Below are 288,358 nucleotides of genomic sequence, written 5' to 3'. Positions count from 1 at the left end.
AGGGCTCCAACCTGTGTAGGAAATACCAGAGGCCACCAGTTTCTTCCCTAAGTCCCCAAACCCTTGTTCCCAGCCCACACAGAGCTCTCTTCGAGTAAAGGATTAATCAGCCCATGCTAATAGTTGAGGAGCCGCCCGTCTTTTATGTAGATGGTAGGGTTCATTTCTGTTTATCCTACAAAAATTAGACATGTTGCCGAGTAGCTCTCAAGCTATCTTGGAAAGCCTGTGGGGCCAGCGCAGAGGATAGGGAGGCAGTCTTTTCCATCTTGGGACACACGGGGCTGATGTTACTGAGAAAAGTGCAACAAGAGCAAGACGTAAACAGCAGCATATTTCGGGGGGAGAGTTTAGCCACGTGGGTGCTGCATAAATACATTCGGGTGTCATCAAATCAGACATTAGAAGTAAAGCAACATTCCTCTCCTCTTGAGAATGTTGTAAATTTTTAAAAAAGATTTTATTTATTTATTTGAGAGAGAGAGTGAACGAGAAAGAGAGAGCACGCAAGCAGAGGCAGAGGGAGAGGGAGAAGCAGACTCCCTGCTGAGCAGGGAGCCCGATGCAGGACTCGATCCCAGGACCCCGGGACCATGACCTGCGCTGAAGGCAGACACATAATGACTGAGCCCCCCAGGCGTCCCTCAAGAACGTTTTAGAGCTTGCTTTGGCCTCGTGGTAATTCTTTGAACTGGGGGAGAGCCATTTTGTGCACTCCAGTGCAGTTAAGAGGACTGTTCCATATCCTAAATCCCGAGGGAGGGGAACTTAGCAAATGTGGCCTTCATTCTCTGACTGTTCCTCATCCATCGCTGCCCATGAGCCCCCTTGCTTGCCTCCACCACGGGTGCTAGGTCTGTCTGCACACAGTCCTTTCGGTCATCGTTTAAGCCATCTACACTCACTGCTTTCTAAAAGACCAATATTTGCCAACACTGAGGGACTGGGGGGAAAACGTCATAAATGAGTCATGCTGCGCTCTCCTGGAAACGAACACCACCAAAACCCAGGTTAGCTATAGCCCTATTAGAGGTGCTGCGCGATGTGTTTGCCACACGGCGTTCGGCCTCTCTTGCCAGCTGGTTCTTGGCCGCAGTGATAGTTGACATGGTGTGTGGATGGAGTGTGTGGACTGTTTCCAGCTCCCTGTCGGGCAGACACTAACTTTTTAAGCCTCTGTTTATTTGCACATCATCCTGCAGCCTTACAAATTCTTAGTCCTTGCTAGTCTTCCATGTTAAGGCCTGAGTAATTGAAAGGCATTTACTTCGCAACAAATACTGGGGAATGTGAGTGTGTTAACTTCTTCCATATCCGTGTTCTGCCATTCACTGGGCTGATATCATCGTACTAAGGGCTGGTCAAACCCTACCTGCCTCACAAAACTGGAGATATAGAGCCTTCTCCAGCTTTCTAAAGATTTCTCTGAGGACAGTCTTTCTAGGAAGAATCGCACGCAGGATGACTCTGTAGAAGAGAATGCTGGCCAAGCCCTTTGATCTATCAACACGTACTTAGGAAGTGTCTGCTTTGTACTCGGTGCTGTGCTGGCTTCTGGGTGACTCTAGACCAGTCATCCCAGAGACTCTGTCCTTGTGACAGTTACGGTCACATTAGGGAGAGGAGGCTAACACAAACAGCCCGGAGCAGAACCCATGGTGGGGCTACATTGTGTTGTCTAGAAACAGCAGAGTGCCAGAGATGGATCCTAGTGGTTTGGATTCTGGAACTTTCGTCTCTGGACATTTTATTTGAGCATAAATGTTAGTGCAGAGCAAATTATAATAAAATCCCATTGTACTGTAATTTGGTTTTACTCTTATCCATTTGTTAGTTCCTTAGACTTTTATTTAGGGCTTGCTCTATCATTCCAGGCATTGTGAATGGTTCTGGCTGAGGGACTCCAGAGTGTAAGGAGAAGACGGTATGACAAATGCCATTGCAGAGACAGGCTCAGAGGGGGAAAGAGGGTTGCTGGGGTGGCAGCTGACTTTCGCTATCTCTTTGTCATTAATGATCAGTGTATCCTTTTTATGCTTTGGGTTCTTCAGTTGGAAATTGGGAGGGTAATGATGCTGTTTTCCCAGAGGGAAAGTACATGGTAGTTCTGTGCCTCTGGATAAGCAATGTTCAGACCTGCCTGTGCACTGCAGACCCTCTTTTAGCTCTGTAGGCCTCATCTGATGAAATGTCCACAGGACTATTTATGAGAAAGGAGAGCAAGGGGATGCTTCCTGTGGGGCCCCAGGGTCACCTTGCAAATTCCCCACTTCAGATAGAAGAGCTACTTTGGCCACTCAGATTGCCTCTTCAGTGCTTCATGGAGGGAAGGGGTCAGCCTGCCCTTTGTCAAGGGGGGAGAAGGCTTTGGTGAGCCCCGCCCGCTCAAAAAAAAAAAAAAGAGAGAGAGAGAAAGAGATTCTATTACTCTCTCAAAAGGGATGCAGGAATGATAGACCAGCATCCATGACCTGAAAAATTTTGTAAATTTCTTCATATTGGCACCTTCCCTGTAGTTGCTGGCTTTGTCCCCTCCGTGAAAAGCCGTAAGGCCTCAAGGGAATGAGGTGGGAGCTGGGGAGGCTGGGGAGGAAGAGAGCAAGAGCGCAGGTGCATGGAGCAGAGGGCTGTGCACGCAGCAGCAGCTGCAAGAGGGAGGGGAGAACGTGGAGAGCCTGTCTGGGCCTGACAGGACTACCCTGCCGGAAACCGTTCTCCTTACTTGTTTCCATAAGCTACTTATCCAGAGCTTCAGGTCCATTCCCTAAGTTTCAAAACTTTGGAATAAGTGTTTTTCTTCCCAACTCTCTGTGCCCTGCATAGAGCGAATCAGGAACAACCGTGCTTATGTCCAGGCGTCGTATGGACCATACTTGCCCATGTATCTGCATGGCTGCCGCACATGTGAGGAGGGGACCCATTTGGAAGGGGGTGGGAGTGGGGCTCTCCTCTGTGCCAGGCACTGTGCTTGTGTGATACACTGACATTATTCCCAGTCAGTCCTGTTAAGAAGCCTGCAGAGCCGGTACTGCCAATACCTGGTTCCCAGAGCTGGGAACAGACACTCAAGAGATGAGGGAATCCATCCCAGTCTGTGTAGTCAGAGTGGGGTGTGCATTTAGAGTCTGCTGCCCTCCAAAGCTGCTCTTTTGCAAAACCCCAGCTCCTTGTCTGGCACTCACAGACTTTCTAAAGCTGTTTGAGCTCTTTGGTTCCCCGAGGCTCTCTGTTCCCAACAAACGGATCTCCCGAAGCTTTCTACCCTTCCTGCCTCTCTTGCCATCCTTCAGCAGACCAACCTGGGTGCTCAGGGGAAACCTTGCTGTTCCAACCCACCCCGGTTTGTCTGTTTAATCTTTTATAGCCCGGCTTCTTTCTCCAAGAACCTCTTCAGGCTGCAGATTCTTTTGAAATGCCCACTAACTCTCTAAAAGCCCCTTCCTGTTCTCCCACGTGTTTATCTGTGTGTCTGGGCGTCAGGTGTGTATTGATGCTTCTGTCTGTCCTTCATACCCACATGGGAATGCCAGCAGCTGACTGTTGACTGAGTGTCGAGAGGTGCTCCCCAGTCAGAGCTGACCCTCCCTTAGACTATAAATTTGCAGGGATCACTTACATCCTGAATGTGTCATTTCTTTAGTGCCCAGAATGCAGTGAGCGCTTATGGAATGTAATGGCTGTGGATGATGATGATGACGATAGAACTTGAACAATACTAGTATTTCCAACGTAAATATAGAATATCCCAATGTGGCTAGCATGACATTAGGGAAATCCTCTTTCAATTCATGTGCCTTTTGTAACTTTGGACATGTATTACAGATCCATAAGTGTTCATAGAGTATACATAAGTTTCCAAGGTATGCAAGTCATTCGTTTTACTAAGGAAAAGCAGTCTCTGTCATTTCTCATAAAATACAAATGAGATAAGTAAGTCAGATAGAAAGTTTTGAATGAGGGCCTTCCAGAAAGTGGCAGAGTTTGGTTTTCTGAAGCCCTAGTCCAGGACACCATGACCACGTGGCTATCATTTCTAGCTCAGCATCTCTCCGAGAGTGGAGGGAGGGGCCTGCATGTGTAAGGTCAGCACACAGAGCCCTCTGTCAGCCAGTGAGCTCAGGCCGTGTGTTATACGAGCTGGGTGACCAGTCACCAGCCCCGGCAACAGTAAGTGGTGCTGTGGTTAAATGTCCCAAACTGCCATCCCAGTTCCTGCCCCGGAACAGCTACAGTGGAAAGTAGGAGCAAAACATCTCCAAGGACTTCTTATACCTTTAGCAGAGAAAAGGAATTGTTCCCAGGGATCTCCCAAGCCCAAGCACAGGGGAACCTCCCCAGGTCACTCCTCACCAAATCTCATTTGCCATGGTCTAGGTTTTTGCAGTCAGTGGAACTGATGATAGTAACGAGGGTGACGCTAGGGATGGCGCTGAAGCGAGTGAGCATTGCGAGCAAAAGTGTCTTTCTCCTCTGGGTAAAATCAAAGTTTCAAGATATTCCTGAAAGCATCCTGAAAGCAATCCTTTACCCTCAGAAACTCCTTAAAGCATTCAGCAGGAAGTACTTACCTGTTCTGAGATTGTGACCTATTTTTGCATTATTATTCATAGACTCCCCTGCCGGAGCAGGAAGGCCCAACTGTTGGAACGGTGGGAACTTTCGAACTGATGAGCTCCAAAGATTTAGCATACCAGATGACAATTTATGACTGGGAACTCTTCAACTGTGTGCATGAGGTAAGGCGCTCGGTGGAGAGCGTGAGGAGGTACGGCTGCAACTCTGGATGAAGGCTGCCGGGTGGCTCGGCGGCAGACGACGGTGTATGCTGCTAGACGGCAACCACAGGATGGCTTGTGTAAATACTGCCTGTATTAAGAAAGCCTGTTACAAAGTCTTTGGGTCTTAAAGGAAAATCGTAGTGATTCATAGTAAGCTCTGTCTTCCTGAGCATGTTAAGCCAATAGCACCTCGTCGACAGTTCTATATTTAAGAAGCCCCACTGACGCCCCCTCACTCTGTAGTACAGGTTGAGTCCTGGCCGGTGATTGGATTCACCTTTGCTGACCAACGTCAGCTTGTCTTGACAAATAGAGAAGCCTCGTTGGTGTTTTGATTGAGAAACAAAGAAATAAAATTCTTTTCTTTTCTTTTCTTTTCTAGCTGGAGCTAATCTATCACACATTTGGAAGGCATAATTTTAAAAAGACCACAGCAAACTTGGATTTGTTCCTGAGGAGATTTAATGAAATTCAGTTTTGGGTTGTCACTGAGATTTGCCTTTGTTCCCAGCCCAGCAAGCGCGTTCAGCTCTTAAAAAAATTTATTAAGATAGCAGCCCAGTAAGTATCATTAGCTTACAAAGAGAAAAATGTTTAAGCTGCATTTTCATTTTGTCCCATTAGGCTACATCTTTAAAAAAAAGGCGGGGGGGGACAGAAGATACAGGATCTCCTTATACACAGGGAACAATGACAGGGGCTTAAGAATAACTGAACTCTTATAAAAGATTAATTTAATCTGGCTTTTATAGTACTGGACATCAGTCTAAAATAAATTAACATCTTACAGCATGGATGCAGGAGTCAAAATCGTGACCTCTTTTGCTCTGAACTGCCCTGGCTTTGTGCCTTCCCCAGTTTGAAGAGTCCTTCGGCAAACAAAGTTCTGTTGTAGAAAAGTTGAGAAAGCCCTTCAAGTCAATGTCCCACATGACACGTTCTCGCCAGTAGAGGGCAGTAGAAACATGCGTGTGCGTCAGCACATCCAACTCAGCCGGAATGAAATCAGTAAAACGCATAAAGGAGAGCTAACCTGGGACAGGAAAATCATCTCCATCGACATCAGAAAAAGCAAGCAACTTATAAATATTCTATTTAACAGCACTTCATGGGAAACAATTTATTTACTGCAGGGGCCAGTTAGATTTCTCCCTGACATGAATTTAATCTTCTCCTGCTATTTAGATACGCCTGACAACCTCCTGTTTACCTCCATGTTTTTGGTATCACCACATGGCTAAAAATAAAATGCTAAATGTGGCCCATGGCTGGGAGACTTCTTTCTAAATGCAGGGACCTCTCGCACAGGAAGGTGGGGAGCACAAGTGACCCCAGCTAGCAATTTTCTTGGACCAAAGAGTTTAGATCCCATACAGAGTCGGATTTCCAGAGCTAAACAAAGAAGTAAATGCTTCTTGACATTTCATACGTATCAGCTTGCCAAATGCTTCACATTATTTTGCTAAAAATTTGAGGGTTCAATGGGATATCCAAATCCTCAGATTCAAATGCCGGTATCTCTTAATTTGGAAAAGCTGCCTTTTTGAAGAAAGATTTGGTGAAATGTTGCTTATGAATTTCTGGTTCAAAGGACAGCCCCTTTTTCTAGGAGACTGAACAGGCTTGTTGCAAGGGACAGGTGCCTTTGCATATTTGGAAAGATTACCGAAACTGTGACGATATGTGCTTTCGTGCTATAAAGAGCACATTCCCTCTTCACCTTAGCCTGGCAGTGCTAAATGCAACAAGGAGAAGAGAATGGCAATCTGCACCCCAGTGTGGGAGATCAGCAAACCTTTTGGGGCCTAATCCTGTTATTTGACAGTGGCAACATAAGAGAGCCTTTCATAAACTCAGGAATTTTTTTTTAATGTTTTTTCCTTTTTTATCCTTCTTCCTTCTGATTATGGGAATGAGTAGGTGGCTTTGGCCTTTGGTATAAATTGGCTTATATTACTTAACCTTTACTAAGCTGGTGCTGTCCTGCAGTGGAGCTGTTTGCATGGGCCTGCTGGAAGAAGACTGTAGACTCTCCTAGACCAAGATCTCCAGGAACGAGATCTAAACCCAGTGGCAATAGCATGTTTTATGTGGTGTTTTTAGGGAACTGCAGCAAATTCCACGTAAGCTCTTTGACCTGCCCGGAGCATTATGAAGTTGGGGGTCCGAATGCTATCATCTCCTTTTGCAGATGAGGAGACTGAGGCATGGGGATAGCTCATGACTTACCTAGGGTGATGAAGTTAGTTGGTAACAGTGACCAGTGAGGTGACCAGAAAGGCAGATCTGTATTCCTGCATGTCCTTTCAAGATCACACGGATTGGACAGAAGCAAACACATGTACATGATCATTCTCCTTGCCTTCAGCCCCAGGGGGTCTCTGAAACTGCTCTCTGCCCCTGACCTGAGAGCCACTGCCCTGGCACAGCAAAGGCCTTGCTTGCTCTTTCGCCAGTGGGATAAGGCACCAGATAGCTTCTCTGAAATCTGTTTTCCTCTTTCCACACAGACCATTTAAGAATCACTCATTGCTTCCTCTGCAAAGAAAACACAGGCAGCAAAAACAACAATTTAATTAGCCTTTCGCAAAAATGTTCATCCAAACAGGATTTAATTATGATGCGGTTGACTTAGATAACCATATTGATTTGGGGTAAAGGATTTGCACTTGTTGCAAAATTAATTCTTTCCCTTTTCTAGGAACTGGTATGAAGAAGTTGGGGAGTCCCTTCTTTTTTTTATTCTTTTTTTTTTTCTAAGTTAAATCAAGTACCTGGGCTAAATATTGCCATTCTAATAAGAATCTTTGATCTCGTTCCACAATATTCTTATTCCCAAATATACATTCGTCAAGGCTAACAGTCGCCTACGTACACAAAGCGATTGGCCTCATCGACATCAGTAAAACGCAGAGGAAATAAGGTCACTTTTTGGTCAGGTTCTTTGTCAGCTTTATAGGGATCATGACTTGTAAGTTGGTATTTCTCAACAAAGTGGAAGCATCCGCATGGCAAGCGAAGTCTGGGTGGCGGCCGCAGTCAGACTTCCTCGCTCCCTCTCAGGCTGCCAGGACGCGGCCTCAGGCTCAAAGTCCAAGAGTCTTCAAGGACATTGTGCTTCCCTCTCTATTCCCATGAGGTGTTTCCTTCCAGGTCCAACAGGGCTTTTAGGAAGCTCTGAGATCATCCCAACAATCCCTAGGGTAGGGGTCTTTAAATTCCTTCTCAAAACCTGAACCTAGATGGCCGGAACCGTCACCTTTCTACAATTACCGTGGGAAGTCAGATAGCCGAACGTGGGCACCCAAGTGGAACTTACACAGTGCATTAAATCTATCATTGCCTGCTCTCATAACGAGTCCTGATGAACATTAATGACTATCAGAAAATAGAACTCTACTTTTGTTTTAAATTGCACTCAAAGTGGCATTTTTCTCAGCCATGTGCCTCTTGTGTTTCAGCTGTAAGGAGTACAAAAATCTGAATTCCTTTTTTGCCATCGTCATGGGACTAAGTAATGTTGCTGTGAGCCGCTTGGCACTCACGTGGGAGGTAAGCTTCAGCTGAGATCCAGCTGTGACTTTTGCCTTAAGAATAAAAACACAGGCTCACCAGTGAGCTTTTTTAATAGAAATATCACTCACACTGGTATAACAATGGAAAAGGTGGGACACTTTGAGGGAAGTGACCTGTCTCCTTTTTCCAGTTGCCTGAGAGTGTGAATTTAAAAAAGTATCGTCCTTTGGGCTGGGGGGATGTGGGGGGGGTCTCAGCTTCTTGGTCGATACAAGGTAAATAATAATACATTTAGTTCCTAGGTACAAAATGAATCAATAACATTGCTCGGATGATTTCACAGGTTTTGCTCATGGATTCTGTTGTTTTCTGGAACGTCTGCTTATTGCCTTATCTATAATTAAGAGAGGACAGAAGATCCATTTTTATCCAAGTAGTCATTTTGCTCCAGGGAAAATTAGCCAGAAGGCCAACTGTTTGGCCCCGCTGAGTACTCAGTATCTCTTAACTGCCTGGCCGACCTCTCTGTGTATGGAGAAACAACAGTTGGCTAATATTCAGGTTGGAACAAAAGTTATGCAGGTGTGTTGTGAATTTCTGGAGCAAATATCATTAGTGATTTGTTGACAGTTGGTTATCTGTGCTAAACATCTTCATTTTTCATCAGCTAAGGACTCAAAATGTGCCCGACCCCTTAAAGTTGAAGAAATACTAATCTCTCATAGAACATACACACAAAAATAGACGCTTACTAAAAATAAAAAAGTATGTGTAAGTGGGACACAGAAAGAGGTCAAGGAGTAGGTAAGAGACTTAATTTGCAAGGGTGCTTTAAAAAGGCACCAAAGCCTGCTGTTTGCATCTCCAAATATTTTCCTTAAAACATTTCCTTCCCCACTTCCCTCTTGAAACTGTTTTCTTTCTCTGTCCCTCCTAAATGTTTCCATTGTTTATAGGACAGGTCCTCACAAGTTCTTCTGTCTTGGGTTTCTCTTAAAATTCCAGGCAGATGCAACACACAGCAGCTCATCCCCTGAATATAGGAATGAGGGAATTGGTGAGGCCTGCATGCCACGCGGCTGTATCATCTTCCAGCTGGTAAACGGATGGAATTCGGGCTGCCACAAGATCAAAACGGCGAAGCCATAGCACAGGCTCCCCTGCCTTGTAGCCCAAGGCTCCTGCAATCTCTGGAAACCTAGGGTTCCCTTGCAGACAGTCTGCCTTCCCCAGCCTATTTCCAGCTTCTGCCCCCACAGAGTCCAAATGATTTGGTGGGGAAGATCACAGACGGTATAACGCCTTCCGTGGGTCCTGGAGGCCAAGTGCATGTAGCACATAACAACAGCCAGACGTTAAGGCCATAGCATGGGGGCGGGCGGCACTATCAGAGTCTCCTTTCTTGGTCCAAAGAGAAAGATCGGAGGCTGCTTGGGAGACGGGAGGGTAGCAGTCCACAGAAGGAGAGGGTTAACTGGCCAGGCCTTCATTTTCATGGGGAATGTGAAGAAGCACTCCAGTCTGCGAGCTACTGTGCTCATCCTTGCATGTTCCTGTGGGAAGCACTTTCATTCGTATGCAGTTTTGATTTGGGTTTCTCTACCTGTACTTGCGGAGAACCTCCCGGGCTTCCCATGCGGCTGGGGCAGAGAGCAGGATGGCCCGGACATGAGCAGGGTGAGAAATGCTGCCTGACCGCCCGCAACTGCAGAACACACGTGAAACTGTCAGTGAACAAAGCGGAGGAAAAGTTAAACTACACGGCAAAGGGAATGGTCAGCCTGGAAGTCAAAGGCCAATGTGACATCAAGAAAATGGGAGTAAAATCCTGGAGCAGTTTCTTGGCCTTGGCAGTGTTAACACTGCGGGCAGGATAATTCTTCGTTGTGGGGCTGTCCCGTGTAGCTCAGCAGCCTCGCTGGCCTCCACCTACTATCTCTCAGTAGTGCCTCTCACTCTGCTCCACCCCAGTTGTGACACTAGAAAATGTCGGCAGACGTCACCAAATGTCCCCTGGTGGTTGTGGGGTGAGGGGTGCAAAACTGACCCCAGTTGAGAACCGTTGCTCTGGAAGCACAGGGTGTACATAGATTATAGTATTAAGACCCACAAAAATTTGTATTACCTTATACTGTACCATATACAGTAAAGAGAGGTAGAGCGACAGATGTAAGCAAAACTGGAATTCACTTGTAATTTTTAAAGTGGTCTATGTCCATGGCAAGTTATCACCTAATGAGGTGATTTGGATACTGCGTGTGGACTGAGACCCTTGCATCCCATGATGCCCATTCCGGCTCTCATCCCTTTGGACATGCCTTCTGAGCAAGGATATCAGCTTTCCCTGAAAACCTAACTTGAAAGTAGGTACTAGGAAAATGAGCTTGGAGGACATATGGGAGACTAGTCCCAGAAACAAAGTAGGATTTTTTACAGATGTTTAAATGGGACTATGACAATCTAATTCAGACATGAGAGAGAAGGAAGAGGAGCTCTTCTGTGAGTGCAGAGGCCTAATTGGTGAATCTTTTGTTGCCGGTAGACTTCCGTGCAGGAAGCAGAGCTGAGCAGGGAATCTCTGAGGCCTAGGACTTGGTCAAAGCCTCCGCAGTCTCAGGAGCGGAGACACAGGACGCTGCTCTGACTTGTTGTGGCCTATCAGAAGAGAACAGGGTTTCTAAGATCTCAGGACCCAAGCAAAGAGAGAACCAATAGCTTGAAAGATGACTAGATAATGGGCTTCTGGTGTCAGTATGTGGGTATAGCCAGCAGCAATAAATCGGAAATCACATGGGTAGAACCACTGTGTTCCTATGACAGCAGGGCAGAGAAGTCACGTGGGGAGATGCTTGTGTGGAAAAGCACAGAGCATGTGAGAGAGGCGTAGAAAGGAGGCAGGTGATGCGAATTCCAGAGGCTTGACCGTCATCAGCTAAGCGACTTTGGGCATGTCATTTAAACTGTGAGACCTAATTTCTTCCATCTATAAAACACAGGTTTAATCTATTCAGATAAATATTTATGGAGCAGTGACTACATACCTGACACTCGTCCAGGCACTTGGGGATATAGCAATAAATACAACTGATAAAAATTTCTATTCTCGCGTAGTTTACGTTGTAAGGGAAGAGGGGGATTGAAATAGGTAGTGTCTAAAACTTGTAATCCTACTATTCTCTGGTCTAGAGTCCTAATTGTGGGAATCAGAGAGTTGAAAAGGTGTGGGAGGAGGTGATTCCAAAACACTGTGGTCTGAGAATTCAGCCCTCTATATGAATAATTAGAAAACATTATAAAAACAGTAAGACCAAACATTTGTAGTTACTTCTGTTTCAACGAGGTTAAGAGTTTTAAAAGGTTAAGTTCTTTATGTTCCAGATGATGCTCAAATGATAAGACAGATCACAGCCTGGCCTTTTTTAGAGATGTTTGATTAAGAGCCGGAGGAATACATTTCCCCTAGAAATGGTAACACATGATACATATCTAGATATCGAATCTGACATATGAGTGTGGCATTTTCGTTTCATTAACAGAAACTGCCAAGCAAGTTCAAGAAGTTCTATGCGGAGTTTGAAAGTTTAATGGTAAGTGACAGTGGCTCCTTTATTCTGTTCACTGTCTGCATTAATCCAATTTCTGATTAGCTGAATTGAAGTTCTCATTTGAGAAATTTTACCTGTCCTTGTATGACTTTAAGAAGTTTATGATCCCGTTTTAGTGCTGCTAAAACAAGCATGCCTGACTAATGAATGGCACCCTCAGGAGCTAACTTAAAGAGGACTTATGTCCCACATAAGGTCAATTTGTGTAACTAAGAAAAGCAGTGTAATAGGATCCTTTCCGCCCAGCACAGGTGGGCTCTGGGTTGGAAGCTACATTTGCCTTGCCTTGCCAAAATGATTGTTCCCCATTGGCTGGGAGGTGTTCACAGACAGCAAAGGAGTGAGTGGGAGCTGGCAGGAGTGATGGGATGGTTTCAGAGAGGGCACAAGGGGCTGGCGGGGCAAGGTGGGGAGGAGCGGCTGGAGTCAGAACTCACAGGAAGGAGGTGGTGTTTGGGGGGGCGGGTCCCAGGAAGGAGGCGGTGCTTCAGGAGAGGGGTGTCTCCTAGTGGGGGGGGGGGTTGTTTGACACATGTATTTGCTCGCAAAGGGAATCTCTCCCCTCGATCCCTGCAGGCAAAACTCCCTCTCAAGCAAAAAAGGAAACAAAAAGCAAATAATTTTCACGTCAGACGGGAAGTCGTTTTAAAACAAAAATCAATTTAACTTCATCTACCTTTCCTCGTTGAAAACCATCCGATTGGGGGGTAGCAAGTCTAGGTGTGTTAGGTGTTAGAGAGGGCGTTACATGTGTCATTAGTCATTAACCAGCATCTCTGTTTCTCTAAAGGATCCTTCTAGAAACCACAGGGCCTACAGGCTGACAGTAGCTAAGCTGGAGCCTCCTCTCATCCCCTTCATGCCTTTGCTCATTAAAGGTAATTCTAAGGAAACACATAGGTCGAGCCAGGGAGGAGTATGTGGGGAAGAAAATGAACAAGAGCTAAGCAGACTGAGCTCTTTGGAAAGAATGGTCCCATCCTTCCCCCTTCATCACCTCCTCTCCCCCTTGACTTTTCGGAAAGGGTTGGGAAGATTATCAGAAGAGCAGGGATTTGTGATTTGGAAGACATGATAGTGAAACAGAGGGTTAGTTTGGAAATTTTACTAATCTCAGGTAAAGTGCTTTCAAAAGTTAAACACCCAACATAAAAGGAACTATTATCAGCTTTTTTCAACTGCACTGTTATGCAAATCCTCCAGCATAATCTAATGGTGCTATTGTGGTTTCTTGGTATGACATATTTCTGTTAGTGATTAGAATGTGACTTTTATTTCTGTGCAGATATGACATTTACTCATGAGGGGAACAAGACGTTCATTGACAATCTAGTAAACTTTGAAAAAATGGTACGTACAGTATTATAACCTTAACTACAATGTTTTTTTTACATAAAATCTGCATTTGCACTAATAAAGGAAATAATTTCCATATATGCTGCCATGTTAAAAAGGTAGTTACACATAAAGGAGTATTGAAAGATTTGGTTCAAATTGGCTACCTATTTTCGTCTGTCAGTTCTCTTTTGTAAAACTGAATGGTATTGGTGCCGCAGCTCACAGCAGCAGCTAGCTTTTATGCTGTGTGCTTGGTCCTGGGCTGCCTGTTGCTAAAATGCGCGAATGTTCCAGAGTGACTTGCATGTTGTTGTTTTGTTGTAAGGTTCCTAGAGCTAGACTTCCCCGGGATGCCTTTGAGTTGTTTATCTGCTGAGCCTGACTTTAGTGCCTGTAGGTAAACGGCAGCTCCATAGCCCATCCTTCTTATGGAGTGTTCATCTACATGTATAGATAAATAAAGCTTGCCCAAGTTCAGAGAAGGAACTTGAGAATCTTCATAACTAAAAACAAATTTTTAAAGACTAACAGATGTGGAACTGGCATATATTCGGTAGTTTGCAGCTCCCCTCATCAAGAAAAAGCTGTGATCTGGCGGGAGTTACCTTGCCGTTTATTTTCTTATCTTCTGTGAAGCAATAAAGCAGGTCATGCCAAAACCTATCTTTAGCCTCATAGTGCATGTTCATGGAATGCTCCATTGTCTTCTAAATCCTCTGGCTGTGGCCTGGATGGCTGGGGTGTTACAGTGTTATCTCTGTGTGGGTAAGCATCTGCCCCGGGTTAGGGTTTGCAGGGGGGAATATGGCACTGCAGGAAAAGCTCGGGACTGGGGAGTTCAGGAGTCATGAGGCTCAATTCTCAGCTTCGTCCCTTTGTAGTGATCTCTTAACTTCTCTGTGGGTCAGTTTACCCAACAGAAAATGAGGTCCTGCCTCCTCCATCTATGTCTGGAGATTGTTCATAGGTCCAGAATATATAGTATTCCTTTAAGCCGTATACAGTGCTACAGTATTCTCAGAAAACGGTTCTTCTCATTGTTTCTTGAAATTCAGCTGGTGTACGTGACTCCAGGAGAGCTGGAAACATCCTGCAGTGATCCTGTAAGGATCACACCCTCCAGCTTTGGGAATGAGCTTAATGCAAGCCCAGTCTGGTGAAGAAGCCCAGCAATTGCTGGGGAATTGGCTTCCGTGCCTTAAGCTTGCTAGGAAAGAGCATAGGAGTCCACACTCCTCAAAGACACCCTGTGCTAGAGGGCGAATATTTCATCAGTAGTGTTCCCTCCAAGGGCAGAGTACAAGCATCTCTAATACTGTCAGCTTAATAATTCTTTGATCAAAGTAAAAAAAACATTCTTTGCTCACTTATTAGTATGGAGAATTAAACATATTTCCCTGATGTCTCAAAACCTGTTTTCCAGAAATGAAAGATTTAGCAAATAGGTAAAGAACCTTCCAGATCACTTATGCAGAAATGCAGACTAAGGGATGGCTAAGCCAGCTCTTTGACTATAAAATCTACGTGTGCACAGAGGCATAGAAGGCAGAGTTTCCTAAAGAGTTGACTGAGCTTCAGAACTTTTGATCATTAAAGTGAACGAAACAGGACAAACAAGAATAGCAAAAATATCTGTCAAGAAGAATGAAAGTTCTTTCCTCTGGGCTTTTAGATCTTGGTGTCGCATCCATAACCTTCAAAGGAAGAGTCATATCCGATGGCTGTTAAGAGAGTTCCCCTCCCCCATTTCTCCACTCCATGCCCACAGCTGTCGTGGGGAGAGACCCTTCACACCCTGCTCCTCACACCGCGCTCTCAGAGAGATTCCACTTTAACTTAAAAGCAACTGAATGGTCAAGATAGCAGTTCAGCTGTGGTAGCATAAATCTGAATTGACAATGGCTTTCGCAACCAAAGTATATTTCTTTCTAATGTGAAAGTCCAAGCGAGTGTGGTGGCTCATGAAGTGGTCACGATCCAAGGCATCTCCTCTCTTGCCATTTCTCCATCCACATGGTCCAAGATGGCAGGCCACCAAGCCATGTCAGGGAGAGGGAGAAGGTAAAGACACGCTTCTTCCCTGTAAGGATGTGACCCGGAGTGGCATTCACCATTTGGTTCACATTTGACTGGCCAGAAACTTAGTCACACGAAAGGAAAGTCAGAATATGCGGCCCTTATTTGGGGCACCCATGTGCCCCACTAAAAATTAGGGGGTTCCACTACTGTGAAAGCGAAGGGAGGAAGGACACTAAAAGAGAACTGGTAGTGCTCCACTCCACCAGCTATAAGCTTTATTTCATTTGGTAAGTCACACCATGAGGAAGTTTAATTTTACAGTTGCCTTTTTTGTGAATTCGATGTTACTGGAAAGTGACATGGGATTTCAAAAATATTTGGTTGTTTTTTAAACCTGGCTTTGGCCCGCCTAGCACTTGTTGTCAGCTTTCCAACCTTCTCTCCCCATAAACGACCCCACGCCCGTCCCCAGAGCACTACCACTGCCACTTACAGCCTCCACGAATGGCGCTACTGCCCCTGTGTGTCTTGGGGAAGGAGACATCTCTCCTTTCAGGTTGGTGTCCATGCCATTTCCCAATCATTCATCGCGAGGCCGAGGTGGTGAGCGGAGCTGGCAGCCCTGATGGGGCTGGGAGGCCGTCTCCCCAGAGGGAGCCCCTGCCAGGGGCAGAAGTCACCACGGTAGCCAGGAACACAGATGCCTGTTCTTGGTGACAGCCTTGCACAGACACAGCGAACTACTGTGCCAGCCCTGAGTATTTTTATTTTGAACCTTTTTACCCTTGAGGTATGAAATGAGGATTAGAGAATTTATTGCATATTGGTTTTCAGGATTTATGAGTATGAACAAAAGAGAATTCACACTCTGATCCTTATGCAAAGAAAAAAAAGCAGACATTCTTTCATTTGGGGGAAACATAAAGGAGTATTCAAAAAAATGTTTGAATAAAGCCCTTTGTAGCTTTCTATGGCATACATGAATATTTATAACATTTAGGAGGTAGACTAGCAATGGATTAGAGGATAATATGCTGGCTGGCTGCCACTATCCCAGGCTGCATAAAGCATGCTGATAGCCATGGTTGCTACTGTATTAGGAGGTTGGTTCTATTTCAGACATACCCATATTTAGGTGTATTTATTTATGAACATTATTTTAAGATAGTCATTTTATTTGGAATGAGAAGCATGGGGCACGCTTCTACTCTTCTGGAAACATTAACAGAAGCTAATTCATTGAAGAGAGAGAAATGCTTTGAATCCTTTTATTTCTGTGTCACTAATTATGGCATTACGTAATTAGCAACGATATGTTTTCTATCACCAATAATATTATTACAAGATCCATGGAGAAAACACTAGACTTATATCAAGCTATGAAAAAAAGAACCTCCAAGTAAAAATTGGAATGTTCAAATACATCCAATTCTCAGAACTTTCCAACACAATAGAAATCTACAAGAGGACCTTGAAAGTTTATTTCTTTATATAGAACTCACGAACTGAGCTAAATGCAGATTTTCCAAGAGATACGTTTCAAAACAATGCAATCTGTGTTGACTGTTCAGGCAAAAGATTTTGCTAGGAAATAGAAAGAAATCCAATAAATAATCTTTGGCCTTTAGGAGATTATATACTGTTAAGGTAAAAGCATAAACACATGAAATATTAAAAGCAAAAAAAAAAAGGTATAAGAACTAGTTCACGATAGTAATAAAAGAGACGTCTGAAAGCAATATGCAAAGCAGTAACTTCACGCAGCTATATCAGGAGGAAAACAAAACCATGTTAAATACAACAACGTAATATAATCAAATCCAGACTTGTTACCCTGACACCATCCAGCCTCACCTCACACTTCATCTTCTCTGTACTCAGTCCAAGTTGGCAAGAACAACCTTCTTTCTTTTTTTTTTTTTCCTGCCTCGGGGCCTTTGCACTAGCTGTTACCTTTGCCTGAAACTGTCTCCCTGCTAGTCTTCACCTGTCTGACTCTTTCTCATCATTCAGGTCTCAGCTCATGTGTCCCCTCCCCTGAGTGGTCTTTCCTGACTACCCTTCAAACATTCTTTTATCTTCCACACCCAGCATTCTCAAACAGATAACCTTGCCCTGACAGCTGGTTTCATAATCTGAGACAACCTTTACTTGCCTCTTCATTGTCTGTCTTTCCCACTAGAATGTAAGTGTCCTAGACCAGGTATTTTGTCTCTTTTGTTCACTGATATTTCTGCAGCACCCAAAAAGGTGTCTGGCACATCATAAGTATGCAAGAAATATTTGTTGAATAAAGAATAACCCAGTCATACTCCAGTGTTGGACCTAGTGAGATAGGACAATACACTGAAGCGATTTTTTTTCCTGAAGCATTTTTAAAGGATTTTATATAGGGGCACCTGGGTGGCACAGTTGGTTAAGCATCTGCCTTCGGCTCAGGTCATGATTCCAGCATCCTAGGATCCAGTCCTGCTTCAGGCTCCCAGCTCAACTCTTTTTTTCTTTTTTTAAGATTTTATTTATTTATTTGACAGAGATAGAGACAGCCAGCGAGAGAGGGAACACAAGCAGGGGGAGCGGGAGAGGAAGAAGCAGGCTCATGGCGGAAGAGCCTGATGTGGGGCTCGATCCCATAACGCCGGGATCACGCCCTGAGCCGAAGGCAGGCGCTCAACCGCTGTGCCACCCAGGCGCCCCTCCTTCCCCCTACTCTTGTGCTCTTGCTTACTCACTCTCTTTCTCTCTCCCTCTCAAATAAATTAAAATCGTTAAAAAAAAAATAAAGGATTTTGTATAACAAAGATTTAATCCAAAAGTGTTTTCTATTTTATTAGAAAATTTGATTAAGCAGAATGTCCCAGGCATTTTGCATTACTGATAGTTTATGCAAGATGATGCCCTTAGCCTTCTGTTCCAGATTGGACATTATTCTGTCTCCCCTGCTCTCTGCGGTGCTGTGTCTGCCCTTCATTCTCCTTTCCTGAACGCAGAGATGCACAGTACTCTGCATGTGCCTCAACAGGCACTGAGCCACCGTGTCCCGTGCCGGTGAGATGTACAATGGACCACAAGCATCACGCTCATTACATGTGTGTATCTGTAGGTCACACACCTCCTGGATATTGAAGATCCCTAGCCAGGGGACAGGGCTCAGGGTTCTTTCTCAGTGATGCATATAGTGGAGGCTGGCTGAGCTCCTGGACCTTTTTGTCTTTTATCTCTGGTCTTTACCGCGCACTTAATTCTGCTTGGTTGCTATCATGGGCACAATCTTTGTACGTGAGAGGCTATATATATTTCTAGGTCTTGTGGGAAGAAATTCCTGTCCTAAATATGTGAGGATCTGAATAAAAGAATCAGGTGATGTAGGTGTGGTTTTACACATGCTCAGCAAGGAATAATTGACTGAGATTCTTTATTTGATAAGCGTACAGATGGGGCCAGAGTCAAATCAGTCAGGGCAGAAATAAGAAAAGAGGCAATGTGGGAAACATTAAGAACACGGTCGGCAAAGATCTCAAAGGGCAAGAGAAGGAAAGACGAAAACTGTTCAGGGTAAGCATTTAGAAGAGGCCTGAAGTCCAGGAGCAGCTTCTCAAAGGACTCAAAGCAGAAAGGCAGCCTGGCCCCAGAAGAGGGAGGCTGTTCTGGCGGCTGTCTGTGTGGGAGGAAGCTCAAGAAAGTGTAACGGGGCAAGAGGGCATTGCCTGCAGGGCCTGCTGGTCTGAACATGAAAGTCTGCTCCTCTCCCGGGACAGGAGGGCTAAGGTAAAGCCTGGATGGGGGGACAGGATTCAGTACAAAGGTGGCCGGAGAAGCTGGAGACGGCTGTAAAGGCCTGCTAGGCTATCGGCTTATCTGGATAGGCGTGAAAGGGTAAGCTGGCCAGCCCACTCCTGCGGGCAGGGTGCCACAGAAAGGTAAACAGGGAGGCCCAGGCCCAAGGGCCCAGTCTGAGAAGAAGCCCCTCGGACCCTTCGCTGGGTTCAAGGGGAATTACTTATGTCGGAGCTGGAGGGAAATTTGTGTTTGGGACTGTAGCCTGAGGCTTCTTGCCTGCGCCAGGCTGAAGTGCAGACAGCTCCTTCCTGTGGACAGCCTCTTTGTACTGGTCATTCTCTAAGCCGGCCCCAAGAAGGACATTTGCTTCCGCGTCGCTCTGTTTTCAGCTAAAGAAATAAATACATGAGGGTAGGTACAGAGTCCTTCATTTGCTACCTCCTTTTTTCTTCCTGAGCCTCCCTCCATGAGTTCATGTCCTGAGGGAGGTTCACCAGCCTTCATTTGGGCCCATCTCCCAGCCGTAGGTGAAGAACCGCATGAACATGTTAATTTGTGCACATAACCTCTGAAGACCTAGACCTAGAATGGGTCTCCGGAAAAACGGTGGCTGTGTGTGATTTAAAACCTTTTCCGAGGTTCTGACTGCGGACTGCTTTCTCGGTGACAGCCCTTGCGGGCCAGCTGCTGGGTAGACTCTTAGGTGGTGATTCCCAGCGGGGGGCGGGGGCCCATGGAAATCAGTTCCGGTGTGGAGAGTGGCGTTCACACTGCCCACCTACACTGGTTCAGAGCGCCTTCTAAAGGAGCGTGTTCTCCTCACTCTGCCCCCACATTACACACTGCTGTTCTCAGAAGCCAGTTGCTAAAGGGAGTGTGTCATAAACCTCAGGTTTGCTGAGATGGGAAAAAAGATGAGAAGCTTTGCCTTGGAGTAATCGAGTATTTTCCCACCGGCCCCGCATCATAGCAAAGCCGCCTGGCCTGCTCCAGGCAGGCCAACCGGCTCCGGCAGGATGGTGAAACCTAGGGTATCTATCATCTTTGGCTTCATCCCTGCTGTGGCAGTTGGATAACAAAGCCTGTGTCTCTTTAACCTTCGCTTCTGCCAACCTTAACTGAGAACACCAGTGAATAAATGCTGTCTGCCGTCAAAAACAACATGTAAGGCTTAAGTCTGCGGAAGGATTGACTCTAACTAGATAAATGCAAAATCCTGCACTCTGGTCCAAGAAAGCAACTGCACATCGACGGACAGGGAGGCTGCGTCCAAATAGCCACTCAGTTCTCACTGAGATAGGCTCCCAGGTTTGATTCACTCGTGGTTCAACAGACGTCAGCAGTGTGACTTTTTGTACATTGTGGACTCAGACGTGTAGCATCATATAGACCAAGGAAGGAAAATAATCACTCCTCTCTACTCCGATTTGCTTAGTCTAGGGCACCATGCTAGAGACTGCCTTAAAGAGACCCAAAACTGTCAAATTGTTCAAAACTGAAAAATTGTTAAAGAAATTGTCAATATTTAGATGGAACCAGAAAAGACTCGGGGCATGGGAATGTCCACAATGGTTGTCTTCAAGTGTTTGAAGAACTGTCCTGATAAGAAGGAACTAAATGTGTTTGTTGTGGATCCAGAGCTCACAACTAGGATCAGTGGGCAAAAAGCAAAGGGAGACCGGCTTTGACTCAGAATGATAAAGAAATTTCTAATAGTCAGAGATGTCTAAAAATGAAAGGGGCTGTCCTTGGCAGGAATGAGTAGCTCTCAGTGGATGTATCCAAACAGGGGGAAGCTACTGTTGGTAGGCAGGCTATAAAAGGCATTATGCACCTTGCAGACACTTGAAGAGGGGGACCTCGGAAGCCTCTTTCAGCAACCCAGGGGAGTGCCTTGTAGGTGCCGTTGTGAGCAGGTTATGGCAGGTGTCAGTGGGTGCAAAAGTGGGTGGAGTTAAAGTATCCAGTTAACCCTTCTTTGGCCTTGTGAAAGCATTTCGTAAGCATGTGTCCCCTAGCAATGCCAGTGGGGTTCACACACGCTGTGGCACTGTGGCAGGGGTTACGTGGAGCAGTGTGACCATGCAGACCTCACAAAAGAAAACAATGGGCCTCGTCGCAAAGCCAGATTTGGATCTCGAAGTTAAACTGAAGTTATCTTTGAGTACAATTAAAAAGGATACGTCAAAATTAAAACCATTGTTGAAATTAATCAAAGATTTAGAAAGGTAGAATGAACTCCAGAGCTGGAAATTACTGATTTAAACAATTGTTCTCACATTTTAAACCACATAATGAGCTAAAAATTATGAAGCCTCAGAGTATAGCTGTAAAGAGTAGTCTAAAACCAAAGTCAGAATGAAATGTTTTAGCTTTCAAAACTAAAAAGCAGAACAATTACTCCCTGCAAAATGGTATAGGAAGAGGTTTCTGACCCCTGCTAATTGTTTTATTATTCTTCAGAAGGGGCTCACTGGCAGCATTTCCCGGGGTTTTCAGTAATTACACTCCATTCAATATCTGAAGAATTACAATAATTCTACACGGAATATACTTGTGCCCTTCGGATGCAAAGCCTAGAGAAGTGAAAAAACAACTTAAAGTAAATTAGCAGGAAAATTATCATGGTTCCTGTTTATTTCAGGCTCCATATATCAGAGGCTAATTATACATTGTATGCTATGTTTTCCTGGAGGTATTTGTAATATATTTCTCATGCTGACATACTGGTTTTTAGGACCCTTTATAAAAACGAAGTTCAAACTTTTCCGATTGCTTCTTTGTGTACGAGAAATTATCCAGTGTAGACACATGTCACGTAATGCTTCCAGAGTTCTCAAAGCAGTAGTATTCAGCAGGGTATCATCGGTGTTCACATGTACATACTTGTGAAGCTTCGACTCTTCTATGAAGCTTTTTCGAAGTCATTTTCTTTTTTTTTTTTTTTTTAAGATTTTATTTATTTATTTGACAGAGAGAGAGACAGCCAGCGAGAGAGGGAACACAGGCAGGGGGAGTGGGAGAGGAAGAAGCAGGCTCCCAGCGGAGGAGCCTGATGTGGGGCTCCATCCCAGAACTCTGGGGTCACGCCCTGAGCCGAAGGCAGAAGCTTAACGACTGAGCCACCCAGGTGCCCCTTGAAGTCATTTTCTATACTTTGGCAAGCCAAGGGTCCATGAGAGAAGAAAGCAAGGACTGGAATTACATAGCCACTCAGAGATAAGAAAATCTCTTTTCCTGGCTGGAGCCTTATCAATTTTCTGCTAGTGTTAGAATTAATCCATCATCTCTGTGAGACCCCTTTAGAGTCTGAGCAGCAAAGGTGTCCTGAGACAATACACAGAGCCTGGGGGTCCCAGCTACTGTTAGGATATCCTGAGCAAGAAATGTACATCCTGGCTGAGAAATGGTGGGTGGGTCTCACCGATGTTTTTCCTCATGTTTCTATCCTTCCTACTTTTTACTCCTTTCTTCTTTCGTCTTAAACTAAGTTGAGTACAGTTTTAAAAAACTCCCTTATAAGTCTTTTTGGCAACCAAAACATTACCAAGAAACTAAGAGGATCACATAATGACAAAATTAACAAAGGTTAAATAAATTATGATCTGTCCATAAGATTGAATACCAACTCATTTTTTAAATGTTTTAAAATGCAAATGACATGGAAAACAGTCACAATACCATGTGAAAAAATTTCTATCAAAACAGAAAGATGCGTATAAAATATGACTTCAGTTGTCTGAAAAAGATGCTTTCACACATTTATTTTTAAAGCATTAGAAGGAAATGTACCAAAATATTAATGAAGTGACTCTGTGAAGTGATATTCTAAGTGATTTTTACTTTGCTCTTAACATTTTCTGCATTTTCCCATTTTCTAAAATGTACACGTGTTAGCGTGACAATCAGAAAGGAAGAAAAATGAAGGACGGAGGGAGGAAATCAAATAACAAAGATTAACATTAAAACAGATTTCTGCTGCAGGTTAGAAGGGTCGGTAATACCCAGTGTTTACAAAAATGTATAGGTAACGTAGTTTGATTGCATTCAGTCGGTAGAATCTAATACCTCGTTACAGAGTCCTGTTTACTGGGAGGAACTTGACGAGCTAACCCTTCTCCAAATCTCGGAGAGTTACAAATTCTCTGACCAAAGTGCACAGTGACCTCCAGAAGGGGTGGTGAAAACTAGTCCCGAGGGGTAAGATACTGTCTCAGAAACAACAGACTGATTTTTATATCAGAGGCACAAGCAAACAGTTGGAGTAAAATTATGCCATGAGTATTCCTCATCTGAGAAGCGCCTTGTCTGTGTGACCGTGGGTGCCTCTTTCAAGTAATTAAACCGGTTATACATCAACCAGTTGCCTCCAGATAGTCAATGTCTCAGAACAGGCCGTTTTTCATGGTCACAGGTATTACTGAAATATACAATGGTTTGTTTTCCTTTATGGATTATACCCAAAGCTTACCTGCATTTCACTCTTTCTTTTTTTCTTTGTTCTTTTCAGCGCATGATTGCAAATACTGCCAGAACAGTGAGATACTGCAGGAGCCAAGCCTTCAGTAAGTTAAATGCCGCTGTGTGCTATAATCTAGATCTGGGTGATTGAGTCCTTTTTAATGAGGCTATGGACACATTCTAGAAGTCTGGACAATATTTGATTGTGTCAGGGACAGTTTGGACCATGAATTCCCATGGGATAGGGGCCTTGGGTTGAAGGATTTTCTAGTTGTAAAACTAGAAACTAACCATAGGAATATTATTTTATGAATGGACTTAAAGAGAGTAATGTGCTCTTTCTAGTGTGGCTAGAGACAGCTAAGACACGAATGCCAGCAAACCCGCCTCAAACCAACTCTCTTTATGACTCACTGCTTGATGTTGAGAAACTCACATCAATTCCTGATGACTCAGTTCTGTCGTTCATAAACCGGGAAAGATAATATTGTCTCTTGGGGTGTTGCAAGAATGCATTAATGTGTATAACACATTTGCAAATGCCCCATAGCAGGAATTCATATTATATTTCTAGTATTCCCAGGTGAATTTAAGATGTTCTTCCTAAATCTGAACATATAGCACAGTAACTGGTACCATACAATGCTTTAATGTAAAACTATTACTAATAATAAATAGCAATCTTAAATTAGTAGGGATTAAGTTGCATCACAGCACCAGATCATCGTGCCAGACCAGTGCTACCATCTCCTGGGCTGGGAGTCAGAAGGTGGCCCCTATAAAGTTCTTTGCTAAATTCATTGTATGAGTCACTTGAAGTCATTTGGCTTATTAAGCCAACGTGATAATTTGAGATGGACGTGACTGTGGGGCTACCAGTAACACCCCCCCCCAAGTAAAGCTTGTGCTAAGAGACTAAAAGTTTCTCAACTTACGGATCAGAGCTATCTTTACCCTTCCTAGCCCAGGACTGGCCCAAAGTGAGGGTTTACTAACAGATGATGCCAGACCTGCTAAATGTTCATTTGTTAATGTACAAAGGGGAAAACCTAGGAAAAATAATCTTTACTTGGGGAGCAAGTAGACCTTTAAAATTTTTATTCAAATGACCGTCCCTCCTCTTCCTTCTAAAGTGAGAATAGTCTTGTGCATTGTCAACTATTGCTATGTGAATTCTAGAAGAAATGGAGTGTCTCACATTTCTTCACCTAGTAATTTACTGTCTGTGTGAGGACATGGTCTTCAAGCCGTTATACAAGTGAATATGAGACTAGCTAAGTGACGTCAGTCTACAACAAGGCCCATGAGTCCAGGGCCCTTCAGGGGGTCCAGGAAATTCCTGAAATTAAACACAAATTTTTCGTGCCTGAGAGGGTTTGTAGCCTTGAGAAGGTTCTCAATGAGCTCTAAGAGCAGAAGAACTGCCACAGACTCTGTTTTGTTCCCTGAGCCTCTTTGGAAGTAAATCCTACATTCTCCTCCATCTTCTAGAGAAGTTGGCGGGGGTGGGATGGGGAATTATATATCTATACATAAAATACCCACTGCATTTGTTGAATTTATCAGTAACTGCGGGTAAACAGCAGCTGCTCAGTGCTGAAGTCAACGGTCTATAGATAAAGCTATAGGAATAGATTCGTAAACATTGTGGGGATATGTACAATGTCATTACAGTGTATTGTACATGCAGAGTACGCTGCCAGGGAAAAGCGAGGAATTAAACACTGGGGGATTATTTATATGTGATAATTATACTGATGAGTTTCTTCTTAGAGTGAGTAGGGGCCTTTGTATCTTCCCTCTGCTTTTCTGTGTTCAGACCTGCACCACTACCCTCCACCCCTGATGCAGATGGCATCCCAACTGTCTTTGGGAGTGATGCGCGGATCTAAGCAGAGCAAACGGACTGCAGAAGGCAGCGTGTCAGGAGGGGAAGACCCCCGGCCGGGAGTCTAGACTCCAGCTCGGCCACTCCCAGTGCGCTGCTAGATGAGAGCCCCGCGCTGGCGATCCGTGGGGCAGAGGTGGCCCATGGCCCACAGCACAGGTGCTGGGTCTAAACAGAGCGTTTCCCCCCTCTTGTTTGAAAGTAATGTCACTGTTAAGAAATGGAGAGAATTTCCAGGAAAGAAATCCAGATCTCTCGTGTCTCTAGAAAAGTAGGACGATCTGGCAACTCGGGGTGCAGATTGCCATGTGGCCGCAGCCTGCGGGAGCTGAGGGTCTCTTCCAAAGGGAGCCGTGTTCCCAGTTCACCACTGCCAGATTTGGCCTTCCTCGTCCACGTAGATTCTCTGCGGAGGGCTCTGGGCGCTTGATCCTTCTTTCAGCCCGGCTTTCGGGGAATCTGTTCACTTCAGTTCGCTCCCGTGCTCACATGCGTTGGGGAGTCTAGGCGAGAAAAGAACAGTAACTGGGATTTCTGAACAAGTCGAATCAGGGAATCGAAGGTCTGGCAGAAGTTCTGACTTCAGCCCACGTGCACAGCCCGGAAAGTGCACACGGCTGCGGGACTGCTGTGTGCCGGCCGGAGGAGCGAGGAGCGGCGGGCTTGCTCGGCTCACCGGCTTGTTGCAGTTCAGCCCGGCTGTTAAGTGCTTTGGTTGGGAGCTAAAGAAAACTGTCTTTGGCCCCTAGTCCTCATCTGTATCAAAGGGGGCAGAGAGCTGAGTGTGAGACACAGGTGGGTGGAAAAAGGAAGCAGTTTTGATGTATAACCAGGGGCTATCAAGGGATGCTTTCTCTTTTATTTGGTGCCATTTTTTTTTTTACAACATGCAATACAAAGGAAAATGATCAAAATAGGTGATTCCAGGGGAAAAAAGGGTGGGAGAGAGGAGATGGAATATCCAAGTGGAAATATTTCAATGAATATGGTACGTTGAAAGGTTGCAGTGGAACCTTGGAATCCATGATAAATGTAATAAGTAATTGGAGAAAATAAAGCTGTATCTTATATGCATATATTACGCGATGCCAATTTGCTCTTTTCTCCTTCAACAGATCCTGATGCGGCTCAAGCTAATAAGAACCATCAGGATGTCCGGAGTTATGTACGGCAATTAAATGTGATTGACAACCAGAGAACTTTATCACAGATGTCACACAGATTAGAGCCTCGTCGACCATAGACATTTAAAGTGCCCAGAACAATGGTTTGCCTCCAGTCCACAGTTTTTCAAAAATGCCATTTACGCTACTACTGACTGTCTTGTCACTAGAAAATTCTACAAAACAAGCAGAAACGCACCCTGAGACATCTCAGGGCCGCGGCTTACCAGCGTCCTGACAAGAGAAGAAATTCTTTGCATAAAGTGTTCACACTCTAGCTTAGGACTCTCCAATTTGTAGTCACCCTATTTTATTTCCAGTTGTGCCATCCTCTTTGCTGAAACATAAATTAAGCCCCACATGAAGAGTTTGGTAGAAACACCATTGTCAAGAGACATAGCAAGCCCCTGACGGTTTTTCTCAGAGAGCTGGCGGGATGAGATCCGCTTCGAACAGGGGTTACTTGGCTACAGCTGTGGTGGTCTAGTTTCGCAGTTTTTATCTCAACGCTTTGATTTGGAGCACGGGGTTTTGGAAGGTGTTGAGGAATCATGTAAATCCAAATCATAAGCTGTATTCTAGCATCTTCATAGTCTTACCTCTGAAGGAGTTAAGCCCCACCGCATTACTATAAAACATTATGGCTATTTATGTAATTTAGGGAGGACTGGTCTGTAATTTCTGAATGATATATAGAATAATATTTATGTTTACAATGTAACTTTTTTAAACTTACAAATCAGGATTACATACATAAGAATTCCACTAAGAAACTCCAAGGTTCTAAAAATTGCCAGCGTTAAGATAAAAAAAAAAAAAGAATATTTCAAAAGAGCACAATATACACAAAACATTTTTCAAAATTATTTTCCTGGGCATTAAAAAACCTTTACTATTGGCTAATTATTGTTACTGATTTAAAAAAAAACACATATTTTCTGGACTTAAATGTTATTACAAATATCTTAATTTTCAGCAATTGTTTTGCACTTTCAAATAGATTGTAAATAGTTCACTCAATCAATGGTATAGTTATTTATTTGCTATATAATAGATATTGTGCCAAATGATTACTTTTTATTTATTTTATTTAGTATGTAATTTTGGAGTACATTTTTTCCTCTTTTCACAATTAGGCTACATTTAATGTGTAGGAATTGTATGTATATCTTCTGTAAATAACAGCTGGTATCTTCATTAAATATAATTGTTGACAAGAAAAGGTCGTGTTGTTCTCAATTCCTATAATATGGGTGCGGTAACTTTTTGGTGTGGTGGGGTCCTGCATTTTTAATTGAATTAAAATTCACATACTATAAAAATCACCCTTTTATAGTGCAAAATGCCGTGGTTTTTAGTATATTCACAAGGTTGCTCAACCATCATCACTAATTCCAGAACATTCTCCTCATTCCTAAGAGAAACCCCATATTCATTAGCAGACGCGCCTCATTCTCCTCTCCCCCCAGTCTCTGGAAATCACTATCTGCCTTCTGTCTCTGTGGATTTACCTATTCCGGACATTTTGTATAAATGGAATTATATAATACGTAGCCTTATATGTCTGATTTCTTTCCCTTGGTGTAACATTTTCAAGATTTGTCCATGTTCTATCAGGTATCAGTACTTCATTTCTTTTTACGGCTGAATAATAATTGATGATGTGGTTATAGCGCTTGTTTGTCAGCTGACAAGACACTTGGGATGTTCCACTTTGGTTATTAGCAGCTAGGAAAAGGCACGATTTTAGAACGGCCTGGTATGGGGCCTCAGACCATTTCTCAGTGATTTAAGCACTTAGTAAATATTTGATGAAGAGATTTCTAAAATTCTTTAAAGTCCAAATACGTCTCTCTTTTTTCATGTTAGCATTTTCCAGAGTGTGTTCCAGGCTATACTAGTCTCACAAGCTCACAAACTATTCCTCCAAAAACAGACACACAACTGCAAAGCAAAAAACGAAACCAAGATGGTATCTTCACATGAATTTGGGGGCCACTGCATAATATACATCCCATTCTTAGAAATTATTCCCAATATTCATTAACATATTAAAGGCTCTGAGAAGTCCCACTGCCATCCCTCCTAACATCCCACAGCGGAAGCTCACTTTGAGAAATGCTAAAGCAGGCAAATGCCTTTCTGTGTTCATTCATGTCACAGTGTAAGGTCCCCAGGGGTGTTGTTCTATGCAGTGTTATCCCTCCCACCTAGTGGAGCATAATGCCTGGAATGTACTAGAGAGTTAAAAAAAAAAAAAGTCACCGAATAAATTTTTTTGAAGCCATTATTTTTCAGCATTTCACTATCTCATAGGTCTCAGTTTTGGCTGCAAATTTTCACCATTATATAGTTTTCCTTTTCTAGATAATTTTGAAAGCTGAGAAATGAAGCTGATAGCCCATGCCTTCGGCATTCTTGCTCTCGTTTACTCTTCTTTATTCCTACCTTACTTAAAAGCTGGTATCCTATGTCTGACAGCCTCTTTCCCCCAATTTCATGGTGACTGACATCTTTTGACCTTTTAATTCAGTTTTCGACATTGTTCACAATTAATACATATCGCCTTACTCTTCCAAATGAGAATAAGGTAGCAATGGCAAAGTAAAAGAATTCACACTCTAAAAATGGATAGTAGTAGCCAGGCAACCTTTCCTAAAGCAGGAGATGCAGTTAATATTTTAAAACTTGCAATACAAGCCAAAAGAAAATGAGAGGCCTACAGGGTCACAAGAAGGATAATGAGGTTTGCTGGAAGATATGAAAAAAGAAGAAAGAATGTTTTTTTTTACCAAAAATGCCTGCAGAAAATTATACATGTAAGCGTTTAACACACCTGCTTAGCAAGGTCACTGGCACAATGTATAAGAGTCAAGCTTTTCCAGCATCTTTTGAATACCATGCACGTCAAATAGATGGCTCCTGAATTCAGTGGCATTTCCTCTTAAATATCAATGCAGGTCAATGACCACCAGTCTGAGAAATTGAAAAGAAATGTGTTCTGGTTTTAAATGTGCTTATAATTTCTTTAAAAATCAGCATAGAATACACTGTGTGGTAAAAAGGAACCCCAGCCTCGAATAGCTTTCCTTACACTGTCAATTTAAAATGTATTACATTTCTTGCTGTGGTCTTAATTTCCCCTATTTGTTTTATGTTGGGGAGGAAGAATTCCTCTGCCCTTCAAGGTCCTTCTAGCTGGACTAAGAATCAAATTGACATGAGACAGATTAATAGGAGAAAATCAAATTTAATAGCATACTTAGGGGGAACACCCACACAGACATGGAAATTTTAAAGACAGTCAGGCAAAATGAGGTATATATGTCATCCTGAACCAAGAAAGAGGGAATAGGGGGCTGGGTCTTCAAAGGGAAGAATGAAAAAGAGTAAATGGTTGGTAAACACATGTTTGCTGGGCCATTCAGAAACAATGGGACAAACAGAGGACTTTGAACAGGTCTTGCTAGGCTCCTCCCTGTCTACGGTACCTAGTTCAGATTATACCATAGTTATGTAGGTGATAGCTCTCTTCCTGGAGCACCTCCTCTGTCTGAATTCTTTTAGGCAGTTGAGGGGGAACGTAAAGAGCTTTTCCTGAATCTGCTGGGGTTTGATTGCTTTTTAAGCATTTAAGGTGCTTTTTCAAAACCACCTTCATGCCAAATTTGCCCACCTTGGACAGCCTGCCCTTGGGCCCCAAACCTCTGTGGAGAACAGCATGGTGTTACTTATAAACCGACTTATAAACCTTTAACTTAATTTAAAGAAATTTTAACTTAATTAGACATTGTCAGTTAACTTTCTATTCACTCATTCATTAGCAAATAATGGTTCAGGGACTTACTGAGTGCCAGGCCCTCTATGGGCTCCGCATTCAATGGTGAGAGAAACTAGAAGGTCCCTGTTCTCCTGGAGCTAATCACCTAGTGGGGGAGACAGAAGATTAATTGAAGAATCAAACATAATATAAAACACTCCTAGGGAAGCATCTGGTGTTCACTGACATGTAATAAGGGCATTTACACTGAACAGAGGTGAGGAAATATTTCCTGTGGAAGTGACAGTTGACCTGTACCCTGAGGGATGAAGATGCGAATGAGGCAGAGAGAGAAGAATATGTCCTAAGCAGGGAATAATCTTGGCAGTGTGAAGGGCGGGAAGCTCCCCGTGGCAGAGCCAAGAGGGTGCTGACGAGCATGCTCCAGAATGTGCTGGAGACCTAAGGAGACTCAGAGCTGCTAGGCTGTCCAGGCCTTTTCAAGGAGCCTCATGTTTGACTAAGAGCAGTGGGAAACCGTTGAAGTGCTGGAAGCGGGGGGCTGCATTCCTAATGGTAGCCCTTGGGGGGCAGGGTCATTGCTTTATGTTACCACATTGCGGGGACACGTGGTGTCATCCCTAATTCCTTAATGACCGTATTATGCAGGCTTAAAGGTAAGGCAGAAGGAATTGTGGATAACGGCAATATTAAAAGCAGTGGTGGACCCAGACACACACACAGAGTCAAACCACCCTTCCTCCTGACTTTGTCCACTCTGGACCACTTTTTAATTTTTTGTGGTAAGACATACATAAAATTTACCATTTTAACCCTTTTTGAGTGTACAGTTCAATGATATAAGTACATTCACATTGCTGTGCAACTATCCACCTTCAAAACTTTTTCATCAACCCACACTGAATATACCCGTTACACAATGACTCCACTCTTCCCCTCCCCCACCCCCGGTAAGCACAATTCCGCTTTCTGTCTCTTTGAATTTGGAGGTTACCTCATGTAAGTGAAATCATACGATCTTTGTTCTTTTGTGTCTGGCTTGCTTCACTTAGCATTACAAGGTTTATCCCTGTTGTAGCATGTGTCAGAATTTCCTCCCTTCCTAAGGCTGAAAAATATTGCCTTTCATGCATGAACCACATTTTGCTTATCCATTCATCCATCATTTGGTCTGTTTCCACCTTTTGGCTTTGTGAATAATGCTGCCGTGCACCTGGGTGTACAAATATCTGCTCGAGTCCCAGCTTTCATTCTTTGGATCTGTACCTAGAAGTGGAATTGATGAATTGTCTAAGTTTTTGAGGAGCTGTCCTACTGCGCTCCACAATTGCTGTGCCATTTTATGGGCTACATCTGACGTAGCCCATGCTTGCCTGTGTCCTGTCCCTGGAGACCGAGGCTGCCAATGCTTGGCGTTAGGCACCCAGGGCTCCGTATGTGGCTACCCAAGCTTGGAGCAGGAAGCCCTCATTTGCCCCAGTGCCCTCCTTTAAGGCATCATGGCCCATGAGGCAGTCACAGCCCCTGCTGCCTTGTCGGCTACCGTGTCAGACTACCATTGCCTGTTGCCTGACGCTGAAGGACGGGAGGAAATGGGACTAACCCCAAGAGAATAAGGGCGTGGGAAAAGCGCCTGCCTTGCTTTGGCTCCTTTGCACGTGCTTGTCCAGCAGCTAGGGAAGGTCAAGGATGATGCTACAGGAAGCCAGCGTCTTTGGTCTTGGGCCGATTTAAATTTGGAAAGATTGGGTCCCAAACCGTGCTATAAAGGCAGGTATGCCTAAGGCACTGTGAGCTCATGGGCGCCGGTGTGGGAGCTCCTCCAGACTTGGGGAAGAGAAAGAGGCCAGGGCCAGGGCATGGGAGAGACATCAGATTCTGCAATTGTCCCCTCCCCTCAGTCTGGCTTCTGAACTCTGCGAGGGTTCAAATTCTCCATTGGCAGGGAGAGTCAAGAACAGCGGAAATTCTACAGTAGGAAGACCAACACAAGAGAATAATTGGAGCAAAAGTTGACATAAAATTCTTCAGGACAGGTTTTACAGTACCTGAGAATAAAAGAGGATTGGAAGGCCCTCGTGAGGTTTCCATCTATTTAACTGAAGGCAGGTGGCGAGAGTCTCTAGCGTGCTAACAACAGGGACCTGGCAGGAGTGGAGGACAGTTGATGGTTCCAGCAGGAGTCCTGCCATTTCAGGGCAGAGAGACAGAGTCTAATAGTTCCGTCTCCGCAGTGAGGAGAGGGGCTCACGACGAGGAGACACAGCAGCCCTGGGGGTAGACAGAGTCTGCACCGGCCAGGATGAAGCTGCTTTAGAAGGATGGGAAAGAGGATGCGGGCAAGTACATCAGTTGCGTATTACACAGGGTTCTCCGGAGAAACAGCACCGATGGAATTTATGTGTATATGGAAGGAGATTTATTTTGAGGAATTGGCTCACACGGTTATGGAGGCCAGAGCGTCCAAAATCTGCAGCGTGGGCCAGCAGGTTGGAGACGCGGGAGAGCCAGTGGTGCGGACCAGGTCCAACCAGTCTGCCGGAGAATTTGCTCCTGCGGGAGGAGGCCAGGCTTCTGGTTCAGTTCAGATCTTCAGTTGATGGGATGAGGCCCACTCAGTTGGGGAGGGCTCTCTGCTTTCTCAAAGCTCCCCAGTTTAAATGTTTACCTCATCCAAACCCATCTTCCAAGTTGACACGGAGAATTAACCGTCACGCTGTGTCATAAACCACCCCAAAATTAGTGCCTTAAAACAACAACAGTGACTCTAGGGGTCAACCGGGTAGTTCTGCCAGTCGGGGCCAGGCTCGGCGGGGCAGCGTGCGGCTCGGTCATGCAACTGCAGTCGGCTCGCCTGGGCTGGCCTCGCAGGAAATGTTCATCTCTGCTCCACACAGCCTCTCATCCTCCAGCGGATGAGGCTGGGCTTCCTCACTTGCCAGCGGGGAAGATTCCCGGGGACCAAGCCGATAAGCAAGGGCTCTCGCATCCCAGGCTCCGAACAGGCTCGCCATCACTTCTGCAATACCCTGCTGGCCAAAGTGGGTCAGGACGCCCGCCACGATGGAAGGGTGGAGACCTAATTCCGCGTCTTGATGTGCAGAGCTTCAAAGTCCCATCACCTAGACTGTGGATACAGGGAAAGGAAAATTGCTGCCACTCTAGTAGACTGGGGCTAGCACGAAATGTGAGTGGCTGGAAGGGACACGGCTCTTGTTTGGGGACAGTTTTTCCAGGCCTGGTGCTGCCAGGTGTTCAGTGTTTCTCTGGGGTGAACCTAGCTCTTGGGGAAGGAACATGGCCTATCAGAAAGATAATGGGCTTTAAAATCAGATGGCTCTGGGTTTGACTCAGCAGCACCTTCATGTGTATTAGGAAGAAAGGCAACCCTTGTCTCCAGCTGGCGCTGTCCCCTGGGGAGAGCTCTCCTTCAACCAAGCTTCCTTGCATGTGCCACAGCCTGCACCCCGCACGCGGGAGGCCTCAGCTGTGAACCCCCGCCAATGTAGCTAACCTCTGAGCTTCGATTTCCACACCTGCTCATAGGAATCCTAATACCTCCCTCACAAAGGCTGCCTGGGGCTTCACTGAGTTAAGGTATGTGAAGCGCCTAGCACAAGGAGTGCTTGGCACTCAGGAAATCCCAGTGCCCTTCCTGCCTCGCTGCTATAAGGGGAGGTAACAGGAAAGAAAACTTCAGAACACTGGGGGAACGCCTGAGAGTCTTCGGCCAAAGCAATCGTGAAAGGATGGAAAAGTGAAGAAACCTACATGGCGGCTTCGAGCCACGGAAATTGACTTGAGGCGAAGGAGCAGTTGGAGAGCCTGGCCTTTACCCACATCCTTTGTCCTTTACCCCAAATGTATGCCAAGTTTACAACGTTGTTGCTGCAATCATCGAATTATCTCGAACAGACCCATCTTAATTTGCAGTGGACTGGAAAACATTTCAAATTACTGAGTGAAAGAGGGGAAAGGTGAAGATAGGATAAGACTTGGAATTTTTACCAATAGATCAAATGTTCACGTATGAAGGAGGAGATCAGAGGCTAAACCAAGTGTGACATAAGTCATCCACAGATCACACTAGGAGTTAGATTTTTTTTTTTTAAGATTTTATTTATTTATTTGACAGAGAGAGAGAGACAGCCAGCGAGAGAGGGAACACAAGCAGGGGGAGTGGGAGAGGAAGAAGCAGGCTCATAGCGGAGGAGCCTGATGTGGGGCTCGATCCCAGAACGCCGGGATCTCGCCCTGAGCCGAAGGCAGATGCTTAACCGCTGTGCCACCCAGGCGCCCCAAGGAGTTAGGTTTTAACCTGACCTGGGTATTCATTTACGTGTTCAGTCCACATCACCTAGAAACAGTTACATGCTGTTATGAGTTCCTCCCAAGGAAGTTCTCGATTCGTGGGTCTGATCTCCTCTCACCTGATGCTCACAGGCCCTTATAAACTCCACTTGTATTTCTGGCTTCAGAAATTAAATTGAGCGTATGAGCCGGAAGGTACACTAAATTAGAGATGATTGCTTGTGGCACTCTGTGTGAGCCAGGTGATGCTCGGTCCTTTTAATTAAGAATTTGTTTTCACTAACAACACAAGCAAACGAATAACATTAAGTCAACATGGAAACGCTTGCCTGGGCGGGACTGTGGGAAGAACTGAGATAACGCAGTTGTAGCACAGACCTGATGTGTGGAATTTACTTACGCATTAGAAAAAGCATCTTTGGGGCAACTGAATAGTCTGTAAGCAGGGCAGGGAAATCTGAGCAGCAGCAGATGATTGCTGGGGTGGGAAAAGAGGAAATTCTGTACTTCCACTTAAAATTAGAAGAAAAGCACGATCAGTAAGGACTACAGGGTTTTGAATACAAAAATCTCTGACTGCTGACTTTAGAAGAAAATTTCCTGGATATACTGGTTCAGTAATCAATGCTTTTCAACCTGTCACTTCACCTACCATTTCTTGAATACCTACTGTATGCCAGATACATACACACAGAATTTTATTCTAAATACCTGAGATGAAGAGTCTTACTATTTACTGATGAGGAAACACTGAGAGAAATTATCTTGCTCAAGGTCACATGCTTAAATTATGGCAGAGTTGGGGTTTCAAACCAAGTATAATCTGTTTCTAGAACATATGTTGTTAACTATGAGGCCATGGTGTCTCCCTCTCTTTGTGCCCCCAAGAGAACAGATTATCCCAGCTTTTCATGCCACAAACTAAGAAAAAGAGTTTGGGGAACAAAAGCACGAGATTAATTTTACCAAAATATTGTAAGTGTAGTTTAGACAAGAGACTTGGGTGTATTTTTCTCTAAAATTTGTCTTCAAAATGGAAGTCGGTGTGCGTGTGTGGTCCTTCATAAAAATCTCATATAGCATATATATGCCATGGGAAGTCTTTCATTTCACAGGATGATGCAACATTTCTCTGCATTTGCCATAAAGAATCCACTCATAGTCAGGAAGACACTTCTGAAACACCTTATCTCCTAAGCCAAGGGGTTGTTTTCATACGTGTTCTCATATTATTCTCTATGCCTTAGTTCATTAAAATTGATTCCACTGAAATTGAAGCATTTTTGAGGGACGTAGATTTACTGACTATGTTGTAGAAAAGATGGAGAGTGGGTTTTTATTACAGAATCCCATGGTATTTCATTTAAAAAAAGCCTCACAGGACATATCTTGTCTTTCAAATCTTTCTTCTTTGCTACCAATCATATGGCCTCCTCCTCCCACTCCCAATTCTCCACCCCTCTAGTCTGCAGATCATTCGTGGGGACCCAAAGCCATATTTTCTTTTTTGTGCGAATCAACTTCATTTTCTTGTAGCCCTGGCTCCAAACATGAAAATCTCCACTCCGCCTGAGGATGAAGATGTTGGTCGTCCTCAGCAAACAGAAGACCCTAATGTTATCAGGGTCATTCACTTTAGAGGGGTAGTACAAAAGACAAAAAAAAAAAAATTATTGTTATAATAGAAAAAATGGTCTTATTTAAAACCCAAACTAGCTCATAATTCATACCGGGAAAGTAAATCTCTCTCCTTTTATTTTCCTTTTCAGAAGCCAATGGGAAAAGAAAGCAGGAAAGACTGAAATGTCAGAGTTCTGGCAATTCTGCTGCGCTCTAGCATACATTCAGCGTGGACATAACATTCACGGCAACAGGAGCCTAACCAAACCATTACCTTTCCTTGTGGAGATAAGTTTCCAGAATGCACATTGACATCACTCTTCCTTTTTCTTAAAATCCTCTAAGTCATGATAAGCTTAGGGGATAGTTTTTCCCCCTGCTATTTTTGACAGATCCTCAGAGGCTGCAATGATATTTTTGATACCCTTCATAATATCAGAGGACTTCTACCAATTCCTAATTTTTTCCTGATCTTTACCATCTTGATAACTGGCCTCTCAAGTTGTAGCAAATCTTTCATCCATTGGGCTACTCTTCCTAAGTATTTTTCCTGGGTACACTTCCAACACGATCTCTCACATGTTCTCTTTAGTTATCATGGGTTATAACTTCACAATGTGAGAAAGAAAAAGTCCAAGGCATGCTAGCACTAATTCTACTGTGCTGGCTGAGTCAACTATGAAAATATCCGAAAGCACGCCTGCCAGGCAGCTTGTCCCTCTACGTACTTGAGGTTCCCGTTGAATCTTACATTCGTGGACATGTCCTATAGGAGAAAAGTCTACTTCACAGAAGCAGAGAAAATCCATGCCAGTTACCTAAAATAGTCAACATAATTTTTCATTCTTAAACATAAACAATAACTAATAACGACCAAATATCTGAGCAAACTAGTACCGTAAGAGAGAAAAGTAAAGGGAAATAAAGAGAAAAACGGACTCCAGAGGAAACAGAAATAATACAGGTAACTGAATAATAATAGTAATAATAACAGCAATAATAATAGCAAATGTTTAGCATGTAGAACACGACTGATAATAACAATAATAATACATAGCATTACTGAACACTAACTCTGAGCGAGGTCTTGTTTTAAACACTGTGTGTATATTTACTTACTTAATCCAAACAAAAAAACCCATAATGGTCCCCATTTTACAGATGAATAAACTGAGGCCTGAGAGGCTGAGTAAAATACTCAAGGTCACACGGTTCATAAGCAGCAGACCTCAGTCCAGGTCTATTTAATTCCTAAGCCCATGTTCTTAGTCCCTACGCTCTATTGCATTGACAGCCTTCATCTTTGAGTTTTAGATCCGTCCAAGTCCTCACTCACATCTCTCTCAAGGGGTCCATCAAGGTATCGGGTTCTTACATATCAAGACCCCTCAAGTCCCAATCGGACTTGACCACGTGTGGGAAAGGGCGAGAGCTTGAACTCGACGCCCATCTACATACATATCGGAGGTAAGACTACTGAGGTAGAGCCGACGACTTCGAGAATACCCATGAGCGTCGCTCACAGCACGTCAACACTAAAACTTGTTGCGTCCAGATCCCTCAGGACGGGAAATAACCTGCATCATCTGGAGATACATCTGATACTACTTCCTCCAGAGCCTGGGGATGTTGCTGCTAGATAACAAACTGTGAAATCTAACACACGGAAACTCATTAGAGGGCTTTATGCAACTAATTTGCATGGCAAAACGATCCAGATCAACTGGTTCCATAGACAGGCCGTGGTTGGTTAAGTGAGGTTGAATTTTGATTACTCAACTGAAATAGCTCCGTAGGATTTTGCAAATCTGACATAATTATTTTGAAATGTTTGCCATAACAGTTCGGTAAGGTTTGCTTTGTATTAATGAAGTAAAACACTAAGACAATTACCCAGTTATTTCGACTCTTTTACTTTTGCCTGGTAGTCAGTGGTGAGGAGAATTGTGATATGTAGGAACGTGAAGACTAACCTCGTGCATAGTGATTGAGCTGCTATATGTGAACGTAAGGACAGAAATAAGTGGCGCGTCAGAGACCTCATCTCGTCGGAAAATGGACGCCGGCGCTATGGAAGGCCTAGGACGGAAGATGATGTGTGACAGAAAGTGAGGCAAAGGCTTAATGAACCTCATTCTCTGATTTGAAAGTAACATGTCTAAGCCTATTATAAAAAACAAAGTCACCCCAGATTCTCTAGGTGTCAGGGAAGCAGTGAATAGATTTATAAGAAAAGAAAATATACACACACACTCTGTAATATACATATTATCTTTTCACACATATTTAATGCTATTTCACATATATTTAATACACATATATTGCATTTATATATTATATATAATTTATATATTTATATATTTTATACATATAAATATTTATATATAATATATATATTACATTTGCTTAAGAAAATATCTAGAATCTATCTCTTTTTAGAATACTGAAACTACTCTTAGGAAAATAAAATATTATGGTTATAATTTTTTAAATGTAGGGTATTTCTTACATCAGTGGAAGAATATCCACGGAGAAGAAAGACTTAATTTCCTTTTATAAATAGCTGTGGATTAGAGTACAACAATAGTTCTAACTCTGCTATTGCTGTGCATTTAAAGCCAAGATGATGACTGTATTGAAAAAGAGGGAAGAGAAAATCAATAGATTATTGCTTCAATGGCGCTCACAACAGTGCTGATTAGAGAACACAAATGGATTGCATAATAGTAAAATAACTATAAACTGGGGATGGATTTAAGCCTATGTTAAGACCATTCTTAACTGCATTGTATCTTTAGAAAACATGCATTGAAATTACAACAGCAAATTAAATCTATTCGACCGCAAAATTTAATACATAAGAAATAGCATTTATTAATGATCTGGAAGAGGGAGTAAATAGCATGTTAATGAAATTTGCAGATGATACTAAATTGGAAGGTGTTACAAACAACAATGTGGACAGGAATTTAATACAAATGGACCTTAAAAAGTTCAGGAAAGCCAACGGTGGCAAAACAAAACAAAAAAAAAAGACATATAAAACTTATAAAAATATTCGTTGAAAAAATTTCGACTTGAGAAACAATAATATAAAAGAGATGTGGATAGAAAAGTGACTTTGAAATTTGATCAAGATTTCCGGTATAATAAACTGGTTAGTCCACTCTTGAGAGGTCGTAGGCCAGCTGCTGGGAAGGAGTCATTCCTTCACCCGTCATCCCCTCTACAGGCAGACCAGAAGAACTATATTGCTTACTTGCGGACTTCCTGGAGGCAAGCAAAATGAAGAAAACAGACCAGGTAAAATAGTTTTAAAAATTTGCTTATTGAAAAGAAAGGAATGACTAGTGAATAGGGAAGGCACATGATTACATATTGGTATCATCATCTAATAATGTTTACCCTGAAAAATCTACAGAGAGCTGAAAATTGCATATAAAAGATGGTCGATGTCACTTGATTGTTTATGAGCATTTACTCATTGGAACTAATAATCACCTTATGAAATACAGTTCTTGCTTTTCCAGATATCATCAGATAGAAGAGTTTTCCTTCTTAATCACATGGGCCCAAATCGAATAAATGTGTGATATCCTCAATGCCATATGGGATAATATCATTGGTCTTCTTAGAATGTCTGGAAGTCTGGGTCTGAATTTGCTTCATCCAGGAGGACAGCAAGATGGGTCGTCTGGGGGCTCTGGAGATGCTGAGAAACTAAGTAATGTATCTCCAGTGTCCTGCGAGCTCACCTGGGGCTAAGATACAGTTATCCGGGGATGAAAGCTCGGGTCTATTTATTGTCTCAAAGCAGAACCCTCCATTTCAGAAACATGACTATTTTCATTCCATTTTCTATTTCCCTTAAGATCGCACGCTCTCTTTGACCAGAACCTGCCGCTGCCACACGTGTGATGAAGGGAGGATAACGCATTCCCGGTGGCCAGGTGTGATGCTGAGGGTGAGAACTGATGGAGGAAAATCCAGGGAAGGGGTGGAGGCGCTGGGAGGTGGGCAGCGTCGGGCCAGCGAAGACGGGAGATGGTGTCGGTGAGGAAAATCCAGATCAGACCGTGTGCCCTAAGGATCTCGGATGTATTTAGCAGACAGCAAAGTGTCAGTAAAAGTGTTTGAGTAAAGGTTTTGAGTTTTGATACAATTCTTCTATGGGCTGTGTTAGGTATTCCATCCAAATACAGGTTATTCCCTGATCAGATAGGCATGCCACGTGGGTCTTCCGCCAAACTGCAGAAATGTTGACAGGGCAGGATAGAGAACAGAGCCCAGCTACATACCATGAGAAACCCTTTGGAAGGGAGCACTGCACCCTGAGTGACATTAGCATTCTTGGGGTGCACCTTTGAAGGTGTTTTCAAACTAACAGCAATTTACTGTATTGTATTGTCATTCATTAAAATCCCCTTCTGATTTATAAAGTCGTCATGAGAGACTCTGTCATGTTTCACTGAGGCACGTGCTTCAAAGTTTCTCTGATTCCAGCCGAGAAAACCAAGTTTGTCGGGACGTCTTGATTTCAATGAGTCCACGCTGGTTCCCGGTGCTCACATTCAAAGCAATGACCAGCTTTCCATTTAATCATGGCATTTAATAAGAACTCTAGGATCTTGCTGGAAAATCATACCAACTGTTCTATATTTGGGGAAGAAGCCTATGAGCTTCTTGCAATAAAGTAGGGCTAAGAGCCAACAGGAGAGATGGCAAGGCTCAATGCCGAAAGGGTATGACAAACTCAGTTATGATTTGGTCACATTTTAAATCGAGGGTATCCAAGAAGAATAGCACGCGAACAATGGCCAGCGAAGCCGTGCCTAGGGTCCGGACGCAAAGGGAAGTAGGGCTTTACCATCTCACATGACCATCAGGCAGTCTGGCCCCAACTCAGGGGTAGCTGCTTTGGGACAGGGCTGGCACCGCATCCCAGATTATCTCAGGTCCAGCCAAGTGCTCTCTTTCCCCTCTGGGCAGCTGCCCTGTGACGCTGCCGCTGGAGGCAGGCAGGACACAGGGCAACTGAGCGCCTCCAGCTCCGGAGCGCCTCAGACCCTCTAAAGCAACGGTTCTCCACGTGCACTCCAGGAACCCCTTCAGCGCGTCCGTAGGGTCAAAACTCATCGCCGAAAGACACTAAGGTGTTATTTTCACTGTACTCTCTTATGAGCGAACCGTAGGCTCTCGCAAAGGGTACATGTGGTGTGATACCGGACTACACGAAATGCAGAAGAAGATAGGAGAATCCAACTGTCTTCGTTTAGACATTACAGAGATTTGCAAAAATATAAAACAATGACATTCTTCTCACTTTTTAATTTTGCACAGTATTTACTTTTCACTAAAATATGTTATTTATGGTAGCATAAGTGAATTTTAAAGAGATTTCTGTTTTGATTTCTAATGATAAATATTGATAGATATAACTTACCTATACAAAAACTATGGACACCCTCAAACACTCTAGAGTGTAAAGGGGTCCTTAGATCCCAAAGTTGGAAAATCGCTTACTCTAGAAGAACAAGCCCTAAAGCCCACCTCTTGCTCCCTGAGGGAAGACCAGTTGCTAAAGCTTTCCAAGACGTTTTCCTTTCCTACAGCGTGGGATGATGGTTCCAACTGCCCGACAGGGTTGTTGTGAAGGTCAGATGCACAGTCCGTGTACAGCTCTCAGCTCGGTGCTTAGCTCCTGAGCACTCGGTGAACAGCAGCCATCACTATTATTATTATCCTGAGCAGCAATCTTACGGCTCCTGCTGCTTCTATTACTACCATCACCAGAGTGATTACTCCCGCCTGGCAACGCCTTCACTCAGCTGAAGGATTTATTCCTTGAACTTGTTAAATGCTCTTGGGCCTTTGTACTTACTGTTCCTTTTGCCTGTAAGACTTTTCCCATCTTTCTGTCCAGCAAATTCACTTCATTCTTCTCCCATGGACATGGAGGTTCTTTGACCTCTCAGAACCGTGTTCCGTGCCCTGCTGTAATCCCACATCCTTGCCTTCCTAAGAGCATACCACAGTACAATCACTTGTGTCTTTTCTAGTTTTCCATTGCGCTCAGCAAACTCTGTGAGCACGGAGACCACGTCTTGGTCACTGTGATTATCTGCTCAACAGAGTGCCTGCCATTCAGTAAATGCTTGTTGAACACATTGTGCCAAAGTCCCCAATTTTTCTTCTTGCCCTCCTGTTCCTTTCAGGCCCCGGAACACCTAAGCAAATTTGCTACCCGCAATATTCTTGTGAATTCTTCGGTCCTTACGTTAAATGTGAAAGCTAAGTTCCAACAATGACCTGGGCTTCATTCCTGATTTTAAGGTCATGGTTGCTTATCTTAAAGGATGTGTGACCATGTGTCTTCATTTCCCAGGGATCCAGCATGGTGCAGGAGGGAGAGCACTAGCCTTTGTGTAAAAGCTGGTAATTCTTAGCTATGGTCTAGACACAGACCACTCACAGTCTGCCATGGAGGACTGAGATGGCTGGAGAAAATGCTCCTGGCTCCCCATGTGCCTCAGAGCGCTGATCACTACAAAGGGTGGGAAGGATAATCAGAATGCTCTCTTCCTTAAAAGTTGCCTTTCCTTCTATCCTTAATAGAATTTATGTCTGCACTTTTCTGATCCACCCATAGCTGGTGGCAGTTTCAGAATTTCTATTCAAGAGGAGCTTAGAGACAACTGAATGGGGGACCAGAAGAGTTTTTTCTTTAAGCTCTATTTGCATAGCAAATACACACTGTTTTTACTGACATTGCATATTTATTTTGGAGGGTGTTCTTGGATATAAGAGGGTGCTAAGGACTCCCAATCCACCCCACTGCTGAGAGTACATCTATTTTTAGTGCAGAGACATTTGAAGTAAAGGAATAGGAAGGCTTGATAACAGAGGTTTGACTAGGTCTCTTTTGTTTTTGCTATTCACATTTATAAACCTACACAGGTGAGAATTAACCAATATGCTCTCAAAAAAAAAGATTTGAAGGCTTGAAAAAGCAGAGTCAGCCATGGGAATAAGCACTAGACTATATTTATTAGGTCTGGGGCTTAAAGAGCTCAGTATAGTCATAAGGAAACAGGCAACTTGACCAAAGAAGAGTCAGACTTGAGGCGTCCAGTTTATCACACAATTATGCATTTATTTCAGCTGTGGGCAGATACAACAGAAATAAGATATGACCTCAAGGAACTCGCAACCTGGTTGGGAAGATAAGAGAATGCCTACCAGCTTATCATTTAAGCATATTTGTGAAACTACCCTTTTGTGTTCACTGTTCCTGCTGGTTATGTAGGGAAAATAGAACAAAGGAAAAATGTGTGGGAAGAAAGGGGGATGTGGTGAAAATATTAAGACTCTAAAGACATGTGCCTCAAATTTAAAGCTGGAGCCTGTGGCTGACATCTAACTGCGCCCCCTTATTTTGCAGAGGAGAAAACCGAGGCCTGTCTAGCGAAGTACCCCAGCTGATAAGTGGTAGAACTTATCAGAAACCAGGTTCTCTAAGTCCCAGTCTAGTGCCTTTGCCATCACAGGGTAGTGCCTGGTGAGGTAGAATGACTGGAGTCACATGAGACATGGGGCTCTCCTGAGGAGTCTTACTTCATCCTTCATGTTTAGATGATTTTTAGAATTATTTGATTACCTACATCAGGAATTTGGTTAGCATGACGGTTTTCATCAATCCTCATTTCTCAGTTACCAAAATAGAATCCATCAGTGCTAAAATTTCTACTTCTCACCAAAAGGGAAAATTCAGTAATTTGAATAACAGTCGAGAACGTGGTGTGTTTTTAGCTTATATTCACCCAACCCTCTGTTTTCATATTTTCAACTGTCTGAGATTTACAATTCTCTTTCTCTCGTGATCTCTTTTCTGAGTCTCTGTTTCTCATTTCAACTGCTGCATGTCTACCTGTTTTGCCTCCCATGACCTCGAACTCAACAGGAAGCCAGCCTCCCCCCCACAGATCCCTATTTCTGTCAACGGCACCACCGTTCTTGCAGTCACCCAGGTCTGAAACTCTTTCCTTCTTCTCTTCCACACCCCCAACTTCTGTGGCCTCTTCCTGAAACATGTTTCTCAATTCCATTCCTCCTTTTCCAAGTTCATCTCCTACTCTCCTGCTCAGGTCCTCACAATCCCATCACCGGGTGGTGACAGTATTTACCTCTCTTGCTGCTTCCCAGTCTTGCCCTAGCAACCCATCCCACAACCACGTGGACTGCTCTCTCTCTCAATCACCCTTCAAACACAAACACCTATTTTAACCCTTTGATTCTTTTTTTTTTTTTTAAGATTTTATTTATTTATGTGACAGAGAGACAGCCAGTGAGAGAGGGAACACAGCAGGGGAGAGGGAGAGGAAGAAGCAGGCTCCCAGTCCAGGAGCCCGATGTGGGGCTCGATCCCAGAACGCCAGGCTCACAGCCTGAGCCGAAGGCAGACTCTTAACGACTGCGCTACCCAGGCGCCCCTAACCCTTTGATTCTAACTTCCCCCAGTTCCCCAACGCCCATAGATGATAAAATCAGAACTCAACCCCCTGGATAATGCTGCCGGTACCTTTGAGACCTCCTCTCACCTTTCCTCCGCGGAACCATCCTTCCCAATTAACAATCACTTGCCTTCCCAGTACTTATGGCCCCCTCTTGCTCACACCTGAAATGAATTCTAGCGTCCTCATCTTAACTCCGTTTTGTTAAAGTCACCAAGCAGGGCAGCAGACCATGACCCCTCCTCAACATTCCATGGGTATTTACGGATGGTCCCACCCAGGCAGCCTTCAGCCCTATCTCCTAGAAAAATCTTTCAGGTGTGTGCCCTTCCCAACCAGATAATTGACTCCTGCAGGGCACGAAGCAGCCTTCCATCTCCTAGTATTCCCAGCGCCTCTGACCAGGTAAATGTTGCTTGATTAGGCTGAGTTGACCCCACAGGTGATGGGAAGTTGTTAAAATGAGGTGAAGCTACCGAGAGGCCCAGAGGCCCGCCTCCCTCTCCCGGCGCCCCGCACTGCAGGGCAGGTGCTCTTCCCACCGAGTCCCTCCATCCCTCCCCCCGGGGGGCTGCCGGAGCCCTCGGGGGCGCAGGCCCGGGAGGCCGGCCAGCTTCCCCACGCCCCGCCGGCCGGCGCGTCTGAGCCGCGGCGCGGGCACAGAGGCCCGGCCGTTCCGCGCTCGGAGGTAGGTGGTGCTGTTGCCGTGACTGTCTTCCTCATTGGCGCGGGGCGGAGAGGCGGAATGTTCAACTCCTGACTCGGGCGGAAGCGTGGGAGCCGCGCGGGACGCCGTCCTCTCGACCCCCGGGTCGCCGCCCCTGCCCTCGCCGCGCGCGGGGCCTCGGTGCCCCCGGCTGCTGCTCGCGCCCGGCCCGGGAGCCAGGTAAGGGGCCGGCCGGAGGCCGCGGAGGGCGAGGGTGGGTCGGAGGCCCGCCGCGCTCGCTAGGCTCGGGGCCGAGGCCCTGCCGGCCTGCGGGGCTCTGCTGGGCACTCTCCCGGCCCGGGGCCCGCGCAGGCGGCTGCGGCCGGAGCGAGCGTGCCCGGCGCCCGCGGAGGTGCGCGCGGCGGCCCAGAGGGCCCGGCGAAGTTCGGGCCGGTCCCACGTAGAAGTTGGCGTCCGGAAGGGCTGGCGCTGCCTGTCGGGCTTTCCCGGCCCTGCGCGCGGCGCGGGCGCGGGGGCCGCCGCTTCCCCTCGCCGAACGCCGGGACCCCGCCGGCCGCGCCTGCCACCCCGGGCCCCGCGCCCCGGAGCGCGGGCCTTGCCGCGGGCGAGCCAGCCCCTCGGGGAGGCGAAACGCGAGTCTTCCAAATCAGGGCAGGGCGCGGGCCACTTCCCAGCAGAGGGCTGTGCGTGCCAAGAGAGACCACTAACTTCTGCTTTCCACCGGCCCGGGCGGCTTCTCCCACCGCGAGCCGTCCTCCCCGGCCCTCCCCGGCCCTCCCCGGGGCAGCGTGCAGCTCGCGCCGCCCGCACCCTCCAGCGGCCCCCTCTACTTCCCGCGGGGGGCGAGGGTGCTGCTCCCCTCGGTCCCCGGGCTCCGAGACTTGCTCCAGGCCGGGAGAGGCAAGCTGAGGCCGCCGCCACGCTTTGCTTGCTCCTGACAGCTTGCAGACCAACTTTACTACGGACCTGGCGAGATGGCTGCGAATTGCCTAAAAACGGGGCAGGTCATTGTTAGATTGCTGAAAATGTGTGTTTCTGATGAGCTTCGAGATGTTTGCATAAGCACTGTTGATGGAGGAGTTAATTAGTATTTTTGTTAGTTTCTTTAATAACGAAAGCAACATCGTTTAGTGGCCCGATCCGATGATACTGCAGTAAGCAGCTCTCTATTAATAATGCTGTATTCGAATCCACTTACAGAATTAACGCGAGGCTATCTGAGTTAAGATGGTTGCTAAGGTATGTTCCTGTTTTATCCCTGAAGCTGGTTTAGGAGAGCCTCCTTGCTTTCCTGACCTCAGTTGAAGTGAACGGTCGGGATTCAGTGGATCCGAACCCTCAAACACACTGAAAGACAAAAATAAACAAATGCTTCAAGACCGTTAATGACTTCTTTGTAGTAGGCCTATCTCCACAGTGAAATTCCACGTCGGTGTTTTGTTTTTTTGTTTTTGATTTTCAAAAAAATACAAGACGGATGCATTTTAATTATGGTTTTGGTCATTTGTAGAGCCTTTGTTTAAAGTTCCTGCTACAATAGTGAGAGATTAGGGAGATTGCAAATGAACATGAATTTGGTTTGTTTGGAAAGAGTGAATTAAGATAAAGGAAAATGGTCCCATAAAGCAATGTGTACTGTTTATTTTAGTCTTTCACAACATAATTCCTATTATAACTTTTCTGGGAGGTTTTTTTTTTTTAACCTGGAAAATGCTGTTTGATTCAGACATTATAGTGGTAATAATTCCAGCGTAAATGACCACAGTGCAATGGCAAGGACCCTTTTCTTGTCTAGGAAAGCAAATAGATGACTGATCTCTTCTTACTCTTTTAGGGAACACATAAGACACATTAAAAAGAGAAATATCCAAATATTAAGCAGGAGGATTTGGATCTAAAAATGGATGGTCAAAGATCTTGGGAACTAAGGGACCTTCTTGCCAAATAAGGAAACTTGGCAAGCTGCACTGTGTATTTTAAGTTAGCACAAGAGTGAGTGTTATTGGCAATATATTGGCTGAGTGCCTATCTGGAATGAGCAGTGAAACTGACTTTGACAGGGCTACAAAACTATAAACAGGAGTTATGAGGGGTGTGGAGGGAATAATCTAGTCAGAGAAGACACTGGGGAAATTACAATGATGTTTCATGAAAAGAGGTCAGGCATACAGTGAAGCTATTAGTGTGGAGTAAGAAAAATGGACAGTCTTTAGAAATTGTTAGATTCAGAGAAAAGAGGAGAGAATCAATGATTTTTTTTCTTTTTAAAACCAGAAAAAGGTGTTCGTGGTGATATAGTACTTCTTGGAATAAGATAGCCTTGTATCTGTATCCAGAGATATTGAAAATAAAAATCAATTTGGATCATTTGTTTTCCATTTTATTCTACCCAGGACAGATTGACAGGGAGGGTGTCTTATCAAAATGTAATAGGAATAGGTAAGGCACCTTTTGGTCTTACTGCAGGGAAGATTTAGGCTACTTGTGTTGTGGCTGTTAACGTTGCCCCGCTACACACAAATAAGCCCGAGTTCCAGCTGTGACCAGAAAACGGTACCTGTTAAGGAAAGAGAACTATAAATGCTGGAGCTTAGATTGGTTTGCCTGATACGTGGGTGCTTTTGTGTCAGACCCTCCTACGGACAGCTGAAGCATCGATTATGCCCTAATAGCAGTTCAATAATCCCAACACAGGAGAAGATTCTGTGAGGAACAAAGCAGCCGCGCATTGACACCCTAACCCTGCATCACAATTGTTAATAGGAAATTAAAGCCTCAAATTGAACTTTAGGTGGATAATAAGCAATCTAGTGATTACTGTCCTAAGGAAAGGGTTTGTTTAAAAAAAATAGCAAATTTGAAGGAGGGGACAGAATGATACAGTGGAAAAAAGACATGGTGAAAAAAAAAATGGTACGACTTTGAAGTCAGAGCTGAGTTCGAATCCTGTCATGTCACTTGTAGGTTAGGTGGTTAGCTTGGGGAACTTTCATTCCCTTCTTCGTGCATTTTCTCATGTGTAAATGGGGGACAGTGATACCTGCTTGCTGCGTAAGCGTATGAGACAGCACGTGGAAATGCTTGAACCAGCACCCGAAACTTCAGCCACCATACCCGAGTGGTAGAGAAGAGTGTTCCCCACAGTCCCAAGTGAGACACAGAGCAAAGCTGCTCGTTTCACCTCTACCCAGGTAAGGCTTGCCCTCCGTGGCTGGCCCGGTTCCCAGAGCACACTTCATGCGAGTAAACGGGCTGGGGGGCTTTCCTGGCTACTCTCCTGCTTTAAGTACAAGGCTTCGTAAAGCAGCTTTGTGTACGTCTGTGTTTAGGTACAGCTTTAGGATATTTGGGGGAAAGAATCTGAAGATTATTGCATTTGAATATCTACATGGGGAATTTGAAGAACTTGGGAGTTATATGAATAGGGGAAGGTTATGACCTAGAAGACCAAAACCAAAGTTACTTGGAACCGTTCTTACAGCTGGCTTTGAGCACAGCTTATCTTCAGGAGCTAAACTCCTTCTTTCTGGACTCTGTGTAGGAAAACCAAAAAGAGAAGGCAAGAATCGCTGTCTAAAGGTCATGAAGTGAATCTTCGCTTCCGAAACTTCTCTACCAAAGTATCCTATGGTGAGAAGAGTGTATTTCTTCAGGGATCTGTAAATATAGCCACAGATACCCCCCCCATGTAAACAAGCACTTTCTTTAAAATCTTGTATTTCATGTGAATGTTGCATTCTCTTCTGTCCTGTTTGACTTTATTGAACAAACCAGTGGACAGACACGTGGCGTGTTTATTCCCCCAGACGTTAAGGTAAAATCGACTCCTGGGACGCGGATTTGTTCACAGGCCGTCTGCCCAGTGCCGCCTACGCCGGTGGGAGGAGGAGCCCGGTTCGGATGAATGCACCTGCACCGTTAGGCTTTGCAGCCCGGCCCCCCGCGCGGGGTGATGCAGTTCCATTTTGCGGAGGGAAGAATGGCAGAGATTTCTTATTTTCGGTGGTTATCCTGTGGCTTTCAGCGTGAACAAAGTTCTTTGGGAACGGAGAGGGAGGAGGGAGGGGAAAGAATAGTCATAGGATAGAAATCTGGAACATGACTCTTACCTTCCCAGCCAGTTTGGGAGGAGAAATTGAGGAGTATGGCCCAGTCATCTCCATCATCTCCATGGCTGACGGCAATCACTGCTCCTCCGCCTTGCCAGGGACTCTTAGGTCAGGTTCATGACTGTATTCCGGGGCGGGGGGGCATCCATCCTTTACAGTAGGTTGATTAGTCCTAGAATACTCATAAGGTCACTATGTGGCTGTTGCAAGAATCTCCTATTCCTTGTGCCCCCCTTCTGTGGAACACTGTCCGCAATAGGCAGCTCACTCTCAGAGTGGCTTATTTTCTTCTTAGGCAACTCTGATAACCAGGAATTCTCTCTGTACCTTTTAGGTTGGCGATGCATAATATGGGGTCTTCCATGGCCTTCTGTGGTTTTAACAGTCCCCACTGGCTTTCATCTGACGTCACGGTTACCGGGTTTTAACTGCCCTATTTACCCTTCTCAGGGAACATTCGTTCTCGGTAATTCATCCAAGATTGAACCTGTTTGTTAGCAGCCAGGACAGGTCAGATGCTTTCTGTCTGACAGAAAATGGTTCAAGGGTAGAGACAAAAGCCAAGTAGCAGCAGCGTGAGGGATGGGTAGGCCTGCTGACTGCAGTAAGCCTTGTTTACTCGTGTTTTCTCCCGCACCCCCCTCCCACCCCCACACATCTGTGAATTCCTCTTCCAGCCAACCCATGGAAATGGGCCCTCTCAATGCGCCTCTACTCTACTCGCAGACTCTGGCCAGCTCTCTTCCCAGGCCTCCAGTCCTTGGACACAGTGCCCCTGTAGGGACCCCGTGTCCCCAGAAGTACCTGCATCACGTTGCCTGGTTGGGCTTCTGTTCGAGCACAGACACATTTCCACACAGTACTTCTGTGCCAGAAGTGCCCCTGCCTCCTGCATTCCTCTTCCGCCAGTGTTTTGCCTCCAGTAACATTTCTGGCAGTGGAAGTCTGTCTTCATTAATTGAAATATTAAAGCACAAATAAGAATGTTTCATTTAACTGGCTCATTTTTATTTTAACCTTTGCTCTAATTAGAGGGATGTGTTTGTTACTTGTATGGTGAAGCATAGACACACACACAAAAAGAAACAGTAGCTGTTCCATTTTTTAGAGTCTCAAAGTCGGCTTCTCTCTGATATTCATGACTAAAGATCCTATTCACCGAGCCCAACCTGTTCTGCACAAAATCTGCTGCTTTCCAGTGGCAGCCTTGGAGGAAGGAAGGAATGTCTGTGGTAGACAGAGTATTGGTTCGTTCTTTTTGCATACCTAGTCTCTTCTAGCTAGTCTTATAGATCTTTTTTGAGTGGTTTAAAAGCAAAAGCAGTAGAAGAGTAGTCCTGTTCAAGAACAGAATCTTAGAATCTTTGCCCTTGCTGTTACGAACAAATACAACAAACTCAAGCTCTCCCCATGTTTTGAAGGTTAGACTTGTAGGGGAAAAAAATCATTGTAGAACCATAATCCAAGTGGTATCGTTTTAATACACATGATCATAAAGCACAATTTGTTTTATTCGCTGATCTATGTTAAGGAAGCTGAAACAATACTAGCGTAAGTAAATATTAGAGCAGCAAGGTTGGCAGAAGAATTTGTTGAGGTGTGTTTTCTTGAAGGTTTTTCTGGTCCTATTCAGGTCATTCTAAAATAAATTCATTTTTTTCCTATATTGCATCAAAAATAACCTTGTAACTTTTGTGAAGAAGGGAAAAAGGAAAATGTCAACGAGGGATGGAAAAAGAGGAAGAATCTGCATTCAGAAATTATAGGCCCATATAAATCTAAAAGAAAAATCCAGAAAAAGTCCAAAGACCTATTTTCTAGTAAAGTTAGTTTTTTTATAAGGTGGACTTAATTTTACAAAAAAGTTATGATTTGCAGGTATTTAATGAAGGTGGATGCAGTTTCTTGAATCCTTTTGATAGGCCGTAGATAAGATCTAAAGGCAGATAGTGGCCACCATGGAAAGTAGGTATACTCTAGGAACCTACCAAAGTGGATGCTATCATTGAAATAAATAGGTCTTAGAAACTCTGTTATCTAAAAAGCGCAAAAAAAAAAAAAATCGTCTTTTAATAACTTATTATCCTTATGAAAAAGTTTAAAAGAAAATTATAATGATACACTAATAAGATCTTGCAAACATGGCCAAAACCGGAAGAAGCAAACAGAGGAGTGAGAAAAAACATTAAACCATACACAGATAAGAAGGATTTAGGGACCAATAGTACATTTATCTATTAATCATTGTTCTGCCAAACTAATGGAGATGTAAAATGATTCTGAAAACAGGGAAAAAACAATGGAGGAGAGCATACTGGACGAAGAAAGCCAAAGAAGTCAATGGCTAAATATGATGACAAGACTTATTAAGAGAACTTGACAGCCATCATTTCCGTTTGCTGCGTATCGTATACTAGGCACTGGGCCCTGCGCAAGGCGCTTTCAGAGCATCTCCCCCTTCCCAGCCAAGCAGCGTGGGTGTCCTTGCCAGTGAGAAGACTGAGGTCCCAGAGGCACAGTACCTGGGCCAAGGTCTCGCAGCTGGTAAATTCACGTTCGCTGCCGGATCTACCTGGGGCCTTTCCCCTGGACCATGCCGCTTTTGTGTTGAAAATAGCTGTTATTTGGCAAGAAGACTCATTAAAGAAGTCAAATAATATTCTGTAAATTTGGTAACTTTTGATCTAGCCACTTTGAGTCATTTGGTAACAGAATGGAAGAGATTTCAGATTTTTTACTTACTGGATCTAGGAATGTCATGGTCAGAAAATGTGATTGGTTCAAGGGTTACCAAGAGCTAGAGGCAGAGTTCAAACTCATTATATCTAAATCTTGTTTTTTTATGTTAGGATGTTAGCAGGGTCTTTTTTTGTTTTATTTTGTGGTTTTTAATTCGGGACAGAAGTCCATTTTTTTGCACTAGAAAGCTGGAAACTTTGAAGTCAAATAATACTCCATTTAAGGTTTTCTGCCTCCACATGGTTTCACTTCTGATGATCTATATATGCTTTCAGCAATTTAGTTAATAGTTAAAAATCTTCTTTAAATTTCGGTTTTCACATTTTTAAAAATTGCAAAAGTTTGTCTTACCATTCAGGTACTCAGATGATTGGACTGCCCCAGCACTTGAGTGATTTTCAGCATTTTCCTGCTGTTATGCTTTGATTTTGGTGATATCTCCGCTCTAGTTTACCCTTCAGCGCTGTGTGGCAGATACTTATTAATATCTAAAACAGCCGTGAGAGTTCATGAAACAAAAGTCAAAATGCTACAAAATTAGGGCTGGGAATTGTGGCCTGGAGAAAAATTGCCTTTCTTGTGTAAAAGCAATTATTTTAACATGGTGGGATATCAACATCATTTGATTGGGTATGCTAGGTAAATAACATTTATATACATGACTCATTAAATTCCGCTGTATTCACTGGAGAACACCTCTGAAAAATTAGAACATAATTTGATCAGGTGGTAGTCTTCCCCAAGATGCTCTACGTATGATTAATCAGCAACTCATATTTTCCATTCTTCTCATCATAAGTTGATCCTCTTAGAATAATGATTTTAAATTAAAGGGGGTTAGCTCAAGGGGAAAAATAAATATACAGGTATCTTCTGCTTTTTGAAAATTTGCACGACACCACTTTGCTTTTACGAAAGACCTGCATTCGTACCTGGTTTTGCTAACTGAAAGAACTCTGAAGAGGATTTTTCACTTTTAGGAAAAAAAACGGCAAAGGGGAAAATCGCATTCAGCGTTTGTTTTGCAGTGCGCTGTTAATCGAGGCGGCATGCACCCCAAGCTCCTCCTCCCCCACCACATGCCTCTCAGCATCAACCCGCCGTAGCTTTGAACTGTGTCTGAGAGCAGCTGTCCTTTATTTGTCTTGATTTATTTTGTGCATCCGTTAGCAAGATGTGTCCTAAGCTATCAGAAAAGCCTAAGAGGGGTTAATTTTGGAGTCTGGAAATACTCAGAATTTTCTCCATGTAAATTAATGGCAGTTGCTTTTTTGCTTTATGCCATTCTGGCTAATGAAAGGTTTCATAGGAAGGTTCTACTTTGGGATAGCGGGGGGAAACCTGTACGTGGTCTGACACGCACATAGAAGGCAGTGGGAATCTCAGTCCGGTTTTTTAGCTAAGTCCGTGATGCTTTGCCAAGCTCACTGGAATTAAAACCTGTACTCATACTCCCCAGAGTTGTTGGTCTCTTCAGTAATAAGATGGGACTTAATTTTTTATGGTCTCAATAAAACATTCAAGTAATTACATAGTTCCATTCATACGTAGCCATTTTCCAAATGGCAAGATGTATCACAACGTGAGTAACAGTGATTCTGGGAAGAACACGATTTAATTGCCTCATCTCAAGGAATGAAGGTCCTGGAGAACAATACTTCTCAGAGATCAGCCTTCCTCTGGTATCCTTAGGTCAGTTTCGAATGTAACCGATCCCACCTCAGTTCATCCAGATTCCCTGGACCCGTTCTGTACAGAAGGTTTAGATTTATGCATGTTGATCTCATCCTGGGTTAGATCTCTAGGTTTGTTTTGAAAAGAATTTCCTTCCTCTTTCTCCTCCTCCTGCTCTTCCCTCTTCTCTTCCTTCTCCTTTGGACTCATAGACACCCAATTCTGGAGTCCCAAATATACTCTCCTCAGTTTCCCAAGAAGCCTAGGCAGCAGTTTCCAAATCAGGATTTGCTTCGCAGTCCTCTGGGGGAACTTGTAAACACTACAGATGTCAGATTTTACTTAGCCTGATTGGAATCTTTCTAGCTACAAAAAGTGTAAGGGAAGAATAGCCAGAAACTGTTCATTCATTTGCGCATTCATTCAGCAGTTTTTGAATGGAAAACGTGCAACATGCCTGTCTGTGTACTAGGTGCTGAACTCTAGATGTAAATAGAAATGAGCTTTACCTTTAAGGGATTTATAGTCTGGTGGGAAGTAAGTGGGAAAGCTGATTGGGTAAAGAAAGGTGCTAAGGCACAAAAGGATAATTTAATTCTGCTTATGAGACTTGAAGCAGATAGTCGGGGACGGGAGTTTCCTGGTCAGAGAAAGACGTTCAAAGTAGAACTAGGTTATGCAAAGGTAGGGAGATGTGAGAGAGGTTAGCAAGTACTGGGAACTCCGTGTAGTTCCTCATGTGTGTATGAGAAAACAAGAAGTAAAAGCTGTAAGTGGTAAAGGAATAACACAAGAAAATTTCCCAGAATTAAAAGACATGAGTTCGATGAGAGTATAGGCTGAGAGGGTTCACTGAATGTCCTACCCGTGAACGAAAAAGACTCACTCCTAAACATGTCCTATTAATTTCAGACTTCTAGAAATGAATACAGGGTCCTAAAAGCTTTCAGAGAAGAAGTAATAGTGTAAAAAGCATTAGTATCAGCAGAGCAGTATGAGGCTGCTTTACAGCCACATTAGAAACTAGAACACTATGAAGTAACACTTGAACTTCTAAGGAAAATTATTTCCTACCTAGAATCGCAAACCCAGGCAAGCTACCAATGAAGACATTTAAAGACACACAGATTCTCAAAAAAATTACATTCCGGGTACTCTGTTAGGTTGCTAATGGGAGATGTACACTGTCAAAACAAGGAAATAAACCAAGAAAGAGAAACCAGGGGATTCAAGGACGGGGGTTCTCACAGAGAAGGTGAAGGAAATTTTAGGATGATGGTGAAGGAAAGTCCCAGTCCAAGTCAGGCCTAGGTAGCAACCATCCAGCCAGACTGAATCAATATGAAGAGTACAGGAGGAATGTCTGTAAGAAAAAATAGAACACTGTCCCCCAAATTACCTGATGTTTTCATTTTATTAAAGGAGTTTTGTAGTTCTTGGGAGAGTTTGATGAGGTGCATAAGTGGCAAGAATATAAAAATGTAAGCAAACAACAAAAATGGAGCAACTAATAACTCTAGGAGAAACAAAAAGTTATCCAAGAAAGGAAAAATCATTGAATCCAACATAGCAGTCCTGGGAATATTTACTTTGTCTACAATAGTCAGACTACTGACTATTAACTCAACTAAATATTACCATATATTTGTAAGCTGGGAGGATTGGGCAAGTGTGACATATTTCCATGCAAGGAGTAAAGGGGGTATATGAAAACTAAATCCTTTTCTTCCACAGAGAGAAGTTAATAGGTAATATCTGAAATGGAGCAATCAAGAAATAGCAATATGAACACATTTTTTAGAAATATGGAGGTAAATAGCAGAAGAAAACGGTAAAGGAGTTGAAATTAGTCCCTCTGTAGAGAGAATTGGGTACGGGGAAGGGTGGAGTAGGAGAGTTCTATTTTTTATTATAAGCTTTGTGGTCCTATTTTATTTTTATACTTTAATAAAACAAAAATGATAACAATATAGACCTAGCATCGGTAACACTGAGGGGATCTTGCAAGTGGTGCTTTGCATTTTGTTGGACCGACTTTTTAGCTTGCATATTCTTTGTGACTACCGTTGGCACATTCCTAAATTTTATCCAACCTCTCTTCTTTTCTATAACTGAATATGAATTGAAGCAAAAGTTAGTAAGGTAAATTGTCGACTCACATGTGTGATAGACTAAAGTTGGGTACAGTGGGTTTTCCCCCCTGTATTTTTGTGTCGACTGTAAGCTAGCTTTTAAACTTTAGATGATAAATAAATAATCCTCTCTTGCCTTCTCCCCAAAGTAGAGCAGAGTTTGACTTTGTGTAAGGAATCAGCATTCTTGGGGCACCTGGCCGGCTCAGTAGGTGGAGCAGGTGACTCCTGATCTCAGGGTCGTGAGTTCAAGCCCCACATTAGGCATAGGGCTTACTTAAAAAAAAAAAAAAAGAAAGCAGCATTCTTCAGTGACATGACATTCCTAAAATGGGACTGGTGGCCAGCTGCACGTGAAGATCTCTGAGCCGACTGTGTACATCACTCAGCAGAGCTTCAAGTTGTTTATGAAGAAACTTTGTCCACATCGCCCCCTCCACCTTTTTATTTTGAAAATAATCAAACCCCACAGAGAAATGGAAAGAGTAGTGAAGTACTCGTATAACTTTTGCCTAGATTCACCAGTTCTTAACATTTTGCCCCATTTGCTTCCTCTCTCTCTATATCCGTGCACTGTTTTTGGAGGTTGGGGGGGGTTGAACCATTTTAAATTAAGTTGTAGGTATAATGCTTAAATATGTCTCCCCGTAGATCTCTCAAGAACAAGGACATCCTCCTACCAAATCAGAATACTGTTATTGTCCGTGGGTAAAATAATAGTACCTAATATGTAGTTAGTATTCAAATTTTCCTAAAATCCCAATAATACTTTCTATAGATTCTGTTTTTCGATGCCAGTATCCAGTCAGTGGTCAGTGATTGCATTTAGTCATCGTATTTATTTATGTCTCCTTGTGAAGTTTTCCTGCCTTTTCTTGACATTGACCCTTGGGAGGACCCCAGGCCAGTTGTTTTGCATGCACAGGGATTTGTCTTTTTGCGCCCTCATTGTGGGATTCTGGTTTACAGTTTGGCAAGAACATGTGTACAGACTTCTGTTATCCACCTGCTTTTTTATGCAGGTTCAAAATTTTAGTCCATTGTTTTCTTGTTTGTATGTTTTTGTTTTGTGTTTCCTGCTAATCTGTGGTTTGGCATGGGCTGTGAAGAATGACCACTTACCCGGGTAATAGTAAAACTCCTTAGACTGCAGAAAATATCACCGTAATAATCTCTGGGAGGGGTAATCCGTTCCTCTGGAGACAAACAAAATATTTTTTTTAAAACATTCTTGGCAGAGTATTTTGGATGACTTAATATATTGTAATCAAGGGCAAATTTTCTCCTCTTTAATTAAGTTTTGCTACAGCATCCAGTCTAGGGAGCCCCTTGTGGAAAACCCTGGGCCAGCTTTTCTGTCCTCCCTAAGCGGAGCGGTAGCTTTCGGAGCAGAAGCCCTGAGCGTGGGCTCAGTTCGCAGCATCTCGGCCGTCCTGGTGCCGGGATGCCCCGTGGCGTAGGTGATGGGTATTTCGCGTGAAGTGAGCGCCACGCGGAGGGACGGCGTGCCGCGGATGCCCGGAGAGCTCTGCCAGCCTGCCGCCGGCAGCGTGCCCCGCCGGTCAGGGCTTTGTGATAGACCTGGTGACACAGTAGCCTTTCGGCAGAGCCCCTGGGGATGTGCAGGAAGTGCTGCGCCGGCTTTTGTCAGGGGGGAAATCTGAGCCATTTCTCTGTGGACAGCTGTGTTTCAGAGTCTGGACAAGTGGCCGTTGACTTTTGCACACGGGCTGCCAGGGTAAGGGTTTTCATTTTGGTTTGTGCCGAGCCTTGCTTTCCTTTCTCCTGAGTCATCACGGTTCTTTCTGGACGTTTCGCAGCGCTTGTTACCCGTTATCTAAAGTGGGATACAGAGGATTGGTCCTAATAGGTTTATAATGCAACTTTTCTTTTGCTTTCTCTCTGCAGATTTTGTGGGAGTCTAATACTTTGTCATTATGAGATGTCGTCTCTCGGAACCTCCTTTGTGCAAATCAAATTTGATGACTTGCAGTTTTTTGAAAACTGCGGCGGAGGAAGTTTTGGGAGTGTATATCGAGCCAGATGGATATCCCAGGACAAGGAGGTGGCTGTGAAGAAGCTGCTCAAAATAGAGAAAGAGGTAAGGTCCTTTTCTGCTGTCAGAAATGGTCGCGATTGCGCGTATGTAAGCTTTTCAACCGAGTCAGAGGTCACGGGCTGTCAGGGACCTAGCAGGCGAGGCCTTTGGGGCTGATCCGCGAGGCTGTTTCCCAGTTTCCATTCTGGGAGCCCCATAAATAGAAATCACTGCCACGTGTGCTTTAGGACTGAGTTCTCCTAGGGGTCATCTGAACCGAGAGGATTTCTTTCCATGGCATGAAAGACCGAATGTTCTCTGAGCTCTCCTTGAGGGGAAGGTGAGGCTTCAGACCTTCCCAGTCTTCAGGCTTGGCTTTTCCCCAGCTCAGCCGAGAGGGGTCAGTAAAGAGCAACGTGTGAAAATCTGTATTCCCTTTCTATTTTGGGTTTCATGAATTTGTGGCCATCAGAAGTTGTCTTTAAAAAAATAAAAAGCATTATTTTTCTACTGAAATCTAAACAATACTAGTTTCTTGGATTTCACCTTTACTGGAGGCCAAAAGTGATGGATTTTGTTTAATAAAGAATTACCAGGTGCTAGACAAAGGGCTGCCCTATTTGTAAAATCAGAAAAGGGTCTTGGTTTCCCCAGTCTGGGACTTGTGCTAGTCCTGGGGGAGCGCAGAACTCCTACCTAGGCCCTTCCTCTTCCTTAGGAATATGACCCAGCTTGGTGCCCCCGTTCAGTTTGGTACCTGGCGGAGAAAGCTAATTGTGGAGCTGACCTGCAGGGGCTCAGTGGCATGGATAGCTTTTAACAGCTACCCTCTGGAGCTCGTTTCGGTCATTTCTATTTATGTCCTATTCTGGCTAATTATTGTGGTTTTTTCCCCAATGTCTTTTTAAAGGGAACTTTTCCATAAATATCTTTTAATCTCCCCTGAATGATTTCATTTTTTTTTTTTCATTAACTGCTGTCAGTGAACCATAGCAATTGATAGAAAAGGAAACCTGAACGGCAGCACTTTGTGGCGTTTTCCCCCAGCCGTGCGGTGTGACTGTGTGGTCCCCAGCTGGGTTTCCAGTTGTTGATGCCAGGTGAGAAGGACTAAGACCTTTCTGCCTTGGGGTACCTGTAGGTTGTGGAGAGTATTAAGGAGCGATAGCTTTTAACGCCAGGGTGCACACAAAGCAGGAGAGTGCTCTGTAGAAAAAGTTTCCTTTCTCCTTAGTTCTTGATCAACACGTTTGAAAATAGTGGCCACAGAGTAAAACCATTTCTTACTCTGGACAGAACCTAGCTGCTTTTATCTAGCGGACTCTTACATCCTTTACAGGCAAGCTTAATCGTAGCCATTTTATAGATGGGGAACTAGAGATTTGAAGAATGTATTCAGGTGCCTCAGAAAGGGGCAGGTAAAATCCAGGAGATCAGACTCCCTGTTCTGTAGTTCTTAACTCTGAAATCTGTAGTTGACCAGGTTAGATAGAAAATAAACCAATTTCATCAAATTTATATTCAAAATATTTAAGTATGCTAATGTCTGTAAGCATGAAGTCATGCGGCCTCCGCTCAACAAGCCTGTTCTTACATGATTGTTAGATGTGAAAAAGACTTTTTGAGTCATAGAACAAATTTTGCCAGGAAAACAGTAATTGCAACCTGTTCACTCCACCCCCACCTCCCCATACATAATACCACTTATTTTTTTATTTTTTTTTACTATCTTTGAGAAAGCTAGAAAAATGGCATAGGAAAGCACAGGGGTGAAAGCAGGATATTAGAAACTACCAAGTCCTGCTCTTACGTAGGTGTTTAACCTAAATGGGTTATCACTCAGAAATGGAGGCGATTTACAGTCAACTGCAGGAACATACCTCATACACGGTAAGTAGGAACAACAGACTCAGTGCCAGCATTGGGGCCTACACCCCCACACTTACTGAATCAGCATGAGTCTGAGATGTAAAACATTCTGGCTAGGGGTTGGCAGGTATTGGCAACTGGCTTGCCGGCTAGGTGTTGTCGAAGTAAGGTGAAGGTAATAAGCTCTGCAGTGTTTTCCAACGTGTAGATTCAGTTTTATGTTACTTGGCCATTTTTGCCAAGAAGCAGTGGAACGTTTAATAATCTTTAAGAGTGACCATGATATCTGGTTATGTTTTATGAACTTAGTGAAAGGTGGAGAAAATAGTTACCAAACTCTTGAACATCACATACGTAGGAGGCTAGAGGAAGTCCTTCTATTTTGACTTTTTTCGTAGACCTCTAATTTAGTGAGTATGTATTACTTTTCTCTGCTTTAGTGAGTACCTATTACTTCTTTAACTTGGAAGAAAAGAGAGAAAAATGGAATTGACTTACAATCTATGTAGTTCTTTGGGGGCGCCTGGGTGGCTCAGCCGTTAAGCGTCTGCCTTCGGCTCAGGTCATGATCCCAGGGTCCTGGGTTCGAGCCCTGCATCGGGCTCCCTGCTTGGCAGGAAGCCTGCTTCTCCCTCTCACACTCCCCGGCTTGTGTTCCCTCTCACTGTCTCTCTCTGTCAAATAAATAAATAAAATCTTTAAAAATAAATAAAAATAAATAAAATCTATGTAGTTCTTTAAAACTTAATTTTTAAAAAATTTTTACGCCCAGGGAATAACTATAGGAATAGTACCATGAACTCTGGCATTCCCCTAGAATCACCACTTATTAACAGTTTTCAACATTTGCTTCTCTTTACATATTAATTTATATGTATTCATACCTATTTTTTGGTTAAAGATTTATTTTGAGAAAGATTGAGAGAAAGAGAGAGTGGGAGGAGGGCAGAGGGAGAGAATCGTCAGGCAGACTCCCTGCTGAGCACAGAGCCTGTTGCAGGACACAGTCTCATGACCCTGAGATCATGACCTGAGCTGAGACCAGGAGTCAGATGCTTGACCCCTGTATTCATACATATTTTTATTGAACCATGAGATAAATTGCAGAGACTGGGTACATTTTTCCTAAACACTTTAGCATCTCCCGAGAATGCAACGGTAATACAACTGTCAGAAAACTTAATACTAGTGCAATAATATTACCTATTCTGTCTGTATTCAAATTTTGTTGATTGTCCCAGTAAAGACTTTTTATGGCAGTTTCTTTCAACCCAGGATCCAGTCAGGATCACATATTGCACTTAATTGGCGTATCTAATTAACTGCCTTAATTGAGCAGTTTCTCTGCTTTTCTTTGGCTTTTAAATTTTGACATTTTTGAAGAGTGCAGGACAGTTGTGTAGAATGTCCCTCATTTTGGGTTTATCTGATTTTCCCTTCCTCTTTCCTAGTTTAAGGTTATGTAGTTTTGGCAGGAATACTTCAGCGGTCTTACGTCCTTGGCATATTTTGATGGGAGACTACGATGTCTCGTTATTGGTGATACTAATTTTGAACCCTTGACTAAGAGGGGTTCACCCAATTTCTCTACAGTAAAAATACCTTTTTTCCCTTTGTAATTAATAATTAAGCTGTTGGAAGATACTCTGAGGCTATGTAAATATCTTCTCTCAACAAAAGTTACCCAATGTTTTAAGCATCTGTTGGCAATTCTTGTTTGAATCAGGTATTATTATGACAGTTACTGTGTAGACAGAAAAAGTTCTAGCATAAATGAGAGCCTTCCTTTTTTCACTTATTTATTCACCTGTTCATTCATTTATTGTTTCATTGTAGGCTTATGGATTCTTTTTCAAATTCAAAATGTTATATTACATTGTTACTCACTTTCATGCTGAAAATGTCCCAATGCAAGAGTCCCTTCAAGTTAGTTCCTGTGTCCTTTTGATGTCTCCATCACTTTTTAGCATTTTCTTACTTCCTGGCACAAGAAGATGTTCTAGGCTGATCTAGTTCCTGCATGATTCCTGGAATCAGCCATTTCTTCAAGAAGCCCTGGTTCCGGGTCCCTGATTTGGGACTATGATATTTAGAAACCAAGATTTGGGTACTAGTTTTGTTTATTGTAGACTTTTTAAAAGAGCCTTTAGGGGCGCCTGGGTGGCACAGTGGTTAAGCTTCTGACTCTTGGCTTTGGCTCAGGTTGTTATTTCAGGGTTGTGAGACTGAGCCCCATGTCGGGCTCTGTGCTCAGCGTGGAGTCTGCTTAAGATTCTCTCTCCCTCTCCCTATGCCCCTCCCCACCCTGCACTGTCTGTCTCTCTCTCTCACTCAGATAAATGAATAAATCTTAAAAAAAAAAATAAAAAAAAAAGAGCCCTTGTTCTTTGAGAGAGAGAATGGTTATAGGTAAGTTTTACTTCTGGAAGCATTTAATTTAAACATTAATATCCTGTATATGGCTAGCTATGATCTGTGATATGCTCCCATTAGGGGTGTAAATTGGTAAACTTCTTGGAAAGAGATTAGCAAAATGTATCAAAGATCTTAAAATATTTACATTCTTTGAGCCAGAAATTTTACTTCTATGACTTCATCCTAAGGAAATAATCAGAGATGTGCAGAAAGATGGAGACAATAGGCTCATCTCAGATGGATAATGGTGAACAACTGGAAACAACCCCAGTGCTCCATAACAAATTATCTTTTAAATTATGTTACTTCTGAGACACACACACAAAGGCAACTATGGGAGGTGACAGATGTGTTACTTCCATTGTGTGAATCTTTGCACAATATATGCATATAGTAAAATCATCATGTTTTATACTTTTAAAATATGGCAATTTTATTTCTCGATTATACCTCAGTAAAGCTGAAAAAAATTATTCTACATCTGTACAGTAGAATTCCATTGCATTGGGAAGAATATTTAAAGAGCTAGGGAAATGCTCATTATATATGGCTAAGTGGTAAAGCAAGTTACAAAGCGTTATCTGTAGTAAGATCTTGGGTGTCTGCTTGGTGTTTGTGTGGTGTTTTCATTTTTCTTATACTTCGTTTTCCATATTTTTCTATAAAGATTTCATGCTTTTCCCCAGTACTTTATTATGAACATTTCAAACATAAAGAAGAGTTGAAAGAGTTTTCTAGTGAATCTCTGTATGTCTACCATCAAGGGTCTGTCATTAACATAAATACTGGCTTTATCACATATATATTCAGCTATGTATCCTTCTGTCCATCAGTCCATTTCGATGCATTTCAAAATAAGTTGCAGACATCAGTATCTTTCCCCTTAAATACTTCAACGTGCATATTATTACCAGAGTTCAGTATGTGTTTACTGTTTTGTTTTCTTTTGAGATAAAATTTACATACAATGAAGTGTACAAATCACTCAGTTTTGACAAATGTGAACACCGTGTGAGCCATATATTTACTTTTATGATTGGAAAAAACTCAAAAAGGATTATAGCTCTGACAACCTATGTCACTTTCTCAGGATGTTCAAGTGAATTGAGTTTTATAAAACTCTTTAACATGCCACAGATTACTAATTTTCTAGTCTCAGTATGTGCCTCTAAAATGTTTAATGTTTACCGTTCCATCGATTTTCCGTAGCAGTGCCAAAGAATTTTTCAGTGGTAATTTAGCTTGTTTATGTTAGTTGCAGATTTACTTACAGTGCACTATTTATTTTTGTTAAAAAAAAAAAGTTTTCAACAGGAAAAGAAATAATATCTTAAGGATCTATGCCAAAGGTAAGAAAAGAAGCCGTTATTGTATCTTTCTGGTAAATTCCAGATGAGTTGAGATCAAACGCTACCGCAGAGGCAGAAATCGAAGCAAGGAGTACAGAGGGCGGATAAAGACGTTGTGGGTCAGTGTCCTCTTTCGAACCACTGACCTCTCATGGCACGGAGTTCATCAGCTTCACACCCCTTTTAGGAAGGCTTACTCACAACAGCTTCGTTTTGCTCTTGCTGTGTATTTAATGATATGTTGGACCAGACATGTCTGCACATGATGTGTTCGTCTAAGAGATGGAAACCTACCAGCATTTAGTTTACCTTGATGTCTGTGGGTGTCCAGCTGATAGTAGGAAACCAGACTTAGGTATGAGATATGAGACATGATTCTTTTTGTTTCCCTCAAGAACTGAAAAGAAGCAGAGCGCTCAGGAGTGAAAGATGAGGATTCATTTGCCTTGCCTTTTGCACGGTACCACTCCCTTTGTTAAAAAAAAAAAAATCTTACCAAATTTGTTGTAGAAATGTCGAAAGCCAGATAAATTCCAGTTTCAAAACTGTCCCACACTGTAGATACTTACAAATAGAGAAGATCAAAATGTCAAAACAGGGCATAAGAACAGGAACCACCAATAAGTTTTTGTATAAAGGGGGAAATACTTGTGTGAAATAGAAAATACAATCTTGAAATTGACACAGAACTTAGAAAGCTAAAAATAAAAGGTTTCATTAGACAGACTTTATCAGCATGACAGCATTTAGTGCTTCATAGAAGGCTAGCGAATGTTTTTATCACTTTATTAGCTTGTTGGAAGACCCGTTTTCCTTTTCTTTGTAGTTCTGTAGCTGACTTTTTACTGATGAATTATTTGCATGTACTTTAACTGTAGGAATGCTATTTTAGTATTTTCCCCGTCTCTGAACACAGTACAGAAGAATAAAACCGCACTTATTTTCTTTGTAAATCATCTCAGTGTTTAAATACATTGATAAGACTAATGTAAACAAAAATATCTTGGATACTTGATGCCTGCCGTCGAGTTCTGGCATAATTTCTGTGCTAATTTGTCCAGAATGGTGTTCAAGCATGGCCACGCGGTATTTTTAAGCATCCAGAGGGCAGGCTTCACTGCACTAGAGCTGACATTGTAAGTTGCTGCTTTCGAGGTCCTGTATGTTACAGCATCTCCACTTACCTAGGCTCTTCCCCTTCACTCAGGAGTCCTGTCACGCGTTCTTACTTAGGACAACCCCGTGCACAGCGTTTCCTGTCCCCAGTCAGAATTAACCCATTCTGGATTTTTTTCTTTGAGGTCAGTGGTTCTCAAAGTGTGCCCTTTGGACAAGAAGCATCAAGCATCACCTGGGAACTTGTAGAAATGCAACTTCTCGGGCCTCACATCTACTGAGTCAGAAACTCTGGTGCGTGGGGCCTTTCAGTCTGGGCTGTAATAAGTTTCCAGCTGTTCCTGATGCCCATTAGAATTTGCGAACTTCAGGTTGTCGCCAGCCAATCATAGGGCACATGCGTATGGTCAGGATGTTAACTTTAGTTTGGAATTTTAGGTCCCTGTCAAACTGGTTGTTAGAGGCTTTTCAGACCCTTAAATTTACCACGTTCAGGGGACTACCTGTGCGCGGGCCCTGCCTGGCACCGTCACTGAGTGTGACAAACGAAGGCTGACTTAGCCATGGGAAACATCTCTGAAACGTCAGGCAGATGGCTTCAGATTCCAAAGGTTCCCCTCTTGCGTCCTCACCTGCCTGTGCAGCCGTGTCTTTCGTTTTCTGACCTGAACTCCCACTCCTGTCGCCCTTTTCCGTTTCTGTGACCTTGTTCCCTCTTTCCTGCAGCTATAATGCCCTGTCCTCCCTGCCTGGGCAGATCCTTCTTACTCTCCGACTTTGATTTCTTCCTTTCCCGCGAAACAGGTTCAGGTCCTACAAGCATCATTTTTCTTTTCGTTCTGAACTTACTAACACTTGTACCACTAACACGACTTGTGATTATAATTGCCTTGCAACTCTGGGACACTGTAAGCTACCGCCATGTAACTTTGCATGTGAACGTGCCACGTCTCCTCATCTGAAAAGTGGAGCTTCTTCATAACAGTACTGACCCCAGAGGGTTGGCAAGAGGATTAAATGAGAGAACACATGTAAAATGTCTCAAGAGTTTTTGACACATAGGAAAATCCGGATAACGGTGAACCGTCCGTTGTATCTTCACAACCATACTCTGAAGTCAGGATGGCAGATCAGTGTCATGTTTGGTGAAAACTTCCGTTTGTTGGTTCCGAGAACCTTATGTGGAAAAGGTGTCAGAGACCACGTGCACAGTCTGCGGGCAGGAGCCACGGCAGGGCTCAGCGTGCAGGTGGAAGGGCAGACGTGCACAAGGCATATTCCCCTGTTGCAAGCTCTCCGAGGGCAAGGGCTGGCTTTACCTTTGTCGCCGATGCTGTCACCATCCTGACCATCTTCTCTGTACCAAGTACAACTGCTGCCGTGGTCACCTGGTTCAGGCCTTTCCATTACTGCCCCCCTCTTCATGGTCGCGTTACAAGACTATAATCTCCTTTGGTAGATCAGAAATGACAGCTCAGAGAGGTTAAGTAAACTAGCTAACATAAACAGCACCCTTCCTTGCCTGCCTTTCCTCACCCAGCACGGTAAAGTGTCTGTTCCTTGATAACTGGGTTTCCTGGTGCAGTCCGTTCTCCTTTCATTCTCATCCAGGAAAGGTATCCTGCATCAGTGTACCCACGTTTTCTTCGTTTACTCTCCGAGCTGTGCAGGAGGATGAAACCCACCAGTCTTTATTTATTGCTGGTGGTGACTTCATTCAGCTACATAACAGAACTCTTAGTTCTTCCCTTTTCTTTAGGGTACCTGATGAGTGATTTTGACAAATGCCGCGCTTTGCTACCTTTTAGGCTAGGCTGCCATTTCCGCTTAAGAAATTCTAAACAATTCGTGTGCCATACTTTGTGCTACATCTATAACTCATTGCTTGGGGAATAAGCAATTTAAAATAAATCATTTTATTTGATAATGAATGTAGTCATCATCCGGAAGTATATACCGAGCAGCTATCCGTCACTCAGCCCTTTTCCTCGGGGTAGGTCTGTCACTGGGAGCTTAGACACCCCCGAGTGAACTGCTATCAAGAGATTTAAGAAATGAGACACATACTGAACAAATGTACAAATTAAACGAGTAAGCATGTATTTCTGATTTTTCTAAAGGCAACACAAACCTTATAGGAGAGGTAACCTTAGAGTGAGGAAAAGCCACGGGAATGGCTTCTCCTAGAACCAGGAGGAGTTTAGAAAATCACCCGAAGTATAATGTTCTTATCATGGTATGTGAAATGCAGTTACACTGAGACAAACATCACTCTTTGCTATTTTTTAGATTAACAGTGTGACCATAAAAATGTTTTATTTGCAAGAGAAAGCCCCATCCTTCTTATTTTTGCTACTTAGCTATTTTAAATTTTTAAAATCCTTCCAAAACTTTGTTAGATTACATGTTTACTTGCATGTGGAAGCTATTTTTGATTGGCCATATGAGGAACATTATTGCAACTGTTATATCAGCTTTTCATTATAGTATTACTTGAAGTCAGTAATTTCAGTATATTAAGCAATAAACATTTCAGTTAATATTATTCAGTTAATTAATATCCAGCCATGCTCTAAATATTGTGCTGAAACCAAACCAATGACTGTGTTCCAATAAAAATACTATATCCTGATTGGTGTTATACAAAGCTAGGCTCTTGCTTCAGAAAAATAGTATGAAGCAGAAATTGAATTTCTGAGAAATTCAAAGCCTAATACAGAGAGAACAATTGAAAAATTGGAGGACAGGAAGAGCCATGCCTGAGTATTTCAGACAGTTTCAAAGTAGGTATGATTGGCTGTCAGTCTTCAGAATGGGATTATCTCACTTGGGTATTAAAAAGGTACCTAGGGGCGCCTGGGTGGCTCAGTCAGTTAAGCGTCTGACTTTGGCTTGGGTCGTGATCTCAGTGTCCTGGGATCGAGCCCGGGGGTCCGGCTCTGCACTCAGCAGGGAGTCTGCTTGTTCTTCTGCCCTTCTCCCTGCTCATGCCCTTTCTCGTTCTCTCTCTAATAAATAAAATCTTTAAAGATAAATAAATAGGTACCTAGAATTTTCTTCTCTGCTTTCTAGAGAAGACAGAAAGTCACATGAAATTACCCAGGATAGAGACTATCTTATCAATTTTTTCCCCCCTCATACCTAATTCCTGCTCTTGGTTAGGACATCCAGCTTCTGTTTGAATACTGCCTTTGATGACATGTGAGATGCAGGCTGTTTAGTTTTGGAACAGTTTAATTCTTAGTTCTTTATAATGTAACTTCCAGACATTAATAACGGGCTCTGGCTCCGGGGCCCCACAGAACAAATCTTACCCTCTTCTGTGTGTCAGCTTCTTGAGCACAGGGTCTTGATCTTCTTGATATTTGTGTGTCCTGAGCTCACTGTAAGCAATCAATCAATGTATAGGGCATAAATACGCAAAATAATAAACATGGTAGTCACACCTCAACTTTCTTCTATTGTAAGATTTACAGAAAGATTTTGTATTCCCGAGTCTACAGAAAAGAGCACTGTTTCCCATTCCTAGTCTGCTTCATAGCCTTGCCTTCTCTGTGTTTGGCTGAGTTTTTCAGCTCTTAATACATTCGTTTTTCTTTCAATGAAAGGCTCGGTTCTATAGCAGCTAGAAAGGATTTTCCTGGCCATGGTTCTTACTGCGTGGTTGTTTTTTTTTTTTTAACATGTTTCCAAAAAAGGAATCCAAGATGCCTTTTTCTTAGCTCTGTTAATATCAGATGCTCATTGATTGATGACCTGAGAAAAATTAAGGTGTCCTAAATGAAACGAGACTGCTGGAATCTTAATGACTTGAGAATATGACTTTTATCCCTGTTGCTGTTCTTCAGAAAATAGTGCTTGGTAAAATTAGCCACGTTAGAGCGGCCACACTGATAAGGGAAGATGTCTGGAGAGTGTTGGTAGAGGCTCTGCTCACGAAGGAGGGAGCTACGTGGCTGCTCTGCTTTTAAAGGGAGATTATAGTAGGAATTAATGAGCAGAGTCAGTTTAACTCACTGAATTTGGAGAATGTGTGGAGCAGAGCATCCTTTAGTGGGAACGGAATTGCTTCTGTCACTAGAACTATAGCTGAAGAGTCGTGTTAAGCACCAGTACTCAGTTTTACATCACCGGATGGGCATTTTAAATACAGCCCATAGTGTAGTTGGCATCTAAACTGACTTTTCCTAAACCAGTTCAACTGTGGGCAAATCTTTAAAGTTGTGAAAGTAGACAGCTTTTCCCCCTTAAACTCTCAGGACAGTTTCTTAAGCACAGACGAAGGCCCCGAAGTGTGATCTGCATTGGTCCCTGGGAAGCAGTGTGTGCTCTGAAGAACCTGGGAATTGTGGCTAAGGCCAGAGGACGTGTGTCCAAACAGCGAGGGAATGTGGGAAACTCTGATTCTAGATAGACTTACCCCAAGGGCTGAGTGGGCCAAGAACAGATTTTTAGTAAGAGACTAAGAAATTATCATTAACTGGATTCAGGAATGTGGAATGTTAAAAAGTTATATGCTGCCCTGTTTCAAAGATGAGTTAAGATTGTTAGTCGGTAGGGGCGCCTGGGTGGCGCAGTCGTTAAGCGTCTGCCTTCGGTTCAGAGCGTGATCCTGGCGTTATGGGATCGAGCCCCACATCAGGCTCCTCTGCTGGGAGCCTGCTTCTTCCTCTCCCACTCCCCCTGCTTGTGTTCCCTCTCTCGCTGGCTGTCTCTGTCAAATAAAGAAATAAAATCTTTAAAAAAAAAAAAAAGATTGTTAGCCGGTAGAATAAGTATATTTTTGAGGTTCCAGGGAAGACACTATGAGTCCCCAAAATCTCTCTCTCCCAAATGTAGGGTAAAGAAATAAAATTGACATTTCTTGAGTTCCTATTATTTGTAACCACTATTCTATATTCTCTATTTAATCCTGTTACTAATGCCTCAAATTTGGGCATTGTAATTTCACTCTTTAAGATACTTTCTCCTAATAAAACTGCAAATACCACTGAGAAAGGTAGCTCAGCATGTTAGTAATACCTTAGCATGAATGACATGTGATTTTTTTTCCTGAGCACATACTTTTCTAGGTGAGGAATTTATAATTGTTGCTGTAGGAGACTGTGACCTGAACAGATTACTAGGAAATCTCCTTTTTGGTATTGTCATCCAACAAATATTATTACGTGCTAGGTACTATTTTAGACCCTGGAGCCATATTGGTAATAAAATAGACAAAAATTCATGTCCTTTTTGAGCTTAACATTCAAATGTGGGAATAAAAAAATTAAATTGTATGTTAAAACATAGAGATGGTTACCCCTCTTAAATATGGGCTGAACTTAGTGACTCACTTGCAAAGAGTAGAAAAGGAAACACTAGGAACTTTAGGCTTAGTAACTTTATAGTGGGCAGACCTGGCAGGTGCCACTGAGCCAAGTGATCTGGGTTGGTATCCCTAGGGATAAGCCACATCAGCACATGTACCCCTGATGTGATGTGATGAGAAACACACCCCATCTCTGTGGTCTTCTTCCCCAAAACCTGTAATCCCAGTCGAGGCATGAGGAGAACACCAGATTAACCCAAATTGATGGACATTCTATAAAATACCTGGCCATTCCTCTCAAGGTGTTGTTTACAAACTGTCACAGAATCTTGAAAATACTATGCTAAGTAAAAGAAGTCAAACACAAAAGGACAATTACTGTGTGATTTTTCTTAGATGCCTAGAGTGGGCAGATTCAGATGTAGAAAGCAGCATAGTGGTTACCAGAGGCCGGGGTAAATAGGGAATTATTATTTAACTGGTACAGAGTTTCCGTTTGGGATGATGAACAAATTCTGGAAAGGATAATGGGGATGGTTGCACAGTAATGTGAAGGTACGTAATGCGTTGTACACTTAAAATGGTTGAAGTGGTGAAGTTTTATGTACCACAACTAAACTATAAAGTTCTATTTCTAAAAAATATGAAATAGTAAAGGATAAATTTAACAAAAGAACTGTGCAAGATCTTTACACTGCAAACTATCAAACCCTGCTGAGAGAAATGAAAGAAGGCCTTAGTAAATGGAGAGAAACACTACGTTCATAGGTCAGAATGGATGCCATTAAGATGCCAGTTCGCCTGAAATGGATTTGTAGCTTCGGGACAACGCCGTTAGAACACCGGCCAGTTTTTGGTAGGAATTGATGAGCAGGTTGTAAAATCTGTATGGAAACGTAAAGGACCTGGCATAACCAAACCACTTTTGAAGACGAATGGTGTTGGAGGACTCACACAATACACTACCTTATTTCGTTACTTACTCCAAAGCTCCCGTTATCAAGATTGTGTGGTATTCATGTCACAGGTGGACCAGCGGAACAGAACACAGTCCAGAAGTAGATCCATATTTGGCCAAAAGATTGGTGACAAAGGAACCAAGGCAATCCAGTGAAGGAAAGGATCATCTTTTCAACAAATGGTGCTGAAACAGCACGTAACTGCAGGACCCTGAGAACTGCGGGGCTCAGGAAGGGAGGACGGCTGCTGAGCGGGGCTAGTGGTGTGTGTTTCCTCAGCCCTGTCCAGCTCCATGGTACAGGAGTGGGGTAGACAGAGAATTGGGTTTTTTCAGGGTTGTGGTTTTCCTGAGTATAGTGAAGTTAAAAGCACAAGAAGGGAGGGGAGGATGGATGCAAAGGAAGGGTTCTGTGACGCGCCAAGGGACTGCAGCTGGGTAAGGAAGGAAGGGGAGGCGTCTGGGAAGGAAGTGGCACCACAGAGGTACGGGAACGGGTGATTACAGGTCGTGGGACCGTTGGAGCCCAGGTACTAAAAGGAGGAGCTGGGAATGGAGGAAGTGGGACGGATGGGTTTTGGATTGTGGAGGGGTGCCCTGTTGAAAATGCTGGGGCTAAGGTGTGAGCAAAGAATGCGTGATGGCGGTGTGATGAAGGGTTAGATTGTTGCAGGGAGTTCAAGGACTTGAGAGGACAAGCGCCAGCGCCTCATTTATGTGCATGTGAACATTCCCACACTGTGAGACAAGAATAGTAATTGGAGAAAATGACAGTGAGCCAGGAGCTAAAATCATCAAGAAATGAAGGGGAGCTATTTGGAATTGTTGGTGTATGTTGGCAACAATGGAGGATGACGGAGGATTCAGTCTAATGACATGAGAGTCAGCTCTGAGGGAGGAGGGGGAGAGCTGTCTGGAAGTGGTACTGAGCGGGGAGGACACCTTGCTCACCTCCAGACCTGGTGGAACAAGTGCTGGGAGAGACCAGCCAGCTGTCATTGAGAGAGGGGCCTACATGTCCTTCTCTCATGTTTAGGGAAGAGGTTCAGGTTAGAGGGGTCTAGCCGCGGGTGGGGCGTGAGGGTGCAGTGGGAGGGTTTCAGGAGTTGTGGAAAACTGAGGCATAGGGTCTAGCGGGACTCCGTGCAGTCATACAGAAGTGGGCATGTGAGAGATGGGGACCGGGTAGCCCGGGGCCCGGGTTGGCTTGTGCTGAAGACATAGACAGGGATCATGGGCACAGTGAGAGTAGTCCCAGAGCGCTCCGGTCAGGTGGTGGCCGGGCCGTGGAGGCAGGAAGGGGTGGCTGTCAGGGCTCCTCTAGCCTCAGACACAAGAGACCTGAGGAGGAGCGTAGGGACTACGAAAATCCGTTTAACAACAGAAGGGATTTTCCTTGACTCCAGGTTGTGTGATATGTGTCATCTGGAATTTGTCAGTGACTCTCTGAAGAGAGAACTGTCTGAAAACAAGGCCATTCAAGAGAAACCAGGAGAAACTTCTCTCCGGCAGCACGTCCTTAACAGGGAATCTGTCCACTGGCTGAGATAGCAGTCAAAATATTTACGAAGACTATAGATAATCCATTTTCGTTTGCATGTTTTAAACCAAATCGTCTGTCTTTGGTTGAAGATGGAGGCATTAATTCCTAGGAAGCTGCAGAGCTAAGTGTGTTAAGAGCCTGTACTCCAGAGTCAGGCCGTGGAGATTCAAATCCCGGCTGCCCTAGTCATTACTTAACCAGGTCTTAGTTTCCTCCTCCATAAAATGGAGATAATAATAGGGCCTGCTTCATAAGGTTATTATGAGGGCCAGATGAGGTCATCCGTGCAAGTACACGTAGCATGCTTCCCGGCACCTAGTCAGCGTTCAGCATTTGTGACTGTTGTTATTACTGTTCAGAGCTTACAGTCCGAACACACCCAGTGTTTATACGCTCCTCCGTGCCTTGTGGAGCGCATTTCAGCATAGCTTTCTTTTTTAAGAGCTGTCGGTAACTAGGTACTTACATTAGCCTTTGTATGTTGTTTCCCAAACTTTTAAAATGCACGTTTTCTGTGACGCTTTCTTATCCTTTTTTTTTTTTCATTTTCTTACCAACTAATAATATTTCATCGTTTACCTAATGCATTTGTGTCATTAAGTAGAGTATTTTAACCTTTTTAAAAACTGTACCTGTTCTCTCCCCTTTCCCTGTCCTCCAGAAGTTGCTATCTTCCCTCCAGTGGGGAATCACTGTCACATAGGGTCCTTACGATGGCTTCAGAGAACAATATGGAGATATTTTTCCCCATACAGGATTGGTGGCGGTGGGAAGGAATGATGGCACTCAGTGCCAGTGACAGTGTGGGATCACGGGCACACTCCTCTCTTGGTGTATGTTGGCAACACGTGACCAGTGGAGGACGACGTAGTCTAATGACCTAACATTCAGCTTCAGTTTTCAGGGAGGAGGGGGGAGCTGTCTGGAAGTGGTACTGAGCAGGGAGGACACCTTGCTCACCTCCGGGCCCAGTGGAGCAAGTGCTGGGAGAGACCGGGCAGCTGCCCTTGAGAGAGGGGCCTGCAGAGGCGAGCCCGGCTCCTGTCAGAGAAGATGAGGCAGAGTTCAGAGAAGTTTAGACTTTGAGTGGAAGTCTGAAGTGGCATGACCTCCCGCAGAGCAGTTTGGGAGAGTCACAAAAGTCTTAAAATGAAATGTCATTTGACCCAGCACCCTCACTTGTGAGAATTTGTTCTAAGGGGATAATTGGAAAAGATGCGCGGGCGGATGTACTCGGAGTTGCGTATGGCCATGAAAAGTGGGAAGCGGTGAGCGTGCTACTTTTATCGTATTAAGAAAAAACCAAAGCTGACCAGATGCATGGAATCCTAGTTATGGCACAGAGACAGGGAAAATATCTTTATAATTGGTCTGTCCTGTACACGTAGGCAATTCACCTCCTGTTTAGTTTTGAATCATGCAAAGTACTTTGAAGTTTACTTGTATGCTTTTTGATATTTTCTGCTTCATCTCTCCCAGAATATCGTTGATGACCCAGAATTTTAATCTCCTTGTTTATCTTTCTTTTTCCCCCCAATTTGTTTGCTGTCGTGAAGCTCTGCATACATATGGTATAAAGTAAACATGAATTCTACTTAAGAGTTTCTCCAGGTCTTAGTTGATAGCTGGAGAAACACTACAGACATTTTAAGTTAAATGTAATTTGCATTTATCTGGGCACTTGGCACCTTCTTTTTAGTATTCTTTAGGAATACAAATGGCACATTTGGTTGCCAACCAATAAGGCTTTAGAACTTTGCCCATGTTTCTAACTTGCTCCAGCTCTGGTAATTATAAGGGGGAGAAATCTGTATTTATTCTGCAGGTGAAAATATATAAAGAACCTATAACTCAGTACTTGGGTGGTATTCGAAATACGTCTTTTCCTTTATTCTGGTGGATTTCTTTTCTCTTTGTTTTAGCAAACTCATAAAGGTTCTGGAATGTTTACCCACAGCCATTTGTCAGGATGAGTTAGGAAGAAATTTTCCTTTTAAGAACTGTATATACACAGAGAAAAACATTTCACACCTGTTTATCTTAGCAGGGCCTGCAGAAAGGGGAGAGGGGAGGTCGATTCTGCATTAACTCTTCCATTCAGAGAGGAGTTTAGAAAAGAGGCAGAGCGTCCTCTGACCTTGTCAGCTGTGGATGAGAGCGCCGGGAGCCAGACGAAGGGGCCCACCATTTGTGTCTACGCATAGAGAAACCTTTCCGAAATTTCTCTTTTTGAGCCCATCTTGCAGCATCCCTAGCTGGATTGCCTGCGTTCTATCATGTATTTTCAGAAGTAGACTTCAGCGTTTAGAACCTTTTTCTTTAATGAAAACCACCTTTCAGTTTTGTCCCCCATTTGACCCAGTAGATCTCTCTCTTGTCCTAGTGTCCTAGGAAATCTTGTTGGAGGGTGGGGTTCAAATGTTTGTCTCCTCTAAAGGAGCGTTTGATGATCCTTTTTAAAGATACTGTTAATTCAATTCTGTAATAAGTAAGACATAATAAGTTAATATCTTTATGACTTTAAAACGAAACCGAGTCCTTTTTGATACAACTTCTAAGTCAAAATAAGTGGTGTCCTCTTTGACTGAATCAGTTCACAAGCTGTGTAAGAAAATCAGTCTGTTTCTCCATTGGCTTCGGCATCTCACGGAGTCTCTCTCTGTACAACCACTTGAAGCACTCGATCTCGCAGACGTTCCCACCTTATACTCGGTTTCAGGTGCCTGCCCGGTTAATGGCTCTGCCCTGTCTTTGACTAGCTCCCGGAGCGAGTTTGGCACCCAGTGGCCGGCCCTCTGAGCCGACTGCGGGCTCTCTCAGCACCACGTCCTTGTCTTTTAGCTCCACCGCCCTGCAGCCACTTAGGGGTAAAACCTTCAACATCTCCTAGCTTTGAATGCTCTGCCTGGAAGACAGCGAGCCTGAGCTGCCCTTCTCTGCCCATCAGTCATCTTGTCCAGCCTTCCAGCATCTCTGCTTTTCTTCACCCTTATCATGACATCTGGCCTGTGTTCTTCAAACTCAGCGCCGCCTTTTTAAAAAAAAAATCTTCTTGTAATCGAAGTAGAGTCGACATACGATATTACATTAGTTTCAGGTATTCCGCATAGTCCTTCGACTGTTCTGTACTTTACGAAATGCTCGCCACCCTGACTGAAGTCGCCCTCTGTCACCGTACAGAGTTAGTCCAATGCCATTGACTAGAGTCCCCCGTTTGGACTCACTTGCCTCCAAGCCTGCAGGTTTCCCACCATGTACTTCTTTGGGTGCTCACCTCTTTTTTTTTTTTTTTTTTAAAGATTTTATTTATTTATTTGACAGAGATAGAGACAGCCAGCGAGAGAGCCTGGGGAGTGGGAGAGGGAGAGGAAGAAGCAGGCTCATAGCGGAGGAGCCCGATGTGGGACTCGATCCCATAACGCCGGGATCACGCCCTGAGCCGAAGGCAGACGCTTAACCGCTGTGCCACCCAGGCGCCCCTGGGTGCTCACCTCTTAATCCCGCTAAATCCCTTTCTTTTCATCTCCTTGACCTTCTACTCCTTGAGGACAAGGACAGTGGCTTTGTGCATCTGTGCATCACCTTGAACCTTGTAATTTCCTAATACGTAGATGCGTGTTAACCTATCTGTTCACAGACTGAGGTCTAATAACTTTTGGCTGTGTCAGAAATATTTACAATATTACGTTAATCAATAGTACATTAATATTACATTATTATAATATTAAATATTACAAATATTTACAACACCAAGGAACCCAACTAATAGAACTGCAAGGTCTGTACTTTCAGGGCTGCAACCTCTCGAGTGTAGACGCAGTAACGTAAGGGAGGGAAGAAGGCCAGGCGTCACACGGTGGGAGGTTCCGGAGCCAGGGAAGCCGAGAGGCAGCGTCTGCACTGGGCAGCTAGCTGTGCGCTAGTCCCCCGAGGTTGTCATTGTTCAGAACATGGTCCGGGTTGGCAGTTCGAGGGGGCATCTCCTGCAGATGTATTCTGTTTGGTCCACACAATAGTCTAAGTTTTAAAAATTCGTTGTCAACATCTAAAAGTTGAGTGATTTTAGGTGAAAATCCAGATTCCTAGCTTCCTTGAAAAGGAAGCAAACTGGATCTGTGTTGTTGATTGGTAATACTGATGAGAGCAAGGCTCATTTGGAGGTGTCAGGGTTTTTTGTTTTTGTTTTTTAGACTTCTTTATTGTTGAGAGAGAGAGAGCGCACGCATGTGCATGTTGGTTGAGGGGCAGAGGGAGAGAATCTCAAGCAGACTCCCCGTTGAGGGTGGAGCGCAGCATGGGGCTCGATCTCATGATCCTGAGGTCATGACCTGAGCTGAAACCAAGAGTCAGACTGTCAACCGACTGAACCACACAGGCGCCCCAGAGGTATCCGTTCTGAAGGATTAGTGCATTCTGTACTGTAATTTCATAATGAAGGCTCCTATAATGAGATGCAGTTTTCATTAGCATGTGACGATGCAGCCAATAAAGTGAAAGGCGTGGTCTTTTAAAAATAGTCATCTGTGAAGTGTATCTGAAAGACTAGGGAATGTTAAGCGGACTCTCTTAAGAAGGCCCCAAAGAGCTCCTTTCATGAAGTAGGGTATATTCCTGTAAACTTCTGAACGTCCTCATTAATTTTTTTTTCCTAATAAAACATACTGAAGTTTATTCTTGGAATTCGTGGTAGCACAAAAAAGTTTACATACCAATACAGAAATGCAAAATGTGAAAAACGGTAGCTGAAATGTACAGTTAAGCAAGCAGCAGCTTTCTGAGGACTGCAAATACCACGTCTACATTTGCAGAATTATTTCTGATTTGATAGGAGCGTATTCCACACCTCTGTCTGTTTTCCTGAACTACAGCCGTGGCAATTATTTTTATGTGGTAAAGTATTAATGCAGTGACCCTTCTGTTCTGCTCCTACAGCGGCAATAAAGGAGTGAGACGAAAACCAAGAACAGTGGTAAGACCACTGACTCCTCCGTTTTCTTCTCCCACGTGTCTCTGTCCTCTGTTATCTCTGTGAGGAAAGCTACTCTAAAAAAAAAAAAAATCTTTCTTTGAAAATTTGGGTTGATCAGACTGCATATTCCTCTTGTTTTTACTTTTATTGCTTCTATGATAGTGGAAGATATAAAACACCTAACATCTTATACGTAGTAGAATATTAGCAGGCATTTGCATTCCATTGAAAGGCTTCTCCCACCTGCAGCTCTTTTAGGAGTTTTTTTCAAAATATAAGAAGTGTTAAATGCATTGGGATATTTAATTTTTGGTTTAATTGAAGGGTTTTTTTTTAATGATGAAGTTTGTAATAATAAAAAGATAAGATTTTATATGAATTGGCTCCTCAATGATTTACCCTTACATGAAAATAATACCAAGGCTGTCACACACATCATCTATTTTGCTATTTATTTTCTTAACAAAATTTCACCTTTTAGATTGTAACCTAAATATCCTTAATTGTACAGAAGAACTGATTCCTAATTTCCAGGCTTATACAGTACAGAAAAAAATATTAGAATAGTCGAGAGGAGTGCTCGTCTAGAAAATGCATCTGAATAAGGCAATCAGACATAAATCTTTTTTGGCTACAGAAATTTTTATTAATCTCTTCTGGCACCTAATAAGGAGACACTGTCCTCTTTCCCCCTAAGGCATATTAGAAAAACACCTAAGTTACATAAAGGCCTTCTCTGTTTAGTTAGAGCAATATACCTGCCGTTAGTCAAGGTAAGGAGGGGAGAATGGATGGCAGGTGCTTGGGAGAGTGATAAATGGAGAGAGATGTGACAAGAATACCGATCTCAGTCTCTGGTATGGCAAGAGACTTGCCTCAAGGGGTTTTCTGTTCTTTATACAGTTATCATCAGAAAATTTTGGACCTGAAAGCATACGATCTGAGGCCAGCCAGTTTTGCTCCCATGTTTTACAAATGGAGACTTCTAGCCATGTAGCAGACCGTAAGATTAATTAGGTTCTGTTTCTTTTCTCTTGGTAATTCCATTTTCCTTGAAGTCAGGATAATTCTTAGTTTATCGTATTGTTTACATTGAAGGAGATAAAAATCTCTAAGTAGATGTGCCTGAAAGAATAAGATCTGAAGTTCATGATGTAATGAGTCTAGTTGGGGGAGCAAGAACTAACCACAGAGTTTTATGGACCTCTTAATTTTTTGAAATGCCTTCCAGATTCTTGTCCCTGTGTTATGGGTTTGTGGTGGGGGAGCAATTTAGAAAAGCGGCAAGTAAAAAAAATGTAACATAAATATTTTGGGTTCCCTGTGCATCAAATCTGATCCTTGTGGCCACGAGCACTCAGGAGCCGCAGGCGTATACGTGGGCACACCCACACACTTTCCCCCTATGCTTTTTACAAGACTGTGTTCAGATACAGTGATTTTATGGTGTAAAGCGTGGAATGGAGAATCCATTGGACAGAGAGACTGTACTGGATTCTTGGAAGGTGAGAGTCCTTAATGGCAAGGCCTGACTTAGAAGTCAGTAGTAATCACGCCAGCTCGCCAGCACTGCTTGCGTCTGCGTCATCATGGTATGTTAGACTTGATTTCAGACTGTCTTCTTTCATGCAAGAAATTACAACTTCCTGTCATTTACTGAAAATATCAAAATAATTGTTTTAAAGTAGTTGTAATTAAGCTTTGAAAGTACAGTCTGTGCAGTTAGTAAATCCGGTCCAGTGGGTAATACCGTGACAGTAGGTAATACCGTGACAGTGGGTAATACCGTGATATGGGGGAGTCTTCAGCACTGAACAGTAGATTCTCAGTCGGGACCCAGTCGAGGGCCAGAAAGCACCCCAGCAATTTGAACAGTGAAAATGTAACGCTAAAATTACTCACTAGCGGAAGGTGAACTACTATTAACTATCAAAAGCCTCTAGAGAGTATAGGAATAGCAGATGTGGGGGGGGCGGCTACCCCCCCCCCCCCCGAGAGCTTAGGGACAATACCGCAGGAAGGAGCAGACTTAGAGAAGGCCCCGCAAGGCCGAAACGTGGACCTCACTGGAGAGGATCTGGCTGTAGCCTACTGGACGTTGGAGGGCTTTGCTGTGCCGTCACAGGCTGGGGCTGGCTGACAAGTAGCCATCTGCTGGGATTTTAGTGAAGTTCCTGGGGTGTCATGGGCTGGAGCTGGGGTGCAGGAAGCCACCTGGTGGGATGGAGTTGGCTGAAGCTGGTCCACAGAGTCTCCCCACAGAGGTGCTAATAAAACATTTGATGGTGAGTAACGTCTTGCACATGCTGCTGGCGACCGGGGCCAGTGGGGAAAAGGTCACACAGGAAGCAGGAAGAGAAGTCTCCTCGTCTGCTGTGCCTTGCAGTGTCCCTCCAGTGCCCTTTAGTGACACGGTCTAACCTTTTACCAGCTGGCAAAGAAACTGCGTGTGTAGGGTCTAGCTCCGGAATCACGAGGCAGAACAAAAAACAATAGATACGGTGCTGAGAGGCAGCAAATTATTAACTGGCACAGTTCTTGCCTTTGGCTACTTGGCTTCTATGTACACCCTTTACACACGTTTGAACTTCCGTATAATAATGAAGCACCTCTGCGCTTTTGCCAGTTAAGATCAGCTGTCCTTCGTACAAATGAAGTTCTTACCCTTTCCCCCAAATAAGGAGACAGACAGTGCCAACGGTCGTTGTAGCCATTGCTGACTTTATTAATTTCTCTTCAAATTCCATCATAGTCCCACTGAATACTCTCTCACCTAAAATCTAAATCATGAGGTTAACCTCTAACAACTTGTATGCAAAATATGGAGGAAAGAGACATTCTTCCAAGGACGACGTACAACCAGCCAACAGTCTGTGAAAAGATGGTCACCATCACTCGTTATCAGGGAAATACACATCAAAGCCACAGTGAGCTGTCACCTCATACGTGCTAGTGTGGCTGTTATCAAAAAGTCTAAAGATAACAGGTGTTGGCAAGCATGTGGAGAAGGGGGAACCTTTATGTACTGTTGGTGGGAATGCAAATTAGCACAGCCACCATGAAAAACAGTATGGGGTTCCTCAAAAAAATTAAAAATAGAGCCACTATATAATCTAGCAATCCCATATATGGGTATATATCCAAAGGAAATAAAATCACTCTCTTGAAAAGAAGTCTGTGTTCCCATGTTCATTGCAGCATTATTCACAGTAGTTAAGATATGGAAACAGTTGAAGTGTTGTCGATGGATGAATGGAGAAAGAAAATGTGGTATGTAAGGTACAAAGTTTCGGTTATAAGATAAGTAAGTCCTGGAGACATAGTATACAACACGGTGACTATAGTTAATACTAATGTGAAATTTATTAAGAGTAGATCACAAAAGGTCTCATCACACCCATGTGGAAGGTAACTATGTGAGGCGACAATTATGTGTTAATTAGCACAACTGTGGTAATTTCACAATGTCTAGGTCAAACCATCCTGGTGTGTAGCTTAAGTATATATACTTTTTATTTGTCAGTCATACCTCAGTAAAGCTAGGGAAAAAATACGGGGAAGAAAAAGAAGAAATAGTTGATGTACACAAATCAGTGTATATATTTAGGTAGGTATATACGGATAATCAAGCAAAGGGAAAAACACACAAAGCTGCTACCATCCTTATTTACAGTCCTCATTTCTGTAATTAGTCCTGATCTCTGTCTTTCTTCTTCCACTGCTCAAATTCTGTTTCGTTTTCCCCTCAGCCAAAACCTCAGCTGGCTGGGTGTCTTTACCTGCTGGGGTGACCTGAATTTCTTTCCTGAAGGTTCCGAGTCCTCAGTAGCCCTGCCTATCATTGGTTGTGATCGTCTTTCATTAACTTTTATTCTTGGGCATAGAAGTACTAGGAGTCACCCCACAGGATCTCCTGGGTTTCAGACATACACTTCTTTGCCCCCACTGTTTGGCAACACCCAATTTTCCTTTGGTTATTGGGATCCATTGCTTTGGTCAGTAGAGGAACCTCTTTTTGCTTGTTGGCTCAGTGACCTAAGAAAGCTAATATAGCCAAGGGGCAGTATCCTATTTCAGTTAACTGGAATCATTATTGTGTCCCTGGTGGAAAAATTCCATCACTGGGGGCTAAGACCTCCACACCAGCAGAGCTCAAAGTTGTTGGGATGGGGAGCAAAGAATCTGTGACTAGATATTAGATACAATAGTGATAGGAACCATTCTCACTTCCCTTTCTTTTCTTTTTTTTTAAGATTGATTTATTTATTTTAGAGAGAGAAAGGGTGTGTGCATACATGAGTGGGGCAGGGGGAAGGGTTTGGGGGAGAGGGAGAGAGAGAATCTCAAGCAGACTCCCCACTGAGTGCAGAGCCCAAGGTTGGGCTCTGTCTCACGACCCTGAGATCATGACCTGAACTGAAACCAAGAGTTGGACGCTTAACCAGCTGAGCCACCCAGGCGTCCCCTCCACTTGCCTTTCTTGATTCTCAGATCCAGTGGCCTCTGATTCAAAGCATATACCTCATCCTCTTAAGTCGGAAATGCTTTTAGGATGTTGTCTCTCGACCTGATGATACAACCGAAACTTCCTAAGCCGTTCCACCTTTCTGCTGGGCTAGCTGCTTCTGAGTGAACCAATACGTGGTGAGGCCACTTAATGCCAGGGTTGTGAGCCCGTAGCTCACTCGCTCTGCTGTGAAACGGTTTCTCCCATCAGAAGCCGTGCGGTGTGGAATACTGCGATGGCGAAGGTTCTGTCAGGTTCGGGCGTTCCTGCTGCTCAGCTTCGATTCGGGGAGAGTCCGTGTTGTTGGGCCCACACACAGTCTCCATCCCCGTTGCCGTGGCCCTGGAGCCGGCATCGTAGTGGCTGGGGAAGCGTCTGGTGCCTACAGAGCAGAGGATTCTGTCCCCTGCGGTGGCTGCCCGTTGATGAGCGTCAGATGGGACGGTCTGTGGCCGAGCTGAGAGGTCCGTCCACATATTTCTTTGCCAAAATTCTTTGTCATCAGTCTTGCAGTCCTGTTGCTTTCAAGTCCCTGATCATCCAGCCAAATCATGTGTCATCATCCATGAGTTAAGTGTAAATCCACACTTCTGACCAGCTCTCATTACGGGTAGAGTGGGTCGCTAAATGCACTGCCCAAGTGCTGCCTACTGGGGGGACTTTCCTTAACAGTTCTCTGGGGATCACCCCGGCCTGGGCCGACAGACGTCTAGTTTTAGTCGGTACTGCCAGTATGTTACACAGAACCGTTGATAAATGGAGCTCACGGTTTTTCTTTCTCAGTCAACTTGTAGGGATCTTAGCAACGATTCAGAGCTGGAGTTTAGTCATCCCTGAAACCACTGGGTATTTCCTTTTCCCCAGGGTACTGTCCATCTAGTAAATGGCAGTCAGCACCTTTGATAAGCTCTTAGAGGACGACTTTCTATACCTGTGGCACTACTGCAGGGTTTTTCCTCGAGGAAACCTGGCCTTACCTTTGTCAGAGGGCGCTGGGTCTGTAGACTGGCCTAAGCCTAGAAACTGGGTGTGAAGCTGTGACTCTCCTTGGTGGTGACTTGATGGCCACTGGATCTAGATTTTTTTTTAAAATCATGTAATATTTTAGGAGCTTCCATGCTGATTTCATTCCTCGGGACACCAAGATAAATTATCTACCACTGGAGGTTTCTGTGGGCAAAAGTGTTTTGATTATCAGTGTGTCCCTGCTGCTTTTTATGATAAATGCACCAATCTTGTCTTTGGCATTGAGTGCTGCTGCTTGGCCTCTGCCACTCCTGTAATCCTTTCATTCCCCAGGAAATCAGAAAGCCTATCTCAGTGGTAGCATCTCCTTGGTCATACCTGGTCTACCAATGAGAATGGCCCCAGAGTTTTTCAGAGATGCCATATTCCTTTTTAATGTATTTTTCAATGTCTTAGTGAAAGGAGAGTTCTCTGGTCCTTCTCAAGAGATGTAGTTGGGGTAGGTGGGTGGAGATGCAGTTTGCATAGGATAAACCCACTCCAACTGTCTTTTCTTCCTGAGCCTTTAGATTCCTTCCTCCATATCACACCAGGGAAGTTCTGGCATCTCACCCTTATTACATATAGGCTACCACTGGGCACAAGTTTCAGTCAACCAGCCAGGTAAGCTGTTAAGACACTTCCAGCTTCATGAGCTAATGCGTTAATCTGGAATCTCTAGGAAATGCATCCATAACCATGAGACCAGTCCGATATGTATATTCCCACCTTCCTCTAACACCTTTGATACGTACTTCCCCCACATAGTCCCTGGGTTTTTCCAATATATATTAACAAAAACCATGTAGTTTTTCTGGCCGTAAATTATTTCCTCCTGGACGGTGCTATGTACCTGACCCTCTGAAGCGTGTTTAAATTTGAGAACAATGGGTGGTTATATAAGGCAGATCTTGAGAACAAGCGTCCCTTTGCGAAGTGTCCACTCCAGGCGAGGCTATCCAGCAAAAGTTTTCCAGCAAAAGAAAGCCAGTCTCTTGAGACAAAGGAGGACAAGCTACTTCCATAGGTAAGGGAGCCTCGGGATGACTTTGAAATTGTTAGTTTCATCTTGAATCCAAGCAGATGTACCCCTTTCCAGGTGTCACGTCCCATTCTTCCCCAGTCAGTGCACTGACTTCCACATGAGGAACTTGGTGAGGTTGTGAAATCACCTGACGTTGTCATTCACTGACACACGCAATAAGGTTTGTTTTTGATTTGTGGAAATCAGCCCTGTGGCTACAGTTAAAAAGGATTCTTTTAGATCTGCTATGGAAGCACTGTGGTTCTTGGACTGTGACTTGGACTGGGGATTAAAGGACCTGAACTTGTCATTTTCTTTTGGTAAATACTTCCTTGCTCTCAGAAGACTCCATTCCTCCCCACAGTCCTTCTGTTCATCATTATTGCCATATCGGTCAAGGACAGCAGCCACTCTGACTTTCGGGCCTTGTTTCAGTTGGAACTTGCGTGCACTTTCTCACAGGTGATAGCATGATTGATTTTGATGCCACTTTAGGCTATGGATTATTAATATCCCATTTCCCATTGATGGGAAACTGAGCCCTGCATTCCTGTCCAAGCTTATGAACAAACCCTAAAATCCTATTTTTGAGGGTCTGCAGCTTGGGCACAAGTACCCACGCCCAGTACCAATTCTGTATTAGTCAGGTGTGGCCCCATGCGCTGAAGCCGGTTCACAAGCCGGCCCGGCTGCAAGGTTAAGCTTGATGTGGTGTAGGTTCGAGATGTTCCCCAGCAGCCCCTCTCCGGGTTACGTGTGGGCCAGAGCTGGTGAACACAGAGCCCCCTACTTGGGGGCCGGTGGCCCGAGCGGGCAAGCAGGGAGCTGCCCGTGAGGGTGTGGCCGGCCCGAGCTTGGTCTCGAGAAGCCAGCGGCCAGGGTGCCGGAGAAGCGTGCTGGAGGCTGAGCGCCCCTCGTCTCCCGTGTGCGGCCATCAGCCATGCTGTAAGCGTGGGAAGAGCTGGGGAGCAGGGAAGAGAAGCCCCTTCCTCGGATTTGCCTTGCAGTGCCCCTCCGGTGCCTGTATTAACAAAGCCTAAAATGACACCCACTGACTAAGGAGAAATGTTTCCAGGGTCCAGCTCAAGTATTACAAGGGAGGGCGAAGTGTAGGCGCAGAACTGAGAGGCGGCTAATTCATACCTGGCACATATTTATAAAGTACTGGGTCATTTTGAGAAGAAACGGGCGTATCATTTTTTTCTTCGTACATTGAAAATCAACTGCCCAGTCATTTGTTTCTATATTTTGTGGACGATGTGCCTGTTTCATTCACTTTTAAATAGGATGTCACACATCTTACCTCCTAAAAGTAAGCACTTTCTCTTGCCCCTGTATTTCAGTGTTCAGAGCATTAATATCCCCATGAGTCCTGGGACTATAACTAAAGAACGCGTATTGTTTTACGGCTTTTTAGCTGGGTGAGCGCTCTCAGCACAACAAAGATCTCAGATTACCTTGGCGGCAGCCTCAGTGACTCCTGTTTTTCTGCCTAGAAGCCTCTTCCTCACAGTTTGAAAATAGAAAACAAAGTCAAATTTCAGATATGTTCATTGCAAATAGAAGCTCATGTCATTGAACGTACAAGTATGTTTTGGTCTAACACTCAAAATATCAGTACACACTGGAGAATAGAAGAGAAGATGCATTTCATTCCAGAGAGGAGTTTTCTCAAAAGGCTTTCTTTTCTTTCTTTTTAATTTTCCGACTCGAGGGATGTATGCTTTCAGTTCCGTTTTACAGTACATTATGCTGTACAGTGAGCATTGTGAGTGAGCCGAAAATTATACCACTAGCAGGATTAAAAACAAAAGCCTTGAAGCAATATAATTAAATTTCTTTATGGAACTTTTAATACATTTAATCCAAAGAATGAGACATTGTCTCTAAGTATGTATATTCTAAAAGCGCTTTGTGTGATGTTTTTGCCCGTGGCACTTCCATAGGATTTATATAAATTAGAGTATAGAGTTTTGGATTTCGCGCTGTATAGCGGAGACAAGAATGACCGGTGTAGGACACGACGGAGATCATGCTGTGGTGTCCCAGCGCTGGCGTGGAGGGAAGGGCGGTGCCCAGAGTGACGAAGAAGCCTTCTTTACAAAGAGAATGTTCATCTCCTATTTCTTGTGTCAGTCCAGGAGGAGAGAGAGAACTCCAGTTGCAGAATGCTCTGGCAGAGTGTTCGGACAGTGAAACTTGCTTAGAAGAGCAGGGTAAATATTCAGATAGGCAGCGTCCGCACATTCGACTCTGACATTGGCCACGACAATGAGTAGGAGGTTTGTGTTTTCTGGATTTGAGAAATGAAATGGAGCCTGCAAGGATTGTTCACTTTTGTGACAGCCATGTGGTTTTGAAGTGGACATTTATTTTCTTGCCAAACCACAATCCTATCTGGGTTGGTTTTGTGGGTTTTCTTTTTTTCCCCTGAATGGCAAGAGGAAGTAGGGATTAGCATCATGACCACTCAGTAAACACCAGCATTTGATCACAAAACAAATGAGGAGTAAGAAAGCAAACTTCCATTGCAGAGGACCACCCAGTGGTCATTTCCCTCTGATTACCTCAGTGAGCCTAAGAATGAAAAGGTGAATGGATGGACATACACTGATTATAAACTCTCATTCCCGCATTCCATTTCCTACCTCATTTATTTTTTTTAAAAGATTTTATTTATTTATTTGAGAGAGCAAGAGAGAGAGAGAGCATGCATGGGGGGGGGGAGTGTTGCAGAAGTAGAGGGAGAAGCAGACTCTCTACTGAGCCAGGATCCCAATGTGGGGCTCGATCCCAGGACCCTGGGATCAGGGCCTGAGCTGAAGGCAGACACTTAACTGACTGAGCCACCCAGGCGCCTCTTCCTACCTCATTTAAACGTTCTGTTCATAGTTAAATAATTTAATGATTTACTACTCTTTCACTCTTTCTTTTAAGACATGTTCTGTTCAAAATGGGGGAATGGGGAGAAAAATATTTTTGTAAATAATTTGCTTAGAAGCAGAATTTTGCTTTTCTGAGGATTCCATTAAAAAGATGACCTTTAAAATTAGCATCTTTCAAATTTAGGACCCCAGCTGAGAATAAACATGTTTATATTCTGAGGAGTTCTTGATGGGGAAGAAAAATGATGAAAACTGGTATGAATAGGAGAAAAAGCTAAAATGTGTGCTTTTAGTAAACAGACCCTCTTTCTTGGGAAGCTTTTTTAAAAAATTGCTTAATTCCTAAGTAAGATGGGGAGGAAGAGGAAGGTTCTCACCCCAAAAATGTATATATTGATTTGGAATATGATGTGAGTAAAGTTTATCCTAAATTAGGGCAAAAGAAGTAAGAGATGAAGTCAGAAGCCCCATAATTTGCACATAACTAGTATTACTACTCGAAATCCTTTATTAAACTTTTCCCATTTGCCAGCACTCTGTGCTCGTAGGTAACAGCTTAGTGAGTTAAGTATTGTGACCAACACACAGGTGAAGAAATGCAGAGAAGTGAACTTAGTGCCCAAAGACATGTAGTGAGGGGTAGATCTGGAACTTGACCCTGGCCGTCTTGGCTGCAGCACGGCTCGTGGAAACCTTCTCACACCTGGTTACCCATTTCCTGTCGACTCCAGTGAGAGATACGGTGAGTTCATTTTGTGGCAGAAAAATTCATGAAAATTATTGAAAGAACAAGAGAACGTTAGTCTTCCCTCTAGTACTAGGTTCGTCTCACTCCTGCTTGGGGCCCTCCCCAGCACGGCTCGGGCGTAGTTCTCTCCTTGTAAGTCCCAAGTCGGGTGAGGCGGTGCGTCTGCGAAAGGTCCCGTGACAGAGGGAGCAGATGGGAAACGTCACAGTTACACTGACTTTAATTGAAAGTTTCCACATTGTTCTTCGCGTTCTTTTTTCCCCATAGCTATTCCGTAACTGTTTGAGATCATGATTTTAGGCTATTATTGAGCTGATTCTTTCCTATAATGTACATTATTACACTAGCACCTGTTTTATCTGTAGGAATTTTAAAATGAAGAATGTTCAACTGTTTTACAATAAAATATGATTCAAGGAACTAAAAAAAATTCCTCAACACAATTTTAGAAATTTTGAACATTAAAAACAAAGTTATAGAAATGTGTAACATTGTATCAATAATTAGTAACATTACTGGAATGTTTGTTGTGCTAAGCTCACAGCTGCCTCATTTCACTTCATCCTGACCACAACCCTGTGAGATTGGTACTACAGTGGCTCATCAGATCTAAGATGTTTTTCATTTAAAATGAGCCATTACTATATGCACCATGACGAAAGGAAAAAGGCCGCCCGTGGAAGTTGTAAGGGGACACCTGTTGTAATACAACCTTAATGCTAGTGGTACCTGGAGAAGGAACTGTGCATCTTCGAATCCACGAAATACAACATTATTGACAGTTTCACATATGCTAAAATTGAGACACAGAGAATGAAATAACTTGTCTCCGATCACTAGGTGCTGGGTAGCAGAGCTGGGATTGGAGCCCAGGTCTCTGACAATGGGTTTTATGTTCATAACTGTTAAATTTGTGCTTTCACAGTGCTTTCTTTAAGGGATATGGGAGTAAAGGGAAACTTTATTGCATAGTTTATCTATATTTGACCTATTAAAATTAAGTTGAAATTGCCTTTTGAAAATTTATACATAATTAGAAATTAGAGTTGAAATCCATTTAAGTGGAGTCAGGAACTTAGGGCCAAACACACTAATATAAAAAGGACATGAAGAGATGTTTCACAAATAAATAGACTATTCACTGTTGATAAAGATAAAAACTAATGCAAATTCTCACTACTGGCGAGGACTAGGGAAATGGATACTACCTTAAATTGTAGGTAGAAGCAGAGGTCGATATACTTCTTTTTTTTAAAATTTTTTTTAATTTTTTTCAATTATATTATGTTAGTCACCATACAGTACATCCCCGGTTTCCGATGTAAGGCTTGATGATTCATTAGTTGTGGGTCGATATACTTCTAAAGTGCCTCTTTGCATTGTATATCAAAACGTGCATGGTTTTTGACTAGGCATTTCACAACTAAGAATACATCTGAAGGCTCTGGGTAAACAGGTGCATCTGAGAAATGTACAGTGATGTTTTTATAGTCATGGAACATTAGACACAGCTGAGATGTTCGACAGAGGACCAGGTAAATCAGTTCTGGTACTCCCATTTAATGAAAATTAGCTGCTAAGGAAAAAAAAAAATCCCAATCCACATTTACTGACAGGGAAAATGTCCATAGTATATTGCTGCTGCTGCTGCTGCTGTTGTTTTTTCAAGAAAACATCTTACAGACAATATATATTTGCTTAATGAAGAGCTGGGTTTTTAAAAAAAGATTTATTTAAAGAGAGTGCAAGTGGGAGGAGGGGCAGAGGGAGAGAGAGAGAATCTCAAGCAGATGCCCCGCTGAGCACAGAGCCCACACGGGGCTCAGTCCCAGGACCCCCCGAGATTATGGCCTGAGCCAAAATCAAGAGCTGTACGCCCAACCGACCGAGCCACCCAGACGCCCCAGTGAAGAACTGTTTTGAGATGATATCCACTTAATTTCTGTTACTATTTTTTTAAAAAGGGGACAAAAAGCATCATGAGCCTAGTGTTTCTATGCTGTCAAGTAGAAAGTGGCATTCACATTTTTGTCCTGGATTCTGGAAGGCATCCCTTTACCACTGTGGTTCCCCTCTGTAAAATGAGAGGGTTAAAAAATAGAATGGTAAAAATTATGAGGATCTTTCCAGTTCGAAATTTAAATACACCTTCACTAAAGAGCCGAATGGTATCTGGCAGGAGAATGTGTTGGATCCCGTCCAAAGTGGGATGGGCAGTGCCCAGCGAGGGTGTGATGGGGCTGGGACAGGCGCTGAACACCCAGCTAGGGCAGTGTTCTGCATGGGGTGGGCTTTGCCTTTCTGTCCCGGGCTGTCTAGTAGATGAGATGAGACCAGCCCTGCGAGAGGGACAGTCAGGCAGATGATTGTTACCACCACTAGAGTATCACTGTATCAGCATAAGACAAAAACTTTAACCCCACCAGGATTCAGAGTTTGACAAGATGTTAGAATCTACCAAAATTCTGTTGAAATGTGGTAATGACTAAAACAAGATGCCTGTCTGAGATTTTGACTCGTCTCTCAGCACCTTTGAAAACAATGTGCATACAATTTCTTAGGGATTATAATTACTTCACATAGTAGTGGCATTTGTGCAGAGTTTTTGTCTGCCTGGATAAAACCCTTGGCCGTGTCTTCTAACTTGGTGAAAATAGCAGAGCCAGCAGTAGTCCAAAGATCTTAAATCATCCTTGTGCATACACTCATTTTGTTTTTCTGCTCAGGCTTTTCCCGCTAGAGGGGATAATGCATTGTCTCCAGAGAATTCAGAGGCTATCCTAGGTGCCTTATAGAATATAAAGGAGATTAAGTAATACACACACATATAAAGTTCCATGTATAGTAATTGACATTAGGTGCTCCATTAAACAATGAAATGCCACAGTGTACCAGTTCTTCGGACATGTTGCCATGGATACCCAGTGTGATGGAGATGGAGAAAGAGTTGCTTAGGAATTCAACAATTTCATTTTGAGGTGGAGTGAAAAGTAAACCGTCTAGAGATGAGAACCATTAATCCGGTCACATATACAAATTGTTGTTTTCAAAATTGTCAATGAAAAGAAAAACACATTTCAAAATGAGTATTAATTAACAACCATAGCTGGGCAGAATTCATCATTTCAGCTAGGAAGTGATGTGGCATTTAGATATTCTTAAGAGAAGATGTTTTAATCACAAATAAATAAATCTCAAAAAATCAAGTGTGGAAAGACGAAGATAGTAGGACTGTGGGAGGCAGGTGCTCCGAGGGTCTGCTCGAATGCTCTCAGTGTTGTGGATCCTTGGCTGGCCTCTGGGTTTATTGCAAAGCAATCATTTAGGAAAGGAGCAAGTTTTAAGAACTAATGGAAGCAGTGGTAAGGATGGCAGCTAACTGGTTTGATGTGATTTCCTGTCCTTCCCTGTGTCTGAGAGTAGTTTGCAACCAAGACTGATTCTAATCCCTCCATTTCCTGCAGATAGCCCTATCTCACCCCCAGCCCTCCCCAGGGGACTTCTCATCTCTAATAGAATGCATTCCAAAACGAAGTCCCTGGAATGGGAGGACAGAGCTCCCGAGGAAATGGGTGTTCCTCTAGCTGTGTTCTCAACCATGTAAATTTTGTTGACAATGGAAATGGTTTTCTTTGTTTGGTTGTTGTTGTTGTTGTTGTTTTTTGAATTGGTGCTCTCTTCTCTCCATCTCTGCTTCTCTTAATTCAAGTCATTATTATCTCTCCTTCCAGCATCTGGCTATCTTCCCGTTTTGATCCATCTGCCATATGGATACCAAATTTAGAGAAAAAGAAAAGAAAAACAGATCAGATCATGTCATTTCTGCAACAGAAACTTTTGACAGTTCTCCATTACCCATAGAATAAATTCTAACTCTTTAACGTGACAGTAGGCCCTTTAACAAAATGTCTCTTGCTACCTTCCCCTCCTGCGCGCTGTGTATCAGCTTCATGAGAGGACGGAACATTCTCCAAAGGGGCGTTTCGCTTTCCTGCCTCCAGCGTTTCTACCGCTTCCCAGGCTTGCAGGAGCCTGATGTCCTTAAAATACCTGTCCTTAAAAGCTCTTCCGGCCCTCTGCCCCTCCCCCCAGCAGAGTTCAGTTTTCCCTCTGTGTTTCCTTTGAACTCTGTTTACACCTCTGTGGAGCACTTGTCTCAGGCTGCTTTTGTGAGCCTTTCCCCTTCCCCCATCAGGACTCGGAGCGGCGTGGTTAGCAGTACGGACTCCCCGTAGTGCAGTGGCTGGAAATACAGGCTCGGAAGTGGTCGGTCGTCCTGGGGTTGAGTCTCTCTCAGCTGTTCCACTTACCAGCTTAGTGACCCAGGGCACGGGCTTAACCACCAAGTCTCACTTTCCTCATTTGCACGCTGGAGAGAACATTGGTAGTTCTCATAGGCTTGTTAAGGGAATTGAAAGCGTACGACCCCAGTGGCTAGCACGTAGTAAGCATGAGACAGATGTGAGGAATATGCAGTATGGATCGCTTTCCATCTCCCGTTTCCACCTCCCAGTGGCACTTTACACATAGTAGGCACCCAAAAATATTTATTGATTAACAACTGTTGTTCAGGGGCGCGTGGGTGGCTCAGTCATTAAGCGTCTGCCTTCGGCTCAGGGCGTGATCCCGGCGTTATGGGATCGAGCCCCGCATCAGGCTCCTCCGCTATGAGCCTGCTTCTTCCTCTCCCACTCCCCCTGCTTGTGTTCCCTCTCTCGCTGGCTGTCTCTCTCTCTGTCAAATAAATAAATAAAATCTTTAAAAAAAACACAAAAAACTGTTGTTCTTGGTGGTGGGTATTAAGGAGGGCACGTATTGCAATGAGCACTGGGTGTTATACACAAAACATGAAGCATGAAACACTACCTCAAAAACTAATGAAGTATGGTGACCAACATAACATAACATAATAAATAAATAAATAAATAAATAATAAAAACTGTGGCTCATTTCAATAGAGTCCTCAGTAAGTTTTTAGTATGAAGGTGATGGAGTTATATAAAACTTAGGAAACATTATTATTATTATTGTTTCAAAGATTTATGTATTTGAGAGGAAGAGAGGACAGCCTAGGGAGGGGTGAGAGGGAGAAAAGCAGACTGTGCTAAGTGCGGAGCCCCAGGCTGGCCAGTCTCACAACCCCAAGATCCTGACCTGAGCTGAAATCAAGAGTCCCACACTTAATCGACTTGAGCCACCCAGGCGCCCCGGGAACATTATTTTTGAACGCTTTACCTAAATATTTGTGTATTCTAAGAGGGGTAAGTATGGTGAAGAATACATATTTTATATGTAACTTCTAAATTTTAGAAGACCGTAGTGAAGCAATGTAAACTTCTCAGAGTCCCTCACCCGTGGAGCTGATGTCACTGTTTTTATGCATGGTCACAAAAGTGGCTCCGATCTAAAAACAGATTGGATAACGTGTAGAAAGATGACTCGCAATTGGGAAACTCCAAGTGGACACTGACTTCCTGGAAAAAGCTCTCACAGTAACTGTTAACAGAGGACAAAGTGAAAGGAGAGTTCGGTGTAAAGAGTGAGAGTCACTCAGGGACCGTAACGTCTGTAGTACTTCAGAAGCTGAACTACACTAATAATACAGTGACGAGACAAAGGAAAGCACATCTTCATAAAATTATAGCTTAAAGTCGCAAAGAACCTTACAAGTCCAGTCTTCCTAGTTTTGGCCGCACATCAGCGTGACCCGGCGGGCTTGTTAACACGCGCATAGCTCGCTCCTGCTGTGAGGATTCTGACTTAGCAGTTCCACGGTAGAAGCCAGACAGGCGCGTGCGTGTGTGTGTGCGTGCGTGCGTGCGTGTGTAAGAAACGGTTGTCCCTGATGCGGCAGGTCAGTAGACTGGTCTTTAGGAACCACTGGTCTACCCTAACCAAAGATTCTCAGTATGGGGTTATTTTCTCCATTGTCTGGTCATCTGGACACTTTACCACTGATAATAGAAACCTTATGTAAGGCACCCTTTTTCTTCTTCTTTTGTGCTGTTCTCTTTTGAAGGCCTTAGTTGGTTTGGGTTAGAATTTGCTACCCATTAACTCGGTCCGGCGATTCCAGTACTCTCCACTGGCGCCACATAAATTGGGGCTGGTACAGCCTCCTCCTGGCAGTCTTCAGCTATTTGAAGACAGCTGTGATGCCTCTTATGAACATTTTATTTAGGCTGTAGCACCCTCCCCATCCTTATTGTGCTGTGATTTCACCTTACTTCAAAAGCCGTTTGTGAAGGACTGACTAGATACCAGAACCGTGCGGGACGTTGGCGGAGCCACAGGGATCTTAGAGCGGAACCAGGAGAGAGGGACTGTCGACAGATACCTTCCACCCGAGGCAGACCTGTGGGAACCCCTCGCACAGCCACCTGACTAGCACAGTCTTCAGGCTCTTTGTGCCCTGTGTCCTCAGGTCACAAGTAAGGACACTACCAGCACCTGCCTCAAAGTGACTTTGGGGCAATTCTAGGTTTTCAGTGCAATGCGTGGCCTGTAGCAAGTACTCAGTACCTTTTGGCTCAAAAACGTGCTAAGGATGATGACAGTGCTGGGAACAAAGAGGATGGATTACTATGTGGGAGGCAAAGTTTCTCTGGTGCTGCAATAAAAATATCGAAATAAAGTTTCCATGTACAAATTAGGTGAATTTGTACCCACTCTTACAAGTACGTAAAGAACACCTAATCCTTGTGGAATTAAATAATTTCACTCATGTCCTCTTCAACATGTACATTAATAATTTAGGTAGCACCTTATTCAGTTAGTATGATGGTAGGAGAAGTCGTTGACGTTCTGAAAGGCACAATAAGATCAAGAACCTGAAAAGAATTAGACAGATGACAGCAGTGAGCCAGGAGATGGGAGTGCAACATCTTAGACACAGACGCCGGAAAACTAAGCGTAAGTAAGTGATGTGGAAGATGTGGCTTAACAGAAGGACATTTTATATTTGGCTTACTATGAGTTGAAGTGTGATGTATTTGCTGGAGAAGCTAATGTGATTCTTCAGATAAGAGAAATTTAGGATCCTGAACAATGGAGACCATGCCCTCTTCTTCTCTGTTTAAACTTCTAGAGCTTTTTCTACTTTGCTGTGATTGACTGGGGTATAGGGCAGGTCAGCTAACTCTGGAACTTAGTTTCTTCACCTATAAAATGGGGATAATTCCTGCTTAGTCATATTTCCCTTGAATTGTAAAGATCAAATATAATGAATGCAAGTGGTATTATTGTTACTCTAGAGGAATTCGTCATATTTTGTTCATATGGTTCAAAACCCTTTTTCCTTGATGTGACTGACAACATCACTAGTTTTTGTTAACCATCAGAGTTTTAATTAACTGACATTTAAATTAACTAAAATCTTAGAGATTGTAGTACATACATTTTTGTTCATGTTTTAGATTCAGTAGAAATATGGGCAGCGAAGTGGTTGGTAAATGGTGAATTATTTTTTACCTTTTAGTTTGTATGTTCACTGACAAACCTAACTGTGCTAAACTGACCAAGATACTTTAGAATGAGTCAGACTGAATGCCTTAACAGCACCAGGGCTGAGATGAGCTGTAGCAAGGCAGCATGAACCATCTCACTGAATAAGCCTGTGTTCCACTTTTAGGGAAAAAGGATACTCCAGGAATATAGGAAAAGAACAGGGTGGTAATTTCTTTTATAGTCTTTGCTGCTCGTGACTTGTGTTTTTTATGGGGGGGGGGTGAAGGCTCCCTTTTCCAGATCTCTGTCACTCTGTCCCTGTCTCTTTCTCTCGTATTCCACTGTTATAACAACAAAAATTCATAATATGGAGATCAAGATCCTGCAGCCGACAGTTCTTACTCATTATGTTTTAAACCCAAACATGAAAACTAGAATCCTTCTACACACAATATGACCATTTTCCGTCAGTCTTAAATTGGCATTTTGGGTTGTGTTCTGAAGAGCCTTGGTGGAGAAGGAAAGAGAGGGTGAGAAAGAAAGGAAGATTCTAAATGACAGTCTTTTGAATAGTGCAAGTTCAATCCCTAAAACAAAAAGCAAGATCTTTTTTTCCCCTAAATAATGTGCTCTCCAGCTTCACCTCTCATCCTGAGAAACATGAAAGAGAAAGTAAAAGAGGTGACCCAAATCACAGAGTGCCTTTGATAGGAGAAATTCAGCTGTTTTGAACACTTACAATCAAAGGAAGTGGTTTCCCTAATTACATGAACTATGTGAAATCTCTCAGAATAGCTCTTCCACCCCAGGATTCCTTGCACTTTAGAAGTTTGCATAAAAGCTCACATGGAGAATCAGATGCAAAGTGTTTGATTCAGATTTTATTAGGCAGAAGAGTGCCCACATCCATCCTGTGCTTTGCCAGCTGCTTAGGTTAGGACCACTCTACCTGGTTTGATGTGGATATCTTTCAGACCTGCAACATTAAGATCTTTGTTCTATCCTTTTCTTGCAAGAGGCACCACTTTTCAGGAGCAGTAGCTATGAAAATATTCAGATCGGTCTTCCCAGTTTCTCTCTCAACCTAGATAGGATCATGGCTGTGTTTTTGCACTTTGCGTGGGCAAACATGATGTCCTGTGTTTGTTGCTAGGGAGTGTTAAGCTGCTGGATTTTATTAAGCTCTTCGTTACATTTTTTTAATATTTGAAATATAATAATGATTTACCAGAAAATTTATATGCAGAATTCCCCATTTACTATCAGAATCTAGAGTCGTAATCTGCCAAAACACTTGGCCTAAAGAATAATAGTGATTATGACTGTATTAAATCTTTTGTATTTCGATAGTCACCTTGTTATTGAGTCATACAGTGTGGTGCAGGTGTGTAAAGAGAATTATAAATATCCCAAGTTCTCTATTTGGGGAGGCAGGCTCAAGAAGACAGAAGCATCCGTTTTAATTAAAATGTCAGCTTGAAAAGATCTTTTTCTGGGCGAGTAATTTTATGTGTAAGGGAGATTGTCTAGTAATCATATATAGCAGTAAAAAAAAGAGCCGTGTGTGGTTTTTTTTTTTTTTTTTTTGGTCTCTTTCAGTGAATAGGTATGTTGCTATTACTGTATTTTATATTCTGTTGAAAATCTGTGGGTCCTAAGAAACAAATGGGAGGCTATGAGCAGAAACAGAAGGAAATTTGATTTTGTCTGGTGTTTAAAGTACAGCTGTGACTTAAATGGTAACCCGCATACAATTTTCTAATACTAGGACTGTTGGCTCTTGGGCAGCAAGGATTAAGTGAAAGAAAGGTAAAGTGCTCTTCAACCAGTCAACCTACAAAAAATTATTTAAACAATTACCCAGCCATTTCTTTCTACTTTAACGGTTCTCATTTATTCCAGGTAAATGAATAAATATCTGTAACTTTAGGATATTTAAAATCTGAAAGCGTTCATGATTGAACTGTGAGACCTTTTCTGTGTGTTGCGAACTCCTACTTATGGTGGCTTCAGATTTAGCTCTTTTGTGTATAGTCACATCAAGATAATAAGAGAAAGGGAATTTGAAAGATGATGGAGGATTGATCCTGTGGTAGGTATTTTGCTTATTGGGTAGATTTGCAGATACTTGTGAAAAGGTCTGTTATCTTAGAAGTCTAATAGAGTACTCACACTGAACTTTTAATAGCTGTTTTAGTCCGATAGCCCCAAACCTCCAAAAATCAGTAATTTGAAGTGCAGCGTAGTCATGTGGGATAGCAGGAAGTCCAGTCGTAGAGCCCCGGTGTTTGCTTTGCCAGTACTCTTGTCAGGAGCCCACTGTCAAGTTCCTACTGTGTGTGTTAGACTTTAAATGACATTCCGCTGCCTACCCTATGCTTGTTATAGGAAAGAAGGTTAAATATGCTTGAATGATAGGCATTTGATAACACTTTAACATTAGCTGTAAAAGGTCATTCTGCTTTTCTTCAGAGTATTTCTAGCAGCTACAGTAGTACACATAAATCACAATTGAGCTGCTTGTTCTAGACCAAGATTATATCTGAGTCATCACAGATACTGAAAATCATCCATCTCTTGTTAAAATTCCCCAGCCTTTCTGGAAAAATGGGTTCTGTGATCCTTCCCATTCAGAAGTCTGCTTAATGGCTGGCTTAAATAGCTTCTGTTAGGGTTTTAACCCAGAATCCCTTGCATTATCCTCAAATGACAATATTACTCAGCTGGTGCTTTTACCATTCAGAAAGCACTCTTACTTACATCATCTCCTTTATCAAAGGTAGAACAGGTTTAGTATGATTCCCAAAATTATACAGGAGGAAACAGAACCAAATCTTGGGTTTTCTGGCTCTGGATCCAGTGCCGTTTACCCCTGATGGAACCTCAGCTTTGGAAAAGACCTTAATCAACCATAATTCTGATGCCCGAATCTCTCCTGCAACATTCCTGTTACAAATAAGCATTTTGCTGCTGTTTGAATTCTGATTACTAATGATGGAGAACTCATTAACCTCCTGGGACAATCCATTTCATCTTTGGAAAACTGACCATCAGAAAGCTCTTCTCTAAATTATTCTGAGTCTATACCACATGCTAACAGTTTTGGCCCAGCGTTAAAGGAATAATGTAATACTGTAATGTGATTTTTTAAAAGAACATTAAAATTATACTCCGGAAACTCTTACCAAGTGATGTTTATTAAGTGTCTAATTGTCCCCTAATTGTTATCTTAATAAGTACTATAACTCCATTTATTGTGACTTTTTAGGTTTCTGCAAAATTTTTTAAGGATTTTTTTTTTCTTTTTGGAATCTCTTCCTACTGTTAAAAGTGACCAGTGACCAGCTCTTACTTAAACAAAGGAACGTAATTTGGAGATAGTATACTAATAATAGGGAAATAGATTTCTAAATAGTATATCTTATTTGATACACTTCAGTATCATGCTTCTTTTATAAGTTTCTACTTTTATCCATTTGTTCACTATGCTATACTTATAACCAGATATTTCCATGTTTTATTTATTTTCCAGATTTTATTTTTTATATTAAAAAATGATGCATGGTCATTCTAAAAAAAAAAATCAAACATGACAGCAGCCCGTAAAGAAGCAAAACATTTCTCCTCCCTATAATCTTGTACTCTAAAACTTAGCAGTTTATGAATAACTTTCCAGATTGATTTTTTCTCTGCATTTATAAGCTGTACTAATACTTTTCCCTCCATAAAAATGGATCATATGGAAAGGGTAGCACGAGGGAAATTTGTGATGGAATTGTCTATATCTTGACTGTCGTGGTGAACACTTGAATATATGTGTGATAAAATTGTCTAGAACTTACACACAAGTGCATATAAAACTGGTGAAATCTGAATCAGATCTGTGGAATATATCAATGTCAATTTCCTGATTATGATTTTGTGCTGTAGGTGTGCAGGATATAAACTGGGCAAGGAATATATGGGATTTTTACAGCTGCATAGTTATCTCAAAATAAAAAGTTAAAAACGTGGATCATGCTGTTATATATATATACACACACACACACACACACACACACACACATATATATATATATATATATATATATACTATCTTGAAACTTGGGTTTTTAACTTCGTATATTGAGGCACTGTGTGACTATATATAGAGCTCTTTCATTCCTTTTAGTGGCTTTTATATTTTGTGTTTAAATAGTATTTGTTTACCCTTACTTAGTATAGCAAATTACATTATTGGCCAATGTACAATAAAACATTACCAGACACGTGGAAAAACATGAAAATGTTTTACTGGAAACTCTGAGATGACCCAGATGTAATTGGCAGACAATTTAAAGTAGCTTTTATTAACAGGTTCAAGAACTTAAAGGAAAACATAGCCATAATGAAAGAATAGGATGGGAAATTCAGCAAAAAGAAAGGAACTAAACATTCTAGACATGAAAAACTGCAGTCTTTGAAGTGTATATTTTATTAGATGGGGCTTAATAGCAAATTAGGGAAGGCAAAAGGAAGAGTCAATATATATAAAAACAAATTAATAGAATTTATTAAATCTGAAGAACATAAGGGAAAAAAGACTTAAAAAATTAAAAACTCAGTAAGACGAGACAGTATCAGTCAGTCTAAAACATATAACTGGAGTTCTTTTTTTTTTTTTTTTTAAAGATTTTATTTATTTATTTGACAGAGATAGAGACAGCCAGTGAGAGAGGGAACACAAGCAGGGGGAGTGGGAGAGGAAGAAGCAGGCTCATAGCAGAGGAGCCTGATGTGGGGCTCGATCCCGTAACGCTGGGATCACGCCCTGAGCTGAAGGCAGACGCTAAAACGCTGTGCCACCCAGGCACCCCATAACTGGAGTTCTTGAAGGAAAGGAGAGAGAGGATGGACAGGAAAAAAATGAAGAAATGATAAAACTTCCCAACATTGGTGAAAAACATGTAGGTCTGAAAAGTTCAGCAAACCCCAAGCAGGATAAATCATTTGGCCTACTTTCACCACTTGTTTTGGGTGTTTTACTGGAAGTCCTAGTCAGAACAGTAAGACAAAAAAAAAGAAGCAAAAGGCTAAAGAGTGGAAAGGAAGAAGTAAATCTGCCTTTATTTGCAGATAAAATCATTATTTACATAGAAAATCTTAAGTGTTCAAAGCAACTCTTAGAAGTGATGGATTAATTTAGTAAAGTTACAGGAAACAAGTTGATTATATTACTATTACTAGGAGCAAACAATTTAAAAAACAAAATTTAGAAAACAGTTTATTTACAATAGCATCAAACAAAAAATACTGAGAAATAAATTTAATGAAAGGTATGAAAAAATTTCCATGCTGAAAACTACAAAACATTGTTGAGAGAAATTAAAGATGATCTAAATAAGAAGACAGAGATCATGTCCGTGGATTGTAAAACACACTGTTGTTCAGATGTCACTTTCCCCTAAAAGTTGATTTGTACAAGAAGAACATAGTTGGAGGATTCACACTTCTTGATTTCAGGACCAGTAATTCACATGGTGTGGTATTGGCATAAAGACAGGAACACAGATCAATGCAACAGAATTTCAGATTTAGCCCCCTACATATTAAAGTCAGTTGAATTTTAATAAACATAAAAAGTGCAATTAAATGCAGCAGAGGAAATATTTTTAGTAAGTATTTCTGGGCCAGTAGGTATACATATTTAAAAAACTTAACTCCTACTTTACACAATACACAAAAATTATTTCAAAATCCATTATAAACCAAAATGTAAAAGTTAAAACCATAAAGTTTCTATAAAAAAGGAAAAGGAATATTTTAGTCTTTTGGTAGCCAAATATTTCTTCGACAAACCACAAAAAATGTTAGTAATAAAAGTAAAAATTGATGACTAAAGTTTTATCAAATTTTAAATTTCTGCTCATGAAAAGAAATGGTTTAAAAAATAAGCAGGCCACAGACTGGGGAAAGAAAGATTTATAATAGATGTGTCTGTCAAAGGACGTATATCTAGAATATTTGAGAACGGCTACAAATCAATATTAAAAAGATAAATAAGAAAAAAAAATTTTTTAAAGATTTTATTTATTTATTTGACAGAGAGACAGCCAGCAAGAGAGGGAACACAAGCAGGGGGAGTGGAAGAGGAAGAAGCAGGCTTCTGGCTGAGCAGGGAGCCCAACGTGGGGCTCGATCCCAGAACCCTGGGATCATGACCTGAGCTGAAGGCAGACGCTTAACGACTGAGCCACCCAGGCGCCCCATAAATAAGAAAATTTTAAAATAGATTTGAACAGTCATTTCACAAAAGATTTTCAGTTGCTTCTTGAACAACATGGGTATGAACTGTGCAGGTCCCCTTATGTGTGGATTTTTTGATAAATACAGCACTGTATTTTTAAAATGATTTTTCTCAACACTTTCTCTAGCTTACTTTATTGTAATAATACAGTATTTAGTACAAAATATGTGTTAATCGGCTGGTTACATTATCGGTAAGGCCTCTGGTCAACGGGCCAAAAGAGTTTCGACTGCACAGAGGGTCGGTGCACCGATCCCTGTGTTGTTCAAGGGTCAAATGCACGTGGATAATCAGTAAGCAGGTGTGAAAGTGCTCAATAGTATTAGTTATTAGAGAAACGCAAATTAAAACCACAGTGAGATTCATTTCACACCCACTACGATGGCTAGAATTTTTAAAACCAGCAACACCAAATATTGGTGAGAATGTAGATTAGCACCTTCTCATATTGTTGTTTAGAGGAGTGTGAAATGGTATGACCATTTTGGGGTGTTTTTTGCCTGTTTCTTCAAAAATTAAACACCTACCTTACCCTATGATCTAGCAGTTCAACTTATAGGTATTTACCCAAGTGGAATGAAAACAGATTCAAAAAGACTAGCATAAGAATATTAATAGCATCTTTATCGATAACAGCTCAAAATTGGGAATAACCCACATACTCATTAATAGGAAAATGGATAAACAACATTGATAAAATGGAATTCTAATTAGCAATAAAAAGAATGAACTGAGAAGTGCAGCAACATAGATGAATATCAAAAACATACTGTTTAGTAGAAGATCACACGTATTGGTATGATTCCATTTATGTGAATTTCAAGAAAAGGCAAAACTAATCAATGGTGCTAGAAAGCAGAACAGTTCCGGGGCACCTGGGTGACTCGGTAGGTTAAGTGTCCCACTCTTGATTTTGGCTCGGGTCGTGATCTCAGGGGCATGAGATGGAGCCCTGTGTGGGGCTCCAGGCTCAGCATGGTGTCTGCTTGAGATCTCTCCCCCTCCCTCTGCCCTCCAGCTGCTCACGTACTCTCTCTCTCTCTCTCTCTCAAATAAATAAATCTTTTTTTTAAGGAAGAGCAGAACATTGCCTATGAGGGGTGGTATTGACAAAAAGGCACATGGCAAGATAGAAATAGTCTGTATCCTGATTGCCTACGTGTATCAAAGCTCTTTACGTTATTCATTTAAGATCTGTTTATTTTATGATATATAAATTTTATCTTAGTAAAATTTGAAAAACTAAAAAATGAAATTCAGTTTTTTAAAAAGGCAAAAGAATAAGCCAAGCAAGTCTGTTGCCTTTTAAAAGCCTTCTCCCAAAGCACCAATCAATAATTTCATATGTATAAATATATGCATGTATATATTCATATATGTAGAACTGAATATGAAATTAAATCTAATCCACACACCATATGACCCGTGCATTTGAAGTGTACAACTAAATGGTTTTTAGTACATTCACAGCTATGCAGTTATCACCACAATCACTTTTAGAGTATTTTTGACTCCAAAAGAAATCTGTATCTGTTTGCAGTCATTTCCCATATTCCCTCAACTCCCCCACAACCTAGCCCTAAGCAATCACTAATCTGCCTTCTTTTTCTATAGATTTGCCTTTTCTGGATATTTCATAGAAATAGAATTATGTAATATGTGGCTTTTTGTGACTGGCTTCTTTGACTTAGCATGTTTTCTGGGCTCATCCATGTTATAGCATATATCTATTTAAATGGGTTCCTGGACCTAATTCCAGTGTGGGGAGGGCTTGTTTCCACACATACCAGAGGCAGTTCTTGGACCAGTATGGTGTCCTACCTCAACTCCATTCTGACACAGTCTACCTGGAGACAGCAGCAGACAACACAGGCTAAGCCCAGGTTGTTACCTGGACTTCTGAGTGAGTGACTGACTGTAAGTCAGAGGTTTCCATGACTCCCTTTTTGGGTTCATTTAATTTGCTAGAGCGGCTAATAGAACTCAGAAAAAACATTTTTACTTCCTGGGTCATCTGTTTATTATAAAAGGATATCATTCAGGAACAGCCCAATGGACGAGATGCCCAAGGCAAGGCTGCGCGAGGCCGGCGAGGCTTCCTTGCCCTCTTCAGGCAGCGCTCTCGCAGAGCCTCCGTGGGCTCACCAACCTGGAAGCTCCTGAGTCCTGTCTGTGTTTTTGTGGAGGCTTCAGTCACAGACATGATAGATTAAATCATGGCCATTGGCACGCGATTCACCCTCCAGCCCCTCTCCCCTCCCTGGGGGGCGGGGGGGGGCAGTTCTAACCCTTGAATCACAAGGTTGGTTCTCCTGGCAGCCAGCCCCCCCAGCCTTAGGTGCTTTCCAAAGTCACCTCATTAATAGAACAAAAGACCCCTTTTCACTCTCATTAGTTAGGAAATACCAAGGTTTGTAGGAGCTTTGTGCCAGAAATGGGGAAGAAGACCAAGTATATACTTGTTATAAATCACAGTATCACATACTTTATTCCCTTTTATTGCCAAATATCCCATTGTATGGTTATGCCACATTTTATTTCTCTGTTTATCAGATGATAGACATTTGGATTGTTTTCTGCTTTTTGGCAGTTAGGAATAATACTGATATGAACATTTGTGTATGGACATAGGATTTTTCTATTCCTGGGAGTAGAATTGCTGAGTCACACGGTAGCTCTGTGTTTGTTGTTTGAGTAACCAGTTGTCAGTACTGTTTTACGTTCCTACTAGAAGGGTGTGAAGGTTCTAATTTCTGAGTAAATCTTTACCAACACTTGTTCTCTTTTTTTAATTATTGTAGCCACCCTAGTGGGTACGAAATGGAATCTCATTGTGGTTTTGATTTGTAGTTTTCCAGTGAATACTGGTGTTGAGAGCATCTTTTCATGTGCATGTTGGCCATTTGAATATCTTTTTTGGAAAACTGCTATTCAGATTCTTTATTTTTAACTGGCTTATTTGTCTTTTTATTATTGAGTTGTAAGAATTTTTATATATTCTAAATATAAGTCCCTTATCAGATATATGATTTACAAATGTATTCTTTCAGTCTCTGAATTTTCTTTTTCATTTTCTTTGTGGTGTCTGTCGAAGCACCAATGTTTTTAATTTTGATAAAGTTCAGTATACTGATACTTTTGTTGCTTGTACTTTCAGTGTCATATCTAAGAAGGCTTTGCCTGACCCAGTCACAAAGATTTACTCTGATAATTTCTTCTAAAATGTTTTGTAGTTTTAGCTCATTGTTTGTGTTTATAATACATTTTGAGTTAAGTTTTGTGTATCATCTGAGGAAGGGGGTCCAACTTTATTTTTTGTATGTAAATAGTAACTTCTTACCTCTTTTAGCCAGAATTGTATTCCATGGCCATGTTTAGCGAGGAGCTGGTTGGGAGGTGACAGGTTTGGTTGGGGCATGGCTGCCGGAAATAAACTAGAAGGCAGCCAGCAGCAGTTGCCACGGCATGCGCCATCTTTACTTTTGACTCAAGATAATATGCCACCAGACTTCACAGGGAATAATTTGAATATCTCTGAAATACGAGTTTGATCAAGAAGCATTCTGTAACTGTCTTCAGAAAAGACTTAAAAAAGTTTTCTGGATTTTATTTGTTAATATGGTTTTCCTGAAGATAATGCTGAAAGCTGAAACGGATTGCCATTTATTACAACTAAAGAATTTACTCTTTCTTGTGCCTCTGCTCAGCTATTTGTCCACCATCTCTCTCTCTTTCTCTCTGTTCCCCCTCCCTCTCCCTGCCCACCCGCCTTCCCACATATTGGAGTTTTTGTCTGCTAACATTACATTATATTTAATGGGTTTGACATACGTACTCTTAAGTGAACACATTGGCCTCTCTAATAAAAAACAACCCAGTGTTCTCCCTGGCCCTTGCATCATAGAAACTTCTGAACACTTCTTGGTCAAATGTTATGCTATGAGAGGCAAGAGGTTTCAGTATAGACTCTACTCTTTTAGTCATCTAAAGCAACTTGGAATTGATTCATGAATCCTGGTATCAGTAGGATGAGTTGTGTGAGTAACCCAGATCCTGGTTGAGCTTTCTCCCAGGCACGTTTAGCAAGCTCAGTGCACTGAGGATGAAACCACGTATCACTTCCCTGCCTCCCCTTCACCACGAGTCATCTTTTCTTACCTCCTAATCGTGCTTGGAAGCTGTGTGCAGACTGTGTAACAGGAAATGAGTATTCGTTGCTCTGCTGGTTTCTGTGGAATGCCCCCACTTGAATTTCCCCTCTTGGCTTCCTTGGTTGTGTTTCTCTGGAGCACAAGATTGATGTTTGATGATGAAGTGAACCCTGGGTGCCTCTGCCTTCACTCTGTCTCTTCTTGCCTGTCCTGCTCTCCTCTATTGAGCTGCTTGTGCTGACTGAGTTGGTTAGAACGAGATGTTCTTAAAGATGTGGTCAGGCTGGCTTGTTAGAAAATAAAATCTGAAGCCGTAGAAGAATTCTGAACCAGAAGAAACTGTTGAAGACACGTAGAATTGATCACAATGTAGGATAGGCTTAAATATTTATAATGCTCATGCTCATAACCGATATTTGGAGCTTAGTACATTCCAGGCAATTTTCTTGGTGCTTTACATGCATGAACTCATTGAATGCATAATAATAGTAAATTCTATTCTAATGCTCCTTTTCATTTTACAAAGGGTTTTCACATTTACTTGATTCTTATTAAAACCCCGTGACATGCAGCCAGAGGAGACTAGGGGGACATGACAGCTACATGTGATGTGGTGCCCCGGAGTGGGTCCCCGAACACAGAGGACAGTAACGGAGACCCTGATGAAATCCAAAGTCTGCTCAGTTCCGGTAACGTGCTGTGCTAACAGAGGCTGTCAGCTGAGCGAGGGCTGTACACGGGTCTTTGCTTTTCTTAATCTGCACTCAGTCTAAAGCCCAGCTTTCCTCTGAATCTAAAAATTACTCCAGAATACTAAGTTTATTTTTAAAAATTTTATTTAGAAGTTTTTCCTGTCCCCTATCCCAGGGGAAAGGTTGGGTAACTTGCTATCTACACCCAGGGGAGTGGGGGAAGCTGGACCCTGGAACCGGGTCCATACATTCCCAGCTCAGTTCCTGTATTCTGTGCTGCCTTAGTAAGAACGCACTGCTTCCCGTGTCAGCCTCCCCACGGATAATAGCTTCATTTTACAGCTAATAGATCTCTATGATCTGTGTTCACAACTGGAAAAATAACTCAAAAAATAGGTTTGCTGTTGACTTGAGCCAGTGACCCTTCCATATTTAAATGGAGAATATAGTACATATTAGATTAACCCATTACAATAGAAACCTCACTATGATGAATGATGACAGGTGTTTTGAAAAAGAATGATGGTATGGTGTGGTCTTCTCTGACCTCTGACACAGAAACTGGAGGTTGGGCTGAAAATAGAAACACAAGCACGGGCCCATCAAATTCTGATTCGTTCCACAAGTGCAGTAATCGGGAGGCTAGTGGTGCTGAGGCAGATTCCTTACCCCGGGAGTGGCAAAGACAAGTGATGTTCAGTTTCTTTCAACTTGGCGCTTGATTTTTTAAAATAGCAGGGAACTTTAAGAGATTTATTTTGAGGCTTGAAGAATCAGGCCTAACACCTTTGGTCATCTTGGTGTAGTCTGGTCTTTGAATTAGAGGTTCTTCTGCCGGGGATGGTTATTACCTGGGTATGCTGGATGACATATGCCTCACTTCTTTACTGATGCTGTATTCATCGGACTCTCTGGTCTGTGCTCAGTGTCCTGCCCAGACCTGTGCTTTGGCCTCTTTCTTTTACGAGTTTCACTGTGCTGTTGCTGCCAGTCTTCGGAGCTATTTGCCAGCAATGCACAGTTCTTGCTGATGCCCTATATATCTGAGTTCTGTTCTGTGTATCTTTTAACATTTTTTTCTTTGAATCACTCTAGATACAATTCCTAGCAGCTAACATTTATTGAAGAAAACTGGGTGCCTAGCGTGTACTTTCCACTTAAATTTGGTCCTCACAGCTATTTTAAGTAGATACCAGTTTTCTTAATTTTACAGATAAAGACCAAGCTTGGTGACATTAAGAGACTTGCAGGGCCATGCAGCTCATACCTGACAGAGCTGATAGTTAGCCCTGGCGTTTTCAGAGTCCAGAGTCGCTGGGCTACCATTCAGCTTCACCCCAGAACCATCTCCAGGCCAGTGGGTCTAAATCCTGGCTGCTCCCCTGAGCTGTGTTAGACTCACCTGAAAAGCTTCCAAGAAGCACCCATGCCTGGGCTCCACCCCATACTAATTAAATCAGATTTACGATGGAATGTTAGAGTTGAAGAGACTTCAGGTCATTCATTCTGTCCTTTGTACCTCCACATTTGGACATTGTATCAGTAGGTAAGCTGACCCCAAATCACACAGCTGTCAAGTGTCAGAAGCAAGACTAGAATGCACATCTCTTGATTCTGATTCTAGAGTTCTCTCCATACTCGGGTCAAATAAATATGTTCGAGTGGTTACTATGTACACAGTCCTAGGCACAGGTATCGTCATAGGTGAGTTTATCCATATGTAGTATCTGGAAATGCGTGTGCGTGTACGTGTGTGTGATTTTGGGGATTGGTATTTGTGAGAGAGGCAGTATCGCATCACGGTTGAATTCCTAGGTTTTCCAGCCACACTGCCTCGTTTGAATTTTGGTTTAACTCCTTCTTACACCATGGGCAGGTTACTTAATCTCTCTGTTCTTTGGTTTCTTAGAGATAAAGTGGGAATAGTAATAGTGCTTACTTCACGGATTAAATGAGCTTCCTGGATGTGAGGTGATGAGACAGTGTTGATACACAGGAAGCTGTCCATTGGTGTTAGGTAGAGTAATGTATGAGTAAGGACAAACTCAGCTTATAGCTTCTGGAACTCCATGGTTTCTACATCTACTGTCTACAAAAGAATTGCAGTAATGATGGTATTTCTGTGATGTGGGTCATCTGTATGAAATAAATCCCTTTCTCTCAGCCTTGAAGACACTTGGGTAGCTTTCTGGAGGCCCTTAACAGGGTCTGTGCACTCATGCTTTGTAATTCACGGTCTTCTGAAACATGGTGGTGTTCTAATGTATTTTCTTCGTTATCTCTGGGCCGACTATTACATCTCAGCCGTATTCAGCCATGACTTTCTGGGTGTTTCGTTAAATTCCTTGGGCTGCCAGAATGTTGCTCTGGTGTAGGTTGGTATATGGCATCAGTCCTCTTCAGGTTTATATTTATTTACGTGCAAAACAATTCTTGTCTCTTAAGAGTCATATGTAGTTGATAAATAGTTTTATACAGAAAATCTTGAATTATTTTTTCTTAGACTTTTGTGACAAAGTCTTTTACATGAGAAAAGTTCCACCTAGAGAACTCCAAATATCAACTGAGGCCTGTCCCTGCTCTCCAGGGTCCTGTGCGTTGTTGTAAGAAATAAAAGGAATCCGTTACACAAACATTGCTTTAGTCACCTGGCATGGAAGAATGGGTCCATTTACAGTATCATTAAGTACCATTTACCAAACGCCTTTAAAGGAGCTCTTTCTCTTCCTTTCTGCTCAGAGGTATTAAGGCATTAAGTAGAGTCATGGTCAGATTAAGGATACCAACTGACTCTTCAAGCAAAGAGAAAAATCGGAATTTAGGGTGAGGCGGTGTTCGGAAATGAGATAAAAATCTGAACTGAAATGGATCTAGCAAGCAAGTTCAGTTCAAGAACACAGGAAGTTACATGAGTTAGCTCGGGTCATTTGAAATGATCAGAATGGGCTGTCATGAAAAGTAGTTTCCTGCTATAGGAGATCTTACGGCTCCAAAGGGTGTAGTAAAGTGCCTCCTAGGCGAAGGTCGTAGGCACCCAAATAGACCCCTAGGAAGGTAGCTTTTGATTTATGTGTTCAGAAATTTCATCTTCAGAGTGGTGGACGCAGGATGCTAAGTCACTAACGGATTGGACTGTGACTGAAGAATAAAGTCAGTTTGCTAATTTTAAAATTTTCTCTTTGTAGGTGAGTTATATGGGCAACAGACTTACAAAGACATTACTTTATGAGTGTGGATTCAGAGTAAGAGGAGTCAGTAATGGGATGTGAATATATTCTAATACTGCGTTCTGCCCACGGTCTGATTTGTCCACGCTTCGACAGGAGGCGCCTTCTCGCTGGGGAAGCTACGATGCCCGAACCCTTCCCGCTACCTCTTCTCCCTGCCAGTGTTCATAGTCTCTTCAACTGTTTTCCAGGCCAGGGTGCCTGACCATCTCCAGCCATCACCAAATACACACATACGTGTGTGCACATGCAAACACACTACTTTGGTAAATATGTTAATACTTTCAGTCAAGTTATCTCTTGTCCTCCTGGCCTGGAAGGATCTTTCACTTCAGGGTGACTCAGCATATCTCCGGTGTCACCCATGTTGATTAGTCATTTCTCAGTTCTCAATAAAACATCCCATGGTATTGACCTGTCATTGGGAGTGTTCGGTCAGAGGTGGGGTGTCTGTTTCTTGGAATATCCCTAAGGGGATAACTTCATGAAGAGGCTAGTTGGAGCAGATAACCTTGAAGTGCCGTGTGGCAGTAAATTAATAACTGTTTCACCTCTGTAGACCTCACTGATCCCGAAACGTCTCTTTGAACCTTTGAAGTGTGTTTTCACTGTTTAGGAGTTGTTTCTAGCGAAATGCGACACGGAAGTCACCTTGCACGTGTTGTCACGTTGCTGTGTGTTGGCCATTCCATTACCTACTTCTGCTTTCCTCAATGTATTTCACATTCGCGACCAAATGGAGGTGCTACTGTTCCTCAGACTTGCTGCCCCAGGCTGCCTCTCCACCAAAGCTCTTGCTGTTTCTTCTGCTTGGAATGCCAGACCTTCCCCAGCTCTTAATCAGCACCTGAACCATTCTTCATGGTCCAGTTGAAGCTTTCCATCAGCCCACGCCTTCATCCAGTCTGCGCGTGGATCCCCCACGGCACCGTGTTCTTCCGGTGGTTATTTTGCATCTTGTTATTTTGCACTTCTCTTTTCCCTTTGATATTGTGTAAGCTCTTGACAGTAGTGGTTTATTTATTTTCATTTGACTTAACAGTGCCTGTCTCATCCTTGTTTTCATTCCTATCAGGATATCACACAAGTATAGAAGCTAAAGACAATATCAGAATGTTAAGGGGAAGAAGCATGGTTGTATTTAACTAGAAAACTCGGCATGGAAACTATGTAGAATATTTAAAAGATCAGAATTCAGTTATTAGGGAAATTTTAACAATAGAATAAAAATCCAGCCAAACACAATGGGACTAAGGAATTTAGGGTGAATTATTATTTCAAGAAGTTCTGATGTTTAGGAAAGTAGGTTGAGAAGGAGATGAGGGTCAAGGAAAGTTGTTTGTTTCTTGGAGAGATGAAACTCAAACATTTTTTGAACCTAGAGGAGAGACTTAGAGATTAAAGATTCCAGCAGGGATATGAAGAGCACAGGTGCCAGGGTGAGGTCTGGGGGAAAGGAAGGCTCTCTTTTTCTCTGAGGCAGAAAGGGAGACCATGAGTATAAGGTAGGAAAGCTGAAGGCAGTTATTTCTGTTTCCCCAGTGTAAGAGTATTCATAGTAATCAGAATGACAGGGCTAGTTAAAGGACATAGACTTGAGGTTTATTGTAGTCGACTCCTGAAAATTATCTCGTTTATTTTTTTAAAGATTTTATTTATTTATTTGTCAGAGAGAGAGCGAGTGAGCACAAGCAGGGGGAGCAGTAGGCAGAGGGAGAGGGAGAAGCAGGCTCCCCGCTGAGCAAGGAGCCCAATGTGGGGCTCCATCCCAGGACCTTGGGATCATGACCTGAGCTGAAGGCAGATGCTTAACCAACTGAGCCCCCCAGGCGTCCCTCATTTGTTTCTTGATATCATCATTGTCTGTCTTCCCCCAGTAGATCGTAAGCTCCCTGAAGACAAGGGTTTTCATCAGTATCCTCAGCACCAAAAAATTGTGCCTGGCACATAGAGAATATTTGTTGGGTGAATGGAGAATGAAAGGGGGGCCAGTTGGAGATACTCAAAATTATTGCTGTCATCTTTTAGCTTTCAATAAATGTACAGACTAAAAATATACCATGTTAATTGTCTCAGGACAATTCTGTCATAGAAGCTTGTCTAAAAGCACCTAGAAACATAGAAAGGTAGTTATTGGATTTTTTCATATTTAGAAATTGGTAGGATGAGAACTAGAGCTTAGAGTTTTGCAGTATTTGACCAAGGAGTGTAAAGTTATGTGTAGTATCCTGAAGACCCTTTCATTAGACAGAAGCTTGATCACCAGCAGCTTGGTGGATATGGCATTAACTATTAGTTATCCACCCAATATATATTCTCCTTGTCTTTCTTAGGATTCATGTATTGTTAGATGTGCTACTGTAACTTGAAACTATATTCTCTAGCCTTCTCTGAAAATAAGGAGATTTCTGAGAAAACTCTTTAAAAGAGGCTGACCTAGGAGGAAACCGTTATACTTTTCTCCCTCCTGCTTCCTGGAATGTGAATATAATGGCTTGGAACCCCAGGAGTCATATTGTGACCATTAGGTAACCTTGAGGATGCAAGCCAGTGCTAAAGATGGTGGAAAAGAGTGTAGGTGTGGAGCAGCCATATTGGGCTTTCTGTAGCCTTCTTATTGTTCAGACAATATGAAGTATTTTGTTTAAACTGTTATTTTGGATCTCTGTTTCTTTCAGGAGAACTCAGTTGATTAGAAAGGAAAAACAAAGGAATTAAGGATAAGAAACCTTAGGTCAAATGAAGAGCAGTTTTAATGGGAGTAAGGATAAGAGGTTGAGGTCAGAGAGAGGTTCTGAGTTTGAGATGGGTGGGTAATGAAAGAATCTAAGGGATCATAATAGGTTGCAAAAGCAGAATGCTGTTGAGGTCTCCTGGAGAAGAGAAAGTCCAGGAAATGGTATTTGAATATGCAGATAGGTAACCAAGCGGTAACCCTTCAGTTAGACCAGTGTATCTTTGAATTTTGATTTCATGGGCCTACCAAGGATCTCTCTGTAGACCAGTAATCTTAAGGATTCTAGTTTGAGACGCACTACAAAATATTATTTTATTGTATGGCTTTCTTGTTGAAATGATTTAAAGCAACTAATAAAGTTACAAATTGTGGGGTTTAAAGAATTAAAAATAGGAAAATGGGGGAGAGAGCAAACACGGTGAAAAACAAAATGGAAGCAGAAATGAAGTTAATATGATAAAACACGCATGACATTCTCGCTATTTTTAGATATAGGTAACAGATTTGGGTAGAAGCTTTCCAGCAGTCAGCTTGAAAAATGTAACATGATAGGTTGTTACAATAATTACAGGAATCGTGGGATAAAAGCAAGTTAGTTCAGAAAAATTAGACTTATTTCTTTTACTAAGACTATTTTACTTGAATTCTAACTTTATATGATTGAATTATATAATAACATCAAAATTTTTCTTTTAGGTGGGGGAGGAGAATATCAAGACAGGTTTTAGGAGAACCACCATAAACAAGTTTACACCGTTACCCCAACATCAGGGTAAAAAGTGAATACGGTTGGGCAGCTCTCCCGAATGCCAGTTATCTGACCGAGTTTTCAGAATGACTTGCATGGGTAGATAACCAAGAGACTGAAAAATAAGACGTGTCAAGAAAATTGGTAAGAATAAGAAGGGTTAGGCTTAGGAGAAACTATCCTGGAAAGTAGACATTAGCCTTCGGAAGCTTCGCTGTTCCCTACTGAGCACCAGTATAGATTTGTAATTCAGCATGAGGGTGAGTAAAAAGGAAGGGTATTGTGGTTGCTGGCGATGATTATTAGGTATTTGAGGCTCTTTTCATTAAACCTTTACCGGAGAACAATCTTTTGCCTTTAAGAGTGAAATTGGTTTAAGGTGGGGCTTATGGTTCAGGGCAGTGAAAGAAAAGACTGGAAGACTTCACATCCCTTCCATTCTTCAGAGTCTGGGACTCCAGATTATATTTGCCATATATTTGTTAGGGTTTGGTACTTAAAAAAAAAAAAAAAAAATCCATAGTCTGGCAGGGGTCACCCACATGCCTTTGTCACTCGTTGTTTGAATATGCTGACAGAACCCAGAAGTAGTGAGATCATGAATTTAGTTGAAGAATCCAGGTATTCAAGATGCTGTTTAAGTGGCATCTACAAGATATTAAAGGACTTTTCAGACTATTTTAAAATTAAATTTGCCTGAATTCTTCTAAATGATTTTGCAGATTTCCATAATAAATGTGGCAAACATTTCTCTTATGGGATGTAAATAATCAGACTCCGTCGCACTGTAGAGTAACATTATAAAGCACTTAGCTAATCAGATTGTGAGAGTCGCTCCAAATTCCTAACCATGTAATTTTTGCATAGAGAGAGGGTACTTCATGCTGTGCAATTAACTGGTTTTATTAGCTATAAATTTGGTTGTTGCTAGCTGGCCTGACGGGCTGGTGCCTGTGGAGAATTGGATCTTGGTTTTTGACTTGATACTGCGCAGTCGAGTGTCAGGAAGGCATGGGAATTTGTAGGGGGGGCAGCAGCTGAGGCCCTAAGAGGGAGTCGATGAGGAGTTGTTTCTCACACTTGTGTAACTAACTAAAGAGAGCTTTGGAATTTTCTAGGCCTGTTGTGATTTCTGGATGTTCTATAAACCGACATGCCATTCCATATTCAAAAAAGGTTTATAAAGTAAAATGGGATGGTTTAGTGATTATAAGCAGGGACATCAAACTACCTGTGTGGAAAATCTGGCTTTGCCATTTATTATGCCCTTGGGCAAGTTTTAAATTCTCTCTGTGCCTAGATCTCTTTGCCTGAGTAAGGGCGATAGTAGCAGGCCCTGGCTCATGGTGTGCTGTGAGAGTTTGAAGGTTCAGTCTACGTGACGCGCTTGGCCTGGCTCAAAGTAGGCATCAGTAAATGGTAGCTGTCATTGTGGAGGAGTCTGCAAATTGGAATCTCTTTGAGCAAGGGAAGCTTCTAATAAAAAATGGTTAGATGAAAGATCTCATATTTTTATTGGACTTTTTTTTTTTTTTTTTTGAGCCAGGGAGGAAATATGTAAAAAGAGGCAGAGGTCGGAGATCTAGACTCAAATTTTGTTAGACTTCAGGTCAGCTCCTGGAAGGTGAACTTAAAGACCCAGTTTTCTTCACTCTTAAACACAATAAAATAGCTAACTTATTTGTGAGGGCCCTATACGACAAGTGTTTTGAAAATGTTAAAGTGCTATAATTAGGGAAAAACATGGAAATATTTTTATCTAAACGTGGAAAGTCACATATAGTAAAATAAACGAGGCTCATTAAAGCGAGCAGATTATGACAGTAGAATCTGCTGCTGGAAGAGACCTGAGTTTGCTCAGATGCTTGACTGAGTCTGAAGGATAAGTTGATTATCAAGAAAGGGGAAAGCTGGCAGAGAACGGAATTAGCGTTGGTTGAACACCTGGCATTTGCTGGGCACTGGGGTAGGATTACTGTCCCCATCTTACAGATGAGGAGACTGAGGCTCAGACTGGTTAAATAACTTCCTCAGAGTCACCACGGTTCTAGGGGGCCGAGCCACCACTCATGCTCAAGCCTGTTGGACTCTAGGGGATGTCCTAACACACCATGGCCAAGAACCTCTGTTCCGTTTATGAAATATTTATTGAGTATCCACTCTGTATAACATACTGTTAATAAGACATCAGGTTTTTTTATAGAGATGGATAGAAATTTAAAGCATGAAGGAATCTGAAAGATAATTCTGTCCAGTAGAGTCATTTTCTAGGAAAAGAACAAGGTCCACAGGTACCAGGCATCTCTAGGGCCATCCATTTTGGAATTAGAATTTGAATTCACTCACCTGTCCAGTATTTGATTAAGTTATATTGCCGTTCAATCTTTTAAAAGCCGAATCCTTCATTAGGTCATACTTCACGGCTTATTCAAGGGCTTTCTTTGGCATGGGAGGGGAGGTCCTACGTAATTTTAGCACCAAGTGATCTCAGCGACCAAGTTACGTGAGTTGTTTTGTGAAAAGCAGGGTACTTTTTTCCCCCCAGGCCATCAAATTAGGTAGGACTGTTTGTAGACAGAAGCACGAAGAAATGTACCACACACAACTTTTGTCACCCAAACTGAATGCAGATTGTTTACAATGTATTTGACTTTTTCATGCCATCACAGTGACATTCTCTTGTGAGCATGAAGAATGTAAAATCTCTTAGCCTTTTTATGCTTTGGAAAGATCTCTTAACTCCCCCGGTCTTCAGTCTTCACTATTTGTCTCATTCAGTTTTCGCAACCCTCCTCTCCTGCCAGGTTAGCCTGCCCTTAGTTGGGAATGGCCTTAACTAGAGAGCAGCCTGGTCCCTGGAGACGAGCCCAGGCTGCTGTCCGAGTGGCTGCACATGGAGTCGGCTGCAACCCACCAGGAAAACCATTGAGCAATAGGCTTCCCGGCACTAGCGAAGTTTGTAATAAATCCCACATGGCTCCATCTTGGGTGTTCATGATGAGTGAGCAAAATGATTGGCTTATTTTTTCTTCTTAGTATCCCTAGCCATTTTCCTTCCAAAGAAAAGTCTTCATGATGTCAAACATTGTTAGGAATTGGGGCTGTATGATACTATAGAACCAGAAATGAGTTCATTTATCAGTTATTTCCTTGAATATTTAAAGGACAGTATTTAAAGGAGAACCTACGCAACTGTGAGCTTTGCTGCTTGTCACGTGACTCCTGCTGAATGGGTCTGATTAAACCTAGAGTGACTGGGAGAGCATGACCTGTATGACGCTCGGGCGATTGAATATGGGATTGAAAATCATCCAAGCCTACCTTTATAAGCTGTTCTTGTAGCATAGCATTTTTAGGAGCAGAGGGCTGGTTTTCCATCTTGCCATACATACAAGAAAACAAGCTTTTAGTCTAGGAAAATTCTCCTAACCGTGATACTCTTGGGGTAAAAATGCAATGAATTACACAGTATTTTGGGGATGCCTGGGTGGCTCAGCCGGTTAAGTGTCTGACTCTTGATTTCGGCTTCGGTCATGATCTCAGGGTCATGAGATTGAGCCCTGCGTTGGGCTCTGTGATAAGTGTAGAGCCTGCTTGAGATTCTTTCTCTCCCTCTCGCCCTCCCTCTGCTTTCTCTCTCTCTCTCTCAATAAATAAAATCTTAAAAAAAAAAATTAAACAGTGTTTTCTTGGTTTTGGCCCTGATGCTTATGAATCTTTGGATTACTGAGCCTGAGCGTTCTGCGCCGGTTACCTTTATAACAGCGCCTGCAGCAGAGGGGAAATTCTGCCTGTGTCTTGCCTGAAAGAGCTAGCTGTTTTGACCTTATAGATTTGTAAATACTGTTTCAGGACTTTTTAAATCAAGAATTTCCCTTTGTCCCTTACCTTCTGCTGCTAAGTACAATAGTTCTGGGCTCTTTGCTGATAAAGAGAAGCAGCATGCTGTACTGAAAGGACCAGTGGCCATGTCTTTTCGAAGCGTCCCGTTCATAGGAGACCTGGTTGAATTACTGTGGACTTTTAGGACACTGGCCCAAGCTGGCTGCTTTAACAGAACGCTAAAGACAGGTGACTTATAAACAACAAACATTAATTTTCACAGTTGTGGAGGCTGGGAAATCGGAGATCAGGGTATTAGCAGCTTCTGTGTCTGGTAAAAGCCTGCCTCCGGGTGCACAGATGGCCATCTCCCGCTGTGTCCTCACCTGTGGGAGGAGCGAGGGAGCTCTCTGGGGTCTCTCTTGTAAGGGCACAATCCCCTTCCTGAGGGCTCTACCCTTATAACCTAATCATCTCCCAAAGGCCCCCCCTTCAGATACCATGACACTGGGGATTAGATTTCAGCATATGAACTTTGGGGGAATACAAACATTCAGTCTGCAGCAGGGAGCATCTGCATGGGCTTAAGGTAGAGCAGCGGGTATGGAAAGTGTCTGGACTTGACGAAAGGCTGGCTTATCTTCAGAGGTGATTTTGGAAATGGAGTCGGTCTTTGAAAAACGTGGGGGTTAGAGGCACCAATCCCCTTCCGCCCCAAGCACAGTCAGAACTCTGTGTATAACTTTTGACTCCCCCAGAACTTAACTCCTAATAGCCTACTGTTAACTGAGAGCCTTACCGATAATGTAAGCAGTTGATTGACACGTATTTTGCATGTTACATGTATTATCTACCATATTCTTACAATAAAGTAAGCTAGAGAAAAGAAAATGTTATTAAGAAAACCATAAAGGAGAGAAAATACATTCAGAGTGCTGTATTCTATTTATTTAAAAAATCCACCTATAAGTGGACCTGTACAGTTCAAATCTGGTCAGCTGTATATGGTGAAACATATTGGGTAGAAAATTGGAAATGGAAGGTTGAAGACTAAGCAAGGCCCTGCACTGTGAATCTGGAAGAGTACAATGTCAGAGCAAGGGCATGCTTAGAGACTAGCAAGGCAGGAAGTTGTGCTCATGTCATTGCCTTGGACCGCAGAGCCTCAGAGGCAAAGTGCACGTCTTCATTCTGAAAGTTTAAATCAACAATGAGCTCGTGAACATAAATTTCGGATGGGGCTGCTTCTGTGGTTATGTAATTGATGGACTGTCATTCTTGCGAAATACTAGCCTTAGAAACACCCTGATGCGTGTGAAAGAACAGAATGCATCCGAAGCACATCTGCACCCTCTGGCATTTTACTCTTCCCACTCTGCTGTTCAGAGTAAACATTTACTCACGTGGACTCTCTATAGCAGTTATTTAAACACACTAAGTATCATTATCATCCAATACTGTACGTTCACGCTGCAGGGAAGATCGAGTGCTTCCTATAGATGAAGTATTTGACCTTCCTCCCTCGTGCGGTATCCTACTAGACATTTGACAAGATGAGCAGTCTAGGGCAGCAGGCCACAGAAGCAAACGTAAGAAGGGAGAGGAGATCATTTAATAAAAGTACAGATATCGAGTACGCTGAAATCAATCTAGATTTCAGTTTCCAACACCCACCTCTGCGGTCTCATGGCCTCTCAGGACCTGCGGCCTTCTTCAAGAATAACCCAGGTGAACATTAATTTGTTGCAGGCCCAGGTCAGGAGAAACTCACGGCTCAGAAGTTAACTGAGCTAGTTTTTATATGTCTAGGGTAGTTCTGGGAAGGTAAGGAAGGAGTATTACTTCTTCCTGATCCAATCCTAGAGAAAATCAGAATTTCTGTGCAAATAAATATTTTTCATTTTGTATTTTCTGGTCATATATATTGCATGCACGTATTGCTTTTTGTGATTAAAAAATTATATAGGTTTAGGGGTGCCTGGGTGGCTCAGTCAGTTAAATGTCTGGCTTTGGCTCAGGTCACGATCTTCAGGGTCCTGGGACTGAGCCCCATGGGCTCCCTGCTCAGCAGGGAGTCTGCTTCTCCCTCTCCCTCTACTCCTCCCCCCTGCTCGTGTATGCTCTCTCTCTCTCTCAAATAAATAAATAAATCTTTTAAAAAATATATATATAGGTTTATTGTAAAGAATTTTAGAAATACATAAAAATTTAAAATCATTAATGATTCTGGTACCTAGAGATGACCATATTTAATATTTTATTTCAGTTTCTCTTACATATGTAATTTCTACTTTTAAAAAGTGTGGGATCATTTCCTATCTTATTAAACTTTGAGGGAATATACTGATCCTGGGTCATATTGGTATTTTGGAGACAGAGCTGTCTTTGGAGAACGCCTTTGACCTTGAATGCACAGTGTGAAGGACACTGCTTCCTTTGAATGGTTGAATGAGCCGCTTCTTTTTTTTATTATCATACTCCGATGGAGTCAGAGAATCCTAGAATTGGTGAGGACCTCAGAGATCAGGGTCCCTGGAATGCTTTAAGTGTCGCGTGCACCAGAGGGCAAGAAGGAGCAGCTGACATCGTGGACAGTAGACGTGTACCTTGGATTTTATTGTACCTACTGTCTTTGTTGTCAGTATCACATCACAGGCAGAAGGATACAATCCTGCTGTTACGTGGAGGGTAATAGCTGTTGACAACCTGGGAGAAAAGCCTGTTCCTAGGAGAAGATGTAAATAGAGCCGGCCAGCCTAACGATGTGAGTCTTCAGAAACGATTTCTTTCGTTAGTGTTGTCTGTAGATCAGTAGAGTGCTGTCAGTATCTTTAGTTTCTTTTAAAAAGGAAGTGAACTCACTTTCATTAACTATTTATCACAGGCGCGCTTGGGTGGCTCAGTCAGTTAAGCATCCAACTCTTGATCTAAGGTCAGGTCTTGATCTCCGGGTCGTGAGTTCAAGCCCCACGTTGGGCTCCATGCTGGGCATGGAGCCTACTTAAAACAAGATACGTATATATTTATCACATAAATACATATAGACTATATCAGTGGAATGTAAAAAATGTAAAACAAGCCTTAAAAACAGAATCTGTAAGGATTTTGTGGCAGCTCTCCAATATTAAATTTAAATTTGGGATTAGGTTGAAAAACTTTTAGTTATAGAATGAGTCATGGAGATGTAATATACAGCATAGTGGCTACAGTTAATAAGACTGTATTATATAGTCGAAAGTTGCTGAGGCAGTAGGTCTTAAAATTCTCGTCACAAGAGAAAAGAACTTGTCACTACGTGTGGTGATGGATGTTAACGACTTAGTTTGGCTTCTACCTTTTGGTTATAGTGCGTAACGCTGCGCAGAGCACTGGCATACACATCTCTGTTTGAGTTCCTAGAATGGCATTTTGCAAACTGAGAAATATATAGATTCTTTATATAGAAATATTGAGTCATCTGTATTTCTAATGTTGATTAAAATTATTATTTCGGTGTATCTTAAGTATACACAACATAAAACTAAGAACGACTTATGTGTTTTTTTTCGAAGATTTTAAGTAATCTCTACACCCAGGATGGGACACAAACTCACAACCCCGAGATCAAGAGTCCCATGCTCTGCCGACTGAGCCAGCCAGGCGCCCCGGCACTCCTTACGCTTATAGCTCTTGTAAAATAAAAGTATAAAGTCAACATAACTAAAGTGAACAATCTTCATCAAATTACATTTACTGAAAATAAATGGCTTTTGTTGATGTTGATAGCGTAAAAGATATTTTGGGGGGGCACAATGGGTCATTATATTTAGTCTTCATCATTAGTTATGTTTCCTTTATAACAGTGAACTTTTTAAACCACTAATCCATTATTCTGATGGGCAGTCTATTTGCTAGAGTATTCCAAAATATAAATCTGGAAAACAACAATGTAAAGAAAAGCTTTTTGTTCCTGTAATAGTTGCACTAAAGAACTGTTGGCAAGCGGGTGCCTGTAAAGGCGAATCTAGAGAGCCCGAGCACGTCCGCTTGCTGGCAGATCCGGATTGCTATACGGCACAGGTTTCAGGCACTTGTTAATCCCACAGGTATTTCTGTTGGAGCTCACTTGAGTCGGTATATCATGATATGACTTGATCTTCCTTTGTTGCAAATACCACTTATTTAGTCTCTCTCTGCTTATTATAAGACCATTTCCATGGAACTAGTACAACACTCCGTAGCGCTATGTTGTTTTTATAATGTTAAATCAAATTCTTAGTTTGTTAAATTAGAACCTAAAGTCTTATTCTGTGAAAATGTCTTTTACTTACAAATTATACCGCAAGAATTTAGTTTTTCCTAACTGTAAAAAAATTTTAAATGAGCATAACAATGGGACACAAGGTAATGGTTGTTATTTTAACATCTGCGTATGTTTACCAGCACTTGAAAGATAAATTCTGTCTCTCCAAGGCATCACGTGGCAGTATCTTAAATGTAAACATGAAAATTAGCTGGAATATTGAAAAGCCCATGTGGTGCTGAATTATAAAATGGTCATCCAAAGATTTAGAATATTCTTTTTTTTGTTTCTTTTTCAAGTAAGTTCTACACCCAACATGGGGCTGGAACTTACAACCCTGAGATCAAGAGTCACATGCTCTATCAACTGAGACAGTGAGGCACCCCTTGATATAAGCATTTTTAATGGTCACAGAATTCAGATACCCCAAAGAATACACCAAAACGTACCAAAGGATAACACTTCCCTATTTTGATAAATACCGGTCCAGACATTAGTGCTTTACTTGCATTTAATTCTTTTAAAGATTTTTTTATTTATTTATTCGACAGAGATAGAGACAGCTAGCGAGAGAGGGAACACAAGCAGGGGGAGTGGGAGAGGAAGAAGCAGGCTCATAGTGGAGGAGCCTGATGTGGGGCTCGATCCCATAACGCTGGGATCACGCCCTGAGCCGAAGGCAGGCGCTTAACCACTGTGCCACCCTACTTGCGTTGAATTCTAATACTTTACTCACAAAGAGTTGATCTGCCTTAAAAATAGGGGGGCTTATGTTTTCCAAACTTCACATTAACTGTTTTTTTTTTTTTTAAGATTTTATTGATTTACTAGAGAGCGAGCGAGAGAGAGAGTGTGAGAGAGCACAAGAGGTGTGAGGGGCAGAGTTTGGAAAAGCAGACTCCCCACCGAGTGGGTAGCCCTACTTGGGGCTTAATCCCAGGACCCCCAGGATCATGACCTGAGCTAAAGGCAGATGCTTAACTGACTGAGCCACCCAGGTGTCCTCAAATGAACTCTGTTTTAAGGGCAAAGTTCATTTGTTATTTCTTTCTTTTTTTTTTTTTAAAGATTTTATTTATTTATTTATTTGACAGAGAGCCAGACAGCCAGTGAGAGAGGGAACACAAGCAGGGGGAGTGGGAGAGGAAGAAGCAGACTCCCAGCGGAGGAGCCTGATGTGGGGCTTGATCCCAGAACGCCGGGATCACGCCCTGAGCCGAAGGCAGACACTTAACGCCTGAGCCGCCCAGGCGCCCCATTTGTTATTTCTTAATGAGAATAGAATTGCCATCCGGATGAATAACTGTCTTGCTCAATTAATGCATTTTCTTTATACTTAGAAAACTGAACTATGGGAAGAAGGTCATTTGATGAACCCAGAACTTCTGCACACAGTAGGCACTCAGGGAATGTGAGAGAAGTGTTTTGATAGCCCCCTTCAGCGCCTGTATCACTAAAAGAAAAACAGTAACAAAGAAGCCTTGATAAATGTCTCATCCAGTCAGTAATTTTCCTTTCTTTTGATTCCATATTGACCCCATGGCAACCCTTAAACCTGTCTTGAACCTAGTTATACCACCTTAAAAACAAGTTTCACAGTGTTTTTAATGAAATCTCAATTCTTATCCTGTGACAAAAAATTTGTAACAAATAATACTAATTTACATTTTGCAGATTCCCAAAGGGGAGTCCTCTTTCTAACCAAGCCCAGTTCATTTTCCTTAACTGCTTACCGTCTTGATGACTACCCTTTCTGGAATAGGGAATTATAAATCTCCTATTTAGTTACTGCCAATAACATGCTTTTCATTTAAAAATATTAAGTTTTTTTGTACCTAAGTGATTTGGTATCTAATTGTATTTGTAATTCCTGATTTGCCATATTTTATTTCCACGAAAGTAGTAAGTACATGTGATTTAGTTAGAGAATGTCCTTACAGACATTAGAAGTTACACACTGCAGTATCTGTTTTTGCATTTATAAAATCAAGTTTAATATTTTTTTTATGATGTCACTCTGCAACAGAGTTTTCTGGTATTTAATACATTTCAAATGTAAAGTATGGCTTCCCTCCTTCCCAAATCACTCCTGAAGGTCAGGAACCCACCCTTACATCCTTTCCAGGGCCTTGCTGCATACAGTACAAGAGCAAGAATATATGTTGAATGGTTAAATAAGATAAATGGGTGTTACCTGAACCTGTTTCAGTAATAGTTAAGAAATCCTCTGTTCATTTTGTCATGACTGTTCATCCAACCAGGAGTTCAGTGTTAAGTCTCCCACAAGAGACACGATGCAGAAAAAACATGTTCGACTATTAGGAGGAGGGCTTTTCTGTAAACGGATATGGCCTCCAGCCTCGCCTCCCCCCTCCTGCGCTCGCTGTTCTGCGGCCTTGCCACGACGCACCCCTGCGGCTGCCCCTTCCAGCCCATTTCCTTTTTAAATTGCCAGAAAGCTTCCGCTGAAATTCTTCACCTTTAAGAAGGCTGCTAAAGACAGAGTTCTGTCAGCATCCCATACTTGTCGAGCACAGATCCATCTTTGTGGATGTTTGTAAGAGGAGATGGAATGGGACACCTATTTTATGAGACTTTTATAAATGTGAAATCTTAGTAACTCTGTATTTGATTTTCGTACAGGCAGAAATACTCAGTGTCCTCAGTCACAGAAACATCATCCAGTTTTATGGAGTAATTCTCGAACCTCCCAACTATGGCATCGTCACAGGTAGGCACGCATTATTTGACTTCTTTCTTTCCCCAATTACCTAGCTTTAGATTCCTTAATATGCTAAAACGCTTAATATTAGGTTCAGTCATGAATTGTGTGCTACTGTCAGATGTCACTTTTGTTGCTATAAAGCATTAATAAAACTGATTATATCAATATAATTAAGAATGGTGTTTCCACTTCTACCCATGTTTAATTGTGCTAATTATATCTGCGTAAATGCTATTTAAATGCACTCGCAGCTGCAATACCAATATTTAAAGGTGCCGTTTAACTAAAATTTCATTTAATTAGCTGAAATGAGTGATGTTTTTTGTAACTCTGTGACCTTTTACAAATTAAGATTTCTTGAGCTGTTCTGTTGTAATTCTTTGCAAGGTATTTTAATCCCATTAGAGCCTTCTTTCTTCAAGGTCTCTGACATGAGAACAGTATTTTTCATGTTTGGTCATCTGGGTCAGTAATGACCTTGATCTAAATTATCAAACTTGGAGCAGCAGCTTATAACTGATGGGAATACCCTTTCCAAAGAGGAGCACACAGAAAATTTTGCCCTATAAAAACAAAGACACGTATTTTTAATACTTTGTACTCGTATTTGTACAATACAATGAGCGGCTTTGGGTTCACAATGAGTGTAACGTACAATTGTATGATAAATAACTTTGGTCAGGTTCTTTATTTTGACAATTCTTTGATTAAAACAAAACAAACAAGAAAACCTTAAAAGATGAACCCGTCTTCTTCTGCCGTAGTGTTAACAACTTAGATTGTCTTTACAAAGAGTAACAACAAAACATCCTCAATAAAGAGCTTTGGGTTAGGTACTCTTTATAAATGATCTCTTCTAAGGCTTACAATGACCCCATGAGATAGGTTAAATAATTTCTATAAATAATTTTTAGAAAGAAGAAACTGAAACTCTAACTTAAGCACCCTTCCCAGGGTCATCCAGCTAGTGGTAGAACCACTAGTATAAATTTCTCAGGTTGATTTTATACAAGCTCCTCTTCTTATGTATGGGCAAGGTTCCAGAAGGCTGAGCACACTGGTTCTTACCCTCATAGGAACGTGGTTGCTGTTATTTCCACCTTCGAGCAGCAGGCCGTTTAACAAGCTTTTACTCTGATAAACAGCATTTTTACCTAAGTTCTTACATTCAGCTATGTTTAGATTGACGCCTAAACGGGGTAGTGTGTCAGCTTTCAATTTCGAATCTGTACATTTCCTATTAACCCGAATACCTAAGAATCGGTTATATTGTTAGGGTGTAAACCACGTTTAATCTTTTAAGTCGTATTTCTGATTTAAAGTTAAACCCTGTCTCTGACCCCGTTACCATATTGCTCCCCCTTTCCTAGTCCGTCGTATTTACTTTTTACTAGTTAGGTTTACCTTAAAAATCTGAATCCAGTTTTCTTTTCTTTTTTTTTTTTTAAAGATTTTATTTATTTATTAGCTAGAGCAGGAGTGGGGGAAGGAGCAGAGAGAGAGAGGGAGAAGCAGACTCCCCGCTGAGCAGGGAGCCCGATGTGGGGCTCGATCCCAGAATCCTGGGATCATGACCTGAGCCCAAGGCAGGCACTTAACGGACTGAGCCGCCCAAGCGCCTCTGAATCCGGTTTTCTGATGCTTGTTTGTGGCTTAAGTTATTCTTTTCTTGACGATGAAAGTGTGGTGCTCCAAAGAGATGAGAAACTGGGCTTCTAGTTTTGTACCCTTGACCTAATTTAATGCTTTTGAGTGGAAGACTTTAGCTTTAATGAACTCAACGGACTATTCGTGAAGTTTTGTAGTTTCTTGAGGTGAGGATGAGAAATAGAAAAGGGCACTTAGGGCATGGTGTGGATTCCTTTTTCCAAGAGTTTACTCTGAGTCCCAGGAGGATATGAAACGCATTCGTTGTTAGCCAGCGTACTCAACCCGGTCTTCTCACCCAAGAGAGGAAGAGAGGATCCAAGGAGTAAGCTTAACTAGCCAGTCCTCGGTTTAATGCACCTCGCTAGCATTCCCTGCTCATATCTATACTACCCCAGATCTTTGGTTATAATCGATTAGTTCTTTTTAGATCGATACCTGTTTCCCTGTAGAGCCAGGAATAAGCAACTGTTAACACTAAACATTTCTTTAAAACCACACGAGTTTCACAACTGTGCGGTAATAGTAAATTATGTATTTATAGCCCCTTTATTGACCTGTGAGGTTGATTATTAAAGACACTTTAACCAAGCTTTGGTGTTTTGAAATGTATTAATCTGATAAGATTAGTTTTGCTTCTAGAGATACTAATTTTATTTGTATGTTTACAAGTATCTACCAAAGAAATATCTGAACTCTTCAAACAACCGCCTGTAGCTTGGGCATCAAACTGTTCTGTGCAGGGGCGGAAGCAGTCCATTTGCCCACTGAGCCTAGTTTGGGAGCTCAGATGGGCTGCGGCTGATAGCACTTCTTCTTCCTCTTGAAATGAACACAAATAAGTCTTAATATGGGGAGAAAAGAGAGACAAACAGGCGCAGAGAACTTGATCACCCAGCTTAGCTGGCCCCCCTCGTTTGAACTCTGTCGTCTTCCTCAGTTGTTGGGGCTCTGAGGGGGGAAACTTGAATGGCTTGAATCCATTACACTTGAGTTTGTTAATAGAAAAGGCTGTTGCAGCAAGCAGCTGTTGGCACTCAGACAGAGGACTTGAAAGAATGATTTATCAGAGTGTCGGAATGGAATGTCACTGGTATGGGGATTGGGAGATGTGAGTCTTGTCATGATTCTGCCAAAGCTGCATAGATGGGTCTCTGATGATCTGTGTCTCTATTTTCTCCTACGCCGATGAGGGGACTAGGATAGATGATTTCTGGGTGGGAGTGTGTGTGCGTGTGTGCACCTGTGCATGCATGTGTGCCAAAACGTTTCATTACAGATTTAGAAAACCTGCTTACGGGGGACCCAGGGAAGAGTCCAAGAGGCAGCTGCCACTTATTTCCCTTGGAGGGCAAGTGAGCATCTTCCCCCTAGATCTACAAAGAAATGGAGGGACTAGAACCTCAGACTCCAAAAGCAACAATACAATAATGGGTCAAATTTTCTTTTATCTTTGGAAACCTCTTAATTCTGTACTACTCCCATTCTTTTATCTTTTTTTTTTTTTCCCTTGACAAGTATTTACACAAATACTTAATGGCTGGGAGTGTAATGGTGAGATGACTCCTGGGAAGGAAGGTAGGGTCGTTAGACACTGGGTCAGGTCGTTCTCTTGGAGCCAGTTTGGAGAGGAGCGGTGCACAAAGTATCTGGAGGCAGACTGGGTCCAGACTCCCAGGACTCCAGAGGAAGGTGGTCGAGAGTCTCAGAGGCCTGGGGAATTCCATCTTTGTGCTCTAGGGCTGCTGTCAACCTCTTAAATCTGTTAACTGATTCTACATGACCTCTTATCACTACTCTGAGAGAGGATACTAGTACTGTATGATTCTTCGACCCAAATCCTCATTAAAACTCAACATGGAAAACATTAATTTTTAAGTGCCTGATCTCATTTCCTTGAACTCAATCTTGATTTATTTCAGTCTCAGACACCTCTAATTTGCATGTTTTGATATTGTGTTGGTCTTTTCTTATTAGCCAATTAGAAATAAATGTCACGTCTTGTTATAACAAATTCCAGACTTTTACCTAAATTCATTTGTACTCTTAGTTATAATCCAAACAAAGCTTGCTTGGTAATATTTTACTATAAAGAGATTTTGTGATAATGGTATTTATTTCAACAAGACTGAATATATGTTTACATTTTTCAAAACCAGCTATGGTTGCCATAAAACTAAAAGGGGAAAATTAACTTAGAAATCAAAAGGAAATGTTTCCTTAATATGGTTCTTAATGACCCTTTTTTAAAAGAATTAAAACAAATACTTTATACCAAAGTCCAATAAACTGTTCTAGGGAGAAGTGAAGTGGTTTGTAAAGCATATAATCATGTGTGTATAAATAAGGTGGGTCCTTAATTTCCAATGAGAAGACCAAAAGGATGAAAGAATTATATGCCCTTTTAAAATGGTTTACCTACCAACATATTTAAGGATCCTGTTTTATAGGAAATAGTATCATAGTACTGCCCTTCCTGCACCCTCACATTCACGAAGCAATTTCATTTCATAATGTATCTTCTATATCCGTGGTTTTTTTCATTATCTGAATCCATTTTTAAATGATTTTAACATGGTTTTCAGAGTACATCTCTAATGGAAAAACACCATGCTGTGTGTCTCCTCCACTCCCAGTCCTTCACTTCGGGCACTTCTGGCCAAGTGTGTGGTAGCTTTCCCGCACCAAGTGATTCTGTGACACATCTGGGTATTCTGCAGTTTAATTCACTTCTGACATGATCTACCTGGAGATAGCGCCAGATACCACAGGTTGGGGTTCAGTCTCACAAGAGTGCCCCCCCCCCGCAATAGATGCCGGTTTCGAGTTCAGGTTGTCACCTGTACTTCTGACTACTGGCTATAAATAGGATGTTCCCCCTATGCTTTCTTTGGATTTGATCATACTGGAGCAGCTCACAGAACTCCGGAAAACAGCTTACTTACTAGATTACTGATATATTACAAAGGATATTAAAGGATATCAGATGAAGAAATAACATAGGGTGAAGTCCGGAAGGGTCCTGAGCGCAGGGGTTTCTGTCCTTTTGGAGTTTGGGGTGAGCCCTCCCAGCACAAATCTCGAAGCTCTCTGAACCCCATTCTTTTGGATTTGTATATGTTTTATTACATAGGCACGTTGATTAAGCACTGGTGGTTGGTGATTTTCAACCTCCAGCCCTCTCCCCTCCCCAAAGGTGTATGTGTGTGGGGGGGAGATTCTAATCACAGTTGTTGGTTCTCCTGGAGAATAGCTCCCATCCTTAGGGGCTTTCCAAAAGCCACTTCATTAACATAAACTCAGATATGGTTGAAAGGGGCTTGTTATGAATACAAGACGCTCCTTTCATCTTGATGGCTTTGGAGCTATTTGAGGAACCAAGGACAAAGACCAAATATTATAACAAAAGGTGCTCCCATTACTCTTATTGCTTAGAAAATTCCACCGGTTTTAGGAGCTTTGTTTCAGAAACAGGAAGAAGACAGACACATATTTCATAATATAAATCACAGTATTACGAAAGCATCTTCACTGTAGCCTTAGATGTTCAAAATACAGTAGGTTTTGGATTTCTCTATGAGGTATCTCTGGATATTCATCTCAAGTTTCAACTACCCAATGGCATAACATTAGGATTGTTGGATAGTTTAGTCCCATAGGGAATATGTGTAACCATAATTGTAATGCTTTTTTAAGTGATCTTTAGAAGACTTGTTTTCATGGACTTCCCACAGTTGCAATTGAGAGTTCATAGGTCCAGAAGTAATTATTCTGTCTGTGTAAGTTTTGTTGCCTCCTCCTTTTTGTTTCTCACTCATATGGGTGACTTGATAAGCCTTTAACATTTGCCTTTGATTAAGATAATCTCCCGCTGATATTTTCCCCCAAATATGTTTTGCTGTACAAAATAAAGTAATTGAGAGAGCACCCTATGAGAGATTTGAGAAGTATCTTAGTGACTCCCTCTTTTCTGAGGAGTAATTTTTTTTGGCGGTGGGGGTGAACGTTATATTTGGCATCTACGGTAACTCTTAAAGGTACTGAGAGAATCTTCTACTAAATGCTATTTTAGTAACCAAAAACTATTTGAATGGTGTATCACCAGTGATATTTTCATTTATAGAAGGCAGCTTACTTGTCTAGATCATGTGGTAGTATAGACTTGTAATGCCTTCATTGTTACATAGGACCAAACTATTTCATAGTAGAACTTAAAGCTCTTCTTTACCATTCCTTTGTTCATCTAAGATTATCATTGTAATTTTATGCTATTTGGTGGCTATTAATAATTTTGATGTACAAATAAAAATTACACAAATACAAAAAACAGTGAATCAAGCAACAGAGACTCTCATCAAACAAATCGAATTTAAAAAAAATAGGACCCCCCATGGAAATTCTGGAGTGGAAAAGGTCAATGATAAATGATAAAAATGAAAAATTCTCTAGAGTGACCTAACAACAGATTTGAGATAGCAAAGAAAAGAAAAATCAGTGAACTTAAAACTGGGCCAATAGAAATTATCCAGTCTGAAAGAGAAAAAATTTGAGTAAGGATGAACAGAAGCACAGAGACCTATGGACAACATCAAGTGTACCAATTAATGTATAGTAGCAGAAAGGGAAGAGGGTAGAAAAATATAAAAATAGAAAATGGAAAAAACAGAAAAGTATTTGAAGAATTAATGGCCAAAAAACCTCCCTGAGTTTGATAAAATGCATTCATCTACATACTGGAGTAGTTCAATGAACCTCTAAGTAGGATAGATGCAAAAGAACCCACACCTACACACATTGTAGTCAAACTGTGTTGTTAAAGACAAATTGAAAATCTTGGAAGTAGTAAATAAAAACAACTTCTCACCTATAAAGGAACAACAATATGATTAGTGACTAACTTCATATCTATAACAATAATGGCCAAAAGCTGTAGACATGTAAAATGCTGAAAGAAAAAAACTATATCCAGCAAAAATTATCTTTAAAAATGAAAATAAAGCAAAGATGTGCTTGGATAAAGGATGAGAGAATTTGTTGCTCTTAGTTCTGCCTTATAAGAAATACTAAAGGCAGTTGATTCTTCAGGCAGAAAGAAAAGGACAGCAGATAGTAATTAAAGGAAAAATAAAGGGTACTGGAAATGATAAATATGTGGGTTAATATAAAATCTCCATGGATATATTTGTTCTTATTTCTTCTCTTAACATCCTTAAAAACATAAGATTGTATAAAGCAATAATTAGAACACTGTTTTGTTTACTTAAAAAATGTAGATGGGGTGCCTGGGTGTCTCAGTTGGTTAAGTGTCTGACTCTTGGCTCAGGTCATGATCTCAGGGTCATGAGATTGGGCCCTGTGTTGGGCTCTGCACTCAACACGAAGTCTGCTTGTCCCTCTCCCTCTGCTCCTCCCCCTCCACTCTCTCTCTCAAATAAATAAATTTTTAAAAAATGTAGATATATTTTAGCATAATAGCATAAAAATGAGGGAGGGAATAGAGCTGTATCAGAGAAAAGTTTCTGTATTTTATTAGAATTAAGTTAGTGTTAAGCTGAAGTAGATTGTACTAAATTAAGGGGCATTTTATATTGCCTTTAGCCACTGCTAAGTCCACTCAAGAAATAAGAAAAAAAATAATAAACTGAGGAACTAAAATGATAAATAAAAAATATTAACACAAAGAGCAGTAAAAGAGGAGCAGATGACCAAGAAGGACAGGAGACATGTAAAAAACAATATGGCAAAATCAAATCCAACCATATCAATAATTACATTAAATGTGAATGATCTAAACTTCCCAGTTAAAAGACAGAGATTGTCAGACTGGATAAAAAAGCAAGCTCCAACTATATGCTGTCTACAAGAGACACACTTAAGATTCAGAGACACAGACAGGTTGAAAGTAAGTGGATGGAAAAAGACATACCATGGAAACAGTAACAATGAAAGAATTGGGAGTAACTGTATTAATTTCGGACAAAATGGACTTAAGAGAAAAAAATATTAGAGATGAACATGTCATTTCATAAATCATAAAAGTATCAGTACATTGGGAAGATACAGCAATTGTAAAGGTATACATACCTAACGGCAGGTCCCCAAAGAACATAAAACAAAAACTGACAGAATTTAAAGGATAAGTGGGTAATTCAACAATACTTGATTGTTGTCTACTCTCAGTAATTGATAGGACAGCTGGACAGAAAATCAGTGAGGGTATAGAAGACTTGACAAACAATCAAGTCTACCTAACTCACCAAACATAGAATACACTACTCAACAAAGAAGACATATTCTTTTCAAGTACATATCCAACATTCTTCAGAACATAGCATAAGTTAGGCTATGAAATAAATCTTGATACATCTAAAAAGATCGGAATACTGCAATGTATGTTCTCCTACTACAATAAAATTAAGTTAGGAATCAGCACCAGAAAGAAATCTGCAAAATTCCTCCGAATATTTTGGAAATATACACATTTCTAATATTCTAAATACTTAAGAAATCACAATAGACTTTAAAATATTTTGGACAAAAAGAAAAATGAAAAAATGCAACATAACAAAGTTATAGGAGGCAGGTAAAATAATACTTAGAGGGAAATTTATAACTTTAAACATCTGTGTCAAAAAAAGAATGGTCTGACATTGATCGTCCAAGCTTCAACCTTAAGAAACTACAAAAAAGATCCACATAAACCCAGAGCAACCCAAAAAAGGAAATAATAAAAATGAGAGCAGAACATGATAAAATAGAAAACAGATAAATGATAGAGAAAAATCATTGAAACTAAAAATTTGGTCTTTAAAAATCAATAAAACTGAAAAACCTTTAGCTAGATTGACCAAGAGAAAAAAGAGAAGATACATATTAGCAAACTCGGAAATGAAGGAGAGGACAGCACTATGGCCTCTACAGAAATTTAAAGGGATTATAAGGGAATGGTGTCATCAGTTTTATGCCACCAAATTAGGCAATTTAGACTCAATAAACAAATTCCTATAAAGATACAAATTATCAAAACTGACTCAAGAAGAAACAAAATCTGAACAGACCTATAATAAGTAAAGAAATTTGAATTAGTAATTTAAGATATTTCCATAATGTAAAGCCCAGACCCAGATGATTGTACCGGTGAATTCTATCAAATCTTTATGGAAAAAATAACACCAATCCTTCCCATATTCTTTCAGAAAATAAAAGGGAAGCAACACTTACTAACTCGTTCAATAAGGCCAGTATTATCCCAGTACCAAAGCCAGACAAAAACATAGTATGAAAAGAAATCTATAGACCAATATCCCTCATGAACATAGATGTAAAAATTCTTAACTACATACAGAAGGTCCCCAGATTACAATGGTTCGACTTACAATTTTTTGACGTTATGTTGGTGTGAAAGCAATATGCATTGAGTTGAAACGGTACTTCAGTACTTCAGACTTTGAGTTTTGATCTTTTCTGGGGCTAATAATATGTGGTACCATGTTCTTTTGTGATGCTGGGCAGCAGCAGCAAAGAGCCATAGCTCATGTCGGCCGCATGATCCCAAGAGTAAGCAACTGATAGACTTACAACCATTTTGTACCCATACAGCCATTCTATCCATGCTGTTTTTTCACTTTCAGTACAGTATTCAATAAATTACATGAGGTATTCAACACTTCATTATAAAATAGGCTTTGTGTTAGATAATTTTGCCCAACTATACGCTAATCTAAGTGTTCTGAGCACTTAGTTTAAGATAGGCTAGGCTAAGCTATGATATTTGGTAGGTTAAGTGTACTAAATGCATTTTCTTTCTTTTTTTTTTTTTAAGATTTTATTTATTTATTTGAGGGGGGGGCAGAGGGAGAGAGAGAATCCTCACGCAGACTCCCCACTGAGCACAGAGCCCAACACGGGGCTTGATCCCACAATCCCAAGACCACGACCTGAGCTGAAGCCAAGAGTCGGATGTCCAACTGACTGCACCACCCAGGTGCCCCTAAATGCATTTTTCAACTTAACCATATCTTCAACTTATGATGGGCTTATTGAGATGTAACCCCGTTGTAAGTCAAGGAAGAGCTGTGTTAGCAAACTGAATCCAGCCACCTGTAAAAAGGATAATATACCATTGCCAAATGGAATTTATCCCAAAAATGCAAGGTTGGTTTAACATCTGAAATCAATTAACATAAGACACTATAATAGATAATAGAATAAAAAGACAAAACTTTTTGGCATAGTACAATACCTGTTTATCATAAGAAACCTCAGTAGAGTGGGAGTAGAAGGGAATTTTCTCAGCCTGATAAATAGCATCTACAAAAACTCACAGCTAATGTCATATTTAATGGTGAAATTGAATGTTCTTCCCCTTAGACTGGGGACAAGGCAGTGAGGTTCTGCTTTTGCCACATCTATTTAACACTATAGTAAATGTTCTAGCCAGCACGATTAGACAAGAAAAATAAAAGGAGTCCATACTGGAAAGGAAGAAATAAAACTGTCTTATATGACATGATCCTGTATGTAGAAAATCCCAAGGAATCCGCAAATGAATAACTAATTAAGAAACAATGTCGTTCAGGGCACGTGGCTGGCTCAGTCAGTAGGGCATGTGACTCTTGATCGTGGGCTGGTGAGTTTGAGCCCCATGTTGGGTGTAGTGGTTACTTAAAAATAAAATCTTAAAAAAATACAGTTTCATTCACAGTAGTATCAAAAAGAATAAAATAGTTGAGTATAAATTTATTAAAGAAGTGTAAGACTTTTACCATGAAAAGTATAAAACATTGCTGAGAGAAATTATAGATCTCAATAATATGGAGAAACATTACCTGTTCGTGGTTTGGAAGACTCATTGTTGTCAAGATGGCAATTCTCCCCAAATTGATTTATAAATTCAAAACAATTCCTATCTAAATCCCAGCAGGTTTTTTAAAATAAGAAACTACAAGGGGATTCAAAAATTCACAAAGAAATGCAAAAGACCTAGAATTTTAAAAGAACCAAGGTTGAAGACTTAGGATACCTCATATCAATTCTTATTATAAATCTGTAGTGATCAGCGATGTAGTACATAAGGATATGAGCACTATCAGCCAAGGACAGGCATGTAGCCAGTGGAACAAAATTAAGAATTTAGGGGGGGAAGTCTCACGCTGATTAATAATTGATTTTCAACAAAGGTGCCAAGACAATTCAATGATAGTAAAAGATAGTATTGATTGATATAAAAGGTATTTTCAACAAATTGTGCTGGGACAATTAGAAACCCACATGTAAAAAAAATGATATTAAATTCTTACCTTAAACCACACACAAAAGATAGGTCATAGACCCATTATGGGTCATAAACCTAAGTGTAAGAGCTAAAACTGTAGAACTCTCAGAAGAAAAATAGGAAAAAATCATTTTACCTTTGAGTTAGGCAGAGAGTTCTTAGATATGACACCAAAAGCACAATCCATAAAAGAGAAAATGAATTTGACGTCATCAAAATTAAGAATTTCTGGTCTTTGAAAGATGCTGTTAAGAATGAAAAGACAAGTTCCAGACTGGGAGAAAATGCTTACAAATCATAAATCTGATAAAGGACCTGCTTCTAGAATAAATAAGGAATTCCTAAAATTCAGTATTAATAAAACAACCAAATTTTAAAGTGGGCAAACTATTTGAATAAACGTTTTGTCCAAGAATATATACTCAGGGCTCATAGGCACGTGAAAAGATGTTCAACTCCTTTAGTCGCTAGGAAAGTGCAATTAACAATAAGAGATGCCGCTAAAATTATACTCACTGAAACGGCTGTGGTTAAGAACACGGACAGTACCAAGTGCTGACAAGGATGTGAAGAAACTGAAACCCTCGTAGGGTGCTAGTGGGAGTATAAAATGGTACAGCCTCTTTGGAAAGCAGTTTGACAGTTTCTTAAAAAGTTAAATATGAACTTACTATATGTCCCAGCAGTTCCACATCTAGGAACCTACCCAAGAGAAATGAAAACATACTTCCATACAAAGAAAGGTACACAAGTGTTCGTAGGACATTGTTCCTAATAGCCAAAAACCAGGAGTAGCCCAAATGTCTATTGACTGGTGAGTGAATAAAATAATTGTGGTAAATCCACACAATGGACTATTATTCAGCAATAAAAAGGACTGAAGTACTGATACATTCTATGGCATGAACGAACCTTGGAATCATCTTGTGAAGAGAAAGAAGTGAGACACAAAAGGCCACATATTGTATGATTCCATTTATATGAACTATCCAGAAAAGGTACATTTGGAGAGCCAGAAATCAGACTGCAGGGCTGGGGTTGAGAAGGGGGCTTAACTGCAAATGGCAGAAGGGAACCATTCAGAATGCTGGAAAGGTTCTAAAATTGGACTGTGGTGGTGGTTGCCCAGCTCTGTCAGTTTACTGAAAATCACCTCAATTGTACACTGACAGAGGTGAATTTTATGGTATGTAATTTATATCTCAAAGCCGTTTTTAAAAAGATTTTATTTATTTATTTAACAGAGAGCACAAGCAGGGGGAGCAACAGGCAGAAGCAGAAGCAGGCTCCCTGCTGAGCAAGGAGCCCAGTGTGGGGCTCGATCCCAGGACCCTGGCATCATGATCTGAGCAGAAGGCAGATGCTCTCAAAGCCATTTTTAAAGGAATTTCTCACTTTCTTCCGTGTGTGTGTGTGTGTGTGTGTGTGTGTTTAAGTTTTGAAGGCTCTTCTAAATCCTGATGCAAAAGGATTGATTTATTTTCCTTATCACATAAATGCTCTGCTTGTGTATTTTAATCTTCTCTATCTCATTAGGATGAGTTTTTAAAGAAATCCCTGTACGCAGCCTGCCTTTGTGTCAGATCCCCGCACCGTGTGTCACGTCCGCACCTCCCCGTGTTTCTCAGTGCCATCCGGATAGCTTGGAGTTCGTCCTCAGTTGAAGTTTTACCATTCATTCTGTCAGGGGTCTTGTCTTTAACAAATTTCTTTTCAGGAGGATAGTAACTTTTAGAAACCTGAGCATGGAACAGTTTTTATGTGCTTTTAATGTCCTTTGGTCAATTCTTTAACACATTTTCCCAATGAGAATTTAAAGTCTTATTTTTTATTGTTTTGTGTTTTTTCAATGGGATGGAGTTGACATACTAGTTTCAGGTCTACACGGTCTTCTTTCTGAAATGTACCTTGGTTTTAATTGTATCCTTCTCTTTTCCTTTGAAACTAGAATATGCTTCTCTGGGATCACTCTATGATTACATTAATAGTAACAGAAGTGAAGAGATGGACATGGATCACATTATGACCTGGGCCACTGATGTAGCCAAAGGTAATAAAGCTTCCTGTATTCTTACACAGTTGGCGGGCACTTGTTCCCATCGCGACGTGGGGACCTAAGGTTGAAGATTGGTTACTCTGTGTCTCTAGATGCTCCTTTTCCAGACGACAAGTAGCAAGAATTCTGCAACTTCCGTACAGATGTTTTAATTCCAGTGTAGTTATGTAACGTACCGTGTTGCATTTGCTTCGGGTGTGCAGTGTAGTGGTTCAGCAGTTCTATATATTCTCATCACAAGTGCACTCCCTAACCCTCTTCACCTGTTTCACCCATCCCCCCGCCCACCTCCCTTCCCGTAACTATCTGTTCTCCATAGTTAAGGGTCTGATTTTTGGTTTGCGTCTCTCTCTCATTCTCTCTCTCTCTGCCCCCCCCCCTTTTTTTGGTATAGCTATTTTAAGTCACTGCTTTCCACTCCTGCATTCCTTTTCTCTCTTCACCTTATTTCTTTCCCTGAAACCAAGTTCCAACAAAATTAGTGACTCCAGGGCAGCCATTTTTGCCACATTTTGTGACATTGTTATTGACCAGCCTGCTTGACACATTAAGAGGAAAGCTCACAATTCCGTTGTGCCGCAAGTCTCCTCTTAGACTCTGTATCCAAAAAATGTGATTTATTGTAGGATTAGTTCTGCTCATTTTGTGTACATAATAATATGCTAAAAATCGTAACCACTTTCAAAAAAAAGTTTTATTTGCCCTGCCATGTGAAAGCAATTCGGATTTTATTTTCTACCTAATGTAAACTTGGAAATCACCCTGGAAATGAAATATTTTTAATACACAAAACCCCTCAGCAAGGTGCCCAGTTCTCTTTCCCTCATAAATTCCGGCATAGACTAATGCTTTCTAAAGCAATTTAGATTCCATTTATTTTTATCTCTTTTTTTTCCATTTTCCTAACTGAAGGTTTCTGAGTTTTATTTATAACTGTCAAAGTTGCTTTAGAAACAACTTAATCTAAATACCGAACACTGATAGTTACATTTGTATTCTAGCAACCCCTCGAAAGCAAGTGTGTCCACATTTTACGAGGGCAGTTCACTCCTTGCATTTTGCTCCCCCAGTCTCTACAACCATCTCTTTACAAAGCAAGTGAAAGGATACTTAGCACTCGGTAAGGAGAGCAACTCATACTCGGCTTTCACTGGGAAGTCATACGGTGATTCCCAAAAGTAATAGTCTTTCCTTTGGGGAATTTTCTTGTCAGTTTTAAGTTTCATGAACACCTGCCAAATTCTTCAAATGGGGAAAGTGAAAAAAAAAATTTTTTTTAATTTCATGCAAAATGCTGCTGCTGAACGGTGCTTCGTTACCATGTAAGAGTAACGCGCTCTGGGTTCAGGATGGCGTACTTAAGGCTTGGGCTGTGTTAATTAACTTAATTGTGTATTCATGCATCACGCATTTCAAATCAGCCTTAAATTTTCACATTCTTCGACATTTTTGTGTAACATCAGGGACACGTCTGTATGTGTCAGTAGTACCCAGGAACCACCTGTTTGTAAGCCGGGGGACGCGTGACCGCTGGGAGCCGCCGGCAGCATCGTGGAAATACACTTGCACGAATGTAAACGTATATCCGAGCAGTCTTTGCCCGAGTGCGCTTCACCTTACAGACATCTGCGTTTAGGGTGCTTAGCCAATTACACCCGTGTTATTACTTAATGGCACTTAGGAGAGATAGATAGCAAACAAATCAGCTGACATCAGTCGTTCTGCTTCCTGCTGTGCACATGCTCCGGAAGCTTCCTTGGCCCTCGGCCTGGGCCTGTAAGCCTTGTCCCTCCGGGCCCTTCCCCACCACAGTCCCCATCTGAGGGGCAAGTCCCTTGGCTGCAGATCAGCTCGGTTATTCCTGGGGTTTCTCAGGGCCGCTGGCAGTGTGTTTCAGATGGGCAAAGCAGAGAACGAACAGGGCTAATGAGGTAGCAGACTGGACCTCGAGGACGAACGGGGTGCAGGGAATGAGAGCGGACAGGGGACCGCGAGCCACACCGCAGCGTAATAAATTCACCTTCTTGGGGCTGGTGAGCTGCCCGGAGAGGCGGGTTCTAATGTGTTTGGCCTCAGGTGAGAAGAGTGAGGCAGAGAAGAGACTTACTTCTAGTCACAAGTAACTCTTAATATTTAAAATGGCCTAAAAGGAGGAGGAAATCGGTGCTTTCAGAATGACTCCTGCTCTCTCCGCAGAGCTGTGCACAGACTCGGAGACCAAGTAGGAAGCCTTGATTTCTGTTGATTCTGTGTCACAGTCAGTCGTGCACCTTTCAGTTTGCCCGTGATGGAAGACCCTGCAGCAACGAGATGTTGAGAAATCAAAGAATGAATAATTCATTTCAAATAAGAGTTGATTCATGCGTGCGTTTTGAAGTAGGCATTGCTTAACGTCACTGCTGAGAGAGTCCCTCCTCAAAGCCACACAAGCCCTTGGCCTTTCTGGGTAGGAAGGGAAGTGGAGGGCGGGCCGGCAAGTACCTCTCAGTGCGGCGGGTCCCTCCCCGTGTGTAAGCGGAACACTTCAAGCAGGTGAACCGGGATCCAGCCTCAGAAAGGCCCTCACCGACTCCACATCTCCCCCGAATGACACCAGGCACGTCTTTTTTAGGAACCCTGAGTCTTTAAACTGATGATGGTTTTTTTTTTTTTTTTAAGCCTTCTTCATTGTTCATTGCAATAAAAATAAGGCAGAATTATGGACGACTCTATAAAAACAAATTAAATAGACTTTTCTACGATTGTGATTACCACGGTGTTTATGCACACTGAATATGAATGCATCCTGTACATTATACACAAGTAACTTACGGTATTTTTTTTCTCATAATATCTGCTGTAAGGAAGCAAATGCCTCTATTTAAAGCTTTAGTACCTGAGTGTTGTTTTTGGAAATCTTTGCTTGTCAGCCAGTGTAGACACTATCTAGCCCGGCCTCTAATGTAATTAAACAGATTCTACCTGAATTTGGTTCTTAAAGCAAGAAAAAGGTAATTATGAAATTCAGTCCTAGAAATTATTAAAAGTTATCCAGGTTGTCGCTATTGAATTTTCAGTGTGTAGTAGGTAGAACTTTGTGTTAGAAGAATGCTCTCCTGTATTCTAGCTATACCTTGTTTAAGTAAATTAAATTTAGTAATTTAAGTAGTATCAAATTACTGATACTTTTGTGAACTTGACTCTTTCCAGTCATATCTTTGTATCACAGGAGTTTAAAATTTTAAATTTTCTTTGTTCTTACAGGACCTTCGATATCTAAGAATCAGAATGGTAGAAAAATAATAGATTATTTTTTAAAATTAGCCTTTATAAAATTGAACTTTTCTATATACTCAACAAAACAAAACACCAGAGCCTACTTATTACATGTAATGGATGGTTCATTAACAAAAGGAGCTTGTCTGGTTGAGGCGGTGGGGAGGCTGTTTCTTCCATTATTTAGAAAAGACAACTTGAGAAGTTCAAGGGAAAGGAAATATATTTCAATAGAAAATGCTGTTTTTCTTTATTCTAAGGGGGTATACAATACATAAATACAGAAAAAGAGTCAAATACTACTAAGATCACTGTGAAATATGTGTCTTTTAAAGTGTAAAAGTATAATATTGTATTCAGAATAATAAAAATATATATTCAGTTTACTGAAGTAACTTGATATACATTCTAAACATGTTGGAGAAAATTTTTGAGTGCATTTAAATATAGATTATCCCAAAGACTCATCCTCGTAAAGAGAATATTTTGTAACTACTGTAAATTTTTCTGAGGATCATAAAATCCTTTACCAACCACAACTTTATGAATCCAGCCAGTTTTCCCCGCCCATCCCCCACCCCTACCACCACCACTTCCAGGGTCTTACTGGAATGAGTACTGAGAAAATCAAGCAGGCTGCAGCTGGGCGGCTGCAGACATCCCAGTGGAAGCTGAAAACCTTGGTCTGAGCTTGGGCTGATCTAGAAGGCAACTGGTGGTGGAATACCTTAGTCACTGGAGCACTTCTTCCAGTTGTAACTGTGCTATTTTTGTGCAGACTCCAGAAAATTAAGGTGTCCTTATTAGGTATTGTAATAGCTTTACCCACAATCAAATTCCAACTTCTAAGCGATTAAAGCACTTGAATTTTCCTTAGCATATTAATTTTCTAAGGTAGACATATCCTGTCTCTATTTTATCAATTGTATAAGAACAGAACACAAGAATTTAGTTTCTGCTATTGAATCCTTTGCAAAAATCTGAAAGGTAATACTGATGTTTTAAAATAGAAAGTTAATGCTAATGCAATGTTGGAGAATGATATTAAAAGCCTTTCTTCCTTCTTGTATGAAAAGGAATGCACTATTTACATATGGAGGCTCCTGTCAAGGTGATTCACAGAGATCTCAAGTCAAGAAATGGTAATGTAGTCCTACGTTTTTATTTTACCTATTTTATTATGAAATATATATACCTTGTTTTAGAAATAGGCTCTTGGTTTTCATTTGTTTTGTACCCTGATGTTTTGACTCATCACTGATACCATGAAAATCTTTCCAGTGTTGATAAATATCAGAATTCTTTACATTATTTCAAGAAGCTGCACAGTAGTCCATTGTATCAGCACAGAGTGTGGACACCTGGGTTGTTTACGTTTTTTTCTATGATAAAAAATGTTGAGCTTGATACTTCTCAGCAAAAATTTTTAACACACCCTTAATTATTTCTCTAGAATCACTTTCTAAAAGAGGTATTGCTAGATCAAAGCATGTGGTCGTATACTTCTAGTATCCTATTTTTAGATGGTTCTCTGTACCAGCAGTTTTGAGTTTTGTTCTTTTTACTTCTGAATTATTTGGTGTAAACTTTTGACGTCCGTCATTTTACCTGGAGGAGTGCCCAAAAATGATCAACACATTTCAGAGTTTGGAAAGCAAAGGCTTTCTTTTTCTTCTTTCTTTTCTTCTGTACTCTCTAAAGTTTATTTATGATCCCATATTTTCTAATTTAGAACGTGAGCATCTTAAAATGTCTCGCAGGATTAGACATGATTACTTTTCAGTAGGAAGGTAACAGAAGGCTTCTTCTATTATGGCACTTGGAAGTTAATGGACAAAGGTGGTGAGTGGGATTATTTAACTGGTCCATACCAGATGAAGTAAATGTTAGAGCTTGCTACTTTAAAAAAAAAAAAACACAACTTGCTGTCCATTCATTTACATGCTTTACTTATTTACATGCTTTCTAAGTAATTCTAAGGAGGAGGAGAATTACTTATTTTTTTAAAAAATCTTTAAATCACTGCAGTTAAAATGGGTGTATGCTGAGTGTGATCCTTGCAATGGGTAGTCATGGTAGGTGGAGGAAGAGAAGCAGGGGGTCCAGCTGTCCTTGCTGGCTCCCGGGACTGTGAGGTCTGTGAGGAGGAGAGAGGGAAGTTCTTAGCAGCTGCCACTCCTCAGTCATCGGGGTTGGACCACCAGCTCGACCCTGCAGGCAACCGCAGCCGGCTGCTCTCTCCTTTGTCTAGGCCGTCACTTATCCTTTGGCTCCTCATAGACATGAACTTCCTGGAGCTAAACACTTTTGAGATGAGTTGGCTAACAGGAAGTTGTTAGGAAATAATCTAGAATCTAGTAGGAAGTATCAATCAGAGTCTTATGACTATAGATTTTTAGTTCGTGCTTAGAATTTCAATCTACGCAAGTTACTTGACTTCTCTTTTTTAAAGCTGTGTTATCAGTATATCCTGACTCTCTCACAGGATAAGAATGATTAAGTTACAGATTTACCCATGCTCTCATTATGAAAACTGAATAACGACGGAGACTGCCCGGATTTTTACAAATTACAATTTGTGCAGTTACTTGATGGGAATACACATACACGTTAAGAAAAAATATTGACCTAACTTTTAGCAATTTTTTTTCCTGAAACGGGATAACAAGACTCTTTTATTTTCTAAATTTTATGTTTTTATGTTAGATTTTTTTTAAATGAAGGACTTGTTAATCTTATGAGAAAAAAGAAGTAGAGGTATTTTAAAAAGTAACTGAATATGGTATTAATGATATTTCTATTTTTATTTGAACAAACTGATAGTTTATATATAGCGTCCCATTTACCCTTAGGCTGTTTCTTGCAGAGAGACTATTCTCCCCACTTATCAAGGTCATTAGTAACCGCTTAGTAGAATTGGTCAGCTACTGTGTTCAGGGTGCTGGGTGGCTTACAACAGAAATGCCAGGGGCATGTGGGTGGCACAGTCGGTTGCTTCCAACTCTTAATTTTGGCTGAGGTCATGATCTCAAGGTCGTGAGATGGAGCCCTGCGTTGGGCTCCCCGCTCAGTGCAGAATCTGCTTGAGATTCTCTCTCTCCCTCTGCCCCTCCCCATGCTCGTTCGCTTGCTCACTCACTCTCTCTCGGAAATAAATGAATAAAACATTTAATTAAAAAAAAAAAAGGAAAGAAATGCTAGAACAGTTCTTCAAGGTCTACCTTGGGCCTCCTCGCCTCTTCTGCTCTTATTCACCCACTCCCAGAAAAGCCCCATCTGCGTATTAGCACTCCCAGACAGACCTCCGCTTCAGAACCACGTGTCTGTCTGCTTATTGGGAGAGGCCACATAGATATTTGTAGGACCCTAAGATATACCATGTCTCCATTGATCTTTTCATTTCCTCTCTGGCCCCCACAAAGTTATTTCTGTATTCCTTTTCTCCATGAATGGCAATACCAAATGCCTAAGCCAGAAACGAGATAAAAAGGAACAGTTTGACTGCAGAGCTCTTGTTCTAAGCATTATGCTGCATTGCCTCTTTGTTTGACTTCATCCTTGAGTCCTCCCCCACCATTACTCAAGCCTAGTTGATTTGGCCTCCTAAAAGTTTCTTTCTTTCTTTTTTTTTAAGGTTTTTATTCATTTATTTGAGAGAGCATGAGCGAGAGAGAACAAGCAGGGGGAGCAGCAGGGAGAGGGAGAAGCAGACTCCCCATTGAGCAGGGAGCTCAGTGTGGGGCTTGATCTCAGGACCCTGACTGAGATCATGACCTGAACCAAGGCAGCCGCTTAACCGACTTGAGCCACCCAGGCCCTCTCCCCCACCCCAGTTTTTTAAAAAAATCTATTTTAGAGACAGTGTGTGAGCAGGGGGAGGGGCAGAAGGAGAGGGGAAGCAGACCCCCCACTGAGTGTGGAGCCCAATGCAGGGCTCGATCCCACAACCCATGAGATCATGACCTGAGCCAAAACCAAGAATCCAGCGCTCAACCAAGGGAGCCACCCAGGTGCCCCCGATTTGGCATCCTAAATGTTTCTTGACTCGGTGCACTTCTCTCCTGTTCTGTGCCACAGCCTTCGTATGGGCATCTTATGTCCTTTTGGACTACAGCCACTTGGGTGCACAGTGATCTCCTTGACTCCAGTTCCGTTCTTCTCTCATATGCTCTCCCTTCTGCACATTTCACCATTTCATTTCTCTGCTTAAAATCGTCCATTGGATTTCCGTTTCTCACAAAGGCCCTTCCAGACCAGGCCCCCCTGCCTTCCAAAATTGCCTGCGTTTCCCTCTGCTCCTGACCTTCTGCAGGGCTCTCTTTTCTGCCTAAAAAATGCTTTCCTCCCACAGCTCCTCTGCCTAGTTAGCCCAGCTTGTTCTTCAGGTCTTAGTGTGAGCACCGTTTCTTCCAGAAAACTCCTTCTGACTTCCTTAGACTTAAATACCCCTGCCTGCTCTTTGGTTCCAAGGCAATCTCTGTGTCTCTCATCATAGAATTTATCCCACTTAGTTATATATATTTAAAAAAATTTTTTTTAAATTTTTTTTTTAAAGATTTTTATTTATTTATTCGACAGAGACAGAGACAGCCAGTGAGAGAGGGAACACAAGCAGGGGGAGTGGGAGAGGAAGAAGCAGGCTCATAGCGGAGGAGCCCGATGTGGGGCTCGATCCCATAATGCTGGGATCACGCCCTGAGCCGAAGGCAGACGCTTAACCACTGTGCCACCCAGGCACCCCTTTTTAATTTTTAAAATGCTAATTCCAGCATAATTAACATACAGTATTATATTAGCTTCAGGTGTTCTCCCACTTGATTATAGACATTGGTTTCAGTGTCTCTCCCATGAGACTGAACTCCACAGGATTGAGACAAGCCAGTCTTGCTCACCCTCCTCTTCCAGAACATAGTACATGGCCTCGCCCATAACAGGTGCTTGGCAAATATTTAAGTGAGTGAATGTATGAATAAGTGAATGAAGGTTGTCCCTGCCTACAAGAAAATTACTCTTCAATTGGGAGTTAAAAATACATACCATGGGGCGCCTGGATGGCGCAGTTGTTAAGCGTCTGCTTTCAGCTCAGGGCGTGATCCCAGCGTTCTGGATCGAGCCCCACATCAGGCTCCTCCGCTGGGAGTCTGCTTCTTCCTCTCCCATTCCCCCTGCTTGTGTTCCCTCTCTCGCTGGCTGTCTCTGTCAAATAAATAAATAAATAAATAAATAAATAAATAAATAAATAAAAATCTTAAAAAGAAAATACATACCATGAAGTAATAATGCTAGTGACCTCCTCAGTATCATGCTGGCAGTCTAGTGGCAGAACCCAACTAAAAAATTTCATTCTTGGGCTGCCTGGGTGGCTCAGTCAGTTAAGCATCTGCCTTTAGCTCAGGTCATGATCCCAGGGTCCTGGGATCGAGCCCCGAGTGGGGCTCCCAGCTCAGTGGAGAGTCTGCTTCTCCCTCTCCCTCTGCCCCTCTCCCCATACTCGTGCTCTCTTTTTCTCTCTCTCTCTCAAATAGATCAATAACATCTTAAAAAAAAAAATTGGTTCTCTTTACTACTACTAATGTATGCCGTGTTTACTGGACAGTACTACATTTGATTTAAACCAATGTTTTGAAAGCCTTTTAGTCAGCACCTCATGGAATTAGTTTTTTGTTCTTCTTTTAATGTCAGCTCGTTTTTCCAAAGTCTTCAATGCAGTAAATACTTCAGTTTTACCTTTCATATGCCCTATGGAAGATAGAAATAGAAGTTTACAGGTTTTTTTCAATATAAGATGATTCAGATAAATTAGATGATTGTCATAATTTTTCTTTTTCTTGTTTTTTTAGTTGTTATAGCTGCTGATGGGGTATTGAAGGTAGGACTGCTTCTTTTAATATTTTTCAGAAGTATTTAACTTCAGATGTAAGTTTTCGTGGTGGATAATTCTTTTGTTAATCAGTAGTAGAAGGTTGATACTTGTTTCTCTTTTCTCAGATATGCGACTTTGGCGCCTCTCGGTTCCATAACCATACGACACACATGTCCTTGGTTGGAACTTTCCCATGGATGGCCCCAGAAGTTATCCAGAGTCTCCCTGTGTCTGAAACTTGTGACACATATTCCTATGGTGTGGTGAGTTCATTTCTCATTTTTTTGTTGCTCAAGGAAATCTGAAAAAGCAAACACCTCCGGAGGTGGGATACAGCAGTTTAACACAGTTTTAAGACAACAGTGCTGTTTCCGGTGGAATGCCTAAGAGCAGCGGCCACAGAGAGAACACTTCCTAATTGCGAGAGTGCTTACTTTGATCGTTTTATGCATCCGAGTTATTTTGTCCTCTGTTGAGAAGAAACTAATGCTACTTCCAAAGAGCAATAGATGGAACCTAAAATAATGTCGGGCCTGCCGCCCTCCTGAGGAGAGTGCTTTCCTGGGCCGGACACAGGACTGCGGAATACCCGCGTAAGTCAGTGGAAACGTGGCTCGTCTGGCACAGGCCTTCGCTGTAATAAGTTGCTCAAAACACCCCAGTAGGGCTGCCACGTGAGCGAATTGCAGGAGGTTTTTGAATATCAACTATTAGAATGATTGGTGAGTTTCCGGAGAGTACAGAAGGAAACGTGCTTAGCTTTTCTGGGCTTGCCCAAGCCTGCTGCAAGTCTTACAAAGTGGGGTGGCTGTGAGGCGTGACTCTAAGGTGTCATGTAGAAATCAGAGCACAGCAGCACGGAGAGGGAGAGGATAATGTGGGGGTGGGGGTGGGGGAGGCTCAGGGAATGGAGACCACAGGGAAGACTCCCTTAAGGAGCAGAAGCTTCTGGGGGAGGGGTTTTGAGGTGGGTCATCCTTGAGGAATAAGGAGAGGGAAGGAAGGAAGTAGAATAGGGGAGCAGTAGGGTGGGAGGGGACAGGGTGGTTCTTTGGTGGTGGAAGGAATTCATTTGTTGCCCCTTTTTTGAGGATAAGTTTTTTATCCTTAAAAATACGGTGTATCTTTTAAAAAGTCCGAAATACTATTTGGCACTCCTCTTCGGGTCTCATCTCCTAATCATACTGCCTCTATATTCATATTATTACTCTTAAAAGGACATTTTCATAATCATGGGTAAAGTGGCAGACTAATTTTGGCTCAAACTGAGCCTCCTCTTCCGGGACTTTTGTGGTTTCTACGGAAGGTGACCACTTATGGCCCAAGAGGGGACCTGCATTGTCAGATGCACTCCTGAATCCCTAGAGGCCGTCAGCCTCTCAGGGTTTACCACTGGCTTCGAGACTTCCAGCACCTTCCCATTCTGTTCTAGACAAACACCATTTAGTGAAAGAAAGTACAAGGCATGCTTTCCAGAGCTTTTTGTTTAAACAATCACAAATTTTTAAAAAATGGCCATTGCATGGTCAAAGGTGATCAAAGAGCAGGAGAGAGTGGTTGTTAAGGTCGGGGCATGTTAGTTTTAGAACTCTGTGGTCCACAGACCGAAAATGATCCCTAGCTAGGAAAGCACTGGGGTTATTTAGAATTTCTGATGTCCTTTCAAAAACAGGTAAGTAGCGACCATTTGTCAGTAAAGGATCTTTGGGCATAAAACATCCCGTAGTTCGTGAAGTGTCTATTCTGTTCATTGTGCCTCCACACACACAATAGCAGTCCCGTACAGACGAATAAGACCCTAAGAAAGAGTTGTCCTTTTTGGAAACCCACCTAGGGAAAAAAAAAACTAATATATTATTGCTTTTCATTTTTCTATTTTTTCAGCCTTGCTGTAAGCATTTAGCCCCTAGTATTATCTAAGTCCCTCGCCCGCACAGCTTGATAAACCTGTGTTGCTTCTTAACACGTGGCAAGACTTACCAGCCTTGGACGGCCTTAAAATAAATGTGCCGCACATGCCAGAAGGGGATCTTGTGATCCTTGCTTCCAAGCCGATAAACTTTGCTAGGCAGGCAGTTGTTTCTCTCCGTTCTACAACAAAGGAGAAGGGGCTACCCCCTTATGATGATCTCTCTTGAAGGACGGGACCGGAGGAGTGTTTAGTATGTTACCCACAAAAAAGAAAAGACTTAAGGAAAGCAAAAATCATTGAAAGAATAAGCCTCTGAGAACACAAGGCCTAGCCACCCTTTAAAAACAAAGCTGTCGTAATGACGATGCAGAAAGGATTACCTTCCCAGAAGCTTCTGAGCCAGAACCACGATTTGGAAATAGAGTAGCTTAAGAGTGAGCATCCCTGAGTGCTTGTGTGCGAGCCCTGTTCCAGAACAAGCCGGGCTCAGGTAATGGCTTGCCATTGTTTGTAAAAGAAAGGACAGGAAAAGTACACAGCCTTGTCCAAGTTTCTCTGCAAACTGAAAATAGAAATTTTTCCTTGTGAGCACAGTTTAAACGTAAATACGTCTCAAGATAGAATGAGTTGGAAAGTATTTTTAAGGGGAAAGATCACAATGTTTGGCTTGCATCCCCATCACCGATATTTTCAGGCCTAGTTTAATATATTTTTAGACCTCCACATGACTTCCCCCACAAGGGACTGTTTTGTGCCGAGTGTCATTGTGTTTAGTGCAGAAACAGCTGCTGTCCTGTCTCACACCACCTGTGTTTTTGATACGTTCCTACACCCAGGGAATCGGTAACAGGGAGTCGGCGTGTGCTGGTGCTGGACTTACACTCGACACTTCCCTTGGGCCCCAGAGCCGCATCCGTACCCCCCTCAGCTGTAGGAGCTCTTCCGAGACACACACGGACTAAAATGAAACTCTTACTTTTCCAGGGTAGGACTCTTGGAGAAGCAGAACTCAGACCTTAGTAGATTTGGGGTATTTTCCAACTGAGTATTTGGAAACAAAGAATGACATCAATCTTTTCGTGCATCACTTCCCAAGCTCTTGGTTTTGCATTTTCCCTTGTAAAACCCACTCAGCCTTCGTATGTGCGCCTGTGCAGTGGGTTGTGGGTGCGGGCCGGGGCCAGAGAATGGGGGGCAGGAGGCACCTGCCTGGACAGTTTGGGGTCTGGAGCATTTGATCTGTCCCTGTTCTCCACAGGAAGGCCAGATTCATGGATTTGCTTGCTCTGCCTTCCCCTCTCCCTCCCCAGCCTCAGCACCAGGGGAGTGGGGACTGTGAGGAATGGAGGGGCTTCTGCTCCCTACCCCACCCCCTGCAGGCCGGTCTCGGGGTGATTGCATACCTGTTCGGGCCCTCACGCTGCCTTTACTTACAGAGCTTGCTAGAATCATCCCCTTCTGGGATGCCCCTTACCTTTTCCTAATCACTTCTGGGACTCAAATAGAATTATTCAGTAGCTCTTCTAAAGAAGTACCTTACACACTTGATTAAAAGCCCAAAGAGGCTTCAGTGAATTTTTTTTCTCCCGCTTGAGCAGCATCTGCCAATTTCCCTGATTTTCCTGCTAATTATCTTCGTATTAGCCAGAGTTCATTTAGCATGTTCTGATTCGAACAGGACTGAACGCTGGCTGAGGAAACAGCGGCTAGAGTCAAAGGTGTGCAGGCCCTGCTTGCACAGAGGACATGCTCTCACTCCACATTCTTATTTAGAAATGGGGTTTTTTGTTTTCATTTTTAGAACAAGAGCAATCTAAATCAAAAGTGCTGAGTTCGTTTGCTTCTCACCTCTGCCACGGCTCTACACCTGAGAGAGGGCCCGTCACATTCTCTCTGTCACTGCAGCCTCCCTTCTCTAGAGTCCGTCGGGTTGGGAGCTTGACGTTAGGGTGAGGCAGCAGGTCCGTATTCTGGCTCTGCCCCTTGATAACGGAGTGTCTGTGGGCGCGTTTATTTAACTTCTGAAGCCTTAGTTTCCTCACCTATAAAATGAGGGTCCTGTCTATTCGCTGGGATTGATACTAATCATGGGAACACCTGGAAAGTGTTTAACAAAGTATCTGGAACATAATCACTCAATAAGTGATAGTTGTTGTTATGATTATTGATAAAATTGTTTTTGCACTTCACAAAATATTGGTAGACTTAGATTTTGATGCCTGTTTGTATAAACAGAGGAAGTTACCTGAATGTAAAAATCTCTATTACTTAGTATTTTAAATGAAACCCACATCATTGGCTGTTTTCAGCATTCCTAGCATCAGTTTGCTTTCTTTCCAGTGCAGGTTTATTGATCATGCTGATCTCGAGGACTGCAGAGAGAGGCACACATGAATTACACACAGACACACACACACACACACACACCCAGCCTATATATACAAACATAAAGTGTTTATTACATTTTAGAATATATAATAAATTATATTATCAGTGGAAGAAAATGACTCCCTTAGGCCAACTCATTTTGAGAGAGCTTCCTCCAGAGCACAAAATGTAAATGTTACAGTTCTGCAAGTACTTAACCATTATGGGGTGAATGGTTTAGCTAGTGATTTGGATTTAGGGCTCAGTATTTTTTATCAGACCATTACTGAACCTTTAAAAATACGGTTGAATTCCCAGTTATTATCTTATAGAGAAATTTATTGGTGATTGAAGGTAGAAAGAATTTGATTAACAAAATATAAAACCTAATTTGTGGGAATCTGTGAGAATTCTAGTAACTTACAAGATAAATTATGTAGGCCCATTGGTTTCATAAGTCTGGCTCTAAATGTTCTGATTTCCAAACTAGTTTTTTTCTTCATAAAAATGAACAATGTGTGTATGTGTGCACACGCATGTATATATATACATATATACATGTATATATAATGTGTGTGTGTGTATGTAATATTTGGAAGAAGTCCTATGCGTGAATATATATGTTTTGTCCAAGTTTCTACAGGTGGGGTTGGTTTTGTCTGGTAACTGGCTACAGTTAAATGTTAGATAAAGTTTCAGTAATATACCAAAAATATAAAGTACAAGAATAAAAATTCCATTTTCTTTTTGTTCCAGGTTCTCTGGGAGATGCTAACAAGGGAGGTCCCCTTTAAAGGTTTGGAAGGATTACAAGTAGCTTGGCTTGTAGTGGAAAAAAACGAGGTAAGACTACGATTCTCCATTCAGGTACATAGATCAGAAAACAGTATTGGGGTTTTGCAAAAGACTTTTTCATCTTCTTCAAATTGAAAGTAAGTTCACGCTTATGGAAAGATTAGCAGTAGGAGCTAACACAAAGGGTCAAAGTGATGTTATTCCTCATGAATGGACCCTTTACATCTAATTGTTGCAGCTTCACGTCGTGATGCTGTAGATCAAACATCGTGCAAGTACTGTACTAGTTTCTCCGTCTCAATTGTAAAACCTGGGGGTTTGTTCTTAGTGATGAAAGAAGCCATTGCGTCCAAGGTAGGGAACAGTTTAACTCCATCTCCTGCGTTTAGGCCATCTTTTTTACTGGCTGGGAGTTGATCTATCTGTGAGAGACCTTCAGCTACTTCAACTTACCTCTCCCAGCAGGAGTCACTGTAGTACAAGAAACTGTCGCTTAGATGAGAATTTCAAAAATAAAAGAAGAAAAAATAGTTTCAAAAAAGGGAAAAATTACAGTTTTGCCACCTACGTTGAACGCTACATTGAAGATGAGCTCCTCACTGGAATTGGCGAGGCAGTGGCATAACTGTTCCCTTCTTCATGCAGAGCCTTTCCATTTCAAAAGAACTTCAGTGGCGTAAACACCGTTTGTGCTGTGTCCCCAGCCTCGCTTTTCTTCTTCCCACAAATTGAGGCTTTCAGTTAGTTGGACCTATGAGCCTACATCAGAGAACGTGGTACATTCATATCAAAGAGAGCAACTACATTTTGAAAGGTTTAAAATTGTGACTGAAATGCACAGGCATGGAAATCCTCAGCATACGGATGAAGCATCCAGTGCGAAGGTACTCTGAGAACTTAGATCCGGTAATGGAAGCACACGCCGGTGTTTGCAATGCAAAACCACCTTATTTCACAAATCCGGATCTTATCTGTGCCCTCTCCAAAAGGTAGGAGTGCAACCTAGGGATAAAATAATTTGCAAAAAGGTGAATACATGGAGATACGTGCTTTTTAATGCCATGCAAGAATTAGACTGATCGACTGCCCATGTGAGTGCAGGAGCAGACCAGATTAACCACACAGCTGCTGTTGACGAAGAGAAGCCAAGTTCCCATAGTTTAGATCACATAATCCAGCTACCTGATTAATTTGTCCTCCTGAGCGATTGAGAACAGAGGAAATGTTCATGATAGCTGAACTTGATGGGAGAGAGCTGCCAATTTAGGAAAAAGCAAAAGGAGTTATATTCAAGAATGTGTCTTGCTCAGTGTTTCACAGGAGCTGTCCTGTTTTAATTAAATGTCTTGGTTATTCCCAGGGTGCTATTAAATCAGACCCTTGTACTCAGGATAACTGATGTTCTTGTGAGACGAGAACCCGCTTGTTTCTGTTCTATTTCTTTTGCCAGTGAGGTGATTAGATGTTTGGTTCTGGGTTTACAAATGAGAGTGAAGAAAATTGACCTAATGTTGACTTTGGAGCAGAACACTCAATGTAACTCCTCTCCCCTCTACGTTGTTCCAAGAAAAATCAGAAGAAAGTTTTTTAAAAGCTAACTGGACCCTCCAAATAGGTATAAGGAACAAAACAGTATTTTAAAATAATATTTCGTCTAAAGGACGGCAGAAGAGGTATGCATCTAAAGCACTTTCAAAACATGAGTATCCATCAAGGATGGTTCAAGTGGACAAGAAAGATGAATTTAGAAGCTGCCTTTGGATAGCTGGCTTCAGGGCCGGGAATCACCCGTAACCAACCTGGAGAACCTCCTTAACATGGACAGGAGGAGGCTGTCACCCTCCCTTGCCCTCAGGGGTTCCCTGGAGCACAGGGTACTGTTTTATCCGTGGTGTGAGTGGACAGTCCGCTAATAACCGATAGAGACCACCCAGGTACCTCCCCTTCTAGACACAGAACAGCAAGTTCAAGGAACCCCACATGGCGAAACAAGTTTTCTCAACTTTCTCCTGAACTTAAGGAAGACTGGGTATTACCAGGCTACTTACCTGTCTACTCTCACTCTGCATGATATTTGTCGAAAATATGGAAATTAAGTTTACCTGTACTTTCCACTGTCATCATTCTCAAAGGAGTCCTCATTTCATCTCACAAATGTAGACACGTGTTCCCAAACCAATTTTGTTGACATAACATTAAAATGATTGCCAAGTCTCCATATACAGAACAAACTGAAGGGGCTGCTGGAGGGGAGGTGGGCAGGGGATGGGCTGAATGGGTGATGGGGACTAGGGAGGGCGCTTGCTGTGTTGAGCACTGGGTGTTGTACCTAAGTGATGAATCACTAAATTCTACACCTGAAACTAATATTACACTGCATGTTAACTGGAATTTACATAAAAACTTGAAAAAAAATGGCCAAAGGTTTATTTCATTTCATAATACAATTGAGACTTTGACTTAAAAATGATTTACAAAAGCCTTTCAACTTCTAGTTATTTCATTTATTTTTACTTCGGAGTACCTTGGGTTCTTGAAAAGAGCAAGCTGGATTTTTCTTTTTTCTAAGCAGGCCTCATTTAAATAAAGAATGATATGTTTAAACTTAGGGTGACATTTTAAATGTAAGCCAGTCACCCTAGAATGCACCTATCTCCAAATATTAGAGTTACCTTTTCTTTCTAACTTTATATTTTGACAGAATTAGAGACTCACAGGAAGTTGCAGAAATATTAGAAGGGATTCTGTGTATCCTTCATCCAGCTTCCCCCACTGGTGAGATACAGGTGAAGGCCAGTAACAAAACCAGAAGGTTGACACTGACACATTATTCTTAACTAGACTCTAGACCTTATTCAGTTTCACCGTTCAGATTGCTCACTGGCTCCATAGGAAGATCCATACTTTCTAAAAATACCTGAAGGCGTTTGCTTCTCAATGCTTAATAATGAAATAAGGCCTTCAAACAATAATTTTTCCTAACATTAAATCCTATTAAAACTAGATACATAAAGCACCGTTAAAGCAAAGACTAAACCCTTACAGAAGTCATGAAATTAGTAGAGTATTACTAACAAATTTTGTAATTCCTATAGACGTGTGTCTTCATAATTTCTATAAAACTCATTTAGTGGTCATTCAGAATATTCTGACAGCATAATTTCTATCTTTACAAGTACTTAGAGTCTCATAAAATGTTTTGTTCTAAGCAGCAAAACGGTGTTTTTCTTTCAGAGGAGCGTGCACGGCACACCTGCGTGAGTACGGGGAGGGAGAGGGAGAGAACCCTAAGCAGGCTCCCCGCGGCACTGCGAGCCCAGGCTCCTCTCAGGGCCCTGAGAGCAGGACCTGAGCATTTTCTGTCACTTAACCAAACTATTCTTAATAGGCACCCCAAACTATTAACAGAAATCCTCAAAACCTTAATCCATTGTTGACTACACTTTGGAAAAAAGAGAGTAAAAAATAATTGACAAAAAGTCATTTTTTACATCTTACGTAGAAAATGGTGCAGAAGCAGCATATGCTCCTTAAAAACTGCCATGCCTGATTTCGTGGTTGGGAAATATTTTCATTTTAAATTTGGAACTTTTAAAATATTTAAGTTTTAAGTAGTGTGGCGAATCCGTTGCTAGTATCTGGTTATCTCAGGATGTTCTAATGCGTTGGGAATGCCCACGGTTCTGTAATCAGGGCTTAAATACTTTGCATTTTCTTTTAAAGTCCTTTTTACTGCACCCAAATAAACCCTTACATTAGTGTCTGAGTCTAGATTTAACTGATATTTGACCATATGAGATAATTTAAAATAATGATGTCTTCTTTCATCATGTCTCAGATGCAGTAGCTGAAAAGTGTTTCAGTAAGAAAAGATGATAGAAAAGATTAACATCCATCCGTATTCATCCAGGTCACATTTCAGTTCTTAGAAAAGTGTGAAAAAGTTATATTGAAAGTGTTCCCTTTTATGAGAAGTTACTTTGCCGTGGGGTGCATTCAGCTGAATAATCGCAATCACCTTGTTTCTCTTAGTTGCCACTCCCAACCAACCGTCTTATATAAATATTTTTAAAAAGTAAACACCTGATTTTCCTTTTGATCTTCATCAAAAGGATTCCAGTTCACATTACAGTAAAATGAGTACAGCTTACCAGATCTCCTCTATCCTATGTAATCAGTTAAAAAAAATGTTTAGCATAGCCTTTAACTTGGCACGGGCTGTTTTGTTTAAAACTTTCAGGTTTTATTTATTTTGGTTTATTTGGATTTTAAGGTTATCTGTAATTCTAAATACAGATCATCTGCTTCTTGCCAGGCCAACTCTTCTAGTTTTCTCCATAGTCTCCCCCAGATACAACTAAATTCAGTTTCAGTTTTTTATTTGCAAAACTGCTTTGGTAAGCAATACTGCGGAATCCATCTTCTTGGTACTTCTTATTGCAGGGGTTCTCAACTCTCACACCCAGGCCTCTCTCGCTAACAGCTCTGTTCACGCTCCCTCTACTTCCTGGAAATGAAATTCAGATGTAGTACAACGTACCCACACACATTGTATTTTTAAAGTCAACATAATGCTCTAATTAATATAAAGAAGAAATAAATATCTATTACAGTGTATAAATGCGCAGGCATGACCGCAGGAGAGGAGAAAATGGAACAGTTTTAGAAGCTTGTACCTATGGATAAGCAGGCTTCAACAGCTACAAATGCAGAATGGAGTTGAATTGTATCAATGATTCCGGCAGCATGAGTAATGCTGTCGTAGGTGACTTTTTCCAAAAATCTTGGTAAGGTTATGAATAATGCAAAGATCAATCTGCCCTTGATTTATTTTATTTGGCAGTTGCATTCTTCGTTCATTGCATTTGAAATCTGCTCAGGATATACTTTGTTTATTATAAATCAAAGAGAGTCCAGAGCCAGAAAATGATTAAACCTTGTTGATTGCACGGGGGCATCTGAAGTTTGCTCGGGTGCAGGGGAGTACTTAGGGATTTACAACATAGTGAAGGATGTCCAGCATTCTTGACCCGCTCCAGGTGCAACTCTCCAGTCTTTAAAACAAAAATGCCTCCATAGATCTCCAAAGAGCCTCCTGGGGCATGGCAAGTTCTGGAGAAACACTCGTGTAAATTGTTGGAACGGGAGTGATGTGCACGTGTCATCTTTGTTGTATCCAGCCCTTGCACTGGAGCCATAATGAGTCATATGTCCGAGCATCGTATTGGCCAGTGAGAAGAGGCGGTCTTCTTTCAGATGAGCTCTGTGACGGTCTGTGCTGGAGACGTTTGCAGAGGTGTGATGCCTGCTGCCACAGCTGAACTGCTTTCCTAGCTGCCTGGGCCGCTCGCCTATTTCATAGCCGCCAGTGCAAGAACAGTGATAGATTTGTGCGTTTCGAGTTCCTACTTCCGTTCCACCTGGCCCTTCTCCTACTGTAGTTTCTTCTAGACTCGAGTGTACGTTTCATTGCATTTGTTGTGCAGAACCCGACGTCTCCATCCACCGGGATGCCTTTTTTAGAAGAACAGTATTAAAAGTGTCTTTAGAGATTAGAAATGATGAATCTAAACATAAATTCTCACCTGCCATCTTATCAATCAGTGGAAGCTTTACATTTAATGACTTGTTTGTGCTCTTAACGTAACTCTTTTATGAACTTTCAGAGCGTTTGCCTACCTTCATGAGTAAATCCTTGTGTTGTCTTTCCTTTCTCTGTGGTAGAGATTAACCATTCCAAGCAGCTGCCCCAGAAGTTTCGCTGAGCTGTTACGTCAGTGTTGGGAAGCTGATGCCAAGGTAAGTCAGTTTTTTGGTTTTTTTTTTTTTTTTTGGTCGTTCAGAATTCTGAAATTTCACTTGTTTGGCTTTGAGTTTTTAAAACTCGGGGTAATGAGTCATTACAAAGCAAAGCTGGATTGCTACTCCTGGGGCCCCAGATGGATTGTTAAGGCTCTCTGCTGCTATCTGCTTATCTTGATCCTTAGAAATTCATTACTGGCTCTTTCTTACAGCCCTCTGGCACTCTTGATTCAGCAGAAAGAATTGCATTCCATTGCTTTTAATCTTTAATAAGAACTGTCGCACCTTCGTGTTCTAAAAATGGCCAGCACAGTGCTTATTACATGCCAGGCACTAGTCCCAGCACTTTATGTACATCAGCTCATTTATTCCTCAGAATAGCTCCATGACGTAAGTCTGTTATTCCACCCATATTACAGATGAAGAGTCAGGGCACACAGAAGTTAAGTAATGCTCAAGGCCACTGCGAGTACACGGTGAGACTGGAGAATGAGCCCAAGCGGTCTGAACCAAAGACCAGGCCGGAGTAGTCCTTCTACAGAAACCCGATGCTTACTCCTTGTCCAGATTCATGATATCTTGAAGCTATCACAATAGAGTTGGAGACATTCCAAAATTTAGACTTTCATGTGGTTATCACATTTGAGCATGAAGGCCCATTTCCTTTCCCTGCAAAGATCATTTTAAAAGACTCTCACATACATAAGGAAATATTTATGGACAAAATGATAGGCGAGTCTTGGATTTGCTTCAAAATAAAATGAAAGGAAATAGATTAAACAATATTGGCCATGATAATTTTTGAAGCCGAGTGATAGGTATATGGAGGCTTATTACATTGTTCTCTCTACATGTGTGTATGTTTGAAATTTTTCATAATAAAAAGAAAGTAAAAAAAGACCCTCACAGATTAAACCCTTGAAAGAGGAGACAGACCCCAGAAAGGAACTATAATTTTATAGTTCAAATTTGTCCACTTTTTCCTGGAAATAGATATATTGCAAACTGACATTTTAAATAGAGATCTAAAAACAAAGACTTCAGAATGGAATTTCTTCCTTAATTTAAGGCCAGTTCCAGTCTGGCCCCCAGGAAGAGTGTGTACAGAGAAGAGGCATGAACAGCCGGTGAGTTTGAGTACTCACCACACCCAGTCACACAGGTTCCCTAGCATGTGGTTCCACCACCATGTGCGAACAGCTCAACACCGAGGACAGTAGCTCGTACGGTAGTGCGGCCGATAGAGCAGCCAGGGACGCCGATCTGAGGCCCCTCGGCCCCATGTGCTCCCCGTTGGCTGGGCTGGCCTGTGCTTTGTCTTGGAGGAGTTCGTTGTGGGGCCTCCCAGGTTTGCACATTTCACCTTTGCCCCAAGAACCAGCAGCCTTAATCTTTGCTTTCACTCTTGTTCAACAAACTACCTTTGCCCCCTTTTTTTTTTTAAAGGAGAGTCTGATATTTACTTAGTATTGTTTTTTATTAAAGAATTTAACATTTTTGAGTTCTGTGTTTTTACTTAGTATTGTTTTTATTAGCAGTCCATGACAGAGTTGCACAGGTATGGCATGGTCTGCCCTGCCTCTGTTTAGGTCCTATTATTTTAGTGTATGATTTGCAGAATATGCGGTTTTGAAGCATTAAGAGAAATGCCTGCACTTTGCAGCTAATCCGGCAGAAAATATACTCAGATATTTGCAGGCCTGCTCTAGAACATTTATATTTTTAAAATGCTATCGTACTACCTTCTCCATACTCTACCAGTTCTATGTCCGTTGTGGCATATGTAGTCATTTTGGCAGTATTTCTTCTGCTGCTTAAATGAAAATTTCACCTGAAATTATCTGCATTGAATTAGATTAATGCAACTAGATCCTTTATAATTGCAGTTATATTTCAGTATGCAAAGCAGGTTTTGAATTTCTTAATCGGAAACTGTACTTCATTAATTAAAATTCTAAGAATATACGTTTATGGTGCATTAATTAAATGACAGTGTAAACACCTAACACAGGAAGGACATTAGGCCTGGTGTTGACGCCATGAACGTGGCACATCTTTAACACGTAGCAAGCTCACCCTGCTTTAGGACGAGCAGAATCTTGTGTTCTGGCCAGGTGAGGTCAAAAGAAAGTTTAAGATTGATTTTTATTGCCTAAATTCAAGGCATTTTATTCTGATATAATTAATATATCCCCCCTGTATTTAATTATACACCCCAAACTGCAGCCAATACTTCCAGCTCCCGGGGCTGACCTCCAGACCCTTACACACCTTCCTTCCCTGGCCATGCCCTCTTCTTTTCTTTCCTCCCCTGAGGACTTTGTTGGCCTTCCTTCTCTGGCTATTCTGTGTGCCCCAGCCCATACTTAGTCCTCCTTTTCCTAAGCCACAGTCCGGGCTCCTGCCTTACCTTCTTACCCTGTGCAGTTGTATTTTCTTAAATTACAATTGCTGGATCTTCTTCCTACATGGACTGCAGTCTCTTTGAGGGAACAGAGCTGCCTGTAGCACCTCACAAACACTAAGCAGAGGCCCAGGGTGGTGACTAAAGTAGCCCGACCAAGACACATTTTAGTTCTCCTGGCTGTTAAGAATGTAGCAGTTCAGCCAGTAGCGGATGCCAGGCCTGTGCACACAGAGCGAGCTGTCATTGCCTACAGACTTTTCCTTCTTTTTTTTCCCCTAGCCCTTAGCTTTAAAGACATAGATGAAAATATTCAGCTCACCTATAGAAAAATGTTCTTTTGTGATGAGGAGGTGGAAGGGAATACATGAGAAAGCTGGTATTGGGTAAATGTCAGGTCATGCCAATGGCTTATACCAGGTGCTCAAAGTGTTTTATCAAAGAGTAGAAGGAAGTAAAGGATATTGTTTGCAGTTCTAAAATGGCATTTCTAAATGGGGGGGGGGGAATCCCCTGAGTTTGGTAGGAAGTAACATCTTACCCTCATGTGATAAAACATATTGAAGGCTTTAAGAGCCTTGCCCCTGGTTCAGAAACTTGCTTCGTGTGTGATACTGGGCAAGCCATACTTTTCTGAGATGGGTTTTCCTTATCTATAAAATGAAGATAACAGGTAATGTATATAGATGCTTAATAAATGGTCCTAGTTATAATTTTTTTAATGTGAGCAAAACCTGCATAATACTAAAAGAAAACCTAAGCCTGGACCAAGTGCTGTGTTCTGTAACCATAGTATTCATAAAATATCATTAACCACAAAATTCTACATTGTTGTTTTTAAAATGTTCACTTTGGTAATTTCCATCTGAGAGTATATTCTACCTATAAAATTGAGGTTTTTCTAGGGATACTTGTCACCTAATTTCAGAAGAGTTTTACTTCAGGGGCGCCTGGGTAGCGCAGTCGTTAAAGCGTCTGCCTTCGACTCAGGGCGTGATCCCGGCGTTCCGGGATCGAGTCCCACATCGGGCTCCTCCGCTGGGAGCCTGCTTCTTCCTCTCTCACTCGCTTGCTGTGTTCCCTCTCTCGCTGGCTGTCTGTCACATAAATAAATAAAATCTTAAAAAAAAAAAAAAAAAAAGAAGAGTTTTACTTCAAGAATGATTAAATGTAGGGAAAAATATTCCTTAAAAATTTGTTAGCCTCTCCTGTTGTTTTCCATGCAAAATGAAAATCCTGTATTTATTATATGAATTCCTGTGCACAGTTAAAAATTTTTCCTTTCACACCCTGACACATAGTAAGAGGAATTAAAGTTAAAAGACAAAATATTTTTCAAATTTTCTACTTCAGGCATTCTGTTATTAGAAGGCTCTAAAGGGGGTCAGTGACATTTAGCTATTTAAGCCCTCTACTTACACACACACACAGGCACACATTCCCTTAAAAGTGCAGTAAAGGCAGAACTCAATCAATATCCCAGTTTTATATTCCTGAGAAATGGAAAAATCGTCCTTCTTAATGTAGGAAGCACTCAAGTCCTGAGAGCAAGCCACCTCAACATTGTTCCTTGTTTTGTGCTCCTAAATTCAAATGCATGTTTTAATTGCTGCAACCGTAATTTGCTCAGAAATGGTATAATTATGAGGCGCGATGAAGAGAGAATGTGCATCATCCTTTTATTATCTTCCTTCCATTTTTGTTTTAACCTTTTGTCTCACCCTTGGCTGGAGTCTAAAGAAACCGACAAATACAGTTACTGCTAGCTAAAGAAGTGTGCCTAACCGCTGCTTTTTCAATTTCTAGTAAACAGTACCTTAGAGTTTCCCAGCTCCAGAACGAGTTATGATGTGGAATAAACACTGAGAACAGTGAAGTTAAAATGGCTTGAAAATTGGGGAATTTTTCTCTGAGCAAGTGGTTGAGACAATTTTATTCTCATAGATTAACTAGGGTTTTCCCCAACATTTTATTATAAGAATTTTACAGTGAACAACGGTATACTTACCATCCCGATTCTACCATTAGCTTTTACAAACCTGCTGTATCCCATAGGTTTTTAAAGGACTTGCCTTTTTCCCTTTTAGGAGTCCTTAATCATACGCAAGAGAGAATTGGTACTTTCCTCACCTGGAGGAAAAACTGTAATTATACCAACCGTAGGCCCCACGATAGAAAAATGACATCTGAGTCTGTTCTTACAATTTATTGAACATAAGGAATTTGGTCCCCTTCAACCTGAGCGGTCTGACAGTTGTGAAGTAACTCGATCAGGACATTGCACGCCATTTAGTTTTGTTGTGCGTCGAGCTTATTGCTGTGCTTGTGAATTTTCTCTTCGAGACCTCCTTTCTTAAGTCCCAACAAGTGATGATTTTCTCTTCCTCAGAAACGGCCATCTTTTAAGCAAATCATTTCGATTCTGGAGTCCATGTCAAATGACACTAACCTTCCCGACCAGTGTAACTCATTCCTGCACAACAAGGCAGAGTGGAGGTAAGTAAGCCTTGCGCCGAGTCATGGCCTCCGGCTTTTTTAAAAAGACCATGACCAGCTTCACTGAAGAAGGGAACTAGTGAACTTGAGGACAGCCCTGGCTTCTAAGCATAACTTAGAGTTTTGTTTTTTATGTTACATTATTTTGGACATCTAATAAGTCCTCCCTTTCATACATAAACAAAAAAGCAATCCTCTACGCTTATACGTCTAAGTATTTGGAAAGAATATTGAATTCACATCTTCTGAGGCAAAAGATAGTTACCAGACATTTCTCTGTACTACACGGTCCGTGTACTACAGAAGCCTTGGCCTCTGTCCAGTGAGAAATAAAAATACTGTTTGCCCAGGGATTTGCAGAGTACTGTATCTGTTGACGGAGGGGATAGGGAGACTATAAAAACACTTTTAAAAGAAAACTTTTGATGTTCTAAATCCTATTAAATTTTGTCAAGTGTAAAACAAACTTAGTAATGAGAGAATTGTATTGTGAGTGGGAGAAGCAAGCCCGGGACGAGACAGTCGAGCCAGGTCACGTGCTGCAGGAATATAAATAGCATGTTTGGGAGCAGACATTATTCCTCCCTGACTCAGCAGAGACTGAAGTAACTTCTCTCGGCTCCCATAGCCGCGGCGGTAACGCGACGCCTTGCGCCACCTGCTGATGCCCAGGGAGTACTGCACGCACTTGGAAAAGGATGGAGTTGTTTACTCCTGTTAGTAGACGTTTCCTTGGGCTTTCTGTTTGATAGTGTTTTACAATAATAGTATTATTGTAAACTGTTATTAATATTATAATATTTATTTTTATTCTTTTGAAATCTCCAGGGCCAATGAGTTAAATGAATTTTTATTTAGGGAAACAAAACACATACTGTCTGAGTGTAGGTATGACAGGTTTTGTCTGGACTTAAATAATTAACAAAACATGTAATAATGTTGTTTCCTACAGTAAGAGGTCAGTGCAGATCTAATCAAATGACTCCTCTTTTAAATCCATGTAAGGGATTATTCTAGTACAAAGACTAACATTTCACAAGACTCATGAGACCCTTTGTGCTGACTTCAGCAGTCTTACCTTAAGAGCGTAGTTCTGCCTCTTAATTTCTGGCTTCTGGTCCCTCAACAGATGCATATTTCTTCCTCGTTCAGAGCCTTGCAAATGCAGTTTCTTCTGTATAAAATTCATCCCTTTCAGTGGCATACCACCCCTGACGCCCGCATCCAACTTGGCTCCTGTTCATCATTCAGACAGCAACTGAAATAACATGTCTTTAGGGAAGTGTTTCTGACCCTGGATGATGAGGTTCCACTGTATGTGTCCGGACAGCATCTCCTTCATAGCCGCGACTGCTATTGGAATGACTATGTAATTCTGTAGTTTGTTGTTTAATCTCTCACCGGCTGAAGTGTAAAAGGGTCAGATCATCTCTTTTGTTCATTACTGTACCTACAGCATCTAGAATGTGCCTTGAACCCAGCAGTGGCTCAATAAATACTCGGGGAAGGAAACACCACGGGGGTAGTAATATTAAAAGACATTACGCTATTACACAAGAGAACAGAAATACGTAAGCTAATTTGTTGACTATAACAAGTGTGCTTCTGACATTCACTCATTCGGATAGTCCGTGAGCCTCCGCGGGGGCAAGGTGCTCGTGTACTGTGCTGTGGTGATCGGAGCACCCCCAGCATGGACTGCGGCGTCTCATGTTGCACTACCACATATAAATATCAAAATAGTCCTAAAAAGTTACTTGTATAAGTATGATGACAGAGACGTACTGGACATCTGAGACTGTACAACCACGAAATCTAATCTAGTCTGACAGGGGAAGAAAGGATTTCCTGAGATGCTGTTTGATCTGTTCTCCAAAAGATCAGTGGGATTTTAACATTACTGTTGATACCCTTGAGATACAGTATCTCAGATACTATATATCAGAATATAAGGAGGGAGTTGGTAAGTTTTCTATATAAAAATGTGAAAGCTCCATATGGCCAAAAGCAATACCCATCATAAACGTCCAAGACAAATGCCATACTGCTACACAACCTTTTCCCTATATAATAGCTCAGCGGGTCCAGAAGTTTTTGGTCTCAGGACTCCATTACACTCTGAAAAATGATTGAGGACTACAAAGAGCTTTTGTTTCAATGAATTACATTTGTCAATATTTACCATACTCAAAATGAGCATGGAGAAAAAAATGTTAACATGTAGTTATTGATTCATTGAAGAAACAATAAATCCTGCCTCTATATTCAGCCTGTGGCTTTGCCACCTATCATGAATTCTCTGGAAAAGTCTGTATGCTTGTGAGAGAATGAGAGTAGAAAAGGCAAATCCTGTATTAATGTTATTCTGAAAACCAGTTTAACCTCTGGAATCCTTTGAAAAGCTCTCATGCGTCCCCAGATCACACTCTGAAAACCGCTGTAGTAGACAGAGTTACTGTCTTTAAAATAACATTTTAATTATGATCTCATTCTAAAGGAATGAAAGGCATTTCACAAAAGGAGAAATCAGATGGCCAATAAATATGAAAAATAAGTAACTATAAGGGAACATTATTCATTTACCAGATTGGCAAAGATTTACGTTATGAAAATATCCAGCATTATGAACTTTCTATATGTTGCTGGTGAAAATACTGCCTTTCAGACCCTTCCATCACTACCATTTTATCCCTAAGAAAATAAATGGAAAGGTTGTACAAGAATGTATGGACACCCGCTTATTAGCACGGCGTCGTTCAGAATTGCAAACTGGACTGGCAGTGCAATAGAAGATTTTTGGGTTTTTGTGGTTTTTATGTTTTAAAAACGGATGATATCTCCATATACAGAATAGATGGAGCCATTCATGATAATACAGATCTGACAGATGATTTAAAAACAGAGGCTAGGGTCCAGTATGACTGGGACGATTGCAGTTTTTATAAAATAAACTTACATATATGTGGTATGTGCACACAAAGTATCAGAAGGCCCCTGTTAGCAATGGATAATGAAATTATGAGAGAGCAGTTTCTTTTTGGATATCTTTACGTCCTACAAACGTGGACAGTTGAAAAGATGAGGAGAATAACGTTGGTTAATAGATTAACGTAGTTTAGTAAAAAGCAAACAGTTGCCTCGCTGGCTTCCTCCTGGCTGTCTTTCAGGAACTAGTTAATCCTGAGAGCTGGTGAGAGAAGACCTAGTCATCTTTACCCGAACCACTAAGCCAGTCTGAGAAGTCGCAGAGCTGTTTTAACTGAACTTGGTTAAAACCATGGCGGTAATACTAATAATAGTATTAGTCAAAGTAACAATACACACAGCTGTCGTTCATTGTATTCTTACCAGACGCTTGCACATGGCAATCCTGACTCTTACCACAGATGCAGAATCTGAGGCCTGGACAGGCTGGGTCACCTGTCCACGATCACACCATGTGAGACCGAGCCAGTGCGTGGTCTGGCCCCACAGGCCCGCGGTGACACACCGACTGTGCAGTGCTGTTCGTGGACCCGTGGCCAGTGCCACGCCTGCTGCTCATTAGCTTGCAGAGTTCATTTCCTTTGAGCAAAGAGAAATACTATAGAGCACGATCGTTTCGGGTTATGATTAAGGCAAAACATCTACCCCACTCTATGCCACATACCGAAAAGAATTAAATGCATTGTCAGATCATCTGGATATTTCTAAGAACAACACAGACTGTTCTCTTTCCCCTTTTTGGCTGGGGTTTGAAACCACATGACTAGGGTCGAAAGCATGTGTAGGAAATCTGGTGTTTCTGGCAAACGCTTGTTTTCTGGTAGAGCTTCCTTACACATAGACCCGATGAAACACACTGTTTTAGAGAATTAAATGATTATTCTTAAAATTGTTTTTAAAACTAGGTTATTAAAAGCCACATAAACTGTGTTTTTTCCTTTGACCTAATAGATGATAGGAAAGAAATCTGTCAGGCATTTCCTTGTTCACCATATCTTTTAGCTTCTCTCTCCTTTTATTGACTTATTAGCAATAAGAGCAGTGAGTATTAAGAACAAGAAATGTGTCACCCTAGTGATCGTGTCTGCAGTTTTCACTGCCCCGTGTGACTGTCTACAGACCTGTGGTGATCCGCACTGAGCGAGTCGTGCGGTGCTGGGACGGCGTGTTCAGAGCTGGGCCTCTTGGCAGAATGTTTGCTGGCTGTCTTCCTCCTTGGTGATCAGAATATTCTCGCTGTGGCATGCCTTGTTCAAAACAAAAAACAAATCAAAAAATGTAACCTCTGCGATTTGGATATTAGCACAAATCGTTTACTGTATAGCACTACTGTACATTCTGTCTGTCTATCGTCACGTGTGATACGGCTCTTTTTACAAATTGACCTTAAAAAGATAATTCCAGTTCACTCCCTGCTTTTGGCATTTGGAAAATTGATACGAGGGGAAGTCAACCTTAGTTGGGTTTGAGTTAAGGAAAAAACCCATAATTTTCAGCAACTAAAAGACTTTTTTAAAACACTTCCTAGAACAGGAAGGTGATCCACATGCATCACGATTTGATGCAAAACAACGCGTGCGCCACGCAGGGGGCAGTGAGGGCGCGGCTGTCCTGATGCCCCGGTGCCCGCGCCGCCTCCAGCCCCCGCTGCAGACGCGGGGCGCCCGGGGGAGCAGTGCTGGACGTGCTCAGCCTGAGCACGGGGGTTGAGGAAGCACACTTTACTCAGTGTTTGGTTTTCCGTGTCACAGCTTTCGGCTTAACTGTTGATCTGTTTTCCGGAAGGGCTCACAACCACAGTCGGCTCCCAGAGCTGAAACTTAGCTTACGAGACGAGTGGGCTCGAGTGTGCCGGCCCTACACCGAACAGAGCCGGGGCACACTGCGTCTGTCTGGCAGGGTGCGGGTGGCCGGGCCAAAGCACCGTGCGGACAGCAGCCCCAGGCCCCAGCCCTCTACCGCCGAGCGTGCCCGGCTCTGCTGCCTCCTTCCGTCGCCCGCTTACCCCCCGATTCCCAGGGTGGCTCATCCTTCCTTTGTCACCAAAGTTTCACCTAAGTTTTTCCACAGTGATTTTCTCCCCTCAATCCTCCATCTGGAAAATAAACACAAACTCATCTGTGAATGAGCATAATACTCTTGTCAGAAATGCCCAGAAATATAAAACGTGGATTTTATGACCGTCGTAATTCTGGAAGATTGCTGATTTAGTGCCTTTCTTTAGGGTCTGTAGTGTGACTCTACTTCTGTCATTGTTATTTTCAAATGGCACCAGGAAAAGGGCTGGGGTTGTTGACAGCAGATGCTTTTACACTCACTCGCGACCTCCCTGGCCCCGCGGTGTACCTTTCAGACAACTGGTGAAGTGCCAGGCCCAGATCCAGACCCCCCTCAGGAGCTGTTCCCTGTCTTGGATGTCGCCAGTTAATGCCCACAGCTTTCTTGTTTTCATTTCGTTCTCATCCACAAGGGCACTGGAGTAAGCTGCCCGTCTAGTCTAATTTTCCCTGGAGACAAATAGGCAGCTTTGGGTTACACATATCCATTCACTTACGTCTGGGGCAGTACCTCCCATCGTCAGGGTCCCAGCCAGCCTCACGCCGTGGGTCCGGCGGGTCTGTCTCAGTGGCACCCGGAAGCAGCACTTACAGCTAACCTTCAGCCGTCAGCTGCTTCCAGGCCTTTCAGACCCCCAAGGGAAGGAACTTCCAGCTACTGAGACACACACACACTCACTCACTGTGACGGCCCTGAAGGAAGAAGACAGCTTGTGTTGAGCCATGTCAGCAGTTCACTTTCTACAAAGGACAGGTTCCTAGAACTGGACATATCCCCAGGGGTGAGCTTGGTCAGCCTACAGAGAGACTGAGGCGGGAACTTCCCAAAAAAAAAAAAAAAATGACGAGACTTTGAAAGAATCTTAGAGTTCATCTGGCCCACACTTGCCTGTTTATAAAAGTCACCTGGGTCTTTTATTAAATAACAGAAATTCCTAGGCCCCACCCCCCCTACTGAATCATGAGCTCTAAGGAAGGGGCCTAGGAATCTGTGTTTTGTTGAGTACTTGTTAACAAGCTGCCGGGTAGTTACTAGGATCAGGCCGGTTGGGGAACCGATTTAAGATAATCGTCGCCCCCTCTAGCAGAGGAAACCGGGTCAATCAGTTGATGAGGCACCCAGCTAGGGAAGAGGTGAACGTGAATTTGCTGGCGATGGGACATGGAGCACCTAACCTGAATATCATTTTCCCCATCTCTTTATATGGGGTTAGAACCCGTTGCTTGGGGTCATGTGTAATAGCGCTAAGCTGTACAGGGCTACTTGAATGTCAGTGTTCGCTAAATAGCGAGACCAGCACGTGGCCCCATAGCTTAGGCCCTACCAGTGGGTCTCCGATGCTTCGTTAAGGAAGGACTTTGCACTTTTCCTAAACTAGAAACTACCTCTTGATTTTGTAGGATATGACAGATTTCTTATTCTCCGTTCTTATTTACTGTTTGGTTTAGAAGCACAAGTTTTTCCAACCTCACAGAGAAAAAGGATCTGATTTATGGTTAGGGAGTGGGGGACAAATAGGAGGAAGGTGGTCAAAAGGCATAAACTTCTAGTTACAAGATACGTAAGTCCAAGGAATGTAATGTACAGCATGACTACAGTCTGATGTATTATGTATGAGAAAATTGTTCAGAGAGTCTATCTTCGAATCCTCATCACAAGAAAAATTTTTTTTTGCTTTTTCTGTATGAGATGATGAATGCTAATGAAATTGATAGCGGTCATCATTTCACAGTATGTGTAACTCAAAGTAGTATGCTGTACACAAACTTCCAGAGTGGTGTAGGTCCGTTATATCTCAATGAAACTGGTGAAAAATAAAAGCACAAATGTTAGCCTTTCACACTGATGAAGCATTCTGATGAACCACTAAGCGCTTAATAACTCTTGAGCAAAGCTGAGACTTAAACCAGTCATCTCTGTGCAGGTGCGAAATTGAAGCAACCCTGGAGAGGCTGAAGAAACTCGAACGGGACCTCAGCTGTAAAGAGCAGGAGCTCAAAGAACGGGAAAGACGTCTGAGGATGTGGGAGCAAAAGCTGACGGAGCAGTCCAACACCCCGGTGAGTGCTCCCAACAGGGTAGCTCAGCCCCCCACTTAGAAGATGGAGCCTAGCGGGCAGCATGGCAGCCCTCTCCCCGCCCCCCCCCCAAGCTCCTCACTTTCTGCCTTCTGCCTGCACGGGAAAGGGGCTGCGTTTACACGCAAGCAGCACGCAGATCTAATTTCAATTAACAAAATGCCAGAAATTTAAAAGAAAAGCTTAGCCTATTTCTGGCTCTTTCTCTAAGAACTGTTATTGTCAGTGTGTTTGTATATTAGAATTACAAAAATAAAATGCAGTGTATTTTCATACCATCTGTTAGATCTCCAGAACATGTGCCTAAAGGCTGATTAACTCCATGGAGTCCATCAGTAATTAATAAGCATAAGGCCGAGGCAGCTAGCTGTCTAAGAGTCTTGATGTGGCAGAACTTAACCAAGGTTTCCTTCTAAAAGAAAGCAAACTTAGTGACATATAAATGACAAGCATTAATATTCCTCACTCGATGTAGTGTTATAATCATTGCAGCAAAAGATTAGAAAAAGACTTCCCTTGGGACAAGGCTCCAGTATTTACTACACTTAGGAAATACCTTGGTTTTCTTCCAAGTCTTCTATTTAGAGGAAAATAAAGATTCTTTTTAAGGATTTCGCTAGTTAAATATTTAGCTTGCGCCTATATCCTGCCATGATATATTAAAGTCTAATCAAGTTTCAGCATTCTTCCCTGTTGTAATGATTTATCATTTCAGGAATTAAGTTTATCACTGGCTTTTTCAGGGTTTTTAATGGGTAATGTTTGTCCACTTTAAAATCACAAGTAATGGTAAGATTAGAGGTAAACTTGTTACATATTTTAAATTCATTTTTGATAGTTGCTGTGGCAGTTATACCAAAAAAATACTTAAGTGCCTTTCACTTTATGATCCTCAAAAAGCTTTCCTATTTTTAAAAGCCTTAATCTTCATTAAGCAGCCAGTGCCCAGTTGCGAAGCATTTTCCAGTGCCTAAAGAATAAAATAGTTTGCCTCCTTTTCCAGTTCATGTGGAGAAGCGACCAGATATCCGAAAAAGGGAAAAACAGTGAAGTTAAATGTTTATTATCAGATTTAACTTTTTCCAAAGTGACTCTGGCTGTGCAGGGATTTCCAAAGTAAGAACTGAATTGCTATACAAAAGGCTGCCATGGGACATTAAAAGGTTCCACATTTGTAAGTAAGTTCAGTGAATTTAACTTGCCCCTCGAGAAGGAGGTCAAGAGAAGTCTCCTGTTCTGGTTGAATTGGTACCAACCGGCAGACTCAGAAAGCACTGCCCTAAGGGTCTGCAAGGAGCACTGCTTCTCCCAGAGCTGAGCAGAGTCAGAAACATGGCTGTCTCCTGAAGGCTGAGAGGTGGGGTTTTTGGTTCTTTTTTTTTTTTTTTAAGTACATTGAAATCTTAAGCTATAAAGCACTGCATGGCTTGACTCCTTCTAAATGTAGCATTGTAAGAAAAAACTTTAAACTACCTATTACAGTATGCCTTAGAATCTTTCTTTGGTTTATTGGCATTAGTTTTGCTAAGAAATCGTGGGCTGCCTTGCACACATTATTGCTATTAGTAACATAGTTGTGTAATAAATAATGAAACCATAGGGGAGTGCTCAGTAGGGTGTATGCCTGCATTTTAACTCCAGAAAACTTTCTGTAAAGGAACCGCTCTGAAGGCTACCATCTAACAATGGACAGCATGAAGCATGATCTCAGAGATTTTCTTCCTTTTTTTTTAAACCTACGAGGCTAAGTTTTTTCTTACAGTATTTGCTTTTTAATGTCTCTTCTGCTTAGAGCTGGTATTTCTGAAGGAAAGTTTGTGCTCAGGTATTTCTAAGTAGGTATTTTCTTTTATCCTTACATCAATTTCTAGTTGACTTTAAATGAGGTTTCCGAGAGAAAGATAAAATAAACCTTTTAAAAAGAAAGTAGCTGGAGGCTTAGGCTTTCCGTGTGTCTGTAGCCTCATCTTAATTATAAAAGAAGTTTAACATTTATGTAACTTCATAAAAAATGGAATTATTGGATTTATTTCAAGGAAGGACACTATTTTCTTTCCTGAAATGAAAACAGTAGTTGAAAGTATTTGGGAAGATGAATTCTCCAAACATAAATACGAACAATGTTTATTTTTTAATTGTTGTAGCTTGATGTAAAAATTTTCTTTTCGAAATAAAAACTTATTTGAGGGACATCTGTTGAGAATTTAACATAACGTGAGGAAGGACCTATGAAGTAATAAATCAGCAACAAAGCGCTCCCTAAGAGAATCGAACAATTGAAAACAAATCTGAAAAGCTGGGAAGTTTGGCTGCAAGGAAAGTAATATCCTGTTTCCAGTGTTAAAGGATATAAAGCAATTTTTTTTCTTCCATATAACTGGTACCGCTAAAAAGCAGAAGCATATGAAGTTCTTATTGAGCTAACAACTTTGGAGATCTTTTCCTAATAGAGTAAAATATTTTTAAAAAAACTCAACTCCAGGGGGCGCCTTGTCAGCTAAGTTGGAGAAACATGAGCCTCTTGATCTCTCGGGGTCATGAGTTCAAGCCCCACATAAGGTGTAGCGATTACTTGGGGGAAAAAAAAAAGCAAGCTTAAAAAAAGAAAAAACCCAAAACTCCAATTTAAAAATTAGGAAATTGGCCTTAAAATATATCTTTACACCCAGGATGTAAAGATTATCCTATATGTTACCTGTACATTGTTTATCATAAATTTACCAATATTTAAGCAACACCAAAAAATATAAGCCTCAATTTGCTTATTCCTCAAAAGAGGAGGCAGTAACACTTTTTAGATGCTGACGATTCTACCTCTGAAATGAGTATGATCAACATTTATGGGGATAGGTTAGCTGTTCAAAATAATTACGTAAGGTAGAAAATAGATGTCAGTATCCACTGTGAGAGGGGGAATTCCTAGAAAACAAATTCTGCTAAAAGATGAACACTTAGAGAATAGAGCAAGAGGTAACAGTCTAAATTAATGCTAATTTCCTCTCCTCCCAGTTCTCATTTGTATTTACATACTTATTACTTAAGTATTAGACATCTAGAATTTGTTCACAAGTGAATCATAAGTTGCATAACTAGTTTTATATCTAGCTGTAATAAATAATAAACGGAAACCAGTGAATTCTAGACTCAGTTTTAGTTTAGAGTCAAATAGTAATCTAGATAAAAAGGAGATTAATGGCCCAGAAGGGTACTGACTACTGAACTGCTTCATGCCTTCTCTTTTATTCTTTGGTACAAGGTTTCCTGATTTTTTTACTTGAGATTTAATCTCTACTTAATTTCTTTTTTAAATTAATAGTTACCTAAATGTTTCTGTGAAAGTGAAATTGGGAAAAATTAAGTGCAATCCTCGAAACTATTTTGTTTTAAGTGAAATGAGGGCTTAAAACTTGCGACTTCCTTCCCGTTTGAAATCTGGCCTGCTGTGATGCTTTGCAAACTTTGGGTTGTGATTTACTCCGTCATGTACAAATGATGGCAAATATGCTGGAGCCAAACCTGCCATTAAACAAATTCTCACCTAATTCCCCACATTCATTTATTTCACTAATCATTTACCTTCTGTGCGGCACCCACTAATTTTGTGGTATCTATTTCCTTTATTTAAATTGGTCCTAATTTCTCTTTTTACTTCTGTCCTTTCTTCCCTCATGATAGCTTCTCTTGCCTCTTGCTGCAAGAATGTCTGAGGAGTCTTACTTTGAATCTAAGACAGAGGAGTCAAACAGTGCAGAGATGTCATGTCAGATCACAGCAGCAAGTAACGGGGAGGGCCATGGCATGAACCAAAGTCTGCAGGCCATGATGCTGATGGGCTTTGGGGATATCTTCTCAATGAACAAAGCAGGAGCTGTGCTGCATTCTGGGATGCAGATAAACATGCAAGCCAAGCAGAATTCTTCCAAAACCACATCTAAGAGAAAGGGGAAGAAGGTCAACATGGCCCTGGGGTTCAGTGATTTTGACTTGTCAGAAGGTGACGATGATGATGATGATGACGGTGATGAGGAGGATAATGACATGGATAATAATAGCGAATGAAAGCAGAAAGCAAAGTAATAAAATTGAAAATGTTTGGAAAAACGAAAGAAACTTGCTCAGTCTGTACAACAACCAGTAAGGAGGTAGAAAACTAATAAGCACCGAATTTTTAGGCCAATCACATTTCTATGACAGTCAGTCATTTCTTTAAAGATTTTACTTTTTTTTTTCCTGCTTACAGACAAATGGGGGGTGGGGGGAGTTAAGCCAGAAAGGTGTATTTACTGAGTCAGCAGATGTGGTGCCTGATTATAGAAATCTGTGATTCTATCACAATATAGTATTTTAACTAACTACATTCTGGCTTTTTTAAACAAATACTTTAACGTTTGTATTGGATTTGATTTATTTAATTGCTTAAGAAGACTTATATTTTGAGAAAGCCCTCTTACCTCCTCATTCTTCTTTGACACTGATTTTCCTGTAACACACTACATTTTTTTTTCTTATGGTAATACACTGTACTGCCAGAAATAATTGATAGTGACTACAAAATCTAACAATAAAAAAATTGAGATGCAAGAAGGCTATAACAAATACTCTTCAGAAGTACCGAAATGCCAAGAATTTTCAATACTTAATGGCACAGCTACTCACAGTAAAACCTGAGAGATGATCTCAACGGTACACTGGAAGAAGACATCCTCTAAGTTGAAACCAACAGCAGATGTTGCAGGCTTTCATACCAGCGCTAGCCCTGGAAGCTTCTGAACACCACACTACCATCTAAGCTTAGTTTATAAAAGGAGAAGGAGATGGTCTTGAAGAGCTACTTGCAGGCAGCACGAGTGCTCACACACACCCGCTCTGCACCCCCACTGGGGTGTGCGCGTTTGTTCTCCCGAGGGGCAGGGGCGTTCTGGGTTCTAAACAGGTGTATAGAGGTTTTAAAGAGGGAACTAATGATTCTGAAAGGAATAGCAAAGATAAGTTGTTATACTTACTGAGACAGAAGTACCAGATGAAGGCTTCTTTTTATATCATATCCAGCCTTCCAGAGTTGTCTTTTTTTTTTTCTTTGAACCCTGTCTCAGCCATGCCAGTGTTAAAGGGAATGTAGGTGCCGCTCCGAAAACCTAGTTTGCCAGAGAAATAGTCTCGGAATGTTATCATATATGTCAAAGCTTGTTTAAACTATAAAACACTGATTAAAAAGACCACAAAACATTTGTAGTCCTACACACACACACAGAAAGGCAAAGGCACAAAAACTTTTTTCAGCCTGTATTGGAAAGAAGTGCCATTCATTTGACTATTAATACTTCTGGTGGGTCTTTTTATGGGAAATTTAAGAAAGGATATCATCCTAGATATTATCTAATACTATTTCCAAGTATATTCAGTCATAAAAAGCCTCCTGAAATTTGAAACATGACATGCTTCTAATCCCTATTAACAGCTGAAAAATATCACAAAACTATCAGTTCGCTGTGGCAGCTTTATTTGGAGAAAGATAACTATTAAAATGTTCTGGGTGTGAAATGTAGAACAGTCTCTCTACCACAGTGATAAAGAGAAGAATCTAGAGTCAAATTGGGATTCAACACTGCTGTGCAATCTGTTAAAAATTATTTAACCTCTGTGTGTGTCTGTGCTCATTTTTGACATGGGAGTAATAACAGGACCCACTTCAGAGGATTCAAAGGATTATTGTAGGGATTGAATGAAATAATACATGTAAAGCACTTAACACAGTACCAGGCCCATGGGAAGTGGTCCATTACTTTTAGCCAGTGAAAAGATACTAAAAATATAAGTAGTTACAGTAACCTGGAAAACTAAGCGATCAATTTCAAGTCATGTTTGTTGAGTAGTAGGAAATGGAAGTTATAAAGAATAGCTTTCGGGAAAGGTAAAAGAGAACATTCTTAGAATATAAACTATATGAACAAATGTAATCTGGTGCTCTTTGAAGACTACGTACCTGAGGTGTTTGCAGGCCCTGCTACCACCCACAGACGAAGCAGAACCAGAACAGGTGGAGCTTTCCCTAGGGGATGGGCTCCCTAGGACCCAGTGTGGCACGCCTCCATCTGTGCAAGCACGGATACACGCGCCCCACTAGCTAGTGCCGGCGGCACCCAGGCACGGACACGGCGCAGCCAGAGACGTGCTCCCTCACTCACGCTGAGCCCCCCACGCAGAGCATCCGGGAGCGGAGCAGAGGGATGGTGGGCAGCTCCCGACTCCGCGGCCTGTCCTGGGGCGCGGTTGTCTGGCGACCAGCAGGAGAGAGCCAAAGAGGAAGCAGTTTAAAAGCCTCCTGCACATCTTTCTGGGTAAACATAAAGCCGTTTGTCCCACAGATATTCACTGAGCCCTGCTCTGTGCCAGGCCCTGTTCTAGGGACCCTCTAGAGGGGAATGTTCGCGCTCACAGAGCACCCACGCCAGCGAGCGGAGAGCCTGACCGTCAACAGAACAAATGCGTTATATGGTACAGAAACGTGTGACGAGTGCAAGCTGAAAAGGGGAGCAGGGAAGAGGATCACACACACAGGGGAGTGCTGCAGAGTTCACAGCGTGGGCACGGAAGGGAGTCTCTGGGCTAATTTTGGGATCTGTGCCTTTATGTAAGAATGTAAACCCTGTCTCATGTAAGAATCATCAACAAAATCAGAACATATAAACAGAATGACACTGACATTTTTCTTCACTTACATATAAGCCTATTGTAATTACACATAAACTTTGGTGCATTAATGAAAGTAGCCAATTAGGGCCAAAAGAGAAAGGTAACAGGACTCTCTCTACGCAGACTGAGGTTTACCATTAATGAGGTAGTATTTCCCCCATCTCTCAACCGCTGCCATTTTCCTCACCAGTATTCCAGAGATGGTTGTAGCCCAACACTCCACCAAGAAGAAACCTCAGGGATTTAGGATACAGCAGAATTGAAAGCTTCAGTGATAACGTTTGAAATTGTTCTCCACCTGGAATCGAAATTACCACACGGCATTATTTTACTCTCTGTTCCAAATCAGTGTCTTTCTATGGTTTTGAACATCCCTAAAATCTGAATCGTATAAACAAAATTTTAAAGTGTTCTCACTCCATCTGTGAAGATTATTTAGACTCTATTATTAGTTTTATTACTTTTTAAAAGATCTGTTTATTACACAGAATTTCTAAAGATAATTGTGCAGCTTCTAATTCACTTTTCAGATCAGTTTTTGAAATGGCAAATTATTGATGCTGGATGTATTTCCAATTATTTGACTCACAAGAATGTACATTTATAAAGAGAATAATGAAAGAAACCCTAAGAAATTTAAAGATTCAAAATGGTAGTTGAAACTCTGAGTTGTGGTAATTAATTGTCAGAGCCATACAACTAAAAATATAAGTACTCTTTTTCATCTTTTTTTCTGTATTCATAAAGTCGAACGTACAGAATCTGAGGGCGCCCCACCAGCCACTCTCGTCTGGGGCCCCTCATGGTGTTGGCGAGTGCGGGGGCAGAGTCTGGGTGGTCACGGGGCCTGGGGGTGTGTTGCGTGCCCAGCGCCAGGGGCAGCCCTGCCCAGGGAAGAATTCCGTCCACTGTACCAACAGCGTTGGCCCTCCCTCCACTGAGAAATCTGCTAAACCTGGCAGTTTTAGAGTTCGACATCTCATTCCTCCCCCTAAACAAACTTGCTCAAGTCAAAGGATGCAGCTTCAAAATGACAACTACCACACACTCTGAATTGTATAGGTTGGTGACATTTATCTTAAATCCCCACTTGCAGAAAAATGGTTTCTTTCCCCTGAAGAATGCAGGTGGAAACTTTAAAAAACAGCAAAATTTACCTGGGGGAGGGGTCACTCTCCTAGTACGCTACTTCCAAAATCAATAAAACACACATCACTGAGGGAGCCACAGTTCTGCAGAGCAGCGAGGTGACTTTAAAAGGACTCTCTGTTGAAGCAAAATCACATTTTAATATTTTACATTTAATAAGCCAGGGGAAGGGGCTGAAGGCACAGAGGCACATTTGTTTTGGATGCTCCGGGAAAGTGGAGGGCCAGCGTTCAGCCGGTGACTTTTAACAGGCAGCAGATCCGTTAGACCTCAGCTGAGGTATTCAAAACCGATCCGCGTGAAAATCAGGGAACCCGAGGTAAGATGAGGGCGAGAGGCAGGATGACTTCTCACAGCACTAGGACGGATATCACTTTATTTTTCAGCGTGCTCGCTGGAGCCGTGAGCATTTCATCAAAGATCATCTTAAAAGCTATTCTGACTTAAATATTGATACCCTTTTTGGTTTTCGGTAACACTAGACTCGCCACAGGCCTGTTACACCGAGCAGTGTCTCACCACACACGTTAGTAACAGAGCCTCGTTTTTCTATAATCAGGCACCTTTTGCTGCTTTGGAGTCAGACTGTTTTCCTGTTCCGACTTAAGCACTTCCAGAAGGAAGAATGTGTTCTGTTCTTTGGGTTGTGGCATTGCCTGCAGCATTTCTGTGATGGGGAAAATGTGTACCAGGGACTAGCGGCGATCCCTCGGGCTGCCACGGAGTTGCGCCCTGGGGCCTGGGAGGAGCTTTCTGGCATGCGGTTATTGACTTTACAACTAGCGTTGAAGCACCTACGTTGATTATTTTATATAATGTGCAGAATAGTTTATTTTTTAACGTCAGATACAGTACACTGCACATACTGCTTTTGCACTCTTTTAAAAAATTTTGTACTACATAGAAAATATTTATATTCTTTGAGTGTGCGCTTTGAATAGAGGATGGCATTATCACTTTTTTTTTTTTTAAACAAAACCTTTTTCCTCAACTATTCTATTACAATGTTATTCTGAGCAAATCTTATGCCAAATATCTTGTATCGTGTTTGTATGGACGAACATTTCACTCGTGTGGTAAGACGACCAGTTACCGATTTCGTAGTTGGAATTTGATATTCCAGCACACAGTCCACCATGTATTCAGAAATCCAAGTTGGTGTCATACATTTCATTTTGATGTGAACTTTTCTTTGCTTTTCTTTGTTTTAAGACTCCATTTTGCAATAAACGTTTTGACAGTAAATCCCTTTGTTATGTGTTGCTGTGTATATCAGATCTTCGTTAAGATTGGATTCCCAACGTCTTGGAAGGAATCGCTGTCACACGCACACACACGAATGTGGGGTTTTCTCTCCCGAAATCAGTTGGGTGTAAATAACGAATTTGTAAAGCGATGGGGCAGTCACGAAGTGGATTTTTTTTTTTTTATCCCCAAAGAACGAAAGGCTTAGAGCGCACCCTACGGCAGGTACACTGACATGCTAAGGAGGTACAGAAAGCGTAAAGGAAATGGTAAAGCACGATGTGGCTGGAGATCACTAACTTACCCCCGTCTTGCCCGATTCAAACCGTCTTGGAGCAGTGCCTGGTTCCAGCCTTCCTCTCACTGGTCTCTGCAAGCCTGGGGCACGAATCCTGCCGGAGGGATTAGCACACTGGATCTTTGCCTTCCCCTTGTCCCATCTTGATGAGCCACCCTCGGGGGCTAGAGAACTCTTCCCCTCTCCTTTTGACCCTAAAACCAAATACGTTGGTTTTGATTAGTTGTTACGTTTACAACCATGTAAGAAATACTTATCTATTTTGTTTAGCACACCATTTGGGAACTGTATACAAACCAAAACACTACACGTGCCCCACTCCCTACAGAGGCTAGTCTTGATGCAGGGGAATATTTCTGTGACTGGGTCTGTTGTTCCTTGCACTCTTCAAAAAAGTGCCTTGTTTCACATTGGTTTCTGTGATGGGAAAGGGAATGACACAGTTCTGCAGCTGTATTCAGCCGCCCTGGGAAGACAAGACTTGTCGTGTATTTTCTGTGATCAAATTGAGTTTTAGATTTTCTTCAAGTCATTTTCCTTTCTGCATCATTGAAGCAGGTGAGTGCATGTGATGAAGCCGACATATGTCAAGTATTTCAGAGGAGGAGAGGGGCAATCCTAAGGGAACTAGGGCACACGGGGGTAGCAGGGCACACACAGGATAGCAGTGATTTATACCCTTGCAGCTTAGCCATAATATTCAAACTGTACACATTCAAATACATTGTACTTGGGGGTGTTGTGGGTTTTTTCTTTTAAATCTGCTTTTCTCCCTAGATTTTAACCATTGCTAGAGAGAATGTAAGCATTTTAAGCAAAGCTGTTAAGCATTTCCCCTTTATCCTCCAACATGTCCACACTGCATGCAGTCTCCAGTGAGGCAAACATGCCCTCCTTTCCTCTTCTCCCCCACACCACTGCCGGTGTTTGGCCTTGTTGCTTCTCGCCCAGAATCACTTCTCTATCCCTTGCCCTATAGTACCCAGCTCAAGCCACCATGCCTTCCGTTCCCCCATCTTAGTCTATGAAACCCTTGCTTTTCCGTGCTAAACCCAGAGAATTGAGCGTTTTAGTAAATGTACCTTGCAGTTGTATCCATTCAACAATATGGTTCAACAAAAATTTACCAAGGATTGTATGGCAGGCACTAAGTAACCCGGCGTGGAGGTAGCCTTGAACTCCTCCATCTATAATCCATATCTGTTTCACCCCCAATTAAATTAAAAGCTGCTGGAAGGGAGGGGCATACTTTTCCTAACAGGGATTTGTGCACATGAGTTCAAAATATTTGCAGATTAGAAGGATTAACTCACCCACCCTCTAATTTTTAGACTAATAGGAAAAGCAACAAAATTCAACTTCTTTTCTTCAACTCATTCACAAAACAAATAACTGTAACAAAGGTTGAAAGACACCTTGCCATGTTATCTTATGAGCAATTCAACCATTCTGGCAAGGTAAGTTAGTTAAAGCTAATGGCTCTGGCCAACTTGAATTCCAGGCACCAGTTGTTGGGTTTTTTTTTTTTTTTCTTTTTTCAGATTCTGTAGGCATGTCTCATTTAGTCTATGGCCACGGGCATATACTGAAGTGAGTAGCTCTCTGGCTTTGAAAATGATGCAGGCCAAAGTTCTGTAAAGTCATCTTTCGTGTCTATACCTGATAGGGAAGTTAGGTGAGTTTTCCCTCACAGCAAACTCTGCAACTTGGGTTACTTGGGACAGAGTCCCATTTCACTTGTCCTTCATCCGTGGGTCCTAATATTTGGTTAATGCGAGTGAGTCATTTGGTTAAACACTTAGAAATTCTCCCGTAAAAAGAAGCATATAAGTCATCGGATTACCAAAGGGTTGCTTTGGAATTTTCCTTAATAACCACATGATCCTCATGTTGACTGGGAATTCCAAGGGAGGCTCTGGTATGTGGCAAACGTCAGAAACTCCTTGACTGCCAAGCCCCGTTGCGGGAGGTGTGTGTGCCAAGTACCAAGAGAGGACAATCTCAAGATCTCTGGTCCCGTTGCCACAGCTCACCAAGTGCAAGGAATTGTTCCAGAGAAGCTGGTGCCGGTGGTTGGCTTCTGCGGGCACAATGCCTGGAGCACTGAGAAATTCCCCATAAGGTCAGGAGAGGTGCTTTCCATTCAACCTAACCTCTAGGAAGAACCAAGTCAGAGCAGCAGCCAAAGCCTAACATGGGAAGACAAGGGATAAACCAAAAAGACAATGATAATATTGCTTTTGTTTTTCACTGCATTCGTATTTCCCATGCAGCTGCTGCCCTCCTTTGAGATTGGCTCGTGGACTGAAGACGACGTGGTAAGCTGGCTTCTGTGAACGCCTCGTTTGGCCCAGACAGGTGGTTCAGACATTTATCCACAAGTTACAAATGCAGCCAGAGGGGTCTGGGCCTTAGGAAAGTCTAACTAGGAGAAGTTGACAAATTCCTTGTTTTTCTATTTTTAATGCAGTAATGACTTAAAATAAGGCCTCACGAGCAAAGCAACTATCTCTTCAAATCTTACAAGAGGATTCCACCTCCCTATTTGCTCTGAAAGGTATTCCAGAATACTATTGTGAATACCAATGACAACCTTAAAGGAGCGATCCAGGATATCAAATGAACATATGTGGAAAAAAATTGGTCTTAAATTTTCCTAAAATACCAGGGATGGACTTGAATCACAGCGGAGAAAGATCTGGTAAAGGCAATGCTAGCTGGGATCCTGCCGAACTGGGTTTCCTTCCTACCTCAGGCCTGTTTGAAAGTGACAGGCTCCTCTTTACCCTGGCCTTCCCAAGGAGGAACGGCCACGAGCTCCCAGACATTCTCTGCAGCTGGAGCCAGCGGATGAGGACAGATGATTTCAGTCCAAAGGAAGTTCTATACCTTACACTTGGGTAGAAACCCTAAGGGGCAAATCCTTCTTAGCCTGTTGCATCTCTCTGTTTCTTTAGTGAAAGGTCCAGAGAATTCTTGATCAGAGGCCTCAGGGGCTTATGCCTGTCCAGGTCCACTTTATATGCTCAAGGTATCATTGTAGGAAAAACAGCTGGAATGCCAGCGTTAGTAAGCCCCCACCCCAGGGAACAGACCAGACGCCACAGCGTACAAACTCACTGCTAGAAACTCTTGGGAAGCTCTGTTTACCTAACTCAACCTGGTTTCTGGACTCGGGCATTTCTCTCCCTGCCTACTGTATTCTGGTGAAGTAACACTGCTTTCAACGTTAGCTAACTTTGGTTTATCGTATAAGGTGAGAAAACTTGCCACCACTTGCCTCCACTTCTTCCCATTCATTGGGCCTCCTTGACTGTAAAGGTCTCCCCAGCCCTGCTTAACAAGGAAAAAGAACCTAGGATCTCCTTTATTCATGGGCCTGGATAGAATCTCTTTATGCCCAGCTACAAAGTTGGCCCATCTCATTTGAGAAATTTTTTTAAAAGCACTGAGCTCTAACAGTTATTTTTAGTCTTTGCTCTGAGGTCGAGGGGTTTTCAAGCCATGTAAATAAAATCCCAGGGTCAAGGGCTCCCCAGAGAATTGCTGGGACTGGGTCTGGCCTCCCTTCTATCTATATGAGAGGCTACCAGTAAACATGTGCCAAGTAAAATTCAAGGACTGAGGGTCACTGGGTCCAACTTCATTCTATACAGGAAACTCCGAGCTTTAACTTCTCGTGGGTCACATAGCTACTTCCTGACCAGGTCTAGGGCCTAGAACACAGGGCACATTCTGCCCACTCTTTTGTCCACAGCTCTGTAGTCCCTGTTCCTCATACAATTCCTGAGGAAACCAGTACCGCTCAGCAACCCCGGGGACCACCGGCACATAAAGAGAAAAATATTCTAAGTAAGAACCTTCTTGAAGCATTTTTAAAAACTCCCAAATAAGGAGGAAAACCAACATTCCCTTAAGTGTCCCAAGACTTCCACATGGAGGGATATCTCCTACTTGGAAGCTTAAAGTTTTAAAACCATAAACAGAATGTCTTTCATTTTACCTTTGTGGTTGAGTCAGAAAATTACAGTGCAAAATTACAGACATTTTAATCTATCGAAAAGTGTGTTTTACTGTGAAGTCCAGCCACTGACGACATGTGAATCTTCAAAACCATGTATGTCCTCTCTTTCACAGTATTTTTGGGTTCAGCAGCTCGTCAGAAAAGGCAAGTGGAATAACTTAACCTTCTTAATTCATGCAGTTAACTTTGCTCTGGACAGGATTCCATCTAATGTTGTTCTGCCTTCTAATCCCTTCCTTCAGGGGACTCTTCAACAGAGATGAGCATATACGCAAGCTTGTTTAAGGAAAACAACATTACAGGAAAGCGACTGCTTCTTCTGGAGGAAGAAGACCTGAAAGACATGGGCATCGTCTCCAAGGGGCACATCATTCACCTGAAGGTACCTCAGAGATGGAGGACGTTTGGGCCACGGTCTCTACTGAGCACCTGCCTTGTAGCAGACCCCGTGTCAGAGCTGAGGATACACACACGAATGCATGGCTGTTCCAGTCCTGAAATACTTCCACACCAGCTGATAATCAGCTGCCGTCCCCATGGGACCCCTACTCCCTCTCACAGTCCAAGAGCAGAAGGGTTAGCGCCCGGCACAGCGGAAGTCACCTAGATACACCTGATATCACTCCGTGGCCTCAGGCAGCCTCCCATCTAGCAGAGAAGAGAGGTGCTAATCATGCAAGAGTGGTCAGATGACAGCTGCAGGAGATGCCACACAGGGGAAGTGAGGGTGGGTGCGGAAAGTCTTCCGCAGAGACGTTAAGGAGAGCAGAAGGACAGCGGGCATGAGCCGGGTGAAGGGGACCTGGAAACATGGCTGTGTGGTGCCCGCAGAACCGCCATCCACCCGGGAGGAAAGGAGGCGACTTCGTGTGAGGCCGGAGAGGCTGGGGATCCCCTGGGCATCCCTAAGGGTGCTGCACCTGCCCATGGACTGAGCGAAAGTTAAGCCACCAGAGCACCCCACATCGTGGGGACATGACTTCAGTTCACAGTGTCTGTAATTCTGACCTGGAACTGACACGACCACCGGGGATTTCATCCTTCATTTGCTCAGGAAATGCCACCACGTCCCCTCACGCTGAAGTCCTGAACAGTTGCAAAGCTAAACCTGTTTTTGTTGCCGTGGCTTCCCCCGCCCCCCGTAGTTTAGCAACCAGATCTATCTGTTTTGTCTTGTTCTTTAGTTACTCAAACCAAGTAATTCCTGGCATCTCTGTGGACGTTGTTATTAGTCAGAGGTCTGTTTCAAGAGAGATCTTAGGATAAAATCACTTTGTTCCCCGAACCTCTTCAACCCCAGTGTGGGTGGATGGAGTGGGCACAGGTTAGAAAGAAGAGAAATCAAAGGAGGAAATGTAGAAAAAGCAGCTTCTTAGCCAAATCCACATCTCACCAAGTCTCTACCAACATACCAACTCCTTTTGCCTTTACTTCCGTTAGAGCCACCAATGTGGCCTTTCTAAAGAATTCCCCTCTGAGGTCCAAACAGAACCCATCTACCTCTGTTCTGTGGGCCCTGGGCCCATGCAAGGAATATCCTTACAGCCCCTCAGCACCTGCTGGATGACGGCTTAGCCTTAACCTCACTACCTTTTCCCTCTTAGGCTATGGGTAGGAAACCTCATGCATAAACATACATCTCAAAGGCTGGCAAGTAATTTAATCTTGAACTCTGGGTGTGGGCACGTCCACCTTGCAAAGCTAAGCTGGCTTCGATGGGCTGCAGTAGGAAAAATTATTTTCTGTAGTGCAGAGAAGTTTCAGGGTTCCAACAGAGCAATGTGGTAAATCTTGTCCTGTTTGGCAGAAGACAAGATGCTCCCATGTCCCCTTCCCCTCTGCTGTCTTCGATAAAGGACCCGACATTCCTTAAGGAGCTGTTACAAAACCATAGTGATTTAAATATTCCGAGCTGGCCTAGGACAAAGTGCCCTCTCCGTGCTGGGTGGTATCATTAGGGCAAGCACTGTCCAAACTTAGTATTGTTCAGCAAAATCAGAGAATGCCTACAAACTGCAAGACTGGGCCTGTGCACATACAGAGAAGAATCCCGCCCTTGAGTGTACGTCCCAGAGAAGAGAGAAAACATGTACATACAACTCTCATAAGAGTTTTGGCAGTTGGGAGCAAAGGAACTATTCTCTACCTCTGTTTGGGAGGGGCTGTGGGGGGCGGTGAGAGGGAAAACTTCCTGGAGTGGGCTGGACCCTTGAGCTGGATCTTGGAGAAGGGCAGAATTTGAAATGTAGACAGGAGCAGGAAAGGCAAAAACATGAATCCAGACAGAATAAGGAGTTAAGAGAGAAAGAAACAGAAGAGAGTGTAAAGGAACAGAAAAAACGGGTCCGATGCAAGGAGCAAGAGGTGGCTCTGTCTGATGGAAGCCTTGGGAGGGGGGTAGGCCTCAAGCCACAGAAGCGGAGGGGACGCAAGGCCAGACCCTGGACAGCTCAGGGCTCCAGGCCAGGGGCCTGGAGTTGGACCAGCTATGAGGAGTACTGGAAGTTTTGAGAATTGGTATGTTTAAAACTTTGTTTCTGCAAGTTGTGGATTAGAAAGGAGAGGCTGGGTTTTGAAAGACCAGTTCAGAGGTTATGATACAAAGTAATAAGGCCTAGCTAGTGTCATGAAAATGTGAATAGAGAAGGGAAGGATTCCAGGGGAAGCGATCTGTTTGCAGGTTCAAGAAGGAAAGTATAGTGAACCCACACCACAACAGGGAGTAACCTCAATACCACCATGTGGGGTGAAAGAGACCACGCACGAAATGTCACATACTGTAGGATGCCATTTACATGAAATATCCAGAAAACAGGTAAATCCACTGAGATAGAAGACAGATTAGTGGTTGTCAGGGACTGGGTGGAGGAAGGAATGAGCAGTGACTATGAGTGGGCACAGGGTCCCCAAATGTTTTGGAACTAGACAGAAGTAGTGGCTGCACAGCATGGCGAAGATACGAAATGCTACTGGTTCAGCACACTTTAAAACGATTAATTTCATGGTAGTGAATTTCACCTCAATAAAGAAATAAAAAGAAGGAAAGTACAGCTGCATGTACACACCTGACCACGAACAGTCTTCCAGCTGGGAAGCCTTCTCTATTGGATGGCCCGTGTGCCTTCAAGAAGGATGCGTGTGGCAAGGAGAGGTCAAGGAGCCTGGGCAGGAAGAAAAGGGGGACGCCCACCCAGGAAATAGGACAAGGAGGAGAGAATGGTGTCACAGGCGCCAAAGGTTGAAAAGCTTTACAAAAATTAGACTCTTCTAATGCTGCAGAGAAGCCAAGAAACGCATAGAGAAAAAGTGCTCCTTGGAAGAGCTAGTTGGGATGGCGTCAGTGCAGTGTCCTCTACTCATGAAGCAGAGTGTCTGCCTTGAGCTCCAAAAGAAGGAGCATGCCAGTTATCTGTGGGGGGACCCGCGCCTGCCCTGAAACTCACGGATGAGAACGCGTATACGCACGAAGACAGCTCCCAGAGAGGGGAGTCTCGAGCCAGCTGTATGGCCCGTCCACCTAACTGCCCAAACCGTGGCTACGTTACTGGCCTCTCGGGGGGCTTGGCCAACGTGTGACACTCCCTCAAACTCAGCCGGGTCGTGGGTATTTCTTATAACAAATAAGCTTATTTGACAGAGAAGGATTAAGGGGAAACTATGACGGAAGCTTGCTTTGGGAGATCCTGTACACATTCATGGGGATATGAGGATAATTAATGCTTTGAGCTGGGCCTCTGGGGAGAGGACACCAGGTGAATACCTGCAGACTAGAGGAGCCCTCCTGGTACCTGTCAGACACACACACACACACCCGATGGTGAGAATGTGCTCTCCATTCTCTGCTCTTTCACTAAGGAAAGCATAGTCATTTCTTTCTCAGAGAGACTCTCAGCCCATAAATGGTAGGTCATGAAAGTGAGCAGTCCTTCTGCCTACCCTTTTGCCAGGCGGTTGCCCCTTTCAGGCCGTCTCAGCATCCTTCTCCCCGTGCCCAGAAGCCTTCATGTGGAGGCCCGTGTGGAAGGAATAGGGCTGACTATCCGTAAGTGTTCATTACATTGTCAAGTGTCAACAGCTTTCATTTCACTTTGAAAAATGCATCTAATTTTTCTCACATTGGCACTTTTTTTTTTACTCTCTACATGATGTGTTCAGTTCACAGAAAAGCTGGATTATACCTGATGAGTATAAAAAAATCATAATTTAAATTGTCCTCCTTTCCTTTAAGAGTTCTTTGTGCTTCATTGGGGGAGGGAGTGTTGGACACATACCCATAGAAGAGCCCTTACAATGCAGTAAACCCTCGAGCGAGAGTTCAGGCTCGGTGAAAGTCTCTGGTGATATATTCATATTCTTTGTTGTTTTTCCCACAGTTACTCAGGGCGACAACTGCATTCTGTACACGAGAACATTAACTTGTCACTAGTATACTCCACCAGGGTGTGAAGAATGGTTTTATTTATGGTGTAGTCTGAGATTTAACATCTTTAAAATATCTTCCTGTTCCATTAAATAATTACAAACTACCTATAATAGTTTGAACAATCAGTTTTATTCTCCATAGATGGTGGATAGTAACATCCCCAAGATATTTTATGGGCGACATAAATAAAGAATGCTTTTATATGTGCACAATAATTTTAATCCCCTCTCGGCACTATCGGATCATTAATAAAGTCATGTTATTGTGTTTTTTTTTTTTTTTGCAGTCAGCCATTGAGAAATTAACCCATGATTACCTAAACTTGTTTCACTTCCCACCACTAATTAAGGTAAGTAAGGTTTTTTCTTACCGAGAATGTGCTATTTTATTGATCTATGCACCTGCCACATCCACACCTAAATTTGCCAATGTCGGGAACCGTTGTTTGAAGTGAAATTTAATCATTATCTGTCTAACAAAAGGCCCTTTGAGTAAAGCTTAGGATGTGCATAAATTGAACATGCTTGATTCCTGCAGGTTGAAATATTAACAATATATTCGTGATAAGAACAACACATGTCACCTTAGTGACTAGGGGATCTAAGTATTAACACTGTAGGTTAGTACAGTGGCCTCCCACCTGTCCCAGAGACCTTTGCCCCACACATAAGTCACTAAAGGAATTCACACGCTAGGGCTCTGGATTATCTATCACTAGCCTTGTGGGGAGGTGGGAGGTTTATTGTTTGAATAATATGTTAGTATATTTGACGTCTTATTTTGAATATAGTCTAAAGGTATATGGCATATTTTATTACACAGTTAGTAGATGTTTGCAGTTAATACACAGAACTCTTCTCGTTCACTATGGTTCTCCATCTCTACGCTCCTGAAGGCTCATTCTGTTCTCTGCTTGGCCCTTCATCCTCATCTGCTCTAGCAAGCACGCCGCTCCTCTCTGGGAATAGCTTGCAAACATCCCGAGCGTTATGAATGTCTCCTAGTGTGCACCTTCATGTGCTGAGTGCATTTCTAGGGTAAAACTAACCTTGTAAGACGGTGACACTCGATCTGTAGCGTGAGATAGATCATGTGGAAATGTTCTCAAAGGCTTAAGGTGTCATTTCTCTTACTTTAAGTAATTGTAATTTGGAGCTCAATCCAAAATAACCAAACGTGAATCAGTAGGTTAGAATGGAAACGCTAATGCTGAGAAATCATCTCTTTCATATGAGAAGTGAAAAAGCAAAAACACAACGTATTTGAATAAATCTAGAATAAATGGGGCTTGGTTTTTATGTTTTAGGACTCAGTAGATGAACCTAAAGAAAATGAGGAAAAAATTGTGAACCTTGAACTTGTGTTTGGTTTTCACTTGAAACCAGGAACCGGCCCACAGGTAACTCATATTTTAAATCCTTTGGATAAATGTCAATCTAATTTACTCTTTTTCTCTCTTGGAAGTCTCTGGTTTCATACACCTTCCTCCTGCTCCCAACCAGCCCATAACACAATTCTGAGTAAATTGATGGGCTTCATAAAACAGAATTTGGCTGAAAAGCTGCCAACCTATGTAATCCAGTCTTCTCGCTCTTGTTCAGCTGAAGAGTCCTGTGTGAGGCCACCCAAACCATCAAGGAAACTCACAGCAAAGCTTGGGGTGGGGTGGGGGGTCGGGGCCTATCTGAGTAATTGTTCATGTGGCTGGGCTTCGAGCATCTCATCTTCCTGGTTCTGTTTTCGAATACTGAGAGTAAAACGACACCGAGAGCAGAACCGTACAATATGGAAACCCAAATTATCAGCTCGAAATAGGACGGCAGGGCATTTGACCAACACTCGCTTGGTCAGGCTTTGGCTTCATGTTAACTTCAGAGTACAGCACAGTTATCTGACCTCGGAGGCAGGTTTACGTTCCCTTGGATTACCGTAAACAGCTAGTCATGACGATACCTTCTACTCACTGACCACTTACTATGTCCCAGGCGTCCAGTACTGAGGTGTAGATGCGACTCCCCCCTGTTACAAGTGAGGGACCCGAGGCTCTGTAGAGTCAATGACTCACCCCAGGATGACTGGGCTTGCAAGCAGCAGAATAAGGATTTGAACACAGGCTTCTGGGACCGCAGAACCAAGCTCTTCTGCACCACCTGTACCTTTCCTTCGAGGCAGACAAGAGACCTTGTGCGAACAACTCCTTATAAGCCCTAGCCAGTTGCTACGGTCGGGCTAGTGTAAGCGCAGCTGGCCCCCGGGCCCGCCACCGATCACACCTCGCTTATCCCAGGCCTTTCCTGAGACCAGTGTTTGGAGTAACTGGAAATTGTTCGGAGGGGTTGAGGGTCACCCAGGGCTTCAAAAGATACACTTTCTAGACACCTGACAGGGCGTCCTGCCTGCACCTGCAGGTCTGCTGGGGCTTCCACTGAATGGAGACCTTCACCTCCCTTGTTTCCCACAGAAGCTGGTTGAGTGAAAGTGGCTCTGACTCCAGGTTTCTTGTATATGGACACTTCCCTTTCTTTCCACGAGTGGGTCACTGTCTGTCTGTTCCTGTTGTTAGAAGCAGCTACAGAAAGTGGGGCAGGAGGGTCAGATCCTCTGTCTCCACCAACAACCAGGCACCCTTCTCACCCTGAGATTCTGTAGCTGTGGGCATTCCCACGTACACATGATGGTCAACAAATTACATATTTTAACCTGTCTTCTTTGAGGTCCTAGACTCCAAGGCACTTAGTAGTCTCTGTTTAAACCATTTTATGGCTTGTAGGTAGTAAAAGAGGGAAAAACTTTCTTGAGAGAGACTTGCCAAAAGTAGTCTCAACCAAGAAAATAATTTCCAGTTAACAAATGACTTGTTAATGTGGAAAACGAAAAAATCCATCTTTTTTAAAAAACTTGGATGATTTCATGATATTTGAGACCAACAGTGGTCTGTTTTGGGCCATAGCTGTGTAGGCTTCTTGAGCCACAGGTGTTCACAAGGCCTACAGTCACTGCGGCTGGTGACAGTCAGCTGACCCTAGGTCAGGCCTACAGAGTCATAATTTCAACCCCACGTTCAGTGGACATTTACAGAGACCTGGCTCTGTGCGAGACGACCAGAATACAACATCACAACTATAGTCTCCAGCTGGCAAGGAGCCCACCACTGATTGGAAGAGGCGAGATCGATGAATGGCTATAGTACAGAGTGATTTTCTTTTTAACATCATCGTGCACATCATGCAGTGGGGGCACACTGTGTGCACTGAAGGCAGATGCAGAAATGGGTCAGAGAGGGTCTTAAGGTCTTTTTGGTAGAAGTGAGGCTTCAACTAAAATTTTACAACCATTAGGAATTATTTGATGGGAGAAGACATGGAAGGCAAAAGGAATAGCACATGCAAAAACTCAGAAGCCCCAAGCCACGAACACACAAGGACTCTCCTTTGGGTTAGTTCCTATGGGATCTCACAGCTCACCTCGAGCAGCTCCGCCTCTGGACTTAGCATGAAGCGGGTAGACTGGTGTGGTGAGAGTTAAGGCCAGTACAGTGGCTGGCAACCTGTACGAGAGCTATCCGAAGTGCTAAACCAAGGAGTTCAAAGAGTTTTAAGCAGAGAGTAGATGGGATCAGATTTCTGTTTTTAAAAGATCTCTTAGAAGCACAGGGGAGGATGAACTGGAAAGGACCAGGCTAACGTGAGAAAGACTGGGAGCGGGAAATGCAGACAACCCGGTTAAAGGGGACGAGGAGAGAGGTGATGATGACAGTGCCATGTAAGTGCCAAGAGTCCAAGGACTCTGAGACGGAACTGACCAGACTGGGTCACCCGCAGGAAATGGGGTGGGGGAGGGGGAGGAGCCAGGATGGTGTCGAGGAGCTGGACAGACGATGTTATAATGTAACAGATAAAAGTGAAATATACAAAGTGGATGTAATGGCACAGTGCTAAAAGTCGAAAGAAGTCACTGGGGTGGATGAGGTCAACCAGGAAAAGCTTTTTTGGAAGGGGTGGATTTTGAAATGAGGCTTGAAGAGGTTCATGGTCATTTGCAAATAATTTCCTGAATATAATATTTAAAGCTTATGCTTAGAGTACTTCTTTCTAAAGAGCTCAGGTTATTTCATAAATATCATCTCATTTATCCCCCTGGCATTTCTGTGAGATGCATAAGGTACAGTGTTGTCATCACTGATCAGGACATAAGAGCAAGAGGAAATGTGTGAGCAGCCTTAGGTGAGGCGAGGACAGAGCTCCGACTAGAAATTACATCTTTATCCTTACCTTCTTCTTAAACATGGGCTAGCTCTCATACCTGATCCAAGATATTTAAGCCATCTGTAAATTTTCATCAGATTAATCCTAGAATAAATTACTGTCCAGTTCTAAACCTACATACCCCAGCATTATGAAATATTTTCCCAAAAATGTGCTTTGAATTGAAATTCCAATTCCCCACATGAAAACCTTGTTACCTTGACCTTTAAAGGTACAACCCAAGGAAAAAAAGATATCCTCAAAATCCCAACTAACTGAGTTCTCATAAACCCATCTTCACAGAAAAAGTGAAGCCTTTCTGTGACTAGAATAAGTTACAAGAGGACACTGGCGCTTTGCAAGTTCTCTCCAAACCTGGGTTTGCATGGCAGGGAGATCGGCTTGACCGTTTGTTTCGCCTTTTCTTTTACAAATAAAACAAAAGATGCGTTCTAGTTACAGCCACTGGGAAGAATATAGGACAGTGACTTTATCATGAAAATAGCTACATTTTCCCATTGCATCTGAGAAGGCCCACCAGCTCAACGACCACTTGAAACTGGTATGTTGTTTCAGCAACTGGCCTACTAGGAGGAGAGAAAGAAAATATGACCTTGGACACAAATATACAAATACATGAAGAGGAAAAAGCCTTTTGTTGAAAGACTGTCAGCCTTTTGTTCTAAGAATTCAGATACAATTCTTTTTCTTAGCCTCATTTTACAACCAGATGGATTTTGGCACAAAAGTGAGGTTGATTTGTTCAACTGAGGAAAACCTTTCACATTTGAGTGTCTATATGCCGGATAGAGTGGCCAAGTGCCACTACATGCCACCTTGCTGTGATCCGTCTTCCTGCTGCACCCTCTGGAGAGCAGGACCTCAGCAGGCAAAAGCCCCATACATACTTTGAGAATTCTCACACAAACAAAGTAGGCTTTTTTTCTTTCTTTTGTGAGACAAACTGGCAGGGAAAATATGATCAGACCAAAGGTTTCACTGGCAATTTAAATTAACAGTAAGTGAGAATGGGTTCTACTCATGTATATCACCCATTTCTAAAGAGTAAATTATTAATTTAAATAATGCTATATGTTGAGGCAATCCTGAAGTTTTAACAGTGGAACTGGCAGAAATGGGGTCTTTCTCAACTCAAAATTTTCCTGTGCTCAGGCTTGAAATGCTTGATAATTATTATTATTTCATACCTCTGCCAGACAGTGTGGTAAGTGCTTTACAAACATTTTTCTCATGTAATTGTTACAAGCTGCCATCCCAGGGAGTGTCATCCCTATACTGTGTCCAGGAGGAACTGAGGAAGGGAGAGAGAAAATTCCCTATCCAGAGGCCCCACCTAGTTAGGGGCAGATCAAGTCCAAGGACTCAACCACTTGTCATAATCCCCTTTCTGGAAAGTATCATCATCCCCCCAAATAGGCATATTGGTAATAAAAAGATAATTTGGGGGACACTTAATACTAAATTACCACTTTTTATTTTGTGTGGGAAATGCCTTGCATTTTGTAATCTAAGGCCTTCGACTTCACACAAAAGGAAAAAGGCTTCCAGAATCTCAGATAGCTCCATGCACCACACACACACACACACACACCCGCCCCCGGGGTGGCGACCACCCTTTTTTACTGACATATTCAACTCCATAGAGTTTATTATTATATCTCGTATAAACTCGCCAGTCAACAATATTGATTCTCAAATTGCCAAGGAATAAACTATCAAATCACCCAGCAGTTTTCTCCCCAAGAAACTTTCTGAGACTGTGTCATAAAAATTCAAAAGCAGGGTTAGGAAGGAACTACCTGGGGAATCATGCATTCCTGTGCGCGCTGGACAGTCACCGACTTTGCCCCTTGTGGCCCAAGTCCTTCCTCTCCCCAGGGAGGCGCGGAAACCTACGGGTCTAAGCTGAAAGCTGAACGCCCCGACAGTCAGGGGACAGGCCTGGGAAACACCCCCGTGTCTCCAGCGGACCCTGAAAGACAGGCGCCTGGACTCTGGTACTTCCTACCAGAGGGCCATCGCTTCTGATTTTCTTTTGAGCGGAATTCTGAAAGAGCAAGTGAATGGGAAAGAGAAAGTAAGAGGAGCATCTTGAAGGTGTGGAAGGGGAACAAGGGCCCCCATCAGAGCGGAAGGCTTTACCGGGCGGCGCTGTCCCCCGGGCTCCCTCTGCGCGGGCCACACGCAGCCTGGCCCCCACGCCTCTCCAGAAGCAATTCGGTCCGTAGTTCTGCACCTCTGGTCGTTTCACCGAGAGGTTAGAAGCAGGTTTAGAAGCCCTGCGTTATTGCAAATACTTCCCACCTACTATCGTGCTTTTAGGTCTTTATTAGTGGATTGTGTATAAAATGTTGCGTTTAATAAACTTAATTGAATCTCCAGGCCCTTTCTCAGAGTACTGTAAATATCAAAAACTGTCAAATATGGCTTTTTTCCCCCTCTATTGTGTAATTTTTATAAGTGTACAGATAAACATGAATAAAATAACAGGGCACAAAGAAAAGGATTTTGTAAGGAAGTAAAAGCCAACACTTTTTGTAAATTTCACAACAGCTACAAGCAGTGCTTTACATTGATATATCTTGCATTTATTACAAATGTGGTGTAAGGAAGTTTATTTCCCATGATCAACTATTTTTCAGGGGGAAAAAATATATGTACACATACACGTTGGTGTGCCTGAGTGTATGAGCCTTCAGTGGCAGAGTTCTAGAAGAAATACAACTTTTAATGGACCTGGAAGCAGCAAATGCAGCTCAGAATCTGACTGCACGAGTTGCTGCGATTCCTAATCACAATGGGGCTCTACTTCCCCAAACGGGTCAAGCCACCGCCTACAGAACCAGAGCAGAGACGCTCAGCACATACTTGCTGACAGACTGGTAGTCACATGTAGAAACGGCACACCAGAAAATGTCTCACAATGGGAGAAAACAGCCCTGACCTGCGGTGTTTGCAGATCTCTATGGTAGAAATATTTTCACCCTGGCCAATTTCGAGTTACCAATCTGATGCCGCTGAACTTGAAGCTGGGAAGAGGTATGAGCCACCAGCACGTGACGGCAGTTCCAGCACACCACTGGATCACTCGTGGTCTTCTTAAGACCCTGAATTTAAGATAGGGAACAGCAAGGAAGTCTACATGATAAAACACAGGTCTGACTATGTGACAAACACGTTACTGTTGGTGTCTAGCTGTAACAATATGTGTAATCAGCTCACGGAGAAGTCCAGTTTCCTAGTGAAGCCGGAGTTGGCTCAGACTTCCTTCGGATGCCACTGGCTGATATAGATACACTGACCGTATGTATGGATCAAAAATTAGGATTTGAGTTTGTAAAGAGTAAGAACAGACTTAATGGAGACAGAGAAACAAAATTTCAATTTGTGATTGTTTAAAATGTTCCAACAGTCATAGTTGTTGACTCCATGATGACAGGCACAGTTGATCCTAAGAGAGGACATCTTTGCTTTTAGGAGCAGATTTTCAAAGCCACTGAGGATCACTGCACAGAGAAGATCTTGATAACTCACAATAACTTGTGTTTCCGGAACCAAAAATTAGGTATTGAGAATAATTAACTATAATAGGGACTGATTATTTGCAATCAAATTAAAATCACTGCATCAGAAAAACAAAGATGTATGACAACTCTATCAGTCCTGGACATCACTGGTAAACAGTGCCTACTAACTAGGCCAGCGTTGTGGCATTGTTTTTTTTTTTTCCAAAATCGTAATTGTTGGCATCACCTCTGAAGTCATGGGAAGGGAGGAGAATTTAGCAAACTGTTTTAATATTTTTGAGTGTCCTGGATAAAAGTCAATTTGCAGCCCAGTGGCCAGCATTTAAAAAAAGTTTACACAGTAATTAGGTAAGCTAGAACACCTTCTATATTGGTTAAGAAACTCAGTCTTAAGAATAGATTCTTAATTATTCAAAAATCAATAGCAAGACTGTTTTTTTCCCAAGATGAATACCTAGTACCTTCCAATTCTAAATAGAATTTAAAAACCCCCAAAAAACCCTAAAACGAGAAAGCCCTTTCCAAACATGGCAGCTAACATCCAAACCATTTCAGGTAGTCAAGTGTGTCACGCATCATATGAAAGTATGTCTCCATTGATTTCTTTTCCTTTATTTTAACAGCATCCCTAAAGTCCCTTTTTCATACATAACTCCAATAACAAGCCCCCAAAAGGCAATATAACAACCTTATCTCTACTGGTGTCTAGTTGGCACCAATCTGCCCTGACCTTAGACACAAGCCATTGTTAAGGGTATAACGCATTTACATATTTTGCAATAAAACATCAGTTATTTGCATTACTGTGTCAAGTTTTATTTGATTCTTTCACCTAAAAATGACTCATTTTCCTTTCTTGTATTTTAAAAACCAACTACTCTAAGCTTGTTTGAGAATAATCAAAAATTGCCCATTTAGCTAGAAGTCATTTTCTTTTCAAAAGGCAAATGTTATTTAATCTTTCAGCTGTTCATTGTGCCATCATAAATACTTTCTTTTCAGCACAGTTGTGGGGACTGAAATGAGCCCGCTAATTGCCTCCCATTCCGACTGACATGTGGTGGTTTAGTGGAAAGAGAACACAGCGGGGAGAAGGAAATAGAAGGCTGAGAAAATGAGAGCTAATTATTTTCACTGCCTCATGTCAGGCTCTGTGTCAGCCTTGTTTTTACAAACTGGAAGGTTGAGCACTAAATAAAACAAACCGGCGTCATGTTTTTATATACTGGCAGTGTCATGGAAGCAGCTGCACATCTCAAAGACAATATAATGCCTGCGTTCGCATGGACACCATCTGACAGACACTGTGAGCCACGGCTAATGAGGACATCACAGTGGTGCCAAGTGAAAGGTGCTGAATTATGTATGATTCTTCATCAGTACAGCAATAGTCCTGTACATCATTATGAGACATTGTTTTGCTGAAGAGATTAAAACATTCTTAGTTCCAGACCCTGCAACCTATACGCGCTGAAAGAGGTTATTAATGGAATTTTTAGGGAGAGCTTCTTGTAGGTTTCTTTTTGGTTGAAAAACACATCTCGTGGGACAAAGCCGCGATGGGTCATGACACCGTATAGATAAAGAAGAGAAGCAAATTAACCGTACTTGCATTATCTTCTTTTTAAAGGCAGCATAATAAAATAGAGAGTAGCGGGCTTATCCATAATGATAAATAACCCAGGTGCTATCACGGGATGTTCCGCTCTCCTGCCTTTAAAACAGCAGGTTTCAGCAGCTGAGCTACATAATAGCAACGCACGGAAAGGAGCCTTCGGAGGCCTAAATCATCAACATCTTACTACTTTTAATACCAGCATGACCAACAGTTCCACCGCATTTTTTATTTCATCTTACGCTACTTCTTACATTTTCCGACACAGTCACCTGCTAGGAGACTGTTTCCCTTTCTCCCCTCTTGAATCTTAAAAAGTTTATTCCGACTTCTGTTTTATATTTTAAAATGTTTCCTCCATACAGGCCTAAGGTGGAGGGACCTCTTTGCTAGAATCCTGAGCAATCTCTGGTGATATTTCTTTTTCTCCATCTGTGGGGGGCAGGGGAGACGGAAGGGGGAAGACAGAGATGGGATTTTAAAACTCAATGTCTTTACCATTAGACTAGGCATGCCCAGGACCTAAATTCCGGCCCCGGCGCAGCTAAGTGAACTTGACGCAAATCTCTGCATTTTTCTGAGCCTCAGTCTACTCATCTGTAAAATGGAGATAGGGCTATCTGCAACAGGGTAAGGCTGGAAGGATTAAGTAACATGGACAAATCTCAAAACCACCATGCCGAGTGAAAGAAGCCAAACAAATACAAGTGCTTACTGTCAAGTTCCAATTTGGTCAGGTTCTGGAGCGGGCAAAATGAATCTATGGTGATAGAAATGGGAAGAGTGGGCACCTCCACTTGTGCGGGGAGCATCCGCTGGGAAGGGACATGAGGAAACTTTCTAGGGTAGTGGGAATATCTAGTTAGTTTGGGTGGTTACGCTGGTGCATAGAGTTGTCAAAATTCATCAACTGGTACACTTAAAAATCTGAGCATTTTATTGTTTGCAAAGTATATACCACCTCAATAAAAAATATATCAAAATTTTTTTTGTTTGTAATCTGCAGGTAGAAGTGATCTCTAGGAGCCTGAAAGTCTAATGTGGGGTCTGTTTCCCTCTGAAATATCCTGAATAATCTTGGCCCTAGATTCTTTAAGGTTTATCTATAGTGTTCATATTTGTAAGAGAGAGTGAGCAACTGATTGATTGTTGTCCCTGAACTGCCTAGAACTTGAAACAATATTTAAAGTTAATTTCTGTGCTATCTTCAATCCCTTTTTCTAATAGCAAAATTTACCTCTATATGGATCATTTCTTTGTACTCCCTCCCTTCCTTCCATCTTTTTTTTTGGGGGGGGGTGGGAGGGAGAAGGGATGTCTATGTTTGGCATCACTTGTACTAGCTTGGAACTCCAAAGAATTTTAAACAGCTTGCAAAGAATGTAATAGTGATTTCTCACAAAGAGATACTTAAACTAGCATTAACTGAGTGTTGTTTAGGGTTTTATCTTCACAGTGTTAAGAGTTTCTGTTTTACTTGGCCAGTAATCTTAATTCAGAAAATTTTTTAACAAAATTGGCAATGCAGAAGTGGTGCAAATGGAATGCTTTCTCCTCCTCCATTAACCACACTTGCTTCTAAAATTATCCAGGTATTTCAGCAGCTGCTCAGATAAATAGTACATATCCTGGGCACCCAACAGCACTGTCATTCTTTTCATCAGTTTCAAATGCAAAAACTCCCCTCTTCCCTACAAAATTCCATTCATTTCTCGTAGATTTGCACCGAGAGGCAGATGATCCAGTTAGTGGAAAGGTTTGGATAGCCCTTTTTTGCTACTCAAAGCAAAGAACATCCCAGGGCCCAGCACTGCTCCTGCACCAGTGCCTTTTTCCTACTGATTAGTAGTAGCATTCCCTCGAAATGTGCACCAAGATACAAATTTGAAGAGTGAGAACGTTCTCTTGGGAGGGAATCTAGCTATGAAATAAAACAATCCACGGTAGTCGGACCTGTCCCCACGATCCGCTTGTGCAACTAGATGGGAGCAGGTTGTTTCTGGTTTGGAGAGTGGAAGTCATGCCTAGCTACACAGCCTGAGCCAGGGCTGGAGGAGAGTGTTGGTGATTCCAAATACTGGCCAGATAAATCAAGGAAAGGAGCAGACAGACAGACAGACAGTGGAATGGCAGCATCTGCACTTTTAATGAGGATCTTTTTCAATAACGGTGGCGGGGAAATATGCTATGTTGGGCTTATTAGAGACTGAGCATTTCAGTCTCTGCCATGGAGACTTACAAAGGAATTCACCAAGATAATCTGGACGGTTTGTTGACTCTGCAAGACAGAACTCCTCTGTGCTGTAATTCTTAGCTTTGTACCCATAACAAGGAAAAGTTCAGGACGCAGAAAAGACTGAGGGTTTGGAAACCTGCTCGTTATAGCAGCCAAGAGACCATCCAGCATCAAGCCTGAACTCCACCACTTGCTGTCTATGTGATCTTGCTCAAATTACCTCATCTCTCTATGCTTCAGTTTCCTCGGTAAGACAGGGCTCTTGGGCTGTCAATCACCTCTCATAGCCATTTCCTCCAGACATCCACTGGTGCCCATTGGTAGGGCTGCATTAGGATCTGTGGAAGCAGGAAAGGGCGGAACTGGTGCTTATATAATCCATCTGTGTCGGAAGATACAAGTTCCTTCCCTCTTCTATTTATTTCATATGACCAGTCCTTGTTATGTTGCCACTGGCCACACCTTTTTTTGCAACACTGATACGTTCCTTGGCACCAGACTTATTCAGTATCCTCTGGATCCCCAAACTCCTGCCCAAGTAAGATGCTCTGACCCAGCCCGCCTGCTCTGGCTGGATCCCTTTTCTAAATACGCTGTACCGTCCTGCCTGTCAAAGCGCACTCAACTTCTGGCCAAGTCCCAATCTTAGATGGTTACTGGACGGTGGGCTGGCTAGTCTGATAAACTCACTGGAGCTGTGCTGGGGACTAATATTGCAACAATAATTATAATTGCTCCTTTGCAAGCTCCTCATTTGGCTCTGGCACTGTGCTGAGTACTTTATTTACATTATCTCATTTCATCCTCACACAACACAATAACCCACTTGTGAATAAAAAACACAGAGATTCAAACAGGTGGTATATTGGCTAAGGGTGGGGGGAGTGACAAAACTGGGATTCAAGCTCAGGGAGTTGGACTTTAACTGTCCTCTTTTCACGTCATGCCCTGCTACTCCTCCAGTAACGGCTTAATGTATTTTCCTTTTCGATATTATTTGTATCTTAATTATCATCGACACTTTAAACCAAACGAGAAAGGAACGGGGCCATTTCAGACTGCCAGGGGTGAAATGGTTTTGGAAAAGGAGTCCACTGAGACTCCCGTGGGCTCTGAGAATACAGAGTTGTCTGCTTTTGATTTCTGTCTGTCAGGATTTGAGAGTTGTTCTCGAGACGTCCACAGTGACTCTTGAATGTTTCCGATTCAAAAATCAATACCCATGTTTCTGTCACTCACATCAGGCCAAAATCAATAGTTCACCCTGGTAAAAGTGAATGGTTTTTAAATCCAAGCCCACATTCCCACTACCCGGTCTCTACCAAGAAACGGAAAAGGTAGCAATTTTGCATGTAAGACTGTAAATTAGGCTCATAAATATGCACAGTTGTTACTTTTAGTGATGTTATTGATGATTTAGTTCACCTTACTGTTATGAAAACCTTTTCAATGATCGATTGGTCAAGAACTCATTACATGGCATCCTGTCTCAGTTGGGTCCTGTGGAATTCAATACCTTGTTTAAATCCTGGTAGCTGTGAGCAACGCTCATTGACAATTTAATGACTCGATGTGTAGTAAAAATGCCAGGAGTACCTGAGGGTAATAAGAAATTGAGCAGAATTTAAAGAATTCCATGACTTCATTTGTGGGTTACTTAACTAGGTAACAATGAAATCATAGATGCCCTGAAAAAAACTAGCAATTATGTCAGGGCACTGACAGATTAGGTTAATAATTTAGGTGAACACAGCAAATTCTCTTCCTTTCCCACCCAGCTTTGTAATTTAACGAAATGGATAATGCTCCCCTTGTCTTATAATGCCTTTGAGTATCGTTTTATTGCTTCTGCACTATCTTTTAGGGTGCAGGTAAAAGCCTTTCTTTCAGATAAGAGAAAACATGTGAAAAGTAAAAGGTCTGTAACCTTATTACGGGGATCCTTGTTTTTCCAAGTTGGACTCTGGGGAACAGGGAAGCAGTTGCTGCAGGGGAGGACCTGTCACCACTTGCTTTTTTGGTTGTATTAGCCAGATATCCTCTAGTCCTTCTCCCACTCGCCTGTTGTCGATAGCTAGTCCCATGGTGGAGCTCTGAAAACCAACCAGTGAGTACATCCTGCCACCCGTCCCAACTGCCCTTCCCTCTTGGTAACTCCTCCAACTTTGGAGCCAGGCAGCCTTGTGCTATTATAACCTCACCTCCACCACTTACTGGCCAGGAAGCCCTGCGAAAGTTCCTTATTTATCTGAGCCTCATTTTTCCTCACCTAATGGGAAAGTAAAGCTAACTTGCAGGGTTACTGTGGATATCGAACAAAATAGCACCATGTCAGTACCCAGCAGATGCCTGGAGCAGATGAAGCACTCCACAAATGTGAGTTCCCACCTGTCAGCCCCTTCTCAACAGAGAGCTGCTCTGAGCCTGTGCACAGTAGGGTCTGCCCGCCGGCCTGAGGTCAAGGAGAGTTCTCGGGCTGTGAGGTAGGAGAGTGGAGCAGAGGGAATCGGGCATTTCCACCCAACCTGAGGTCTTTCACTTGTGATTTGACTCACTTAATTCCAAAACTGGACAGGCAAAAGAAAAAGATAGAAGTAAAATTCATCTTTTCTAAGGCTTTTTATTCTAGCCACTGCTTGAGAAGGCTCTTGCCATTTCAGAGAAGAGCAATCATGACTCCAAACAGTCATTATCCTGCCCAGTTATCTCAGGGCCCACGTTGCCGGGGCAGCGGTGGCTCCAAAACAAAGAAATACTGAGAGATTTGTCCATTCTGAGCGACTAATTTGACTTACGTTGGCCGAGAGCTCGGTTTTCACGTTATTGAATAGACCTTTTCCTTCACTAATTGGCTCTCCGTCTTGTGAATGTGGCTGGGCAAAGAGGGTCATTCCCCTCAGGCATGGGCCCTGCTTGGTTCTGCAATTTGTCTAGAAGCTTTCTTAAAACATTGAGCTCCCCCAGCCTCCTGTTGAAGCCAACAGGTTTTCAACAGCCTCTTTGTTAGTGTTTTTCCATAATAATTTTGTCTGAGCTTGCTCAGGAGACATTCCAGGTCTACTTCTATGAGAGCATTTTCTAGTTTCAGCATGTAAGGTACTTGGTACATTATCCTTAACCTCTCAGAATCCTTCATTCTTCAAATAACATGAGAGAAGGTGAATTTATGGTCCAGGGGTCCAACTGGGTGCAAAGACATGGCTTATTTTTCCTTTTAATTGCACACACAGTGTTTGTCCCCCCACATTTTTATTATTAAATTATTCATACAGCAAAGTTAAAAAATATTTATAGTGAACCCTCCTGTACCCGCCTCCTAGATTCAGCCACTAACATTTTATTCTACTTGCCTTATCACATATCTATCACTCTAGCCATATATCAATCAATCCTTATTTTTTGATGCATTTCAAAGTAATCTGCAGACATTAGTACATTTCCTATTCTACTTGCCTTATCACATATCTGTCCATCTATCACTCTAGTCATATATCAATCCTTATTTTTTGATGCATTTCAAAGTAATCTGCAGACAGCAGTACACTACACATACCTCAGTATATTAGAATTCAATAAGAAGTACACACATCTTAAGTATACAATCACTGAGTTTTGACAAGTGCATATGCCTATGTAACCCAAACCCCTATGAAGAGTGTTAGCACCCCCAGAAAGTCTCATCATGCCCCTTCCCACTCAATCCCCATCTGCAGAAGCAAACCCTTTTCTGAATGTTTTCCACCATAGATTGGTTTTATCTGTTCTAGAATGTTATATGAACGGAATTCTTTGTATGTTATTTTTTTGGTATGAGACTTCACTCACTATAATGTTTCTGAGATTTAGCCATGTTGCTGCATCAGTGATTTGTTCCTTTGCATTACTAAGTAACATTCCATTCTACAAATATATCACACCCATTCCCCTAAGGATGAACACCTGGCCTATTTCTGGGGTTTTGTTTTGTTTTGGGGGGGGGTTGGCTATTATGGTAAAGCTGCTCAGAACAACACTGTACAAGTCTTTTTTCATTCCTCTTGGGTAAATACCTAGGAGTTGAATTTCTGGTCATCGAATAGATGTTTATATATACAGATATATGTTCACAGTAAATTGCCAAAACTTCCCCGAGGTGATTGTACCATTCACACTTCTACCAGCAATCCAGTAGCTCCAAATCCTGGCCAACATTTGATGTTATCAATCTTAGCCATTTGGTGGGCATATAGTGGTATCTCATTGTGGTGACATTTTAATTCACATTCCCCTGACTAATGACGTAGAGCACTTTTTTACTACAGAGTGGTTTTACTGAAAATTTAACATCATTTAAAAAATCTAGAGGTTTCACATAAAAATCCAGATATCCAGCTTTTCATGAAACCTCAAAGGACCTAGCAAGACTGAGCTCATATTCCCACATGGAGACAATCAACAGAAGCTGAGTGGCTGTCCCTTTAGGGCAGATGCCCTTTAGCCCCCAGTGTCCTAACCCTCCCACAACTCCCCAACACATGGGCCAGTTATCAGTCACCATATATCACGTTTGCAGTTTTCCTTCCTGTTAAGAGGAAAGTGAGCTATTTCTTGAGCCTATATTACTATCAATACTGGAAAAGTGAAAGTTAGATCAAGAGGGCCTTATATTTCAAAATGGGAAGTCCACATTTCTCTGTGTGAATGAAAAAATATTCTAACAAACAATGTTTAATATGTAAATTAAATGGGTCTACTTTGAAAGATTACAATTTAGGGCTCTATAATGAAACTGCCTGGCTTTACTCATTTTTATTATCTGCCTGGCTCCTTTAGGACTTTGAGTTTGCAACTCCTGTGACAGCACATTTACATTGATGAATTATGTCTCAAGACTGCACTAACCGGGGGTTATTTTGATATATAAAAAGATTTAATTTCATGTCATTTTTTCAAAAAAGGAAAAAAAATACTTCAATAATATTTCATTCAGAAAACTTCGTGTTATAAAACATTGAAACTAAAACAAATTGTTTCAATTTCTGAAATTCTATAATTTTGCTTTTAATTCCAGGATTGTAAGTGGAAAATGTATATGGAGATGGATGGGGATGAAATTGCAATAACCTACATCAAAGATGTGACATTCAACACTAACCTACCCGATGCAGAGATTTTAAAGATGACAAAGGTAGGGTTCTATTTACGGCTTAAAAGCTTTTTTGAATTCACAGATATCAAACAAAGACATTAAAATCCCCCAGCAGTGTGCTTTTGTGCTTGTCGATGTTCACATCAGCTCGGCCTCAAGCTGGCTGTTGAAAGGCACATTTTATTTAGCAGATTGAGATCATAATAGTTTTTTGTTAAAATTCCACTTATGCTGTGTGAACTAAAAAGTACCACCAAAAAAGTGTCCTTTAATTTTTTAAAAAACTTTCTTCTTTATTTCTTTACACTTACTCCATCACTTACTAAAGGAAAGAAAATGGCAATCATGAAAATATTTACCTCAACTTTGGGGTCATTTTAAACTTTGAAACACTTGGAAGGAAGAAGGCTTTCTTGTCTTCAATTCTTGAAGGACTGAGGGGAGGTTATTCATGAAGCACATGTCGATGTCTTGTTGGCTTCCTGGAGTTCACACCTCGAGCCACAGAGTACCTCACTACTTTAGGGCCCGTGGTAGAAGTACATCCAGTACAACAGAGAAGACAGACTCCGAGAAATGCTTAGCTTCTCCCAAAATGGAAAAAAAAAGCCAATACTGAAAAAATACATATGAGACTTCAACAGAAGGTCAACAACTCAGGTAACTAACCATGATATCCATTGGACAGTCACTCAAAACTTCACGTAAGCCATTCTTGAGTATCCTATGAACGGTGTATTTGGTTTCAGTGAAGAAAATGGGGTTTGTAGCAAAGAAGAACCTGGGTACAAACACAAGTGGAGAAGTGAAGAGTCTTCAAAACCACAGCATTAGACTTGCAAATGTGTTCCTTCCTAGGCATAAGATTGCTAAGCATCCAAGTCCTTTTAATTTACAAGTGTATTCATCCAGTCGATTGATTTGATATTCATTGTTGGAATCTTCTGAGTAACTGGGAGTTATTTCAATGGTGTTATTTATCTGTAAAGGTTATGCTCTGGTTTTAACTTTCCCTGATTCTGTTGGGACATACTATGTTTTTATGTCTTGAAAACTGGACAGATGCTTGCTCTTTCTGCCCAACCTATGCCATTTAAAAGCAAGATCCTAGTCCTTGCCTGCTAACAGAAGGAAGCTGCTCACAGCAAAAATGACAGGGTAGAGTTGTAAACCCAAATACAGGTGTTTCTGGTATAATGCCACATATGCACTTCCAGGGAAGCACATCTTCTGCAACATCACACACCAACATTAACTGGGGTTATAGGAAAAATAGGATTGGGACAGACCATTCAAAATCTGTAGAACTTTTTAATATTGACAGAATCATAACAATCCTCATTTAAAAAAGAGGAGGAAAGAAAAAAAAAAAAAAGAGAGAGAGAGCCCAGTTAAATCACTACCACATGTGCTTTGTACCCATCTCAAGCCCAGTCGGTCATTTATAACCTTAAAGCTAGAATGCAGGGAGGGAGGGTGGTTAAGAGAGTGGAGATTCACTTATAATAAGGACCATTTTCATCAAAACTAAAATAGGACCCAAGGTGTCAGGGTGAAAAAGTTTCCTTCTACCCTTCTAAGTTCTTTTGTTAGTCTGCTAATTAAAATGGCACAAGACAGATTAACAGGAGGAGAATTTAATTTTGTACATACAGGAGCCCCAATGATAGACTCAAGGGCAAGTCAGGCAGTTTAGGCTTATGTGCCATCTTGAGCTAAGGAATGAGCCAGGGGCCTGGGGCTTCAAAGGGGAGGAAGGCAATTCACAGGAAGATAAGAAGAGCAGATGTTTGATAATTAGAAGCTTGCCATGCCATGCAGATAGGTCTTTCAGATAAAAGTTATCTCTGATAATAGCTCTCTTTCTGGGCCAGGTGCCCTATCTAAATTCTTTTAGGCAGTTACAGGAGAGGTAGAAGTTTTTCTTGAGTCTGCTGGGTTTTGATGGCCTTAAGCTAAAAATATAATACATATGCCAGAGTGACATGTTTTGGGGTGACATATTCTCCCCTTGAAAGGCATAGGCTTCTTCATTAACCCTTTGTTTTAATACAGTGGGGAAATGTCGCCACAGTTTCATCTGCACACACAGCCCGATAGCTGGACGGCCAGAAACAGGGAAAAGCAGAGTAGTTGTTGAAGCCACTAACTCAGGGGCTGCTTGCACTCAAGGAAGGCACATTGGGGTATACATTGTTAAGACTTTCTCTTAAATATGAGAAAACTTTCTACTGATACTTTAAAACATTAGCGTGAATAAATGACCTAATGATAGGTTGAGCAGTATATTGGAGAAGAGAAGACGGTGGGACTAAGACTAGCTGTTTATAATTATAGAAAAAGATGTCTTATGAAAACCAACACCCATAACATTAGCATGTTGTGAGTAATCACATGTGAACCAACAACATGACTTTCATGATAATCTGACACTATGCCCCATTTGCCAATTGCATATGGCACAGCTGGCCTCAAAGACATTCTATAGCAGGGAAGGCTCTACATCATCCTAACTTTTGTTTTTCAGCCCCCATTTGTAATGGAGAAGTGGACTGTAGGAATACTGGAAAATCAGACTGTAGAATGCACTGTCACCTATGAGGTAAGCTTGGTGCTGGGGAGGGGTGGGGTGCTGGTGGCTTTACCATCAGCTTCTCAGTGGGAATTTATTTGCTCCCTCGTAGGGCTTAAAATTGGAAGAGAAACTACTTAACCAACATGAATATGGGAAGATTAATATAATTACTCTAACAAAATGTTGGTAAGGAAAGAGAACAGGATATTCTTACCTAGATAAAGACTGAGGTGGTAATTCACCCATTCATTGGTTAATGACCGAACATCTTCCACATGCGATGTCACGTGTTATGTACTGGGGGAGACCAAACAGTGACCAAAACAGTTTTGCCTTCTTGGTGCTTAGAAGTTAGGGGTGAGGGTAGATCAGGGATTCTTCATAAGGACAAAGCAAAGCTTCTACTATCACCTGGCAGGCAGAGAGGTCTATTATCAAAAACAGATTCTAAATATTTCATATATAGAAAAATAGAAAAACTGACACTTTAAGAAAATATGCTATTAAAATTAAAATTCAGGGGCGCCTGGGTGGCTCAGTCATTAAGCGTCTGCCTTCAGCTCAGGGCATGATCCCGGGGTTCTGGGATTGAGCCCCACATCAGGTTCCTCCGCTGGGAGCCTGCTTCTTCCTCTCCCACTCCCCTGCTTGTGTTCCCTCTCTCACTGGCTGTCTCTATGTCTGTCAAATAAATAAATAAAGTCTTTAAAATAATAATAATAATAAAATTCATGTATTTAGCAAATACCTACTGACAGTTACTGTTCTATGATTAGGATAGACGAAATCTATACTCTCTCTTGAGGTTTATATTCAAGTGGGAGGAGACTGATAATATCTGATTCATTCATTCATTCAATTATTCATTCGGGAAACATTTAGTAAGGGTTCACCATGACCTAGGCACTGTAATAGAAGCTTACACTTGTCTTCCCTCATTAACCTCGTATACATACTGAAAGATAGGGAGCGCTAGCTCATTTGGCAGGTAGGGAAAACCGGCTCAGAGAGATGGAAGGAAGTCCTGAGGTTTGGGGTAGTCAGTGACAGTCAGTGGAGTCACGCCCAGGTTCTCAGACTGTAAATCCAATTTCCACTCTTACTCAGCTGTCATACTCGTTCCCTTCCCAGAAGTAAGATGAAGGAAATCAGTCTCAAATTGGACTCCATGCACCGCTGCGTTGTGACAGTGTTCTGAGTTGCCAGATTAGCTTTGATTCGGCATTAGAAATACAAACCCTGGCCACTCCGCTTATCCAGGGTGACCTGATGCTGGAAGCCAATGAGTATTACAGCAGTTACTTATCTTCACCAGCCAGCGAGCACAGCTTATCAGGGATGAGGTGCCTGAGAAACAGCATTAATTGTCAAAGTGTTGCCTGTAGGATATAAAACCTAAATGAGAACAGTTAATTGGAATCTAGACTATTCTGGAATCTGTAGACCAGTCCCCACGGTGCAGGACAAGCCTTCTTTTTAGTAACTAGAAGAGTTCTAACAGCCAGATTTCATCTCTGCCTTAGTTGTAGAGACACACCACACCAAATTCTCTTCTCCTGTCTCTCTCCTTCTTCCTCCTCCTCCTCCTCCTCATGATCTGTGATGACGTGCTACTTGTGTCTGTATTGGTCACTTCAGAGTTTTTTTAAACGTATTTTCATAATCATATTGAAGCCTGAGAGGCTCTTGAACCTGATCTGTGACACCTGGTGATGAAGGGTTTCAGGACAAGAAGGTGGTATGTCTCGATCTGCTGTCCTCTCCTTTCTCTAGTCCTTTTTCTTAACTTCCTATCCTGTCTCACTTTTGCACCTGTTACTGTGCACCCTCCACGGGGATAATTAGTCCACCACACTGCCCGCAGTCACCCAGTTACCCGGATGATCTGAGGCAGTCATGGGCAAGATAGTGGTCAGATATTTATGTATTCAGATCTGTCTTCAAGTACTTTAAACAGAAGTTGTTTTTCATTTCTTGGTAAACAGAGAGGTAATCTGAGATTTGCCAAACAGAATACATTCTGAGGGAAGACAACCATGTTTTGAACTACTATGTAACCCACTAAGGAATAAAGTGGTTAAAACTTTCCTTTTAACCCAAGTACCATATGTAGGCAAACTGTACAAATATGTCGCCTAATGCATTATGGTAATAGTGTTGTAAGGGGTTAAACTGAAGTGACATGATAACCTGATTTTCTTTTCTATTTTATAAACATGAGCATTTGGTTGTGAGTCTCTCTCTCTCTCTCTTTTTTAGAGTGATGTTCGAGCCCCAAAGAGCACTAAGCACATCCACTCAATTCAGTGGAGTAGAATGAAACCTCAGGACGAAGTGAAAGCTGTCCAACTTGCCATTCAGACATTATTGCCCAGCTCAGAGGGCAACTCTAGAAGCAGGTCGGACTCAAGTAAGTGAGACGTGTGCTACACTCCAAAAACTTGAATATCAAATTCTCATACCCGGGATAAGTGCCAGTCTGTGAATAGACATAGACTTCTAATATAAGACTTCCTTCTTTTATTTTTAGAATATTGGTTTTATAAACAGACTATATGGACAGTAGTATTTATGGACTTATAAATATGAGCATATTACAATAAAATTCAGTATTTGGATAACTATGATAAAAGATGAAATCTGATGATTATGTTTATTGAGAATACATATGTATATTTATATACATATATATTTAGTTTCCAAAATTGTAGACAGGGATATGAATCTTCTGAGTCCAGCAAACATTCTATGAAACCAAAGGAATCACTGGGGCAATTTCTTGAGTCCTGAACACCACGGATACATCAAAGCAAAAGAATGATGGGGGAAGGGAGGGAGGGAGGAAAGGGGGGAGGAGAGGGGAGAAAAAAAGGTAAGGAGGGATAGAGAAAAAGAAAACATGAAATGAATATGATGGACAGTGGTGACAGTAATTACAGATGCTATACTGAAGCGAATTAGAAATTACATAGGGGAAGACCAGCTGACTTGCTGTTAAATTGGTCGTTACTTGGTAGATTCAGGGAAGACGTCCTGACCTTCACCTTTGCAGGCCCAGAAACTCAGTACAACCCAGAGATAGGCTCTGCAGGACTACAACAAGCTTAACAGATGTGTGAGAGTTGGATGCATAAACCCCCATGCAATTCACTTTTTCCCCAAGAGAAATTCACCTGTCAAATGAACCAGAAGTACGCGTTTTCTGATCAGTGCATTATTTTTCCCAATAAGAAAATGGACCTGAAAAGCCACATCAGAAGGTTCTTTGGTGGCATGGAAACAAAGTACCCCTATGGGTAGTGTCACTGTGTTATGAGAACCTAGCTAATGTGTCCTCTACTGTAGGACAGGCTTGTCAAGCTCACCAGGACTTCTATGTCCACCAGCCGGGGGGCCCAGAATCCTGGGCGGTACTCAAAACTCACCAACAAATTTTTGACAGCACGTTGGACCTGCCTACCTTTGTCAACACAGTTGATTTGCTTATTTTCTTTCACAATCATGAGAAGACATTCTGGCCACCATGACTGAACTGGAGTCTGTACCAAGCCTTCTCAGCCACAAACACATTTTCACACACCTCTTTACGGCATGCTGTTTCTACACCTGACTAACCCATATAATAGGTGTTGATTCTCACAAGCACAGAGCACTGCATTTCTAAGTTCTTTTATTTGCTAATTCAACCATCTTGTCTTGCATGCCTCCTATCATGCCTTTAAAAGGACTTATTATAATAATTTTCTCCTCCCAGTGAATTCATATTTATAGGGCACATTTTACTTCTGTAGGGCTTTCATAGCCATGATCCTATTTGATCCCTAAAACACTCTTGTGAAATCTGTGGGGGTCTTCTCTCTCCACTTCTGCTGTATTTTTCTCTTTTACTAAAAGCTGGTTTTCTGTTTCCCAGCCCACATGACACAAAATAGGTGCCAGCGGCCTCCAAGTTCACAGAGTTCAAATCCCACCACTGGGAGAATCACCAAATACTTTATCAGTCCCAATTCCAGATTCCCCGGAGTAAGACTTATTTGTGCTGTTTTTGTCCAAGCATTCTCCTCTGGACCAATTAATTCTGTCAGCAGGAGGACGTGGCGGTAGGTGGCAGTACCCAACGGGGGAGGCAGGTGGTGCACTGAACTGTAGCCATGTGGGTGGAGACAGGCTAGGGACATTCCCCAAAGAGGACAATGGGCAGAGGTCTAACAAATGTCCTGTACCTCTCTGAAATCTAAATCTTTTGGGAGAAAGCAAATTACTTCTCTAAGAGCGTTAGGAATGGTCAAAACCCTTCTGTCTCCCAGTCGAATGGCTTTGGCTCAACCTTTCCCTCTGATTATGATTAACAGGAGAGGTTGCAGGATAAAAGGAGGGCGTGACCTCCCTTTGGCTTACCCCAGTTTTAGCTAGTTTGCTTCCCTTCCTTCTTCCTCATATTTCTTTTTCCCTTTTGATATATAAACTCAAAGGACACCACCTGGATCAGTTAGGATATATTTTTTTAGCACCAAGTAACAGAAAATCCAACTTCCACTGGCTTCCTCCCAAATGGACCAAAGTGTAATCCCAGGAACATCAGCCTCAGGATCAATAGGAACTTGTTAGAAATGCAAATTCTCAAGCCCAACCCCAGACCTGATGAGTCAGAAACTAGGGGGTAGGGACCAGCAAAGAAGGCATTCTAAAGTTCTGAAACCACAGGTTTTAACTATAATAAAATGTGCTATCTTCTGTAGAAGTCCAGAAGGTCAGGCACAGTAAGAGCAGCTGGTTCCTCCACGTTAAGGACATGGAACAAACCTTTCCTTCTTTCCACTCTGCCACCCTCAGTCTGCTGCCTTTGCTTGTGGCCTGGCTCCTCCGCATTCACAGCCATCGGGTAAAGATATGGCAATGTGTAGAGGACATGAGGAGCCGATGACTCTCCTGCTCTCTTGTTGGGGGGTGAGAAAGACTTGCCTATACACCCCCAGCAGATGATCCCTGGGGTTGCTTTGGCCAGAAACTGAGCAACGTGTCCACTCCCACCCAAGACATCACTGCATCTGGCTCAGGCCAATCAAAGTCTGCCACTAGAGCCACAATGTGGTCAGCTTCCCCCTGTGCACATGGCTCCACGTGGCGGTCGAACACCAAACAAAATCAGGGCTCTGTTAGAAGCTACAATTTCAGAGACGTCAAGGGGAAGGCAAGAAGGCCCAATGGTTGGGTGAAGCTGTGAGGAATGTCTGGGCACAGAAGGTCACCTGTATCAGGACAAGTCGCTTGCCTCAGAGGTGTGGTCCGCTGTGGGGAGCAGTGAGGGGGGCTGCTTGCTGGAGAGAGAAGTGAGCATGCTCTGTCCCTCTCCAGAAGCTCTGTCTGACAAGCATGGTGAGAGCGGCTCAGGGAGGACTAGGAGGGAACTCAAGGAAGTGGCTGATACGAGTCAGGCCCTGGAGAAGGTGGAAAAGATCCAAGGTGCGGGCTTGCTTATTCACTGAAACAGAGCTTAGGAAATGGGTCTTGTTTATTTACCATTTTCTGTAACCTTCTCTTCCTGTTTGCCATGAAGTTTCATTTTTCATGGAAAAAAACATTTCTTATTCCTGAACCTCAGAATCTCTCCTCTGGAGATGTGAGCTGTTTTTCCTCCAAACAATCTCCGGCTGTCTCAACGGCTGGGACCCAATTTCTTTCATCTGCATTAGGGTTCTTGAGGATTTAAAAGTGCCTGCTGGCAAAAAAACTTTCATTTACTAAACATGCCCCTACAATCCAAACACATGCAAACAGCAACTTCTAGAGTGATGACATGGCTAAGTGGGAAGAAGTTGGGATTTAGATACAGAAGGACCTGGAATTATTAGCTGAGTGACCGTGGCCAAGTTACCAGACTTCCTAAGCTTCAGTCTCCTGGTTCACGGAGTAAGATTATTAGTACTTACCCTGAGACCATTGAGAGGAGTGAATGAGATCATGTATGTCAAGCTTCTGGAACGAGGTCAAGCATATAGCGTATACTCAGTGCAAATACCCTTATTAAGAAGTATTTATAATAATAAAGGAAATGTCCTTATACCTAGCCTGGAATTTCTATGAATGGTAAAGTTTGGAGCATCCCAAGCAGGCTTGAATTATCTTGAGACAGGCTTATGAATTAGGCATGCAGCTTTTACTGTGGCTTAAAAGCTGCTCATTTCCATTTCCTCCGCAGGTGCTGATCGCCAGTGGCTGGATACTCTGAGGTTGCGGCAGATTGCATCCAATACTTCTTTACAGCGTTCCCAGAGCAATCCCATTCTGGGGTCACAATTCTTCCCATATTTCAATGACCAGGATTCCTATGCTGCTGCTGTACGGCGGACCCAGGTGCCCATTAAGTATCAACAGATTACACCCATAAACCAATCCAGAAGCTCCTCTCCTACTCAGTATGGACTGACCAAAAACTTCTCTTCTCTACATCTCAACTCCAGGGACAGTGGCTTTTCCAGTCTTCCAACTGACAGCTCTTTAGAGAGGGGTCGATACTCAGACAGAAGCAAGAACAAATATGATCGTGGTAGCGTATCACTCAATTCTTCTCCAAGGGGAAGGTACAGTGGGAAAAGTCAGCATTCCACACCTTCACGAGAAAGATATTCTGGAAAATTCTATAGGGTTTCTCAGTCAGCACTCAATACTCAGCAGTCACCTGACTTCAAGAGAAGCCCAAATGACTGCCATCGACCCAGGACCATACCAGGGATGCCTTTACACCCTGAGACTGACTCAAGAGCCAGCGAAGAGGAGAGCAAAGTCAGCGAGGGAGGATGGACAAAGGTGGAATACCGTAAGAAACCTCACAGGCCCTCTCCTGCCAAGACTAACAGGGAAAGAGCCAGAGGAAACTACCGTGGAAGGAGAAACTTTTGATGAATTGAACTGGATGATGAACTAGATGAGTTTTCCTAAATAGGCTCTTTTCTTTCATAATTTCCCTTTTTTTTTTTAAAGATGTAATGGATTTTGATAATATGATACCCTCAGACAGGATTAACAAAAAGACAACTTTTCCATTTTTGGATTTAGGAAATACCTTCTAATTGAGACTACAGCCAAACCAGAGATAAAATGGTGGATGTTGGTTGCCCAAGGATGATAACGAGACTTAAACGTAACTGTACATATCCCTCACCCCTGATTTAACATTTTGAGAGGAGGGAATATACCACCTTATTTCCCTAACCACTGCCATTCTGGTTAGCAGGGCCTGGACTAGGATGATGTTAAGTGAGGGTCCTTGTCTTAGGTGCAAAATTTAAGGGGACACCAGAAAGCTCAGTAATCGAGATATGTAATATTCTAATGCAATATTTAAATAAATGAAAATTAATGCAAAAAAATCTGTGATAAACAAAAAATCAAAATTCTCCATAAATATAGGATCAGTATTACTGATTTTTTCCTCTTGTTTAAGGCTCCAGTATGGCTTGGCAAAGCACTGTTACTGATCCTGTCTATTAAGAATTTTGATATTTTGTTCATCATGAATTTTTGCATTAATTTTTAAAATATTGCATTAAAATATCATTTATCTTGATTACTGAGGTGTTGGAGGTTTCTTGTTGTTTTTCTTGAGGCCTCCTTAAATTCTGTGCCTGAGGCAAGTGCCTCACTTGACACTGCTGGTTAGTATTTATTTTGGTAAGGTATTTGGATTTTTATCATGGTCAGAACTGAAGTGATCTGGCTTGTCATCATTTTTAGGCAATAAAAAAGGTTATTGAACTTAATGTTGATTATGATGCATATCTCTTTCATTAAGACCCATCAGAAACCAAAGATCTAAAGTTGCCTAGGAGATTTGTGGTTACTGCTTTCCCAAAGCTCCCAGGGACTGCTTTTGAATATTATTTTCTACATTTTACCAAAGGAGGAGCAAAGAGGAAAACACAACAGTCCCTAAAGACCTCCCGGAATGTCAGAAATCTAAAATCTGAAAGAAGACAGATAGAGAGCAGGATAGTAACGTCACAAGCCAAAGAAACTTAAAATTACCAACATCCTTGTTAGAGCAAGACAGTAAATACCATCCTTGCAGCAAGAAAGCTCTAAGCAGCTGGGGGGAAGGAGGTAAATGGTGCAGGTGGGAGGAAACTGCCTGCAGCTTAGGGCAGGAATTGTGAGATCCAACTTAGGAAATTCTTCATACTTTACCAATCGAAAAGTCAGGAGGTAACAAACTCGTATGTCAAATAAATAAATGTCTTTCAATATATTCTGAGATTCTGTTCAATATTCACTAACCCTGAATATCAAGTGTCCTTTGCCCTGCACAGGATTCTCAACGCTCTGTAGAAATTCGAATGACACACTGGTCATTCCGTGGGGTTGAGTTCTCTTCCACAGAAACCAGTCATCAAACCTGAGCAAATGTTCCCAGGGTAGCTGCTGAGCTCTGATACAGTGCTTGGGGCCTGGTGGGGGAAACTGTATTTGGGAAGCATTAAAGTCAAGGTTATAGGAAATGACCTTTATTTACAAGGGAAGTTGTGACCTAAATGTTGATTCGACACCTCTGTTTTCTAAGTTGTAGTACATGTTTGCCATCTGCATTCATAAGCAAAAACAATGCGGAGTAGTAAAATCAGAGGGCAAGGTCCTCTTTTCCATCGTGCATAACCCATGTCTCTAAGGTTGAAAGTTCCACCGTGATCCTTTCTCACAAAGCTTATAGCAACTACAGTCTGTTTTCAATTATTTTCTTCTTGTCCTTTGAGTTTAAAGAAAAACGGGCTAATAGAAAGTATGCTATCTTAATGGCATGCTGCTTCCAAAGAGACAATAAAATATTTTCTTTGATTAGAATTTTTGGTTAAGTGCCTGAACACAGAACAGAGTCTTAACGGAGCCACTCTAAAAGGAATACAAAGTATGGCTTTAATTATTAAACAAAATGGGCATTTTGGAGAATTATTTAAGACTCTAGTTTTAAAAAGTGTTATGCAAATGATTGCTTGTTACAGGCTCTTTTCTCCTCTTCTAGCTTTCTTGGGCTATGGGTTAGAGAATCCAGGGTGGTAGTGAAATGACTTAATGACCTCAGCCCCCTAGTTAGTATAGTAGCTGATCACACAGTGGTTATTCCAACAGCCCACAAAACTGACCACTTTGTAATATCCATTGGAAAATTACTTGTCAGCATCAACGCTCCCAGTCAAAACCAAATAAGAATATCAGGAATCTGCTTCTTGGTTGTAAAGCAAAAATAAGAGTTGTTCTTTTTTTTTTTTTTTCCTAATGATGTTTATTCACCAAAAGTTGCTTGCCAGGTTTAAAGATGAATATAAGAACAGAGCAAGGATTAACAGGATTTTTTTTTCCATCCAACTAAATCAGTTGCCAACAATGACAAACTATAGAACTTTGAGGAGACTGAAGTTAAAAAAAAAAAAAAAAGCTCCTGGGTGACTCAGTCGGTTAAGTCTCTGCCTTTGGCTCAGGTCATGATCCCAGGATCCTGGGATGGAGTCCTGCATCGGGCTCCCTGCTCAGTAGGGAGCCCGCTTTTCCCTCTCCCTCTACCCCTCTCCCCTGCTTGTGCTCTCTCTCTATCCTGCTCTCTCAAATAAATAAAATCTCTATAAAATAAATTAGAAAAGTATATTTTAAGAGAAAAAATTACAGTAGAAACAAAGTAAGAAAGTCTGTCTTGAGTTGGGCATCTCTAAATGTGGGGATTTAGTGGTTCTTAGACTTCTGATGAAATCTGGAACTGCTAAATTTATGTTGGTTGCTACTTCAGAGGTAGTCATTATTGCAGGCATAGCCCAGACTAAGTAAGATATTTTGCTCTTGGCAAAGTCACAGAATTAGCAATTCTATAGAAATAGTCTGAGTCCTTTTTCTTTTTTTTTAAGTAGGCTCCCCACTGTGCGTGGAACCCAATGGCGGGTTTGAACTCGTGACCCTGAGATCAAGACCAGAGCTGAGATCAAGAGTCAGATGCTTAACCAACTGAGCCACCCAGGTGCCCCCTCTATAGAAATAGCCTGAATCATCAAATAATCCCAAATCTGTAAAGGAAAACTGGAGATTATCGAGGACTACTTTAGAAATAAATATAAACTAGCAACTGTTTTCCACCAATTAATAATATAGTTCATAAAAATAATAAAAATTGAACTGCAATATTTAAGACTACTTATGGTAAAATTGAGAACAGTAGCATCTGACCTGGGGGGAAAATTAGATTAAGAAACAATGGCCACTAGGGGCACCTGGGTGGCTCAGCCATTAGGCGCCTGCCTTCGGCTCAGGTCATGATCCCAGGGTCCTGGGATCAAGCCCCACATAGGGCTCCATGCTTGGTGGGAAGCCTGCTTCTCCCTCTCACACTCCCCTTGCTTGTGTCCTCTCTCTCGCTGTCTCTATCAAATAAATAAATAAAAATCTTGAAAGAAAGAAAAGAAAAGAAAAGAAAAGAAAAGAAAAGAAAAGAAAAGAAAACAATGGCCACCAAAGAATCCTCGAAGTGGCATAAGCGATAATTGATAAAATCTGGCATGAACAAAATAACCTTTGATATATAAAAACTTCAGTCTAAAATTTAAATCGAAAAGAACTGGTCCTATGGGGGGAAAGCAATATGATAAAAGATTTAATATAAAAATGAGAAACAATTTTATTATATTGGATAGAAAAATCAGGAAATTCAATTGACAATGACATTCACTTCATGAAATTCTTTCTTAGTAAAAAATTTCTCATTAGTTGTATAGTTCTGATAAAAATATTTTATCCATATAGAGTCAAATGTCATAGGGTTAAAATAGAAAATCAAAAGGTTCAGTAGTTCAAAGTGGCAGAGTCAAAGCATCCCAGACACAGCTCCAGGCATTCTGATTTCACGGAAACTTTTCCGTTTCAGAAGTACCAACTATTTCATAAGTCTTATAAGTACCCTCTCCGTCATTTGTCATTTCACCTCAACAAGCTGGCACAGATATGACATGCTTCTGAACTTTGGCGGTCAGAAACCGCTCCGTATAGGGTGCCATGATTGCGTTGTGCCAACTTGTTCAGGATGTAGCCTCATTGAAATTTTAAATTACAGACATTGTCGTTAGGAGGCTTGTAAAATCTCTTGCCACCACTGGCTTTGAGAAGGTACAGGTAGGCCAGGATGCCCTGGGGAAGTCAGAACATAAGACCTGGGCCTACTGCCACTGTCTACCTGCTCTTACTGAAACTGGTTTATGAGATTGCAGAGGTAGAAGAAATGCCAGATCCATGGCCCGGCTTGTTGAGACTTCAGTGTAGCAGGCACCAGTGCCTTCTTGCTCAATTGCCCTTTGACTATGAGCTGGCCAAATAACGCACGGCTGAATCAAGAGGGTCACAGAACAAAGACGACATGTGACCTCACAGTTCATTCATTCAGAACTAAAATCAAGATTTACTCTCCAGAACCAATGATCTATATCCTCAACAGTCCCCCCAAAATATCTTCCTTACCACCTACAGGAATCCCACTCAGGCGTCAAGGTCCAGGGGATGTCCTGCTTCTCCCTCCACAGTTCCAGCCATTTTCCCCATTCTGTACCCCCCTTGCGGGCCTTTTATCACTTACTCCCTTACACCATTACTGAACCCCTCAAACCCACCGCCCTGTAGGTCCTCTGTGAGAACAGTGCAGTGCCGCCCAAGAATGTGTTGATAGGGAAGCAACACTAATCTCTGAGATTTAATCAATGGAATGGCCACAAATGCTGTAATACCCCTCCGGCCTGAAAAACACGTTTGCAAATCAGACTGGAAGTACGAAGCAATCCAAAGAGAGCATGAGACTTTTTAGGGATGGTGGGAGAGTTAGGGGATAAGTGTGGAGACAGCCAGCCATAGGTGGTCAGTTTTGGAAGCCCAGAATAAGGTGATCCACCAAGGACAAAGTGAGCCTTCCTGTCCACGCCAGGCCTGCGTGCAGGGCGCAATGTGTCCAGTCGTTTGTGGAGACCCCTTAAGCAGGACAATATTATCCAGCAGAGCCCCTTCCAAACTGACGTGAGAATCCACTCACAGTTGGGGAAACACGAACTTGCCGTGGAGATGGTCATATGGTCCCGCTCCTGCTTGCCTCTTCTGCGTCACCATTTGCCTCTCCCCACAGCGATCGAATACTACACGATAGCCACACTGAACTGCCACGTTCCCTCTTGTCTTCAAAACTCTTAATCGCTCCATCCAGCTTCCTCTGCGCTGCGTGGCTAGGTCATCCCGTAGCTCTCTAAGACGTCCTGCCTCGAGGAAACCTTCCCAGATCCCCAGGTCTGGGTAATGCCCTTATGAGAACCTTTTGGTTACTCCTTCATATGTATCCCCCACTGTTACAATTGTCCCCAAATTTGGTTATCTGTATTCCTTACTAGACTATCAGCTATATGAAGGTAGGATTGATTACCAGTGTATCTCCAACATATAGTTGGTACTCAGTCTATTTGCTGAATGAATGCATTAATTTATTAATCAGGCTAACAAACCATTAAATCACCTAAATTCTTGTTCTAATCCTATGCTCATTAAGTGATCTTAACAGGAGTCTCCAGCCCACTTTAAAGTTGTATTTCTGGTGTTAAAATCATTGCCATTCTGACTTTATACATCAGTCTTTTGTGAGCTTTGCCAGTGTGAGTTGGCCCCTGGGAATAACTCAGAGACACTGATTTAATTTGGGGCTTATCACTGACAGCAGACTGTGGCTATGCCAAGTCCCCCAAGGAACAGGTCAGCTTATTTTTCTCAAGAAGCAGCTCTTTGTATCATAGTGGACTTTATTTACATACTTTCCATTTTGAATTTCTGGAGTATAGCACTATAAAAAAGGGCTCTCAATAAAGACTTGTCACAGGAATAAAAAAAAAAAAACATCAGAAATGCTATGTATATTAAAGAAATTTAAACATAGACATTGCCCTTTTCGACATTTATAGAGTCTCACTGCAAGGCTTTCCTTTCCAGAGGCCCAAAGTTCTTTTTAATGACTAGCAATTGTTCCTAATCCTAGTGCCCTTTCCAGGGCAGCTGTGACTGCTTCTACAAGTACAGAAAGCTTTACTGAAAGTCTGACCTGGCAGTTTTCCTTTCTCGTACCCAAAGGTACCAGGCGCATTCCTGATGCCAGATGATGCCTGTTCTGGCTGAGACTGGGGGAGGCTTGACGTTGGTGCAGGGACAATTCAAGATCTGTCAGCTGGTTGTGGCTGATTATCAAGATGTCCAAACTGGCTCCTTTGCTATGTGTAAGCAATTTAATTTTGTGCCTAATTTTAATCTGCAGTGTACTGTATGTCTACATCTGCTGTGTTAAAGCATTCATTAGCATTTAAAGGGGGAGCTGATGGTATTGATCACTCTTATTAAAACCAAAAACCGTCATTCGGCAGTAACTGATGAGCATTCTCTTCAGCCACTGAAGTCACAGCCAAAGTTTATGTACTCAAAACACCAGCAGAAATGGAATATGCAATATTAAAGCAGGGATATTAAAGTGGCATCTGTTAGAAGCATTTACGGTTTGCCACCACCCACCCAGCCCCGGCTTCCCAGATTATGAGCTTCTCCATCATAGAAAACTTCATTTTTTTCCTGAATTTCACCACCAGCCAGAGTGCCTGGCACAGAATAGGTTCTCAATAAAGTTTTTGATGAGTGAATACATTAAGGAATGAAGGTGAACTAACCAGCACATGTTACATAAACCCTCTACGTGAACTATAGTTTTCTTATACAGGCATTGTAACAGCTATGTCTTGCTCTGTAGTAAATCACCCCAAAACTTTCAGTGGCTTAAAATAAGAACAAACATCTGTCATCTCACATAGTTTCTGTGGTTCAGGAATTCAGGAATGGCTTAGCTGGCTGATTCTGGCTCAGGTTTCTGATGAAGGGTTAGTCAAGGTGGTCACTGGAGCTACCTTCATCTGAAAGCTTGACTGGGGCCGGAGGGTCTGCTGCCAAGATGGTTCTCTCACGTGGTGTTGGTTGTTGGCAGGAGGCCTCTGGTCCTCTTCATGTGGGTATTTCCACATACTTAAGTATCCTTGTGACATGGTGGCTGGATTCCCCCAGAGAGAGTGAGCCAAGAAAGTAGGGTGAAAGCCACGATGTCTTCTATGACTTAACCTCAGAAGTCACACACAGTCACTTCCCGTAATATCCTATTGTTCACACAGGTCAGCCCTAGCAACATGGGAGGGGACTACCCAGGAGTGTGAATACCAAGAGCTGAGAATCACTGAGTCACTTTGTAGGCTGGCTACCACAGACACCATTAAAATCTCTGTACCTCCAACTGCAGTTTGATGTCTTTCTCTCCGAGCTTTGCCTTTTCTGCTTCTTTTACATTTTCCCACAATCTAAAATTTGAACTTGAGCATGCTTCAACTGAGTGTTAGAGCAGGAAGGCATCATGAAGACCATCTGAAGTTCAGTGCCCTCACTTTACAGATGAAGAAACCAAAGCCTGCCAGAGCAACATACCCACACAGCAACTCAGCCAGTCACAGGCAAAGGCAGAGCTCAAGGCCACCCCTTGAGGCCCTCTTCTACACTGTTCTCACGGAAGCCTGTGCTTTGCAAAATGTTTGATCACATGTAAAACTGGTGTTGCTGAGGTCTGGCAGCTATCAGTTAACACTTACTGTATTTTGGTACATTTGGACCTTCTTAAGTCTCCATAGAAACTGGGGGAATATTTGTGGATTAGTAGGTATGACTAAATGCTTCTAAAAACCATCAAGGCAATTACATTTCCTCCATCTTTCATCAGGCCTTTGTTGGTTTCCTCTTGATTTCTGGGCTTTAGAGAGAGCATCTGTTTTATGGAATAAGTATTCCTAATAAGGTTGTCTGCTTTTAATGGTCAATTTGGTCAAGCAAACATTTGCCAAGGCCCTACCGTGTGTTCAACTCCGGCCCTGCATTCTGTGTGATTTCCACTGTAAATTCAGAAACAAATCTGTGGTAGGGGAATTATTTTCCTAGACACTAAATTAGAAAGATAAAATGGAAAAGAGAAGTCGTTTATTTTGTGGGCCAGGAATAATACCTTCCCCACTTCTTTGTGGTTCTTTGGGTCTTTCTGCACACCAGCCCCTGCCTCCCCTTCCTTTCACTGCAGCTCATCCTGGCCTGGGTCACCTGTGCCTCTGAACTCCCAAGTTCTCAGGACTTAGCTTATGCAATTATTCTTTGTCTAAAAATGCCTAAAAATCACTAGTTCCTGCATTTAATATAAAACATCAATAATGACCCATCCTTAAATTTGAGCCATGATAGCAAATCACTGTCTTATTTTATCAAAGAATCAAAATGAGTTTACTGAAAATGAGAGATCCAATGCTAGGTGGTCAATTTTCAGAAATCCCATATTTCTTTTTTTTTTTTTTTTTTAAAGATTTTATTTATTTATTTGACAGAGACAGAGACAGCCAGCGAGAGAGGGAACACAAGCAGGGGGAATGGGAGAGGAAGAAGCAGGCTCAAAGCAGAGGAGCCTGATGTGGGGCTCAATCCCATAACGCTGGGATCACACCCTGAGCCGAAGGCAGACGCTTAACCGCTGTGCCACCCAGGCGCCCCAGAAATCCCATATTTCTTACCAACTTACAGATGAAGTTCTGGGCAAACTCAAAGGAAAACAACACCATCTGCTTGTTTTACTGAGGTTTCATGATAAGAAACAGAGTCCCATCCTAACTAGTTCAAACGCAATTAAATTTATTTTAATGTAATATAAAATATATCATGGAAGAAATAATTATAATTATAGAGTTAACATTTATTGACTGACTGATCACTATGTGCCCAGTCTCATTCTAGGCCTTTCCCTCATTAATCTTCATAATCAACCCTATGAGGTAGACTCTATTATTATGTCCATTTTATAGTTGAAGAAACTGAGGATAGAGAGGTTAGTTGTTTGCCCAAGGTAATGCAAGAAGTGGCACTGCACCAGGGTATGACCCCACAAAGATTGGTGCTGGAGGACTGCTCAGAATTCAAGGTGGCTCTCAGTGCCTGGGTCAGGTCACTGGATCTTGTCCCCATGCTCTACCATTAACGGGACTCAGCTACGCCCATATGGCTCCTGCTTTTCCATGGCACCAATATCTGATGTTTGCTGCTCTCCTGTTTTCAGTCTGTACCAATAAGGCTTCCCATCACGGATGTCTCCTCATAAACGTTCAGTTACAGCTCCTACCTTTAACTGGTAATAATTCCTTCCATATTCTTTGTTTCAAAGTCCCCAAGAGAGACTGATTCAACATGGCCCAGCTCATGTTTTTTGAGACAGACCTGAAAAGTCACAGGTTGCTCAGCACACCCGAGGCTGGCTAGGTGCCCTCCCTGGTCCTGTGGCCTATCAAGAGGAGTACAAGGATGTGATAGGATAGAAAGTTCGGCCATCTAGGCTGTAAGGTCTTGCACCTGCAATAATTTCTCTAAGAACAGGGTATAGGCATACTTCTCCAGCACGCTTACCTTCAGATATCTAATCTATATTGTTTACTAGAAGGCCATATTCCAAGTAATTGGCTGAATTTAATTAAGTATTTTTTGGTGGCACTTATAAACTATTCCAAGAAAATTATGCAGATACAAATTTCCGCTTTGTAAACAAGACTGGATGGTGAGTAGGAAACCTCCACCTTCTCCTGTGTCTCTCCTTCACTCTCCCATGACTACCATACTCATAACACTTCTGACACCAGATGTGTGGGGCTTTTTGCCCACACTGAGCAATCCTGCAAATCCAGCAGGGTGTCCTACAACTTGACTCAATTCTGACACTATCTTCCTAGAGATCCCACAGGTTAAGGGCTCAGCGTGCAAGACAGCTCCCCCCACTTGAGATGCCAATCCCAAGTCCAGGCTGCCACCTGTGCTTTTGACCAGCTATAAATCAGAGGTTCCTAGGCCGTGTCCCGGGGTTCAATAATTTGCTAGAGCAGCTCACAGAACATGGGAAAACAGCTGACTTATTATTTACCGTACCTTGGTAAGGATATGATAAAGATACAGATGAACATCCAAACAGAAGAGATGCAAAGGACAAGGCATGTGGGAAGGGGTGCAGAGCTTCCATGTCTCTCTGGGTGCACCACCGTCCCAGCACCCCCAGGGGTTCACCAACCCACCAAGTTCTCCAAACCCCATACTATTGGGATTTTAATGGAGGCTTAATTATGTAGGCATGATCAATTATTAGCTCCACTCCCAGCCCCTCTCTCCTCTCTGGAGAATGGGTGATGGGGCTGAAAATTCCAAGCTTCTAATCAAGATTAGGTCTTTCTTGTGACAAGCCCCCTCCCAGGAGCACACTGAGAGTCTCCTCATTAGAACAGACATTCCTATCACCCAGTAAATTGCAAGGGATTGAGAAGCTTAGTGTCAGGAACCAGAATCAAAACAAAATAATTAGAGCAAAAGATGCTCCTAGGTGCTCTTCTTACTTAGGAAATTACAAGGGTTTTAGGAGCTCTGTGCCAGCAACCAGGAGTAAAGACCAATATAGATATTTTCTATTATTTCAGAGACCGGATAATTTTATATACCAAAGTGTAATCAATTCAAACCAATATTTAATTGAGCACCAACTATGAGTAACATCAAGGATTAACTTCCTAAGAGTAGGAATAGAGTTTGTAGGATTTGAGAGCTAGGAAGGACTTACTGTTCCAAGTGTGCCCCAAACTGGAGTCAGATGTATTCTAAAAGTCACACATTCTTTAAGAAATCTTAAGTTTTGTGTTTGTATTCTAATAATAATCTAAACAATATATGAGCACATTTTGGATCATCTTCATGGCCGCTTCAGATCTGTGTACTGCCATGAAATTTTGGTATTTGAGTCCGTTCTTGTTGATGCTAAATAGCATCAAAATTCACTGTGGTGAGCAAATGATAAAAGGAAAACTTAATGACAAACGTGAACTACATTTATGCCAAAACTCACTGCACGCAGTGGTTTGGTTTCCCGGTGGTTGGAACAGAGAAAAATGGTGACAGAATTAAGTGAAGGCACTACATTCATGATGGGAACAACAACTTTACATCAAAAAACATGATTCTTCATACCCAGTGAATGTGCTCAAGCTTGATTTTCAGTTTATAAATTAGTTTGGGTTGTACAGTCGAATGACAATTACTGTATAAGGCAAGGAGTATATGCTTTCTTGGGTGGTGGTGGTTATTTTTAAGTAACAGTATAGCCAGAATAATGTATTAAATAATTCTTAATAATTTATTTTTAATTTAATAATTTAATAGTAATTTAGTTTTTAGAATTTCATAATTCCTTTCCTTTTTCTAAAGTTTTTGTTTATTTATTCATTTAATTAATTTCTACAGCCAATGTGGGGCTGAACTCACGACCCTGGGATTGGGTCACATGCTCCTCTGACTGGGCCAGCCAGGCGCCCCAATTCTTTGCCTTTTAAAAGAACATACATTATTAAAGTCTGAGGAACACTGATTTAGGTTAACCCTACTAATTTTCAGATGGAAGGCACAAGGCCCTGAAATATAAAGAAACCTGTGAGCTACCTCAGATAGGCACTATGACCGATGACCAAGTCACTTAACTGTGACTTTGACTTTTTTTTTTAATTTAAATATATTTGACATAGCATTGTAAATTTAAAGCATACAACATGTTGGTTTGATAAGTTTATATATTATGAATGCCATTTTAATGATAATTAGCACCTTCATCACATCACAAAATAATCATTTCTTTTTAGTGGTTGGAATAATCAAGATCTAGTCTCTTAGCAAGTTTGCTGATAAGACAATACTGTTGTCTATGTTCAATATACTGTGCATTGCATCTACAGAACTTACTTACTATGTGTTGCAAGTTTGGGCCCTAAACAACATCTCTCCTATCTCTACCCCTCACAGCCACCCAGCCCCTGATAACCATTATTTTATTCTCTATTTTTACGAGTTTGGCTTTTTTATTATTTTTTTTATTTTTAAGATTTATTTATGTATTTGAGAGAGAGAATGCATGCACAGAAATAGGGGAGGGGCAGAGGAAGACGGAGAGAGAGTCTTTGAGCAGACTCCCTCCTGAGCTCGGAGCCCCCCAGCACTGGGGTCGATCTCATGACCTTGAGATCAGGACCTGAGCCAAAACCAAGAGTCAGATGCTTAACTGACAGAGCCAACAAGGCGCCCTGAGTTTGGCTTTTTTAGATTCAACATATAAGTGATGTCATACAGTGTTTGTCTTTCTCTGACTTGTTTCGCTTAGTGCAATTTCCTCAAGGTCCATCCATGTCATTGCAATGGCAGGATTTCCTTCTTCCCTGTGGCTGGATAATATCCTATTGTACATACACATCTTTTCCACTCACCCACTGACCAGCACTTAGGCTGTCTCCGTATCTTTGCTATTGTGAATAACACTGCAATGACCATAGGAGTGCAGATATATTTTCAATACCCTATTTTATTTTCCTTTGGATATACCCAGAATTAGGACTGCTGGATTATAAGGTATACCTATTTTTAATTTCCTGAGGAACTTAACACTGTTTCCCATTAGTTTTCCAACGTCCTTTTCCTGCCTTTTTTCTCTCTCCTATTCTCAGTAGCAGCAACAATTGTTAACTACAATTTAACTATAGCTTACTCACGGTGCCTGGGTGGCTCAGTCGGTTGAGCGGCTGCCTACTGCTCAGGTCAGGATCCCAGGGTTCTAGGATCCAGCCCTGCATGGAGCTCCCTGCTCAGCCAAGGAGTTTGTTTCTCCCTCTGCCCCTCCCCCAACTTGTTCGTGTATGTGTGTGTGTGTGTGTGTGTGTGTGTGTGTGTGTGTGTTCTCTCTCTCTCAATAAATAAAATCTTAACTATAGCTTACTATGTGCCTGGTGCTTTATAAACACTACCGTGTTTAATGTTTAACTAGACTTCTCAAATCTTAAACTGTCTTCAGTTTTGTTTCGTTTACCATTTTGTTTTTCCCAGGTCTTTGTCTCTTAGAGGTTTGTTTTGTTTTGTTTTGTTTTAGATCAGCAGCTTTTCAAGATGAATGGCTGCTGTGTGTTCCTGAAGGCTGGCTCTTTCAACCTGAATTACACTTCGGTGTCTACTGAATTAATGATACCTGTCCCCTGAATTAATGATACTTGTCCAGTCATTACCTTAAGAGCTTATTTGTTGTATTGGGAGACAGTTCACTTTGTTTGGGATAAAGCTGTGGTGATTTGGTGCTCAATAAAAGCCCATTTATATGCTAGTGGAAACTTCTGTATTTTAGAGTGTTCTGCTGGGAGTTACTTTCTGTAGCCAGGTTCCCTGAAAGAAAACATCCCTCCTCTGCTCTCACTCCATCATTTTTCATAGACAGGCTTTTCAAACACAGACAGACAAAGTACCAAATGTAACAATGTTCTTCCTCTCTGCAGTGCTTTATGGCCATGCCACAAATGCTGGGCCCCATACCCTGGGCCACCACTGTGCTGAAAATCCTTATCTCTGTTCTACAGAGGTGAAAAGATTTCCCTGTGCTTAGAAATATCTTGAGCGTCGTCTAAATTGGAATATGGGAGAACTTAAGTTTAGTCTTTAATTCAAATAAATCATTGTAGTTCCATTCACAACACTGTCATCACGAGACTGATTCCAATGATAGCTACAGAAAAAAAAAACAGAATGAATGCTGTAGGGGAGAAAAAAGTTTTTCTCATCCCTCTTACAGTCTCTTGCTGGGTCTGAAAATTCAACTGACAAAAACAGATTAACAGGAGAAAAACATACAATTTATAATAACAAAAATTTCCCTAACTTTATGTATATCTTAAAAGAGAATTTCTCAGGAGATCGCTATTCCCCATCCCAACTACGAATCTGCTACATGGGATGGGTATCTCAAACGTTGTTAACACGTTATTTTTGTTAACAAATTATACTAAATAAAGTCTAGGCATATCTAAAAGGTGTATTTTTTTTCTGCAGTTCCTGTAAGGAAGAAACACTTTTCCTTTCTTCCCTTCTAGTTTCTTTGACTGGTCTAATAATTAAATTCACATTGGACAGGCTGACAGGAGAAAAACATTTAATTTCATATGCACAGGAATCCCAAAGATATGGGTCTCCAAGACAGTCAGGCAACTGAGGTTTATACCCCATTCTCAGCTAAGGAGAAGGGGGCAGAGGTCTAGGACTTCAGAGGTAAGGAAGACAATTCACAGGAAGGTGGGAAGAGCTGATGTTTGGCAAACAAACATTCGCCCAGCGGGTCAGTCTTTCTAATGTAAAAAGTTATCTCTGGTAATAGCTCTTTTGCTGCTCCGTCCCCCATCTCAATTCTCACAGGCAGTTAAGGGAGAGGTAAAAAACAAAAACAAACAAACAAAAAAACCTTCCTGAGTCTGTAAGGTCCTGATTGCCTTCAACTCAAAATAATCCACCCGCCAAAGCGGCACATTTTGGGGTGGCATATTCTGCTCCCTGTCACTCTCTAGCGTTGAAGTTATATTAAAATTGAAAAGAATGACTTAATCTTGATTCCAGTTTAAAAACAAATTATTAAGAACACGAACCTAAAAAATAAGGCAATGGTTATCAGTACACTCTTGAGTTTGCTGATTGCAGCGTTTGAAAAACAACACAATGCCATTAACAGGCAAGTGAAGGAAAAGAAATCCCATCACTTCTGCACTTACAGGGTCTGACCTTTAACACTGGGCAAACTTGTAAATTTACCAAAGTCAAGCTGGGTTGACGTAAGAAGCCCACCTTAGCTCAACTGGTTTGTTGGACCCACCACTGAAAGTACTGGCTCATTCACCAAACTAAACAGAACTGAAAAGACCAAAACCAAACAAAATAAAGAACTCTGACTTTAAGGTCATTCTAGAGATATATTTTTTCTCCTTCTTGAAGGGTAGCCAAATGTGCCACCCCAAAACAAGCCTCTTTAATACAAGGATTATTTTGAGCTAATCATGTTTAAGAAACTGCAGATGCAGGGGAAGCTCTGAAGAGTAGATGTTACCCCTTTTGTAAGGAAAATCTACATTGATAAAGGAAATTTACATTAGAAAAGGGCCTGCACCAGGAAGAGAGAGATTACCTGATAACTTTCACCTGAGGGAATTACCAGTCGGCAATCTTTGTTTACCAAACACCCCTCTTCTTACCTTCCCCTGAATGGCTTCTCCCTTTGAAGCCCCAGCTTCTATCCCGGTGCTTAGCTCAGAATGACCTACATCTCAATTGTCTAGTCACCTTTTGAAACTCATATTTTTGTGAGACTCCAGTATGAATGTATATAATTAAGCTGGTTTTATTTTTCTCCTGTTAAAACGTCTATTACGGGGGTGGGGAGGAGGTCTCGACCAAGAACTCAGAGAGGTAAAGAGAAAATTATTTTTCCTCTCTGTATCACCTAGAAAGCAAAGCCCTTAGCCCTTACTTTATTACAATTACTACAAAAGAAGAAGATAAACATTTTTTTTTTTTTTTGGAGAGAGGGGGAGAGGCGAGTGTAGGGGCAGAGGGAGAAGGAGAGAGAAAACCTTAAGCAGGCTCCACACCCAATGTGGAGCCGAAGCGCAGGGCTCAATTCCAGGATCCTGAGATCATGGACCTGAGCTGAAATCAAGGGTCTGATGCTTGAGCAACTGAGCCACCCAGCCGCCCCTTTAATAAGTATCTTTAAAAGATAAAAGGGGGGCACCTGGTGGATCGGTCAGTTAAGGTTGAGACTCTTGATTTTGGTTGAGGTTATGATCCCAGAGTCCTGGGATGGAGCCCCACACTGGGCTCCCTGCTTAGTGGGGAACCTGCTTCTCCCTCTGCCTGCTGCTCCCCCTGCTTGTGTGCTCTCTCTCACACTCTCTCTCTCAAATAAATAAAATCTTTAAAAATAAATAAATAAACGAAAGATAAGTGTTCACACCTGGCTCCCACTATGGGCTCAATAAATTATAACTATAATCATTGTTATTAATATTTTATTATATCTTAAAACTCAAATTAAAATGGCCAGGCCTGAGATGGACAGTAAGGCTCCACTCCAGCTAACACCCAGGTGAGCACTTATCTGTTGTAGTCTGTTCATCTTTGCTTACACTGTTGTCCCTTTTCTTTGTTTTGTTTTCATATTGCTTTAAGGATGCTGTAGTAGTGTTGGATCAAATTTTAAATTCCTTAAAATTTTACAATTCAGGTGACTTTCCCCACAGAAGAAATACACCCGTTGCCTTCAAGCCTTGGCTATTTTAAGGGTTGTATATCAGGGACTCGGTCGTACAAGTTTTATGTTCCTAAACACTAAATACCAGGGTAGCTTGGTAAATTGCAAAATTCTGTAAATTTTTGATGGATCCCAAGATTGTAATCTGGTATTATTGCACAAAAAAGTAAAGTTTAAAGGTGTTTAGGTGACAGGGTGCCTGGGTGGCGCAGTTGGTTAAGCATTCGACTCTTGGCTTTGGCTAAGGTCCTGATCTCAGGGTTAGGAGATCAGGCTCCTTGCTCAGCGCAGAGTGGGCTTGAGGATTTTCTCTCTCTCCCCGCCCCCGCTAGTGCATGCATTCTCCCTAAGTAAATCTTTAAAAAAAAAAAAAAAAAAGAGCGAGAGTGTGTGTGTGTACGCATATATGTGAAAAACTCTGAAAAGATATATTTATCTTAAATACATATATTTATCTTAAAATCTTTATCTCTGGGTGGTAGGATAACAGGCACTTTGTCTTTTCTCCTTGTGCTCATTTAATACCTCAAAAATCTGGGTGAATTACTTGTATCTTTTTTTAGTTAAAAATGTACTTATGTAAACATTACAATTGAATATCTTTAGATAAACCTAGTAGGGAGAGCTTTCTCTCTCTTCTGCCCAGTGGGTCCTTTTTATATCTCACCAGGCTCTGAAGGAATCATACCAGTTATCCATGATGTGCCCACTTTGCTGTCTGCACCCCTAATTCCAGTCAGGCATTTTCAAAAGATAACCAACAAACCTTCGTACAAACCAATACCACTGCTACTGGAAAGATCTTGGAGCTCTTGCTCTATCAGATGTGAGCTGAGAATTTCATCTTTGAGATTGAGACGGCCCTAAATTTGAATCTGTCACTTAGGAGCTGTATCAGATTGGACACACGTTCGCAACCTATAAAACTGAGTACACGAATCCTGACTTCACAGGACAGCTGGGACTAGTAGGGATGAGTGTACAACTCCAAACGAACTGCCTGGCAGGAGCCACATTCAAAATGCAGTGGCTACGCTTACGATTCTTCTCCGAAGGTACAACAGCAAGTGGTCCTTGTTCTTTCCGCCACCCCCTACGGATGAACATCTCCAAGAGGCAGGCTCTGCTACACAACCTTGCCTGCGAAAGGGAACCAGCCTGCACTCTTTACTGTGGAAATGATGAAGACGCATATACCTCTTAAGACAGTACCATTTTATATATCTATGCGTGAAACATGTAAAATCTGTACTTAGATCAGCTGTTTATGCTGATTTAGCAGCCGATTAAAGGACTACCAAATAAAAATGTTACTGCTAATCCCAGAATAACAAAGCTTTTGTGGCGTTTACCCTTCTAGTTTAGTAACCACCTGTATTCATAAAGACCTTCTTGCTCTCTAAATAATTACGCTGATAAAATACTCTATGGGCAGGGTTCATTTTCGGGGTATCTCTGAATCTTTTTTCTCCTAGCTTTTTGACATTTATCTTCTAAGTCTGTATCGCTAAAATTGTCAAGGCTACAGCCAGAAGCCTCTCAGATCAGACTACCTTGGCTCATATTCCAAATCACTATTTTCAAACCATGTGATAAGTTACTTAACCCCACTGTGTTTAGGATTCCGCCACAGTATAATAAGATAATCACAGTACCTATCCTACCTCATAGGGTAAAGTGCTTAGAACAGTGAGAGCCCAGCATATAGTGAGTAGCTATTATTATAGGTGATCAATATTATAAAAGTGAAATATAGGGGCACCTGAGTGACTCAGTCGGTTAAGCGTCTGCCTTTGGCTCAGGTCATGATCCCAGGGTGGTGGGATGGAGCCCTGCATTGGGCTCCCTCCTCAGCAGGGAGTCTGTTTCTCCCTCTCCCTCTGCTCCTCCCTGTCCTGCTCATTTTCTCTCTCAAACAGAATCTTAAAATAAAATAAATAAAATAAAATAAGAGTGAAGTATACTCCACGAACTTTTGCAACTCCATCAGAATGGCAAACTGCCTACCTGCAGGATTCTCTTTCAAATGATAACCATTGTCAGAAAACCATTAAATGTGCATACAATTGTCATAGCAAAGAGAAGATGACATACATAGACAGTCTCTAAAGTAATTTCTGCATGACAGATGTTACTGGAAGTTGAGTGGCAGAACATTATTCACTCCTGTGGAGAAAGTTGGTGTGGGGGTTTCCAATAAACTATAGTAATAACTAGTTGGCTCTGCCACCAGTCAAGTTCAGTCATCTGAGATGTGTTTGAATGCTGAGTTCCGTATTATTTGTTTAATCCCCGGTTTCCTCTCCCTTATTCCGGCCTCCCCCAGTAGATGTCCCCACGCATGTGGGAGTACTTGAGGAAGACCAGCGGAAGCATACCCCACAAGGGGACACATCAAAACTATTCCCTGACCATTATCTAGAAACTGGCTGAGCTGATTGAAGGGCACAAAGTTTCTCAGACATGCTTTGTTCCTCCCTCCCCACTGTGTGCAATCACTCAAAACAAGGATCTCTGTGTGTGCCAGCACCAGCGACAATCCTGTTTCTGTGATACTGCGGAGGATCAAAACCTCTGCCTTTTAAGCCTGTGTTTTCCACAAACCCAACTCCCAAAGATACTGAAGACGTGCTTCAAAGATACTCATTTGAATTTTTACTTCCATGGTGCAATGCCCTCTGTCCTAATTACTATTATTACTCTAAGCCAGAAAAGACAAGTTACGTTACTTGGCAATTGAGAAGGAAAAACCTGAGCCAGAAAGACCTCCTGACATTTCATATCGATAAATGAGAAGAACATAACCATACTCCCCTGAAAAAGATGGAGATCTGCAAAAATATTTTGTGATGGGCTGTATGTGACCTGGAAGCAGTTTTGTCTAATTTATTATTCTAATAAACTTCCAGAGCTCTAAGAATCACATTGTTGGTTGTGACAGGTTGGAGGTCATGTAGGAGTTTTTTATGTCTAAAGTTAGTAACAGTCTGTGGTGATTATATTTAACCATGTGTAAACATCTCGTGTGGAAAAACAGAATCGGCCCAATGTTAGGCCCAGCGGGAAAGAACCAGAGCGGTTAAGCTAAAGACGGCAGGGGCAGCGCAGTATCCACCAGCTCTCTGCTAGAAGAGATTACCAGGCAGGAAATACCTATCACGTGATTTTCTGGCCTCCCCTGAAGATCCAAGCTCACGAAGAGTTTGAGTTTCCTTTCTCAAAATTTCTACACTACTGACAGTCTGATGTTTACATTCTATTACTTGACTTTAATGAGACTGTGTAATAAAGTGTTAAAATGGTCTAATTGTTTCTGATTGGTTTTTTCTCACTATTCAGCTCTCTCCTTATTAGGGTCATTGATAATATCCTTTGAACTCCCACTAACTCCACAAAAGTAATAGGTACAGAGCAGCTGATACTCTCAATTCGACTGGATAAAAACACCAGTGTTCAAATGTCACACCAGCTCAGCCTACTCCTTCTTTCCACATGTCAACAGGAAAACAAAAACACATGTGCCTCATAAAACAAAATACATTTAAAAAATTTTTTTTTATTTATTCGTAGTCTCTACAGAGAACATGGGGCTTGAACTCATGGCCTCAAGAACAAGAGTCACACACTCTCCCGACTAAGCCAGCCAGCTGCCCCAAAATAAAATACATTTAAATACTTAGGTATTTATTGCATTTGTCCGGTATGGTAGAAAGATTTATTAGCCAGGTGATCTGGTTTATAATATTAGCACTGCAAACTACCTGTGTGACCTGGGGCAAATCACTTAACCTCTCTGTGCTCTATAGTCATTAGTTCACTTGGTCATTTAACAGATCTTTAATTATCATTTGATTTCTGCAGGATACGTTGCTAGAAAGGGATACAAAGGTGAATAAGGCTTCCTCAAATCTATCTTCCAACACCTATATTAAGGTTTCCATTTCTGCAATTTTATATTTTATTCTGAAAGCTCTCCTTTTCTTGTTCTCTGAGTATTCACTCTGTCCTTGTTTAATGTCTTATCCCTTTGAGAATATTAATGTAGTCTTTTCCTGTTAATGTTTATTTTTCCATGTAGAGTCTCTGTTTTCACCAAGTTTTCTCTATTTTTGTTAGTTGTCTGTCTCTATCATTTTAAACGCTTTCCTCCAACACCATCTTTTACAGTGAGGAAGAAAAGCTGATAGGAAGCTCTAAAAAACTGTGTAGCTTGTCAACTGTGTTCTCACTTTAGAGTAGTGGCTTTCAAAATGTTTTGACCAGAGATTGCTGGGAAGATGACACAGTAGGAGGACCCTAACCTCACATCGTCCCACAGACACTACTAAATAACACTCGCATCAGTGTAAATGACCCAGAAGACGACCTGAAGACTGGCAGAAAAACTCCACAAGTAAATGTAGAGAAGAAACCACAAGAATAGGGTAGGAAGAGCAGAGACCTGCTGGAGAGCTAAGCAGACCCACAGGGCCATCCACGGGAGGCAGGAACTATAGGTACAGAGCAGGGAGAGAAAAAGACAATCATACAGGGGAGGACGAATCCCCAAAACATTTGGCTTTGAAAACCAGAGGCGCCAAATTTTGTGAGTTCTTACAACCAGCAGGACTGAAACCTGGAATGTTAAAATCAGTGGGCTCAGCTCTGGAAGAGCTGGGAGGGCGAGAGGAACCTAGGTCCCCATCCTTAAAGAGAGCACAACAAATAGTCTGCAGAGTTACACCAAAGAAGCAGCAGTCTGAAAAATGTGTGGGATATATGGTAGGGAGAGTTATTTACTAATCTTAGAGCATGTCCTGGAGAGACAGAGATCTCTGGAGGACTCCTCCAAGAACAAAGGAGTGAGGAGGTGCCATTTCCCTCCCCCACACTCCAGCATAAAAGTATGACCACCTGCGGGAACTAGCCCTGCACCTATATGTACTGCCTAACTTCTCTACACCAAGCCCTGCCCTGGGCTTCATGGATCTTCCCTTTCCAGTCAGGCTTGCCTTAGTCCCGGTGCTGTGGGTGCCCCCTCCCCGAGAAGATCATTGCAAACCTTGCTAACACATGGTCTCCTGACCCACACACTTCATGGGGCCTTGGTCCTGGCAATGGCAGGTTCCCTCTCGCAAGGAATCAGTGTACAAACCTTACTAAAATTGCCTGCCCTACCCCCACATACTTTTCATATCCACCCCCTCCAATATTCCCTTAGATGGAACCCATTCAAAAGGGGTCTCAGCCTGGCAGTGTGTAAGCAGCCCAGACAGGGACCAGCACCACTCTAAAGTGACTCCTGACCCAGGAAGAGGGGAAGATAACCATTCATACCACTCAGAATGCAGCCCCAGCACTGGGTTGGAGGCAGACATCTAGTCTGACTGCAGCGTCTGGCCACCAATGAAAGCTTCTCAGGGGACAACACAGGGAAAGCACCCTGCAATTTGGTGCTACTACATCTCTGGCAAACACCTGGCCTGACTCAACCCAAGCCCAAGGCAACCTCAGACTCGTTCAGTAACACCACACAGACCAAACCCTGCCTACAACAGGCAAAGGATCTCTGTACATACCTGGACTGAAGGAAAAAGTGGCTTGGCCACAACAGCAGGGTGTATGCAACACACAAGAGACACCCCTGAGCACCAGGTGATAGTAAACAGGGGACATTGCACTGTAGGGCACTACAGAACCTCTTCTTCATGCAGGAGACATAGCTGACTTTCCTAACACACAGAAACAGACACAGACAGTAGACAAAATGAGGAGACAGAAGAATATGTTCCACACGAAAGAAGAGGAAAAAAACCACAGCAAGAGATCTAAGAGAAACGGAAATAAGTAATATGACTGATAGAGAATTTAAAGTAATGATTACAAAGATACTCACTGAACTTGAGAAAAGACTAGAGGACATCAGTGAAACACTTAAAGAAGGGATAAAAAAGAACCAATCAGAGATTAAGACACAAGAAAGGAAATTTAAAATACACTAGATGGAATAAATATCAGACTAGAGGAAACAGAACCTGGATAATGGAATGGAAAGTAATCAAGCTAAGCAGTGAGAAAAAAATAATTATGCAAAATGAGAACAGACTTAGGGAACTCAGTGACACTATCAAGTGTAATTACACTCACATCCAGGGATCTCAATGGAAAAGCAAGAAAAAATGGGGCAGAAAATTTATTTGAAGAAATAATAACTTCAAATTTGCCAAATCTGGAAAAAGAAAGACAAATTCATATCCAGGAGGCACAGAGATCTCCCCCCAAAAATCAACCAAAGGGAGTCCATACCAAGACACATCGTAATTAAAATGCCAAAAAGCAGTGAAAAGACAATTTTAAAAGCAGCAAAAAAACAAAAACAAAAACAAAAAACCCTAGTTACATACAAAAGAAATCTCATAAGACTATGAGCTGATTTTGCTGCAGAAACTTTGCAGGCCTTAAGAGAATGACATGATATATTCAAAATGCTGAAAGGAAAAAATCCACATCCCAAGAACAGTCTATCCAGCAAGGCTATCATTCAGAATAGAAGGAAAGATCAAAAGTTTCCCAAACAAAAGTTAAAGGAATTCATGACTACTAAACCAGTCCTACAAGAAATGTTAAAGGGGACTCCTTGAGTGGAAAGGAGACACCATAAGTAAGATTAATAAAAGTAGTAAGCACAAAAGCAGTAAAAATAAGTATATCTTTAAAAATAAGTCAAAGGACTCACAAAATAAAAGGATGCAAAGTATGCTACCAAATCCCTATGGGGGGGGGTGTGTGCCAAAAACAGGTTCAAGCTTAAGTGACCATCAACTTATTAAAGACTGCTACATGCAGAAGATGTTATATAATGAAAAGCCCAAACCAAAAGCCAGTAATAGATATGCAAAAAATAAAGAGAAAGGAATCTAATTATATCACTGAAGAAAGCCAAGTTATCATGAGAGAAGAGAGCAAGGGAAGAAACAGAACTACAAATACAACCATTAAACAAGTAACAAATGGCAATAAATACATACCTATCAATAATTACTTTGAATGCAAATGGACTAAATGCTCCAATCAAGACATAGGGTGACAGAATGGATAAAAAAAAAAAAAAAACCCAAAGCCCATTTATATGTTACCAACAAGAGACTCATTTCAGACCTAAAGACACATGCAGATTGAAAGTGAGGGGATGGAGAAACATTTATCATGCAAATGGATGTGAAAAGAAAGCTAGGGTAGCAATCCTTCTATAGGACAAAATAGACTTTAAAACAAGACTTTAAAAAACTTTAAAACAAGAGATAAAGAAGGACACTATATAATCATAAAAGGGACAACCCAACAGAAAGATATAACAATTGTGAATATTTATATACCCAACAGAGGAGCACCCAAATACATAAAGCAGTAAATAATAAAAATAAAGGAAGTAATCAATGGTAATACAATAATAGTAGGGGAACATAACACCCCACTTACATCAATGGACATATCATCCAAACAGAAAATCCAAAGTTTGTAACTTTGAATGACTCATTGGATCAGGTGGACTTAACAGATATATTCCGAAAATTCTATCCTAAAAAAATAGAATACATATTCTTTGCAAGTACACATGGAACATTCTCCAGAATAGGTCACGTATGAGGCCAGAAAACAAGTCTCAACAAATTTGAAAAGATCGAAGTCATACTGTGCATTTTTTCTGACCACAAGGCTATGAAACTAGAAATAACCAACAAGAAAAAATCTGGGAAGAGCACAAATACCTGGAGGTTAAATAACATGCTACTAAATAATAAATGGGTCAAACAAAAAACCAAAGAGGAAACCAAATAATATATGGAGACAAATGAAATTGAAAACATACTGGTCCAGAATCTTTACCATGCAGCAAAAGCGGTTCTAAGAAAGCAGTTTGTAGCAACAAAGGCCCAGCTCAAGACAAATCTCAATAAACAACCTAATCTTACATCTAAAGGAGCTAGAAAAAGAAGAACAAAACCCCAAACTAGCAGAAGAAAGGAAATAATAAAGATTAGAGCAGAAATAAACAATATAGAGACTAAAAAATAGAATAGACCAATGAAACCAGGAGCTGGTTCTTTGAAAAGATTACCAAAATTGATAAACCTCTAGCTAGATTCATTAAAAGAGAGAGCAGGCGTGCACACGTGTGCAAGGACTCAAAATCACCATTGAAAAAAGAGAAATAACTGCCACCAAAGAAACACAAACAATATTAAGAGAATATTATGAAAAATTATATGCCAATAAGTTGGGCAACCTAGAAGAAATGGATAAATTTCTAGAAACATCTGTCTTCCCAAAACGGAAGCAGGAAGAATTAGAAAATTTAAACAGACGGCTTACCAGCAATGAAACTCAATCAGTAGTCAAAAAAATTCCCAACAAAGTCCAGAACCAGATGGCTTCACAGGTGCATTCTACCAAACACTGAAATAAGAGTTAATACCTATTCTCAAACTGTTCCAAAAAATAGAAGAGGAAGGAAAGCTTCCAAATTCATTCTATGAGGTCAGCATTACCCTGATACCAAAACCAGATAAAGACACTATAAAAAAAGAGAACTACAGGGGCACCTGCATTGCTCAGTCAGTTAAGTGTCTGACTCCTGGTTTCACCTCAGGTCATAATCTCATGAATTGTGGGATCCAGCCCCATGTCACCCTCCCTACCCGGGGGGAGTCTGCTTAAAGATTCTCTCTCTCTGCCCCTCCCCCCACTCTTTCACTCACTCAAATAAATAAATAAATCTTAAAAAAAGAGAGAACTACAGGCCAATATCTCTGATGAACACAGATGCAAAAACCCTCAACAAAATATTAGCAAAGTGAATCCAATAATACATTAAAAAAATCATTCACCACAATCAAGTGGGATTTATTTTCAGGATGCAAGGGTGGTTCAATATTCACAAACCAATCAATGTGATACATCGCATCAATAGGAGGAAGGATAAAAACCATATGATCATTTCAACAGATGCAGAAAAAGCATTTGACAAAGTACAATACCCATTCATGATAAAAACTCTCAACAAAGTAGCTTTAGAGGAAACATACCTCAACATAATAAAGGCTACGTAAGAAAAACCCACAATGAACACCATACTCAATGGGAAAAGACTGACAGCTTTTCCCCTAAGGCCAGGAATGAGACAAGGACGTCCACTCTCACCACCTTTATACAACATAGTCCTGGAAGTCCTAGCCACAATACTCAGACAAGAAAAAGGAATCAACGGCATCCAAATTGGTAGAGAAGAAGTTAAGCTTTCACTATGTGCAGATGACATGATACTATATATCAAAAACCAAAAGACTCCACTGGAAAACTACCAGAACTGATAAATTCCGTTAAGGTCTCAGGATATGAAATCAACGTACAGAAATCCATTACATTTCTATACCCTAATAATGAAGCAGCAGAAAGAAAAATTAACAACCCTATTTACGATTGCAACCAAAAATAATGAAACACCTAGGAATAAACTCAACCAAGGAGATGAAAGACCTGTCCTCTGAAAACTTTAAAACTCTGATGAAAGAAATTGACAATGACACAAACAAATGGGAAGATATCTCATGCTCATGGACTGGAAGAACAAATATTGTTAAAATGTCCATCTACCCAAAGCAATCAGCAGATCCAACACAATCCCTATCCAAATACCAATGGCATTTTTCACAGAACTAGAACAAACAATCCTAAAATGTGTATGGAACCACAAAAGACCCCAAATAGCCAAAGCAATCTTGAAAAAGAAAAACAAAGCTGGAGATATCACGATTCCAGATTTCAAGATACACTACAAAGCTGTAGCAATCAAAACAGTACCTGTTATACCAGTACCTGACACAAAACAGACACAGAGATCCAGAGATCAACAGGACAGAAGAGAAAGCCTAGCAAGAAACCCACGATTGTACAGTGAATTAATCTTCCACAAAGGAGGCAAGAATATGCAATGGGAAAAAGACAGTCTCTTCAACAAATGGTGTTGGGAAAACTAGACAGCTACAAAAGAATGAAACTGGCTAAGATACACATGAAAACATGCTCAACATTACTCATCATCAGGAAAAAATGCAAATCAAAACCACAATAAGGGTGCCTGGGTGGCTCAGGTCATGATCCCGGTGTTCGGGATCAAGCCCTGCATCAGGCTCCCTGCTGTGGATCCCGATGCAGGGCTTCTCCCTCTTTCCTCTGCCCCTCCCCCTCACTTGTTCTCTCTCTCTCAAATAAATAAATAAAATCTTAAAAACAAAAACAAAAACAACCACAGTAAGATACCACCTCAAACCTGTCAGAATGGCTAACATCAAAAACACAAGAAACAACAAGCGTTGATGAGGATGTAAAGAAAAAGTAACACTTGTGCACCATTGGTGGGAATGCAACTGGTGCAGTCACTGTGGAACACAGTATGGACGTTTCTTAAAAAATGAAAAACAGAAGTACCATATGATCCAGCAACTGCACTACTGGATATTTACTCAAAGAATACAAAAACAGTAATTTGAAGGATATATGCACCCCTGTGTTTATTGCAGCATTGCTGTTACAATAGCCAAATTATGGAAGCAGCCCAAGTGTCCATTGATAGATGAATAAAGAAGATGTGGGGTATATATATAATGGAATATTCAGTCATAAAAAAGAATGAAATCTTGCCATTTGTAACAACATGGATGAATCTAGAGAGTATAATGTTAACTGAAATGAGTGAAAGACAAATACCATATGATTTCACTCACATGTGGAATTTAAGAAACTAAACAAATGAATAAAAGAAGAAGAAGAAAAAAAAGACAGAGATGGTTACCAGAGGGGAGGTGGGTGGTGGGTGGTGGCAGGTGAAACAGGAGAGGGTGATTAAGAGTACACTTATCTTAATGAACACTATGTAATATATGGAATTGTTGAATCACTATGTTGTATACCTAAAACTAATATATTGTATGTTAATTATACTGGAATTAAAAGAAATTAAATTTTTTAAAAAATGTTTTGACCAAGAAAATAGTAAGAAATGCATTTTATATAATAACCTGTGTATATGAATGTGTCTTAAAATTTTCACAACCCTTTTTCAAAATACTTTATTAATACTTTCCTTTATTGCATGTGATATATTCTATTTTCTTTTCTATTTTATGGACACAGCCAGCAAAATTGATTTCATGATATAGTAATGTGTCCCCATAATTGAAAAGCTCTGGTAGAGGTGATATCGCTGGGCTGTTTTTTTTTTTTGTGGAAACCCTTGGTCAGACCTTCTGTCTTAGACCTACCAGGCAAGTACCTAGAAGATACTTTTCCTTTTCTTTTTTCCTGGGAAAAAGGAACTTCCATGGGAAGTTCAGAGGTGGCCAGAGGTCTGAGACTAGAGTTAGAACCTGTGGGCCTCCATCTTTGAGATACGAACTGTCATTAATCACCTGTTTTTAGGTATGAAGTCCCTCACTTCAGAGACCCTTTAAGTTACCCTCTGCAGATGACAAACCTCCAGTCTTGGAAGAGGTGCCTGTCCATGAATTTTAGCCATTCCTCTCCTTTGTAGCTCACCTGTATTCCTGTTTAGAAATGTATACAATCCTGCCAATTCCTGAGTCTTAGGAATTCTATCCTAAAATGGCATTCTATCTTGGCATTCCTCAATGCTGGCTAAGGAATCCATTTTCTCAGGGTGGTTACCACTTTACCCTCTCTTTTCTAGCTTCTAAAATGTTGCTGCTTTTGTCTCCTCTTCTAACCTCTTTGATCTTGTGATTTTCTGTTTTAAAAACAACAAAGGACACCCCTTGTTACTGTGGGTTTAGTGGGGCTTGGGAAAGCAGCATAGCTGATCATTGGTATTAAAACCAGTATTTTAAGCCAGGCTTTATTACATATTTCCATAAAATTTTTAAAAATATTATAACATAATCATTTCCCTGTGATTAAAAACAATCAACATCATTCTAATATGCCTTTGTCCTTTCTTAATAATTTCCTCACCAGGGACATTGAGCTTGTTTCTAATTTTCCCAATTATAAATAATACTATAATGAACATCTTTGTATATAAAACCATGTTCTCATTTGTATTTTTTTTTTTTAAAGATTTTATTTATTTGAGAGAGAGAGGGCGTACTAGCAGGAGGAGGGGCAGAAAGAGAGGGAGAAGCAGGCCCCTTTCTGAGCAGGGAGCCTGATGTAGGGCTCCATCCCAAGAACGCAAGATCATGACCTGAGCTGAAAGCAGAGCTTAACTGACTGAGCCACCCAAGTGCCCCAACCATGCTCTCATTTTAGATTATTTCCTTAGAATAAATTCCCATAAAGGGAAGTATTATATGAAAAATGAGAGAATGCAGATAGATGAAAGAAAAGCAAATCCTCAGAAGAAATCTACACCCATGGTCCTCAAACTTTGGTTGCCTCAGAGTAGCCTGGAGGGCTTGTTAAATACCCTGCCATCCTTAAAGGGAATGATTCAGTAGGTCTGGTTGGGCTGATAACTTGCATTTTTAACAAGTTCCAAGACCTTTGCTAAAGCTAAGGTCACACCCGGAGACTACTGATCTAAACCACAGAGTGCTGTGCCTGGGTGGTGCAGTCAGTTAAGCATCTGACTGTTAGTTTCAGCTCAGGTCATGATCTCAGGGTCATGAGATGGAGCCCCACATCAAGCTCTGCATTGGGATCCTCACTCAGTGGGGAGTCTGCTTCTCTCCCTCTCTCTCTGCCCCTCTCCCACTAAAATAAATAAATAATCTTAAAAAAAAAAAACACAGAGAAAAATAGTCTTGAACAAGGGAAGGAGGGAAATTAAGAATAAGTGAGATTGCAGCAGTGTTAGGTGGAAATCAGTCAAGGAAGTGCATCTTTGTCTCTGACTGAAATAGGAAGTAGAATCCTCAGCCAAAAAAGGAGGTAAGTGTAGCATGAATAGTCTGATGAAAGGGATGAATGGTTTGGCTTAGCCTCCATGGGATTTAATGAAGGAACTGACATGGAACCCTAAAAAGCATTAATCAGTGGCACTGAGAATCCGTCTTAAACTAGACATCATAAATTCAGAATGCCACCAGTCCCATCAAACCAGGTCTTTGTTTTTTTTGTCATATGAGGTTTTACAACAGTGCTCAGCTGCCAGAGAAGGCCTATTGGGTTAGTAGGGCAGCAGCACAAGCAGGGAAGGAGCTGAGGTTGGTGGTGAGCAAGAGACTCAAGCAATGGACCATGAGGTCTATGCCAGAGAGAAAAGGCCTAAGCAAGCTGACCACCATGCCCAAGGGAAAGAAAAGAAAGAGCTGTCAAAAGGACAGCAGCTTTTGGTAAAATATAAAGAAGACCTTATGCAAGTAAGCCCATGAAAAAGCAAAAGACAGAACAGGAGACAGTTCTTGAGTGATGCCAGATGGTGGATCCTGGAGATTTGCATGACCATTCTGCAAATGGAACTGTTCTAAGGTGTGAGAAGAATTTGGGGATCACTAGAACTAGGTAGAGAGAGTCTGGTGGTAAGCTGTTAGATGGGTCATATGCATAGCACTAAAATTCCTAAGGATAATGGCAAATCCTGGGTCACCTGGAGGCTGGTAAATGAGAGCCATGGAAGCAGATAATGGAATTGAAGGCAGGTGTGGTGGGAACCTCAAAAGGCTGTGGCAACAAAGCTGGAGTCTAATGAACTGAAATCAGTCATCAAGAGCGCGGAGAATCTGTACAATTCTTTCTGATTTAGGATAGGTGAAGAAGGGTGGGAAGCTGTAGGGTGTCATCTGGAGCCCTGAAATTGGTCAGGTGGTCGTGATGAGGGGCCAGGCCTGTCAGAAGTTACAGGTGCTCCAAAGATACAGACGTAGTAAAGAGAAGGGCCATATGCACCCCAATGTTCATAGCAGCAATGTCCACAATAGCTAAATCGTGGAAGGAGCCGAGATGCCCTTCAACAGATGACTGGATTAAGAAGTTGTGGTCCATATATACAATGGAATATTACTCAGCTATCAGAAAGAACGAGTTCTCAACATTTGCTGCACCATGGACAGCACTGGAGGAGATAATGCTAAGTGAAATAAGTCAAGCAGAGAAAGACAACTATCATATGATTTCTCTCATCTATGGAACATAAGAACTAGGATGATCAGTAGGGGAAGAAAGGGATAAAGAAAGGGGGGTAATCAGAAGGGGGAATGAAACATGAGAGACTATGGACTATGAGAAACAAACTGAGGGCCTCAGAGGGGAGGGGGTGGGGGAATGGGATAGACCGGTGATGGGTAGTAAGAAGGGCACGTATTGCATGGTGCACTGGGTGTTATACGCAACTAATGAATCATCGAGCCTTACATCGGAAACCGGGGATGTACTGTATGGTGACTAACATAATATAATAAAAAATCATTAAAAAAAAAAAAAAAAGAAGAAGAAGAAGTTACAGGTGCTGAGTGCTGCACTACAATTCATTTCTATAAGAGCCGGAGGGTGATGAGAGTTCCCACAAAAAAGGCTAAGGTCCACAGGGTTGTTTTTGGTACACAAGAAACCTAGACATCTCTTAGCCAGGATGAAGGCTCACAAGGAGAATGCTGATGCACCATTGTAACCATTAATTCATTAATTATTTCATTCATATTAAGCCAGAGTTGAGGAGTTACTGTTCTCCCCTACTTCCCCAGGATCACGGTCATTCTCAATGTTCCACACAATCATTACCAATCCATCAGTTTGTACTAAAAAATGAAGCTCCCTTGCCATTCTTGTGGTAGGTGTCGGGAATGCTAAATCCCTATTCTCAAGCATCTTGATGATGGGTGAGAACAGTCTAAGATATGAAATAGTCTTTATGAGCGCTCAGAAAAGGAACACCTAAGTCTACGATAGAAAATGACCTCTCAGGGGCACCTGGGTGGCTCAGTCATTAAGCACCTGCCTTCGGGTCAGGGCGTGATCCCGGCGTTCTGGGATCGAGCCCTGCATCAGGCTCCTCTGCTGGGAGCCTGCTTCTTCCTCTCCCACTCCCCTTGCTTGTGTTCCCTCTCTCACTGGCTGTCTCTCTGTCAAATAAATAAAATCTTTTAAAAAAAAAAAAAAAGAAAGAAAAGAAAATGACCTCTCAGAGGACATTCTTCTATGAGGCAAAAGCTCTTTGAGACAGATATTTCCAAGGAAGGAAGTCCTCAAAATGTAAATAAACCACTTAAGACAAAGCAAACCTATTTCTCATTGGCTGCTATTTCTGGCCTACTTTCTGAGAAAAGGAGTTAGCCTGACACTACGTAAAGAGAGGAGGCCAAGGGGGAGGTATCCCAAGCTGGGCTGTAGTCTATTAGGTGCACCACAAAGACTGGAGCCTTTGCAAATTCCAGGGCAGCCCAGCTTATAGTGATATAGGGTATAAACAAATTACTACTCTTGGATTTCACTCACTCTCACTCTGCCTCTGGAATTATCAGCCTTTCTAAGGAGAAAGACACCCTACCCTATCTCTAAAGACATGGCCCAAAAAAAGGTGAAAGAACAAGAAAGGAGAGAGGAATGTTGTATGTGATCAACCACCAGTGTGTGTAGATAGAGCAGACCACCTAGATCAAAACCCCTAAGAACATTTTTAGGGTGGGAACAGGAAGATTGTCTATAAAGTTGGGCCTGCATGGATTCCCGGGGAAATGTGACCCATTACATAGCCAGGGTTGGGAAAGGGAAAAAAAGAATAGCAAGTGATAAAACAGATGGTGGATCCTGGAGATTTAAGAAGAAATGAGAAACACCTGAGTCACTGGAGAGGCCAAAGAAAGACCAACAGGTAACAGGGCTGGATTGAAATTATTGAATTTTTGTTCAGGAGAGTCATTGAGGAATTGTAAGTAGGGCAATTATATGGTGGTGTGTGTATTAAAAACAGCAGCTTGCCAGGAAGAAGCTAGGTGGGTGGGTGGAGGAGAGATAGGAGGCAGGGAGATGATTCAGTCTCTTCACATAGCTCCTTCATTCTTTGTTCCATCATTTTCTCTCTTCCTCTCCCTATAGGAGTCTATGAAGGCTTAGACCAAAGACATATTTTTCTTCCCAGGCCATGAGGGTAATTCCTCCTTTTTACAATTGTGAAAAATCAGTGACAAACCTAGCTTCATTCTCACTAAAAGGAAAGAAGACTTGCTAGGTTTTAACAAAAAGGAAACAATTATAACTGTAACATAATAGACACTATAACCAAGAAACTCTCCATAGGCTTTCTAGCATGCGCAAGTATTGTCTTAATTCATTCAGGATTTACTATATGCCTACACTGGTAGGGGGGAGGAAATTTTTCCCTTCATTTCTAGGTTCTTGGCTAGGACTACCCTGTAATAGAAAGACAGATTAACAGAGAAAAAGAAAACTAATTACACTCATATTTACGGGAGCCACACAAGGATAGGAGACAGAAAGAAGTGACCATATTTGTGAAGAATTGACAAGACAAAAGGGTTTGGGCCAGGGGTAATAATATGATGAAGAAATAACAAGGTTTGTTTATACAGCACCTTGGTCATAAATTCCTGGAGATGTCTTCTAACTCTTCTAGTACAGGGAAGGTACCTTTCGGGAGATTTATCTCCTGTTTTCAGGGGCCAAAGGAGGTTCAGAGTATCCTTCCTGCACCAGCTGTTTCTCCAGTTCCTTTAATGCAAAACAATATGCCAAAATGGTATATTTGGGGGGAACATATATTGAGTCTCCACACCAGCTGTGGTACTAAGATGAGAGCTATGAACAAGACAGACAGGGTCTTTGCTCTCCTACAGTTTACATTCTAGGTAGGGTGTGTGTGTGTGTGTGTGTGTGTGTGTGTTGGGAGTAGGGGGTGAAACATTTTAATCAAATAACGATGAAAACATCATATTCTAAGAGGAACTGTAAGGAAAGTAAATAGGGATAGGGTCTTGTAATAGAATATAATAGGGCTTAGGGAAGGCCTCTCTGAATGTAACATAAGGCCTAGGAAGGTGACATCTGAAAAGACCTTAAGAAATCAGAGTACAAACATTCCACACAGACAGAATAGCATGTGCAAAGGCCTTGAGGTGGTTACGTATCTGAGGTTCTTGTGGAGGAATCACACTAAGCAAGGGGATCACTAGTATAGGATGAGCTGGAGGAGGTAGGCAAAGGCTAGAGCATATAGGATCTGGAGCAACAGAAAGCTAGTGAAGGACTTTTTAAACAGAAGAATGACATAATCTAAGTCACTTGTCTAAAAACAACAACTGCAAACTGCTCTGGCTCCTGTGTATCTACAGGAAATTTAGGAAATCACAGGAGTATCCAGAGAGATGATGGTGGTTTAGACTAGAATGATGGCAGTGGAGATGGAGAGAAGTAGATAGACGGGTGATGGACTTGTTGAAGTAGAATCTATAGTATTTGGTAAGATTTGATGTGAGAAATAAGGGGTAGAGAGGAATCAAAAATAACACTTGAGTTTTAGCTAGCAACTAGGTAGATGATGATGGCATTTACTGAGGTGGAAAGATCTGGAGATGGATGGATTTTGAGGAGGGAACCAACAGATCCATTACTGATGTGTTTGTTATATTCAAAATAACATCAAACAGCTAGTTTAATATAGGAGCATGGAGTTCAGATAAAAAGTCTTTGCTGGAGATAAAATATCGGGAGTTACAGGATATAATGATTCCACTGCCCAAGGGTTGAGATCATTTGTTCCTCAAAAACATTCTGATAAAGTCACATCTTTGCTAATGTAAGAGCAGGTCATCCCTCATGCCATCTTGCAGTTAATCCCCACATTCCAAAGGCAATCACTGTTCTGATTTCTACTGCCAGTTTCATTTTGCCTGTTCTAATATTCTACTTTTGTTATGATGCAATTAAAAATATTTTTCCCTTGTGATTTCTTTTCTGGCTCATGGATAATATTTAGATTGTGTCATTTAATTTCAAAATATCTGAGGCTTTTCTAAATAATGTTATTGATTTCTAATTTAATCCTCTGTGGTCAGCGAAAATACTACACATAACTGCAATTTCTTTAAAATTTTTTTTAGATTATTTCATGATCTAGAATAAGATTTATCTTGATGAATGTCCCATTTGCACTTGAAAAAGAACATGTATTCTCTTACTCTACAGCTGCTGGATGAAATATTTTATAAATGTCAATTAAGTTGCTTAATAGTGTTTTTCAAATTCTTCATATCCTGGTTTTTGGGTGGATGTGTGTGTGTGTATGTGTGTGTTGGTCTAATTGTCAATTTTTGACATAAGGGTGTTAAAAATCTCCAAGTGTGATTATGAATTTCTTCAGTTTCCTCTTCAGTTTTGTCAAAGTTTTCTTGAATTTTTTTTGAAGTTTGCTATAGGGTTTGTATACATTTAGTACTGATAGGTCTTCCTGGTGAGATAATCCCTTTATCATTATAAAATATTCTTTATCTCTGGTAATATATTTTGTTTCAAAGTCTAATTTGCCTCATATTAATATAGCCACTCTTCAAGTGGGTGTCTTTTAGATAGCACACTGTTAGGTCTTCCTTTTTGAAATTCAGTCTGGCAATCCCAGCCTTTTAATCAGTCTGTTAGGTTCATTTACATTTGATGTAATTATTGGTATGTTGAATTCAGTTCTACTATTTTGCTGTTTTCTATTTATCTCAACTATTTTTTGTTTCTCTATTTTATTTTATCTTTTTTTTAAGTATTCAATCTCTTAGTTCCTCTATTAGCTTTTTAGCTCTGACACCTCAATCCAGTAAGGCTGCAAATTTCTGCTTGAGTTCTGATGGCCCATGCTGCCTAGACATGGGAATATCTGTATAAATGTGGATCTCATCCACTGCATGTAGTTCCCTTCTTTTAAGGCATGAAGGCCTCCCCTTAGTATCTGCCTGCTTTTGTCCCCTCTACAGAGTCTTCAAATAGTTGTTTGGCTACACTTTGTCCAGAATTTATAATTGTGATCTCTGGAACAGGTATTCACATACTGGCTACTCTGCCTTTATCAATACCAAAACTCTCAGGTCTCTTTTAATCCTTTAAAAATCCTTATTACATAAGGGATAGCCTTCGGTTTTATCCAAAAGAGAACAGGTCTCAGGCTTTGGAAGACAAGAGCATCTAATCAGAATTTAATAATCATGTGTTATATTTTATCCATCCATTTTACTGATGGCTAATGATACTGCTTTTCCAACTGTAGCTATGATTTCAAGTTTTATACAAGCAAAATTGTGAGTCAAAGTATAGAAAATGAATAAAAACTAATAGTACCACGGTTATACAGTTACAGCAAAACAGGAGGCAACAGTGCTGGAATGACTGAAGTTAGGAAAATACTGTTTAGTAAAATACTTCCTCTAACCAAGAGGCAGCAGTGAATGGCAGTCTAGGAAGAGAAGTCAAGACCGGAAATAGAGACTAGAGAATTCAAAGGCTTAAGACCTTCAATCCAGTGCTATTGTTAAAATCAGGTTTTATGGCTTTACTGTAAAAGGTTGTTGAGAATACAGCCATTCTATGAGGTTCTATCCTTGGTTCCTTAAGATGTTTTTATCTTTATGGGTTGTTAAATTTTGTAAGAATCAGTATAACATGTTCAATTCCACTTCTGATTTATGTTTTTTTATTTGATTTTTGCTTTCTATTTCCAACCATTGTGAAGGTAGCTTTAAAATACTTCTATAAGTTCATTTGTTTGAATGTCTCTGATGAAACTTCAATTTCAGAAATATCTATTGTTGCTTTTCTTTTCTTCTACATTGATCTTGATCCTGACAAGAGTTATAAAATTTTCTTTTAAGTCATCTGATTCTAGTCTTGGATCAGGTCAATATCACCCGAAAAGTAACATTTTTGTTATCCAAAGAACACAAAGAAAATAAACCCCTAGGGAGATAGCATTGACTAGAGATTAGAAGAGGCTGTCAGGATGATAATCCAATTTAATCAGAGATCCTGATTTTAAACTCTGCTACCACTCCTTTCCACTCCAGCTTTTCAGGGGTTGGTATGACAACTCGGTGTTAATATTTATATAATGAAAACACAATGTTATTTTCTTAAGTAAGTAGGTTTTCATCAGTCGACTGTGTAGTATAGCTGGTTCTTTATTTTTGAACAATGGAACTAAAAACATTTCCAATAATTCTGTTAAGGGCCTGGTATCATGAACATGTGTCCTACTGTTTTTTCTGGCTGGTAGTATGCTAAAGTTTAATTACACTAAAACATAGATTTTGGAATACTTAAATACTTTTGATGAGAAGCCAGTGGTCACTGGTATTGTATTCTCCTGTATAAAATATATTTTTAAAAACTGCTTTTAAGGTTTTTCTCTTCATCTTCGGTCTTCAGAAAACTTACTAATGATATCACAGATGTGGCTTTCTTTGTATTTATCCTATTGTGATCCATTGAGTTTCCTGAATTTATAAGTTTGGGAAATTTTCAGCTATTGTTATTCCTTCAAATATTTTTCATCCCATTCTCTGCTTTCCTTCTAGGACACCAATTACTCATATATTACAATTTTTTAAATACTATCCCATGTCACTAAGTCCCTGTTCTATTCTTTCCCTTTTTTCTCTCCAATCTTTTTTCTTCCCTATTCTTCAGACCAAATAATTCCTAATCATCTATCTTTATGTTCACTTATTCTTACATCATCTTCAATTTTCTGTTAAGTCCATCATTCAAACATTTTATTTAGGTTATTTTCCAGCTGTAGAATTTCCATTTGGGTTCTTTTAAAAACACTTTTGACTTTTCTTCTGTTATCTCTTGTGTATTAATTACAAGATATTTTCCTTTATGTCCCTGAGCATAGTTATAACAGCAGTTTTGCAATCTTTGTTTGCTAACTTCAACATCTGGGGAATCTTGAAGTCTAACTGCACTGAATGCCTGAGTCATGTTTTCTTTCTTTTATTCCCTATATCTAGTAAGGTTGGATTTTACTCAAGACATTATTAATAATCATTGTAGAAACTCTGGATTCTATTCTTCCAAAGAGTCTTGATTGTTTAACAGAAAGTTAACTAGGCCTGCTTCAAACTCCAAACTCAAACTCCCCTGCAGTTAGCAGCAGCTGGAATCTGTTTAGTTCTTTTAGTCATGCGTAAACTTCTTGGATCTGTCTCACACATGTGTAGCTTAGGAATCAGGCAAAGATTTGGGCAGAATTTATGTGAGGATTTTAAGATTATCCCTTTACGACTCTCTTCTTTGTGAGATTCTCAGTTTCCAGCAGCTGTGGCTACTTCAGACTTTGGTTCTTCAAGCCAGTAAGACTGTAGGTTCCCACTGGAGTATTAGCCTGCCTGTATGGTGCCAAGTAGGGGCTGCCTTCAGGTAAAAGTCAAAAAAATGGGAAATGCCCACAGAGCTAGTCGCTGCTTTCAACTCCGCAGTTCCTGATTGCTTTTGGTCACTCGCTCTTGTACCTTCAGGCAACTGATTTTTTATCTCTAGGTCTTTGTCAAAAAAAAAAAAAAAAAATTGGACTGCCTTAGGGACAGTATCTTTACTTTAGACTTTTATAGACACCTGTTCAGTGTATTTTATGCTTAACTGCTTTATTTTTTTAAAGATTTATTCGAGAGAGAGAGAGAGAGAGCGCGCGAGAGAGAGCACGCATACAAGTGGGGGGAGGGGTAGAGGGAGAGAAAGAATCTCAAGCAAATTCTGCACTGAGCACAGAGCCCAACACAGGGCTCAATCTCATGACCCTGAGATCACAACCTGAGCTGAAACCAAGAGTCAGATGCTTAACCAACTGAGCCACCCAGGTGCCCCAGCTTTATTTTTAAATCAAACTTTTGATTTTTGAGATAACTGTAGATTCACATGCAGTTGTAAAAAAAAAAAAAAAAAAATAGAGACCCCCATGTACCCATCACCCAGTCCCCCCACCCACAATGGTAACTTCTTGCAAAACTATAGAATATAAAAACCAGAGTAAAATCAAGATTCTGAACACTTCTATCACCACAAGGATTCCTCATGTTGCCTTCTTATAGCCATGCTTACTCCCCTCAGCCTTCATCCTCTCCTTAATCTCTGGCAAGAACTTATCTGTTCTCTATTTCTATAGTTTTGTCACTTCAAGAATGTATATAAATTAGGGTGCCTGGCTAGTTTAGTCAGTAGAGCATGCAACTCTTGGTCTTTAGGTCAGGAGTTTGAGCCCCACATTGAGGGTAGAGACTGCTTAAGAAAAAAAATATATATATATAAATGTAATAATTCAGCAGGTAATCTTTTAGGATTGGCTTTTTTCACTCAGTGTAATTCTTGTAATGCATGCAGGTTGTATGTATCAGTAACTTATTTCTTTTTAATAAGTAGTATTCCAAAGTATGGATATACTATAGTTTAACCATTCAGCCACTGAAAGACATGTAAATTTTTTTCTAGTTTTTCACTATTACGAATAAAGTTGCTATGAATATTTATGTAGGTTTTTATGTGAAGTTTTCATTTCTCTGGAATACACGCCCAGGAGTGCAAATGCTGGGACATATGGTATTTGCATGTTTTGTTTCTTAAGAAACTGCCAAATTGTTTTCCAGACTGGCTGTGTCACTTTATATCTCCTCTGGCAATATATGAGTGATCCAACTTTCTCTCCATCCTCATCATCATTTGGTGGTATCACTGGGGTTTTTTTTTTTTATTTTAACCATTCTGATAGATGTACAGTGATAATCTCAATGTGGTTTTAATTTGCATTTCCCTAGTAACTAATGATATCAAACATCATTTCATGTACTTATTTATATTTTTTTGTGACATGTCTCTTCACGTGTTTTGTGGACATTCAAGTTGGACTGTTTTACTGTTGAGTGTTGAGATTTCCTTATGTATCTTAGATACTAGTCCTTTTTTCAGATATGCAGTTCATAAATATTTTGTCCCAAATTGTCCTACTTAAGCTTAATTAAGTTTGTCTTAATTCTTTAATGTTTGGTAGAATCTCCTTTGAATTTGGATTTGTCTTTTGTGGGGAGTTTTAAAATTACACATTCCATTTCATTAATAGTTATAGGCTATTCAAATAATCTATTTCATATTGGGTAATAGTTTATTCAGCTTTAAAGGCAATGAAATTCTGATACTATATGAATGAACCTTGAAAGTGTTACGTTAAGGGAAATAAGCCAGACACAAAAAGACAAATGTTATATGATTCCACTGGTATGAAGTACCTAGAACAGGCAAATTCATAGAAACAGAAAGTAGAAAGAGAGGTTGCTGGGGCTGGGGTGGGAGTAGGGGTTGGGGAATTATTATTTAATGGGTACAGAGTTTATGTTTGGGATAACGAAAAGTTCTGGAAAAGGTCAGTGGTGATGGCTATATCACACTGTGAATGTACTTAATGCTACTGAATTATATGTATACTTAAAAATAGCTCAAATGGTACATTTTGTGTATATTTTACCACAATACACAACAAAACAAGAACAAAAAAACTAGTACACCAGAAGTCTTGATTCCGTGAGAACTCATGGGGTCAGCTAAAAGATGGTGGGAATGAGGAGAACCAGATTTCCATCCCACTCTGCCCCAGATTTCCAGAGAGAAGAAATTACTGTTGTAAATATGACAGAATTATAAATATTCCATAATGTCATAATTCACACCTCCCTTTTGCTCTAACAGTGTTTAAAAATTGCAGTTTTTTTAAAACAAAAATAAAAATAAATTTTTACTATTAATGGCACATAATCTCTATACCTACAAACATTTACTCATCTCCTGGGCCATCAAAAAGAAATGAAAACACCCAGAATTGTCAATCTGGCCCAGGTATACAGAGATCCAGCAATGCGAGAAATGACATCCTCATCTCTTAGGGTTATTTCCTTTCACACTGGATGACACCTAACAGAACACTCAGGCTAAGTTAGGTATCTCCTGGAACACTGATGGAGTTTTGGTACAAACAGATATTTTGGAATGGGACACAAAGATTCCACTCTAATGATCTCCAAATGGTCCTGGTGAAACTTGCTTCTCCTGGCTTGTAACTCAGAATGGCCTACTCCCTTTAGAATTTAATGAAAGAACTGTAAAAGCTGGAAGAAGGCTTTTGCTGTTTCAGAAGGACCAACATCTGCAACTACACGTCACCAAACATCTGCATCAGTGACTGAGGGGATGATGGGGTGATATAAGTTGCAATGGCAAGGACCTTGCTGATCAGGACCACCAGGCAATGGAGCAAAAGAGGCACTGAGAGGTGTAACAGGGGTGATTTAATGGCAACCAAAGATATCACAGGAGCCTCTTGGGCTAGGATTTGATGAAAGGCCTAAGTCTGGGTTATACCCTGAAGGCAAGAGGGTTTAGAGCAAAGGAACAATATAATAAAATTTGCATTTTAGGAAAAGCACTCTGGCAGTAGGATGAAGAATGTACAGGAAGGGGGGCAAATAAGCTGGATGCTGGAAAACCAGGAATCTATTCCAGCCATCTAGACAAGAAATCATGAGGGGCTAACTTAATATTGTTAAAGAGAGATTAGAGGGAGGGGTGAACATAAAACTGGATATAAAATTTTTTTAGGAATTCGGAGAAAGCAAGACTAAGCTGTGGGGAAAAAATTGTAAAATAAAATAATAAAGAGATTTAAAGTGCTGTCATTAAAGAAAGAATATCATTAGTGTCCTCAAAAATAAGCCAATGAACTACACTCAGTAAGTCTGTAGATATATTTTAAAAACTGTGAAAATTACAAACTAAAATTAAAAACCATGATTCCAAGAATCAAATAGATATCAGAAGTTAAAGTACAACACTGGTCTCTAGTCAGAATTATATGATTATTAGGGTGTAAACAAAGTTTAAGAAAGACCTCACATACAAAAACAACCATAAAACAAGTAACAAAATGGAAGTATATACCTATCAATAATTACTTTTCATGCAAATGGACTAAGTGCTCCAGTCAAAAGACATAGGGTGATGGAATGGATAAAAAACAAGACTCACCTATCTGCAGCCTACAAGAGACTCATTTCAGATCTAAAGACACATGGAAATTGAAAGTGAAGGGATGGAAAAGCATTAATCATGCAAATGGATGTGAGAAAAAAGCCAGCATAGCAATATTTATATCGGACAAGACAGATTTTAAAACGAAGACTGTAATGAGACAAGAAGGACACTATATAATCATAAAGGGAACAATACAATAAGAATATATAATAATTGTAAATATGCACCCAACACAGGACCACCCAAATACATAAAGCAATTAATAATAAACATAAAGGAACTAATTAATAGTAATACAATAACAGTAGAGGACTTTAACACCCTACTAACATCAATGGGTATATCATCCAAGTAGAAAATCAACAAGGAAACAGTGGCTTTGAATGACACATTAGACCAGATGATTTAACAGATATACCCAAAATATTCCACACTAAGACAGAATACACATTCTTTTCCAGTGTACATGGAACATTCTCCAGAAGAGATCACATATTAGCCCAGAAAACAAGTCTTAACGAATTCAAAAAGATCGAATTCATATCATGCATCTTTTCCGACCACATGCTATGAAACTAGAAATCAACCACAAGGAAAAGTCTGGAAAGAGCACAAATAAACAGAGGTTAAATAACATGCTACTAAACAATGAATGGTCAACCAAGAAATCAAAGAGAAACTCAAAAAAACATATGGAGACATGGGGTGCCTGGCTGGCTCAGTCAGTAAAGCATGTGACTCTATCTCAGGGTCGGGTTTTCAAGCACCATGATGGGCATAGAGCTTACTTTAAAATAAATAAATACATACATACATACGCACATATATGTGAGTATATATATTACGGGGGGGGGAAGGAGAGAAGGAGAGGGAGAGAGAGAAATGAAAATGAAAACACAACAGTCCAAAATCTTTGGGATGCAGCAAAAGCAATCCTAAGAGGGAAATTTACAGCAATACAGGCCTACCTTAAGAAGCAAGAAAAATCTCAATCTAAACTTATACCTAAAGGAGCTAGAAAAAGAACAAACAAAACATGAAAACAATAGAAGAAATAAGATTCGAGCAGGAATAAACAATATAGAAACTAAAAAAAATAATACAATAGATCAATGAAATCAGGAGCTGGTTCTCTGAAGACATCACCAAAATTGATGAACCTCTACCTAGATTTATCAAATGAAAGACAGAGAGAGGACTCAAAATCAGAAATGAAAAAGAAATAACTGATACCACAAAAATGCAAATGATTATAATATTAAGAAAAATTATATGCCAGCAAACTGGACAACCTAGAAGAAATGCATGTTTCTAGAAACATATAAAGTAACAAAACTGAAACAGAAAGAAACAGAAAATTTGAACAGACTGATTACCAGTGATGAAATTTGATCAGTAATCAAAGATCTCCTGGGGTGCCTGGGTGGCTCAGTCAGTTAACAGGCTAACTTCGGCTCAGGTCATGATCCCAGAGTCCTGGGACTGAGCCCCACTTCGGGCTCCCTGATCAGCAGGGAGTCTGCTTCTTCTTCTGCCCCCACCCCGTTCGTGCTCTCTTTCTCTCTCTCTCAAATAAATAAATAAAATCTTTAAAAACAAAAAACCTCCTAACAAACAGAACTCCAGAACCAGATGGCTTCACAGGTGAATTCTATTGAACATCTTCTCAAACTATTCCAAAAAACAGAAGAGGAAGGAAAGCTTCCAAATTCATTCTATGAGGCCAGCAGTACTCTGATACCAAAACCAGATAAAGAAACCACAAAAAAAAAAAAAAAAGACAGAAAGAAAGAAAGAAAACTACAAGCTACTATCTCTGTTGACCATAAATGCAAAAACCCTCAACAAAATATTAGCAAAGTGAATCCAATAATACATTAAAAAAATCATTCACCACAATCAAGTGGGATTTATTTTCAGGATGCAAGGGTGGTTCAATATTCACAAACCAATCAATGTGATACATCGCATCAATAGGAGGAAGGATAAAAACCATATGATCATTTCAACAGATGCAGAAAAAGCATTTGACAAAGTACAATACCCATTCATGATAAAAACTCTCAACAAAGTAGCTTTAGAGGAAACATACCTCAACATAATAAAGGCTACGTAAGAAAAACCCACAATGAACACCATACTCAATGGGAAAAGACTGACAGCTTTTCCCCTAAGGCCAGGAATGAGACAAGGACGTCCACTCTCACCACCTTTATACAACATAGTCCTGGAAGTCCTAGCCACAATACTCAGACAAGAAAAAGGAATCAACGGCATCCAAATTGGTAGAGAAGAAGTTAAGCTTTCACTATGTGCAGATGACATGATACTATATATCAAAAACCAAAAGACTCCACTGGAAAACTACCAGAACTGATAAATTCCGTTAAGGTCTCAGGATATGAAATCAACGTACAGAAATCCATTACATTTCTATACCCTAATAATGAAGCAGCAGAAAGAGAAATTAACAACCCTATTTACGATTACAACCAAAAATAATGAAACACCTAGGAATAAACTCAACCAAGGAGATGAAAGACCTGTCCTCTGAAAACTTTAAAACTCTGATGAAAGAAATTGACGATGACACAAACAAATGGGAAGATATCTCATGCTCATGGACTGGAAGAACAAATATTGTTAAAATGTCCATCTACCCAAAGCAATCAGCAGATCCAACACAATCCCTATCCAAATACCAATGGCATTTTTCACAGAACTAGAACAAACAATCCTAAAATGTGTATGGAACCACAAAAGACCCCAAATAGCCAAAGCAATCTTGAAAAAGAAAAACAAAGCTGGAGATACCAGGATTCCAGATTTCAAGATACACTACAAAGCTGTAGCAATCAAAACAGTACCTGTTATACCAGTACCTGACACAAAACAGACACAGAGATCCAGAGATCAACGGGACAGAAGAGAAAGCTTAGCAAGAAACCCATGATTGTACGGTGAATTAATCTTCCACAAAGGAGGCAAGAATATGCAATGGGAAAAAGACAGTCTCTTCAACAAATGGTGTTGGGAAAACTGGACAGCTACACGCAAAAGAATGAAACTGTACCACTTTTGTACACCATACACACACAAAAAAAACCTCAAAGTGGATTAAAGAGCTAAATGTGAGACCTGAAACCACAAAAATCCTAGAAGAGAGCACAGGCAATAATTTCTCTGACATGGGTTGTAGCAACATCTTCCTAAGTAGGTCTCCTGAAGCAAGGGAAACAAAAGCAAAACTAAACTATTGGGACCATATCTAAATAAAAAGCTTCTGCACAGTGAAGGAAACAACCATCAAAACTAAAAGACAGCCTGCTGAATGGGAGAGGAGATTTACAAAGGACTTACCCGATAAAGGGTTTGTATCCAAAATATATAAAGAACTTCTACAACTCAACAGCCAAAAAACAAATAATCCAACCTAAAAATGGGCAGGAGACATGAGCAGACATTTCTCCAAGGAAGACATACAGATGGCTAAGAAACACATGAAAAGATGCTCAATATCACTTATCGGGGAAATGCACATCAAAACCACAATAAGATACCATCTCACACCTGTCAGAATGGCTAACATGAAAAACACAAGAAACAAGTGTTGATGAGGATGTGGAGAAAAAGGAACCGTTGTGTGCTGTCTGTGGGAATGCAAACTGGTGCAGTCACTGTGGAAAACAGTATAGATATTCCCCCAAAGTATTAAAAATAAAAGTACCATATGATCCAGTAATCGCACTACTGGATATTTACCCTAAGAATATGAAAACAGTAATTTGAAGGATATATGCACCCCTGTGTTTATTGTAGCATTATTTAAAATAGCCACATTATGGAAGCAGCCCAAGTGCCCCTGAATAGATGAATGGGTAAAGAATATGTGGTGTACACACACACACACACACACACACACACACACACACACTGGAATATTACCCAGCCATAAGAAAGAATGAAATATTGCCATTTGCAACAACATGGATAGAGCTAGAGAGTATAATGCTGAGTGAATTAAGTGAGAGAAAGACAAACAGCATATGATTTCGCTTATATGTGGAATTTAAGAAACAAATGAACAAAGGAAAAAAGAGACAAACCAAAAAACAGATTCTTAACTATAAAAACAAACAGGTGGTTACCAGAGGGGAGGTGAGTGGGGATGAGTGAACTAGGTGAAGGGGATTAAGAGTACATTTATCACGAGGAGCACTTAGTAATGTATAGCGTTATTGAATCACTGTATTGTACACCTGAAACTAATGTAACACTTCATGTTAAATATACTGGAATTAAAAAAGTAATTAGTCTGTAAGTGATCTCAAAGTACAGGGTGGAGTAATTGTCTATTCGTTTGATAGGGTTTCAAATCCACTTGTTTATGGCAAAGACAAGAAGGTTGCTCTTAATAGTAAAGTTGTTTTGATACAGGAATGAAAAAAAAAAGATAAAGACCTCACATTAGTGTACTTTATCTAAAAAGCCACCATGTGCTCAGTGGTATATGAACATATACGTATATACATACACACATATATGCATGCACATACTAACATAAGGTAGGAAAACGGGATCTGACCTTCTTGCAGCAAGTCTCATAATACACTGAGCTCATACCTATAATTCCTTTAATTCTTAAAGTTTATATTTTAAATGTCTGCATTTAATAGACACTTATATCTGTAAAATATATTTCAATACTTTAATATGTTGAAATATAATATTTAAATACTATGTCAGCAATGTTGACAGTGGTTAAAGGTACCACTTATTCCATTAGTTGTAAAATAGCAAGAAGGGATTGTAGCATAACTGGAGATGGCATGGATAGCGCCAGGAGGTTGTGAACTCTAAGACTGAGAAGCACCTTTAATATTGCCCTACGATAACATCTCTAGATATAGAAGCTGGATATGATTTTAGGAGTTGTGTTTTGTTGTTTTTTTTAAGAGGAGGAACAGGAATGTGAGCTTACGATTAGAAAATTGACATATGAATCATGTTAATTGAGGGCATCTTTGGAACCACACAATGGGAAAAGTCATGTGCTTATCCGGCTCAATAATAATAGTTTGAACTTGTGAAATGGAAACCCTCATAGCCTGTGGTATGATAATGTAATGCCTAGAGCAAGCATTAATAATGATAAAGAGATACACAGCAAATTATAAATAAATCAAAACTGAGTTTTAAAAAAATGTTCAAATAACCCACTGGAAAGCAGAAAAAATAAAACAGAGAAACAAAGAAACAAGACAAAAAACAGGAAATAAGAAATTAAATGGCAAATTTAAGCCCCAATATTTAAAATGAACTGAGCACTGACTATATGCCAGATATGCACTCATCTAATCCTCATGCCAGCCCTATGAGGTAGACTTGGATTACTATCTCCACTTTATAGATATTACAACTGAGATGGAGATTAACTTGCCGAAGATCATAAAACATGTGGTGGGTGGCACAGCTGCCATGCAAACGCAGGCAGAGCCCACACTCTTTACCATTATACCGTGCCAGACAGCATCTGAATATAGATGCCTAGCTGCTTAGGCACCACGTTTGATTCCACGTGATAATTCTCTCCTGCTCCCAGATAACACAGATTGGACACTTGACATAGGGCCAGTGATCCATAGTACCTTAGTGGCCCCATTAACACACACACACACACACACACACACACACACACACGCGCGCGCACACACGATGAACCTAAGCCAATCCTTTTCTTTCTCTTGGTTAGTTAATCTCTTGCTAATACCAGGAGATAATGCTGGCCAAAGGTAAGACTGAAGGCAAAATGATGCTCTGTATCCAAGGCAGACCAAAGCTTGCTGTAAAGTCAGTGTCATGAAGGAGAAGAGAACAAATGGACAGCAGGAAAGCTGGGTTGATTAGGACAGTATTAAGGACAACTATCTCAAACTTGGAAAAATGAGAAACTGTAAAAACTGGCTGTTCAGGCTACTGTAATATACCACAGGATGCATGGCTTAAACAACAGACATTCATTTCTCACAGTCCTGTAGGTTGGGAAGTGCATGATCAAGGTGCCAGCAGATCCAGTATCTGGTGAGGGCCCTTTTCCTAGTTTGCAGACGGAGGTCTTCCTTGGATCCTCACAAAGTAGAGAGCAGGGAGAGAAGAAGCAAGAAACTTCTCAGATCTCTTTCTGTAAGGGCACTAATCCCACTCATACGGGCTCCACCCTCATGACCTGATTACCTCCAAAGGCCCCACCTCCAAATACCAGCTCATTTGAGATTAGATGTCCACATATGAATGGGGTGGGTGGAGCAGAAGGTGGGCATACAAACATTCTGTCCATTGCACTGGCTCCATAAGTCATGAACACTAGCTGGAAATTAGGTAAGCCTGGTAATTTTAGTTGTCTTTCAGAGTAAGAGTTTGAAAGATCTAATCTAGTTTGTCACCAGAGTTGCAATGGCAATCCCATCTCTAGCATGAAAGCCTGGTCAAGCTAGTTCTGGTTGGACTCCTCTTCTTCAGATTAGAGACTGGAAGCCAATGGGGTTGTATTAATTTCCTGTGGTTGCCCTAAACATTACCACAAAGTTGGTGGCTTAAGACAATAAAAATGTATTCTCTCACAGTTCTGGAGACCAGAAGTCTGAAATAAGGTGTGGGTAGGACTGTGCTTCCTCTAGAAGCTCAAGGAGAGATTCTGTTACTGGCTTCTTCTAGCTTCTTCTAGCTTGTACCTCGGCTTGTGGCTGCTCATTCCAATCTCTGCCTCCATCTTCAAATGACCCTCTCAATGTGACTTCTCTTGTCTCTTATAAAGACACTTGTCACTGGGTTTAGGGTCTACGTGGGTAACCCAGGATGGTCTCCTTTCAAGGTCCTTAACTACATCTGCAAAGAACCTTTTTCTAAATCAACATTTACAGAGCTTGGGTATTAGAACAAGGATATGTATTTTGAGGGGCCATAATTCAGCCCCCTACAGGTGTCCTGGGTATGATACCAGCTGTTTTTCTGATAAGCCTAAGGAAAGGTTAAGTAGAAAAATAAGCTTTCAGCTTTCTGTCAGTGTTCCTTAATGAATTCTGTGGGTTAGGATACATGATTCCAGAGTAAGTAGGGAAAGTATTAGTCTGTAGCAGTTTGTATGCTTTATATTTGAAGCCTGAAGAAAGCTGCTTTGAAAAAACGATTGAGATGAGCCATACCATTCACAAGGTTACCTTTGGTGACTCCAAAAGAGAGAGAAAAAGCTGAAATTCTGCCAGTTGACCAGTGGAACTGATGGATCATGTGGTATCTACGTTTAATGCTGGTAGACTGGTTTTGAATTCTATAGGTCAATGTGCAGATTAGACTTTTCCCTGGGTCCCTCACCATCTTGAATTTGGTTCACTCCAGAAAATAGCCAATCTATAGACAATCCCTAAGTCTCCTTTTAGCTAATAGTTAAACTTCCTCTCTCTGCAACAATTCTCTTTCCAAAGAGCTGCTTAAAAGGAAGAGATCTGAAGAATTCTATGATCTGGAAAATTCACAACTATAATAGTTTAGAAGAAGCTGCCCATGCAATGAACAGAGACGGCTCACAACTAAAAATCAGAGAATTTTTTTTGCACCCTGGTTGTTTCCAGAAGGGGAAATGATCAAATTAAAAACAAAAAGTTCTTGAGTAAAACCAAAAATCTTACTAGGTGCCTATGGGCCACAACCTGCTCAGCAGGACTTTGCTACCAAACCCGGAAGGCCAAACAGGTGCCGGTAAGGGCCCCCAGAATAACTGAGAAGCACTTCATAGTTGGCTGTCCCAACAACAGACCCTCCCTTTCCCGGACTCCATTTTCCCTTCACACTTCCCCCATCTTTCACCCCTTCCAAATCACCCTAACTGCCTCAGCCTCTCTTCCTTTGCATGGTTTGTTTCTGTTATTTTGAGGACAGGGAGCCACTCTGGTTTTTTTCTCCTGTGGTTTTGAAAATCATTTGAGCTCATTCCAGATAATTTGGAAAGAAGAAAAAAGGGAAAAGAGGTAAAAGAAAAAAAATCACCATTAGCTCCCCTATCCCAGAACAAATCTCTGCCAACATTCTGCTATATATTTTTCTGGACTGCTTCCCTCCCCTCATTGTGTTGTCTAAAGTTATTACATCAAAAAGATAAGAAATAACAACTGTTGGTGAGGATGTGGAAAAAAAGGAAAGTCTTGCACACTGTGGTAGAATACAAATTGGTGTAGCCATTATGGAAAACAGTATGGAGGTTCCTCAAAAAACTAAAAATAGAAATACCATATGACCCAGTAATTCTACTTCTGGTTCTATATCCAAGGGAAAAGAATTCACTACCTCCAATAAATATTTGTACCCCTGTAAGAACACTTTACCAGGGGCAAATTTAAAGTTATAGAAGGAGAACAAGTTAGAGGAGAGTTGTGTTTGGTAAAATGTAGACAGGTTATAGTTCTAGTTTGGCTTCCATGTTGGAACTGACTGATTCAGTAATTAAAACAGGACTTTATCTCATCCAGTGTTTAATGATGCTTTAAAGCTTTATACAAATATTTCACAATGAACAATGCGTATCCATGAAAAAACAAATATTTCCTCTTGCTGAAAATGACCAGATTTGCATTCATGTTTCTGTAGTCCTTCCTCTAACCAGGAATCTGATGCTTGCAAACTGACCCGCTTAATAGTGCAGACATATCATCAAAAGCAAACATACCAACAGTTTGGAGAGGTAGGATTTGTGGACTAAACTGAACCAGGGTGGTAATGGGCTGGGCCCTCCCACAGAGTAGCTTCTGGCAACGGAAGGGTAACTTTAGGCCTTTTAGGTTTCTTGCCTTTGTACACCCTGAAAGCAGACACTGCGGAGCTAAATCTATAATTAGGGGGTTATTTAGAATACAGATTTGTGACCTGACAGACTGCATCCTGTCTGTATCCACAAACACAGTGAAATCCCTCACAGCCCTTTGTCTCTGGGTATGCATGGTCTATGGAAGGTCTCTCATTTACTGAGCCACTTGGGTTCACATTACATTTCCTGAGAGAAGGGTATATGGGACGGAGAACAGTACATCTACGCATCTAAAAATGATACATCTTATTAGTTGTTAAAAATCAATCATCTTGAGGTCAAGTTTGACTTCAGCTTATCTCATTATTTAAGTGCTGAGTGCTCAGAACCTTGGGGTCAAGTTTCAAACCCAATAATAGGAAATGGAATTCTTTGTGCAAGGTGAATAAAAGCTACAGGACGACACATACCAATCCTTAAAGTTAAAGCTCTTCAATAGGAGACAGTATTTTAGAATGTTTTAGGTTTAAAATTCCATCTATAATCATTTTAGTTGGTAATGAGTATTGTCTGAGTACCTGTTATATTTACAGCCCTCATACCAGATACTGTCTGTAGATGTCAGGTATGTGCTTATGAGATGTCATTCCCTGTTACCTGTTGCCATGGCCTGGGCCCACATCATTCTCTGCACACTGAATTTCCACTCTTACTCTTTTTGTGTCTTTCATTTAAAATGAACATCTTTACCAGTATATGATTAACACTGTGACTTAAGACCTTTATGAGGTACCTAAAATTGCAAGATTAACTTACATTACCATTTATAGGACCGTGTAAAGGACTGCATATTTAACACTACAAACATAGATCTTGATCGACAGGACAAGTGTTTCAAACTTTAAAAAAAAATTTATGTTTCGGATCCAAAAGAAAAAAGAAAACCCCATGGAAAGTAAAAATATAAAAGACACTCACATGCCCACCACTCACATTTAACACTTTGCCATATTTGCTTCACACTATTTTTTAAAGAAAGCATTAATGATAGAGTGGAAGGCCCCACCTCCTCTCTTCCTTCCCATCTTTCCCTCCTCAGAGTTTACTGTATCCTGTTTTGTTTGTGTATGTTTTTATACTTCACAACTGAAGTAGGTTTTAGGTTTCTTTCGTTGGGTTTTGTTTTAGGTTTCTAAAATTTGCGTAACGGGTACAGCTTGCAGAAATGTTTGCAGTTCAACATCAAGATGTATCTACATTGACGCAAGTAAGCCATACCATTCATTTGAACTACTGTTCAAATTCCATTCAATGAATATACCACTGTTTGTGCATCCATTTCCCTTCTGAGGGGCATTTAGTTTATTTGCAGTATTTTACTATGATACACAATGCTAATATAAATGAACCATCCATCCCTCCAGTCTCATCAGCTCTATCTTCAAAATAATATATCTTAAATCTGAGCAATTCTCTTCACCCTAAAACGACCCTAGTCCAAGCCACGATTCTCTCCTCCAGGGGCTGGAGATTTCAATCCTGCTCTGCTTCAACCTACAGTTCATACAGTCCATGGCGTCATATTGGGTCTCTCCATCAAAATCCTTCCCATCATACCTGGGATAAAATCCAAAGCTCTTTCCATGGTCAGGAAGACCCCACATGATCTGGCCCCTCTCCCTCTCTTTCCTTAGCTCTATAGTCCCAGCATACTTGGCTTCTTCTGTTAGCCGCCTTATAGAGCCTTTGAACTAGCTGTTCATTCTTCTTGAAACCAGCACTTCCCTTATCTCCTATGACTTCTTCCCTTGCTTTACTTATGCTCCTGATCAGATAATGCCGCAGAAAAGCCTTTCCTGTTTTTCTTATCTGAATTAATACCTCTTTCATTTCCTATCTCCTTATCCTGCCTTTTTTTTTTTCTTTTCAGAAGTTATCACACCTGAAACTACCTTGTTTACTTCTACTCTTCCACTAGGATGTACACTCCCTGGCCTTTGTGTCTCCAGTTCTCAGAATAGTGCCTGGTGTAACAGGCATTGTCAACACTTAACTTGAATGAATGACAGAACATCAGTACAAGACTCATCATGCACATTCTCCAGGACGCTGTCTTGAAAATTCTGTCCATGGCAAATATGAAATACACGTTTATACAAAACACATACCCAAAAATGACAATTTCAGAAAACAATACTCACACTTACTACCCTTATATTTTTTTACCCAATTTCAAAAAGAGAGATGAAGAAAACGTGCTGGTTGTAACCCACTAAGTTGATTTCACAATTCACCAGTGGGTTCTAACCTGCAATGTGAAAAACTTTGTTTTAGGCTATATATCTGGAAGTGTTTTTGCTGGGTTTTACTGAATATCCCTCAACTGCCTTCTAAAGTAAAAAAAAAAAAAAAAAATTACACTACTAATACTGCAGGAAATTTCCTCATGTCTGCTAACACCTGGTCTTATCAGGTTTTTTCATTTTTGCCAGTCTGAGTGAAAGTGTATCTCTTTAATTTGCATCTTTCGGTTTACTAAAGGGACTGATAGACCAGACATCTTAGTCTTAAATACGTAAACTATTTTCTAGCGCCCCAAGAGAATTAAGAATTTTCCTATCAGAACTTTTCAGTGTCAAATGACTCAATCTTCCTTAACACATTTCACAATTACAAATTCTCACATATTTCAGTGGCAAAAAACCGTATTCCCAAGGACACAGCACTAACGACAATTTTAGTTCTTTCACCATTTATATAGCTGTTTATTTACTCAACAAATTCTTATTGAGTCACTCACCACCACCACCCCCATCGAAATTACCACCACTGCCAGTAATTTCGCCAGACAAACCAACCGCCTCTCTTGGCGCCTACCTTCGAGACCGTGAGTTCTTTGTCCCTTGCACTGTGACAGAGTGACCACGGGCAGGCGTGTTTTAGAAAGGCTCGAAGACTCCGACCAAGACCTTCCCAATTCTTCCAATCCATCGTTCTCTTGTATTACTCGCTCACAAGTTTTTGTATTCAATACATCCAGACAGGAACGCTGTGTGTTCACGCATGCTCTCTTACTGCAAAGGAATTATTCCCGAGAGAAAAGTTTTTAAGGAGAAAATTCGAATGTTTTCATTCCAAGCACTTGTCTTAAATGTGAGATTATAATTAGGGTCTTTTAAAGCAACCCAAATCATTTTACTTTTTCTTCTAAAAGCTCTTTTTCCTGCTTTCTACAAAAATTTTTTTAAAACTTCACACTTTATTGCGTCGGAATGTCACGTTCGATTAAAAGGGCAATTGAAAAATATCTCACGGTCATTCCAATTTCGGTAATTACAAATTCTGACGAAAGAAAAGATCGTCAAACCACATTAATAGTCTTCAGTTTCTATCCGCAACAGATAAATTTTAAAGCCTGCATGATCCCGCAGATAAGTCTTAACAAATGGCAGCGCCTTTTTTGTCCTAATTTAAAAACCACAAGTCTTATGTAAAACAACAACGCGGCTTCCCGTGCTTTCTGGCAAGAAACATCAAGATTTAACTCATTTTATTGCTGCAGATAATAACGTGGTTGCCAGATAAGAAGTATCACACTCAGGGACAGTGACTGGACTAATAAAGGGGTGAATTCGTGCTTAATTCTTTGATCTTAACGTTTAATAACGTAAACCGCACGCCGCAATGAAAGTGGTAAGAGCCAAAACCCGCAAGACACTCGAGCTGCTCTCCATTAACCCGCATCTCGACTTTTCCTCTCCCAGCCCGGGAATTCATGCAAATCAGCCTGCCAACCCCGGGGCAATACGAACCTCTTTCGCGCCTTTCGCTCAGGACCGTGCAGCAACGTAAAGAGAGTGGTTCTAGAACCCTAAAAGCGCCGCTTTTCAACGGCGGACATTAGGGCATTTCAAGGACGTGGCTTAGAGATCACAATATTTTGGGGGCCGCTTTTTTCCCTGGTGCCGAGACGGTCTCGCGCTTGGGCAAGTGGTTACCACAGCTTGCAGGACCTGCGCCCCAACGCGGGAAAGCCGGCCGGAGCCCCGCCCCTCGGGGCCCGGGTCTGCGCGCCCCGCCCGCCCGCTGCAGCTCCAGCTCCTTCGGCTCATTGGGACCGCGGCGCGCGGTGCTTCGCTCTCTCGTCTCAGAGCGCTGGCCTGGGCGCCCACCGCCAGCATGGACGCTCGCCGCGTGCGGGTGAGCGCTAGGCTGATGAACCCGAGGGGCGGGTGCGGTGGGTTCTGGGCGCGGGCCGACTCCCTCTAACTCCGCGGACGGAGTGCTGCTCATCAACTAGTGGCCGCCCTGGGCGGTGCCCATTTAGGCAAGCCCCAGATTTTATGCATTTCGCGTAATTTGGAGCCCGGGGCCGACCCGGCTGGGCGTGCGCACCCAGCACGCTGGTGGTCGGAGATTTGAGCAGTTTTCAGGTTGGTTGGCAGCGCTGGGGAACCCAAAGCCACGTGCGCCTGAAGTGCACGTGCGCTCGGGGCCGGACAGCGGCTAGAGCGGGTGGGTCCCCCATTGTGTCTGCCGGCCTCAGCCTGGGTAGAGGGGAGCTTTTCGTTCCCTCCTCCCCGGGGGGTTTGCCCTGCCGCCGTGCAGCCCTTTACAGCTTGCAGCTGCGGGCGAGTAGGTGGTTAGCTGCAGCAAGACCTGCGCGCACTGGGGGACCCTTTGGACGCGCTCCCCGCGGGATTTTGTGCCTGCCACACCAGCATCCGCTTTCTAACCGCTGAGGATCGGTGGGTTTGAAGTTTAAAGGTCTTGCAAAATGGTCTCTTTAGGACTTGGGTGCGCACATGGGGGGAGGCATCTCTAGTTCTGGGTGGCAATTAAGAGCATTTGAAGGACTTGGTGGTCCAAACTGTTCCCCGACCATTTGCTTGTTTCCCACTTCTCCATCCACCAACCTTATTAACTCGCAGCTGCAGGATGTTGCCCTGAATGGAACGTTACTTTTTACTCTAACGGAAACCGGAACGTAGGGTCTGCCCCGGGAGATGTTAGAAGATGGGGGTTGGGTGGAAAGGAAGAGTGTGACTTGCTTAAAATAAATAGAGTAACACGTGGGGAGGCTGTGGTTCTAGTGCGGGTGGGATGTGGGAGAGGGCGTGTTGGGGGCGTGGTTTCAGAGACACATCTCTTGGGTGTAACCTGGCAGTAGCTTTTAGGTTGGAGAAAGCCTTGTGGAACAGGACTTGGAATGTGACGTACCTGGGTTCAAGTTTGCGCCATCCTGTGACTTGAGTTATCCACTTTACCCCTCACGCCTCAGCTTCCCCATTTGTTAGGTGGGAATAATGATAGCACCTTTGTTGCAAGGCATTAAGCGTAATGTGAAAGCATGCTTAGTGCCGGCACGAAAAAAACACCTAGCAGGTGGTATTTGTTATTACCTGCGTGCCAGAAAAGTTCATCTCAACCATGACCATTTGCCTTTTTCTACGTCTTTTCCTCCACACATGCATTTGCCTGCTAACAACTCTTGGCATGTGCTGACGTGTTAAAGCCTAGCGTATGTTTCCCTGTCAGCTTCCAGTAGACTGCCCCCTTTGAGGCTGTCTTGGGCCTCTGACCGCTTGCAGGTACATTGTTGAGTAAATTGCTGCAGCAATGCCAGGAGCACTCCTGTCGAAGATTGCAGAATTGGGTTCTCCTTCCAGCTGTGTCATCTTAGGCACTCTTCACCTCCCTGGGGCCTTGAATTTTCTTACCTGGAAAATGGGGTGTTTGTGAGAGCCCTTCTAATAGATAGCCCTACCCATTATCCATTTTTCTGCCTTTCTAAAAGGACAAAAGACAGAGTTCTATTTGCAAGAGATTGAAATGAAGTGCAGAGTGTTAGGTGTACAAGGAAGGTCAAGAATGTTCTTTCCACCTGACACCTCACATCTTGGCTTTATTTTGTGGGACCCATAGCAGACCCTACCTTTCAGAGTTTTCAGTGTGAGGAGTCATTTCTGTTGTGTGGCCATGTTTAAGAAAATTAAAACGTAGGAACTAAAAACACTTAAGTCTCATTAAATATTAAGAAATGCCAGAAACTGCTGTCTTTATTTTGAGATAGATGCTGATTGCATTTTCTGATGAACAAAGCCAGGCTGCTCCGTGTTTATGAACAAGTAACCTACAAGTGATTTGTGGCTTACACAAGGTCTTCTAAAAACTTTAACAATTGTGTAGCAAGGGGACTTCAGAAAGAGCTGCATGTCAGGCCAGGCTGGTAGGATGCAGAGGTGGAATCAGGCATTCTACCTGGGTTTGGAGTGCTGTTTGACCTTGTCTCCTTGTATGTTTGTTGACTCGGTTTTTGTAAGGACTTGGGCTGAAATCAATATACCCTCTGGTTAGAGCAGGGCCTGCTTGAAAGCCCGCCATCTTGAAGTAGAGGTTCTACCCACATTTTGTAGTTTGGGAAATTAGCATCACAGTACAAGAGCCCAAAGCTTACATAAAAAAAGGCCTCATTAGCTTGATTTTGGCTGAGGGAGAGAAATCACTCTACCATTTTTTACTTTTGAAATTTCCTTTTGGAAGTGCAATCTAATGTTTTTAACAGGTTTTAGGAGGTCAGCATTAAACCCCTTGGGAAATCCCTATCACGCTCAGCTTGGTGGGAAGAGAGGTGGGCAGTAAGGTAGTTCTACAGATGTTTGATTGAACGGATAAATGTCCTTAATATTCCTTCAAAGGGATCCCCTTTTAAGATTTTACCAGGTTTTGAAAATATTTTTGTAGCATTCACAAATCCTCCTTTTACTGTGTAGGGTATAAGAAATAGATATATCTACTCTGTGCTGTTTGAACTACTAAACTCAAAAATGATGTCTTCAGTTAGTGTAGTAAGCGTCCCACTTAATAGTATTGCCATTTTCATTTACAGCAAAAGGATCACGGAGTAAAGAAGAACGTAAAGAAATTTAGATATGTGAAGTTGATTTCCATGGAAACGTCGTCATCCTCTGATGACAGTTGTGACAGCTTTGCTTCTGATAATTTTGCAAACACGGTAAGTGCTGCCTGAGAATAAACAGAATTGAGTCTGCAGTGCCCACAGTGCCCCAAATGCTTTGTGCGTGATTAAAACTGCTTGCTTTTTGCCTGCATTTCTATACAGCCGCTGGAAATTCAGTATGCATTGTAATTTCATTTCACTTTTTGCTGTGGTTCTAGGTAGTAATTGTTGGAGGTAGATTAGCTACTTATTCTATCTTTTTGAAATGTCGCCTATCCTAACATGCCTGATGATTTGCCATAACAACTCAGAAATCATTTGTAAACCTCTGAACCATTTTTCTTTGTAACAAAAGCTGTTCTCTTGTAGTGCACTTGTAAATGTGATTTGCTCTCTGCACGGTTTATGGAAAATTGGTTCTTGAAAAAGGAAAAAAATGCACAACCACATTTATTTATTTATTTTACAGAAACCTAAATTCAGGTCAGATATCAGTGAAGAACTGGCAAATGTTTTTTATGAGGACTCTGATAATGAATCTTTCTGCGGCTTTTCAGAAAGTGAGGTGCAAGATGTGTTAGACCATTGTGGATTTTTACAGAAACCAAGGCCAGATGTCACTAAAGAACTGGCCAGTATTTTTCATGCCGACTCTGACGATGAATCATTTTGCGGTTTCTCAGAGAGTGAGATACAAGATGGAATGGTGAGTTTGAGAACCCATGTCAAGATGTACAGTACATTTACAGGCATGACATACTTGTTTAAATTTATTTTTTTCCTCATAATTTTCATTTTAGTTATGCCAGAAGATTTTGTTGACCTTTTTAATATTTTAAGAGTTATTTTCTTCTTCAAGTCTTGTAACAATTTTTACTAATGTAGTCCTACTTGTAAAGCTTGAACATTTTGTAGGCTCTGAAAGTTTTGGAAACTGGTCAGATAAAATTGGCCAACCTCCAGATTTCTGTTGCCACAGAAATCTAGCCTGATGATCAAAAGCCCACATGTCCTCAAGATTAGCTATATTCATATTTAAGTTCAAGTGCCCAGCCCAGTACTGGCCTGCAGCAGGCCTTTGGTAAATGTTGGTTCCCGTAGTGGATCTAGACCTCATTTGAAAAACCTGTGATAACTCATGTGCAGGAGTTTAAGTGCACATAATGACAGTTAGGGCCCTTCCTGCTTTCACTTGTGCTCCTTGGCTGGCCTTTCTTGTGCACGCTGCCTTACCTTTAACCTCTGTCATTCTGCTCAGACCACTGCTGCTGCTGCACCTTGGTCCCACTCTCCCTGAAAATGGTGTTTAGTTCTGCAGACTGGTTAGCAGGACTGTCTCAGCAAAGGAAACTGTGTTGATTTACAGTCAGGTGCTTGCTTCTCAGCTCAGTGGGTTCTGATGGGAAGCCACTCCCAGGGACCACAGCGATGCTGACATTAAGTGAGAGCATCTGGCCAAGGAGTGTTTATCACTGTCTAACTTTGTGGTAATGAAACGCTGCCTCCAAATCAGTGCAGATTGAAGTTTTTGCAGGGGCTGGTCTGTAAGTCTGCATGTGACCTAAACATTGTCTAGCCTGGGTCATTTCTGGGCAGTGTTTTCATTCTTTGTAGATGCTATTTGATTCAATTAATAAGATGCCAGTTGATTAAAAGGCTTAAGAACCCATAAAAGTTTGTCATTTTCTCATCTGATATCAGGCACACTAAAAAGTACACGAAGAATACTAGAAGCTATGCAGATTTAAGAAGTGTTTGGATGTTTAAAAAAAAATGGGTGATATATTTTCCTTTCTCAGTTTTTTTTTTTTTTCAGCCATCACCACAATCAATTTAGAATATTTTCATCAGCTCCCCAAAAAAATCCTGTCCCCATTAGCAGTCACATCTCATCCTTTCCCAGTACCCTCAATCGTCAATGGGCAGCCACCGGTCTGTCTGCTACCATTATAGATTTTCTATTCTGGACACTTCTTTTTTTTTTTTTTTTTTTTTTAAAGATTTTATTTATTTATTTGACAGAGACAGCCAGCGAGAGAGGGAACACAAGCAGGGGGAGTGGGAGAGGAAGAAGCAGGCTCATAGCGGAGGAGCCTGATGTGGGGCTCGATCCCATAACGCCGGGATCACGCCCTGAGCCGAAGGCAGACGCTTAACCACTGTGCCACCCAGGCGCCCCTATTCTGGACACTTCTTACAATGAAACCGTACACTATGCTGTCTTTTGTGACTGGCTTCTCACACTTGAAGATTTTCAAGGTTCTTTCATGTTGTGGCATGTGCTAGTACGTAATATTTTTATTGCTGTATAATATTTTGTAAATGTACAACATTTTATTTATCCTCTTCATCAGTTGGTGGATTTTCGGGTTGTTTGCACCTTTTGGCTATTGTGAATAGCACTGCCATGAACATTCACGTACAAGTTTTTGTGTGGACATAATACTCTTGAGTATATATACCAACGAGTCCTGTAGTAACTCTGGCCTTTTAACGAACTGGCAGGCTGTCTTCAGCTGCACCTTTGTACATTCCTACCAGCAGTGTATGCGGTTCCAGGTTCTCTACATTCTTGCCATACCTGCTATTGATTCAGCTCCACTAGTGGGTAATGAAGCAGTATCTTGTGATTCTGATTTGCTTTTCCCTGATGGCTAATTTTAATATATTTTTAATGATGGAATCCCACTGCATTTTTGGAATCCCAATTTTTTCTTTAATTTTAAATTTACAATAATTAGGTAACTCAGGTAGTCAAATTCATAGAGACAAAGTGGAATGGTGGTTGCCAGAGGCTGGGGGGGAGGAGGGAGTTAGTGTTGAATGGGTACAGAGTTTCAGTTTGGGAAGATGACAAAATTCTGGAGACAGATAGTGGTGATGGTTGTACAACAGTGTGAATGTCCTTCATGCCACTAAACTGTACAGTTAAAAATGGTTAAAATGGTGAATTTCCCTTTTCGCCTATTTGCCGCAAATTTTTTAAAAAGTAGATTAGAGCACTAACGCACTTTCTAATAAAGTTTAATGCCAAACATCGAAACCATGTTTGTGAGAGAACACATATTTGTTTTTATAGGAATTCTAAAAAATAAAGATCTATTTTTGAATTAAAGAGGGAGCTGGGATTTTCACATTTAAAAAATGTGAACCACTTGCCTAAGAGCTGAGAAGGTGGCTTACAACGACGATGTGTCTCAGATAGGCTACAGGAGTTAAATTACCCTGATTATTGTATTTATTTGTAATTCCTGATTTTGTTGCCCGGCACTGTCAATTTAAATTGACAATTAAAGTGTTCAATTAAAATTTATTTGATGTCAGTGTCTTTTGTTCACAAAAGGGATTTTGTAGTCATACTGGTGCAGCCTGTGGGACAGTCAACAAGTCATTAATGACTCCATTGTTCCTGATTAACTAGAGACTGCAATCAGACCACACTGGCTATAGGACCCGCAGCCAGTGCCGACGGTCTGGACCCCTCCGGGTGGCCATGAAGTTTCCAACTCAAAACACCAGGGGAGCCGCCAACAAAAGAGCAGTGCCCCCCCAGCCCCCTGAGAATTCTGTGACCAATTCCAGTTCTGATTCAGAAGATGAAAATGGAATGAATTTTTTGGAGAAAAGAGCTTTAAATATAAAGCAAAACAAAGCAATGGTAGGTATCTGACTTTGTGCTAACACTGACCTTTCCCGTCCTTTCTCTGAGCTGCTTGTTGCTTTTATCTGTGTCCTAAGAATTATTTTCAGTGTACCTGTGAAGTCTTCACAGTACGTGCTTTAAAATGTGCTGCTTTTCCTAAATTAACTTCTCTTTTTTAATCTATTAAAGTCTTGGTAAATGTATAAATGAAATCAGAAACTCAAGATGTGCTGCTGTAATTTCCAGAAGTTGCTTTTTTTCAGCAGTTATTCTAAACTAATGGTTTGTGTTGAATTTCCTCCCTTTTTAGCTTGCAAAACTAATGTCAGAATTAGAAAGCTTCCCTGGCTCATTCCCTGGAAGGCGTTCCCTACCAGGCCCCAGTACAGTAAGTGCAAATCCTTGTTTATATTGTAGTATTTTGGACAGGTCTAAGATAGATATTTTTTTTATTTTAAGATTTTATTTGAGAGAGTGTGCACATGCGTGCGCAAGGGTGGGAGGAGGGGCAGAGGGAGAGGGAGAAGCATACTTGGGTTGCGCGGGGAACTCAATGCTGGGCTTGATCCCAGGACCACACGGTTAGGACTAACCGAAGGCAGACGCTTAATAGGACTGAGCCACTGAGACGCCCCTAGATTTGTTATTTTAAAATCCAGTTTCCTTATTTTTGTTTAGTCGTACAGACAAAGAAGTAGAGAAAACCTTCTAACAGATTTCTGGGACCTTTTCTCTGCTTGCTAGGGCAGGTGTGATCTCTCCAAGCCATGCTTCTGCAGTGCTTAAACCCCTTTTGATTGGCTGTTTTCTCCTTCCCAACTAAACTAAGCCTCTCAAGGGCAGGGAGTAAAGATTGAGTTTTTTTTTTTCCTGTATCCCCAGCATTAGGATATTCCTTCTACATGGTAGATGAGTAATAACAGAGGTTTTTAATAACCGAGAATGAGAGGGAAAAAAAGGAAAAAACAATTTCTTAACCAAATTATGGCCTAATACATGTGATTATCTTCTAAGGAACTAAGCTGGTATGACTAAAGGGGATTTGGTGTGTCTGCTGTGGCACAAAAGGAAAGACTTCTTTCCCCACCTCTTCCTGGGAAGAAAAGGAAGAGGCAAATGGAACAGAAGGAAAACCATAGATACATTCCTCTCATGTAGAAATAGTGTGTTTCAGGGCTTAAGAGATGTTGTAGAAAGATTTTTTTTTTTTTTTTTTTTTTTGAGAACAAGATCTGTTCTTAAGTGGAAGAATGAAAGGATCATCTCAGTGTGAGAGAAATGGCTTTGTGTTAGAAAAGCAGAATTACAACAACAAACATTTTGGGGCTCACTTTCCATGCATTATGGAAACGACAAGGGATTAGGAAATGGAGCTCTCCTTTTACTTAAACAAAAACGTACTTAAGGATAAGGTGCCACTTCTCTTCATTCTGGAATAAATGGGTTCCATCGCATGTGTTTTGTTTGGCAGTCAAAGACACCCCGAAGGCGTACATTCCCAGGTGTTGCTTCCAGGAGAAACCCTGAACGAAGAGCTCGTCCTCTTACCAGGTCAAGGTCCCGGATCCTTGGGTCCCCTAGTGCTCTACCCACAGAGGAGGAGGAGGAAGAGGAGGATAAGTACATGCTGGTGAGAAAGAGGAAGACCATGGACAACTACATGAATGTGAGTTCTCCACATTTGTGCTTGCTCTTCCGTTTGTCATCTTCTGTAGGCCCAGTATCCAATACAGGGACCCACAGGGCCTCAACACTAGATGACCCATAATAAACCTTCTCATATCATTCGGAATTGTTAATGTCAATGTCCTATAAACTTATTTGATGTGTTTTGTTAGCAGGTGAGAAGGTCAAAGCTTGCTTGCTTTTTTTTTTTTTTTTAAGATTTTAAGTAATTTCTGCATCCAACATGGGGCTCAAACTTAACCCCAAGATGAAGAGTCCCACGCTCTACCGAATGAGCCACCCAGAGCGCCCCCCCAAACCTTTTATTTAAGTGGCCAAAGCTTACTTCAGCTTTTCTTAATGTAGGAGTCATTTCCATGATGATGTCCCATTATCTTTAGAAAACTTAACAACTTGCCCCTTCTCCATAAGCTCTAAGAAAGATTTCTAGGTTGAATTCTTTGTGAAGAAATTACAAATCATGTATCTGGAATTCAGAGCTGGGGAGAGCTGGTAAGAGCACCGTTCCATGATTTTTGTCATGCAGGAAGATGACATGCCCAGAAGTCGTCGCACTGGATCCATGACCCTTCCGCATATAATTCGCCCTGTGGAAGAAATTACAGAGGAAGAGCTGGAGAACATTTGCAACAACTCTCGAGAGAAGATCTATAACCGTTCATTGGTACACATCTCTAGAAGTTGTATCCGTGAACATGAACATCTGTGAGAGAAAGGATAGCTTCTATCCTTAGAGTTTTGCTAATGTTAAAAGTCTTAGGATATGGGATATGTACCTGTGTATTTTTTTCATATAAGGAGAGTTTTTTAGCATCCTTGGGATACACATCTCTTTGAGTCTGCAGTAGTAGTATTTGCTTAGTAAGCCTTTCGTAGCATTTGATCTCTTTTAATTTAGAAATTGATTCAGCATATATTTACTGTGCGTATGTTTACATACACAGGTGCTGGGATATAGGGGTGTGCTAAAAATAAAGATTTGGGTACTTTTTTTGCATAAGATGTTTCTTGCAGAAAACTACTTTTCATAATATTAGCTGTTGCATCTGCCAATTGAATGAAATCACCATGCTTGATTTATTTTTCATGCCCTTGGCATATACATGTGTATGTAGATTTGACATAGGATTGAAAGACAAATTGTGAGATACTATCTACAAAGGACGTTCTTTATGCTACTTTTCTATACAAAAAGCGGTGTTTTGTACTGTTTTTCCTTCTTCTTTGCGTATTTGTAGGGATCTACTTGCCATCAATGCCGCCAGAAAACTATTGATACCAAAACAAACTGCAGAAACCCAGAGTGCTGGGGTGTTCGAGGCCAGTTCTGTGGTCCCTGCCTTCGAAACCGTTACGGTGAAGAAGTCAAGGATGCTCTGCTGGATCCAGTAGGTAGCCTTGAAGGGTGGTCTTGTGGGCTTGAAGGTCAGCCATGAGTTGAAAGGACCAGAAAGGGTAACAGTAAACGAATCAAGTCCTTATCATTGTGGGGAGTGCATTTCAGGGGAGGCTGATAAATTCATAGTATTGGTGCTAGGTAAGTATGAGCCCCAGCCCCCCCCCCCCCCCCGAGTGCTTGGTTGGGACCAGGCCATTCAGGGGAAGTTGACTCTACTACCCCTGCTAGTTGCTGTGTAACCTCTGCTGCATTTTGTAAGAAAACAGCAGGAGGGCTAGTGGAAGTTAATCATATTGAGCTTTTACTCTTACTTGAAGAAAAAAAAAAAGATAAAAATGCAATTGATGATACTTACCTTAGAGGTTAAGCAGGAATAGATAAGTAAGGGGAGGAGAGTACGATTTGATTTCAAATCTGCCTTTTCACAATTCTCCTTCAGAACTGGCATTGCCCGCCTTGCCGCAGGATCTGCAACTGCAGTTTCTGCCGGCAGCGAGATGGGCGGTGTGCGACTGGGGTCCTTGTGTATTTAGCCAAATACCATGGCTTTGGGAACGTGCATGCTTACTTGAAAAGGTAAATGGCTGATTTTTCTCTCTTCCACACCCAAATCTTACATTCATGTATGTGTCTTAATAAAAAGATGACAGAAGTGAAAAGAGCGGTTGTCTCCTGGTGGTGAGGACTGCAGGTTTGACTGGAAAGGGGCACTTCAGGAGCCTTTTCGATTGTTGGAAATATTTTCTATCCTTATGTGGGTGGTGGTGACATGTGTGTGAGTGCATAAAAATTCCAGTTGTATGCCTCAGATGTGTGCACTTAAATGTATACACTTTAACTCAATGAAAACATTTTGAAAACTGGATTAGGCTTTCCAAAGAAAATTCTTAGGTTGAAAACCATATCTTGACCTGTTCCCTTCTCTCTTTCAGTCTGAAACAGGAATTCGAAATGCAAGCATAGCATTTGGAAGATCTACTGTTCGTCTTCCACTGCGCAAGTCTTCCTAAAGTTTTTGGTTTTGTCACATGATTGAAACCCGAGTTAAGAATTTTGATCAGTTTTATAGGAAAGGCAAATCAAGTTATTTAGACACGTGTTTCTGAGCATCACAGAGGTATATCGCTAGCTATACTTCGCCCTCCTGCAGTTTGTCCTTTGCTTTCCCCACCCCCACACCCCATACGAGCCCCCTCTATTTCCAGTGGTTCTCTCCCACCATTTTGTTTCTGAACTCTTTAAATGGCAATTTTAGGAAAGCATGTTTGATTTAATTGGAGTTGAAATAACCCTGGAATCCACCCATAAAACCAAGCACTTAGAAACACAGTAGTAATGTTAACTACATCTATTGAATTCCAGAGAACAGCCCTCTAACTTGTTCACAAGAAAGGAGTATAATAATTTAAGATTTAGCGTTCATACTGGTTCATGTTTTTTAACAGAATCAAGGCACACAAGTCTTAAAACCATGTGGAAAAATTGGGTAATTGTTGGAAAGAGGAGTATATTACTTTGGGTGCCCCTCATGAGAATATTCCATGACTGTGCTTATTTTACAAGTTGTCCTGGTTGAGACTTAGTTGCTGCTGCTTTCTTCCACTACAAGGTTAAGTGATGCATCTGGCTCTCTCAGTCACTGCCCACAGGTCCAAGGGCAGTGCTATATTCAAAGCCATTGTAGAAAAGACACCCCAGGGAGTTAAGATGGTGAGGCTTCAGGAATAGGCTGACTTGAATTCATGCTGTAACACTTCAGTATAATTATAGTTAGCCAAGTTTATTTTGGTTTGTATGTAAGGTGTTTCAAATTAATTCCCAATCATTTCGGATGGAAAATTAATAGTAATACTACTCTACTACTAGTCTTTGCGGTGTTTGCTTTCTTGAAGTTAAAACTAGGCACAGGGTTCTTGTTCAGGTTTTAAGCACTTTTATAACAATGAGAAGTGCCTTTTTAGAATTGGGTGACTTTGAACGGTTTGTTAACTTGCCATCTCTGCCCTTTTAGTTTCTGGGCAGATTTCATGTGTTGTGCCCCATCCCCCTCTCCTTTTGCATTAATCAAATCGTTTTGTAGAGATGGAATCTTAAGTGTTTTGTGTGTCCATTTTCTTTGCATGTGCAGCCTTTTGCTGGGCCTGTTCAGTGTTTGATGCCTAATTGGATATTGAATCAATAAATGTAAATAGAGCTTTTGATCTGTAATGCTTTTATACAAAGTTTTTTATTTTAATAATAAAACATTTTACTTTAGCTTGTCTTATTTTTTTTAATTCTTTAATACTCATTCTTACTGAACTGAATCCTAATTTTTTCCCTCATACTTAAACAAAAGATTGTTTCTACCTTTTGACTTAAGTTTCTGAAGGTCAAGGGCCAGCTCTTTTGAACAGGACCTAGCTTGGTGATAAAACCAGCCAGTAGCTGTGATGAGAAAAATCAGCTGAGACAGCTACATCCCAAGATAGAAAATAATACAAGCTCATGAAGTTTTACAATATTGTTTTCCTTCACCATTTGCCAACCCAAGAACTAACGGTGATTTCACAATACCTAGCTTGATTTTATCAGCCATTTGAATATTTAAGGCGTGCTGTACCTTGAGGCCTGTTCCAGGACAGAAAAGATGGCATGGTCTAAAAGTTCTCATAACCATGGTTGGCCAACTTCAGCCTGTGGGCCAGATGGTACCGTAGCCTATGTAAATATGGCACTTGCACTAAGTACTATGTTTTTAGAAGGTTGTAAAAGCATGTGGCACTATGGTCCACAAAGCTTAAAATGTTTTTACAATCTGGCATTTAACTGTAGGTTTGCTGGCTTAGCTCTAGACTTAATTCAGAAATCATGTTCACTCCCACATACTCGGGGAAAACAAGCCATTTGAAAAGTTACACAACTGGTATTCTAGATAGATGCGAAAGAAATGGGTATTTCTTCTAACAAACTTGGGAATCTTAATCCAAATTCTAATCTGACCCTTTTTTAGGGAGGTAATTGGGAAGGTTAAATTTTTGGGAGTTTGTAATATTGGCACTAGGGAACATTGTTGGTGTTACCATGTTTTAATATGAAGTGGAATTAATGTGGTTTTCCATCCAAAACTAGTGACACCCTTAAAGGATTGACAGTCTAGTGGAGGAACTACAAGTTCTGAGTAGGAATGAAGAGAGGAAAAGACATGCTCTCAGTATCAGGTGTTTTATAGCACTGATGCGCCCATGGGTTTTATAATGGCTCCCATCTTAAAAAAAGAAACTCATCAGTTGCGCAGTCTCAGCCTTGCCTGGAAGCCCCAAACTTTCTCCCACACACCATCCTTACAGTTGAGAGAACTAAGGTTTTAAGAGAAGTCTGTGCCTTTATTGGCCGACCGGGTCACTTACAGAGGGATGAAGTGGAAAGGGTGGGTGGTCCCGATGCCAGGCCAGGCGAGCTTCACTGGCTTGCAGGTAATGGAGAACTCCCCCAGGTGGTGGCCAATCACCTCCGGCTTGATAGCCACCTGGTTGGAGGTATTGCGGTTGTAGACACCACCCAGCTGCACGCCATCCCGGCCAGACAGGAGCACCCTAGCCTCCTGGCGCCGCTACGTGGGCGGTGCCTCTTGCCTCGCGCAGGCGCCTCAGCTTCGCGTGCCCCCCCCCCCGGGGGCCACCCAGCCACAGCGCCCCTGAGGGCGTGCATGAGCTGCTCGAGGGACTAGTTCAAAGCCGGGTCCTTGAGCAGGTGAATGAGCTGCTTGAGATACAAGTCCAGAAGCCAGTCAAGGCCCCCGCGACAGTAGGAGATGTTGAGGCGGCCCGGCGCTGCTTCTGCTGCACCTCCGCCATCTTGTTGGCTCTTCGGAAGAAGTGAGAGAACTCAAGGTTTTGCTAAGTTTTTTGTTTTTTTTAAAGATTTTATTTATTTATTTGACAAAGAGCGACAGAAAGCACAAGCAGGGGGAGCGGCAGAGGGAAAAGCAGGCTCACCACTGAGGAAGGAGCCCGGTGGAGGACTCTAACCCGGCACTCCGCGATCGCCACCTGACCCGAAGGTAGGCGCCTAACCAAGTCACCCAGGCGCCCCAGAGAGAACTCAAGTTTCGACAATTAGGTGTGAAGAGTAGTTTACAGCATTTATGTTCCAGGAATAGTCTTTGCGTTTGTCTCTTCAGCCTGGGTTCCCCAGGTAGAGAGGCTGCCCACCTTCCTCTTCGCCGACGGAATAGAGACTGTAATAGCCTTCAGTAGTTTAATAACGAGGAGGGCAAAGGCAGTAGGGGGTGCTGCACGAGGGGCATATTTGTGTTTTATTTTGCTTTCAGAAGAAGTGAGAGGGAGCTCCTGATGGCTCAAGGTTATTTGCACACCAGGGAAATGGAGTAAGAGTTCAGTGCTTTGAAGCGTGGCTGCAGAGTATTAGGTTCTGAGAGGAAAGTGACAGCAAGTCCTAAGGGGAATAAAAGGTGAGCGAATGTTATTTTATCTTAATGTTAACCACACATTTGTGGAGTAGTGTCTTAAGGTTGAGGAGGTATATCCAGAGAAGTTGAGAAAAATGCCCAATGCCACATAGGTAAAATGTCAGAGCTAGAGGGTTGTCCAGGGAGGAGGCCTTCGTCTTTTTTTTTTTAAACCAAGCTGAGCTTACCTGCCTTAGAAAAAAGCAGAAGGAGGTGTTAATCGGGTTCTGTCAGTGAGAACAAGAGCGTACTGGGTGCTGAGGTGGCTTTTGCAGAATCTGTTGAACACGGGGACAGGAGGTCTGGGAGGGGGCTGAGAGCTTCTGTGGTCAGGGATAGTGGGAAACCTGGGTATTGGATCATCCAGCAGGGATGTTGGCAACCCCTGAGGCTCTTAACTGCAGGGCATTAAGGTTCTGTGGGTAGAAGCCACCTTTTATGTAATTACAACGTTCAGGGAGGCCGGAGATAAGAGGGGAGAAGAACTTCCAAAGAAGGTGTTGCTGAGACAATGGAAGATGCACTAAAGCTTGGAGTGGCAGCAGGAAGCTGGAGAATCTGCTTAGGGATGGTGTAAGAAATGGACTCTTGGTTGCAGAGAAACGGCACATGCTAATGGATGGAAGCCTCCATCCATTATAATATCCAGGTGATGACTTGTTTGAAAGAGCAAGAAACAAAAGAGACACCATTTAAGGCTAAAAGCCACTAACATTTTGGTTTTTTCATATCCCTTGCATTTTGTTTTATAGGGTAGTATTTATACTACATGTACAACTTTTTTAGCATTAAGGATGTCAAAACATTTTAAATGGCTACCCAGTATTTGTTTATATGGATGGTACATATTTTACTTAAATAGCTTCCAATCTCGGGGTGTCTGAATTATTAATAATCTTTTGCTATGGTGAGTGACGCTATAGTTAGTATTGTTATGGCTAAAGCTTGAGTTAAAATAGAGTTCTAGAAAGTAAAGTAGCCCTTAATTACAGAGATTAAGGAAGGCAGTAGATTAGGAATTTTGGAGAGGGGGGGGCTATTCTGTAGACCTCAGCTGGTAAACTTGGGTGCAGCCCACGAATGGGAGGAGGTGAGCTACTTGATTAGACATCAAAGTAAGAGGCATGGTTCACTATAGGTGAACTCAACATGTAGGATTGCAGAAGTGCATAGCTGGCCAAATAAGAAACAAATGTTTTATGTAATCCTGTGCCTTGAATTTAAGGAAGTTTATTGGAAGTGTTCACATGAAAGTACCTGCTAGTCATGTGTGATTGCAGCAGTGCTCAATGCAACCTTATAAATATTTGCCAGAGGAAGAAAACCAGAGTTGGTTGAGCACTTCCTAGGTGCAAGGCACAGTGCTCAATATGGTATGTTTGTTAGCTTTTCATAGCAGGTGTTTTAGAGATGAGGAGACTCAGCAAGGTTAAGTAACTTCTGAAGACTCAAGAGCCCATGCTCCTTCCCCTAGCCTAAGAAAGGAGGTACTAGATCTAACACTTCTAAGGACTTCTGATAGACCTGTCTGCATACCTTGGTCATAACATGTAATACCTGCCACCTATACTTATGTGTTTTAGTTTCTCCTGTTGTAAGACCATGAAGCTCTTGAGAGCAAGACCATCTTTGATCCAAATCCCCTTAACATGTAGCAGGTACTCAATAAATGTTTTTAAAATATTTATCAAAGGATGAGTTGAGTGTCCCAGGCAGGAGAAGTAAAGTTACGGTGGAGGAGAAATAATGAGTAGATCCCAGCATTGAAAGCATAACCTTTTTTATGATACAAAGCTTAGCTTGCTATGAAGCTGCCATGGTCAATTCATTTAAATTTATGTATTTCTAATGTATTTTCTATGGGAGAATATAATTTACTTCATCATACTAACTTTGAAAGAATACCTCTATTCTAGTGAGTGAAGTATTTGTATTATTGAGCTACAAATAAGCTACTAATTGAGCTACAAAGAAATAATTTTATTTTTAAGTAATCTACACGGAACATAAGGGCTCGAACTCACAACCTGGAGATCAAGAGTCGCCTGCTCTATCAACGGAACCAAATCGACACCCCTAAATAAATAATTTTAGATACAGTAGCTCTTAAATGTTACCATGTGTTGGGGGAAAACTTTTGGTGGCAAAAATTGAGTGCATGGAACTTTTTTTTAAATAGAAAAGAGAGAGGTCCACTCCATGTGCCCATCACTAACTTCAGCAGTGATGAACTATGGTCCACCCTGTTTCAACTGTATTTCTTTACTCCTCCTAACCCACTGAATTCTTTTCTTCTTCTTTTTTTTTTTAGATTTATTTATTTTAGAGAGAGCGCACATGCATGAAAGGTGAGCGGGGCAGAGGTAGAGGGAGAGAATCTCAAGGAGACTCCCCACTGAGCTTGGAGCCCAACATGGGGTTTAATCCCAGGACTCTGAGATCATAACCTGAGCCGAAATCAGGAGTCCAACTCTCAGCCAATTGAGCCATCCAGGTCCCCCGCACCCCTGCCCCCGCCAGAAGAGCATGCAGCACTTGATCTCAGCATCATGAGTTTGAGCCCCACATTGGGTGTAGAGATTACTTAAATAAAAATAAAACTTAAAAAGAAAAAATAAAATACCAGACATTATATGTAATTCATACAGACTTCAGTATTTCTAAAAGATAATGATTCTTTTTAAAAAATATATAATCAAAATATCATTGTTAAACCTGTATAAAATTAACCAGAGTTTCTAAATATCAAAAATGGAGGAGTGCTTGGGTGGCTCAGTCAGTTAAGCTTCTGACTCTTGATCTCAGCTCAGGTCTCGATCTCAGGGTTGTGAGTTCAAACCCCACACTGGGCTTATAAAATAAAAATAAATACATGTCAAATATGGATAGTTCAAATTTTCACTATCCTACGGTCCTCGCCCTTTTTATATAGTTGTTTTAATTTGAATTCAGGAGTCTTAACTCTTATTTATCTATTTAAAGTCTCTTTTAATTTATAGGTTTCCTCTCCCTTTATCCTCTTTACAGTTTGTTTAAAAAAAGTTAATTTTCCTATGGAATTTTCCACATTTTACTAATTGACCCCATGGTCTCATTTAACGTGTTCCTCTGTCTTCTTTGTTAGATCCAGAAACTTGATCTGATTCTGATGCAACCATACTTTATAGCTAATGTTATGTACTAACATTAGAAGACTCTTACTATCCTGTTTTCCCCCTTTTTGTATTGTTAATAGCCACTGATGAACATTTCCTGTAAATTCTCTCTTTCCTTCTTCATTTATCCACTGGAAATGTTCCCTCATGGATGATTTAATTATCCGAGGTAGAGTTTGTACAGAAAAAGCATATTAAGGACTTGATTTTTTTTTTTTTTTTAGCCAGTTTTTAGAATAAAAAATTAGGTTTCTGGTATCCTTCAATGGTGCCTATGAAGGTTTTGGGGGGGTTTTGTTGTTGTTTGTTTGTTCATTTTTAAGTATCATATGACCTCCTGAATTTTTCAAATATTTGGTGTGTTTCAATCCATTGTGTTACTGTTCTTATTGATGCCCAATTTTGGCCCGGTGGGAGCCTCTTCAGGTAGACTTCTCAATCCTTCTGATATGACCCCAGTGCTTTTTTGGTAGTTTCTTTTGTTTTCTGGTAAGACAAAATGTTCCAGGCTTACCTTACATATTTTTGCCCCAAATATAGAATCAATCATTTCTCCAAAGTGTTTTGTTTTCAAAACACATTTCTTTCATGTGTATCTACTATTTATCTGTATATTATACATACACATATATACACTATTATATAAATGTGCTTATATATAAGCAATTATATACTTTAGTATTTATGTATTTATTAGTAATATATTAGTAATATCACTATGTATATACATCTATATGGTTTCAGAATAATACCAATATTATTACTAAAATATAAATCATTTACTGAGAACAGTTTAATATTTTTTGGTTTGGTCCTCAGTGTAAGTCCTTTGGTACAAATTACTGTTTTAAAAATGTTTTAAAAATCATTTTGAACACTTCCTCTTTATGTGGTTAAGCTACAAACTTAATACATTGTTAGGTCCATTTGTTTTATTTTGCTTTTGATTTTAAAGACTGCTTTTTAAAAATTTAAGATTTAATTTAGTTTTATAATGATGTAAAACAGTTACATATTTTCAGAGTCAAGCTTACAAAATAAGATGTTTTTAGAAAAACTAGATGATATTTCTATCCTTTCACCCTGATCCTCTCTCCCTCTATAGGTAAACATTTATAAAATTTTATGATTTTGATTTTCAAAAATATAAGCAAGTATGTGTAAATATTTGTAGCCTCCTCTTGCCATATCAGATAAATGGCACATATTACTCACTACGTACTTTTTTCTATCTTGCCTCTTTTATTTAACTATATGTATAGGAGGGAGAAACATTAATTTTATTAAACATAGAATATTATATAAAGAATTCTGAAATATACTCACATATATGAACATTGAACTAAGCTTTAAAGTTTCAGGCAAAAAGATGTGGAGGAGAGTGGTTTTCTCTCCTACTCAGACACCCAAGGACAAACTGTTCTATAAGCTTATGCTAGGAAGTCAGTTTCTCTTTTCTTGCATGCTTAGTAGGCAAGCCATTTCAGCAGGAACGAGTGTTTCAGTTTTCCCTTATTTTTATTTGATTACATGTTCTTAAATAAGCTGAGCCTCAAGTTTGTCTTTTAAATTGAATAGCTGTAAATGTTTCTCACTTCTTGAAGACGACCATACAGTATGGCTTTTAAAAAGGTAATAATCACCGCTGGAGCTTGCCTGAATTTCCAAGACGTGACCATTTTGAGTATCCTAGTGCTTCAGGAGGAAAAATATGTAAATAAAATTCCTTTATGCAAATGTTTCCTGCAATTCTCATTGCCATCCAAATTCTTGTAAATCATGATAAACAGATGCTACTGAACTAAATGACTAAGTAAAATTATGGAGATAGATTCTATTTATCTTATTTTTCAGTGTTGGGGAGGGAGAGAAGGATATTAACTAAATTTTATCTGTCTGCATGATGATTAGGGCAGACACCAAGAACTCTATTAATTGAGTTCAGCAAGGCGATATGTGGTACTCTTCAGAATTGGAGAGCTGCCCTTGGTAAGGGAGAGGTTCTATTGCAACTTAGTTTGCTTTATCAGAGAACTGTGTTTTGGAAACAATTCAATATCAAACTTGCTGGGTCTTTGCCTACTGTTTAAATTTATGTTACTTTTTTTTCTTAAAAAAATTGAACTAAAATTCACTTAACATAAGATTTACCGTTTTAACTATTTAAGAATGTGCAATTTGGTAATTTCCAGTACATTCACAGTGTCATGCAACCATTGCCACTATGTAACTCCAGAACATTTTCATCAATCTCAGAAGAAACTGGATACTCATTAAGCAGTCACTCCCCTTTTTCTCTCCCCACCCCCCCAGCCCATGGCACCCATTTGCTTTCTGTGTTTATGGATTTGCCTGTTCTGGACATCTGGGAACATACAATATGTGGCTTTTTGTGTCAGGCTTCTTTCACTTAGCATAATGTTTGCAAGATTCATCTTATAGTAGGTATCAGTACTACAGTCTTTTTTTTTTTCATTTTTTATTATTTTTTTATAATAATATTTTTTTATTATATTATGTTAGTCACCATACAGTACATCCCTGGTTTTTGATGTAAAGTTCGATGATTCATTAGTTGCGTATAACACCCAGTGCACCATGCAATACGTGCCCTCCTTACTACCCATCACCAGCCTATCCCATTCCCACCCCTCCCCTCTAAAGCCCTCAGTTTGTTTCTCAGAGTCCATAGTCTCTCATGCTTCATTCCCCCTTCTGATTACCCCCCCTTTCTTTATCCCTTTCTTCTCCTACCGATCTTCCTAGTTCTTATGTTCCATAGATGAGAGAAACCATATGATAATTGTCTTTCTCTGCTTGACTTATTTCACTTAGCATTATCTCCTCCAGTGCCGTCCATGTCAAAAAGAACGATTTCTCAACATTTGCTGCAACATGGACAGTACTTCAGTCCTTTTTATGGTCAGATAATACTACATCGTATGGATATATCACAATTTATTCATTTGTCAGTTGATGGATATTTTGGTTGTTTTCACCTTTTGGCTGTTGTGAAAAGTGCTGTTATAAACATTTGTTTACAAGATTTTATTTGAGCACCTGATTTCAGTTCTCTTGGGTATATACCTAAGAGTGAAATTGCTGGGTCATATAATAACTATTTTTAATTGTTTGAGTAACTGCCAGACTGTCTTTTCAGATGCTTGATTTTGTTCTTTGATGGCCAGAAGTTTTCATTTTAATAGAGTCCAGTTTACCTAGTTTTGCTTTTGGTGTTATGTCTGCGAATCCGTTGCCAAATCCAACAATGTGAAGATTTATGTCTGTGTTTTCTTCTAAGAGTTTTATAGTTTTAACTTTTTTTTTTTTTTAAGATTTTATTTATTTATTTGTCAGAGAAAGAGAGCACAAGCAGGGGGAGCAGCAGGCAGAGGGAGAAGCAGGTTCCCCGCTGAGCAAGGAGCCTGATGCAGGATTCCATCCCAGGACCCTGGGATTATGACCTGAGCCTAAGACATAGACTTAACCAGCTGAGCCACTCAGGTGTCCCTATAGTTTTAACTCTTACGTTTAGGTCTATGATCCATTTTGAGTTCATTTTATATGTGGTGTGAGGTAAAGATTCAGCTTTATTCTTTTGCATATGAATATCTCATCATCCCAGCACCATTTGTTGAAAAGACTCTTTTCTTTTCCCCCATTGAACGATCTTGGTACCCTTGTTGAAAATCAATTAACCATAGATATATGGGTTTATTTCTGGACTTTCAGTCCTATCCCATTGATCTTTATGTCTGTCTATATGCCAACTCCAGAATGTTTTGATTACTGCAGTTTTGTGCTAAGTTGTGAAATTGGGAAGTGTGACCTTTTACCTTTCTTCTTTTTCAAGATTGTTTTGACTACTCAGGATGCTTTGCAATTTCATATTATTTTAAGGTCAGCTTATCTATTTCT

At 41.5% G+C, this 288,358-nt stretch overlaps 3 protein-coding genes across 6 annotated transcripts in view; all 3 read left to right on the top strand.

The window, feature by feature from the left end:
• Positions 1-27,755, top strand: part of RAPGEF4 (Rap guanine nucleotide exchange factor 4) — a 275,140-nt gene extending 247,385 nt beyond the window's left edge. The window contains exons 24-31 of the mRNA XM_040643867.1: positions 4,611-4,736; positions 5,161-5,339; positions 8,240-8,330; positions 11,831-11,881; positions 12,690-12,777; positions 13,185-13,249; positions 23,547-23,601; positions 26,501-27,755. Coding sequence (XP_040499801.1) covers positions 4,611-4,736; positions 5,161-5,339; positions 8,240-8,330; positions 11,831-11,881; positions 12,690-12,777; positions 13,185-13,249; positions 23,547-23,601; positions 26,501-26,628 — 783 coding nt within the window. The 3' untranslated portion in view covers positions 26,629-27,755. The remainder of the gene's footprint in view (positions 1-4,610; positions 4,737-5,160; positions 5,340-8,239; positions 8,331-11,830; positions 11,882-12,689; positions 12,778-13,184; positions 13,250-23,546; positions 23,602-26,500) is intronic.
• Positions 27,756-45,492: 17,737 nt separating this feature from the next.
• On the top strand, positions 45,493-214,359 carry MAP3K20 (mitogen-activated protein kinase kinase kinase 20). Of its 3 annotated transcripts, none has more exons than XM_040643848.1 (20): positions 45,493-45,656; positions 58,000-58,192; positions 123,863-123,950; positions 136,814-136,915; positions 141,253-141,318; positions 146,017-146,045; positions 146,165-146,302; positions 151,075-151,161; positions 156,838-156,912; positions 161,709-161,815; positions 168,783-168,918; positions 180,595-180,639; positions 182,459-182,489; positions 182,588-182,727; positions 187,055-187,117; positions 188,075-188,167; positions 203,462-203,578; positions 206,067-206,141; positions 208,374-208,524; positions 212,314-214,359. In XM_040643848.1, exons 2-20 carry the CDS (start codon positions 58,034-58,036, stop codon positions 213,012-213,014), a joined length of 2,403 nt encoding a protein of 800 aa, XP_040499782.1. In that variant the 5' UTR covers positions 45,493-45,656; positions 58,000-58,033; the 3' UTR covers positions 213,015-214,359. The 3 variants fall into 3 exon arrangements, with proteins under 3 accessions (XP_040499782.1, XP_040499792.1, XP_040499777.1); XM_040643843.1 differs by lacking the exon at positions 45,493-45,656 and adding an exon at positions 57,560-57,829; XM_040643858.1 differs by lacking the exons at positions 180,595-180,639; positions 182,459-182,489; positions 182,588-182,727; ... (4 more) ...; positions 208,374-208,524; positions 212,314-214,359 and adding an exon at positions 172,612-178,023 and having other exon boundaries at positions 45,502-45,656.
• A 52,863-nt stretch (positions 214,360-267,222) lies between these two features.
• CDCA7 (cell division cycle associated 7) lies at positions 267,223-279,091 on the top strand. 2 transcript variants are annotated; one of them, XM_040643830.1, is made up of 10 exons: positions 267,223-267,346; positions 270,036-270,161; positions 270,577-270,813; positions 273,529-273,765; positions 274,061-274,138; positions 275,222-275,416; positions 275,963-276,100; positions 276,675-276,824; positions 277,275-277,411; positions 277,768-279,091. In XM_040643830.1, exons 1-10 carry the CDS (start codon positions 267,326-267,328, stop codon positions 277,796-277,798), a joined length of 1,350 nt encoding a protein of 449 aa, XP_040499764.1. In that variant the 5' UTR covers positions 267,223-267,325; the 3' UTR covers positions 277,799-279,091. The 2 variants fall into 2 exon arrangements, with proteins under 2 accessions (XP_040499764.1, XP_040499756.1); XM_040643822.1 differs by lacking the exon at positions 270,577-270,813.
• The last annotated feature ends 9,267 nt before the right edge of the window (positions 279,092-288,358 follow it).

The sequence above is a fragment of the Ursus maritimus genome, unplaced genomic scaffold, assembly GCF_017311325.1.
Source record: "Ursus maritimus isolate PB19 unplaced genomic scaffold, ASM1731132v1 scaffold_1, whole genome shotgun sequence".
Lineage (NCBI taxonomy): Eukaryota > Metazoa > Chordata > Mammalia > Carnivora > Ursidae > Ursus > Ursus maritimus.
Note: the sequence above shows the minus strand (reverse complement) of the source record. Positions and strands in the feature narration are given on the sequence as shown.

Coding starts and splice junctions, on each gene's coding strand:
- MAP3K20 (XM_040643848.1), top strand. CDS start 58,034: ATGTCGTCTCTCGGAACCTCCTTTGTGCAAATCAAATTTGATGACTTG. Junction 146,046..146,164: donor CTGCTGATGGGGTATTGAAG/GTAGGACTGCTT, acceptor CTCTTTTCTCAG/ATATGCGACTTTGGCGCCTC. Junction 182,728..187,054: donor GGCACATCATTCACCTGAAG/GTACCTCAGAGA, acceptor TTTTTTTTGCAG/TCAGCCATTGAGAAATTAAC.
- CDCA7 (XM_040643830.1), top strand. CDS start 267,326: ATGGACGCTCGCCGCGTGCGG. Junction 270,814..273,528: donor GTGAGATACAAGATGGAATG/GTGAGTTTGAGA, acceptor CTGATTAACTAG/AGACTGCAATCAGACCACAC. Junction 274,139..275,221: donor CCCTACCAGGCCCCAGTACA/GTAAGTGCAAAT, acceptor TTTGTTTGGCAG/TCAAAGACACCCCGAAGGCG.